We start from the raw sequence: 288,358 nt of genomic DNA, 5'->3' as shown, positions 1-288,358 counted from the left end.
AACAGAGGCAATTGGGAAGGTCCAGGAGATAGAAGAGGGTTCCTGTGGTCACGCACTTGGCACGTGTATAAGTGCCCTTGATCCTCCGTTCCCTAGGGAGACGCTCTGGAGCAGGCCATCATCAGCCAGGCCCCCCAGGTGGAGAAGCTCATTGCTACCACAGCTCACGAGCGGATGCCTTGGTACCACAGCAACCTGACGCGTGAGGAGGCTGAGCGCAAACTCTATTCGGGCTCGCAGACCGACGGCAAGTTCCTGTACGTGGGTCTTGGGCCTGGGCTTTGGGGCAGTGAGGTGGGCGCAGGTGTCAGTGTGCCGGTAGAGGTGGGCAGCGTGCCTGTGCTCCACGTGCAAGTGGGGATGCGTTTCTGAGCCTGCAAAGGGCCGTTCCACGGGGCAGGAGCAGCAGTGGTGAGGACCCCAGAGCTGGACCGCCTGGGTTGGAATCCAGTGTCTGGTACTTACCAGCTGGGGACACTGGGCAAGTAGCTGAACTTCCGCCTGCCTCCATTTCCGCACCTTCATTCAACACAAATATACTGAATAGCCACCATGTGCCAGGCACTGTTGCAGGCACTGAGGACATGGTGGTGAACAAAACAGACACAGATCCCTGTCCTTGTGGAGCAGATAGACAAAAAAGGTGAATCAATAAAATACAGTCTGTCAAGTGGTGGTAAGAGTGTGTAGGTGGGGAGAGGGGTGAGATTGGGTGGCCGGAAAAGGCCTGTCTGATCAGGTGATTTTTGAGTAAAGAACCGAAGGAGGTAAGAAGTGAGCTGTGCAGCCCTCTGGGATAAGGGAGATGAGTACAAAGACCAGGGGGCAAGTTGGTGGCACGTTCAAGAAACAGCGAAGAGGCCAGTGTGCTTGGAGCTGAGTGAGGGCTGGGGTAGAAGAGGTGAGGGAGGGAGGCGGTGACTCCCTCTGACTGCTCTGGGGATGAGTGGTGCCCCCCCAAGGGTCTGCTACAAGGATTGCATGACTTACTTACTATGTGTAAAGCAACATGCAGTGTCTGGTATGTACTAAAAGTGCAGTAAATGTTAGCCGTTAGTATATATGGGTGGACACATGTACTGGTATGTGCCCATGTCTGGGCCACAGCTGAGCCAGGTGGCTATTTGTGAATTGGTTATTGTGAAGGTATCTCTGAAGCTATTTACATAACCTTGCTGCGTGTTGGAAGTCTTGCTGGCTGCTGCTTTCTGGTCTGGACACAGGTCCCTTTATATAATGGATGTTATCCAGATGTGAGCTGACATCACTCAGGCCTCAAGATACAGTGAAACTCGGTGCCTACCTCTTTCCTGTGACCCCAGGAAGTCCAGCATCCTATCCTCCCCAACGTGTCTGAATTCTCAGGGCCTCCATTCCCTGTTCCTCTCCTGGGGCCACCTCGCGGACCCCTTCCTTGATTTTCCCACCCATGTGCGGTCTCTGTGCGTGTACCAGATTACCTGCGGGTATCCCACAGGATGCACGTTCCTCCACAAGACGGTGCTATCAGCTGATAAACTAAATTTTTTACCCTGCCTAATGACTTAGGCTAATCCCACAGGAGAGAAATTAAAGCAGCCAATTTTGCAAGCAGTCTGTCATAGGATTGGAATAAGGAGCCATAATGGAGGTGACGAGCATCTCACACACAAGTGTTTGGGGCTCTTACTTTCCTTTCAGACTGTAAACTTGGGGGCAGAGCCTTCCATCTTCTAGTGAGGGCTGGCACTTGTCCCGATGTTACCTGTCTTCATCCAGAGGTGGCACACTCCCCATCTAGGGTGAGATGCTCACGAAACTGCTGCGGACATGTGGTCCTGTGTCTCGCACACATCCCTGCCTCACTTCTCGTGTACATGTTACCCCCGGTGCCTGAGTGTCTGGGGCTCTCTCCAAGCTGGCCACACGAAGGAGGCTGTATGACCCTCCAGTTGGTACAGCCACTTCTCCTGGTCTCTGCTTTCTCCTCATGACGTGTCATTTCCTTTTCTGTTGTTTTCACAGTCTAGGCTTCCCTTCCCTGGTTTCATCTCAAGTCCCTAATTCAGCTTTTCATCACCTTGGTCTTTGCCTCCCTTCTGTCTTGGTTTTTCTTTCTTCTTCTTCTCTACTCCCCACTCCAGGCGGAACTGGTGGAAGGAGTGGAGGGTGGAGCCAGGGGGCTTCTGAGGTCCCATCCCAGTGCAGCTTTGACCTGTTTCATAGCTTAAGCTTTCATGAAAGATGTTGTTTGACAAAGAAATCCACTGCCAAAAGGAAAAGTTTGCAAAGTTTTTGCATCAATGCAGCAGCAGTTATGACAGGCTTCAAATTAACTGGCCTGTTGAGATGAAAGGACTCTCAGGAGAACCAGGGCCTGTGGCTTTGAGCTGCTGGGCTCTGCCTATCCGGCGGCCTGGAGGCTCAGAGGCAGGCAGGATTGGCATGGCCACAGAGGGTGAGGCTGAAGGACCTAGAATCTGGGTACAGTACAGAGACTGAAGCTGGCCCTCACGTTCAGAAGCAGGTGCAGCGGTGACATTATGAGGGACAGTGACTCATGCCGGGAAATGTCAAGAGACAGAAGCAGCTACAATGAGCCAGATTGCTGGAAAATTAGGCAAAGAGTGCTTTGGATGGAAACTATTGTCGATTCTCTGGCAGTTCCTGTAGCCAGTATCTGCTTTCTCAGTGGATAGAGCCAAAGGTCACAGCTGTAGGCACAGAACCTCGTGGGGCAGGGGTGAGAGGAACACCCCTGCTATCACGGGGCCTGGGACATGCCTGGAACTGGTCTAGTTCTGAGGTCAGGGTGTGACAGAAAGATATGCATGCCACTCAGGCTTGGAAGTGAGACCAGGGACACGCTTACCACTGACTGTTCAGAATATTATAGAAGGGGTGGCATTGTTCCTAATGATATTTGCTGCCACAGCTCCCTGCATTTCTGCATAATTGCAGCATTTGCGGTACTGGTTGATTCAACTTGATAAGAAACTTGACCCCTGGGAAGGGCCTTCAAGAGAATATTGTTAAGTGGTTCTGAACTTCTGGATCATGGATCCCTCGGAATCTTACTGAAGCCAAACCCCTTTCACAACCTCCCAAAACATGTTTATGCGAGAGATCTTGCAGACTAGGTCGGACAATTAAGTTCACGAACTCACCCTAGAAAAAGTGCTACATACCTCACTGCTGAATATCACTATGGTCACCTTCGAAGTCCTCCCCGTGGGAAGCTATGCACCGACGCCAGCGCCTAGTCTACCCTTCAAAGCAATTTTGAAACTCTTTTCCTGGAATGGCCATCAGAGCTGTCATCGTATTATCCTTGATGTCCTGAATGTCAACAAAATGTCTTCCTTTCAATATTTCCTTTATCTTCGGGTAAAGAAAGAAGTCACCGGGGACCAGATCAGGTGAGTAGGGAGGGTGTTCCAATACAGTGATTTGTTTACTGGCTAAAACTCCCTCATAGACAGTGGTGTGTGAGGTGGTGCATTGTCGTGATGCAAGAACCATGAATTGTTGGTGAAAAGTTCATGTTGTTTTCGTCTAACTTTTTCATGTAGCTTTTTCAGCACTTCCAAATAGGAAACTTGATTACTGTTTGTCCAGCTGGTACAAATTCATAATGAATAATCCCTCTGATATAAAAAAAGGTTAGCAGCATTGTTTTAACTCTTGGTTTGGACTGACGGAACTTTTTTGGTAGTGGAGAACTGGCTGACATCCATTGTGCACTTTGACACTTTGTTTCAGGATCGTATTGGTACACCCATGTTTCATTACCAGTGATAACACAGCCTAAAACATCGTATTGTCTCTCCCAAAGGTCTTGGCAAACGTCGACTCTCCTTTGCTTTTGTTCATCGCTGAGCTCCTTCAGGACCATTTTTGTACACACCTTTCTCATGCCAAAATGTTCAGTTAAGATTTTTTCCTGTTTCTCTATTGATGTTCCTTGGTCTGCTATGCATCTCACAGTACTCTGACGATTTTGATGCACAATTCGATGAATTTTTGCAATGCTTTCTTCAGTTCTGCTCGTTACTGGCCGCCCTGACCTCTCTTCATCAGTGAAGCGTTCTTTCCCCTCAGAAAAACATTTAATCCATTTGTACACGGCCATTTTGTTCATGGCATTATCCCCATAAACTTGGACTAACATGTCCCTGATTTCACTTCCACTCTTGCCAAGTTTAACAAGAAATTTATTGTTTGTTCGTTGCTCTAATTCAAGTTCAGACATTCTCACGACAGCACACAAAAACATGCAACAACAATAGTGAACACCACTCAGCAAGACACCGCCACACATCAACACGAACACAGCTGTGAGACACTGATACACCCAGGTTATGAAACATTACCGAGCTGTTTGTACAGTGCGGCCAATGTAAGCGCATGGTGGCAAGTTTGTGAACTTAGTTGTCAGCCCTTATATACTTACATGAGTTTTTGATTGGTCCTGAATCTCATTCTCAGAGATCTTTTCCGATTAAGAACTTCTGATTTAGTTCAGTTTTCTTATTTTACATGCGAGGAAACAGGCACAGCGGATAAGTGGCTTGCTCAGGGTTGCACAGGTAATCTGTGACAGAGCTGGCTGTCAGTCCTACGTAGAATTAATGGTAGAGTCAAATGGAATCCTGGCTCTACCTCCAACAAATTGTGCAGTGTAGGCAAGAGCTCTTGTGCCTCAGTTCCTCATCTGCAAAACGGGGATAATAGCACTAGTACCTACCTTGTGGGGAATGCTGTGAAGACGAAATTACAAAAATGTGAAGAGTTTAGAACCAGTATCTTCATAAATCTGGGCTCTTAACTTTTATCACCATTATCAGGTTATCTATATTCTTTTAAAAGTGGAGATGCAAGTTGATTTCTTCGCCTGAACCTCTAGCTTAAGTTCAAGTTTGAACTGCAAGGACAAAGAACTGCCCCACCTAGTGGTGTTTTGGTGAATAAAGTAGAATGTGGGGCGTTGAAATATATGGTGTGATCAAAACATATTGTGAAATGCTACTGCCGAGTGCCACCCAACGGAAAGGCAGGATCTTCAATACAGGAAGCAGCGCATCAACCTTAGTAACAGTGGGTGACAAGTTTCAACTTGTTTGGTGCAGTCAGTCGGGTGTGAGCCATGGTTGAGAGAAGGTGTGTTTTAAAGTGTGCCGTAAATCATCCTCCATCATGACAATGCTCTGTGTTACATATCACTTCTGGTATATGACAATTTCTGTCAAATAAAAACATTACAGGGTGCCCTCATCCACCTTATTCACTGGATCTGGCACTGTGCGACCTCTGGCTCTTCCCCAAAGTCAAAATGACCATGAAACGTAAACATTTTGAATCGATTCAGGACATTGAGGCAGCCACGACAGTGCAACTAAAGACACTCACGAAAGAGGACTTCCAAAACTGTTTCAGAAAGTGGCAAGAACGATGGGATAAGTGTGTTTAAAGCGAGGGGGAGTGTTTTGAGGGGATTAATGGTAATGTGTCTTTTACTATAATAAATTTTAAAAATTTAAACATTCACTGTATTTTTTGATCACACCTTGTATATGGTGACCACACCAATATCTTTGCCTAAGTGGTTATTTTCTGGGAATTGGTGACTCCTCTTTTATGTCTCTTTCCAAAGCGAGTGTTTCAGTTAGCTTTTGCTGTATAACAAACCATCCTAAAATGTCACAGCTTGAAACATGTCATTTATTCACCTTTGATTCAATGGGTTGGCAGCCTGGGCTTAGTTCTGCTGGGTGGTTCTCCTGCTGGTTTCTTTGGAGCTCACTCTTGTGGTTGCAGTCAGATGGTGGGTTTCCGGGGGCTAGATGGTCTCGGATGGCCTCACTCCCATGTTGGGCAGCTGGCGGGCTGGGTGCCTTGTTCTTCACGTGACTTCTCCAGCAGGCTGACTTGGACTCATGTTAGAACCACAGTGGTTGCAGGGTTGCCAGGAAAAGCAAGAGAGGTCAGGCAAGCCCTGGTGGTCAACCACTTTCCAAGCCTTTTCTTGTGTCATGTTTGCTGATGTCTTATTGGCCAAAGCAAGTCACATGGCCAAGCTCTGATTCAGGAAACATGGAACTAGGCTTCAGCCACCGATGGGCAGAAATGCCTAATGTGTGGCTGTATTTTCAATATTCCACATTTGCTGGTGAGCGGCTGGGCGTTGAGTTTCTGTTGTCAGTTCAAAACTTAAGGTTTTGACCTTAAGAGAGATTTTCACTTCTCAAAAGAAGAGAAGCAGTAATAAGAGACCATAACGCCTAGGCTAGCCCACCAGTCTAGCTATGGAAGTGCTTTCTATTCTGCGGGACATTTGTTTGTTGTGGGGTTCCCCCCTAGCCTTTTGGTGCTCCCCATCACCCTATTCTGGTTTCCTATCTCTTCAGGCATCTCCTCACTTTTGTGGCCTAGCCTGGGACCTGTATGGTTCTCTGGGGAACTTGCTGTCTTGAATGGATGGGACATTCACAAACCACCCCTCAGTCCTTCACATGGTGATCTAGGGGAGATTTCTCTGTTCCTTTGATCCAAGGAAGTGCTTGATTGCAACGTGGGCTTACATCTGACTTGGTTCCACTAAATCCCTGCCTTAGAATGGTGCCTGGCACGGGGTCGACACTCAGTAAACATTTGTCCTGTGAATGGATATCCGTGGCAGATCCCAAGCGCTGTCTGAATTTATACGACTAGTCAGGACTCCAGTGCTATTTCAGGCTGCATGCTGCCAGCCAGCTATTCTGTACTCAGTGCAATTCCTTAGTTTGTTGGTCAGACGCCTACACCTTCCACAGAGCCCGAGACCTCCAGGACCAGCTGCCCTCTGTCCTCTGGTGGACATCTGCCCCTAACTGTGGAATAGAATCTTGTGCCGGTGACTCATGGTGGCAGATGATGACCAGTTTCACCGTGGGGTGTGAGGGTGTGGGTGTTGGTGTCTAAATCAGCGTGTGTGCGCATGTGTCTGTGTGCGTGTACACGTGTGTGTGGTCAGGTTGGTCTGTGTGTGTGAACATATGGTAAGGTTGGTCTTTGTGTACACGTGTGTGTGCATATGTATGTGTCTGTGCATGTGTGTCAGGCTGGCCTGTGTGTGCATCTGTGTGTGTGATCAGATTGGTGTGTGTGCATGTGTGTGTGCACATGTGTGGTCAGTTGGTCTGTATGTGCATGTGTGTGTGTGTGGATAGACAGGTACGATTTTTGAGGGGCTCAATTCCCTTTCATAGACATGGAAGAATTATTTATTTTGGCAAATTTCCAGCAGAGGACAGTGAAGGGTCTTATTCTGTCAAAGGTTGGTCTGTTAGGATAACTGGCGGGTCTATTGTGATGACAAGGTGACTTGTTCTGATTAGTACGAAGGTGTCCCGTGTGCTGGCCATAGAGTTGTGCTTACCTTTGTTGCTCTTCATGTAGAAGTACATGGGAATGTACTTCTCCACAAGAGAATGGTCCTAAGTCTACATGTGTAGTAGACCTGTGTGTTCCCTGTGAGTGGCTCTGTGTCCACCAGAGGTGGCCACATAGCCTTCCATGGGTGGCCAAGTGTCCCGTGTGGGTGAGTGAATGTACTCTGTGCTTGGCTGAGTGTCTCCTGCAGATGGCTGAGTGTCCCCTGCGGATGGCTGAGTGGGACATGGGTGTCCCAGTGTCCAGCTGTGGGTGGCTGAGTATCAGGCAATGCAGGCTAAATGTCTGCGGTGGGAAGCCCAATGCTTCCCTGTGGATGGATGGTCACATGTCACATTAGATGACTATCTCCTGGGATTACTGGTTCTCCTCTTTGCCTCTCCCCCCCCCCCCCCAGCCTCATGCCCCACTGGCCTGGAGGTTACCAGTAGGTCTAGAGGTTGAGTGGGGCCTGACCTTGGCTTCCCCTGTCTCTGCTGCTTCTGTATGATGCCCTGTGTGTGTGGGAGCTGGGCTCAGGTGGGGGGCACCACTAGAGGGACCCAGGTGGTTGTAGGAGTGGCCTCCTTCCTTGCCCCTGGCAGGCTGAGGCCCCGGAAGGAGCAAGGCACGTACGCATTGTCCCTGATCTACGGAAAAACCGTGTACCACTACCTCATCAGCCAGGACAAGGCGGGCAAATACTGCATACCTGAGGGGACCAAGTTTGACACCCTGTGGCAGGTGAGCTGCTCGCCCACCCTGTTGTTGGGGAGACGCTGTGGCGGGGTTCTCAGGCTCCTGGGGAGCAGGGGAGCCCTGCCCTGATGCCCTCCTTGCAGTTGGTGGAGTACCTGAAGCTGAAGGCTGACGGGCTCATCTACTCCTTGAAGGAGGCCTGCCCCAACACAAGCGCTAGTGCAGGTGAGTAGGGCAGCGGGGGTGGGGTGGGGTGGGAGCGGGAGATGCGTCCCTCACCCCTCACCCCCCTTTCTGCTCTCCCAGGGGCCGCTGCTCCCACACTCCCAGCCCACCCATCCACGTTCACCCACGTGAGTCAGTGGCACCCCAAGGTTGGGGCCTCAGGGATGGAGTTGGTGGGGCCATGGGTTTTGTTTCCAGGGTGAGGCTAGGGTGGAGAGCAGGGCTGCCGTGGAACAGGAGACTCCCCTACCTGCACTGTCCCTGGGAGTTGTCAGGGGATATGGGTTTCATGAGAGGGGCTGGTGCCCCAGCTCAGGCCCTGCTGACCCTTGCTGACTCCATGACCTTTAGCCTCAGAGACGGATCGACACCCTCAACTCAGATGGATACACCCCTGAACCAGGTGAGCTGGCAGAGGCAGAGGTGTATGATGGGGTTTGTGCCAGGCTGCGGGCAGGGTCCCTGCTGGCTTTGAGTCTGCTGGGGAACAAGCATGGGCCTGGCCTGGCCTGTGGCAGTCGGCTTGGTTGGCTCTGTGCATACACTGAGCTTACAGAATCCTGCACGGGGGCACTCCCGTCACACCCACCTATGTGCACGTACATGAGCTCATGCTGACCTGCAGGGGAGGACACATGGCTGTGCCTGGGCCACCAGGCACAGACACACATTTGTTAAGCACCTATTATATGCCAGTTATGCTCCAAGCTCGCGGGCATATGAGCTCGTTGGATTCTCCTGAAACGCCATAGGAGGTAGTCACAGTAATTAGTCTCATTGTATAGATGAGAAAGGAGGGCAATCACTTTCTAAGTCACGCAGCTAGGCAGTGGTGAGGCAGGATTGGAACCCAGGCAAACAGGCTCCAGAGCCCACAGCCCTAAAATGCCCTGCTGCCGATGGTCCCGTGTTTGCTGTGTGGTGCTAGCCTGCCCGTGTGTGGCTCAGAGAACACACATAGTTATGGGTGCACGGAGGCTCCCCTTTGGAGCCCTTGAAACATGGCTGTGTGGTGCCGGCATAGACACGGGCAAGCATGGACATAGGTGCACGCACATCAGTGCACACACAGGCAGATGTGCATGTTCCTGCTGGCACGCTCATGCTTGTGCCAGCACGCACACAGATGTGGGGGGGAGTATACATGGGTGCATTTGTGTGGACACAGGCACCTGCCTTTAGTCCACTTGGACATGGCTTCCCAGAGATGGGACCAGAAGTGTGCACACACACGTACACACTTGTACCCTTGTACATGTGCACGCTCTGGGTGGTACACGCCTGTCTGGGGCATATGCCTTGTGGGTGCCGAGGCTGCCCTGCCCTCCCCATCCCCCTGTCCGTCGCCCTTCCCCTGACCTGGGAGTGCACACCTGTGTGTGTACCCTACCCAGCATGCCTAGCACCCCCAGAGAAAGCGCGGCCACTGCCCATGGACACGAGTGTGTATGAGAGCCCCTACAGTGACCCTGAGGAGCTCAAGGACAAGAAGCTCTTCCTGAAGCGTGAGAACCTCCTCATAGCTGACATTGAACTTGGCTGCGGCAACTTTGGCTCAGTGCGCCAGGGTGTCTACCGAATGCGCAAGTATGGCTGCCCCTGTGCGGTGTGGGGACCGATGGGGGGGTGGCAAAGATGGGGTGGGGGCCAGGATGTGACACCCGTGTGCCTGGGAAACAGGCCCTGGGACAGGAACTTGCTAGAGGACTTCCTGGGAGTGTGCAGTGGGGACAGCCCCTGAGGCGTGAGAGAAGCAGCCTGGGACGGGAGACTGGCTGGGCCGTGGTTGTAACAGAGGCCTCGGCCAACCCCCGGGAGTTGCAGAGGGCCCCTCTGAACCCCTGCGTCGAGTGGTCATTGGGTGAAGGCTGTTTCCGGGGAGGGTGAATGAGATGCTCTTCTCAGCGAGGGGCGGTTCCCGGGGAGGGAGTTGGCTGAGTGCCGCTCCAGCCGAAGACATTGCTAGGGGACTGCGTGCCGGGGCCCTGGAGGGAGATGGGGCGTGAGGGAGCCGCGTACAGCGTCCACGGCTCGCGTCCCAGGAGGAGGGGCAGGCTGGGGGCACTGGGCGGCGGAGCAGGGCCGGTGCTGGCGCGACGCGCACCTCCCACACCGCGTGCGTCATGGCAGGAAGCAGATCGACGTGGCCGTCAAGGTGCTGAAACACGGCACCGAGAAGGCCGACAAGGACGAGATGATGCGCGAGGCCCAGATCATGCACCAGCTGGACAACCCCTACATCGTGCGGCTCATCGGCGTGTGCAAGGCCGAGGCCCTCATGCTCGTCATGGAGATGGCGGGCGGCGGGCCCCTGCACAAGTTCCTCCTCGGGAAGAGGTGAGCGGCTGCTGGCGTGGGGTCTGCCTAGACACACGGGGGTTTCTACGTTCATGGACCCACCTACCCCTGCGCACACCCAGACACTAACTGTGCCACTAACTGGTGTGCCCCAGCAACTCTCTCAGTTCATCCGGCCTCAGTTTCCTCATTTGTCCCACAGCGGTGCTCACAGTGCTTGCCTCAGGAGGCCCATTGAGGGTCAAATGAGCTGATACTTATAAAGTGCTTAGAACAGTGGCTGGCACTGCTTGTCAACTAAGTGTGGCTCTAAATGTTGTCATCATTGCCACCCTACTCTCAGCCACATTCACAACCTGTGTAATTAAGTCAACTGTCTAAAGCAGGGTCGGCTAACTGCAGACACTGTTTTGTCCTGCATGGTTTTGCATTTTTAAAGGGCTGTAAAGGAAAAAAACCACACAAGTGTATGTGGCAGAGCCCACATGCAGCTTGCAAAGGCTATAAAATAGTTAACTACCTTGTTTCCCTGAAAATAAGACCTAGCCGGACCATCAGCTCTAATGCATCTTTTGGAGCAAAAATTAATACAAGACCCGGTCTTATATAAGAGCAGGTCTTACAACTAAAATAAGATCAGGTCTTATATTAATTTTTGCTCCAAAATGTGCATTAGAGCTGATGGTCCAGCTAGGCATTATTTTCAGGGAAACACGGTATCTGGCCCTTTACAGAAAAACTGACCAACCTCTGATCTAAAGAAATTGCCAGTTCATTTGTGTTCCCACGTGCCTCAAGTTCTTATCCTCACAGACACTCACTGAGGCCTGTGCTGCCAGCCCACACTCACCTTCAAGGTGGGCCTGGCTCGTGCATTTGGTCATTCCACAGGTGTTCAATGGGCAATTTCTCTGTGACAGGAACTATTACATCACTTGGAATTCATTAGTGAGTAAAAGAGACAAAGGTTTCTGCCTGAATTCTGGTTGGGTGAAGAGAGGCTTTAAATAATAATTATAATACAGTAAAGTATGGAGTATGTTGGAAGATAAATACTATGGAAAAAGGGTTGTGAGTGTCGGTGGGAGGTGAGAAGGAGGTGAGGTCTGCAAACAGGAAGGCAGCCCAGCGCAGCTCTGGGGCAGAGCGTTCCAGGCTAGGGCACAGCCAGTGCAAAGGCCCTGAGGTGCACCCATGCCTGCTGTGGTGTGGGAGCACTACATGGGGGCCTGTGGCTGGAGCTGATGTGGCTGGGGAGGTGACAGGCAGGTCATGCAGGGCCTGGTGGGCACAGGAAGCACTTGGGTTTGACCCTGAGTGAGGTGATGGACCAGGGTGGCAGAAGCTGGAGTGGGAGAAGTGGAGGGTTCTGGAGGGGTTCTGAAGGCAAGGCTGCTAGGTGTGCCCATGGGTTGGATGCTGGGTGTGAGGAAAGTACCGAGGGCAAGGACAGGGCTTCTGGCCTGAGTGGGTGAGAGAATGGAGGTGGAGAAGAGAGGGGGTGGGGAGAAGGAGCTGGCCATGCGTGTGTGTGTGTGTGTGTGTGTGTGTGTGTGTGTGAGAGAGAGAGAGAGAACAATTGATCTTAGCTTTGTTCTTACTGTCAGATGCCGTGACACCCTGGAGGGCTCATGGAGGATGCAACAAATATATGAGTTTGGGAATCAGCATGTGGGTGAAATACGAGTCTCAGACTGCACGAGTGCCGAGGCTTTTGCCTGTGTGTCACTGCTGTGTCCCCAGCCCCGTGCCTGGCACACAGCAGATGCTTAATATTCATTAACACACGCCCAGCTGGGTCAGAGATATGGGCTTGGCCCCCTTGGGAACGTGGGCTGACCCTGCCTTCCCCTGCACCCAGGGAGGAGATCCCTGTCAGCAACGTGGCAGAGCTGCTGCACCAGGTGTCCATGGGGATGAAGTACCTGGAGGAGAAGAACTTTGTGCACCGAGACCTGGCAGCCCGCAACGTCCTGCTGGTCAACCGGCACTACGCCAAGATCAGTGATTTTGGCCTCTCCAAGGCCCTAGGCGCCGATGACAGCTACTATACCGTGAGTCCCGCCCCTTTCTGCCCAGGTGGGCAGGAGTGGGGGGCCCACACCTTGCCTCAGCAGTGTCTCCCACCCCCAGGCCCGCTCAGCCGGGAAGTGGCCGCTCAAGTGGTACGCGCCCGAGTGCATCAACTTCCGCAAGTTCTCCAGCCGCAGTGACGTCTGGAGCTTCGGGGTCACCATGTGGGAGGCCTTCTCCTATGGCCAGAAGCCCTACAAGGCAGGCATGCGTGCATGCAGGCGGGTGGGTTGTCGCTGGGGGGCGGCGCGAGGGCCCCGGTTACTTACGTGTGCACTTGGCTCTGGCTTGAGCAGAAGATGAAGGGCCCCGAGGTCATGGCCTTCATCGAGCAGGACAAGCGGATGGAGTGCCCGCCGGAGTGTCCGCCTGAAATGTACGCACTCATGAGAGACTGCTGGATCTACAAGTGAGTGCCAGCTGGCGGGTGGGGACCTGGCCGTACTGACACGTGGGCCTGGGACAGGAGGTCTCAGTGCTCAGTCGTTCGGTCCAACAAAACTCCCTGGTGTCATCCCACTCAAAGATGCTCCCCAGTTCACGGCCTTTCCAGCACTCGGCACCATTAGCCCCCCATATCTTTGCTTGGCTCCCCAACACACTGACACTACAGTGTTCCAGTGGGCCAGCACCCTACTTGTGTACACCCAGTGCTCCAGCATCTAAAACCTTTGTCCCCCACTAGCCAACACTCCACTCATCAATCCTGCAAGTCATGCAGGGACTCTGGTGCTGCTCTTCACATAAGAATGCAGGACATGGTGAGGCCGAAAAGGAACACCCACGGAGCCATGGATAGGGGAGTCACACCACTATAGTCTCGCTGGTGGTTGGGTTGGAGACACAGGAAACAGGCTCCACACGGTGTGCGATTACCCGTCCGCTTCTCTGCCAACCAACCAACTTGCCAGCGTAGCCATGGCAATTATCTTCATGGCTAATGGCTAACTGGTTACAGCTGATGGCCAAGTAGTCACAGTTGATGGCCATCTACTACTCGAGCCAGCACTTTTCCATGTGAGGTCCAGGGCCTGGAAACAGCTCTCCTGGCTCTGTCCCCACAGGGTACCAATACTCATACATGGGCTATGACTCCGGTATGGAATTCCTCAGTCCCCACAGGTACCCAGACAGGCCAACAGGAAAGCACACCAACACTCAGTATATTCAGAACCACATCTCTGGCTGAAGCCCAAAGCTCGAACTCCTAACACCATCAATATCCTGCCTTCCCATCAGACAGCAGGCAGCACGCGCCCAAATGCACTGTCACCCCACACTGGCTGTGCAGTACACGCATCCCACATTCAATAGCTGTCTTTCCCTGGCCAACACTGAAGACATGAATACCCAGCCGCCGAAGCAATCCAATATGGAGGATAAACAATGAGTGATCAGCCCTTCCTACTCCAACATGCCTTAACCTACCCATAGTACACCAGCACGCCAACACCCAGAGAGGCTGGCACCTGACACCCCAGTGATAAAGGGGTATCCTACACGTAGTGCCCTTAATGTCCCGCTCCCCACTAGCCCCACCGCCTCAGTGCCCGCAGGTCAGGGCAGACAGCACCCTTGCACCCGGCCCTGGGCACATCCCATGCTCAGTGCTTCAGCTGGTCACCCATGGTCAGTAGTGTCAGCCCAACGCACAATCTTGTTACTTACCACCCACTGCCCGTCTGTCAGCCCTTCTTCTCTCAGACCCCTGAATTCCAGATCTCACACCTGAGAGGCTGCCCCCTTAGCCAGGACTGCCCGACGGCCCCATGATTTCTGAGCCCCTTGTGTGTCCACCTCCAGCTGAAGTTGGTTCTGGCCATGTGATCAGTGGCCTAGCTCTGCCCATCCCCACAGGTGGGAGGATCGTCCCGACTTCTTGACCGTGGAGCAGCGCATGCGGACCTACTACTACAGCTTGGCCAGCAAGATGGAGGGCCCCCCGGAGTGTGGGCAGGGGCCTGAGGCTGCCTGTGCCTGAGCGCCCACCTTGCCCAGGGCCGGCAGGCCCCTGTGCCCCGCTCCTCTGTGTGCTCAGCCCCGTCTCAGGACCTGCAGTCTGGCTGGGCCAGCTCACTTCCTCTCCCCCACCAGGTGGGCTGTGGAAGGGGACAGTTGAGGCCTGAGGCCCACACTGTCTACCGAGTCACCTGTCCTCTGGCTGGGGGAGGACGGAAGCTCAAGGGAGGGGGGGATTGTGTAGCCTGGTCCTGGCCTCTGAGGGGTATTACTTGCAAGGACCCTCTTTCTTCTGGGCCCTGAAGGGGAAGACTCTGGACATGTTCAGGTGGCAAGACCCCAGTCATTGGAATAAACTCAGCTTCTGTCTTATTGGAAATCCCTCATTTTTGGGGGGTGAGGGAGGGACAAGGAAATATCTGAAAACGACGTTCTTTGTGTGGCGCTGGTTTTCCCACTTCTCTGCCCTGGGAATATTCATGCGAGTGAGGGGCTATCGCAGAGTGGGGAAACTGAGGCAAGTGAGTGTGGGGACCGAAGGGCTGTGTGCGTGGCTGGTCAGGTTCCCTGTCTTTGTGGATTGTATGGTAGCATCACCTGGGAAGACTTCCACAAATGCTGACCCTCTCCTAACCCCACACCCCACACTAGTGCATTTTAAAGTATCTTCAGGTAATTCTACCCCCAGGAACAACCTAAACTCCGTGGTTGCCCTCCATCCTGCCCCCTGCAATCCTTCTCAGCTGCCCCACCTTCCTCCCTGGGCTGGACAGTCATAGTTGGGGTTTTTATCAGCTGGTGCCCTCAAGTGCCAGCTGAGTCCTGCTCAGAAGACCGGTCATTGTCATGGCTTGGCCCTCCAGAGACCCATGTGGAGCCTGCCCGCTGGGGGAGAGCAAGGAGGAGACAGCAGTCCTTATTTGTGGAGATCTGGAATGCCTGTGGTATTTGTAGAGCTGTGGGGCGGGGGTTTTAGCTGTTGTGCAAAGTGGGAGCGTGAGTTCCAGATGGTGACGCCGGGGAGCAAACCCCTGAGCCCTCTTGACCTGTGAGTACATTGTTGAAACCAGGAAACTGACACTGGGATTATTAAGTTACATACACACCTTGCTGTGACTTTGCCATTTGCTATCGCGTTTTCATGCTTTATGTGTTAGCTTCATATTAGCATGTTCTTTAATGAACTTTGTATCCTACATGGAAGTGAGTTCAAAGGACCCCCAGTTATACAGCCAACTCCACATACACAAAGGTCCTGAGCCGTGTGTGTGCATTTGGAGAGCAAGTCTATGAAGGACTGGAATTGTGTGAAGTCTCTGAGCTCGCCGGACACTGTCTTGCTGCATTTAGGCTCAAAACAGACAAGGAAAGCAGAGATTGTAAAGATAAAGACAGAACTTGAATTCCATTTTGTCCTCCTATGTGACCACTTGGAGATTTTATCTGTGCTTAAAATGTAAAACAGTGAAGCCTTGCAAACCATGAAATGTAAGGTCTTTAGTTGGGAAATGCGTATTCATATGTGAACTATGTTACTGAATTTGAACATCATTAAAAGGCAAACTGTTTTAAATGAAGTGTTTTAAAACTAATGGACAAATCAAGAAAAAAAATCACATCAATGGTACAATTTTGTGGCTCCGCAAATTGTACTGTTCACAGATATTTCAGTTTTATTACATTTACTTGTTAATGGACAATTATTTACATTACTATATAAAGTATATCAGAAGGGAAATAACTTTAAACTGAATCTCTTTTAGGTCCCCATTATTATTTGTTCTTTTTTAGTATTATTGCTGAAAATAATTTTATTTTATAGAAGGTGTTAAAAACGACCCGCTCTGGATGTCAAATATACTGGGAACATTAAATGTGCTCCCCGTATCTGTTGAATTAATGAAAGAGGGTGCGGTTCCCCATAGCTACCACCAGGTGCCGCTGTTCCCCATGCCAAGGTTGCTCAGTTCCTCCAATCCGGCCCTCTGCTCCGGTCCTCCTTGTGGCTGTCTCTTCCCTGACTCCTGCAATCCGTTCACCGCAGACCATTTGCGAGATCTTTCCTACCAGCAGGTCTGAACCTGTTCCAGGGTTCCCAAAACATATCACCCGCTGCCCAGCTGCTGCAGCGGCTGCAGCTGCTGCAGCCGCTGCAGCCGGCCTTCTTAACACTAATTGCAGACAATCCTAGGCTAGTCACCACGGAAAAGTCCTTACACAGCCATTAGCAGGGGTGTGTGTGGGGGTACGGTGTAGGTGGCCTGGGCAGCGCCTGTGGGCGCTCAGGAAGCAGCTCCTGGCAGAGCAGGGATACAGCTGTTGGGGTAGCTAGCTGTTCCTGGGCTCTGCTGTGAAGGGTTGGAGCTGTTACTGGGGAGTCCAGCTTCACTGTGGGACCTGACTGTTGAGGAGAAGCAGTTGTGAACATCTAGGGGAGCTATGTGGTGACAGGGCTCTGACTGCGGAGCCTGTGTGGGCTGGTTCCATGGTCTGGGGTGAGAGTTGTCCCCGCCAGGGCTGGGCTGTCGTGCTTGTCCTTGGCTGTGGGGGTCTGGCTGCTGCAGGGCCCTGCTGGTCCAGGGTTGATGGGCCTGGGATAGCCTCTGGGCGTCCTGAGGACGATGAAGTATCTGTTGCAGGCAGTCAGTTTGTACAGACTCCGGGCTATCGTCTGCTGGAGTCGGAGTTGTGTGGGGTACCCTGGGGTGCAGTTAATGAAGATCAGCTGCCCCATCTTTCCCTCTTTCTGTGTTTTGCTCTGTCTTCCTTTGTCTCCACCTGGCTCTCTCTATCTGCCCCTCTCCTGGCCCCAGACCTCCTGTTTCCACTCAAACACTTGCTGTATGTTTGTATACTGTATGGAGCAGGGGCTTGGGGGCTCTGGGCCCTGCTCATGGGGAAGACGGGGGGCCCCCTCCCCTGAAGATTGGCCCTGGGAATGAAATCATTGGTGGGGCAAAAGGGCTGGCCACTGTGTCTCAAGTTAAGGCTCCTTTCCTTGAATGCCAAGTCCTAGGGGCTTGGATGGGCCTGGGTATGTGGGGTTCAGGAAGCCCCAGCCACAGACCCCGGGCAGGTGCAGGGAGCTTCCCCTTGGGACAGAAAGGGTCGTAGGCATCAGGAGAGGGAGCAGCCATGCTGATATCTGGGGAGAGTGTTCTAGGCAGAGAGAACAGCCTGTGCAAAGGCCTGGGATGGAAATGGGCCCGGTGTGTTGCAGTGCAGCGAGCAGGCCTGTGGCTGAGCAGAGTGAGGGGCAGGTGGGGGAGGTGGGGGCAGAGTGTGCAGGATTTTTTGGCTTTTACTCCAAGCGAGGTGTGAACCACTGGGGCTGGGCATGTACGGGCTCTGAGCACATACCAGGGCACACCACACACAGCCTCTGCATCATGCCTTCTGCCATGGCAGATGTAGTGTTGATTGAGCTCAGGTGGGGACCATACCAAGGCTTTCATGTGCCAGGAGGTGAGTCAGGGCCCAAGGCTTTCTGAGGAATGGGCTGGGCTGGGCAAAGCTCTGGAAACAGCCCCTATGGTCCACCTGACCCCAGCACCCCTGGGCAGCCTTCTGAGCCAGGAGGGAGTACGAGGCATGTGCACGAGCTTGGGGCTCAGTGCTCTGGACACAGGCCTGGAGGGAGGCCGTGCCTCAGCCTCAGCTCTCTGAATGTGACGAAGCAGCGCTAAGGGAAACACTTTCTCACACCTGCTTGCATACCTTCCCGTGATGAGCAGCTCATTACTTACCAAGGCAGCCCAGGCTTCTTGGTGTGCTAGAATTCTTAGAATGTTCTTTCAAATGCTGACCCCAACCTAGACCACTCTCTCCATGGTCCCAAGGACACACAAAATTCACTTCTTTCTCCAAACATTTCAGTCTTCCTATATTTGTCATGTGCCTATTGTGGAGATGGGTGTCATGGGGACACAGACCCAGAGTAACCACTGCTGTGACGGTGAAAGCCCACGGGGCCCTGGGGCCCAGAAGAGGCTCCTGATCTGAGAGGGGGTCAATCTGGTGGGCTTCTTGTAGGAGGTGATGTCTAAGCTGGTTCCCTTGTAGGATGAGTGAGATTTGGCTGGGGAAGAGGTGAGGAAAGTGTTCCAGGCAGAAGGAATAGCGCATGCAGGTGAGATAACAGCTTTTTGGAAACTTTGGCTGGAGCTCTGTGTTTGAGGGGGGCTGGTGAAGCCAGCAAAGGGATAAGGGGGCCCTGGAACAGTGACCCCCATGGGAGACAAATGGCACCTTTTGTATTTCCTAGTTTTCTTGCCAGGAAGAAACTTACACGCCTGCCCAGCCCCACCCCAAGTACAGAACTGCATCCTTCCTAGCATTGGGTTTTATCATTTAAAAAACGTTTTCAACTTCACATGGGGAAAATGGTCTCTCACTGTGGAGAGGAGGACACATTAGCATTCCTCTTGTAAGTGGCTGGGTGGTGGTTCCAGATGTGCCTGAGGCCTCACACCCAGCAGAGAACATGCATCTTCTCCCGAGAAAGAGGAAAGCCACAGGGGGGTTGGGGGGGAGGGGTGGAAAGGACTGGGAAGTCTTCTTGCTCTTCTTTGAGTCATCTCCCCCCCACCGCCCCCCGCTCCCCTTTTATGTCCCTTCACAGTTTTAAATCTCTCTCTTTTTTGGAGGCTGGGGTCCCATGTGCCTGTACGTTTGTCCTTGTCTGGGGTGTCTGAACTCAAAGGGCAAGGCTATGAAGCCCCAGGAAGGTGTGCCATTCAAGAAAAGTCTCATGTGCTGAATGTCGTAGACACATAATTTCCCATTTAATTCTCAAAACACCTACCCACTTTACAGATGAGGAAACTGAGGCTCAGAGAGGCTAAGGCACAAACTCAGCATCCAATGACCAATATGTAAAAGGTAATTCTATTGGCTGCTTTTCTTGGCTTCATTTAACCAGTTCCTCTTCAGACATTCTGATTCTGTGTAATTTCATTCAGGTTCCAGAGCAGCGTGGCTGCTACCTGTCTGTCTCCAAGGGAAACCTATTGTCTCACCTGCCCAGTCAGGGAATGGAAGCCTTGCTTCTCATCTAGGAAGGGGCTGTGGGGTTCAGCTCCACACCAGCCTTACACTTCAGGGAAAGAAACAGAAACAAGAAAGAGGGAGAGGAAAACAGAACATCCAATGTTCTCGGAGAATCTGACTCCTGAATTCTGTCTTGGTTCTGGTTCCATGTCTGCCACCAAAATCGGACGTGATCTTGTTTAGTTCCTTCCCGGCTCTGGGTCTTCATTTCGCTCTCTATTGAATTTTTGTTCTAGCAACTCTGCTTTATACATCCGACCTCTTTTATATCTGCTTGTTTTTTGTTTCAGAGTCTCCTGTTCTTGTTTCATGGCTGTTATGCCATCCTGGATCTCTTTGAGTCATCTAAGATATTTGTTGTTAAACCCTTTTGAGATTGCTCTTAATCTCTGTTTCTTCAGATGCAAATTCTTCTAGTTGGGGAGTTTGTGGGAACGTCGTGAAGGAATGAGTCCATCATCATTCAGGATTTCTCCCCTGTGCACCTGGTCAGGGCTTACAAAGCATGTGTTCTTGGCCTCACATATTAGGGGTCCCAGCACTGGTCCTAGCCTCCCGTGGGTGAGTGGGGACATGGCCAATGTCATCAGGCTCCTCTGCTGTGGACTCTCATTCATGTTAGTATTTTCCTGCCATTTCTAAATGTTTGCAGTGGGATGGATGGTTTTAGTGTGTACAGTAAGGCCTCGCTTAACGTCGTCGACAGGTTCTGTGACTTTAAGAGAAACGAAGTATAACGAAAACAATTTTACTGCAAGTTAACTGATATAAACAGGAGTTAATTTCCTACGGCGCCTTATCCATTTTTCTTTTCTTTTTTTTTTTTACCTTATCCATGTTATGATGAAATGATGTTGAATGAAACATTATCCGAGGACCTGTTGTACTTGATTTCTTGAAGCGAAGTCCGGTTTTATCATCTGTAAACATTGTGCAGGGAAGCTCAGAAAGGGGGCTTCACTTGCTAAGGACACACAGCTAGAAGGGAGAATTATAACCTGGCTAGACCTTCTCCACTCCTCCATGTCTGGCCACCTGGGTGCTAACTTTGGCTCTGACTCATTACTAGCTATGTGTTCCTTGGACAGTTTTTCCCTCTGTGAGCTGGGGACACTGACCTCTTCCCTTCAGACATGCAACACCAACTCAACACTGTGTCCTTGGCAAAAGAGGTGAGAAAAGCTGGCAAGGTTTACCCTGGTTTATTAGAAAATGTGTGGGCTCTGGAGTCTGATTGTATGACCCCAGGCAGGTTACTAATCCTTGGGGAGCCTCAGTTTTCTCATCTATAAAATGGGGATAATAATTGTACTTACTTACCACTCTGGGTGGTGATGAGTGGGAAGTGGGAAAATGTATGAGCTTGGCACATAGTACGTGCTTAATAAATATTACTCCCTTCCCTGGAGGATAGCTGACTGGGGAAGTAGGGGATGGAGGACTGTGACAGCGGGTTTTGGAGCTAGGGGAGAAGAGGCTCTCCATGAACCCAAAGAGACAACAGAGCATGACAGGGAAGGACCCAGGAAAGGCAGACTTTTGCTCCATTTTACAAAAAGTGTGAGAGCTTACCCAATCTGGAAGAAGTTGACTTTAGAGGACTGAGTTCCCTGTCACTCAAGGGACAGGGACCAAAGAGAATCCTGAAATAAACCCATACATCTATGGCCAATAAGAATCTAAAGTGCTACCATTTATTTAAGACAACTTAATTGAAATGTAATTGACATAGACCATTGTACTTCAGGTGAATAACATAATGATTTGATATTTGTATATGTTGAGAAATGATCACCACAGTAAGTCTAGTTAACATCCATCACACAGTTACAAAGTTCTTTTCCCTTGTGATGAGAACTTTTAGGATCTACTCACTTCGCAACTTTCAAATATGCGATCCAGTATGATTAACTGTAGTCGCCACAATGTACTTACGTCCCATGACTTACTGATAACTGGAAATTGGTACCTTTTGACCTCCTTTGCCCATTTGGCCCCCTCACCTCCCACTCTGATAATCACCAATCTGTTTTCTGTATCTAGATACCACATGTAAGTGAGATTATACAGTATTTGTCTTTCTCTGTCTGACTTGTTTCACTTAGCACAGTGCTCTTAAGGTACATCCATGTCGCAAATTGCAAGATTTCATCCCTTTTTTATAGCTGAATAATATCTATCTATCTATCTATCTATCTATCTATCTATCTATCTATCATCTATCTATATAATCTCATATTCTGTTTATCCATTTATCCATCAATGGACAGTTAGGTTGTTTCCATGTCTTGGCTATTGTAAATAATGCTGCAATGAACGTAGGGTTACATTTATCTTTTCGAGTTAGCCTTTTCATTTCTTTTGGAAAAATGTCTATTGAGATTCTCTGCCCATTTTTATTTTTCTTAAATTTTTAATTTTTTATTCCTATCATATTTTCTAGTGATTGCAATGCAAAGCTGTGGCCTGTTAATGTAATAATATATTCACATTCTCAAGCATTCTAGAAAAAAAATTCTAGTCCACCAGAGAGGTGATAATGCAAAGGAAATTTGGGGACAAATACTATTTTCATTAACCTTTATCAATGACACTAAGTTCAATGCAGAAGTCACTTCATGTTATTGTAATTGTGCCTCTATAATTAAGGTAACTTGCCCGAAGATTTTTAAGAGGATCTCTTGCAAAAGCTATTGAGACTAACATGTTCCTCTTCACTTCATCCTCCGTTCTGCCACTAGGAGGATCTTTCTAACTCACAAGCTGATGATATTATTTTTTCTAGGTTGTAGAGGAAACTTATACTCCACAGGAGAGACTGTCCTGGGAGAAACACGTCAGCCGTCTTTCTCCACACCCTCTCACTCCTTCTGAAGGAAGGAAGGGGGATGGTACAGTGATGAATGAAACTTAGAGAAGAGCTATTTCTCAGCCCATTCTCTTTCCCGTTTTCAGATCTGCCTCCCCCAGAGATGGACATAGTCTTCCTTATTAGCTTCTATTTCCTTGTAGTGAGGAATTTTCAGTAGAATTAGTTTATTTGGTTTACTACAGTAAATGGAACCTGTCACATAATAGGTGCTCAATTAATATTTGTTGGCTAAATGAATGAGTAAACACACCAGTGTGTGGGGCAGTGATCCTGGGTAGTGCATCAAACCAAAAAACACAAATTCTTCCTGGGGTGGGTGGTCTTGAGATTTAGATCAAGAGAGAAAGTACTAGGAAGTCTAATCAAGGCCAACCATCTGACCACATTCTCGGGTACAATTTTGTCAGATATGAAGTGGGTACTTGCTCATCTGCTTGATTCTTGTGTCTTTTTTCTTTCCTTCTTCAATTTGATTAAAACTTGTAGAAGAAAGAAACATGATATACTTTCATCCTCACATACCAACGTTCATTCCCTGCTTGAAACTAGTAATTTCAATTCATCTATTACATAAAGCCAAATTGGTTAGGATGACCAAATAACTTCCATAACTTCACACAGTTATTCTACTGGAAGAACAGTGGACCTAGAGTAGATAATTGAGGAACCCAATCAAGGATAACTGAATGAAGAGAAGCTTATGAGGAAGACTAACAAGAAATATAGAGAGAACAGAGCTGATATAGATTTCAACAAAACTCACATGATTAAAATGTGTTGTTTAAAAATATTTACATGACAGAAACATATTGGCATGATACACTAATAATAGATGCTATTCTTATATATTTTAATAGACTCTGGACCTTTTTATCAATTTTAAACATCATTACATCTGACATTTTTCTCAGTTTCACGATGATTCAGTTTAAGTTAAACATCTGGAACTCTGTCCACATGTTTGTATCTCTAATGTGAACTTTGGCTTTTGTCACAAAGAAACATATTCTTATAATTCCAATAATGCCTTTTAAAGAAACAGACTTATGGCATTGAAAATTGCCTTTTAGATATCTCAAATCCAGAATGAAAGTTACCGCAAACTCTGTAAAGTATAAGTTAAGGAACATACGAGTTTACAAAGAGGAGCCTGTTTTATTCCATCTAGATCAGGGGTGTCCAAACTTTTTTCAACGTTTTTCACCAAGGGCCATATGCGGTAAAATACACAAACAGCCGGGCCACTCACTCGAGGTGAAGTACGTATTGCCTTACCTGGTTTATTTAAGTAAACTCAATATATTTTTGGAATCTGCTGCGGGCCAATTAACAATGGATCGCGGACCACAGTTGGCCCGCGGGCCGCAGTTTGGATACCTCTGATCTAGATGTAGCCATTACACAAATTCACTTTGAAAATTAGCAATGTGCCTCATGCTCTAAAGAAAGACAAACTGGTTGCGTAGGAAGGAATTTCCACTGACAAGAATCAGTAATTCTTGCTACGTAAATTTCAGAGGGAACTAGCAACACAGAGATTTTGCTTTAAGGTTCACTTTTGGCCAAAGAGTCAAATTCCCATATGTACTAAGACTGAATAGCTAAAGCAAAACTGATTTTAGCCTCAAAAAGGTCACTTATTCATTAGTTCACTTTTCTATTGAATGCTTATTGGGAGGATCATGAAAAATACACAGGATATGATGTGAGACAAATTTACTTATATTTGAATATTTGCTTTGTTAATGGCTCATTTGACAAATTATTTACTCTTTTCAGGACTCAGTTTCCCTTTTTATAAGCTGAGGATAATGATAATGACTTTATCATGTTATTGTGAAGATTAAATAAAATATATGAAAAATGAAGTACAGTGTATACAGAAAATTATTCCTTTTTTTCTCTCTTCCTCTTTCAATTCTTCTTCATCTCTCTATTCTAAATATTGGAGAAGCAGAGATGATCCAGGTATTTCATTTCTCTTAAGAACTCACAGTTTAAAGTGGAGTACAGCATTAGGAATAGAGACAGTGGTAATGTAATGGCTCCGTGCGATGTCGGAGGGATAGTGGATGGGGGAGGGGGTTCACACAGTGTGAGGGATATAAATGATAAACGTCTAAGTAGTGCTTTGTCTTGTGCACCTGAAACTAATAAAATTAAAAAAAAAAAGACAAAAAAAAAAAGAAAAGAAAAGAATTCACAGTTTAGTGGAGGAGCCAGGTGTTGACGCTGAGAAAGAAAATACCTACCAAGAAGGACTCCTGGTAGCTAATTGGCTCAAATTGAAAAGCAGAACCTCGCAGCTGTTGCTCCACAGGCGCCTCTCACACAAGCATCACTTCGGGGAGAAGCTGCACTAACTGCCTGCCTCCCACACGGGCTGCCTGCCTGCGCGTCTCTCTGCCTGTTTTTATACTGGATTTTCTATTGCTTTGTATGTGCTATTTACATATTTTGGATATTAACCCGTCATTTGATGCATGATTTGCAAATACTTTCTCTCATTCCATAGGCTGCCTTTTCATTTTGTTGATGGTTTCCTTTGCTTTGCAGAAACTTTTTATTTTTATTATTTTGGTTTTTTAAATTTATTTTTAATTGAGGTAACATTGGTTTATAACGTTATGTAAGTTTGAGGTGTGTGACATTACAGACACCTGTATGCACTGTGTCACGCTCACCCAGTGTCCATCCATCTCCATAGTCAAGCCCTTTACCTGTTTCACCCCCCTCTCTGGTAACCACCAATCTGCATCTGTAAGTTTGTTTTTGTTTTGTTTGTTCATTTGTTTTTATATTCTACATATAAGTGAAATCATATGGTATTTGTTTTTTTCTGTTTGACTTATTCATTTAGCATCCACGTCCTCAAGGTCCATACATGTTGACACAGATGGCAGGACTTCACCTGTTATTTTACAGCTGAGTAATATTCCATGGTATGTATGGCTCAATCTATCTATCATCTATCTATCTAACTATCTCACATACATATCTATATATCTCACATGTTTTTTACCCATTCATCCATAGAGGGACACATATCTTGGCTATTGTGAATAATGCTACGGTGAACATAGGGCTGCATATATCTTTTCTAATTAGTGTTTTTGTATTCTTCAGCTAAATATCCAGAGTGGAATAGCTGGTCATAAGGTAGTTCTATTTTTAACTTTTGGAGGACCCTCCATACTATTCTCTATGACAACTGCACCACTTAACAGTCCCATCAGCAGTGTATGAGGGCTCCCTTTGCTCTGCATCCTCACCAACACTTGTCATTTCTTGTCTTTGTGATGGTAGCTATTCTAACAGGTATGAGGTGATATCTCATTGTGGTTTTTTTTTTAATTAAATTTATTGGGGTGACAATTGTTAGTAAAATTACATAGATTTCAGGTGTACAATTCTGTATTCCATCATCTATAAATCCCATTGTGTGTTCATCACCCAGAATCAGTTCTCCTTCCATCATCATATATTTGATCCTCCTTCATTGTGTTTTGATTTGTATTTCCCTAATTAGCAATGTGGAACACTTTTTCATGTGCCTGTTGACAACTATATGTCTTTGGAAAAATGTCTTTTCAGATCCTCTACCCATTTTTTTGATTGGGTTGTTTGTTTTATTGTTGTTGAGAGGTATGAGTTCTTTTATATATTTTGGGTACTAACCTCTTAATAGATGTATGATTTGCAAATATCTTCTCCCATTCAGTACGTTGTCTTTTCATTTTTTTGATGGTTTCCTTCACTGTGCAAAAACTTTTTAGTTTGATGTAGTCCCATTTATTTTTGTTTTTGTTTCCCATGCTGTTGGAATTGAGTCCACAAAAACATCACTAAGATGGATGTCAAGGAGCTTACTATCTATGTTACTTCTAGGTCTGTCATGGTTTCAGGGCTAACGTTCAAGTCTTTTTTTTTTTTTTTTTTTGAATTGGGGAATATTGGGGAACAGTGTGTTTTTCCAGGATGTCAAGTCATTGTTTTTACAATCTAGTTGTATGTGTGTGGAGGGGAACTCAGCTCCAAGCCAAGTCATTGTTTTCAATCTAGTTGTGGGGGACACAGCTCACTGGCCCATGTGGGACTCGAACCGGTGACCTTGGTCTTATGAGCACTTCGCTCTAACCACTGAGCCAACCGGTTCCCCACATTCAAGTCTTTAATTCACTTTGAGTTACATTTTATGTATGGTTTAAGACAGTGGTCTAGTTTCGTGCTTTTGCATGTGGCTGTCCAATTTTCCCAAAGCCATTTATTAAAGAGACTTTCATTTCTTCGTTGTATGTTCTTGGCTCCTTTGTTGTAAATTTGTTGTTGATACATGTGTGGGTTTATTTCTGGGCTCTTGATTCTGTTCCATTGATCCATGTGTCTTTTCTTTTCTTTTTTCCCCTGCCAGTTATTGTTTTAGTTACTATAGCTTTGTAGTATAGTTAGAAATCAGAAAGTGTGATATCTCTGGTTTTGTCTTTTTTCTCAGGATTGATTTGGCTATTTGGGATCTTTTGTGGTTCTACATAAATTTTAGGATTTTTTGTTCTATTTCTGTGAAATATATTTTGATAGAAAATGCATTGACTCTGCAGATTGCTTGAGGTAATATGGACATTTTAACAATGTTAATTCTTCCAATCCTCGAGCATGGAATATATTTCCAATTTTTTGTGTCTTCCTCAATTTCCTTCAACAATGTCTTATAGTTTTCAGTGTACAGGTATTTCACCTCCTTGGTTAAAATTATTCGTAGGTTTTTTTCTTTTTGTTGTTGCAGTTAACGAGATTGTTTTTGTAATGTTTCTTTCTGATTTTTTTGTTAGTGTATAGAAACGCAACAGGTTTTCATGTGTTAATTTTGTACCCTGCAACTTTACTGTGTTTATTATTTCTAATGTTTTTTGGTGGAAAAACATTAGGGTTTTCTATATATAGTATCATGTCATACACAAGTAGTGACAGCATTACTTCTTCCTTTCCAATTTTTATTTCTTTTTCTTGCCTGATTGCTATATCGAGGACTTCCAATACTATGTTGACTAACAGTGGTGAGAGTGGACCTCCTTGTCTTGTTCCTGATCTTAGAGAAGAAGTTTTTAGTTTTTTCTGTTCAGTATACTAGCTGTGGGTTTATCATATATGACCTTTATTATGTTGAGATACTTTCCTTCTGTACCCATTTTATTGAGAGTTTTTTTAAATCATAAATGGATTTTGAATCATGTCAAATACTTCTTCTGCATCTATTGAGATGATCATATGATTTTATCCATCAATTTGATAATATGGTGTTTCACTATGGTTGATTTGACCATGTCAAACGATCTCTGAACTCCTGTAATGAATCCCACTTGATCATGGTGTATGATCCTTTTAATGTATTGTTGTATTTGATTTGCTAGTATTTTATTGAAGATCTTTGCATCTATGTTGATCAGAGGTATTGACCTATAATATTCTTTTATTGGGTTGTCCTTGTCTGGTTTTTGTATCAAGGTAATTTTGGCCTTGTAAAATGAGTTAAGAAGTATTCCCTCTTCTTCAATTTTCTGGAAGAGTTTGAGAATTACAGGTATTAAATTTTCTTTGAATATTTGGAGGAATTCACCACTGAAGCTGTCTGGTCCTGGATTTTTGCTTTTTGGGAGGATTTTGATGACTTTTTCAATCCCCTTACCGGTGATTGACCTTCTCAGGTTTTTAATTTCTTGATGATTCAGTCTTGCAAGGTTGTATGATTCTAAGAATTTATCCATTTCTTCTGGATTTTCTAATTTGTTGGCATAAGGCTGTTTATAGTAGCCTCTTATGATCCTTTGTCTTTCTGTGGTGTCCACTGTAAATTGTCCTCTTTTATTTCTAATGTTAATTATTTGAGCCTTCTATCTTTTTTCTTACTCTAGCTCAATGTTTGTCAATTTTATCTTTTCAAAGAACCAGCTCTTAGTTTCAATGATATTTTCTATTGTCTTTTTAGCCTCTATTCTACTTATTTCCACTCTGATTTTTATTATTTCCTTCCTTCTACTGACTTTTGGCTTCATTTGTCCTCTCTTTAAGTGTAAGGATAGACTGAGAGTTTTCTTGTTTCTTGAGGTAAGCCTGTGTTGCTATAAACCTCCCTCTTACCATGTTTCCCCGAAAATAAGACCTAGCTGGATCATCAGCTCTAATGCATCTTTTGGAGCAAAAATTTATATAAGACCCAGTATTATATTATATCATATTATATTATATTATACCCAGTCTTATACTAAAATAAGACCAGGTCTTATATTAATTTTTGCTCTAAAAGACACATTAGAACTGATGGTCCGGCTAGGTCTTATTTTCGGGGAAACATGGTAGTACTGCTTTTGCTGCATGACATAGATTTCGATAGGTTGTATTTTCATTTTTCCCTATAAATTCTTTTATTTTTAAATTTCCTTGCTGACCTAATCATTCAATAGCATGATGTTTAAGCTCCATATACCGGGGGTGCCAAAAAAATGTATACATATGACTTATATTCATCTTTTGTTATCGGTATATGCGTATGTTGAGTATTACAATTTTAATACAGTTTTTTTCTTTCTTAAAATGTGTATACATTTTTTTGGCATCCTCTGTGTTTGTGATTTCTCTAGTTTTCTTCTTGTAGTTTATTTCTAGTTTCATACTGTTATGGTCAGAAAATACTTAATATAATTTCACTCTTCTTAAATTTATTGAGCCATAATATTATGTCTTCTTGATAAATTGTCCCCTTTATCATTACATAATGTCCATCTTTGTGCCTTGTTACCATTTTTGGCCTGAAGTCTGTTCTGATTGATGTAAGTATGGAAACACTTTCTTTTGGTTAGCATGTGCTTAGAGTATCAGCTTCCAGCCCTTCACTTTGAGCCTGTTTGTCTTGTAGCGGAGATGGGTCTCCTGAAGGCAGCATATAACTGGGTCTTGTTTATTGATCTATCCTGCTTTACATTTAAGGTAATATTGATATACGGGGGCTTACAATTGTCATTTTTATCTTCAGTTTGTTATATATCTCCATTGTTTCTTTTCCCTTGTGTTTCTGTTCGCCATTTTAATTTGGTGGTTTTCTGTATTTTTCTGTTTCCTCTTTTTTTATGTTTTGTGTTCTCTGCTCTAGATTTTTGTTTGGTGGTTATCATGTAGATCGTATAAAACTTCTCATAGAATAGTCCTTTTTCTGCTGATAGCATCTTATCTTCATTTGCCTTCACAGGTTCCATCCTTTTTTCTCCTTTTATGTTTTTGTTGTTACAAATTATTCTTTTTTATGTTGAAAATTCATTACCAAATTAAGGTAACTGTAGTTGTTGTTAATGTTTCCCCCCCCAAATCAATATGACTTTTATTGCATCTTTAAAATATCACAAATAAGTCCGAGGAATCACTCAACATCTTGATGTTTCTGTAGCTGGACAACTTAGACCTTATTCATCAGCCTGCTGAACTGTTCCCTTTTCAGAAATGTAGATACCATCCAAAAATTTTCTGATATTCTTGTTTTTCTTCTTCATTTTATTAGTTTCAGGTGTACAAAACAATGTAATAGTTACACATTTATCACTTATATCCCTCACACAGTGATAACCTCCCTCCCCCCATCCACTACCCCTCTGACATCGCACACAGCCATTACATTTCCACTGTCTCTATTCCTAATGCTGTACTCCACTTCTTGTGACCATATGTATATATATATATACACACACATACATATACAGATATAGATATAGATATAAAATTGTAGTTGACATTCATTATTGTTCAGCTTCAGCTTCAGGTGTACAGTGCAGTGATCAGGCATCTACATCATCCCTGAGGTGGTCTCCCTAATGAGACAAGTGTTCATTGGATTCCCTACAAAATCTTTACAACATTATTGATTACATTCTGCAAATTGACTTTCATATCCCTGTTGCAATCTTGTGGTTACTGATTGTGCTTTCTATCTAATCCCCTCACCTTCCCCCTTATTCCCACCCCCCTCCCATCTAGCAACCCTCAGTTTTTCCTCTATGTCTCTGAGACTGTTTCTGATTAGTTCGTTCATTTATTCTTTTCTTTAGATTCCACATATAAGTGAGATCATATGGTATTTGTCTTTCTCTGTCTGATATTTCATTTAACATAATGTGATATTCTTGTTTTTAACTGTTGTGGCTTGTTAATCAAAGCAGCTGAATTTGATACAAGTTCAATATCATTTCCTTCAAGAATTAACTCATCTTTCTGGGTTTGAGCTACTAAACAAGCAACACCTGACCTGATCTGAACCTTGCGGATGTATTTTTCACCCAAGAAATTTCAGATTTCCACAAGAGAACCATTCTCCTGAATAACGACGTTGATGGGAGCACACGCAGACCTCATCTTGTAACAGGAGCCCAATGTAACACCCTTGATCATATTCTGTGACTACAGATAGTGTGGGCAGGAGTCAGCTCCTTGCTATGTCCCCACCGTTTGTCAACCTGGAGCCTCTTCTTTTTCTTTCCAAGGAGACTGAGCTCTACATGGATGTGACTGAAGTCCCTCTGCAGGATGTCTCTGGGGCCCTTCACAGTAACTGTGGTCCCTGCAGCGTGACATCCACATTTTCGGGGATGTCCACTGTCTGATTGCTGAGAGTGGGCTTCATCCTCGCAGCAGAGGCAGCAAAGAGCAATGTTTTTTCTCTTTTAACCATTCTGCTATACTTTAGTGTTTAGCACTCTAGTCTGAAATGGCTTTGCAATTTTCTGATTCTGTCTGTCTGTTTATAACATTACTCTAAGTTTTGCATATTCTTGCTTTTTTGTTTCTGGCATAAGAGCTCCTTTCAACATTTCTGTAAGGCATGTCATGTGATGGCAAACTCCCTCAGCTTTTGTTTGGCAGGGAAAGCCTTTATTTCTCTTTCACATCTGAAGGATAACTTTGCTGGAGAGAGTATTCATTTTATTTTATTTTTTTAAAGATTTTATTGGGGAAGGGGAACAGGACTTTATTGGGGAACAGTGTGTACTTCCAGACCTTTTTATTTTTTTCCCAAGTCAAGTTGTTGTCCTTTCAATCTTAGTTGTGGAGGGTGCCGTTCAGCTTCAAGTTGTTGTTCTTTCAGTCTTAGTTGTGGAGGGCGCAGCTCAGCTCCAGGTCCAGTTGCCGTTTTCTAGTTGCAGGGGGCACAGCCCACCATCCCACTAGAGGGATTGAACTGACAACCTTGTGGTTAAGAGCCCACTGGCCCATGTGGGAATCAAACCGGCAGCCTTCAGAGTTAGGATCATGGAGCTCTAACCGCCTGAGCCACTGGACCGGCCCCTGGAGAGAGTATTCTTGACTGGCAGTTCTTATTTTTCAATATTTTGAATATGCCATTCTACTCTCCAGGCTCATAGTGATTCTGCTGAAAAATCTGATAGCCTAATGGGGGTACATTTGTCAGTTATCTTTTATTTTATTTCCTGGCTGCTTTTCCAAGTTTTTCTTTATAATTGATTTTTGACAGTTTTAATATAATATGTCTTTGAGAAGGTCTTTTTGTGTTGAGATAATTAGGTGTTATATTAGCTTTGTGGATTTGTATATCCATCCAGTCCTTTCCCCAGGTTTGGGAAATTCTCAGTTATTATTTTTTTAAATAAGCTCTCTGCTCCCTCTGTCTTCTCTGTTCCTTCTGGGATACCAATTGTTCTTATGCTGCTTTTTCAAATGGATGCATATAGTTCTTGCAGTTTCTTGTCTCTCCCTCTCTTTTTAGATCTTAATTTCTTCTCCTCTTTCACCTGAATTATTTCTAGATTTCTATTTTTTTGAGTTCTCTAATTCCGCCATATGGTCTTCTCTATTTCCAATGCTTCCTAGTGCATACTTCATCTCATTGATTGAGTTTCACAGTGGTTCCTGGAGTCTCTGGCCAGAAGCTTCAACACCAGTGCTCCTCTGGCTCTACTGTCCCCAAGACGTCCAGTCCACCTGCCTTCAGATGAACAGATGTGTGGATTTCTCAGGCGTCCTGATGTGCTGTGCAGAGGGTCCTATGCTGGGCTATAGATGTCCTACTGGTAGTAATTTAAAGAGGAGAGAAAAAGGGAATGACTCATGCTGCCCTGATGCTGATGTAACTCTGCAGAAGCTTTTTAGTTTCATGTAGTTCTACTTGTTTATTTTTTATTTTGTTGCCTTTTCTTTTGGTGTCAAATAAAAAATATTATCGCCAAGATCAACATCAAGGAGCTTGCTACCTATATTTTTTTCTTCTAGGGGTTTTATGGTTTAAGGTCTTACATTCAACTCTTTAATCCATTTTGACTGAATTTTTGTATATGGTGTAAGGTAGTGGTCCAGTTTCATTCTTTTACGTATATGTCCAGTTTTCTCAACACCATTTACTGAAGACTATCCTTACCCCATTGTATATTCTTGGCTTTTTTTAAATCATAGATTAACTAACCGTATGTGTGGTTTTATTTCTGGATTCTCTTTTCTGTTTTATGTGTCTGTTTTTATGCCAGTACCATACTGTTTTGATTATTACAGCTTTGTAATATAGTTTGAGATCAGGAAGTGTGAGGCATCCAGCCTTGTTCTTCTTTCTCAAGAATACTTTGACTGTTTAAGGTCTTTTGTGGTTCCATACAAATATTAGGATTTTTTTCTATTTCTGTGAAAAATGCCATTGGAATTTTGATAGTAATTGCATTGAATCTGTAGATGCTTTGGGTAATATGGATCTTTAAACAATATTCTTCCAATCCATGAACACAAATTATCTCCCGTTTATTTGTGTCTTCTTCAATTTCTTTCATTGTTGTATTACAGTTTTCAGTATGCAGGCCTTTTACCGCCTTGGTTAAATTTATTCCTAGGTATTTATTCTTTTGACATAATAATGAATGGGATTGTTTTAATTTCTCTTTCTGATAGTTTGTTACTAGAGTATAGAAATGCAACTGATTTTTGTGTACAGTCATGCACCACATAACACTTTGGTCACTGATGGACTGCACATACAGGACTGGTGTACGATATAGCCTAGCTACTGTTTAAGTGGGCTCTGCCACCTCAGTTGAGGCACACATGATGTTCACACAGTGAGGAAATTGTCCAGCACAACGAAGGTTGTGGGGAGTGAGGAGGGCGGTGCAGGGTTAAGAAAAGACAGCAGCCATGAACAGAGTTTAAGTGCGAGGGCAAAGGGACCGGCAGCCTCAAGGTCTGGGCTGTGGTGCCTAATCGGGCCTAGCATCAGCTTTTATTACTTAGGTGGGGAAGCAAAGGAGATGAAGCTTGTCAATCTCAAGATCTGTGAATTCTATACACTATAATAGGAAACTGATTCAAGCCAATCACCCTTGCCTGCAGGCAGCTGTACCATAAGTCTCAGGATGTATGTACTTCCCCAAGCGACAAAACCTTTATGCATATGAATAGATGGAGAGCACATCACTGAATCTCTTCCCCTGCAGGTTTTGGGAAGGAATGCAGCCACAGAGGCAGAGGCTTTTCTTAGCCTGGGGAAGGTGGGGGGCTGTGCCCACCTCTATGAACCCCCTGGGTCCTTCTGTTGGTCCCCACTCGACTGCACCTGGCTTGAGTTGTCCCCCACGTGGGGAATCATACTTGTCATTGGCTGACCAGCCATATTTTTGGGACCAAACAGGGAGACATGAAGTGCAAACACAAAGGTGAAGCAAAGTTCCTGAAAGGATCCGACTCACAGACTCTCCTTTCCTTGGGGGCAAGTACAAGGAGACAAATGGTTAGGCTTTTGCTTGGCAACATGAAATCACCTAATGATGCATTACTCAGAATGTATCCAAGTCGTTAAGTGGTGCATGACTTTATTGATTTTGTTTCCTGCAACCTTACTAAATTTACTTATGAATTCTAACAGGTTTTTTTTTTTTTTTTTTTTGGTGTGTGAGGGGGGGAGCCTTTAGGGTTTTCTATAATAATATGTTGGCAAATAGTGACAGTTTTATTTCTCCCTTTCCAATTAGGATAATTTTGTTTCTTTTTTTTGCCCTACTCCTCTGGCCAGGACTTCCAATACTGTGTTGAATAAAAGAGGTAAGAGTGGGCCTCCTTGTCTTGCTCCTGATCTTAGAGAAAAAGCTTTCAGCTATTTACCATTCGGTATGATGTTGACTGTGGGCTAACATATATGGCCTTTATCGTGTTGAGGTACATTGCCTCTATAAACACTTTGTTGAGTTGTTTTTTTTTCTTTTATCATAAATGGATGTTAAATTCTGTTGAGTGTTTCTTCTGCATCTTTTCAGATGATCATATGATTTTTATCCTTTATTTTGTTCACGTGGCATGTCAAATTGATTTATAGATGTTGAACCATCCTTGCACCTCTGGAATAAATCCCACTTAATTATGGTGTATGCTCCTTTTAATGTGTTGTTGAATTCAGTTTGCTAAATTTTGTTGAGGATTTTTGCCTCTATGTTCATTAGGGATATTGGCCTGTGGCTTTTTTTTCTTGTAATGCCTTTGTATGGTTTTGTCCTCATGAGTTTGGAAGTGTTTCCTCCTCTCCTATATTTTTTAAAGTGTTTGAGAAGGACTGGTATTAATTCTGTTATAAATATTGGGTAGAATTGACCAGTGAAGCCATCCGGTCCTAGACTTTTGTTTGTTGGGAGGGTTTTGATTACTGATTCAATCTTCTCACTAGTAATTAGTCTGTCCTCTTTCTTTTTGATTCAGTCTTGGTAGGTTGACTGTTTCTAGGAATTTAGGAATTTATCCATTTCTTTTAGGTTGTCCAATTTGTTGGCATATAATTTTTCATATAGTCTCTTACGATTCTTTGTATTTCTGTGGTGTCAGTTGTAACATCTCTTTAATTCCTGATTTTATTTATTTGAATTCTTTCTTTCTTGGCGAAATTTTATTTAACTTTTCAAAAAACCAGCTCTCAGTTTCATTGATATTTCCTTTGTCTTTTTAATCTCTGTATCTGTGGTCACACAGCAGCCTAGCCGTTTGTCCCCCCAATGTGCCATGTTAAATTTCAAGATAAAAAATTCTTGGGACTTACGGATACTGGTGCTGATATCTCCATAATTTGTTCCCAGGACTGGCCAGCCAATTGGCCTACTCAACAAGCTAATATTAATGTTGTTGGAATAGGTGAGTTAAAAAAATTGCTTCAAAGCACCCATATCCTTCCGTGCCTTGGGCCAGACGGACAAAAAGGATTTTTACAACCTTACATTGCTGATATTCTTTTGAGTTTGTGGGGTAGAGATTTGCTTTCCCAATGGAGAGCCGAGATTATAATTCCCCCCGGACAATATAGTCCACAAAGTCAAAAAATGATGAAACAGATGGGCTATCAGTCAGGACAAGGTCTGGGTAAATTTAATCAAGGCATCACCCAGCCCCTCCAACCTGTGTTATAGGTGGGACGGGAGGATTGGGATTTCATTCACAAGACCAACAGCCTTTTTGTTAGGGGCCGCTGTTGCTGAGCTAAAAACTCCTTTGGCTCTTAGATGCATTAGTGCTAAGCCTCATCGGATTGAACAGTGGCCCCTTCCTAAAGAGAAGTTAGAGGCGTTGACAGAGTTGGTGCAAATTCAGCTAGAACAAGATCATATAGAATCTTCCACCAGTCCGTGGATGTTTGTTATAAAAAAGAGATCAGGACAATGGAGAATGCTCACAGATTTGCGAGGAGTTAATTCTTTAATTGAGCCTATGGGTCCACTTCAACCTGGACTCCCTCAACCATCTATGATTCCAAAAAATTGGCCATTAGTAGTTATAGATTTACAAGATTGTTTTTATTCAATTCCTCTACATCCTGAAGACTGCCCTAGATTTACATTTTCAGTACCCTCTTTAAATAATAAAGAGCCAATTAAAAGATATCAGTGGAAGGTACTTCCTCAGGGCATGCTAAATAGTCCCACAATGTGTCAGTTTTATGTGGCTAGAGCTGTTTCTCCAGTTAGAGAAAAATTTCCAAACTGTTATATCATTCATTATATGGATGATATTCTTTGTGCCGCATCCTCTCCAGAAGTTTTAGCTGATTGTTTTAAATTATTACAAGAACAACTTGAATTAGCAGGACTTTGTATTGCTCCTGATAAAATTCAAACCACAACTCCTATAAAATATCTCGGAGCTATTCTGGATAGGCAGACAATTAGACCTCAAAAGGTACAAATCAGAAGAGATCAGATTTCCACTTTAAATGATTGACAAAAGTTGTCGGGAGATATTAATTGGCTGCGTCCCACTCTGGGAATCCCAACCTATGCGCTCAGTAATTTGTTTGGTCTCTTGCGGGGTCCTTCTCAATTAGACAGTCCCCGTACTCTGACTCCTCACGCCTGTCAGGAGTTAGAATTAGTAGAAAAAAAAATTCAGGAAGCCCAGATTCAGCACATAGATCCATTACAACCTTTGCAGATTTTAATTTTTCCCACTCCTCATTCGCCTACAGCGGTCATTGTCCAACAAGATGACCTAGTGGAGTGGTTGTTTTTGCCCAATAATTTTGTCAAGTCCCTTCCAACATATCTAGAGTTAATTCAGAGCTTGTTTCACGAGCTTGCGCCAGAGTTCTTCATTTAAATAGAATCGAAGCTAATAAGATAGTAGTTCCGTTTAAAAAACAATAAATCATACATTGAAACATTCATTCTGAAGTTTGGCAAGTTGCTATTTGTGGATATTTTGGAGTAGTTGATAATCATTATCCAAAAAATAAATTGTTCCAATTCCTGTTAAAAACTAGCTGAATTCTTCCCAAGAGATTAAGTTCAGTTCCAATTTCAAAAGGAAAAACAGTTTTTACTGATGGATCCAGTAATGGCAGAGCTGCAGTTGTCAGTGAGGTAGATCAACAAGTTATTCAGACCAATTGCACCTCTGCACAAAGAGCAGAGCTGGTTGCAGTTTTAACTGCCTTACAAGATCATAGTGAACCATTAAATATTGTTTCTGATTCAGCTTATGTTGTGCATACAGTACAAACCATTGAGACGGCGCTTTTGTCTAGTAACCCAAACCCGTCTCTCCAGTTTCTTTTTAATCAACTCCAACAAGTTGTCAGAAAGCGACAACATCCATTTTTCATTACTCATATCCGTGCTCACACTCCCTTACCAGGACCACTGACACATGGCAATGCTCTTGCAGATTCATTGGTTGCTAATGTGTTAGTTACTGAGGCAACCAAGTTTCATTCTTTAACCCACACCAATGCTGCTGGCCTTCGGGCTTGCTTCCCTGTCACCTGCAAACAGGCTAAACATATAGTTCAAACCTGCCCGACTTGTCAGATTCTTAATGCTCCTCAGGAACACCCAGAAGGAGTTAATCCCCGACGTTTAGCTCCTAATGCTATTTGTCAAATGGATGTAACCCATGTTCCTTCATTTGGATGATTGTCATCTGTTCGTGTCACAATTGCTACATCTTCGGGTTTCATCACGGCCACCGCTCAGAGCGGTGAGACTGCTGGACATGCTTGTAGACATTTGCTCATTTGCTTTTCCATTATGGGACTTCCTGAGGCCATTAAGACAGATAGTGGCCCTGCTTATGCTGGTAATAAGGTCACAAAATTCTGTGAACAGTGGAATATTAATCATACCACAGGGATTCCTTATAATCCCCAAGGACAAGCCATTGTAGAACGTGCTAATTGTACTCTTAAAAAACAATTACAAAAACAAAAAGGGGAAGACAAGGATCCTCCGCAGGTACAATTAGCCAAAGCTATGTTTACCTTAAATTGTTTGAATTTTTCTGGCTCTAGTAATAACACAGAGCCCCACCTTGGGCGTACAGCTGCAGAAAGACATTTTAACAATCTCCATAGCCCTAAAGCTTTGGAGGATGTGCCCATTTGGTGGAAGGATATTCAGACTAATCAATGGCAGTTAGGGACTCTGTTAACATGGGGACGAGGTTTTGCTTGTATTTCCCCAGGACCAAAAGAACGTCCTCTGTGGGTGCCCAGTCGGTGCATCAAGCCATATCATGGAGTCCGGTCCCCGCCCAATGTGACCATCACTCACCAGACCAGATCACCACCAGTTGTTTGCGTGTACGCCACTCCGTTGAGCGATGCCTCCGAGCGACCCGAACCGTTGGACAAATCGCGTCATGGGCCCCCGCTATCGGGTCCGGCTCCCTAGATGACATGCCCACCGAGTTGGCCCTACCGGGCGCCAGTGCCTCTGCCAAGTGTGATGACTCCTCCGATGTCACCTGAGCCTGAGCTGCGTGGCTCCTCGCAGCGGTCCGATCCTGTGCCATCATCAGCTCATGTTCCTCGTGGAGCCATTGCACTCCCAACTTGGAGACAACTTAGAAAATTGTCTCATGAGGCAAAGTAAAAATTAAATGAGGAAAGGCTCCCTACAACAGCCACCAATATGTTTGTTTCCATGATGGCTGTTCTCACAGCTGTAAGTTATTTCCTTTGGGTGTTCAAGCAGATAATGTTACCTATTGGGCTTATGTTCCCAACCCCCATTGCTGACACCTGTGACCTGGAATGATGATCCTCCCTTAGTTTATGTAAATGACAGCTCCTGGTTCCCAGGACTAGAGGATCAAAGGGGCCCAGAGTTTCCTAATGAAGAAGGCAGAGAGTTTAATCTTTTGGTGCCTCAGCCTTGGGATTTATATATCCCCCTCTCTGCATCGGCCCTATTCCTCCCTGTGTTCCAATTTTTGATCAAGTTTGGGTAATCCCAAAAGACAAAGGAAATGATTCCTATAAAGATTCGTTTATGCTTTCAGGAAAAGGATTTCAGACAGAAGGGTTAAGTACCCACCTTTTTTCCTCCGTCCATCCATCCCTGTCCTCAGGACAAGTGGGTTGACACTCATTCCCGCATTCATTGGGAAGAATGCAGGGGAAGTTTAGATGGAGTGTTAACTCTACCTCTTTAGGTACAATTGTTGATTGGGGACCTTTTGGTGTTGCTATGCATACCTGTTCCCAGGGAAGATGTTCTGATCCCCAATCTCTTCAAGATAAATTAGTGTTGGGAAATTTTCCTAAAATTATTAAATCCCATTTGATTTATCCATTTATTGGATAGATAAAGTTCTGGCTCCGCCTCAGTTGAAAATGATTACTCCTATTCGGGGTCCAGTTCAAAAGACCTTGTGGAAAGTAGCCTTAGCCCTAGGTCCAATTAAAATTTGGAATGGAGGCCATCATCAACAAGACAAATAGTAACAAATGTTGGAGAGGCTGTGGAGAAAAAGGAACCCTCATACACTGTTGGTGGGAATGCAGACTGGTGCAGCCGTTATGGAAGGCGGTGTGGAGGTTCCTCAAAAAATTACGAATAGAATTGCCATATGACCCAGCAATCCCTTTCCTGGGTATCTACCCAAAAAATCTGAAAACATTTAGAGATAAAGACACGTGTGCTCCAATGTTCATTGCAGCTTTGTTTACAGTGGCCAAGACATGGAAACAACCAAAATGTCCTTCGATAGATGAATGGATGAAGAAGTTGTGGTATATGTACACAATGGAATACTATTCGGCAGTAAGAAAAGATGATATAGGAACATTTGTGACAACATGGATGGATCTTGAGAGAGTAATGCTGAGCGAAACAAGTCAGACAGAAAAAGCAGAGAACCATGTGATTTCACTGATATGTGGTATATAAATAAAAAACAACAAAAGAACAAGACAAACAAATGAGAAACAGAAACTCATAGACACAGACAATGGTTTGGTGGTTGCCAGAGGGTAAGGGGGGTGGGGGGTGGGGGGTGGGAGATGAGGGTAAGGGGGATCGAATATATGGTGATGGAAGGAGAACTGACTCTGGGTGATGAACACACAATGGGATTTATAGATGATGTAATACAGAATTGTACACCTGAAATCTATGTAATTTTACTAACAATTGTCACCTCAATAAATTTAATAAAAATAAATAAATAAATAAATAACAGCAAGTCAAAAAAAAAAAAAATTTGGAATGGAAATTTAACCAAAGATAATGATAAACAATATACCTTTAGATTTGAGAAGACACAGATGCTTAATTTACAAGTGTGTCTTAAAATTCCTTGTGTTTTTTTGGTAGGAAAATTTACTGTAGAAAATTCTCTTAGTATTGTTGAATGCTTTCAACGTCGTTTGTATACCTGTATTGATTCTTCAATTTATAATTCTTCTGTAGATAAAGTTATGATTTTAAGAAAAAGACGGGGTCTGTGGATTCCTGTCCAAGCCCTGAGGGTGTGGGGGGGCTCTCCCGCTGTTCATATTGTTCTTCAATTGCTTCATAAGATTGTACATAGAACCAAAAGATTTACTGGATTGTTAATTGCTGCTATTATGGGAATAATTGCTGTGACCACTGTTGCTGCTGTTTCTGGTGTTGCTCTTCATCAAACTGTTCAAACCACTGAATTTGTACAAAAATGGCATGAAAATGCTAGTAAAACCTGGAATCAACAAGTTAGGATAGATCAAGAAATTAATGTTAGATTAACTGATTTAGAAACTACTGTTGTTTTTCTTGGTGATCAATTGGAAAATTTGCATACGATGATTACTCTTAAATGTGATTGGAATATAACCACTTATTGTGTAACCCCATTTGCTTATAATCAAACATGTACCCCTTGGAATGAAGTTTGCACTCACCTTTTAGGACATATGCCTAATCTCACTCTAGATATTGTTCAGTTACAACAGGAAGTTGATCAAATGTCTAGTGCTAAGCTCCAACTTCTCCCAGGAGAAGATATCCTGTCTGCTGCTGCAGAGAGACTCTCCACCTTAAATCCTGTTAATTGGATAAAAAATTTGGGTGGTGGGTTGTTTGGTATTATTGCTGTATTAATTGTTATATTTTGTTTGTTTTGTTTAGTCTTCGGACGCAGACAGGCCTCCCTCCAAAGGGCATTAAATGAAGAGAAGGCACGGTCTGTGCTTCTCACACTACAAAAACAAAAAGGGGGAGATGTGGTAACACAGCAGCCTAACCATCTGCCCCCCCAACCTTTCCCTAAGGAAAGAAGAAGTTGTGGGACTGTGCCTCTCTGGGATTGAGTTTAATATCCTGAGTCTCTCCATCTGGTCTTCAAGAGAAGGGTCTGCGGTCAGAGACGAGTAAGATTCCTCGCGGGAGGGACAACTCAAGCCAGACGGGACCCCGTTGAGACCCCAATGAGCTGTAATAAGAAATAATAAAAAGGAGCCTTGCCCCTCCTTCCTCTTGTTCTTGTGGGAAGTTGCTGCTTGCCTCTGCCACTCCCTCTCACCTTATTGTGAGAGAGGCCCATTAGAGCGATGAGATCAAGCTTTCTGCTCAGCTCATGGGACAGTTTCACCACAAGAGACTCTCTCCCGCAGGGTGGTGCATACCGCACCTTAGTCATCTTGGGACGATATGCTTCGGCTGCTTTGGGACAAATAATTGGGTATTGAAATCATTTTTTTGAAATGGTGTAAGAGTTTCACCGACCCTGCCTCTAATCATGTGATGCTCATTGTTTGTAATTAATAAATACTGTCAGTGACCCGATTCGGGGCTCCAGTCTCTTGAGGCTGCGAGTCCCTTGGTCCTCTGTGATTTAACTGTATTGACTCTCTGTCTCTTTATTATAGTTTAACCCTCGCTGCCTCCCTCGCCTTCCCGCGGCTTGTGTTGTGCAGGTCGCAACATGTATCATCTATTTCCACTCTGATCTTTGTTATTTACCCCCTTTCCTCTTAACTCTGGGCTCTACTTGTTCTTCTTTTTCTAGTTTCTTTGAGGCATAAAGTTAGGTTGTTTATTTGATGTAGGCCTTTATCACTTGAACTTCCCTTTTACAACAGCTTTGGCTGCGTTCCATAAGTTTTGGTATGTTGTATTTTTATTTTCATTTTTCTTAACGAATTTTCAAAATTTTTCTTTTGATTTCCTCTTTGACCCATTGCTTATTCAGTAGCATGTTGTATAATCTCCACATATTTTTGAAATTTCCAGTTTTCTTCTTGTAACTGATTTCTTGTTTCATACCACTGTGGTTAGATATGATTTCAGTTTTCTTAAATTTATAAAGAGTTTTTTTGTGGCCTAACATAGGATCTAGCCTGGAGAATATTCAATATACAGTTGAGCAGAATGTGTATTCTCTTGCTTTTGGATGGAATGTTCTGTTAATTTTTGTTAAGTTCATTTGACTTAATGTGCTGTTTAAGGCCAATGTTTTCTCATTGATTTTTTTTGTCTGGATGATCTATTTATTGATGAAAGTGGGATATTAAATTCCCCTATATTATTTTATTTGTCTATTTATCCCTTTATGTCTTTTAATATTTATTTTATATATTTAGGCACATAAATATTTACAAATATTATGTACTCTTGTTGGATTGACTCCTGTACCATTATGACTTTCTTTGCCTCTTTTTATAGTGTTTGTCTTAAAATCTTTTTTGTCTGATATAAGTAAAACCACCCCAATTTTCTTTTGGTTTCCACTCGCATGAAATATCTTTTTCCATCCCTTCACTTCTGTCTGTGTGGGTCCTTACATCTGAAGTGAGTCTCTAGTAGGTAGCATATAGATGGATCTGTTTTTGTTTTTTGTTTTTTCCATTCAGCCACTCTATGTCTTTCGATTGGAGCATTTAGTCTATTTACCTTTAAAATAATTATCAGTAGGTCTGTACTTATTGCAATTTAGTTGATTGTTTTCTGGTTGGTTTTTTGGGGGAGGGGTTATTTTTATTAGTTTCATGTGTACAAAGCCACATAATAGTTAGACATTTAGACCCCTTGTAAAGTGATGACCCCCCCCAAGCTACTACCCCTGACATCTTACAGCTGCTACAGTACCGTCGACTATCTTCTCTATGTTGTACTCCACATCCTGTGACTATACATACCTATATATTTAGTTATAGTTGACATTCAATATTTTCTACTTCATGTGTACAGCTCATTGGTCAGGCATCTACACAGTCTATGATGTGATCTGATAAGTCCAGTTCCCATCTGGCAGCTTACATGATCCTTACAACATTGTTGACTATATTCCCCATTCTGCATTAACTATCAATTTGTCTTTGTTTCTTTTCTTTTCATTTTTTTAAAAAGATTTTATTGGGGAAGGGGAACAGGATTTTATTGGGGAACAGAGTGTACTTCTGGAACAGCGTATACTTCTAGGACTTTTTCCAAGTCAAGTTGTTGTCCTTTCAATCTTAGTTGTGGAGGGTGCAGCTCAGCTCCAGGTCCAATTGCTGTTGCTAGTTGCAGGGGGTGCAGCCCACCATTCCTTGTGGGAGTCGAGGAGTTGAACCCGCAACCTTCTGGTTGAGAGCCTGCGCTCCAACCAACTGAGCCATCTGGCCACCCGGGAGCTGAGCGGCAGCTCATTGACTTCATTCTGGTTGCGGAGGGTGCAGCTCGCTGGCCCTTGTGGGAATCGAACTGGCAGCCCTGTTGCCCAGAGCTCACACTCTAACCAACTGAGCCACCCGTCTGCCCCAATTTGTATTTCTTAATCCTTCACCTTTTTCATCCTGCCCCTAACCCCATTCCCATCTATCACCCTGATAGATCTAGTACCCAATATTATTGACTATATTCCTTATGCTATACCCTACATCCCCATGGCTACTGTGTAATAACCAATTTGTACTTCTTAATCCCTTCCCTGTTAATCCCCTCTCCCATCCTAAAGAAATCCCTCTAAGAGTCCTTGTAATACTGGTTTGGTAGTGATGAATTGCTTCAGCTTTTTTTTTTTTTTTTTGGGTCTGGGAAGCTCCTTACCTGTCCTTCAATTCTAAGTGACAGACTTGCTGGGTGGAGCAATCTTGGTCGTTGCTTTTCATCACTTGGAATATTTCCTGCCACTCCCTTCTTGCCTGCAAAGTTTCTGTTGAGAAATCAGGTGACAGTCTTATGGGGGCTCCCTTGTAGGTAACTAACTGCTTTTCTCTTGCTGCGTTTTAAGATTCTCTCTTTGTCTTTAACCTTTGGCATTTTAATTATGATGTGTCTCAGTGTTGGCCTCTTTGGGCTTATCTTGTTTGGGACACTCTGTGCTTCCTGGGCTTGTATGTCTATTTCCTTCACCAGGTTAGGGAAGTTTCCTGTCATTATTTCTTCATATAGGTTTTCAAATTCTTGCTCTCTCTCTTCTCCTTCTGGTACCCCTATTGATACAGGAGAGTTAGCATGTCCTTAGGTAGACAGGGAGGTCCCTGGTAGAATAAACAAAGACAGTTATATCCTAAAACTTCAGGTTTTGATATCACTCCTTCGCTCCAGGACATAATGTAGCATGGCCTGAGGTTAATCATAAAATTCATTTTGGCCTGACAAACGGAGCAGATCTGATAGATAAGAGTGGGTTACTTTGCTAATTCCTTTAGGTTGGGCAAGCAGAACAAACGTGGTAGATGAATTTCATTAGAAGGTGCTAGTTCCCTTCTTCAAACAAGTTGCCTTCTTCAAACAGCTCCCCTTCCCCAAGCAGGCAAGGGAAGGTATAAAAGTAAGAGCTGGGGCCAGCCCAGTGGCTTAGGTGGTTGGAGCTCCATGCTCCTAACGCCAATGGCTGCCGGTTCGATTCCCACATGGGCCAGTGGGCTCTCAACCACAAGGTTGCCAGTTTGATTCGTCGAGTCCTGCAAGGGATGGTGGGCAGCGCCTCCTGCAACTAAAGATTGAACACAGCACCTTGAGCTGAGCTGCTTCCCAGATGGCTCAGTTGGTTGGAGCGCGTCCTCTCAACCACAAGGTTGCCGGTTCGACTCCCGCAAGGGATGGTGGGCTGCGCCCCCTGCAACTAACAACAGCAACTGGACCTGGAGCTGAGCTGTGCCCTCCACAACTAAGACTGAAAAGACAACAACTTGACTTGGAAAAAAGGCCTGGAAGTACACACTGTTCCCCAATAAAATCCTGTTCCCCTTCCCCAATAAAATCCTTTAAAAAATAAATAAACAAAATAAAAGTAAGAGCTTTTGCCTCAGTCATGGGGCACCCCCCATTTGGGACCCCCTCCTGCTCGGGAGCTGCAACCTCTTCTCCGGCCTCTAATAAACTATCCTCTTTTTAAAACTTTTTGCCTCTCCCTGGTCTGTGTTTCCATTCTTCGGCCTCACGAGACACGATCCCGGCCCACACTCAGAAACTGCCAGCAGATCCAACATCACCGACATCACTATAATGCGAATGTTAGTATGCTTAATATTGTCCCAGAGGGCCCTTAAACTCTCCTCAATGTTTTGGATTCTTTTTTATTTTTGTTCTGGTGGGTGTTTTTTGCTACCTTATCTTCTGCATCGCTGGTTGGATCCTCTGCTTCATCTCTACTGTTGATTCCCTGTAAAATATTCTTCGTTTCCATTATTGTAGCCTTTATTTCTGACTGGTTCTTTTTTATGATTTCCATCTCCATTTTAATGCTTCCTATTTCTCTATTGAAGTTCTCCCTGAGATCACTGAGCATCTTTATAACCAGTGTTTGGAACTCTGCGTCTGATAGATTGCTTGTCTCTGTTTTGCTTAGTTCTTTTTCTGGAGCTTTGTTCTGTTCTTTCATTTGGGACATGTTTCTTTGTCTCCCCATTTTGGCTGCCTCCCTGTGTTTGTTTCTATGTATTAGGTAGGACTGCTATGTCTCGGTCTTAGTAGAGTGGCCTTATGTAGTAGGTGTGCTGTGGGGCTCAGTGGCACAGTCTCCCTGGTCACCTGAGCTGGGTGCTCCAGGTGTGTCCCTTAGTGGGCTGTGTGTGCCCTCCTCTTGCAGTTAAGCCTTGGTTGATAATTGCACATCAATGGGAGGGGCTGACCCTCGGACTCACTGTTTGTGAGGACTGGCCTTGATTACAGTGGAAGAGTTGTTGTGCAGGGGCTGACCCTACAGAGCAGGATCTGCCTCATCAGGACTCTGGTGCCTGCCCAGTCTGCCCCTTGGGTGTGTCATACTTGGAGGTGGCTGGGTGATGCCCAGCTCATTTTGAAGCTGGCCACTGGAGGTGCCAGCCCCAGGACCACCTTGGAAGGGATCTGCTGTATGTCTAATTCAGCTACAGCCTGTGCACCACTGCTCCCCAGCCAGTGGGAACCAGAAAGAAATCCGCAGATGGCTGCCACCGTGCTGTGCTTGGAAACGCCTTGAGAGGCCAAGCTGCCAACCAAGGCTGGCTGCCACTAGTGCCGGCTTAGGGCTGCTCAGCCAGAAGTACAGGACATGCTCAAGCCAGATGTTGCTTGTCTGGGTTCCGTAAACCTTTGAGAGACCCTAGGAAAGTGCAGTTTGAGCCAAGGCAGGGGGTCTGCATGAAAAAGCCACTGAAAGCAGCCTGGGTGTGCCCGAAAGTTGGGTGGGGCCAGGTCTCAAATTGCCAGGGCATGGAGAACTAAAGGCTGCTTGCGTCCACACTCTGGGAAGGGGGAGCGCTCAACAAAGAAACAATGGCCTCCACCAGCTCCCCCGTCCAGGAGAAAGCTGCCTCTCCAGGCCCTGTCCCAAGCCAGACAACTCAATGCCCCACCATTTGTCCCTGCTGCCGCTCTAGCTGCTGCTCCAGCACTGTAGCTCAGAGCGAGTGATTCCATTGGTGGGTTAAGTTCGTGCATGGTCTCTTTAAGAGGAGCGCCTGTGAGTGCAGCCACACTCAGTCTCATACAGTCACAATCTCTGCTAGTTTTCGCAACCAAAAATTATGGGGACCTCTTTCCCTGGCACTGGAACCCTGGGCTGGGGTGGAACTGGGATCTCTTGCTCCTCTAGGGGTTGGGGGGGACCCCTGCAGCTGAAATAGGCCTCCCAGTCTTTAATGGTCACATGTGGGACCAGTTCTACATCTCTGTCCTTCCTACCAGTCTGGAGGTGGCTTCTTCTGAGCATCCTTCGTTGAAAGGCTTCAGTTCAGCTTGATTTTAGGAGATTCTCAATAATGGTTGTTTTGTAGATTAATTGTAATTTTGATGTGGTTGTGAGAGAAGGTAAACATAGTGTTTACCTACTGCACCATCTTGGTTCATTTTCTGGCTGTTTTGTGATTCCTTTGTTCCTTTCTTCTCTTGTTGTCTTCCTTTTTGATTTATGATTTTCTGTACTGATATGCTTAGATTCCTTTCTCTTTATCTTTTGTGTCTCTACTATAGGCTTTTGCTTTGTTGTTACGATGAGACTTATATAAAACCACATATATTTATAACAGGCTATTTTAAGTTGATAACAACTTAATTTGAACACACTCTAAAGCTCTACATATTTACTCCCCCTCCCAACACTTTTTTAAATTAAATTTTTAACTTCTGTTTAAGTGTTTTTTATTTATTTATTTTATTTTATTTTATTATTTATTTATTTATTTATTTATTTATTTATTTATTTATTTTTTTAAACAGGACTTTATTGGGGAACAGTGTGTACTTCCAGGACTTTTTTCCAAGTCAAGTTGTTGTCCTTTCAGTCTTAGTTGTGGAGGGCGCAGCTCAGCTCCAGGTCCAGTTGCTGTTGCTATTTGCAGGGGGCGCTGCCCACCATCCCTTGCGGGAGTCGAGGGATTGAACTGGCAACCTTGTGGTTGAGAGCCCACTGGCCCATGTGGGAATGGAACCGGCAGCCTTCGGAGTTAGGAGCATGGAGCTCTAACCGCCTGAGTCACTGGGCCGGCCCAATATTTTTGTTTTTGATGTTGCAATTTACATATTTGTCATGTCTAGAGCAACACGGGCAGTGAGGGTGAAAGAAGGGGCGGCTTTGGGTTATGTTTTTAAGAAAGAAAGAAACAGAGACTTAATGAAGTTAAATCTCAGAAGGCCAGGGGCCTCACAGTCATGAAAGACTGGAGCCCAGAATCAAGCTGACTGGTGGTTTTTATTGATAAGCATACAAGGGAGTAGCATTGTTTCTGACACGGTCTGTGAGACTCATTTATCACATTACAGAAACAACCCAAACCAATTATGTTGGTCTCCAAACAGCCGAAGCAGAAAGTCCTTGAGGTGAGGTATGCGACTCCCTTAAGGGACATATATCATATGTCGAAATTGTTTTACAGAGCTGAACAGAGAGAGTTTAATCTTATTGCTCTAAAGACTTTTCTCCCAATTAGATGATAGGAGAAAGCCAGAGTCAGCAGCCGCTTTTCCCAGGCAGGGGGAAGGGGAGGCAAGGCCCCTTCCCAGATCTTTCTAAGGCAGCTCATCAGGGGTCTCCATGGGGTTCTGCCTGGCTTGAGTTGCTCCCCCCTGTGGGGAATCTTACTCGTCATTGGCTGCAAACCCTCTTTTGGAGACTAAGTAGAGAGAAATATACAGTCCCAGAGATGCAGAGTCTCACAGACTCTTCTTTCCTTAAGGAAAGACATGGGGGGACAGTCTGCTAGGCTGCTGTGTGACAACACATATTTTTATCTTATGTGTCCAATAACAAATTATAGTTTTTACTACTTTCATCTTTTAACCTTTTAACCCACCATTATACAACATTAGATTATTCTGAATTTTACTATGTATAGGGGGTACCAAAAAATGTATGCAAGTGGACACTTTGGTTAATGTTGCTCAAGCAGTAGTTCGCCATAATCAGAAGTGTCTGGACGCTGATGGTAACCACTTTGAGCACCACTTGTAACTGCAGAAGTCAAGCGTGACTTGTATTTGGTATATATATTGTTATCGGTATATATTGAGTATTACAATTTTAAGAGTTTTCCTTTCTTAAAATGTGTATACATTTTCTTGGCACCCCTGTATTTACCTTTACCAGTGAGATTTGTACTTTCATAGGTTTTCCTATTACTAATCAGTAATCTTGAAATGCCTTTTAACATGCCTTGTAAGGCCTGTCTAGTAGTGATAAAGTCCTTTAGCTTTGGCTGCTCTGGAAACTTTTTCTCTCTCCTTCCATTCTGAAGGACAACTTTGCTGGGTATTCTTGGCAATTTTTTCCTTTCAGCACTTTGGCTATATCTTGCCAGTCCCTCTGGCCTGCAAATTTTTTGCTGAAAAATCTGTGATAGTCTTTTGGGGGTTTCCTTTTATGTAATAAGTTGTTTTGCTGCTTTTAATATTTCTCCTTGTCTTTAACTTTCGACACTTTAATTATAATGTGTCTTGTTGTTGCTCTCTTATTTTATTTGGAAATCTATGAGATTTCTGGATCTGTGTGTCCTTCCCTAAGTTAGGGAAGTTTTCAGCAATTATTTCTTCAAATAAGTTTTCTGCCCGCTTCCCCCTTCTCCTTCTAAGGCTCCTGTAATGCAAATGCTGGTGTCCTTGATGTTGTCCCCTAAGTCCCCTAAGCTATTCTTTTTTCTCTTTGCTGCTCTGACTGGGTGAGTGGTGCCCTGTTTTCAAGTTCACTGATCCTTTCTGCCGTCTCATCTAGTCTGCTGTTGAACCACTTTAGTGTACTTTTCAGTTTGGTCATTGTGTTCTTCAGCTCTGTAACTTCTACTTTTGTACTTTCTTGTATTTTCTATCTTTGTTGAAATTCTTACTTGTTCACTGTGCTCAGGAGAAGAATGGGTGAACAATCTTTGTGACCATTATTTTGAACTCTTTATCAGGTAACTCACTTATCTCCATTTCATTAAGGTATTTTTTCCCCCTGAGGTTTTATCTTGTTCTTTCATTTGGGACATATTACTTTGTTTCTTCATTTTCTTTGACTCTCTGTGGTTTCTGCACATTAGATAAAACAGTCACCTCTCCCAGTCTTGTAGGAGTAGCCTAGCACAGGAGATGAAGCTTATTATTCAACCATGCCCTACTTCTATATTGTCTTTCAACCCTGCGTGACTGTCCACACAGCCTACTTTATTTTTGGTGGCTTGCAGTGGTTGATAGTGTGCCCAAAGTGGGGGGCATGGGGAGGGGGAAAGGATTTCAGTCAGTACCTAGATTCAGGCTGACTGGAAACCATACCCGCAGGCAGCAGCTTTTTAAAGTATGCAAATATACCTCTTTCAGTGGAAGACGGTGAGATGGGCATTTTTGTCTCTTCCCTCTGCACGGATAGCCAGGTAAGAACTATTTCCTATCCTCATGTTGAACCCGTGAACACAATCCTCATTGGCACCAGAGCCAGGCTAGCAAGGAAGTGTCCTCTGTGCAACAGACACAAAAGCTGGGGTGCCAGATGTGTACACAAACTCCTTCCTGGGAGACGTGATGACCTGGGGCAAGGCAGGAGAGCACAGAGGTGGGCCCCAGCTGTCCTCCCCAGCCTGCAGATTATAGTTGGCCCCTAGATGTGTAGAGGCCTGACCCTCAGGCCACAGCTATGACAATGAGCTAATAGGCCACTTTTACAGAAAGCCTGGCACCTCAGTCTGTGGCCTCTCTGCTGTGCCCCACAGTGATAGCCAGTGAAGAACTACTTCTGTTTGTTACAGTCCTGTGGGGCCCATGGATGAAAGCCACTCTGGTGACCAGGGCCAGGGGATCGAGAGGTGTTCCCTGGGCAGCGGCCACAAAAATTTGGGCACCAGATAAGCATAAAAGCACCTTTCTGGGAGACACTGGTGACTTGGGAGTGAAAGAGAGGGATAAAGATGGTGCCTATCTTTGGAGAGTACTGCAGTAGGTACATGGATGTGTTAAGAGGCCTGCCCCTCAGGCCAATGCTTTAACATAAGCAAATAAGCCTCCATCATGCAAAATCTGGGCACGTTTCAGTTGGCTGTGTTTGCGCTGGACCCTGGGGTGCAGAATCTGTGTCGGTCATGTGGATGCATGCCCTGTTGGCTTCCAAAGCTAGAGGTTTTGGGGACTCGCCCCTCAGGTGCAGATCTGAAGTTGGGGTGCCAATGTATTTCTTACCCTTTTCAAGTGTATGGCATCCTCTGTCCCGCTGATGAGAGCAGCCCAGGTACAGTGAGAACTTAGAGGCAGCCGCACGGGAGGCTCGGGTAATTCTTATGAAGGAACAAGTTTAGGGGCCCGAGGTTCCCTGATGGAGGCAAGATGTACCAACATTTTCGTTTTGTAAATGAGGCTTACCATGACACTCATCTGTTTTCATAGCTTTGTAACACTTTAGTACTTGTTTCGGCACAGATTCTCGTGCCTTAAGTGTGTTCTGACTTTGCAAGTGTCACAGCAGACCCTGCCATTGAGATTGCAAGTCCAGGTCCACCTGGAGCCTTGAGTTCTGGTGTCCCCAAGGGACAAGCCACAGGGTAGAGAAGCGGGGTGACTGGTTTGCTGAGTGTTGGTGTGCAGCAGAGAAAAAGTCGGACTCAATACCACTCAGTACAAGGTTTCAATTGGACCCCTCTGACCTTCTTGGGGATGGTTGGAGTTCTCCAGGATGTGCTTGACGGCAAACAACATTTACGCTTAGCGTCTCCTGGTTACCCAGCAAAGGTTGTGTGTCCAAAGGCTGGCTTTAAAACAGACTGGAAATAAGAGCAAGTCGGAGCAGGTAACTTTCTGAAAAATAACCCCACCAATGCATCCTGGCATACCAGACTAGCCTGCTATCTCTGTAGTCTGGACAGGTACCATTTGGAGAAGTTGAGGGAGGAGTTTTAAAGTTGGAAAGGAGTCAACACACTTTTATTTAAAAGAAAACAAATTTCAGATGTGTAAACTTTTTCTATCAAGGACCTTCAGTGATTGCCATGGAAAAACACAGAATTTAATTAGACCTCAGAGGTTCCAGCTGTGATAAATCAATTGTCATAGAAGTGAGTCAGCACGGCTCACCTGGGTGTGGGAGAATCAATACACATGCACCTTGCATGTATAACAAGGAACACACACAACAATTCAAGGCTTTTGAAAAAAGCATCATTTATTTCAAAGTACAACACAAAGTTGTATTTTAAAGAAATACATATCCAATCTTGTACCAAGACTGGGCTATGTGCATTTCGGTTTATCTTTAAAATAAGTTCAGGTATACAAATGTTACATACCTCAAGTACAAACAGCACAGAAGATGCAGATGGTCTCAAATGAATGTTTTCACATTCATTCAAACACTGTTCTTCAAGTTGACTTACATTTCTGTAATCTGCTTTTAAACCAGGACAGCCTTATTTTAAAAAAATACTCTGTTTTTCAGCACAAAGTCCTCATACATTTTTAAAATTAGATCTTGGTGCATAATATTGTGAAATTATTAAAAACCAAACTTAATACTTGGTAATTTAATAAAATTGTCACATGCCAGGACTTCTGAATCAACTCAAATTATTTCCTTAGCTGAAATGGCAAATTTATATTTCTACAGATATATAAAGAGAATGGAAGAAGACTGGCGGTGGAAAATTGGTAACAGTAAAGGTTTTCAGATGTATAGGCCTTATGAGAGTTTGTGGCTGAGTCCAGACTTTTCTCTAAAGCACAACAGCAAATCTCACGTTTTCATAATTGCAAGAAAGATCCAAAAGCAGCGAGTGGTCCAAGCCTGCCCTGCTTGAGTCTGTTTTGCAAAGATGGGGGAAGGGTGTGGGATACTACAGCAGTGAGAGCCTCAGAGCCATCTCAGAAGCTGGCATATGATCTAGACGAGGGACCCACTGTGCTGTGTGTGCCTAATTGCAATTCTCATGAGGAAAGTGTGAATTCGACCATGGGTCGGAGCTTCTTCTTCCGATTGTAGGGCTCCATATGCGCCAGGGGTTGTAGGTCTGTCCCAAGTCCTCGGCCAGAGCGGAGGCAGAAGGGGCGTGAGGAGCAGAGTTCTCTGTGCCCATGAGGCCAATGCCGGTTAGCGTGCTGGCCGGAGTGGTGAAGGGCAGGGCGCTGGTAAGGTTGCTGGACCAGATGGAGCTGCTGAACGGAGTGCTGGACCACACGCTGCTGCTGTTGCCCAGGATTGACTGGCAAAACAAGACACAACAAGGTGTGAGCGTGGGGTTCGGGACAGGTGGCCAGGCAGGCAGGTGTGAGGGGATGTGGAAAATGGGCTGGGCCACAGTGAAATTTGTTTTAAAACAAATGTGCTATATATAGGTATAGCCCTCCAGAGTCTGAGCACATGGTCATGATATTTTAAAGGACCCAAATCCAGCCGTGCCTGTCCCTGTCAATAGAGTCCCAGCCGACAGCCATGACAGCCGGTCCCTCTGTGGCAGACTGGAACAGTGGGGCCTGTGCAGCCTGGAGCTGTTTTAAGGATGAGATGCTTTTAAGACAAGTCAAATGCTTACAGATGGAGACAAACTTTGGAGTCTACACGTATGAAGTTAAAACTAGTACCGTTAAACCTTGCTTATCTAATTTAGTTTCCTGAGAATGAAGAAATAATTACAGTCGGACGATATCTTTGTCATAATTTTGTGAAAGCTGAAGCCAGTGATCACTTCCCTTGGTAAGAATATTTTTCTGGAGCATGCATGCTTTTCACAGAAACATTTAGCTGAAAGCAAACAAATGCACATTAGAAAGCTTAGGCAAAGAACATAGGTGCTTCTCAGAAACAAAAGCGGTGCTCCCCGCCCTGCTCCCCTCCTACCCCTCCTCCCGATTGCAGCTTCTGTTGGGCCTGAGGGGCTGCATTCAGCCCGCCTTGGACATGGTAGAACTTAAGCTGGGCCGATGACCGCACTTTTGCTGTGCAAAATCTTTTTAGTTTGATGTAGTCCCATTTGTTTATTTTTTCACGTGTTTTCCATGCAAGAGTGGACATATTGAAAAACTATCACTAAGAGCAATGTCAGAGAGTCTCTGTCTACTGCCTGCGTTTTCTTCTAGTTTTATAGTTTAAGGTCTTGCATTTAAGTCTTTAATCCATTTTGAGTTCATTCTTGTATATGGTGTAAGAAGGTGGTCCAGTTTCATTTTTTCATCTACCTGTCCAGGCTTCCCAACATCATTTACTGAAGAGACTGTCTTTACCCCATTGTATATTCTTGCCTTCTTTACATAGATTAAAGGGCCATACAGGCCTGGGTTTATTTCTGGGCTCTCTATTCTGTTCTATTGATCTATGTGTCTGTTTTTATACCAGTACCATGCTGTTTTGATTCCTACAGCCTTGTAGTATAGTTTGATATCAGGTAGTGTGACACCTCCAACTTTGTTTTCCTTTCTCAAGATTGCTGTGGCTCTTCAGGGTCTTTTGTGGTTTCATATAAATTCTAGGATTGTTTATTCTAGTTCTGTGAAAAATGCCACTGGTATTTTGAAAGGAATTGCACGGAATCTACAAGTATAGATTGTTTTGGGCACTATGGACATTTTAACCATGTTAATTCTTCCTATCCATGAGCCCAGTATATGCTTCCATTTATTTCTTTTTCTTCAATTTTTTCCTTTAATGTCTTATACTTTTCCAAGTACAGATCTTTTATCTCCTGGGTTAAATTCATTCGTAGGTATTTTATTCTTTCTGATGCTATTGTAAATGGGATTGTTTTCTTAATTTGTCTTTCTGATAGTTCATTATTGGTGTATACAAATGCAACTGATTTCTGAATATTAATTTTGTATACTGCTACTTTACTGAATTCATTTATTAGTTCTAATAGTTTTTTTTTTTTTTTTTGGTGGTACTCTTAGGGTTCTCTCTATATAGTAGCATGCCATTTGCAAATAATGGCAGCTTTATTTCTTCCTTTCCAATTAGGATACTTTTAATTCTTTTTCTCATCTGATTACTGTGGCTAGGACTTCCAATACTGTGTTGAATTAAAGTGGTGAAAATGGACATGCTTGTTTTGTTCCTGATCTTAAGGAGAACGCTTTTAGCTTTTCCCCGTTGAGTATGTTACCTGCGGGTTTGTCATATATGGCCTTTATTATGTTGAGATATGTTCTCTCTCACCACTTTCCTTAGAGTTTTTATCATAAATGGATGTTGGATTTTGCCAAATGCCTTTTCTGTTCATATAATTATTTCTTTTTTATCCTTCATTTTGTCCATGTCATGTATCACGTTAACTTATTTGCAGATATTGAACTAACCTTGTCTCCTGTTAAGAAATCCCACTTGATCGTGGTGTATGACCTTTTTAATGTATTGCTGAATTCAGTCTAATATTTTGTTGAGGATTTTTGCATCTATGTTCATCAGGGACATTGACCTATAATTTTCTTTTTTTGTGGTGTCTTTGTCTGATTTTGGTATGAGGGTAATGCTGTCCTCGTAAAAGGAGTTTGGGAGCCTTCCCTCCTTTTCAGTTATTTGGAATAGTTTAATAAGGATAGGTATTAATACCTCTTTGAATGTTTGGTAAAATTCACCTGTGAAGCCGTCTGGTCCAGGACTTTTATTTGTTGGGAGTTTTTTGATTACCGATTCCATTTTGTTAGTAGTTATCAGTCTGTTCAGATATTGTTTCCTCCTGATTCAGTCTCAGAAGATTGTATGTTTCTAGGAATATATATCCATTTCCTCCAGGTTGTCCACTTTGTTGGCATATACTTGCTCGTATTTTCTTATAATTCTTTGTATTTCTGTCAGTTGTCACTTTCATTTCTGATTTTATTTGGGTCCTCTCTTTTTTCTTGATGAGTCTGGATAAAGGTTTATCAATTTTATCTTTGCAAAGAATCTGCTCTTGGTTTCATTGATGTTTTCAATTCTTTTAGATTCTATTTCATTTATTTCTGCTCTGATCTTATTTCCTTCCTTCTGCTCACTTTAGTCCATTTACACTTAAATTAATTATTTATAGGTATGTAGTTATTGCCATTTTATCAATTGTTTTCTGTTTTTGTAGTTCTGTTACTTTCTTGCTATCTTCTTTTGTATATTGATAACTTTCTATAGTGTTATGTTTTAGATTCCTTTACTCTTTATTTCTTGTATATCTCTTGTAAATTTTTGCTTTGTGGTTACCATGTGCTTCCTATATACTAAGCTATTTTATATCAGTGTATTTTAAGTTGATGGTCACTTATGTTCACACACATTCTATAATCACTACAATTTTTATTCACCGTTCCAAGTTTGTGTCATTATTTGTGTGTATCCCTTAAGATGTTATTGTAATTACACATATCTTTCTACTTCTGTCATTAAATCTTTGTACTAGCTTTATAATTGGTTCATCCATTGCTTTTAAATGTTTGCCTTTGTCTTGAGAATTTTTTTCTTTCCTATATTTTCTTATTCATATTTTTGATATTTTCTTCTTAATGCAGTCTCTTTAACATTTCTTCTAATACTGGTTTGGTTGTGATGAACTCCTTTAGCTTTTTCTTCTCTGGGAATCTCTTTATCTGTCCTTCAATTCTAAATGATCAGCTTTGCTGGATAGAGTAATCTTGGTCGTAGGTCCTTGCTTTTCATCGCTTGAATATTTTATGCCAATCCTTTCTGGCCTGCGAAGTTTCTGTTGGGAAATCAGCTGACAGTCTTACGGGAGCTTCTTTGTAAGTAACTGCTTTTCTCTTGTTGCTTTTAAGATTCTTTCTTTGTCTTTAAACTTTGGCATTTTAATTGTGATGTATCTTGTTGTGGGCCTGTTTGGGTTCATCTTGTTTGGGACTCTCTGTGCTTCCTGGGCTTGTATGTCTATTCGTTTTGCCAGGTTAGGGAAGTTTTCTGTCATTATTTCTTCAAATAGGTTTTCAATCCCTTGTTCTCTCTCTTCTCCTTCTGGTATCTCTATATACAAATGTTGGCACACTTGATGAGGCTCCTTAAATGATCCTCATTTTAAAAATTCTGTTTTTCTTTTTGCTGTTCTAATTGGGTGTTTCCTGCTACCTTGCCTTCCAGATCATTCATCATGTAATGTGCTGTTGATTCCTTCTATTGCATTTATTTCACTGATTGTATTCTTCACTTCTGACTGGTTCTTTTTCATGTCTTCTATGTGTTTGTTGAAGTTGTCCCTGAGTTCAATCTATTTTTCCCCTAAGTTCACTAAGCAACCTTATAACCGGTGTTTTGAATTCGGCATCTGGAAGACTGCTTGCCTCCATTTTTAGTTCTTTTTCTCGAGTTTTCCTGGAAGCTCTTTCATCAGGGACATATTTCTTTGTCTCACTGTGGCCTACTCCCTGTGTTTGTTTCTATGTATTAAGTAGATCTGCTACATTTCCTGGTCATGGCAGATTGGCCTCATATAGTAGGTGTCCCGTGGGGCCCAGTGGTGCAGTCTCCCTGGTTTCCTGAGCTCCAGGTGTGTCCTATGTGTGGGTTGTGTGCTCTCCTGGTGTAGATGAGCCTTGATTGCTGTTGGCACATCAGTGGGATTGACCCTCAGGCTGACTGACTGTGAGGGCTGGATGTGTCTACAGTGGAGAAGCTGTTGTCTGGGGGCTGACCCCAGAGAAGGAGTTGCTTTACCAGGCTGTGGTGCCAGCCGAATGCACCCTTTGGGTGTGTTACTTATGGAGCTGGTTGGGTGGTGGTCTCTGTGGTCTGAAGCTGACCACCAGATGTGTTGGGTCTGGAGCCTCTTGAACCTGCCTTGGGGCCACGTAGTAGGAGCTACAAAGTGACCTGTGGTTGGTTGCTGCTTGTGTTGGGCTTGGAGGCGCTTGGGAGTCTATTCTGCAAACTGAGGCCAGCTGCCACTTGTGTCCAGCTTGGGACTGTTTGGTGGGCACCTCGATATGAGCAGAGACCATCTGCCACTTGTGCCTGGTTTGTGGCTACTTAATTGAGGCTGTGTTTCAAGTCAAGGCTGGCAGCTGTTTATGCCAGCCTGAGACCCCCGATGGGCGTTGCAATGTAAGTTGAGACTGGTCTCCATTTGTGCCAGGCTTAGGGCTGCTTAGCAAGAGGCACTGGGCACACTGAGGCCAGCTGCTGCTTCTTTGGGGTTTGTGGACCTTTCAGAGATTTTAGGAAAGTCTGCAGTGCAAACTGAGGCAGGGCACTTGTGTGGAGGAGCCCCTGCAAGAGGTTTTGTTTTGTGGTGAGTAGGGTGGGGTCTCAGGGCATCATCAGGGTGGGGCAAAGCATGTTAGCCAGGTTAATAAAGAGCTCAGATCTGGCGCCCACCTGCGCAGGGTTGGCTGGGTAGGGGGAGAGTTCAACAAAGGAACAATGTCATGAACCAGCAGCTCTGTCCCTGGAGACAGCTGCCATGAACCTTGGTCCTTCATCCCTCTTCCCAAAGCTATTCAATTAAGTTCCTCCCCGTATGTCCCTGGTGCCTTTAGAGCTGCTGCCCCAGAGCTGGGACTTAGAGTGCGTGAGTCTGAGCGCAGGCCCTTTAAGAGCAGTCTTGGTTTCTAGCAGCTCTTTGTCTCTCAGGGATGCAATCCCTGCTGGTTTGCACAGCCAGGTGTTGTGGGGGTTTCCTCTTCCCAGCACTGGAGTCCAGGGCTGGGGTGCTCAGTGTGGGGTTGGGGGAGTGTCCCTGCCCCACCTACCAGTCTCCATGTGGCTTCTTCTGTATGTGCTTAGTTATAGGACTTCTGTTCAGCTAGACTTGAGGTGGTCTCAATGATGGCTGTTCTATCATTTAGTTAATTCTGATGTGGTCGTGGGACCTGGTGAGCACAGTGTTCACCTACTCTGCCATCTTGACTGGAAGCCTCCTCTTCCCCTAAGTTCTTGACTGTAACTCTCTGAAGAATACTCATGAGTCACTTTGGCAGATACAGAGACACAGCAAGTACACAGCAATAACAGTACTAAGCCACCCGTTCCAAACTGATACTGCTATTTGTTAATAACTGCCAGTGGCAGTCAAGACGAGTGAGCCCAGAGTACTCACTGTGGCCGTGTGGGTGGGAGAGCCGGAACTGGCTGGCCAGGAAGGACTGGGATCCGTCACTGGAGAGTCCCACAAGTATGAAGGGCCACTACTAAACTCATTCCAGCTCCTCTGGGAGGTCTGATTGCATGATCGAGATAATCCAAGTTTGCTGAAAACTTCTGAAAATAAGGACACAATTATCAAGTCCGTATTTTATTTTGCCGTGCTCACCTAGGAGAGGATGGGGCATTCCCTCAGTGGCACTTATTTGACCTCCGCACACTTGGAGCCATCACAACTACTTTGTCAGTTCCCACCACACTGGGGCGGGGGTTGGAGGGTGGGGCACTGGGGAAGTTCCCCAGAACTCAAGCACACGACACATGCTTTGAATACTTCGCCCAAACCTCTCACTGGGTGACATCAAATGCAAACATCCCTCAGCGTTAACATTATGATTACAGCTAATGCTAATGCCTCTAATTCTGGCCAGCAAGGAAAAGTAAGGAGCCCCAGCACAGCCAGGAGTCACCTTTCAGGCACACAATCCTTTCTTGAAGCTCTTAAATGAGTGTTGTGAAGCACACACCGAGCAGGACTCACATAGCACTGAGCCTGTTCCCTGCACCTCTAGGCTGGGAGGGGACCCTTCCCACAGGCTCTTGCTGGGCCCACCAGCCACCCAGCACAGCAAGAACAGACCTGCTTCCCCGAGGTCAGCCCACATATCTTATGTCTACTGGTGCCTGATTGCAAGTACAAAGACATGTATCTTTTAGAAATGTCTGGTCCACAACAATCATGCCCGCTTCTCTATCTCAGCGTGTTTCTCCACACACAAAACTAGACATCATCTTCCTCCCTTCTTTAGCCACAGGCTTATTAGTTATAGGTCTAGTGTTAAACACTCACCACCGGTTAGGTTGAAAGAATTCCCAAAGGCGGAGAATGAATTGAGGGGTGTGAAGTCAGGGCTGCTGGGGTTGCTGACAGGACTCCACAAACCCGAGCTAAAAGTTACAAGAAGAAAATGCAATAAAATGTATGAGAGTTAGCAGAAACAGGTCCATTAAGTATGGCTTCACAAACTGGAGGTGCTGCTTCAACTGGGGTTACTCAAACATTAAACACCAAGACAGAGGGGAGAACTGGGAAATAGCTTCTCTACCATAGAGGGTTAAGGCACAGAGAGTTACAGAGTGTCTTATCACAAGCCAAGAGCCTGTGCAAAGTAAGTTTTACAGTAAAAAGAGCTTTTTTCCTTATGTTTACTTTTTGGTAATGGAAGATTAAACTATTTCAAATCCAGGATTCATTTAATTTTTTAGCGCTGAGCAGGTACAACTGGGTCTCTGCTTCCTGACAGTCTATTATGACTTGTTATGTATCTGGGAAGGTGAAGCGAGGCACTCACACGCCACCATGCCCACCACAGGGGCTCTGGGTCAACAAAGTGGCACGGCCAATAATTTACTATAAATTGTCTACTATTAGCTCAAATTTCCTTCCTCTCAAATACATTTTTGTTCTTGTGTTTCTAATGACCAGACGCCATCCTTTCTTACAGGAGGTCAAGGTAACGGAGAATGAGAACTGATTTAAAACGGGAACACGACTGTCGCTGTGTGCTGGGTGAGGTGTGTTGTGTGCTTTCCGCTGTCAGAGAGCAACCGGGCTGCCTGCTTCCACCCACTGCCAGGTGCTCCCAGAGGCCTGGACCACTTCTGACAAATGCCGACTTTAATCTAGGGAAGAACATGCCTGAAATGTGGGTACGGGATGGAAGGTGCCAACCCGACCTGAGAAGCCTCTCCATTTCTGTTGGGTTGGAATGGTCTACTGTACCTGTCTGAGCCGTCGCTGTCAACAGGAGTGTGTGAGATGCCAAGGCTGCTGGCAAAGTCTGTTTTGTTTGAAGAAACTTTAGTGAAGCCATTCCCACCTGTAACAATGGACTCTGAATCAATCAAAGGCAATCAGGCCCAAGGTAAGTCCACCATGCCCACAGTCCCGCTGGGAAAGGCTGTGACACCAGGGCACTCACCCGGGCTCTTGTCGTACCCGGCCGTGACTGCAGCAAAAGTGGGGTTGCCATTCTTGCCGGGGAGCGAGGCTGCTTTTGCCAATTTGTGTTTGCTTCCATTTGGATGCTTGGTTTTAGGGTCACTGAAGGAAAAGGGGAACAGAGAACAACTCATTCCTTGTCAGCACTGCCCTTGGAGGCCTGGGGCACACTTGTCTTAGGGCTGTGGCTCCCACATGGTTGAGCCCAAGCAGCCAGCACCTGCACTGTGGCTGGCCCATGGAAATGCTCTGGGACCTCCAACTGTGCAGTCAGATGGGGCAGAGGGAAGGTCGGGGGTGGGGGGTAAGAAAATACAAGGCCACTAAAGAGACCAGGACTGGAAAGCTGTTTTAGAGGAGCACTAGGAAAGGGGGCCACTAGGCAGTGAACAAGGAGAACATGAGTGCCTGGCAGGGGACAACACACGGTGAAGCCGTCCTTAGAAAGCCGCCTCCCCTCAGCACAGGCTAAGCAGTTCCGGGTGGCCTGCCCTAGCCTCAGCAGCTGCTGCGTCTTCTGGCAAGAGTTCAAAACCAGGCAGGGACACCTCCTCATGTGCAGAGCAGGGGTGGTGACAGTCCCTAACGCGCCCTTGCTGGGAGGATGAGATGCCGTGACAGCTGTGTGGTGCTGAGAACAGTGCCGCATGTGGTCACAGTCGTCGCTGCGGTGATCATACTCTACAAGTCAGATACACACACGTGTGGCTGTGCCCCCAGTGAGCAGTGCTGGTTGACGTGTCCCGACTGGTGTGGCATGTCACCATGGCAGCACCGCCACGGCAGCAGTCCTGTTCCAGACCCTGCCTTGGTAACTGAGCTAAACTGCCGTAAGGTCCAAACAAATGCCATCAACCCATCCCTGAGCCTCCCAGGACCTCGCCTGTACACTCCACTTACTGCTGAGTGTGCCGCTGACTCGTGACTGAGAACCTAATTCTAATAAGTCAGATCATGCATTTCCAGTCCATGGGGACAGAAGCTAAGGGAGGAAAGGGGGTGCTGCTGGGGTCGGGCACCAACATGGAGGCATTTAGGGGGAACTGACACCAGGTGAAAGGCCGAACAACTGTCAGCAGCAGACGCAGGAGCGAGACAGGACAGCAGTCCGTGGCCACTGAGCGTTTAAGTTCAATGGGAGGCAGCCCCAGGCTTCTGGTCACTTACCTGTTCGAGGAACAGGAAGTGACTGGGGGCCTACCTGCTGGAGCTGCTGTTGACGATGCTGCTGTAGCTGCTGCGGGACGTGAGCGGGCAGGGTGCGGCGGGCGGGGATGGAGAGGCGGGTGTCGGCGAGGTCTGGCGTTGTTTTAAGAAAATGTCTGCGTTGAGGGTTTGCAGAGAAAGTTTATAAAGACTATCGGTAGCTGGAAAGTAAAAATAAAAGATCTCATTAACGTGGTATTTCACTCTCCAAAATCAGTTCCGTTCGGTGTTCTGCTTGATACCATACAGAACACAAGAGCCTCCACAGAAAAGCAAAATTCAACCTTTTATGTGCGTTCTGTTCAAAGGCTGAAAGAAAACTAGGGGAGCAGCTTCTGTCTGCATTATGGGGTCCTCCCGGAATCACCGGCGGGGCCCACTGCTCTGCTGTGTGTGCAAGATCTCTTGGACAGGTCTGCTCTTCTTCCCTGTGTCCTGTGTCTCTCAGGGATAGGCAGGGAAATCATATGTGGGACTGCAAGTCTCTGTGCTTCCACACACGTTCACACCTGTGGCAGGTGCAGAGCCCTGGGCAATACATCCCCAAGTTTGCCACGTAATACCTTGTGCTCTGGCATACCTGGTTTACAAGGATACAAACTCTTAATATAGTCCTGTTGCCCTTTAGGGTAACGTCTACACAGCTGTTCTAAAAATTTTTTAAAGAAAAAATTCTAGTGTTATGAGATATTTTTTCTGCACTCACTAAACAGAAACACGTGTGTCAAGATGCACATTAGGTAAATGCCACGTTCACCTCCTCCTATGACCACATCAAAATTACAACTAAATTAGAACTAAAAAAAGAACAAGCCTAAAGTGAGTAGAAGGAAGGAACAAGATCAGACCAGAAATAAACAAAATAGAGTCTAAAAAACAATAGAAAAGATCAATAAAACCAAGAGCTAGTACTCTGAAAAGATAAAACTGTGTTTCCCTGAAAGTAAGACCCAGCTGGACCATTAGCTCTAATGCGTCTTTTGGAGCAAAAATTAATATAAGACCCAGTTTTATTTTAATATAAGACGGGGTATAATATATAATATAATATAGTATAATATAATACAATATAATATAATGTAATGTAATGTAATGTAATATAATATGATTAATATAACATAACACAATACAAGATTAAGTCTTATATGTTTTGCTCCAAAATATGCATTAGTGCTGATGGCCCGGCTAGGTCTTATTTTTGGGGAAACATGGAATTTATAACCATACTCATCAAGAAAAATTGAGAGAGGACCCAAATAAAAATCAGAAATGAAAGAGAAGGGATGACTGACACCACAGAAATACAAAGGATTATAAGAAAATACTACGAGCAATTATATGCCAACAAATTGGACAACCTGGAAGAATGGATAAATTCCTGGAAACATACAATCTTTTAAGACAATCAGAAAAAACAGAAAATATGAACAGACTGATAACTACCAAGGAAATGGAATCAGTAATCCAAAAACTCCCAAAACACAAAAGTCCTGGACCAGACGGCTTCACAGGTGAATTTTACCAAACATTCAAAGAGGTATTAATACCTATCCTTATTAAACTATTCCAAATAACTGAAAAGGAGGGAAGGCTCCCAAACTCCTTTTACGAGGACAGCATTACCCTCATACCAAAATCAGACAAAGACACCACAAAAAAAGAAAATTATAGGTCAATGTCCCTGATGAACATAGATGCAAAAATCCTCAACAAAATATTAGCAGACTGAATTCAGCAATACATTGAAAAGGTCATACACCACGATCAAGTGGGGTTTCTTAACAGGAGACAAGATTAGTTCAATATCTGCAAATAAGTTACCATGATACATGACATGGACAAAATGAAGGATAAAAAGATGTAATAGTAAGAACAGATGCAGAAAAGGCATTGGGCAAAATCCAACATCCACTTATGATAAAAACTCTAAGGAAAGTGGTGAGATAGAACATATCTCAACATAATAAAGGCCATATATGACAAACCTACAGCTAACATCATGCTCAACGGGGAAAAGCTAAAAGCGTTCTCCTTAAGATCAGGAACAAAACAAGCATGTCTACTTTCACCACTTTAATTCAACACAGTATTGGAAGTCCTAGCCACAGCAGTCAGACGAGAAAAAGAAATAAAAGGCATCTAAATTGGAAAGGAAGATGCAAAACTGTCATTATTTGCATATGATATACTATACAGAGAGAACCCTAAAGATTCCACAAAAAACTATAATGAATTCATTTATCAGTTCTAAAAGTAGCAGGATACAAAGTTAATACTCAGAAATCAGTTGCGTTTTTATACACTAATAACAAACTATCAGAAGGAGAAATTAAGAAAACAATCCCATTTATAATAGCATCAAAGAGAGTAAAATATCTAGGAATGAATTTAATAAAATACCTAGAACTGGATGAGACAAAAGATCTGTACTCAGAAAACTACATGGCATTGAAGAAAGAAAGTGAAGGAGATACAAATAAAGGCTATACCATACTCATGGATAGGAAGAATTAACATCATTAAAATGTCCACACTACCCAAAGCAATCTACAGATTCAATGCAATCCCTATCAAAATACCAGTGGCACTTTTCACAGAACTAGAACAAACAATCCTAGAATTTATATGCAACCACAAAAGACCCTGAAGAGCCACAGCAATCTTGAGAAAGAAGAACAAAGTTGGAGGTATTACCTCTCTGATATCAAATTACACTACAAGACTACAGAAATTAAAACAGCATAGTGCTAACATTAAAAACAGACAGATCAATGGAACAGAGAGCCCAGAAATAAACCCATGGTCAATTAACCTATGACAAGGAAGGCAAGAATATGAAATGGGGTAAAGACTGTCTCTTCAACAAATGGTGCTGGGAAAACTGCAAAATACATGCAAAAATATGAAACTGGACCATTTTTTTTATATCACATACAAGAATGTACTCAAAATGGATTACAGACTTAAGTGTAAGACCCAAAACCATAAAACTCCTAGAAGAAAACATGGGCAGGAAACTCATAAACATTGTTCTTAGTAAATTTTTTTTGGATGTATCTCCTCTTGCAAAGAAAACAAACAAAATAAAGAAATTGGGATGACATCAAACTAAAAAGTTTTTACACAGTGAAGGAAACCATTAACCTACTGAATGGGAGAAGATATTCACCAATGATACATCCGAGAAGGGGTTAAAGACAAAATATATAAAGAACTCATACAACTTAACATCAATAAAAGAATCCGATTTAAAAATGGGCAGAAGACTTGAATAGACCTTTCTCCAAAGAGGATATACAGATGGCCAACAGACATGAAAAGATACTCAATGTCACGAGTCATCAGAGAAATGCAAATAAAAACCACAAAGAGATACCACTTCACACCTGTCAGGATGGTCATCATCAAAAAATCAACAAACAAGTGTTGGCGAGGATGTGGAGAAAAGGGATCCCTCGTGCACTGCTGGTGATTGCAAATTGGTGCAGCCACTGTGGAAAACAGTATGGAAGGTCCTCAAAAAATTAAAAATACAACTACCTTATGACCCAGCAATTCCACTTTTGGGTTTATATCTGAAGAAATCTAAAAACACTAATTCAAAAAGACATACAAGATCGGACAATTAAGTTCATGAACTCATCCTAGAAAAAGTGCTACATACCTCACTGCTGAATATCACTATGGTCACCTTGGAAGTACTCCCCTTGGGAAGCTATGTACCAACGCCAGTGCCTAGTCCACCCTTCAAAGCAATTTTGGAACTCTTTTTCTGGAATGGCCATCAGAACTGTTGTATTTTCTGGAATGGCCATCAGAGCTACTGTCGTACTACCCTTGATGTCCTGAATGTCACCAAAATGTCTTCCTTTTAATATTTCCTTTATCTTCGGGTAAAGAAAGAAGTCATTGGGACCCAGATCAGGTGGGTAGGGAGGGTGTTCCAATAGTTACTTGTTTACTGGCTAAAAACTCCCTCACAGACAGTGCCATGTGAGCTGGTACAAGAACCATGAATTGTTGGCAAAAAGTTCAGGTCGTCTAACTTTTACATGCAGCCTTTCCAGCACTTCCAAACAGTAAACTTGGTTAACTGTTTGTTCAGTTGGTACAAATTCATAATGAATAATCCCTCTGATAGCAAAAGGTTAGCAACATCGTTGCAGCAAGTTCGCAACTTTGTCAGACGTCATATGCACCCCTGTGTTCACTGCAGCATTATTTACAATAGCCAAACAATGGAAGCTACTTAAATGTCCATCAGTAGACGAATCAATAAAGAAGAAATGGCACATATATATACTGGAATATTACTTGGCCATAAAAAAGAATGAAATTTTACCATCTGCAACAACATGGATGGATCTAGAGGGTATTATACTGAGTGAACCAAGCCATACAGAGAAAGATAAATACCACCATATGATTTCACTTATATGTGGAATTTAAAGAACAAAATAAAACAGAAACAAAGTCATAGATACAGAGAACAAACTGATGGTTACCAAGTGGGAGGGGTGTTGGGGGCTGGGTGAGAAAGGGGAAGGGATTAAAAAATAAAAGCTGGCAGTTACAAAACAGTCACCGGGATGGAAAGTACAGTGTAAGGAATATAATCAATAAGACGGTAGTAACTATGTATGGTGTTAGGGGATATCAGATTAATTGGGGTACTCACTTCGTAAGGCATATAAACATCTAATCACTATGTTGTACACCTGAAACTAATATATTGTAGGTCAACTGTAATTTAAAAATAAAAAATTGTTAAGAATATTTTGAAAAAAGACATCACTTTGCATGTCTACCATGTGTACCTTGGAGCTGGTCCAGCTACTGTAATCCACAGAAGCATAAAAAAACGGTGCAGGCCTCTGTGAACTCAGTCTCCACAGGTTCCCATATTTGAGGCGGCCCACTCACTCAGTTAATCCTGGCACAGCTACCCAGTTCCACTGCCCTCGTTTCTCATCCCTGCCCAGCTTTGTGCATTTCCCGGTCCCCTGCCAGTGGCCTTTCATGCCCCACGCAAGTTCTGCCTACAGAGAGGACTGCCTGCTCTACTCCGATGTCCTTGAGGAGTCTGTTCTCTCACTTCCAGACTGAAGGGGGCTGCCTTGTGATTCTCTCCTCTCCCGTACCAGCAGCTTCTCCCCAGACCCCAGGTCTCAGGGCCTAGGTAAGGCTACCCGTCCTTGACTGTTGACACCGCCAAGCCCCAGCTTGAGAGCCACCTGTACCTGCCTCAGGAGTTGTCTCTGACTGTCCTCGTCGCCCCCACCTACTCTCACTCCTGATGTGGCCAACCCCTTCCTTCATGTGCTCTGCTGTTTGCTGACCTGACACCCAAGCTCAGGCCCATCCTAAACGCCTGTCTGAGGCCTGCTCAATCTCTCCACCCCTGGCCCTCCGTGCAAGCCTCCCAGCAGTGTGCCTACCTGACACCACAGCTACAAGGTTGGGCCATTATTTATACGAAGGCCCTGATACTTCCCTCGCTACCTCTTGTACGACACCTTCTCTGACCTCCCCACAGCCCCACAAGTGACCCATCCCCCTCATGAACTGCCCACACCTGTGGCCCTCACAGGAATTTCTAAGTCCTTTGCTTCCATCCACCTTAATGAGGCTTCAATTACTCATCTTCATGTAAATCCCCTCACTGCAGAGAATCCTGTTGTTAAACCTTGATTTTACCTTTGGTGCAAACAGGCCAAGTATGCGTAAGTCTAACAGTGCAGTGGGTGCAGGCCAGCCAGTCCTAAGGTGGCCCCCTCTACACCCCGAGTCCTGCCCTCAGACCCCCCTGCACCCCAAGTCCTGCCCTTGGGCCCCCCTGCACCCCGAGTCCTGCCCTCGGGCCCCCTTCTGCACCCCGAGTCCTGCCCTCAGACCCCCCTGCACCCCAAGTGTTGCCCTTGGGCCCCCTCTGCACCCCGAGTCCTGCCTTCGGGACCCTGGCTCCCTGCACTCATCTCTGTTGTCTTCTCTTGGGCGAGGACCTCTACCTTATTTTACTAAACTGGGCTGCTATCATGATTTATTGCAGGTGAAATCCAAAAAACAAGGTCAAGAAGCAAGTGAGGAGAAAATAATGAAACCTTCATGTAGGTGGTTTATGGAAGAGACGTGGGGAAGTTGAGAGTAAGTTGATGTTTATAGAAACAACTATACAGTAAGTGTAAGGAACGAGGCAGGTAAGGGTTGTTTTCTGGATGATCCCTCGCTCCAAACAGGCTTTCCCATTTGGGACCCTGGGCAGTAGAGTGCTGGGGCACCAGCGTCCGGGCACCCAAAGCCCCGCTGTGAATCGTTGCTGTTCCTCTGGTGTACACTCTCACTACAGCCAATTACATTCCAACAGTTCAACAACGGGCAGCCTGGTTAACAACGGGCTTTTGCTACTAGTACAAGCTGGCTCCAGCAAACCAGATACTGAGTTTCCTTTGAAAGCAAGATGTCCCTGCAGAGCTATCCTGCCCGGGGTGGCCCCGGTCCCCACACTTACAGCTGCCGGGTCTGTGGACTGGCACAGAGTCCCACTCTGGTGGTGGGGAGTCTTTTTCACCCTCGGAGCTGCTGGTGCTGCCTAGTTCTTGACTTCCTGGGAGGAACTTGGCTAGGGCAGGCGGCCTGGTCTCCACTAACTTATGTGGACCTGCACAGAACCAGAAAAAGAAGTTGTTAACAGGGTAGTTCCCTTCTTCAGGTTGCTTCACGGGACCTTCCACCGAGGACGAGAAGACGGCTGCCACCTTTACATGACTAACCACGACTGACGACTGGTAACTGACAAACTAACAACGCCGATAGAACCAATCACGGCAGCATCTGTAGGATCAAGAAGAAAGTACCTTTTGTCTTCTGGGAACCCCGCGGTTTGGAGCCGCTCGTCAATGCAGTTGGGAGAGGGATCTTGGTTGGGAGGTTTCTCCGTGGTTTACTTTCCAGTGGGGATGGGTACGGCAGCTCTAAACAACTGAAAGATAAGCGCGGAGGGAAATTAAAGTTCATGCCCTTCTTTTGGAGCAGAGAGTAGGGGCACTGGCCGTGCTACAATTTCAGCTTTGTGTTTTCCTAAGCTGGCTTCCCGGGGCATTGCCGGCCTGTCCTGACTCAGCACCGGCTGAGGCTCCCCAGGAGGCTCAGCCTGGCAGGAGCAGACAACAAATATGATGGCCAAAGCACCTGTGCAGGTAACGTGCAGGGCCGCAGCACACACCCGCCCTTTGGGATTTAGACCACTGGTGGGGTTCTTCAATACAGAGGTGCCAAAAGAGCTCAGGCTTACCAATGTCAAGCTTCTGCTAGTCAGAACTCTGAACACATTTTTGTCGTAGAAACTGGGGACCAAACCAGGCTGAGTTCCTGGGTTACCTATAAAAATCCACTACAGAGCAGGACTGCAGGACTTGTCCAGGGTGAGTGGGGACAGATGAACGTTACTTTTTATTCTGGAACTCATGGTTATCCCTAGGCAAAATTTATATATTACTTTTATTATTTATTTTGAGAAGATTCAGTGGTCAGCTTAACATCATACACATGTGTAACTAGGATAATTAATCGGCTCTGAACTTCCTGTCAGCTGAGATGGGAGGTGTGCTGGGCTGCTTGAAGCTTCCATTGCCTGAGGAAGAAAACTGTAACGTCTGCTGGGAGAGAAGCCCTCCCCTGGAGAAATGGACTGGGCAGGTGGCCCAAGTAAGGCAGCGTGTCCACAATGGGACTACACTGGCCACACGGACATTCTTAACAAAGTGCTTCTGTAATGCACTGGTGTACATCTCAGGAGCTAAGTGAAGCTGATCCAGGAAGGGCATTTTCTCAGAACCCTGGACCCTTCTGAGAATTCTTCCAAAACTCATCAGTGACCACCATGTTCATGGTGAGGGCTGGAAGGCTGTCAGTTCAAGGCTCAGCTGACAGCTTGCTTTTCATGAAAAATCTGACGTGGATGTTTAAGATGATGTGTGTCTGGCATTTTCCACCTTATTGCACTTTCTGTCCCCAACCCTCTAAACACCCCACTCAGGCCTCCCAGCCCCATCCTTCACATTCTTTATGTACCCCATCATCATCCTGCTGTTGTCGCCCCAAGTTCTCACTCCTAGAAGGCGACTAATTCACACCAGATTTCAAAGGTCAGAGTAGTTCAAACTTTCCAGATCCAATGACACCCAGCCCCCACCCCAAAAGCAGATCATAGAACATGGAAAGTATGATCTCATAAACAGTAAATGTATTTGAACAGAGACTATATACAAACAATTTATAAAGTACTAGGTCAAAAGTCATTTTCTTTTCATTCTTGTGTTTCTCTATATTTCACAAATTTTCTATCATGAATAGGCATTATATTTGGAATTAGTAGAAGGGCTAAGCAAAAATTCAAAGGATCTTGGTTTAACCCAAATAAGAATTTTAAGACAGGATAACAAACTGATATGAAAAAAATCCACTATTTGTGGGTGACTATTAATGCTACAGGTTTATAAATCTTTCCTCCTTCTCCCACTTCTGATGGACAGGGTTATTTGAAAACTTCATCTTTATAAAACACACAAAAACTCCCATGATACAGACACTCAGCCCTCTGGTGGTGGTGGGTGAGTTATTTTTAAGTCATTTGTTAAGTGTCGAGGATAGGGGCTGTCCATTTATACAAAGCATAACTCTGGGCCACTGTAAGATGAATTGGTTTTTAAGAAAAAAGGTGCCTAGACAACTATTTTATTTTTGCTGATTCACACCTTCCTAAATTAAGCCAAATAATCTCTATTATTAAGAAACCTGTTTTAAGGCTTCTGAAGAAATGGATAAGAGCCGACTTAATTTAAGTGATTCTTACTAAAAGGGAAACGCAGAAAGGTCCTTCAGATGCTTTATTTGGACTCAGGCAGCACCCGCTAGAGGCCCCTCCGGGGCAGCAGGAGGCCGAGAGCTGAGGACCAGGCTAGGGCACTCCCTGTGCGGACGGGTCTGGAGGAAGTGTGCAGTGTGGCGCCCACGGTCGAGCTGGGGCTGCTGTACCAGCAGATGCTCAGAGCACAGTTATCTACTAAACATTCTGCTTACTTCAGATCATTACATCTAAGTTAGGAAAACGTAAAATGGTGATAAACAAACAGAAAACAAAGGACCAACAGACAGCTGGTGTCCTAAGCCAGGGCTCCCGGGGCCCCCGCTGGCTGTGCGCAAGTCCTGTCACTCTGTGTCCCGACACACCTGCCAGCCTTCTGGAGGCCCACAGGCCCACGTCTGTGCTGATGCGGGGAGAATGGACACAGCCCATCTCCGCTGTGGCAGCCCCGTGCTTCCCACTCCTAGGACGCGCTTTCTGTGAAGCCCTTTCTTGGGAGTCTGACAGGAGGGCTACACGGAGGGAGACTGAGGTGTCCCCAGGCTTCATCACCAGTGACTCACAGAAAATGAATGCTTCAGTGTTTAAGGGTTTGGGTCTTCTGGCCTCATGATGATATAACATAACATGCCAATACTGATAATATTTAAAAACTAATTTTTGATAAAGCAAATGTGAACTGAGCCCACAGGTTTAATGAATATTAGAAGATCAGCTTTTTGGCTAACTGGTAAAAAGATAAAAATTTATTCCCAGTCTGATAAAGCTTCCAAAAGAAAGTGATAGTATAATGATATCTTTTTTTAAACATGTGCAGATTTTTTCTTCAGATATGTGGCGTCATATAGTAACATACTGAAAGCACTTCTTGTTAGGTGACAGGCATTTCAAATGTCACTAATGCCAGAACCAGCAGTGCCTGTACCTGAATGACAGCACAAGGCATTTACCATCCTAACTCAGTGTAGACAGGGAATGGCTTTATTCAGAGAGGCCACCTTGCTGATTATTAAAAAACAAACAAAAAAAGGTCTCTATTTGTTTAACTCCGTATTTGATTGAAATACTAATGAATTCTGACTCAATACTTTTATCTTTATCCGTGAATTCAGAAAAACACAAGATCTGTGAGTTTAAGAGGTTACATAATGGAAGTTAGAAGACTAAGGTTACATATGGATTTCTCCAGTTATAAAGAGAATTTAAAGATAATTTAGAGCATACTGCTTGAATTGTCTTCTGGTAACGACATATCAAGAGAGCATGAGTTGTCACTGTAACTGTCCCTTGAACTGGTGGGAGAAGTGGCCACTCTACCTTGAGGTTTACCAGAGAACTAAAACCCTGGCAAGGTTAGTGGCACTCCAGTGAAGTCTTCTATAAACTTTAAAAAATCAAATCTAATGATCAACTTGTTAAATAAAAACTCAGAACACAACAGAAGTCAGTGAAAGATGGGTGAGGGTGAGATTAACATGTAGTAGCTGTTTTGAAAATATCATGTCCCAGGTACTGAGTTCAGGCATCGAGGCTAATAAACAAAGCAGATTTGGTGAAAGTCATCTGTGGAATGGTTTTGGTGAGATAATTCTTAGAAGCTTGGTTTTTAAAGTTATGATCATGAAAATTATCGCAGGATGGTCTATTCGCATAAGATCTCTATGTAAAAACTAGGGTTTTTCATAATTTGGATTTTCAGCCTTATTTATTTTAAAATACCCGACTAACCATCTAAACCTGAAAGAGGCCTAGAAGAAGAATTCGTCACTGCTAGCGAGATTTATTCTCGACCTGGGATGTCAGAATATCAGCACCATTTAGTGCCTCAGGTTGATTTCTTTCAGGAGCATTCCAAGGTGTCAACCGTGACTCCACGTGACATTCCTTCTAACTGGGTCAGATTGTTCTCAAAAAATTGTGGGACTGGGTCACTCAAACCAACAATTTGCACAAAAGAGTAAATTTTAGTCACTGCATTATTAATCACTGCCATACGCTGTGTTATTTCTAAGTTCAGGGACAAGGTGAACTTTCACTGCAGTAATCACTAACTTCTTACTAGTGTTCGGTTCTACAGAACAGACTGGCTCTGCTTGCTTGTAAGCAGATAGTCTAGGCTAGCAGCGCTTTTGCAAAGCTCAAGTACGAGTCCCAGAATAAGCGTTCTAAGGCCAGTGCTAATGATTACGAACATGCAGTCTTCCTTTATTACTTTAGACCTCATTCCTGTGACCTCCTGGGCCGATGCCCAGCATGGACTATTTCACGGCAGACTTGGCTGATGGGTAAAACCAGCCTTGACTACTTAAGCACAGATTCTTCCAAGTTGATGGCCCAGAATCCCAGGGGCTCTGGGCCCAAAAGCAGGGTCAGAGCGGTCTGAGCTTAGTTCTGCTCCTGTGACAAAACCATCGCAGTCGCCCCTTGTGCAGACCTGAAATAGCTCCCTGCCGGGGGATGAATGACCAACCCGAATATTCCTCCTACATTTTCACAAGGTGTTACCTCTGCCTTTTATGTGCCCGACGTCAGAAGCACATGGCTGGCCCTCATTGCTGGACAGCAGGCATCAGAAAAACCCAAGAGGAATGTGCCATAATACAGGCTTTTGCTGCAAACCCCCAAGACCAAGCAAGCAAAACCACTGCCCAGTTTCCACCGGTAACGCTTTTACACACCTCATTTCTCTGCGCCCACTTCTTTTTCTCACCTGGGTTTCACATCTGTTGGGATTTCTTTCTTAACATTCAAGAGTTTTTTGCTTTTTTGCTTCACTTGAGACATTTCATTTTCATGTTTTTCGGGCATGGCTTGTCTTCCCTTTTGCTTTTCTGTCTCCTGTAAAAAATGTACACTTAATTGCTGGGAAGGAGTAATAAAAATGACTGATACAGTCCTATCTGAAGACTGTAGCAGTTATACAGCCATACATACAAACATGATAAGCTGCTTTCTCCAAATCTATCTGAAGTATTATGGTTCTGTCAGTTTTTCAGCCTTTGACTTATTCTAATGGTGTTTTGTGAGTCTGAGTTATAAAGAGTGTCACTTTAACTTGTACCCACATCCGAGGCTCCTTATTTTTAAGTCTTTTTACAGGAAAAGTCCAGTTGGGACACAACATCAAGTCACACACTGGCAACATCCCTGATCTAGAGCATAAGGGCAACCCACGCTGAGGGCACAGTGCTCAGACCTGAGCTGTCTCTCCTGGCTCGACTGTGGGCTGCACTGACAGGCCCCCCGACACTGCATCTGACAGCTGTGCTGCTCCCCCGGTGGCCAACTGCTGTGTCTGGTGCACGGCCGGCAGGTCCAGAGGCCGCATGCGGGCGTCTTCAGTCATTAGACACTGCAGCGGCCGGCGGCCAAGCACGGGCCAGCGGCCTTGTCTCCGGGACGGGGCATGTGTCCATGCAGGCACTGCTGGGCCTGCGTGGGGCATGTCAGGTGGAGCGGTGTACTGCTCATGTGCAGTGGGACCACGAACATGACAGACTGGAATGAAAACCACTGCTTCCGCATCGGATCATCAGAGCAGCTGCATTCAAGGATGCACTGAGACTAACCAGGGGCCCAGGAGGGGGACGTGCCCAGCGCAAGGGACAGCGTGGATGAGGGGGAGTCAGCATTGGCCCAGTAGTGCCCAGCTCCAGGGTGGGGTCGAGGCCGCCTGGACTTTGCAGGCCACACCCGGTCCGCCTACTGACTATCAGGAGCAAATAACCAGAGAAAGGACCAGAACACCCTCCTGCCCACACACTTGTGTGACTGTTCTCAATCATCCCAGAAGCACTTCCTAAACACCTGACTCATCAAGAACTCTGCAGACTGTGAGCTCGAGGACAATCACCTGGTCTTTTGTCCCCTGCTATTTGGCAGCACAAGGCCTGGCACTCAGGTGCTCAGTACGTATTTGTAGAATGAATGGGTAGAACAAGGTTTGGAAAGACACACAAGAGGAAATGACCTATCACATCTGTAATCTAGTGGGGAAGAAAATATACACAACTGGCAAACAGGCCAGTGACAAAGAAATCAGAGCAGGTGAAGCTTCTGGAAGGGCGGTGAGGAGGGGGACAGACACCAAGCAGCGGGGAGGTGGCATGGAGGCTGTGAGGTCGGAGCTGTGTGTGTAAGGACGGAAATGACAGGGGAGGAAGGAGAAAGGGGGAGGAAGGGAACAACAGGTAAGAATTAGGCAGCCCACGTACAGAGACAGGGTTGTCAGAGGGGCATCAGGAGTGGTCAGGAAAGAGGCTGGAGAGGCAGAAAAGGAAGGAAGGACGGAAGGTGTGAAGAAGTGTGTGCTGAAAATGCCTCCTGAGTGCTGATTTCTGTCACGGACACTGTTGGGATTCCACTCAGAGACGAGCAGATGGCACTCAGCTTCTCTGAAGTCATCTGGTCAAAGGGTATCAAGTACAGAACCCCAATACTAGCCACCTGTGGACTGAGGGGCACAGAGCACCATCCCAAATGTGAAGGATGCAAAGGGAAAGGCAGGCGACCCAAAATAGTTATGTATAAATTTTACTCTAAAAATTAGTACATGCAGATGACCCTGTGGATAGCTTTAGGAAACGATTCCTCAGGCCACTAGATTAAAAGGGAAAAAGAAATTCTGGTCTACTGCATTAAAGGCTACATTAGGATCATTTTAAATTTGAAATATAGTTATCTAAAAATAAAAATGCCAGAACAGATGTACGCCTTTCCCTTCTGCATGCAACTTGTAACGCAGACTCTCAGAGCTGCCCCAGCGGTGCTACAACCTGCACTCCCCAAGGCCGCCGGGACCAGGCGCTCTGGCGAGGGCTCCTGATACTGACGAGCATGCCCAGAGCTGAGGGCTGAGGCAGCTTTCTTGGTGTGCTGGCCTGTGTCCCCAGTTCTGGGGGCCTGCTAAAGCCGAGGGTCGTTGCCCTCCAGGACCATCAGTGCTCTACCTGTGTGGGGAGTGAGCTGCCACCGAAGCCCCTGTGCCAGCAGTGATATGACAGGAAAAGTCCAATCTAATTAAAATGGCATAATTTCTTCACTTCTTCTTGGACTCTTAAAATCTGAAACACATTTCATGAGCCAGAGTCGTTATTATCCCAGATAGTCCCTCACTTTTTTAAGAGCATTTCCAATGGCTAACTATCTTTATTCGCATGCTCCCCACTGTTCTCCCCTGGGGGACATGAAGACATTCATCCCCAGAGCTGTGACTGCTTTCTGCAGGACAGCGACTGGGCAGGCACGTCTGCACACACTGGGAGCTCGTCCTCAGAACCCACGCATGTTCAGTGTAAACGTTCAGGTGTACTAGCAGACCATGGTGGCGACAGGGTCTGTGGGAAGGTGTCCTACCTCCCTGAGGAGGGGCTCTGTGTCGGGGTTCGAGGTCTCTGTGGTGGTGGACGAGCTGTCATCGTCAGCCAAGGGGTCTTTCAGCTCATCCTCCTGCGGCTTTCCCTTTCCCTTCCTCTCCTTCTCCTCATGCTTCTTAGGTGGTTTAACCTTGCGCTGAAGAGGCTTTCCTTTCCCTGGGGATGAAAGTCAAAGTAAAATAACTGTTGATTTTTAAACAGCTTAGAAAACATTGCCTTTAAAACCTTTTGGGAAGAGGCTGTACTCTTTCTGATTAATAAAGCTTTCTTTCTCTACTTGATTCCTTCTTAAGTAAAGCTTTCCAAATCATGTTTGACTTTTCGATTAGAATATCTTAAAAAAATCAACTTTATCGAGGTATAATTTTTGTATGGTAAGAAACACCCATTTTAAACATACAGTTCAGTGAGTTTTCGCACTCAGTAGTTTTGACAAATCAGCATGTCTGTCTCAGAACACGTTTTTATACCATAGAGGGTGATGTAGCTTTGAAAAGTCACAGGAGTGAAAACCAGAAATCCTTTCACATCTGCTCAGAGATGGGAGCATGAGGACGACCAGGACGAGCTGCCCACGAGTCACTTGGGTCTAAGAGCCCCGGTGGCAGAGCCAGGCCGGCTGAGTCCAAACCCTGGCTCTCCCCTCACCAGCCGGGTGACCTTGGCCTTTCCTCTGTTGGCCGGGGGAGGCCAGCCGTTTTGGGGCATAGATACCACGTGATGCTACACATGAAGAGTACAGCACGGCTAGAGAAAGCCCATTGTTTTACAAGATGTGGGTGCTCCCAAGGCAAGAAACCAACCCACAAGCGACCTGAGTGCCGCTGTCTCCCAGGCACTGCCCCGCGTCCTGGGACACAGCGGGGAGGATCAACAGCACAGTGCGTGTCCTCGCGGAGCTGACATTCTCGCAGGACCTCACAGTGGCAGAAAATCCCGACTCCAGAGCTTGGCCTGCACCTGCAAAACCACCAGATGGGCTGGGGCGAGCCACAGGTGGACCCATGCTGCAGAGACCCTGCCTAAACATATCCTGCCGACAGTGGAGACTTCATACAGCTTATTTAAACGCTGGCTGTTCTGTGGCTGCTGCGCACACGCGCCTGACTCACACTCGGCATCTAGAACAAACAAGGCCCATTGGCTATATCGGACCCTGTGGCCTGGTCTGCACGGCTGTGACCCGAGAGCGATTTTTACACTTTTAAGTGGTTGAAAAAAGAAAGAGAAGAATATGTGACGGAGACAGTCTGTGGCACATCAAACCTCAAATATTTACTATCTGGCCCTTGACAGAACAGTTTGCTGAGCCTGATCTAGAAACAGAGGTGAGGCTCAGACTGAGTTTCAGGAACGTCATTTCGCCATTTCCTTTCACGCTGATTCCAGGAGGCGCTAGATTTGAAACCATTAACTGGGATATTTAAGTCTCAAAAACTGAGAAGCTCTGTCCGAGCAGAAAGCTGGCTAGCTGCTCACCTGTCAGCGCTGGCCCAGCCCGAAGGGCGGGGGCCCCCCCCTCTCCCCACAGCAGGAGGCTGCCCTGTTCTGGCCCATGGACCCCAGGATTTCTCCAGTTCTGTAAGTTCGAGTGGATGCTGAGCGTCCTTCAGTCTTCCCCGCACGACCGAGACCAACCTGGAGGGCCACGAATGGTCCACGGCCATTAATCACTTTTACCAGACTAGGTTCACCGGGTGACATGCACTTTCTGTACAAACGATCTGATTTAAAACAGCCTGAAACTGCCTTAATAAACAGGAAAGGACTGAAAGTGTTTTTTTTTTTTTTTTTTTTTTCCACTGCACTCAAATCTTGAAGCCATGGATACACAAAGGAGGAAAAAGAAACAATAAATCACCAGTTAAGTTGAAAACTTGGGTACCAACTGATTTCATGAAAGACTTGCTCCACGTTGTCCCTCCAAGGGCCCATCTTCATTAACTTAAGCTGCTGCCCTGGCCCCTCAATGACGGCGACTGAAAAGGCGAGCACTGGCCCCCGAGCTGCCGGCGCCAGCGACTCCAGCACTCCTCCCTGTCCAGCGTCCGTCCTGGACACCAAAGAACGGCCCCCCAACCCCAAACCACCACCCGCGTGTGGCACCAACTCTTCTGATGTTTTTACTGGCTTCCCCTAGAGAGCTGCCCTTCGAACTTCTCTTTTCCCTCTATATTCTCCCTGGAGGCTCACTTTCATTAATCAAAGAAAATAATAAGGAAAAAAAAAGTGCATGTCTTATTTCTATTTAAAAGCACAAAGCCCCCAGGAGCTCACCGTGACCCAGCTGTGGCTTGGTCATGGGGCGCATGCTGACCCTTGCCAAGCATGTTTATCTTTTAGAATCATCAAGTGTTGTTTATTCTAAAAAAGCTAAACACACTTTTTCTCATGCAAATAACAGGTCCATTTGGCCTGAAAGCCACCCTCCCAAGCGCTATTCCAGCTTTCTTCCCAACTTGCCAAGGACTGCATCTCTCATTCTAACGTCCTGAGAAAGAGGGCAGATTTGCAAATACCCGCCTAACAGGTGACCACTGCTAGAGCCCACTCACTCACTAAAGGAACAGGGCACAGTGCACAGAAGTGGACAGTGGCCTTCTGGCAGATTCTTCTGGCAAAGATGGACACTCCAGGCACAATTACTTCATGACAGGCTGCACTGAGTCAGCATACTGTAATTACAAATCCCGTTCTTAGGACATTTGGGCAATTCCCATTTCTCACTACCCTAAAACATGACGTATGTGAGATTATTCCTGATACTAAATGTTCAGATATGACCTCACGGGTTCAAAGCATGTGAGCATTATCTTATTTTCATAGCTTTTGACATACTTCAGAAAACTTGCTGCTTTCCACAATCTAAGAACATACAAACTTCTTTTTAACATAACTAGCACTGAGAATTATTTTCTATTCATAATCCATGGATCCTAGGCTACTGATGCTTTTAGAAAGATGTAATCTGCATGCCTAAACTGAAGAGAGAACTGTCATTTGACAGGTTCCTTGCTAATCACTGACCCATGGAGCACAGCACATGAAAGACAGGACGACTATAATCGGCTGGGACAGACAGCGACATGCGGCCGGCCAGTGCTGGTGAGACGAGCGCTCTGGCCTATGTCCTGACTCCAGTGGGTAAGAGGTCTGCTGTCCCTGTGAGTACCTCCCCGCCAAGGCTGGCCGTTCTCATCCATTCACAGGGCTCGCCGGAAAAGCAAACCTGGGGTGCCTTCTGAAGCCCCAACCCTCCATCTCATGCTCTCTTCTCCCACTGTCCCCAAATACACAAATTCTGATTAGAGGGAAGCATGATGCCTCACTGGGATGGTCAGCACCTGAGCTGGGCGGGAAGGTGGCAGAGAGGTTATGGGTGCCTGCCTGGTGACTAAGTGTTATCCGTGGGTGTGCTTCCGTGGCAGAGACGTGGGACAAAGGAGAGCATGGCAGAAAGCAGGCACCAAAACCCACTCACACTGCTCACACCTGATCATTACGTGTCAAGACTCAAACAGCCCAATATTCAACAACCCCGCCCACCTGGGAGAGGGAGTACTTCTTCCGCAGCTACTTTGTCTTGGAGAGAAGACAGGCTGCACCTCTTCTCAGAGCCAGGTGTCCAGGGGGCTGCGATGCCTGCTCTGAAAAATGGGCCGAATGCAAGTGTTTTCACTGCCTTAAAGCCTAACTAAGTATGTTTTTCCTAATAACTGAGTGGATTTGTGGATTCAAAACTCTTCACTGACAGAAACTACTTGTCCCGACTTTCAGGGCACCTTGGGGCTGATCTCAGTGTGCCCAAGAACATAACGCAGGCTGCTGAGTATCTATGACTGAGTTCCCCCCGCATGGCGTAAGGGTCCAGCATCCCTACTGACCGGGACACTTGGACCCCTACCAGATAACCCGACTGTGACCTGAGTCACCACAGATGCGTGTGGGTGGGCTGAGGGCACACCTCAGAGGCTGCACAGATGAGGAGTGATGACTAATCGATAGGCCAGCATGAAGCATCTGTGTGGACAACGCTTCAGCATTCTCTGTAACACACACAATGCCCATTATCAGCCACGGTGCTCCATTCAAGCCCGAATTCAAGGGCAGCAAAGTCTGCCTTTTCAGAAGAGTTCCCGGCTGCCTTGTCCTGCATGAGAACTGTAACAGTGCTTTCCTTTGGGCTTAGCTGCCTGGGAACTTGCAGCTCAATTTAACACTGAGTGGTAACAACTAACGTTATTCCAGGTTTCTGTTGAGATAGCACCATAATTAGAAACAGATAAAACATCAAAAATTACTTTTTATCCTTTACTCACTGTGTCATATGTGCTTTAATAATTTAAACCACTTCTAATCATTTAAAAAGTAGGGAAAGTATGAATTACAAATTTAAAAAATATCTCTTGGGGCCGGCCCGGTGGCTCAGGCGGTTAGAGCTCCATGCTCCTAACTCCCAAGGCTGCCGGTTCCATTCCCACATGGGCCAGTGGGCTCCCAACCACAAGGTTGCCGGTTCGACTCCTGCAAGGGATGGTGGGCTGTGCCCCCTGCAACTAGAAAATGGCAACTGGACCTGGAGCTGAGCTGCGCCCTCCACAACTAAGACTGAAAGGACAACAACTTGACTTGGAAAAAAATCCTGGAAGTACACACTGTTCCCCAATAAAGTCCTGTTCCCCTTCCCCAATAAAATCTTAAAAAAAAATAAAAAAATCTCTCACTCATTTACTTTTTCTTGTCATCACTAAGTGATATATAAATGAATTTGTAATCACTAGTTTGGGCAAGTTGCTTTGGTTTTCTCTCTCCCACTCTAAATAATTTCATTTAATTCCCACCCAAAAGAATTAGTTCAGCAAAGTTCAATGACCAGCAAATGGTTTCTCTGAGCCTGCGTGGCCTTTTGCAGCTGTGGACCTAGGTGAGGCTATGTAAAGCCAGGCACAGCACCTGACGGGAGGTTCAAGAGTCACTAATTCTGGCGGGGGTCTGTCTTCTTCATCCTCTGGCTGCTTAAAAGTCCTAAGTGAGGCCAGAAAATAATAAAGACCAACACACAACTTACTGGGGTCTGTACTGGTCATGCAAATTTATTTTCCCCTCTTACTCTGAATGATTCCTTATGAGTATGGTCAACTAAAACACACCAAAAAGGCCTATGAAAAATCTCTTCAGAAGTTCTTTAAGCTGAAAAAAATATTGTTTTCAAAATTTTATAGCAATTACCACATTATTTTGTCTTATTAAGCTCTGTGCTTAGATAGTGAAGATTCCTGTTCAGCCCAATAGAAGGCAGAAAAGAATTCCTATTAAGTGATAAAGTTTTACTTCTATCCCAGGGAAGGAATTAATAATGAGTTTGCAAGAAGACATATACTCTATTTTGTTCTAGGTTTCTTTTGTCTAGATACCATTCACAGCACTAAACAGAACCAATAAGGTACACAGGCCTAGGAAAAAATGCCCCACAACCAACACTTCATATCAAAGAGTTCAATTATTTAGTGTTTTTACACAATTGCATTCAGTTACATTTGGGCCGGGTTTACTGTAGAAGTGAAATGTCAGGGATACGCAAAAGCAAAGTCACTACGATTTAATGCGGGTTGAGGGCAGCTCTGTCCTCGTTCAGGCATTTCTCTCCTCGCCTGCCCCAAACACCACGAGACGCTCCCCACCGGCCCTGTAGCTGTCCGATGGCTCTCCTGTCCCTCGACTTATCCTGTTCTCCCAGTTTGTGAGGTTCCTTCCTTCTGGCTTAAGGTCTCCCCATCTTGGCACATCCATCACTCCTGTCAATGCCCCTGTGCTGGCCTCACCCCATGTCTCACTGCCGCCCGTCCTGCAGAACCCATAACTGTCTTCATTCGACTACCCTTGGGCTGCAGAGTACCTGGAGAGAAATGACACGGCGTGAAGTGACCCTCAGTGGCCCTCAGCAGGGCCTCCCAAGTCCGGCAGACCCCAGTCTACAGAAATTTCAGCTGCTTGGGATCTGGCTACTCCACCCTTTATCCCTGTTTTCTGGCTCTGCCTTACCATCTCTCCCTTCAGTCTCAGCAGCTGTTGTTTCAGTTCAAACAAAAGCCCCCAATGCCCTGTGCCATCTCCTCCCCTCTACCAATTCATCTGTACCCAGGTACCTGGGGACTGTGTCCCTTCTGTCATCTATGCAACTGGGTCTCACCCACCCTCCCCACCCCGGCCTGGGCACCTGGTTTTACCAGTCATCTCCTCGTTTGCTTCTCCTCTTTTTGGAGGCAGTGTGAGCGGTTAGAAGCTGAGGGGTGACATAAATCTGGCCTGGGCTAGGCCCCCACAGCTGCCTGCTGTGACTCCTGCAGGCTGGGATCCCTCATGGGACACCCGGGGTCCCACTAGTGCCAGCCACCGAGGTGCACGTGGCCTGTGCAGCCCTGTCCGCGACACCGGGAGCGCTGACCAGCACTGTCGCTCTCTCGGCTTGACGGGCTTTTAGTCCGTGACTCATAGGGATTCTCAAGTACCATGGTCACCATTTTTTTCCATTAAAAATGCCACCACAACGTGTGCATCCCTTTTTCTTGTTAAAAATTACAGAACAGTGAGGCTCCAGATTAAAGAGTCACGCTCCCTCCGCTCCCACTCAGTGGCCCCCAGCACGCACACTAAGAAGGGGACACTGCTGACAGTCCGACGTGTCAGGTGCTCTCTCAGCCACATAACCTGGTTTCTAGCCCACCCATGTCCTGTCACGCTCTCTGCTGGCCACCTCTTGCCAGCCTTGCTTCAGAACGGTCTTGAGCCCTCTGCATATCCCATTTCTCACCCCCAAGACCAAATTCCAAGCAGACATCTCTGCTGGGAAGTTCTATAGCCACCTCAACTCTCAACTCAGCAGGCGAAGGCTGGGACGCGCCATCTCCTGCCCTAATGACAATCGCAGCAGCAGCAGCTATCCTCTGCACTTCAAAAAAGACGACCAGTGGAGGCTCAGAGAAGGAATTTTCTCCCAAGTCACACAGTAAGTGGCAGACCAGGACTTGATCTGGGTCTGCCTGATGACTCCACACGACTCTGCTTCTCTCCCCTAGATAAAGCTGCCCCTCAGACGGCCAAAGCCAGAAACGATGACAACCACAGACACCATGGTTTTCTCAGTTAGTGCAGATGTGAGAAGTGACCGCCCCAGCGCCAGAGCTTCCTCAGGCTGCAACCCTCGGTCAAGCCACGGCCTCTGTCGGTCCCCAGGACTTACGTGTCACGGGCAGAAACTACAGAAGTACGGAATCTAAAGGCTGCCCAGCTGTATGAGGCCCTGCTCAGGCCAGTCAAGGACAGAGGGCATGTCTGGGTGTCACTTTCTAGGAGGAACAGTGACTGGAGGAAAGAGCAGAGAAATGGCTAGATGGCCAGCAAGCCATCCATCCAGAGAGGGCGAGATCTCAGGAGATCACGTCCATTTGAAGAGAGGGCATTCTGAACAGTCTCCCAAAGCTACAAATGATGGGAGCTCATTGCAAGGAAGACTTTCTCCTTTGGGATACTGGGCGCGGGAGAGGGAGACCAGGGTGCTCCTGAAACAGCTCATGTCTGACGTAAACATGCCGATGCAGCGCTGGGTAAGCTTCAGAGCGCTTAGAGCCTGTGGTTTTGTGACACTACTCACTCTCCTCCTGCAATCCTGAGCTCAGTGCCCACCTTTTAAAGTGCACTTAAAAGATGGGTCCTCTACAAATATGTTGCTTCAATAAAAACACTTATTGAAGGAAAAAGTAAAGACCTGGCCCCTTCACTCTTTCGGAAGAACAGCGGTGGGAAGGACAGCAGGCGAGGGGTCGCTGCTGTGCAGCCTGAGGCCAGGGTCCCTGTGGGCGCAGCAATGGCTGACTATGCGGCCCTCATGGGCCATCAATAAACCTCTCAGTAGGTCGACCACTGTGAAAATCAAACACCAGTTTTTAATTTTAAAATTTATGTTGTGAACAAATGACCCTGAAAATAAAAATGGACCTGTCACCCTGGTGTTAGACGACTGTCTGAGACACAGGCAAGGAGGGACTCCACTTGACCGCCAAGCTGTCTTTGTGGTAAGGGGTAATACCTGATTACTTTCTCCATTCCCTCAACATGGGAAAAACACATTAGCTAACTTGATCAAAAAAACAAAAACAAACTTTAAGCATTAATTTAATATTACTATAAAAATTATCATAAAATATGTTAAGCTCTATTAATGAGATAACAAGAAACAGACTTCTGTAGAAGAAGTTAAATGACATTGAAGACGTTACTGATTTACAAATCCAAATGCCTGTACTTCTAAGAGGCCTCTGTGTAACCACCTTCAATTCAGAGATCCTCTGAAAGCAAACTCCTGGGCCCTGGGACGTCAGGCTTTCGTGGCTGTCAAGTTCCCTGTGTAAACCAGAGGCAAACCTCCCTGGAACACCAGTGAGGAAGAGACTTGGAAACATGCAGTGGCATGCCTGCCACAGCAGAGAAAGGAAGATGCAGACAAGTTCAGGCTGTACAGGGTTAAATGGAAATACAGCTAGAGGTCCTTTATTGCTTTTCACACTAGATCCTGGAAGTTACCCATCAGCCTCCGTGTGTGTGCGCACGCGCGCGTACGCAGACTTCTAAAATGGCTCCCAATTAGCCCACCTTACAGAATTCTCTCTCCTGGACTGTGGGCTGGACCACAATTCTAATGAGCACAACACTGCTGAAGTGACAGGATGTCACTTCCAAGATTAGGTCACTGACTTTTGGCCTGCTAGCTTGCTTATTTTCTTTCTTGCCTGCCTGCTTGCTCTGAAGAAGTCAGCTGCTTTGAGTGGCCCTATGGAGAGGACTCATGGCAGGCTGCTGGCCAGGGCAGCAAGGAACTGAGACCCTCCATCCAGCAGGCTGGGACGAATGGATCCTGCCATCAACCACCTGAGGAAGCTCGAAGCAGGTCCACCTGCAGCACATTCTTAAGATGACTTCTGGCGTGGCCAGCACCTGGACTGCAGACTTGTGCGAGTCGGAGAACCAAGCTGGGCTGCACCCAGATGCCTCACCCACAGGATACTGTGAGACAGTCATTGTCACAGAGAAATTCATTTGCTATCTAACAGAGTACGCAGACTCTACAGCAGGAGTCAAACTTTCTCTATAGGGCTAGGAAGTAAATATTTTCAGGTTTGTGGGCCTTATGGTGTCTGCCACAGCTACTCAACTCTGCTGTTGTAGCACGAAAGTAGCCACAGGCAATATATAAATGAACGGGTGTGGCTGTGTTCCAACAAAACTTTACTTACAAAAACAGGTGGTGAACGGCCTGCCGGCTATAGTTTGCCAACCCCTGCTCTAAAGTACAGGTTGTGCAAGAATCCCATTTTTGAGTTAGACTGATCTGCATTTTACCATTGTGTTAAAAATTATTTTAACTAAAAAAAAGCTCAACCTATCACAGTAACACAATAATCACAGGAGGCTGAAAGAAAAACAGTAGATGTCTAATAAATTTCTGAATTTGTTCAGTAATCTAAGAAGCCTAACTATCTCTTATGACACAGGGACACCTCTACTTGCATTTTGACATGGAAAATGCACACCTACTGAGTCAGTCGTGTACATAATTCCAACCACCAATCCTCACACATGCACTGGCCTTCCCCAGGGTCACGCGCCATGCTGTTCCCATAGTGACAACAGAGGCTCACCTTTGCTTTTAGATAGTGGTGACGGCGGCTGCTCTGTAAACACGTCTAGGGCTGGGGAGTCATGGTGGTCGAAGTCTTTGTCCATGGCTTCTATGAGACTGGTGATGTCAGAGTCCTCCGAGCTGTGCCTTGTGCTGCTGGCACATTCCGGGTGGGAAGGGTGCGTGAGGGGGGTGGGGGATAGCCTTCCTGGCTGTGGCTCTGGGTGCTGAGGCACTGGTGGTGCTGGTGGTGCTGGTGGGGAGGGAGAGTGCTGCTCCATTGCACCGTGGACATGCTGCTGGCTGCTGTGCTGGCTCTGTTTCGGCCCTTTGGATTTTCTGCCAGCTGTGTGAGCCTGGGCCACTGCATTGGAGTCTAGGACAAGGGTGCTGGCTTTGCTAGCAGACTGTGCAGAAGTCCTGCTAGAGGTACTAGAGCTGTTTTTGGCTCTGACGTTGTCCACGTCAGCTGAGTTTCTATTGCTGTGACTGCCGTGTGCGTGGACTGATGGGCCACACTGCTTGTGACTCCCTGCACTGGGTCGGGATGATGAGCCGCCTGCTCCACAGAACCCCCGACTATGACTGGCGTCACAGCTGAGTGTGTTCAAGCTGAAAAAAGACCAACTGCAGTCAGTAAATAACAACCTACAGAATCTAAGATAGAAAAAATACATACTTCACTGGTACAGCCACCACAAATAAAAATACTGTGAGGAAAAACAAGGAATAGGGATACTTTTCACAACTCTATACGGTCTGCTCTATCTGAAAATTTAGGAATCAAGTCAGCAATGGAGCTAAGGATGTTTCAACCCCCACCAGTGTAATAAAAACATGGTCCCCATCGTGAGTTCTCAGTAACTGAAGGCCACATGCAGGGTATTATTACGTAATCAGAATTAAGACTTTCGCTCCAAGCAAAGATGAAAAGAAACTTATTTTTTCTTTTAGCTACATCAGCCAAATCTATATGTATTAGAGAATTTATTTCCAGCCTGTGAACATACTTTCCTTCAGACGAAACACCAACAATTCTCCTGAGATCAAATGGTCTTCCTACATCAAAGGGCGGGTTCGAGGCCTCAAAGGACAGCCGCCTGCGAAACGGCTCCCAGATTCCTTGAGCTTCTAAGTAGGCTGTTCCGATGACCAAGAGAAATAGGGCACTGTGTGGATAGGAAGGGTCGGGTTCACGCGTTGGTGCACGAGGAACCAAATTTGATATTAAAGGTAGAGGAACTTGGCAGAGTACAATACGATATAAAAACCAACGACGTCCATGGCAGTTTTAACAGATAAGACAGAAACAAAGCACTACAGGTAAAAGTTTGCCAATTTATAAGCAGGCTCGTAGGGAGGAAACAATGATTTGTATCAGAGCAGACACTGGAGGGTATTTTTCCTTTTACCAAGAGGAAGCTTTTTTCTTTTAGTTTCACCTCTAGGCCAACTCTTTTCCTTAAATGATGTGTGGGGTCACTATGTAAATTAATTTAGACGTGATTCTAAATGTCTGATTCTCAAAACACAGAAATACTGGAAAAAAGATAAGGACATTGAGGATTTGAAAACTATTTCTAATCGGTTTTCTGTTGGTTAGGTCAGTTTCATGAAGAATATACTACTATTTTCAGTAAATCACATGTGCCCAAATCAAGTAACTTTACCTGGTAAAGTAGGAAACTGTTTTTTCCTTAAAGAAATTAACACGTACTTAATTTGTATAAAAATTTCAAAGGTAGACAAGACTTTAAGCGTATATACCACCAAAGAGGGTTTGGTTCTGATTGTTCCAACTAGCCACGGAGCAGACACCTAAGCCTTATGCGGAGAGAGAGGCCTGTCTGTTCGTGGGCAGGTCCTCAGCACTCTGAACAGTGACTGACACACACTGTGCACTCGATGGACAGTGCCAAGTATTGAACACCAACCTCGAAAGAAGACCAGTACCTCATTATTCCTGAGATGATGATATACAGAGCCAGCTCCCAGTTGGGTCTGGGCAGGGCTTCTGCACAGGTTGCCAACATATGGTATGGAAGAGATGCATTCAATACAAATACAAATTCAGAGCCACTGGTTGTTATAAACTTCAATTCACGAATAACTCTAGAAGCTGTGAAATCAGGAGTAAACCTGAAACAGAATGATGGCAGTAAGACCAAGTTTTACAAATATACCATAAGCAGTTTCAACTTAACACCAATCTCATACACCTTTGAAGCATAACAGAATTTTATAGTTTGATACTTTTATTCAACTTCCTCATTTTAAGACGAAAAAGTATTTTCCCATGAGGTTAATACAAAAACAACTACGTTCTGTGAATACCTAGAGAAATGACATAGAAAAAAACCCCACAATAATCCTCTCCCAGTAATTATTAATTTAGAAAGTGGTCTCTGTGCTTCTTTCCCCTCCTTCCTCCTTTCTCGAAGGCCATACTCTTCTCCAGGATACATTCCCAATAATGCCTTAAACAAACGAACAAACAAACAAACAAACAAACAAACAATCTCCCAAACCATGCAAGCCCCAGGGTCTTTCCCTCATCTCCTGCTGCATTGCTTTCTGCCCAATTACTTTCTGTTAACTGGATGCTCCCCAGCAGATGATGTGTACTTGAGAAAAGATGTCCCATTCCTCACTGTGCCTTACACGGAGTAATGAAGTTAACTTGTCAAGTAAATGTCCACTCAAGATCATGACATTGTCGTTTAATTAAGGGGACACGTTACATTTTATTACATAAACTTTACAATATAACAACTTGTCAATTAGTTGCTGAAATACGCTGCATTGATTACGGACAGGCATTCAAACTGTCTGCTGACAACCATCACACCTCTGCAACCCAACCACGTGGAAAACTGCACATGTGAAACCGTGTTGGCTCAGTTGCTGAGACTGAATTTATAGCGCATTTCCTGCCAACAACAGAACTCTGAAAACAATTTTGAAACTGGTTTCTAAGATTATCTGACCCATTTTGGAGACAGAGGAAGTCACACAATTTTGAAAACAAAGATATAGAGAAATAACCAAAGATTAAGTGAAAAACAATCAAGTAAATACATCTGTGGGTAAAAACCTTTTTTGATGAGTATGAAAACATTTGCATGGAGTCCAAACAACTCTAATACAAAAAGTTAACAAGAAGCTAGTGAATCATTAGAACTTGTAAGAAAATACTTACAATATGATTATGTCTTTTGAGGCATTGGCGCTCAGTGCAAACTCTTGACAATTAACAACTTTAAAGCCATATCCCTCACATGAGTACCCACTGACTTCAATGGTTTCTATGTGAATTGGAAGTTGTCCTGTATTTTCTACTTTAAATGTTCTTTTCAACGTGAAATTTGGCTCTCTTAGTTTCAAACCTGAAGGAAACAAATGTGGAGTGAGTACAAATCTTGCGACCACGTGCGCCAGGTCCAGACACCAACACATCCCTCTAGCATGTGTGTCGGAGACTACAGACTGCCTCCTCATGGCAAAGGTCAGCTTTACCCAGACTGCAGCAGGAAGTGCTCCACGATGCACGTCACACGAAATGGCAAAAGTCTGATTATGCTTTATCTTTCACACTCAGAGTGCAGACTCTAAGGCTTGCAACGAATACTGATATTTTAATCTTTTAAGGTCTGAAGCAAACAACCCTGAAAGCAAGTCAGGGAGTTTCTTTAAAAATCTTAAGTCGCCATCACTAGTATATCCATGTGCACATACACAGATACTGTTCTTGTATTTGGAATGATTTACCGTTGAAAGCAAATGTGGAAATTTGTACCTGTGAGGGATACTTACTCTCTGTACAATCTTTTAGTAATGCTTCTGTGATTTTAAAGCGTAAGGAACTCCCTGGACCCGGAAGCTTGCCTGCCACCCTCAGGTTCTCAGTTGTTCCCTGTCCTTGGACCATCACAGCATCCATCACAGTCAAGTTATTTCTATGCAAGAACAAGAATTACAGATTTTTCTCCTATTAAATTTGCATATTCTTTTGATCTATTAAGTTTTACCGTTGTTTTATAAACCACCATGTAGAAATTCATACACTAAATTTAAGAACGAGACTACACTGAGCATTTAAAAAACATATACACTGAGAAGAGCAAGAGTTGTCCATTTTTTGAGTCATATGGCATAGTAAGACACTATTCAGGTTTTTAGCTGTAGACATAACCACAATGGCACGTTCCATCAGGCATGGCGTGTGCACACGTGTGTTCTGGACAAAGTAAAAAAGTATGAGGAGCAAACTCATACTGAAAGAAACCGGGTCAGAACCTCTAAGTGAGCACTACACATCACCCCACGGAAATCGCGGGCCGTACCTGATTATGATTAGGGAAGAAACAGTTCTGTTGTACATCGGAGTAAACTTGACTCTGACAGACTTCTTTTCTCCAGGTTTTAGAATTAGGTTTACGATTAAATGTCGAGAGAGGCCCTCTGTGACTCCTGCTGAACTCTGCAGTGGGTGAGCCTTGGATCATCGGGGAAACAAACGGGAGTCATGACTACAGCCCCTGGACAAATGTCTTTTCCTGTACCCCACCCACAGTCCTGTATTACTAGTTTCTTTAATTAAGTATGTCAACAGTCTTCTCTCTCATGATTTGGACATCGGTTAGCTGATAAGCAGAGCTGGGCAACCAGTGGTGGTGACACTTCATATTCTGCATTGTTCCCCAGGACACTGAAGGGGACAGGGTCCAACGTCTTCATGTTTTACTAGGCATTTGTTTTTATATAATTTTGAAATATAACACATACAGAAAAGGACACAAACCTAACACAAATAGCTCAGTGTTTTAACATATAACAAACAGCTGTGCACCCAGCACTCAGCCCCTGGAGCCCACAGATGTGTCCCTGCTACCGTCACTGCTTTCCTGCTCCTTCCTCTGCAGGGTGTCAGCTGACGGGTCTTAGGCTCCATTTTTTAAATTTTTTTATTTATAGTGTTTTCTAGTTATTTGGATTTCTAGAAAAGTTTGAGCTTATTATGTTGGCATTTTATGGCTGGAAAAAGCAAAATACAAAAAGATTCCAAGAGAAGGGCACAAGGCTGGAATATATGCCTGTCTAAATTTCAGTCTAGTGTTCTATTATTTGGCAGAAAAAACACAACACTAAAAATTACATTCTCATACAAGACTGACTTAAAGATAGACTTATAAAAACTATTTCATAAAGGTTTGGATAACATACCTTATAGATTAAAATACATAGCTATGGGGAAGAACAAAACTATTTCAAGAACTGTTAAACATCTGGCTTGACAGGCTAACTAGTGCTACCTAATCAGCAGTGACCATCTGACATGACGGTATGGACCAGGGCTCCGGGATCTGAGAACTGGGCCTGCATTTGGCCCTGCCACTTACTACAGGTATGGACTTGGGCAAGTCACTTCCTGAGCTGTTTTCCCACCGACAGAATGAGGGAAACACTTCTCTCAGTAACTGCTCAGGCTGGCTGCTATGATCATTGCACGAATTAAAAATGTGAATACGCCTGGCACATAATACTGACACATACTAGATGCTCATGAAATTTTGTGAAGTGTTCTTCATTACAGCCCCGAAATACTGCAAACCTTCCCACTGCCTTTCTTTCTTGGCCTAGTTAGTCACAGATGGACTCACTAGGCAACATTCATTGAGGCTTCCTATATGCCAAGGAACAAATCTAAGAGCTTTCGCAGAGTTTGTTTAATCTGTTCAACAACTCTGTAAAATACACATTATCAACTCCACAATATGAGAGAGGAAGCTGAAATTAAGGAAGGTTTATTTACTTGACCAAGGTGACAAAGCTGGTAGGTACAAAACTGTGATTATTCTAGGAGCCCGACATCCCTCGTTTCAAGTGGGAAGAAGCACAGCTTCTGCAGGCAGGAAGGCATCCTGCTGTGCGTGACCACTGTGACTGGCGTCCAGCAAGAGCCACAGCAAGGAAAGGAAGAGAGCGATCACTCCTCGTTTCACTTAAAGTAACTCAGATGATGGAGGATGAACTGGATTCCTACTCTCATTCATTCAACACCTTTCATGTTATTAATATGGGAAGGAAATAAGATAAATAGAAGATAAGCCCTCAAGGAGCTTACACCAAGATTTGGGAAACAAGGTATCTTACATCAAAAACAAAACCAAAAACCAGGTCAACATGGATGTAAAGGAAGAGTCAGGGAGAGTGAAGACAGCCTCTTAGTGAAGGCTTCCCAGGCAGCAGGGGACATGAACAGGAGGTGAGGGATGGATGAGGACGTGGCTGGGCAGAAGGCAGCACCATGAGACCAGGAGACCTGGGTCAGCGTGCAGGTGGCTTTGGCTCTAAATGCTCATTTCCTGACTGACACACGCCCTGCCCCACACACTAGGGCCTTCTAAAACGAGTGCTCAGTGGCTGTCCAGCCTGCGTGATAGGACAGGAGTGCTCTGTTCCCAGAACAAACAGTGTATGTATACATTTATTAATTCAAGAACAGCCCCTGAGTAAAAACCAAGCATGCCACTATGCTAAGTATGGACATAGCCAGCCATGGGTCTGGCATTCATGGGGCTTACAGTTTTATTAGAAAGCATCCAAAATAAAAACTTAAATGAACAAGTTCAATATTTTGAGGCTTAATAAAAGTAAATGATATATTACCGTGTTTCCCCGAAAATAAGACTAGCCGGACCAACAGCTATAATGTGTCTTTTGGAGCAAAAATTAATGTAAGACCCGGTCTTATATTATATTATACAAGACCCGATCTTATATTATAGTAAACTAAGACTGGGACTTACATTAATTTTTGCTCCAAAAGATGCATTAGAGTTGACTATCTGGCTAGGTCTTATTTTCGGGAAACACGGTAGTATATTTCTCATTGTCCTGATGTGTAACCTGTATTGTGGACAGGAAGCCACTGTTAGGCCAGAATATGGAGACACAATGATTTCTTACAGGCAAAGGTGTCAGACAAGGGTGGATTTTGTCTTCCTAATGTTTAATCTGTATGCAGAACACACATATGAAAAACTGGGTTAGACTCAGAGGAAGGAGAAGTGAAAACGGGTGGAAGAAATATCAATAACCGACACCAATTCACTGGCAGAAAGTTGCAAGGATCTGAGGTAACTTCTGGTGAAAGGGGAGAAAGAAAGGGCCAAAGCAGGGCTGCATGTGAACCTCAAGAGGACAAGAATGATGATTAGAGAAGAAACACACGGCTTTATCAGGCAAAGAAGATACTGCAATTGTTAAAGATTTTACTGGTTCTGTCACCGATTCCATCAGATGCAGCCAAGAAGTCACGTGGAGGCCGAGACTGGGAAGGGCAGCAATGGAAGAACTAGCAAAGGTCACCAAGAGCACAGATGTGTCATTAGGACCAAGGCTGAGACCAGCCACCCCCTCGTGCTCCCAATTCCTCTGCACGGAATTTCGTGAAAGCTGGACAGTGCAGAGGCTGAGAGGAATAAAATGATTCATTTGAAATTCGCACTGGGGGAGAGCTCTGCGGACCCCCTGGACCCCCAGAAAGACGCACCAGTGGGTCAGAGCAAACAAACTAAGCCTGGAACACCACTGGAGGCAAAGGGACAAGATGAAGCTGTCCTACTTCGGACACATCGTGACAAGGCCAGGTTCTCCGGGAAAGACAAGAATGCTGGGAAAATGGGAGGCAGAGGGGAGACGAAGGCCAAACGTGAGATGGACTAACTCCATAAAAGAAGCCAGAGGCTGAGACTCCAAGAGCTGAGCGGGGCTGTTGGGGACAGGACACTGTGGATGTCACTCATTCGTGGGGTCACCAGGAGTCATAGCACGTAGCACACACACATCTGATTTACATAGTCTCTGAGTGCTGGCAGCTGTTATTATACAGTCATGGGCTGAATTTTAATGCCTACAAATAGGAACGTCATACCCAGCATGCCTCATGTCGACCTAAGTCCCACCCACTCCGCCTGGGTTGTTGCCTCTAGAACCAATACTGGACTGCTCTGACTTCTGCAGGAACTTGCCTGTCAGCCAAATTTAAGGGCAGCTAATAGTTTTCCTTCACACAAGCCCCAATCATATACAGAATTATATCTTGATCATATACAGAGTTACTTCTGTGGAATAGTATGAAGCTCACATACTTACACTGTTTCTGAAGACTTGGAATTCTAGTGTTTTTAAATCCATCTTGGCCACTTTACTCAAGTTAAACCTAAAATAAAAACAGACATGTGCTTCTCCGTGAGCAGCATCATAAAATCAAAGGGGTTACAGAGTCATTATCAAGTCTGTGCTTTGTTTGCAAATTATCTTTTGGAACATTTGAGATTATTATCAAATTAGTAGCCTTCAAAAAATTAACGGCCATAGCTCAGAGTTAAGATTTTGTTCACTTTTCAAAACTGAAATATCTGATAGGTCCCACTTGCTTTCTCTTTATAATTTTGTAGGAAGAAGTTCTATGTTACGTTTTCTGTCTTAAATTGAAAGCTTTTCTAGATGTTTTACATAATATCAATCTCTCTTCCCAGAACCACCTCTCAACTTTCATTCCAGATCTAGGATTTCTTTAAGCCAAATCGACTGCATATGATCTGCAAGAGTCTTAAGTATGTAAAATAATAATTCAAATCTAATGTAGGAATGTTTTGATTACCTAAAGCAATGCTTACCTTGACAGTAACTTATCAACGAAGACTGAAGGGTTGGAATATAAAGCCAGAGGAATAAATTGAACATAAACAGGAACATCTGCAGGATTTTCTAAAGTAATCTCCTCTTCCTTAAACAGGAAACGAAAGATTTCCACAGTTAAAAGCAGTAGACATTCACAATCGTGCTAGGCGTTTCCAAAACCCTACGTCACTTTGCATACTCACTGAGGAGCAGTTTGTGTTCGTGAGTGGGAACTTCAAGTGCCGGGGAGAGCTAAGTATGGAAGGCCAGGAGAGCTCGGCGCTGACTTTCGACAGTATGTTTTTTTGAAGGTCTGTATTTACTTCAAATAAAGCGCTCAATCTAGAAAAAACAATTGGTTAAGTCACTATATCAAAATGAAATATTTGAGTTTCCTGAAAACAAGAAGTTCTAGTAGGTTTGCGTACTTGAGAAAGTTTATTCTGTCCTGAATAAACATAGGTTTATTTGTTCTAATATTGTACTGTGCTTTTAATAGACATGTATGAAGATATCGCTAGTCTGTCACAAAACAATGCCAAAATATGTATCACTGATCACCTGTATTGTTTTCACACTGAATATGTAAAGAAAAAGGCATGCATACACAGATATGATATTTTGGGGACCCAAAGGACCTTGCATGCCTAGTGGAAAGATCTAGGTGCTGAGAACATTTTCAGGAGAACTAATGAGAAGGCCCTGCATTGCTTGGCATATGGCTTTCCTCCCTTGAGATAAAAACAAAACAAAGTCCTGATATGCAATGAAGATGTCAGCTGAGGAGGTAACACGTGAGAAGACTAGGGCAAATATATGTAAAGTTCACTGCACTATTCGGGACCTTTGTTGAGTATTTTCCTACTTACGAGTGTTAATAAACTGGCTGTTTAGAACTCAGAACACAGTCTCTAAGGAAACGATACTATAAAGGGGTCTCAGGTCCCTGGGCCCAAACACTGAAGTCTATTTTAACCCCCAAGATTACTGCATACGTTAACTGCTAGGAGTACAGGTTTTATGAGACGAGTAACAGAAATTCTCTCAGTAACACACTGACAAGGCAGCTAGGGTAGGAGCAGCAAGAATGCCCCATTCACTGCATAGTGGGGACCAGGGGGCCTGGGGCAGACAGATGCTGGGTGCACAGAGACAGTGCTTTTGGTGTGGGTGGTGAGGAAGGCCCTGGCAGCTGGACTGAGGGCAGCATTACAAGTGACATTTCTAATTGGACGTTAACATTTGGAGACTGCCTACACATTATAATGCCCACCATGGAAATGAAGGGGACCGAGGAGTGCTTTCATTACTGTTCCCTTAGTGACTTCATTACAGAAAGTCTCTCTGCACTTACTTCAAACATTTTAAAGAAAAAATTTCACTCTCTTTGCCTTATGAAAAGTTTTCAGAGCAGACAGTTCAGAAAAACAGAACCCCTCAGATTTAACTGTTAATAGTTTGAAAATTTTATAATATATAAAGTGCAGAATCTTGATGATATTGACAAATACATTTCTGATGGGCCAGCTGAGAAGAGTGGTTCTCATCAGCTGTCACATCATCATCACTCTGCTCAAATTCTCTCCTAAAGTACACGACAAGATCACATCTCTATACTGGCTCCTCTTCAGTCCAAGCGCAGCAGGCTTTCTACTTTCAAGATGTAGATGCCTGATCACTGCACTGTACACCTGAAGCTGAAGTTGAACAATAATGAATGTCAACTATAATTTTATATCTATCTATCTATCTATCTATCTATCTATCTATCTATCTGCACACACACACACACACACACACACACACATATAGTTACAAGAAGCGGAGTACAGCATTAGGAATAAGACAGTGGAAATGTAATAGCTGTGTGTGATGTCAGAGGGATAGTGGATGGGGGGAGGGGTGTTGTCACTGTGTGAGGGATATAAATGATAAATGTCTAACTATTACATTGTTTTGTGCACCTGAAACTAATTTAAAAAAAAAAGGAAAAAAAAGAGGATTACATGAGTTAATATTAACGATTAAAAAAAAAAAAAGAACATGGCTGAGTCCATCTAAAAGGCCCCACGCCCCCTAAGCTCAGCTCTGGGGGAGGGAAGAGCTGGCTGCAAATATACACTCGGCCTCCTACGTGGGATTAAACCTTGAACAGCTTCCTTGGCTTTAACAGAGGCCAGTGGTGGGTAAAAACTTTCTTTCTTATACAAATGGCTGTGTCTATGGTGAACACTCTTTATCATCCTACATATAGACAACTTCAAATAGTTTCTTTGATTTTTAAGGAAGTACCTGGGGTATGAAGAAAAGAAAATGGTAGCGTGTATATTTCTGAGCAATATACAATTAAAATGGCAATTCAAGATGCCTCCTGAAGAATTTTCTGAAGATTAGGCATATTTTCTTAGCTATAGAGAAGTGAAGTAGGCTCACGTAAGAATAACATTTTGAGGGGGCAGCCAGATGGCTCAGTTGGTTAGAGCATGAGCTCTTCACAAGGCTGCCGGTTCAATTCCCGCATGGGATGGTGGGCTGCGCCCCCTGCAACTAGGATTGAAAATGGCGACTAGACTTGGAGCTGAGCTACGCCTTCCACAGCTACCATGTTTCCCCAAAAATAAGATCTAGCTGGACAACCAGCTCTAATGTGTCTTTTGGAGCAAAAATTAATATAAGACCCAGTATTATATTATATGATATATTATATTAGACCTGGTATTATATTATATTATACCCAGTATTATATTATATTATATTATATTATATTATATTATATTATATTATATTATATTAGACCCAATTTTATATTAGAGTGAAATAAAACCTGGTCTTATATTAATTTTTGCTCCAAAAGATGCATTAGAGCTGATTGTCTGGCTAGGTCTTATTTTCAGGGAAACATGGTAGATTGAAGGACAATGACTTGACTTGGAGCTGATGCGTCCTGGAAAAACACACTGTTCCCCAATAAAAAATTTTGAAAAAAAAAGAACACTTAGGGAGTACCATTGTACTTGTAAAAACAGCTAAAATACTTAAAGTGAAACATCTCACCTATGACCTGAGTTTTCCTTTATTCCCATCCATCCTTTGAAGAGGCTTTGATGCAGATCCCAGTCGGCATCCCACGTCTCTTCCTGCATGGCCACCCCCAGTGGCACTTTGGGTTCAGCTAAAACACAGAACGTAAGTTACGACATACCCATCCTACATCATATCCACTCACCCATTTTCCTACAAATGATTTCTACAGCCCGAGAGCTAGGGATGGACTTTAAAAGTGGTACCTGTTCATTAAAGAATATTTTGGGGGAATGAAGGGCATGAGAAAGAACAGCAAGGTCACTTACATTTGGACAGAAAAGGCAAGCCAACATAGCAGTGATCCCCACACTGCAGTCCAGGGTCAAAATAAATGTTTGCAATCTATGAAAAGGCACAGGAGAACCATGAGTACCAAGTCCATAGAAGGTCAAATAACAAACACTCATAGATTGCAATTCTCAAACAGGACACTTCTAACCTTTGATTTTTTCCCTGGCTCCAAGTCTTCCTTATTGCTCCGTAATCGTTTGTAGTAAAACCGCACATCTTCTGACAAAGATCGTATCTGCTGTATCTTTACCTTCTGTGAGAAGGAGTTCATAATATTTAAACTTTGATGAACTATCTTCCCCTGAAGAAAACACACAAACAAACTAATGTGCATATGGTTGGGTTTTGTTAAGAACACACACTTAAAAGCAGACAGACATGTTTCTAGGAAACTACAGGTCAAAGGACATTTAAATTTTCCATCAGTTGATAATCTCTAAATTTGCAATCAGAGCTCCTATACTCTGGGGGTGCCAAAAAAATGTACACAAGTGGACCCTTTGGTCAATGTTGATTGATCAAGTAGTAGTTTGCCATAATCAGAAGTGTCTAGCCCCAGATGGTCACCACTTTGAGCACCTCTTGTAATTGCAGAAGTCAAACGTGACTTGTATTCATCTTTTGTTATCAGTATATATTAAGTATTACAATTTTAATAGTTTTCCTTTCTTAAAATGTGTATACATTTTTTGGCACCCTCTGTATATATATAGATCTCTTTGTTGTTGTTTTTATCGCCTGTTACAGAAAAATTAGCAGGACAAAGCTCTGCAATTTGTGAAAATGAATTAAAGTGAAAACGTTCACATTTTATGTTGCAATATTGAGTATGCCAACAAAGGTACACACAGAGACAGCATTGAATAAAGGAAATGTCACTGATGGTTTGCTCAGCAAAGTTTGTTTATACCAGGGGCAGGGTACCCTACAAGTATCCAGATTCAGGATGAAATAAGTGAATTCCAAAGTAAAAGACCAAAAAAACCAGACCTCTTTTCCTCAGAAGAAAGTATTTTCTTTATAAAAGAAAGATAGCACTTGTGCCAAAGAGACCTCTTTTAAAAGTATAGGTTATCAAATATCTTATTAAAACAGCATACAGATTAAACCATTAAATCATCAATAACTGCTCTTATCAGCTGCATGTGGCTCCCTATGACAGGGTAGTAGATTTTCAGTAAAAAGTCATGTGATTTAAAAAGTCCTTAGTAAGAATCCTGCTATAACCTTTTACTTTCTTTTGCCTGAATACAGAAGTTTATGTTCTTATAACCTGAGCATACCCACTGGTATTAGAAGACACAGAAGTTAAGAGAATGCATAGGAAAGTCAAACGATGGTGAGGTGAAGACTAACACTCAGCACTGGCAGTCGAGCCAGAGGAAACCCCAGTAGACAGACATCAGAAGGCAGGTGTGCAGCTGTGATGGGAGGAACACAAGAGCGGGAAGCAGACGGCCTGCGCCCAGCACGGCCTCTACCCAGCTGTGTCCGCAGAAGTCACCTAGTCTTCATGTACTTGTAATAACTACTCTTCTCGTGTGCGTGTCTTGTCTTTCAGGGATATGGAGGGGGTCAAAAGAGGTAACAGATATTCAAGTTAATTTTACAACAGTATTCAAATACTAAGTATTAAATGGAGAGTTATTTAAAATGTTTATTCTTAAGTATTGTTTTTATCAGTTAGCTCTAGTATTCTCCATCTGATAAAAGACTTCACAGAATTTGGTCACTGTTGTGGACTGAAAGTTTGTGTCCCCCCAGAATTTCTATGTGGAATCTTAGCCCCTGATGTGATGGTGTTAGGGGGTGAGGCCTTTGGAGGTGATTACGTCATGAGGGTGGGGCCTCAGGAAGGGGACTGGTGCGCTTAGAAGGAGCCAGACCAGAGCTTGCCCCCTGCTCTGCTCCTCATGCTAAGTGATGATACAATGAGAAGACAGCATTTGTAAAACCTGGCAGGGGGCCTGCACCACGGATCTGCCAGCACCTTGATCTTAGACTTCCCAGCCTCCAGAACCATGAGATATGAATGTTTGTTGTGTAAGCCGCCCAGCCTATGGCCCTTTGTTAGAGCAGCCCGACCAACATGGTTACCAAGTTAATTTGTAACCGCAGCACATGTCTGGTCCTGTGAGCCACCTGAAGAGATCTGAAAGTTTATCTGCAGTCTTTCAAAACCAGCACCTTCTTTTCATACAGATGCTCTCTCATTTACTGCAGGATTTACACAGTGATTAAGGAGACCACTGACTGAAAGGCAACTGAAAGAACGAGGTCCTTTTCGGTAAAGAACAAAGTCGAGTCCCACATGCCAGTACCAAGTGGGATGACAAGACAAAGATTTAATTAAGACCCAACCTTCAATGTGCAGAACCTGCTAACTCACAATTTATATTTTTAAGGAGCTAACTTTTGAATTTAGGTTTTACTGCATATAATGTTACGATCTCGCAAGGTACTGTCTCTCCTAACCTGCCATGTCTCCTGCCACAGGGTGACACTCCCGTGTGTCCCTGCGTGTCTTCAACTGACCGCATCGCCTTCCCCAGGAGGCAGTGGCTGTCTCCTGGTTTCTGAGTTTCTTTTCTCCCTGCTCTCCAGGCCCCACTCTAAGTCACATTTTCGTTTCCTCTAGCGACATGCCTACCCACACCTGCTTCTGTTAGTATGACCCTCATACTAATTTTTCTCCTGAAACTTCCCTCCATTCTTGCCAAACTGGGCCACTCACCCAAAGCCATCGCAGACTTGACTGCTGTGTCTGTCAGGTTGTCCCCTGGGCCTGAAATGCAGCTGTCCCTCAGAAGACCTTCTGAGCCCACTCACAGGACACCTTCATCAACTGGATGTGTATTTCCCTCACAGCACTTTGTGTTTACCCATCTCAGGGCCATTCCTACACCCTGCATCACATCTCTGAATCATGGGCCCATTTCCCGTTCCAGATAGAAAGCTCTCTGAGAAAAGGGAGCATTTCTTATTCCTCTTTTTATCTCCTAAAAAACCGGGTGCAATGTCTTACCTTAAAATAAGAGATCAATAAAGAATAACTGACTTTTCTGTTGAATTGGAGGAACACGGGGGAAAGGCAGAGACAAAACTAGCATGGAAAAGTCTGTAAGTTAACTGTCTTACCGGAAAGGACGGAGGAAGGACCACGTGCTTTGGGAAGCACGTCAGCGAGCCCACTGCGATCACAGCCTTCACAGGAATCGTCAGGACCTGCGGGGTGAGCAGACGGACCACAAAGGAGGGCGTGTTAGGGACAGACTGATCTGGACCGTTACTGTGTTACCTGGGCATTAAAACCTCATCTTGGGACTTGTATGAGCAATAACCAACTCTTAAGCAATATTAAAGTCACCCAGGGAACTGTTTGGCCTGTCCAATGCACTCCACAAAACACATTTCCATGTACTTACTTCTTATCGATTCATTGAAAACATGGTAAACAAGAGCAAAGACTGGGAAAGGAATAAAGAATACATTTTTTTCATAATTTTGTAGATTATTAGATTTTAAAAAGTATAATTGTACTCCTAAAACAATGTATGAAAAATCCAGCTTTTATAGTAATACATGCTCTCTCTTTATTGTATATAGCAGTAAATTAATATCAACCTAATTTAGAGAAATGAATGGAACATTCTAGATTTTGAATCTTAACTCACACTCATTTGTAACTCACAAAGATGTTTCTCTAAGTATTTTTTCCTAATTCTTATTTTCATCAATACTAACAAAAACTTGTCTTTGCTATAAAATACATTTATTTCTATCATGAGTGAAAACTTTTTTGGAATTAATTTGATATACTCCCGACAAGTCATTTATTAATAAACGACCGAGTCTGTTTATTCTGAATTGGTTTTCTTTCATGTAGGGGGTTATGTGTGCTGAGAACAGGCTGGAGAACAAGGGTAGCAACCTGTTGAAGTCAGCAGTTCACAACTTTCCAATGAGCTTTTGCATATTAAATTGAATATTTAGGTTGGGCAGACAAACATTCATTTAAAATCTCACTGGTTGCTACATCTCAAACCCACAGGAGTCCTCAAAGAGCTCCACCATCTTCATTTTGTGCCTTGACTGAGGACGAATCATGTAAATACACTTGCTGAGAACTCAAATTAAGATGTGACTTCCTGATGTTTCTGCCTTTCCCGTCCTTTCCAGAAACGTTACCCAGGAGAGTATTTATGACTGCAGGAAGAATCAGGGGGCTCTCCCTCAGGGATTCCAGCCGGGGGCTGTGCAATACTCTAACCACTGCTAAGCAGCTTTCTAACAGAACAATTCGAAATGTGCCAAAGGCATTTTTTTTTGAAGTTGCTTTTAGTCAAGGGGTTTGGGTTTTATAGGCTAATGAACACCAATATTCAGTAAAATATTCTCAAAAGCTCAGTTTTTAAGGTATAAAACAGGTAAACTGTAACTTTATAAGTAAACAGTTTTCTGTTTCTATAAAAACAAAAAAGAACTGAATTATTCAGAAAAATACCATTGACATGAGTCTCCCCCATACAGTTCTTACCTCATAGTCTGTTGTGATCTGTATGGCTCCATCATGAATCCCTTCCAGTTTTTTTGCAGTCAGTTTGACTCTGAACACAGCAAAATAGCCTGACGCCAGTATGACCTGTGTGCAGCAGAAATGACATCCTTCATTAGCCCTGCAAGGTGAAGTTCCCACTCAAATGGAGAAGGCTGTGCCGATGGACTAATTCCGAAGCCTAACGCACACCAGCACAGCTCAGAGGTACCGGATTGTCATGCACAAACGCCTCTCAAAACCAGGTCCCTGAGGAACATCAGATCCCAGCTCCCAGGTGGGGCAGGGCACGGTCCTCAGGCAGCACCCTTGTAGCTGCATGGATGAAGAGGGTGAGGGTGGAGCAGAGGGACGCGGCCTCCCACCAACTCTTCAACCACATCAGGGCACAAGTACACACAAAGCTGGCTCTGCTTCAAGTTCTGAATTTAAGTTTCTGGTTAATAAACATGTCTTCAGAGCAACTGAAATGGGGTGGTATGAAAACATCCCATGGGAGGGTTAAGCAGTACCAATTTGAAAGAAGAATAGGGTCTTTGTTTTCTCAACCTATTTGTTGATGTTTCTGGCACTTATTCTAGTCAATCATAAAATTACCAAAACACCCACAAAATTCATTTTGTGTTTTGTACTTTAGATATTAGTTGTATTTTATCTAGAATTCACGTTTACAGCAAAATAACAAAAACTGATATATCAAACATACCCACTTTCCCCTTTTTAGAAGCACTGGTGTTGGTTTGGTACAACTGTAATGTTTTCATCATGCTTCTGTAACTACCCAGCTCAGAACACCGGTCTGAGGAGCACAGAGTTGTTGGCAATGTGTGTTTCATATGAACAGACACTAATTTAGTTGATAGGTATGGCTTTTTAGAAAACAGTTGAAAGTTTCAGCATTATAAACTAAAAAATCACTTTGTGGAGTTGCTATTTTGAAGTTGGCAACTCACTACAACTTCCTATTTTAAGTAAGTGTTTGTAACAGTGATCTCTGTCTGCCCCTTGTTTTATATTTATAGTTTTACACTAAAATGAATTCCAAAACCCTAAACTGTCAAACAGGCTTTATGTTGTTGAATGGCTCTCAAATTTAAAGAGTATGTGTTAACACATGCTACTTACTGCTAGGAAATGATCCAGATTTCTTAAATTATTAATTTATAATGTCTTATTAGGAAACAGTATAATGCAACCATCTGAGATTAGACAAACATACAAACATTTAATCTAACTTCATTGTTAAAAAACACATTAATGACTGGCCTCGTTATCTTTTTTCAGCATTTCATCTGTATTAAAAATAAAATTTTAGCTGGAATGACAAATATTACGTCTCATGAGCATATTCTTTTTGTTTTAAAAGGAGGCTTTATTTCTGAATCAAATTTAAAACATTATAAATTATTAAAATGTAAACCCCATAAATCTGCCACTATTCAAATATCCAATTATGCAATTAGAATCCATTATTTAGTACTGTTTCCTACTTTTTCATAAATCATTTTCCAAGTTTCTATACATAATCACATTTATAATTTTGTTATTTTTTTCAATATTCAACCATAGAATCAGGATTTCCTTTATGCACTTGGCTGTTTCCCGTTATGGAATCCTTAATAATGCTTTTACAAACATCTTCATTCTCAGTTTTTGGTCCTTTAAGTTACTCCCACGGAAAGAACCCTGAGGAGTGGTGTACAAGCATACTGCCAAACTGCCCTCCAAACACACTGCTGTGAGGCTCATCCAGCATGCACTGTTGAAAGCAGTTTTTATAACTGGTGACATTCTGTGGAAGCGTCATCTGTGGTCCATCAGTGCATCAGGACATCTGCTCTTCCTTCTTTGAGACAAAGAAGTCCCATCCCAACCTACAGACGAGGTACGTCATACCCCTCATAGGGGTTCTGAGTCTGTCTTGAGCAAGCTCCCTCCTCAGCACTGCTGAGACTAGGCTCACTTTCTCTGGTTTTGGGCTTTTACAACCAGCTGTGCATTTGTAAGACAGAAAAAAGTCCCGGGGTGGGATCAGCAATGCTCGCCTCTCTGAGACTCCTCACCAGTGCAGAGAACTGCCGGGAAGTATTACAGCAGAGCTACACACACTTTCTACCACATGCAGGCCTAGCACTTCTGCCCGGCAAGTTCAATGGACATGGGTTAGTCTGGGACCTATGGGAATTTCTCCTGTCACGACACTTGTGTTAAAAAAAGACAACTGAAATTTTGCTTGTTACAGAATTTTTGATGACAGGGTAGAACTTAACTCCTTTGCATTTCAAGTGCCCTCATCATCATCATAATGAGAGGGGTTCAAGTACATAACCCACAAGGTCCTTTCAGTACCACATACCCGATGCTATTGTGATTCCTATAAAAATATGACCAGAAGTATGCAAGATGGGAACAGTCTTATCTGTGCTTTAGACGTACATCTGAAGTTTAAAGAAAATAATAAGAAAGTTTACTTACTGATGAGTGGTCTGGCAAAGAGGATTTTTCTAACTCTGGAAGGCTTGAAATTATTGTGGTTCTATTGCCTCTTTCAGTAGCTACGAGTTCTATTGATAAGCCATCTCCTATGATGTGCCAACTTTTTATAGCCAACTTAAAAAAGAGAAAGATATAAGTGATCACTGTAGCACAGCATAAAATCCTTAAATGTGATTTAGAATAAAAACAGGTTTTTTTTTTACCTCAATTGGATTGCTGTTTATAATTGCAAATAAAATATTACTTGCTTCTGTAGCACTCAGTACACCAAAATCTATGAAACGTTCCTCTATTTTGGGGGGTAATACAAAGTACTGGAAAGATATAAAAGAACTAGATTAAATATAAAGTCATACTATAAAAGAGAATGTTACCAAGAGAAAGTGACTATATTAAGATAAAGTTTCTATATTTTATGTAAATATGCACACATACACACATATATAAAATATAATTAAGAACTTTGTACAATGAAAATATTTTCAGTAATCAAAATGAAAATAGTCGTGGTCTCTACTGAACAGCTGTGTCCTCTGAAGGCACATAAAGAAGCAGGAAGCTGAAGTACTGGGAGGGGGTAAGTGGAGGGAGCCCTAGAGGATTAGGCAAAAAGACCTTGGTCTCAGTAAACAACATGCATTCATGAAAACATCGTTTCAGCAAAATAAATGAAGGAGCAGAGTAATACTGAAGGCCCCTCCAGCCCTAAAATTCTTTTTGGAGAACTGCATTTCTATGTTCGCATTATCTTTTTATCTTTCATATCAGTTTTACTTCTTACCTAAATTTCCTTCACTGACTACTCTCAGGACACTTTGGATTTTTTCCCTGGCTTATTTTCTGCACCGAAAGACCTTTATTCTTCCGTTCTGCGCCATGATTAGATTACCATTCCACCTGTGTACCTTTACCACCTTTCTTTTCTTCACCCTGATACTTCCTGGTTTTGGAAGTCTCTTCCTTATATAATTCCCTCTTCAACCTCCTTGTATTGTTCTTTTCCTGCTCATTCGTTTTTTCCCCCCATTTTGTTCATTTTTAGCTTCCCCATGATTGTAACAGATTAACAGCAAAATCAAGAGAAAGCAGAATGTGGAGAAGATCTAAGTGGAGACTGTAACTAGAGGATTCAAGTGTATGGCCAGGGGAGACGGCTGCTGGGAAGGGTGAAATCCAGTTATCTGTAAAGTACTGAGTAGGGAGGAATGAAATCTACTTGTAAACACAGAAAACAGCAAAATGCAAGGGTGCCTGCTGATGACGACTGCCTACTGATACCTGAAAACACAGAAGATGGGTAGGGAGTTTAAATTCTAAAGGTAGGTGACATACTTACATCTAAAAAGCCTGTATATACCCGCACAGGCAAATGAAATTTAGAAGCATTGGTAATAAGTAAGATGTTGTTATCTACGTGCATGGATGATGTGGATGGCATAAAAAACAGGGTAAAAATGTATCCTGATTCATTTGGAAGAATTAAGACTGGTTTGCTGAAGTTGTGAACCTAGGGAATGATGGGAGAGAAAAAAACATGTCAGCATCATCTAGTTAGCAGATCAGTACAGTTAAAAGTATAAGGATCCACACATACTTTAAACATTGTTTTGGCTTCTTCTGGTAGCAACACATCATGAATGAGGATCCCAAAACTGAAAGTGTTAGTAAGGTAAATTGGCCTTTCCACAGGGTCGGCAGGACTGTCTCGGATGTGAAATAATGTTGCAGCGTGATCAAATCCCAAATAACTATGTAAAAACAAAACAAAAACATAAACAAAATAAATCATTTTTATTTCCATGTGTTAATTGGAAATCGTAGTTCTTTTGTTGTGAATAATTTATGTTTAGCATAAATAACTATTATTAGAGAATTAGAACTATAAATATTTTAGTGATTGAACACATGATTTAAAACAAAATTTAGCTTGCAAAATATTGAAATGTAATATAAAGAACTATTTTCTATGGAATTATACATAATAAAAAATTAAAACCAAAAATGTGTTAACAGAAAAAGTTTTAAGCTACTTTAAAAAGAATCATGTTTATTACTCAATTCCAACCAGCTTTGTTAAATTGAGCCCCCACACCAAGTTGGATATTAAACTATTATTATTTATAGTATAATTAGAAAATGAGCTGCATCTATTAGTGCCCATTTATAAAAAGTTGTAATTCTACAACAGTATATACAAGTTTATAAAGGAATACTGTGCTCGCTTCGGCAGCACATATACAAGTTTATAAAGGAATACAAATGATTTTGTTTCAAGTGACAATATACTTTATTATTTATTTTATTGATAGTTCTTTATTTTTAATTTAAACTTTTTATTAAATTAATTGGGGTGACAGACCATATACTTTAATAACAAACCACAACCACTTTCATGTTACAAAAGGAATTAGAGAGGAATGGTTCAAATGATTTAAATATTATTTGAAAATAAATTCATTATTCTATCATATCATCGAATCATTAAGAATTCACGGCAAGTTCAACTTATATCATCCCATTTACCTTTTTCTTCTAAGAAAGTAAAAAATAAACAAAATATAGAGATTTTTGTCCTTTACAGTTGAAGTTGTTCTTTTCAACAATACTGCCATGGAATTTATGTGAATTTGGCTACTACTTTTGCTAAAGTCAATTAGCAGGAAAACAGAATTTATTTTAAAGAGAAACTCACCCATCCAACACTTCTGCTTGATATGGTATTTCAAGCTTAGAATAACTCTTTTCTTTTGCTTTCACAGTGATTTTGCCAGAAAACTGAGATGGTTTTTTTGCCTTTGATGCTGAAAGGAAGCATACACGTAAAAAAATATGTCACCTGTTGTTACCAAAGAGGTTACACAGAGAAGTGTGAGAATGACTATGTGGACTGATAAAATCTTAAAAAGAAAGCTGAGCTTTCAAACTGACAGACAGAATAGTTTTACATTTTAAATCAAATATCACATTTTTCATATAAAAAGGAAAAATGTTTTAAATTTCCTGTAATGAGACAAACAAGTGAGGAATTAGCAAGTGAACACAATTCAGGAGGAAAAACTGTATTTGAGCTACGTCTCTAAGTGATGGCTTTGCTCATATTAGCAGGGCTTAACTGCAGCACTACTGACATTTTAGGCCAGATGAAACCTTTGCGGTGGGGTGGCTGGCCAGTGCACTGTGGGATGTTTAGCAGTGTCTTGGGCCTCTGCTTGCTAGATATCAGTAGTACCGCCAGCTGTGACAATCAAAAATTTCTGCAGACTCTGCCAAATGTCCCTGGGAACGAAACTGGCCCTTATTGAGAACTGCAGGTTTTCAACTTCACTGAGAAAGAAATAATGCTCCTTATACGGCCAGAGTTGTGCTATAAATACCCACCAAGTAGGGCATGAGCTCTGACTTCTTGTGTTAGCCACCCTAACTCAGTGGAAGAGGAGATGCCCCTGCTTGCCACCATAGTGTCCTCACAGATGAAGGCAGCGGTTCCACATAATTCCCTCTGGGATTACAGAAGTGGATTTAGTTGGATCCCATCTGGAGACCCACTGGCTGTTCCTTTCAAAGCAAATAAAGAAGCTGTTTGTTTTCATCCCCTTTAAAGTACTTCAGGAGCATTTCTACTTAGGAGAATTGACACGTGAGTTCTGCAAATGGATGTTACCCAGCTTTAGCACAAAAAACAAAAAAAATGGCATGACATCTAGTATGTGGCTACGTACAGACGGTGACTTCAGATTTTGAAAACCCCCATTAAGCTTCATTTCTTTCTGCTTGCTGCATAGCCATTTTTCAATGCTTTTACTTTTTCGCTGTTTATTCTGATGCAAAGTTGATCACAAGGGCCATAATTTACATATTTCATGGTATCTTATTAATGATAGTTTAGTAAATGAAGTTTTCAAAAACCTCAAGAAAATTCAGTTAAAAATCACAACGAATAGTGACTTGATGAGAAAGATGCTTGCTTGGTTAAGTGAACACTGAAGTGTTAATATAGATGGTGCATTCTGGTAACAGGTCCCATTGATTTTCACAGCAACTTCAGTGGTATTGTGTGTGGGGATCTGGGGTGGTGGTAGGGTGAGGTGAGGGGTTCTCCCTTGATAAAAACAACCACTTTTAAGGAACGTAGCACTTGCTTAAAAGATGCTTTCCCTTTGTCTCTGTATTTAATTTTGCATAATTTCTTGAAAATACTTCTTTTAGAATCTCTGATCTCAGAAGAACCTACATTACTGCCATTCATTCATCTCCAGAATGAACATTCAGTGGGTTCAGTCCCGAAGTGAGAAGGGAAGAGCGGGGGGCCTGGAAAGACACGGCCGGGGCGCATTGCCATTCCCTGGGCTTACTGGGAGGGTGGGCCCCAAGTGTTCTCAGGGCTCAGGACTTCCTACTGGCCCCTCTGTTCCTTGGTAGGACAAGGAGTGTACCTGTTGATGCGGAGACTGACGCTGGAGGCCATGACTGCGGTATCTTAGCAACACAGAAGACAATTTATCACAGACTTGGAAATAAGTGCAGCATCAAAACCTTCAATAATATCAGCTCTTGACAGCTGGATTATGACAGCATGTCACATATTTCATCTGGATTTGCTCCGGGTGTGCTCTGAGCTGATGGGATGAAGACTGAAGCCGGGGCCCAGCCCCTGAGAAGCCCGTCTGAGCCGTAAGCACTGGTGCTCTCTTTCAGACACAGTGTAGAGTGTCCCAGTGTTCTGCTACCTGCAGGTCACTCAGTGATCAAATACTGTCATCTACTGAGGAGTTGAGCCTTAAAACATGGACTGAGAGAAGAGGTGGCTCTGTCATGAAGCCAGAGTGCAAGCTGCATGGACCCTGATGACAAAAGCCCCATCTGGAGTTTCCGTTCTCATTAAATTTAGTTACATATACAGTTCAGCAACTATTAAACCACTATTTGAAAAATTTTGTGACAGCAAATACAATAAATATTGCAGTAAAGTGAGCAAAAATTAATAAAAACATACTAGGTATTAAAATATGTTAAAGTCTGGAATAACATTCCAAGTATCAAAATATGTAGTATAATATTTACCTAATTTGACAATTCTATCATAAAGGCTATTATTTTAGCTTAGGCAGGACCATCTGCCTTGCTTATAAAAGACAATGTATGAAAATGTTACAGACAATACTTTATTCCTGCTCTCAAATTCGGACATGCTTCCGAAATTCAAATATATTATCACCCAATTACAAAAATGAATGACTTCATAATGAAATGCATAACTGGAATGTATGTGGAAGAGCCCAGATTACAAAAATTTAATTCTAATCCAGTGTATTTGCCAATACTAATTTAGGTTTATGAAGTTATATTTTCTTTCATGAAACAATCAAGAGTTTGTGATGGTTTACAAGAAAAACCAACCTAAGCTGTGTAAAATCTGATTGTAAAATGGTCTGGATTTCTATACTAAGATGTTGACTTAGTTGCTTTGTAGTTTATCAAAATAAGCCACTATATTAGAGAGAAAAAGGTGAATACTTACCATCAAAACTAATACTTGCAACTTTGGTATATTTACTTTCTGAAGCTTTTAAGGTAGTTGGTTTAAAGTGTACCGTTATAGCGTCATTTTGTGGTGTTGGTCGAATACTCTGCAAAGAGAAAAAAATACGTAGCACTTTTTTAACCTTCTTGCCTTGATGGTCAGATATATCCGAATGAATATCCAAAATTTTTATACATAACTATAATGTCACTTACATACAAAGCAGCTCAAATTGTTGTTATCAAATGCATAAAATAGTGAAAATATCAACTTTTTGGGTTTTTGTGGATTTCTGACACATTTTGAAAAAAATCCTGAAATCAATTAACGCAGCGTAAGAGTTAGTCTAGTGATTCAGTTATATTACACTGGAACGTGTACTGGAAAAGGCAGGTGGAATCAAAATTTGGAAAGTTTAACTTTATGTGGTCCCTTTAAATGAAATAGGCCAAACTAATAAAACTTCCAATTAATTTCATTAGAATCTCTTTTATGAAATAAAATGACCAGAAGAAAAATGTATGATAGATAAGCGAGCATAAAAATCTGAAGACAAACCAATACAGTGGGTGTCAGTATATCAAACAGAAAAAGAGGCATTTATTTCCCAAATGGCTGCCTAATTCCCATGTAAGAGGAGGAGACATGACAATGGTACGGTAGGGTCCCTCTTACTGAAATCCCACTACTAAGGGTGACACCTGGCTCTATGCAGATGAAAGCGACCAGGAACTTGGGAGCCACAGCCGACCGTGCTGCAGGTCCCTTCTGACGGGCCCTCTCTATGCAGGGCACGGTGCGAGTGGGCCCACCCATCACGCTCCCAGCTGTGGCACGAGCAGTGAGGCCACCGTAGGTCTGCAACTGGAAGAGGTCAGAACTCTTTAAACTTAATATACACGGTAGTCCCATTAAAGAACAAACCTAAAGTAACCAAAAACAAAACAAACAAACAACAAACCGTAAAAGCTTACACTCTTCCAGCAAATTTAAAAAGTAAATACATTTTTGAGTGCGGTAATTTCTTAGTCGATGATCCTCACGGACATGAAACGTTTTTCATTGGAAGGACCTTTAAAGCCCCCCCCCCCCCCCCAGCGCCTGCACCCCTGCTCACGGGGGAGAAGGACCCCGTAGCACTGAGTGACATTTCCGCAGCCCGGTGCTGGGAGGCAGAACTGGAAGCCCGCTGTCCCGACTGGGTCCAGCACCCTCCTGCACCAGCACCCCACTGCCCAAACATGTATGTGAAACTGGGGTGCTGCCCACAAATCTTGATCAAAAATCTTCCTTTAGAATTTCACCTCAATCTTACTTTGGTCTCAAAACCCATCGAGGGTTTTTGTGGAATGTTCAGGGGTTTATACAGTTGTTGCCAAAGGTTGGAGTTCCCCTGAGAACATTTGTCCCTCTGACAGTCTCAAGAACGTGTGCCAACGTGGGCACTCAGGACCCTGCAGGTCACAACAGCCCTGGCTCCCCGCCCTCCCCTTCTGCTCTCATAAAGGTGGGATGGGCCTGCACTGCACAAAGGGCAGGTCCTTGAAGGCACAAGAAGTACCTGAGAAGAGTGTGAAGAAAAGGCGTCCCTTTTGCACTGCCTGGAGCCCAGGGAAGGATGCTGGTTTTGCACAGGGACTACAGACACTGCCTGCTCCCACCAAGGGCAGAGCTGCTCCCCCTGCCCACTGCTGGCCAGCCCGGGGCCACGTGCAGGTCTAGCTGGGCCTGGAACCATGGCCTTGGAGGGCTCTGCAGGTTTCTGTGCCCCAAGTCCTCACAGCTTTGCACTTGACTCTTCTTCCTCCCTGTCTGAGAACAACTCCTCACGTGCTTCTGGATCTCTAACAGAGATGTACTTATTACAATGTATTTATTATCAGGAAGCTTGCTGGTACCAGCAACCACTTAAAAAGTACAGCTCTTCATTCCTTCAAGGGGTATGTGTGTGTGTATGCACGTGTGTGTTCAAAGCAGTGCGCACTGGAAGCTAAAACATCTCATTTGTCCCCTTACCCCATACTGCCATGCAAATACTTCTGAAGGAGGGAAACAGGACAGAGGCACATGTGACAATGCAGTGATCAGTTTAGGCAACAAGAGCGTCTTAACTATTTAACCACGAGCGTGAGCTTGCGCAAGTTGCCCAGCCACTCTGGGCAGAGCTTTTCCACCTGTAAAATCCTAGGGGATTAGATTAGGTGTTTTCTAAGAGTCCATCTATCTACAAAATTTTGTGATTCAATTAATTTTGCTGTTTGTTCAAATTAGTGACTTACATCCTGAGGTCCAGACTATCAGAGAGGAGACCTTCGAAAGCTATGGACTGCACAGAGGGCCTGCACAGAAGACGCGGCTGTGCGGGCTGTGACAGCAGCAGTGTGACTCTCACCGCTCAGACATGCCCAAAGACTGCGTGGAAGTGTCCACCACGGCACTTCTGGAATGTTCTCACCCTGCACAGCGCCATGCCAGAAAGAGCTAAACACTGGTACTTATTAAAATACAATCACTGCATGTAGTAAGAGCTTAGGCAAGCTGAGGGAATGTTTTTCTCACATGAAATGCCACTTTAAGATTTTCCTTACCAGAGGGAAATTTTAATTCAATATCATTACCTTAAAACATGCTGCACCAATAGTAAACAGTCAACTGACTCATTTTACATAAATAGTCTGAAATGTTCACGTATTACCATTATAAAACCCCCCAAAATCAGTTAAAACCCATTTTCAGGGTTTTAACAGAAACGCTGTTAACAGAAAAGTTAGGAAACAAAATCAATGCAAAACAAAATACTTAAATAGTTGGCTTATTCTGGTGGCTTTAAATGAAAAATAATGCATAATCATTAACTTGTAATAAACATATTTATATACTAATGTCTGTTTCAGTATCAGTCACTAAGTGCTGCTTAAAAATAATCAAGAAGCGGAAACAGTATGGGAAGATTCCTAGGAAAGGCAGCCTTCACATGTTCTAAATATGGTTCCAGCGTTTTCCCACGACACTCATACCCGACTAGTGTGCAGTAACTGTGGAGGGAGCCCCAGGGCCCGGCATTTACGGAAACGACTGACAACAGCGTTTGAGCAAACAAGGAAAATCACTTTTCAGTGCATAATAACTGTACACAACAGCTGCACCAATTTGCTGCAGCTTTTATCAAGCTGATACTGGTAAAACAAGTAGTAGTTTTACAGCCATCCTCGAAGTTGCACCATAGACGATAAACACCAGGAAGGCCTGGACCTGTGCACCTTGCCACTACCAGGCGAGGCACCTGTATTTGGAGTTGCTTGCTTTAGCAGTCCTCTGTCTAGAAAGGAGACTGAATTCCTGAAGGGGAATCTGAAACCTCCAGCTTTAGGCAAACTACGCATTTGTGACAAAGAGGAGGAAGGCCGAGGCCCTCCTAACATCCATCCATCTCTAAGTCTGGCTTATTGTACAGAAGACAGGAGAAGCCTTAGGGGGCTCTTATAACTCCGTTTCTGGGGCAGATGGCGTGTCCTCTGGCTGGGGAGGCGAGAAGCACCTCACATGGACCACTGCATCAGAGTTCTAACTTTCTGTGGGTCGTTCCACAAAGCGGCTCCAGTAGCTCTTCACAACACAGAAATGCTTCAAATTCTGTGATCCCCGCTGCACTTACAATAACACCTAAACTGGTCACTAGCCCCAGGCAGCAGGCGTGACTTTCCAGCCCTGAACTTTCACCTCAGCTGCTGTCCCTCACCAGATCAAAAGCTGCCCTTGCCTCATGCTCAGCTCCCGGAGCTGGGAACACTTGTCTGCCACTTTCTGCCTACCTCCTAGTCCTTAGTTATGTCTTCAACCGGCAGCTGCTCAGACAATCCTATCTAAACCACTCCCTCCGCCACGTCTTTCACAAAACATGATGCCGTAAAACCTTGGCTGTCTGATTCATGGCTGTGTTCTCAGTACTTAGCACAGGAGATGGCATGTAATTGATGCTCATTAAATATTTATTAAAGGAAGGGATGAATGAATGAGGAAATAAGACAAAACTACCCAAACTCTGGCTGGGTGTAGGCTTTAGATAATAGAAAAAAACACATACATAGGTAGCTGCAGATGTACATATACAGACACATACATGGATCAGTAGTTTTTAATTGAAACACTGAATGAAAATGAAAATGATGTATGGATTGTCACTGTATACCTAATATACTGTCACGTAACTTTGGAGTTTTTATAGTTGAGTAAGTCCCTTGAAAAGCTGACTCATTTTCCCTATTTTAAAAACTAGGCTGTGTGCACTTTATAGGACTGCTGTGAAATAAGGGAATCCATGTACAAAACCACCTTGCATGGCGCCTGACACATAGGAGAGCAAATAAGAGAGGAAAATGGGCCTATTTCATTCCCTGTCACAAAGACATTGAATACTACATTTCTTTTCATTCACATTCTTAGGATTAGTTGCTAATTTTGTTTTCCTAGAAAATGTTTACTGAAAAGGACATTCATTTCCATCCATTCCATGTATGCAAAAAGCTAGACCAGACCACTTGGGCTACGTAAAGGCACTTGCCCACTGAACCTCTAAACCCTCCCATTTGGAGAAGCGACTGCAGGCCTGAAGTCTGCCCAACAAGTACAAAAGTCCCCATTCTGACCCTGTTCTGCGCAATGGCCTCCCAGACTGGAGAAACCAGGGACACACAGCATGCACTACACGCAAGAACCACAAGCCACATGACATCTCCAGCTGAGGCAAGGGTAGGGTATCCACCCAGCCAGCGTCTGTCCTCCAGCCAGACACTGTGGTCCACAGCTGCAGAGGCATTTCGGCCGTGGCCTTTGTGGAGTTCAGTGACCTGACGCGGAGGAGAAGGGCTGAGAGGGGGAGCGCACACGTGTGCATGCATCATCGCCACGTATGCAGGGAGACATGCTCCAGGCAGCCAACAGGCTGAAGAAACCCAGCGTCCAAAGAAGTAGGTTACAGCCAAAGCAACCTGGGCAAATCTGGCAGAAGAATTACACTCCAGTACAGGAAACTCCCGATATACTAAACTAGAAAACTTCGAACAAAAACAATCACAACTCTGGGTAGAAAGTGAGATTTTAAAATGGTAACAGAGCAGTGATTCTTAGGTCTCTGCAGTTCACCTACTGGCAAACTCTAGAATGTGTGTGTATGTGTGTGTTTATGCTTGTGGAGGGGAGTCCAACAAAGATTTTCTAAGTTTTCTTTTGTAAAAATAAGGATGTGGGTGGCAGGGGAAGGAGAATGTCCTACTATCTACTACCTTTATTCATAAAATAAATAATATTTTAATGTCAAAGAAAAGTAATAGAGACAATTAATAAAACCAAAAGTTAGTTCTTTGAATCAGCATAATTGACAAACTTGTAGTTAGACTGACCAAAATGTTATTTTAAGTATAGTCAAGACTCTAATTACTAAAATTAAGGATGAAAGAACATTACTACTTATCTCACAGGAAAAAAAAAGGATTGTAAGAAAATACGATTAACAATGATACGCCAACAAATTAGATAACTCAGATGAAATGAAAAAATTCCTAGAAAGACATAAACACCGACACTGATTCAAGAAGAAACAGAAAATCTGAATAGACCCGAAACAAGCGAAGAGACTGAGGTAGTAATTTTAAAACTTCCCACAAGCAAGCCTGGGCCCAGATGGCCTCAGGGATGACTTCCCGTGCACCTTAAAGAAGAGTGAACCGCAAAGCTTCCTTCACACACTTCCCAATTCATTCTATAAAAACAACCTTCTACTAGTTTTTGGCATAAAATAATGGATATTTTAACATCAAACAAAGAAATAAGTATATTATCGCAGAATAGTCCCTCTCCTGAAAGGGTGTTTATAACTTTATATTAACATACACACACTCATATTTTTATAAACATTTATATTGTTATTTTGCTCATTTTTCTATAGACTCACGAAAATTTCAATACAGATTAAAGAGCCAAAACCAATCACTAACCCTCAATATAGTAGTAACAATCAGCATTATGCATACATTTTTAGAAAAATATAATTATTGCTATAAATAGTAATTACAAAAAAACTGCACAACAGAAATATTCACTGGAGTATTTCCTTATGTAAAAGGTCACTACTGGACAACACGAAGAGTTTCATTCCATAGAAATTTCCATGATAATCATTCAAAAGACTGAATTTAAAGAAAATAATCAAGTCAACAAATAAAAAGATGAATATATTTTTGAAAGCGAGCACAGAGAAATCTATAGACTAAGATTACTGTTAAGAAAGGTAAGAACAAGAGACAATGCTGCGGCTGTTCACGGCTTTGGGGCTTTGTTTCCACGGTACTAGGCTGGCCAGGTCAAAGCAGCTGTTCCTGGTCATCTGTGGAAGGGTCTCAGGCTTCTGGGGACCCGAGGAGCATGGCAGTGGAGGGCAGGACTCCAGGTGGGAGAGTTCCAGCCCTCACGCCCATATCGCCTGCTCAGTTCTCCCACCTAACAGAGCACCACCCGGACTCAGCCCACTAGTGAGCAAGGTCACTGCATTAAAACGCGGTTGCGTGGGGTGAGGGCCTCTGGGCTGCCTCACTGCGCCGCGTCTGCTCTCCTCTCTCTGGTCTGTACTGCGCCACCTGCTGGTAACTCTGGGTTTGGCCGCGGACAGACAAAGGCCCCTGATGGAAGTCGGAAGCCCAGTCGGTCGCTCATTTTATCAGTTCCCTGAATTTGGGTTTCTGATCAGCACAGGTTATAATAAAAATGTACTGCTTTCCTCTTCCACGATTCCCTCTGAATGTACTTTGGGGACCTCAGTAGGGGTCGACGTTGTAACTAAGCCAAATTTAGATATCCCTGTCTTTATTTTTTTTTTTTTGGCCTAAAACCATCTCATGGCACCCTAATTCCACTAAGGCATAAAAGCCACCTACCTGTATGTGTGAGAGGAAGAGGGGGACCCCAGTTTACAGTACACAATCTAGGGTAACTACCACTGCTGCCAGCTGGGCACAGCACTTACGAGTAATGTTAACAGCACGCCCTTACCCACCATCCTTCCTGGCTTCATGGTTTCTCTTCCCAACACCTCTGAGTGTTTTCTTTCTCCCTTTTTACTTCTTGCTTCATACACTAAGTCTAACGACCCAACCTGATAGAATCCTACCGTGTTTCCCCGAAAATAAGACCTAGCTGGACCATCTTTTGGAGCAAATGTGTCTTTTGGAGCAAAAATTAATGTAAGATCCGATCTGATAGTAAAATAAGACCGGGTCTTACATTAATTTTTGCTCCAAAAGACACATTAGAGCTGATGGTCCAGCTAGGTCCTATTTCCGCGGAAACAGAGTATATAACCTGTTTTTCTTTGCACAGGGCACACAGATCCTAGGAATCTATCTACCAGAATTCTCCCAGAGGCCTCTCATACGATTCTGCCTGAACAGGAACCTCCTGAACTTCGGTTCAAACTCAGCTTGGAGAAGATCCTCTATGTTCCCTTCTCATCCTTAAAATCAGGTGGTTAGAGGCAGAACAGTTTCTCACATCACACTCAGAACCAAAGTGTCACCAGATCACCACAAAATGAATTCCATTACAGCAAGAGTTCAATTGTTTTTAACTCTGTCATAAGTTTAAAAACAAAGGATATATAAATTAGGAAAAAAAATAAGTAAAAACTTACTGTTATTGGTACATCTTTTGTTCCTGAATTTAATAAATGAAGATTTAAAACTTTTGGTAGATCTGTTAAAATTAAGAAAAAGAAGTATTTCTTAAAAAGGTGTGTTTTATAGCAAGTTAGAATCTATATTAAATATCAGATTAAATCTGTTCTAGAATGTGAAATAAAATTAAAAATGTGCAATGTGAAATTATATTAAAACTGATTCTAATTTTCAAAAATGGGTCTTTAATCCCAGACAACCAAATTTTAATTACATATGGGCCATTGACATTCCAAATTTCAAGTACAATTGACACCTGAGCACCATGGGGAGTAGGGGTGCCGACCCCCACATAGTCGGAAATCTGTGTATAACTTTTGACTCTCTGGAAACTTAACGACACTCCTTCGGGACCCACCAGAGCTGGTTCCAGGACCCTGCGGAGGCTCAAGTTCGATACAGAAAATGTCCTAGAACAATGGCTACAGTCAGTCCTGCGCATCTGCCGATTCCCAACCGCGGATCAAAAATACTGTTTTCGACCTGTGGGTTGGTTGACTCTGTGGATGCGAAACCGGGAGACGGAGGGCCGACTGCATAGTTACTGAAAAAAGTCCGCGTGTATGTATGTGGCCCCGGGCAGTTGAAACGCGTGTAGTTCCAGCATAACTGTACTGTTACTTTTTCCTTAACAAACCCTTAACTCGATTGTTTTCAACTTTAGATTGTGAATTCTTTCTCTGACTACCTGGGACAAGTTTTTAACATTATTCCATTATAATGCAATTGAATAATCCATACCTAAATAAAAATCTAGAAGTAGGTGAGGGACTGGATTACAAAACTGGGAAACTACCTCCTGCTCCAATCCTGTGTTTAGAAGACTTCCCTTAAGTTATCCCATGGCCTCGCTTCCGCATCTGGTAAGTGATGGTATCCCCCAGAGGAATAGGGTACATATAACCTGCAAGGGCTCTCGGTTCCCAAAAGTAGATTTCTACAAGGTCACGTAACCCACTAGAACGCACTTTCAAAGCCGGATTACAGTAGAGGAAAGTAGAGCCATGTAGCAATGAACAGCGATTTTCTTTTTAAGACCCATGAAGACACAGTCTCTTTTCTTACCTTGTGTTCGTAGTGTACCAAAATCTAACATTTCTGTTGAGGAATAAATTCCAGGAGCTTGGAAAAAAAGAAAACAATGATATTTCACTTTGCCAGAGTAAGATGTATTGAAAACAAACCAAACAAACGTGCAGTTTTCCACTGACCTGTTGTAACCTCAACCTCGACAGGAAGAATGATGAACTCAGTGCTGTCCGAAGCATTCGTCTTTATTCTTATGAAGGCTGTGTGGTTATCCGCTTCTCTGGATGAAAAGCTGGCTCTCATCACTCCCTTGGTTTCATAAGGAGGAATTTCCTGACAAGTTAACAGACCATAATGTAGCACAGCTTTTGTAATGCTGCAAAACCACCATGGTTTATTGAGTAAGATGACACTACTGAAAGATGTGTAATTATTATATATACTACTAAGAAAAAGTACACTAAGTAAACAAGTATATTTCACTGACTAGCACACATTCCAATTTGGGAGGATGTTAAAAATGTGAAAAACTTGAATTGTCAGTTCCAAAGGCGTCATTAAGAAGTAGAATTAATCTATAAAATCAGTGGTTCTTTCATGTGCTGGTGGTGCATAGGGGTGTAATTCAGGCCTGAAGTTCTCTAACCAATATAAATGTCACCATCAGAGGGAAAAGCTTTGTGAAGTCTGCAGGAGTTTCTTTACATCATAAGCAGACAGCTTAGACACTGCTTCCTTTTCATTTAAAAACTAACAAAACAAAGCTTCCCAAGCAAATCCCAGTTTATCAACTGGGTCAGGAAGGCTCTAGGTGTGGAAAAGATAGCATCAGTTCTCAGGTCTGTAGCAAGAGAACACTCACACCTACACTAGGTGGAAGGCTCACTGACAAACATCTTTTTTTTGAGGCGTAATTCTTTTCCTGGTTTTAGAACAATCTGGCTTCCTTGGGACCATCAGAATTTGTACCACCTTTTGGGATATTTTAGGATATCTCTGTGTTTTAGATTTTACTGCTCTTCACTAACCTCTACTCTCAACCTTTTAGTCCCAAAGTAGGAAAACAGTGATTAGAACCCTCCTGGGGCCACTAGAGAGGGACCATCCACTCATCCAGCTCACTCATCTCTAGGGAGCTGACTTAGATCTCTGGGTTTTCTCATGCACTAAGATGGACTTTGGGTGAAGTCAAGGCCAACTGACATTTTTCTTACTCTAACTTTGTAGGAAAAACAATCACTGTATATTTTCTTGTAGCCACTGGGAATATTAAAACATCACGCTTCTCTGCTACCATTCATCATACCATGTTTCCCCGAAAATAAGACCTAGCCGGACCATCAGCTCTAATGCTTCTTTTGGAGCAAAAAATTAATATAAGACCCAGTCTTATGTTATATTATACAAGACCTGATCTTATATTATAGTAAAATAAGACCGGGTCTTATATTAATTTTTGCTTCAAAAGTCTCATTAGAGCTGATGGTCCGGCTAGGTCTTATTTTCGGGGAAACACAGTAGTTCTTAACTAATTAGAAATCTGAATTCTCTTATGTTTATTAGATACCTATTATATTTCATAGTCAGTTCGTAGTTCTATCTAGAAATATAATACAAATGTAATAGCGTATAATTAATTTTATGAAGCGTTGTTTTATACATTATTTTTCCAAAAGGCTTTTCAAATAATAACATAATTTCACGGTAAAACATTTTGTGAAAGGATATCAATGGACTGTCATTACATATTTCTACCAGCTAGTGTGTTTCTGTATTGTAGTCATCAGCCAGTCACCAACAAATTTGTTTCTGAATGTTGAACTCAACATTCTAAAAATGTCCCCTCCACATCCCTTCCCTGGTTGAGACTGGTCAGAAGACAGACTCAAGAGGCTATGTGTGTTTGTTTTAACAGAGTAATTCATAAAGATGCTGATCGTCAGATGTACTCGTCGTGGTCTAGTCAGTGTGTCTCCAGTAATGGCTGGGTAGCCCTGGGAGTGACCTTAGTACAAGAACCACATTCGCTGTGTCTTTCCCCTCTGATTAAAGCATAGCGGAAAACATTAAGCACACACACCAAAATCACCTCTCCAATGGAAGGAACCCTTACAAAGAAGGTAGTTGCTACATAGTCACTAATTTTGTTAATATTTCCTAGCATTCTCTATGAAAAAGCGGCTCTCTATGCACTGACACAAACTATTATTAAATATTCAACAATATTAAAGAATGACGTAGATCATCCAAGAATTTAAACATTCCTAAGTCATTACAAGGGCTCGACTATGTTCCCTCTGCAAATGGCATTTCCTCTACCAAGAATAAGTCTGAATGCTCAATTCTCTACCTTCAAAAATAGAAAGGATCCTTCCCACAGGTTAGGAGATTTTTTCTTTTTTTAAAATCTCAGTGTAAAGCATATTATAAACGATTAGATTCAGAGACAACTTCACCAATGTAATTCCGAGAAAGAACAGTTGAAATCTCTTCCTTTCCTCACAAGTGGGTTAAAGCTCCCACCAATTTTGTTCACTGATCTTTCTAGAAATTACTACTTAAAACTTTTCTCTTACTCTCTCACCCAATTTTCAAATATACTTTATATAAATTTAATGTTAAGACAATAATTAAGGAAAAGTCAGCCATATTTCTTCAGGTGATAAGGAGTTAAGCATTTTCTGGTGTGGCCACATGTGAAAGAAACGTGTCAGCACTCACCCACAGTTTTCTGGTGCCTCCTTGTTGACCCGTTGGAAGTTCTAGATGCAGATCACCTCCACTAGAATACATTTCTACAACCTATGACAAAAGAGCATCTGATGGTTAAGTTCAAAACTATATTCTCTATACACGTGATGGCTGTTATACAGAAATAAATCTGACACCCGAATTGTTTACCATGAAAAATGTGAACACATTTACAGATACAAATGTAGGATACTATCACGTGATATCACCAGTTAGTGGCCCATAATGTGTAAGCAATGGTGGTATTTCTAACGAAAACAAGGTAACTTTGAAATATTAAACTTAGAAACAGTGTGGTTGTCTCAGAGACTGGATTTTAGAAAATCCATCCATAGGACACATACACTATTTTATGGAAATTATCAAATTTTAGAAATACAAATTTTGTATTTCTTACAGCAACACAAGTGTTCTTTACTCACACATTTATAACAAGATCTACAGCAGCTCTAACAACTACTATAACTGAGAAACAGTGAAGAGGTTATTCTGAGACATACGCAACCATTTTAACATGGTCTGAAAACATCTGATTCCCCCAGGTGGCAAAATCACAGCTACCATCTACACCGCTGTGGCCTGTACCTACACTCGTGTTTTAACAGTTTTAATGAGGGTAACTGATGTACCATAAAGTGTACGACTTGATGAAGTCTGACCTGTGTACACAGGCATTAAGCTACCGCTGTGATTAAGATGGAAACATTCCTGTCACCCCCCACCTCCGAAATCCCTGTTTCATGTCCTGTGCAACCCACTGGTCCTTCTCTGCTGCTCCCATCCCCAGGTAACCACTGAGCTACTCTAGGCCACTCTAGGTTCATTTGTATTTTCTAGAATTTTATAGACATGAAACTGCAGTCTGTACTCTGGTGTCTGACCGCTTTTATTCAGTGTAATTATTTTGAGATCCATCGAGTTGTTGTGTGTATTAATAGTTCATTTCTTTTTGATTTAATGGCTATGCCACAGCTTTTAACCTATTTGCCTAATGATGACCATCTGGGTCACTCCCAGGTTTTGGTCATTACAGATAAAGCTGCTGTGAATGTGGCATTGTGTAAGCCTGTGTGGACATCTGCTTTTCTTTCTCTTAGGTACAGACCTAAGAACTGAATGGGTCACATGGCTGGAGACTTTCCTACAAATGCAGGTGACTCTATCTCTTAATAAGAAATAATGTATTTAATTAAGTGCAAATTTGGGGGTGAAGTAATAAGAGAATGGGGGGAAACCTTCACTTGTTTCATCACAGAAGTCTTCCAGGTGTATATAAAAAAGGACAAAGCAGGAAAAAACAGCAATATATTAGTATAAGCTTGAAGATTTTCAGTGTGTGTGGTGTAAGAGAAGCACTGGGTGGAGACGAATGAGCTAAGATTTTCTCAGCATTATTACTTGCCTTCCAATTTCGTACAGTGTTCCCCTAAATACCCGTGGTATTAATAGTAGTAGCACCTTAACTGACGGGGTAATTATGGAACTTTTTCTGAAAAGCCAAAAAACATCACATATTATTTCATTTAACCTTCCAAAGTATTAAGGAAACAAGCATAACAATGTTTAGAAACAGAAGACTGAAAGGTAGACTACTGATAATAGGAAAATAAGTAAGGAAATAGGGACAGAAAGAGGCTAAATTATAAAATCAAAGGAAAGATTACATTAAAACTAAGTATGTGACACATTCCTGATTTTTAGTCTAGTCCAGTGCTATTTATCTGAAATTAGTAAAGTTTAGGAAAAAAGAAATCCAACAATCTACACAGAACTTACGTTAAAAATTCCCACAAAGAGTGTCTACTTCTGTATGCCTACCTATACACATGCACACGCACAGGAAGGTTGGATGTGACATACGCAAGGTCACGTGAATGGGGTCTGTGAGGAAGCCTTGGGGCTGGAGCTGTGCTAACGCAACAGTTACCAGCGACATGTGCTCACTGAAGTTTAAATTAACTGAAATTAAATAAAATGAAATGTTCAGTTCCTCAGCCACCATAGCCACAAATTCAAGTGCTCAACAGCCACGGGTGGCTAGTGGCTACTGTACTGGACAGAGCAGATAGGGAAACTTTGAACCATCGCAGAAAGGTCCACTGGACAGTGCTGGATTGGAAAGTAGGAAGTTCAAGGGGACTTTTGCTTCACACTTGTTGAACTGTTAACATTTATTTCCCCAGGAAGAAAATAAGTCTTGGGGATGCAAGGTACAGCGTGGTGACTACAGTTAACAATACTGTTTTCCATATTTGAAAGTTGCTAAGAGTAGATATTAAAAGTTCTTATCACAAGAGAAAATGTGTAACTATGTGTGGTGATGGACGGTAACTAGACTTATCGTGGTGACCATGTCCCCATATATACAAATACTGAATCATTACACTGTACACCTGAGACTAACATAATATAATGTTGTATGTCAATTATGCCGCAATGAAAAAAAAGGCTATCAAGTAAGCATTTGGATAAATATATTTTCCCTCAAAAAGAGTATTTTCTGGATATTCTACACTGGTTATAAGAGGGCAACTCTGGTTTTCTATTTACTCTCCTGTGTGTTGGTGAAAAGTTCATTTGTGTCAAATCTTCTTGAATTAAAATGTTATATATAACTGGAAAGAGACTAGATGAACAAAAGAAAAAAATCAGTATTGAACTCAAAGAGATAAATCGTTCTAGCCAATAGCCTGGTGACTCTAAAGCTGAGAAGAGAAGGCACAGACGGTAAGGCCACTGGAACAACTGTAGGTTGTCCCCACTTGCTGAGTCTGTGAGCCCATCTTTCCAGCAGGAAGTGGCTCCTGAGTCTGGTCTGGCCACCACACAGAAGGAGCACTGGGGCTCTGCCACACGGCCACCACCGCTACCGCAGTACGTCAACTCATGCAGTGGGTCTGGCAGGATGAAAAACATGTTTTTTTATGTCTTTGACTGAAAGTAGTATTAAAAAAAAAAGTAGCAAGAATTTATGTGGTTTCTGCATAGATCTGTAATAAAAGTTAGCCAGAAGAGGGGAAAATACACCATTAACCAAAGGAGCAAAAGGACACAAATGACAGTGATGAGAAACGGAAACACTTCACTTTTAAAAGTAGGACACAGAGCTTTCCCTCTTTTGTGATGATGACATCTAACTCAAAACAATGTGAATTGTGGCAGAGTATTTTTATTAGTAGCTATCCTCATCCAATGTCAGCCAAGTGTTGGGGAGAAACCCCATTCATGCTACTTTAGCATATAATTCCTACGCATTTTACAAGTCAGTTTCTGCAAATCTCCTGTTCCTCATTTCCCCTTTCACTGTTTATGAGTTTTCTACCAGGGGTTCTAGCATGACAAAACCCATTTTGGCTGCCACAGTTTACCACAATATATAGCATTTCCCTCCATTGCTTATTTTCAAGCCACGTAACATCCTTCAGTGTTGGTCCTAAAGAACTCGGGGGCCCTGGGTGTGGGTATTAGGCACCATTTGGGAAAGCACCCATCTCTCCTCCCAACACAGACAACATAACTAGATGCTATAGTTGGAGCCTATGTATAGCTGGAAGTCACTGGGGATGTGGGTGGGGATTATGGGAAACATCTAAAAGAGTGACACCAGCCATGCCCACAGTGGAAGAGACAGGAACTATGATCAGGGATTTCTAATTTGAAAACAATTACTGCTAAAAGACTGGGTAAGATAAGGAGCTGGATTTTTTAAATAAAAAGTAAGTGCTTTTCATCATGATTCTCTGTTACCCTTCCCTTGTACTTCAATTTCCAGGCTCTCATCACCAAAAATGTGTTATTATCAGAAACAGTACAAACTATGTTTTTAAAAATTTACACTGGACCAGAAAGAGCTTACAGGCAAGAAAAGAAGGAGCCTTATGTAGCCAAAAACTCTTCATAAATTAATACAGAGTTACCTAAACTATAACACCAGAGAAGCCATAATTGTTTTAAAAATGGTTCCCAAAATTCAGTAGTCCAGAATCCAGACCACAGCAAGACGCATTAAAAGAACACCCCTTTCAATACAGCTTTAGAAGCCCGTTATTTACACAGTCCTGACGATCACAATGAGCTGAGACGGAAGCTAAGCTTTCCTTCCCATCACACGATGCTGACTCAGAATCGCCATCACGGACTCACCTGCAGAGGCTCACTGTGCGGGTTGTGTATGTTGATTATAGGTGAGAAACTGCCATTCACAGGGACTCTGGCCCCAAGGAACGGCCTCAGTCGGTAAGGATTCGGAACTCCAACACCAAATACCTGTTTCAGAGAAGAACAAGGGCAATCTGAGTTGCTTTTGTAACTTTTTTTTACAGTTATAACTGATTGATTTGGGGAACACTGGTGAGTCTCATTTAGATGAAAAAATCTTAACTCCCTTTAAAGAGTCCACGTGTAGTTTCTATATCTGATTTGGCTGCGTATTTAATATATATATGTATATACATATATGCGCATTTCAAATGATTTCTGTAATACACTGGAAATTAAAATGATAGCAGTGCTTCATGAAGTCATGGGACAGACCAGAGGAGAAAATAGAGAATCGAAAGATTTCCCTACTCACAGTGTAAGGGATATAAATGATAAAGGTCTATTACTTTGTTTTGTGCACTTGAAACTTTAAAAAAAAAAAAAAGATTTCCCTACTCAAACTCTCAGAAGATGGATCTAGGACTCAGATGGTTTCCCAAATATGAAGCCCAGACCCAGGGCATTCCCAGATGGGAGGGAAGGTGCACGGTCGGGCACACAGGGTGAGCGGTCCCCCAATCGACAAACATTTATTAAGTGCCTGCGATGTGCTAGGAACGTAAGTTCTAGTATGAGGGGCAGACTAGGTAAGAACAAAAAAAGGTTTTAAGAAGGGGCAATATGATACAGAGTAACTGCTGGTAGGGAGGACGGAATATTCTTTTAGAGGGTGGTCAGGGTAGTCTTCTCTGGGGAGGTGACGTGACCTGTTGCCACCTGAAAGATGGATACAGGCAAGGGGACGCATAAAGGCAAATGGCTTGTTTGAAGACCAGGAAGAAGGTGAAGAGCAGTCACATGGGAGGAGGTAGGAGATCCAATGGGAGTCAAGTCTCAGCCCCTTGTTGGTCTTGGTCGGAAGTTTACATTTTGCTCGAGGAACAATGGGGAAACTTAAGGATTTACATGGGGAAGTTGACTAGATCTGATTCAGGTTCCAAGGAGATGACCCTGACTACAGAGTGAATGATGGGCTGTGGGGGGTTGGGGAGGAGTGGAAGGCCAGTTAGAAGGCCACTGTGTAATCCAGTGACAGGCGATGACAGTTTAGAAGATGGCAGCGGACAGGAGAGAGGGAGACAGACCTGATATACAGTTAGGGCAACTGAGTCTCACTGTGAGAACAACCTGATCATGACCCTCAGGTAGTCCAGACTGGCTACGATTACCTAGGTCATTGGGGTGCCTCTGCAGGGCAAAGGTCTTCGTATTCTTAGCACAGCCTTCATTTACTCAGCATGTGTGTGTTAAGTGAGTGTCACTACACAGCGCCACAGTTAGTCACCTATACAGGTCTTCCAAAGGTGACCTACTGCCACTAAACAACCATTAAAGACTTACTCACATTAAATAAGCACAAGATCTACTTATAACTAAAATGGAATGTTTACTCCGACACTAATTTTAAAAATACAGGAAGTGTTCTGAGCACTGGAGAAGAAATGTTCAAAAACAAAAGTAAAAAACTGTCAAGTAAGATAGTGCGACAGTTGTGTTCCATGGGCAGAGTGCAGTGGTTAACACGATGGTCTCTACTTACAAAGACATGGGTTTCAATACCTGCTCACCAACCTACTGGTAGCATGATTTGGGCAAATTATTTAACCTTTATAAGCTTCACCTTCCTTTCTAGGAGACTGATAATAATAGTACCTACAACACAGGCAGAAGTGCATGTAAAGTATGGGGAACAGTGCCATAAACAATTATTCGTAATAATCTTGATAACCTTGGTTATAAAAATCTTCATTCACAAAATAGTAGCTTTCATTAATAACCTAAACATTAACTATACATAGAAATAAGTTTATAAAAAATGTTAAACAATATATTTACTAAGAAAAGCAGGTATGTATGTTTAATCTTGAAACTATTATTGAGTATGCTTTACAAGTGTCCAAAAAGTAAAAAAAATTGAGTCAGTGTGAAAATTTTTTTTACTATTCTTTTGCCACTTTAGCTGTAGGTTTAACATCACAGTCCTATTTGAACAGGGATATTGACAGACACAACAGTAGGTATAAAAATGCTCTAAGTCTAAACTCTTGCATTTTTTTTATTATCCCTGAGTTTTTGAATAGAGTTTTTAAAAGGTCAGGGATATGACAGGTCAGGGATAATGACTGTATTTTACAAAATAAATTGTTTAATTCTGGTTCTTACCTGGTAGGTAAATACCCCATGATTAGATGTGTTAATAAATAAAGTATTTTCTACATTTCCTACTACTCTTGCAAGAAAAACAACATCGAACGATGTATTTCCTCCTGGAAGAATTTTCTGAAAAAAGAACAGCAATAAAGCAAGTTAAATTAGTAACCAAAAAGAATCAGACCATGCTGACTACAATTAGACAGCTAACATCCTCTAAAACAAACAACTTAGAATCATTTCAATAAACTAGCTTTTCCCTCCTAAAGGATTAAGTTTTAAATCAGCCAAACTATCTAGCAGTGGGAAATAATAAAAAAGATGTCTTCAGATTAGATGTCGACAGTCATGTATCTTTGTCAATCACCAACCTAAAACCCCCATGCTACACCTGGGCTCCCAGGATTCTGCTCCTTCAACAACTGCTGAAATGAAGTGTACTATGCTACTAACCAGCAACTGACTGTTCCAAAGAAGCAATAAGCCCAGATCTCAACCCCATGACCCGTCACTCATTCACACAAGGCACAAAATGTGCCAGGAACTTACATTAGGAAAGAAAGCAGGGGTGACAGTATGTGCAAGAACTCATTCCTGTTATGTTGAGCAGACTGAGAATGTCAGTGTAGTTAGCAAAATAAAATTCTACTACAACAAAACAATAGGGCTGCTTGAAAGTTCAAGACTGCGATTACAGTTCTGTCTGCAATGAAGCCTTAAAATGTATTTCGTATGTAAAGTCATCAACCTCTCTCATTCTGCTTTTATGGCTAGAACTCTAAAACAGCCCCCAAAGTGTAGCTCAAAATACATGGCATTGAGACTTCTGGCTTCACCTTAGGATGTAGAAAGCTGGAAAGAGCATTTCTCCTGCATTATCAACAACAACAAAACAAGTTTTCTTGAACCCACAACTAAGTTTGTGTATCAACTAGCCCCAAATCTAGGGCGAGACAAGCATCTCCAAGGAGAGATGGGATATGAGTACTGGCTCACCCACAGCAGAGAATGGGAAGATAAGGCTACCACACAGGACAGTAAAATGAGTTCAGCTAAAACCCTGAAAAATTGTGAAAGGCCGAGTGCGCGTTAAAATGAGAAGACAGTCTCGGAAGCTGGAGACACTGCATGCAGCTCACACCTGAGCCAAAAATCAGTGATAGGGACATATCTGGTAAATCCCTAAATAGTTTGAAATGAAACACCACCTTCTAAAGAACCATTGCTCGAAGTAGTAGTCACAAGGGAAATTGTAAAATACTTTGAATCAACAGGAAATGAAAACACAACATACCAAAATATGTTGGCTGCAACTAAAGCACTACTTGGAGGGAAATTTACAGTATTACATGCTTATTTTGAAAACAAATGTCTCGAATCAATAATCAATGTTTCCACCTTAAAATGCTAGAAAAAGAGTACATTAAACCCAAAATACACAAAAGGGAGAAAATAACAGAAATGAAATAGAAAACTGAAAAAATAGAAAAAAAAATCAATAGAACCAAAAGTTAATGCTTCAAAAAGGTCCATAAAACTTATAAACCCTAGAGAGAATGACCAAGAATAAAAAGGAAGAAGACAAAAATATAAGAAACTGAAATGTGGATACCATTATATGCCCTTTACACATGAGAAGGACGACAAAGGAATATTACAAATAACTCTATGCCCATAAATTTAGTAACTAGAAGAAATGGACACTTAAGAAACACAACCTGCCAGAGCTCACTCAGCACGAAATAGATAACTGTAACAGTCCTCATCCATTAAAGAAATTTGTAGTTAAAAAAACCTTCCCATAAAACAAGTTGCTAGATACCGTGTTTCCCCCAAAATAAGACCTAGCCGGACCATCAGCTCTAATGTGTCTTTTGGAGCAAAAATTAATATAATACCCGGTATTATATTATATTATACCTGGTATTGTATTATATAAGACCAGGTCTTACATTATATTATTTATCTTATATATTATTATATTACATTATACTTTATACCTGGTCTTATATTACACTAAAATAAGACCAGGCCTTATATTAATTTTTGCTCCAAAAGACGCATTAGAGCTGATGGTCTGGCTAGGTCTTATTTTTGGGGCAACATGAAATAAAAAGTCATGGGGAGGTAAAGTGCAGCGTTAAGGAGTACAGTCAAGAATATCGTAATAACTGTGTACGGTGTCAGATGGATACTAGACTTACCTGGGTGATAACTACATAAGGTATGTAAATGTCTGGATCACTATGCTGTACACCTGAGACTAATATAATATTGTATGTCGACTGTAATTGAAAAAACAAAACAAAACAAAATAAAAGTTTCCCATAAAGAAAAGTCCAAGCCCAGATGGTTTCACTGGCAGAAAGGCAGAATTTCCGACCAAACATTAAAGAAATAAATGATATCTATCTTCGTAAACTTTCCAGCATACAGAAGAGAACATTCCCAACCTCATTTTGTGAGTCCAGCACTACCCTGATACCAACACCAAAAACTGGACAAGAAAACTACAGTCAATGTCCCTCATGAATGCAGACATATAGCCATCCAAAGAGTACTGGCAAACTGAATCCAGCCAATGTGTACAAAAGTGTAACACATCACGACCAAGTGGTTTTTTATTTTGGCAAAGCAATTCTAGCTCAACATTCGAAAATCAAATTGATGTAATTGATATTATCAATTTATTAAAGAAGAAAAACTTATGGTCATTTCAATAGGTGCATAAAATAATTAGACAAAATTCAATATCCATTATAATTAAAAATCTCAGTAAACTAGGTCAATAGAAGAGAACCCCCTTCCACCTGATAGAGCATCTATAGAAGACCTAGAGCTACCAAATTTAATAGTGAATGACTGAATGCTTCCCCCCCAAATCTGGAATAAGGCATGTTCTCTCTCTCATGACAGCTATTCAACACTGTACTGGAAGTACTCCCCAATGCAATGAGGCAAGAAAAAGGAATGAAAGGCATAAACGTTAGAAAGAAAAAAAAATGTTATTTACAAACAACATGGCTGTCTATAGAAAGAATCCCAAAAATATCTTAAAAAATGCTCTTAGAACTATTGAAAGAGTTTAACAAAGTTGCAGGAATCAAGGCTATACATAATGTTCAATTATATTTCCCCATCCTAGCAATTAATGCTGAAAATTCTAATTCCTAAAAAGTATAATCTACAATAACATGCACAGACACACTGCGAAATATGGGGGTAGAAATCTAACAACAGAGTTTAACCTGCAATAAAATACATAATGTCCAGGCTTCTACCTCTAATGAAAAATAATGAGATTATTGTTTACCATATTAAGCATACTAAGTGGGCCAAAACATTTTAATTTTAGTCACAAATTGAAACAAAGTTTATCCTAGTTAATATTTAGTTTATCTGGAAATTTAATCAATCAAAAGGTTCCAGATAATTAAAAAAAAACAATTTTTGTTTGCTTACCAATGTGTAAGCTACTCCATTTTAAAAATTCTTAGGTAATCAAAATTTGACTATTAGACTATTAAAAATCTGCATTCTTTGACACAAAACATGTATTACATATTTTATGGCCAATATTCAATAGAGCCATGAAAGATGAACTCACCTTTGGGAAAAGGCCTTTGCAGTCTTAATATTATGTAATTTTAAATTATGATTAATAAGACAATTAGAGTTAATTAACAGATAATTATATATAACATAATTATCAGAAGTTATATAAAGAAAAATAAATTGTCACACAACCATTTTCCTTATTACCCTTATTCTTGATTTCCAGGTGGTGTTAAGATCAAACCTTTAGTAAGGGTGTGGGTGTGTGTGTGTGTGTGTGTGTGTGTGTGAAAATACAATTATGTAAAACTCAGCCTTTTAAACAATAATTATTCTTTTCTGTATTTCCTATTGGTTAGTTAATGAAGAGATGATATTTGGTTAATAATCAAAGACTTCAGTGAATTATAGAAATGTTTCATTCTCAAAGAAATAAGATCTGACCAGAACTTCTGAAGGTAACAAAGGCCATCAGAGTTAGAATATACATACAGAAAGGTTTTGTTCTCCCAGAAGTGAGAAACTCTCTTCTTTTTCCCCTAAGGCTCTTATCATAGGCATAAAAATGAAGTGGAGGGGAAATTAGATGACTCCCCCCCCCACCCCCCCAGTTCATTCCATCTATACTTCTTGAGCTTCTGGGGTCAATACCTTACTTAGGGAATACAGATGGAAAGCAACAACAAAAAGAAAAAAGAGTAAGAGAAGACAGAACAAATTGTAGCTTTCTCCTTTGAAACTAAATCTAGATTACCTAAAGGTAGATTCTGACAGGTATAATTTTTCTTGTTTACTTCCACCCTCTCAGAGTGGAAAACACAGGTTGGTTTTTAACTTGTTCTTTGACGACATATACATTTAGTTTACCTTTGGAAGAATTCTCAGAAAAACTATTCTTTCTGTAAACTCATGTGCAGAAAACTCAATCCCTGGGAGAGTCTAGACCCGAAATGTCACGTTGCTGGCTTTTGGTTTGTTTTCTTTGGTCCACACTACCTGTCTTTCTAAAATGGAATTAATTTTCAATGTAAAAATCAGGGTATCACTTACAAATTCCCATTTCTTAGTCTGCGTGGCCAACCAGAGAAACTGCGAGTGGCTTACACTGCCACGGTCACGCGCTGGCTGGGCCACTAGGGCTGAGCGCTGTGGCGGGGCCCTGTGCTCTCCAGGTCCCCTCATTCCACCTGGTTGCTTCTCTGGTCTGCACTGTCTACCTGGTCTCTGTGAGAATCTGTGTCTGTGACTCCTGGCTAGTGTCTGCATTGTGATGGCGCCGTGAAAAAGCAAAGAATCCTGGCCTTCAACAAGGGTGAAGCTTAGATGTTTAGAACCAACAAAAACACTGCTTGAATTAGCAAAGACCGTTAACAAGTTAAAAATAAAACCTGTAGTGCAGTTGTGAACTATTTTTAACTGTTTCCATTTTCACTTCACCATTTTGCCCTTTAACCCAATACGTCTGCGCAATGGCAATGCCTGAGGGCTGGGAGGTTCCAGTCACACACATGTGCATTTCTAGATGCCATTTGTAGTATCTGTGCATAAACTGCAGTTTAACATGACACAAATCACTGCGTCAGGCCAAAGGAACACCTAGACCCTCACCTTGGTTCTTGTCACTAACTGCATGAGCAGGGACAGACCCCTCTGGGCTTTAGCTCTTCATATGGATACTGAGGGTCCTGGACTAGACGAGCACACAGGTCACTCCCAGCAGGGGCTCTACTATTTGAGACCACTAGTTCATTTATAAAAATTGTGAAAACATCTTCAGGTAAAGCTATAGAAAATGACTTGCCTTAAGAAATGTTTTATATAATTATAAAAATTGTGAAAACATCTTTTAGGTAACAATAAAGACTAACTCAAGGGAAATTTACTTTAAGAAATATTTTGGGAAAGAGATGTTTTCAGAACCAGATGGCTACTCAGATGAATTCTACCAAACGTTCAAAGAAGAATTAATACCTATCTTTCTCAAACTATTCCAAAAAGCTGAAGAGGATGGAAAGTTTCCAAACTCATTCTACGAGACCACCGTTTTCCTGATACCAAAACCAGACAAAGACACTACAAAGAGAAGGTAAATAATAGGGCAAATATCACTGATGAACACAGATGTAAAAACTGTCAACACAATATTAGCAAACCCAATTCAGCAATACATTAAAAAGATCATACACTACCATCAAGTGGGATTTAGCCCAGGAATGTAGGTTGGTGCAACATCCACAAATCAATCAACGTGACGCACCACATAAACAGAATGAAGGATAAAAATCGTATGATCATATACCTCAATAGATGCAGAACAAGCGTTTGAAAAAATTCCGCGTCTGTTGCCTTACTGCTGCCGTACTGTTTGTTCCCCCCGTGCCTTTCCCAGAATTTCATAAGGCTGTGCCTCAGCAAACTGAGGCCGGATGGAAAGATACCGGTAAAGCTTCCTTGAGGGGATGTCTCAGCAAACTGAGACCCGATGGAATGATGGAATGATATCGGTCACCTTCAATGGATGGTTTCGGAATAATGACACCATCCCCTGTGTGAAGGCATAGTATGTGCTGGAGCACAATGCGGACTTTCGGGAAAACAGCCAGCAGGCACTAACTCACAGACCTTGAGATTAACAAGCTTTACTTCCTCATTTGTTAACTAGTAAAAGCTATGCGTTGGCCCAATTCCGGGCTCAGTCCTTGCGGCTTGAGTCCCTTGGCCCCGCTTGTACTTTATTCTTGGCTACTGTCTTTTTTAACCCTGCGCTGCCCTTTTTGCTTCCCACAGCTCTTGTTGTGCAGGATGCAACATGCATCCATTTGTGTCAAAAACTCACAACAAAGTGGAAACAGAGGGAATGTACTTGAACATAATAAAGGCCATATATGACAAACCCATAGCTAACCACATACTCAACAGTAAAAAGCTAAGATTTTTCTCTAAGATCAGGAACAAGACAAGGACGTTCACTGTCACCACTTCTGTCCAACACAGTAGAGGAAGTCCTAGACACAGCACTCAGACAAGGAAAGGAAATGAAGGGCATCCAAACTGGAAAGGAAGAAGCAAAACTGTCATTATTTGCAGATGACGTGACACTACGTATAGATAAAGACTCCACCAAAAACCTATTAGAACTAATAAGTGAACACGGTCAAGATGCAGGATAGAAAATTAATATACAAATATATATATGATGTATTACAGAATTATACACCTGAAATCTATGTAACTTTACTAACAACTGTCATGGCAATAGACTTTAACTAAAAAAAAATTCTATACTAATATGATCAAAAGGAGAAACTGAGAAAACAACTTTATTTACAAGTGCATCAAAAAGAATAAAACACACAAGAATAAAATTAACAAATGAAGTAAAAGACCTGTACTCAGAAAACTGTAAGACACCGATGAAAGAAACTCAAGGAGACACAAATAAATGGATGGGCATACTGTGCTCACGCATTGGAAGAATTAATATTGTTAAAATGTCCATACTACCCAAAGTGATCTACATATTTAACCTAATTCCTATCCAAATACCAGTGGCATTTTTCACAGAACTAGAACAAATAATCCTAAAATGTATATGGAACACAAAAGACCCCAAATAGCTAAAGTAATCTTGAGAAGGAAGAACAAAGTTGGAGGTATCACGTTACCTGATATCAAACTATACTACAAGGCTATCGTAATAAAAACAGCATGGTGCTGGTATAAAAACAGACATATAGATCAATGGAACAGAATAGAGAGCCCAGAAATAAACCCATGGCTGTATGGTCATTTAATCTATTACAAAGGAGGCAAGAATATACAATGGGGTAAAGACAGTCTCTTCAATAAATCGTGTTGGGAAACCTGGACAGATAGATGCAAAAAATGAAACTGGACTACCTTCTTACACCATATACAAGAGTGAATTCAAAATGAATTAAAGACTTAAAGGTAAGACCTGAAAATAAAACTCCTAGAAGAAAACATAGGCAGTAAACTCTGACATTGCTCTTAGTAATATTTTTTTTGGTATGTCTCCTTGGGAGAGGGAAACAAAAAATAAACAAATGAGACTACATCAAACTTAAACAAATGAGACTACATCAAACTAAAAAGATATTGCAGAGCAAAGGAAACCATCAACAAAACAAAAAGGTAACTTAGTGAATGAGAAAAGGTATTTGCAAATGATACATCTGATAAGGGGTCAATATAAAAATTATATAAAGAACTCATACAACTCAAAACATATAGAGAACTCACATAATTCAACATCAATAGAACACACCAAAAACAAAGAAAACAAAACCCAAAAAAGCCAAAACCACCAAACAATCCAATTAACAAATGGACAGAGGACCTGAACAGACATTTCTCCAAAGAGGACATACAGATGGCCAACAGATCTATGAAAAGATGCTCAACATCACTGATCGTCAGGGAAATGCAAATAAAAACCACAATGAGATATCATCTCACTCTGGTTAGAATGGCTATCATCAATAAATCAACAAACTACAAGTGTCAGCGAAGATGTGCAAAAAAGGGAACCCTCGTGCACTGTTGGTGGGATTGCAGATTGGTGTAACCACTATAGAAATGAGTATGGAGGTTCCTCAAAAAAACAAAAACAGAACTACCTTATGACCCAGCAATTTCACTTCGGGGGTATTTTTCCAAAGAAATCCAAAACACTAATTCAAAAAGATATATGCACCCTTATGTTCACTGCAGCATTATTTACAACAGTCAAGATAAGGAAGCAACCTGGGTGTCAATCGATAGGTGAATGGATAAAGAGATGTGGTGTGTATGTATGTATACACACATACGCACACTTACATACAAACACAATGCAGTATTATTCAGCCGTAACAAAAATGAAATCTTGCCATTGGTGACAACATGGATGGACGTAGAGGGCATTATGCTAAGTGAAATAAGTCAGACAGAGAAAGACAAATATCACATGCTTTCACTTATATGTAGAATCTGAAAAACAAAACAAACAAAACAGAAACCAACTCATAGATACAGAAAACAATTGATGGTTATCAGATGGGAGGAGGGGTAGGGGACTGGGTGAAAAAGGTGAAAGGATTAAGAAGTACAATTGTCAGTTATAAAAATAGCCGTGAGGATATAAAGTATAGCATAGGGAACATAGTCAATAACATGGTTATAACTATGTATAGTGTCAGATGGGACTACACTTACCTTGGCGAACACTTTGTAAAGTATATAAATGTCTAATCATTATGTTGTATACCTGAAACTAATGTAATATTGTATGTCAAGGATAATTAAAAATAAATTTAAAAAAGGAATTTTTTTCTATAAGTACCACAAAAAAAATAAAATTTTTATTATCAAAGTAGTATGCTGACTTATCCAATCCTTATATAAAAATACTATAAATTCAAAAAAGCCAACATTATATGTCATTTTTGTTTTACTTTAGAAATTGCTAGTTTATGACAATATATGATGAAACAGAATTTTAGAGGACAAATGTAAAAATCTAAATAACTGATATAATTTTATGTGCTTAAAAAAGTTCCTGCTTATTTATTTAGTCAGATTGCTTCAAGAGTCAGTGAAAACGCAGGGAAGATGAAATTCAGCTCCATTCATTTACTTCACTCTGATATTTGCTATTTAGCTAATTATTTTGGAAGCTTGTATGTTAAAGCTTAATGTAGTCTCTTCAAATTCAAAATACGTAAGATTCATTTTTATCAGATAAAAGTTTTACTTTTTTTTATTAGTTTCAGGTGCACAAGACAAAGCAATACTTAGACGTTTATCATTTATATTCCTCACAATGTGTGAACCCCCCTACCCCCATCCACTATCCCTCTGACAGCACACAAAGCCATTACATTTCCACTGTCTCCATTCCTAATGCTGTACTCCGCTTCTTGTAAGTATATACATACATATATGTACATACATATATACATATGTGTGTGTATATATATATATATATATATATATATATATATATATATATACACACATACATACATACATACATACATACATATAAAATTATAGTTGGCATTCATTATTGTTCAGCTTCAGGTGTACAGTGCAGAGATCAGGCATCTACATCATCCCTGAGGTGGTCTCCCAAATGGGACACGTGTCCATCGGATACCCTACAAAATCTTTACATTATTGATTACGTTCCCCAAATTAATTTTCAAAACCCCGTGGCCATCTTGTGGTTACTATTTTCTAAACCCCTCACCTTCCCCCTTATCCCCAACCACCCACCCATCTAGCAACAATCAGTTTTTCCTCTATGTCTCCAAAACTGTTTCTGATTAGTTCATTCACTTATTCTTTTCTTTAGATTCCGCATATAAGTGAGATCATATGGTATTTGTCTTTCTCTGTCTGACTTATTTCACTTAACATAATGTTCTCTAGGTCCATCCATGTTGTTGCAAATGGTAAGATTTCTTTCTTCTTTATGGCTGCGCAATACTCCATTGTATAAACGTACCACAGTTTCTTAATCCGGTCATCTACCGATGGGCATTTCGGTTGTTTCCATGTCTTGGCTATTGTATATAGTGCTGCAATAAACACAGGGGTGCATAAAGATTTTTGAATTGGAGTTTTGGATTTCTCCGGATACCTAGGAGTGGAATTGCTGGATCATAAGGTAGTTCCATTTTCAGATTTTTGAGATACCTCCATACTGATTTCCATAGTGGCTGCACCAATCTGCATTCCCACCAACAGTGCACCAGCGTTCCCTTTTCTCCACATCCGCGCCAGCACTTGTTGTTTGTTGATTTATTGATGATAGCCATCCTGACTGGGGTGAGGTGGTATCTCATTGTGGTTTTTATTTGCATTTCTCTGATGGTTAGTGAGGTTGAGCATTTCTTCATATGTCTGTTTGCCATCTGTATGTCCTTTTTAGAAAAATGTCTCTTCATGTCCTCTGCCCATTTTTTAATTGGGTTGTTTGTTTTTTTGGAGTTGAGTTGAGTGAGTTTTTTTTTTTTATAAATTTGTGATATTAACCCCTTATCAGATACATCATTGGCAAATATCTTTTCCCATTCAGTAGGATCCCTTTTTGTTTTATTGATGGTTTCCTTTGCTGTGAAAAAACTTTTTAGTTTGATGTAATCCCACATGTTTATTTTTTCTCTTACTTACCTCGCGCGAGGGGATATATCAGTAAAAATCTTACTCCGGGTAATGTCTGTGAAGTTTCTTCCTATATTTTCTTCTAGGAATTTTATGGTTTCAGATCTTACATTTAAGTCTTTAAGCCATTTTGAATTTATTTTTGTATATAGTGTAAGGAGGTGGTCCAGCTTCATTTTTTTGCATGTGTCTGTCCAGGTTTCCCAGCACCATTTATGAATAGACTGTCTTTACCCCACCGTACATTCTTGCTTCCATTGTCGTAGATTAAATGGCCATATAGGCATGGATTTATTTCTGGACTCTCTATTCTGTTCCATTGATCTATGGGTCTGTTTCTATGCCAGTACCATGCTGTTTTGATTACTGTAGCCTTTAGTATAATTTGACGTCAGGTATTGTTATACCTCACACTTTGTTCTTATTTCTCAAGATTGCTGAGGCCATCTGGGGTCTTTTATGGTCCCATATAAATTTTAGGATTATATGTTCTATTTCTGTGAAAAACGTCGTTGGTCGTTTGATAGGAATTGCGTTGAATATGTATATTGCCTTAGGCAGTATGAACATTTTAACTATATTAATTCTTCCTATCCATGAACATGGTATGTGTTTCCATCTATTTGTATCTTCTTTCATTTCTTTCTTCAGTGTCTTATAATTTTCTGAGTACAGATCTTTTGCTTCCTTGGTTAAATTTATTCCCAAGTATTTCACAGTCTTTGGAGCAATTGTAAATGGGATTGCCTTTAAAATTTCTCCTTCTGATGTTTTATTATTGGTATATACAAATGCAACTGATTTCTGAATATTAATTTTGTATCCTGCTACTTTACTAAATTCACCTATCAGCTCTAATAGTTTCTTGGTGGAGTCTTTAGGGTTCTCTATATATAGTATCATATCATCTGCATATAATGACAATTTTACTTCCTCCTTACCGATTTGGATGCCTTTATTTCTTTTTCTTGTCTGATTGCTGTGGCTAGAACTTCCAGCACTATGTTGAATGGAAGTGGAGGAAGTGGGCAACCTTGCCTTGTTCCTGATCTTAAGGGGAATGGTTTTAGCTTTTCCCCATTGAGTATGATGTTAGCTGTGGGTTTATCATATATGGCCTTTATTATGTTGAGACATGATGCCTCTATTCCCACTTTCTTAAGGGTTTTTATCATAAATGGCTGCTGGATTTTATGGAATGCTTTTTCTGCGTCTATTGATATGATCATATGATTTTTTTCATTTTATTAACGTGGTGTACCACATTAATTGATTTATGGATGTTTAACCACCCTTGCATACCAGGGATGAATCCCACTTGATCGGTGTATGATCTTTTTAATGTATTGCTGAATTCTGTTCGCCAATATTTTGTTGAGGATTTTTGCATCTATGTTCATTAGCGATATCAGCCTGTAGTTTTCTTTTTTTGTGGTGTCTTTGTCTGATTTTGGGGTCAGGGTGATAGTGGCTCTGTAAAAAGTGTTTGGGAGTCTTCCCTCCTTCTGGATTTTCTGGAAGAGCTTGAGGAGAATAGGTGATAATTCTTTTTTGAACGTTTTGTAAAATTCACCTGTAAAGCCATCTGGTCCAGGGCTTTTGTTTGTTGGAAGATTGTTGATTACTGATCAATTTCCCTGGTGGTAATCATCAGTCTATTCAGGTTTTCTGTTTCTTCTTGAGTTAGCCTTGTAAGGTTGTATGCCTTTAGAAAATTGTCCATTTCTTCCAGATTGTCAAATTTGTTGGCATATAGTTGCTCATAGTAATTTCTTAAATTTTTTTTTGGTATTTCTGCAGTGTCTGTTGTCATTTCTCTTTCATTTCCGATTTTATTAATTTGGGTCCTCTCTCTCTTTTTTTTTAATGAGTCTGGCTAAAGGTTTGTCAATTTTGTTGTTATGTCCTCTTGTCGGATCGATCCCTTTATTATTATATAGTGCCCCTCATTGTCTTTTAATATGTTCTTCATTTTAAAGTCTATTTTGTGAGAAATAAGTATTGCAACTCCAGCTTTTTTCTCATTTCCATTTGCATGAAATATCTTACTCCAACCCTTCACTTTCAGACACCTGTGTATGTCTTTTGATCTGAGGTGAGTCTCTTGTATACAGCGTATACAAGGGTCTTGCTTTCTTATCCACTCAGCCACCCTAATGTCTCTTGATTGGAGCATTTAATCCGTTTACATTTAAAGTGATTATTGATAGGTACATAGTTATTGCCATTTTTAAATTTGTAGTTAGATTGTTTTCATCTTTCTTCTATTTACAGAAGTCCTTTTTGTATTTCTTGCAATGCTGGCTTGGTGGTAATAAATTCCTTTAGCTTATCCTTTTCTGGGAAGCTCTTTATCTCTCCATCAACTTTAAATGATAGCCTTGCTGGATAAAGCAATCTAGGTTGTAGGCCTTTGTTTTCCATCACTTTGAGTATCTCCTGCCACTGCCTCCTGGCCTTCAGTGTTTCTGCAGAAAAGTCATTTGATGGTCTTATGGGAGTTCCCTTGTATGTAACCCTCTGTCTTTCTCTTGCTGCTTTTAGGATTCTCTCTTTGTCTTTAACCTTTGCCATTTTAACTATAATGTGTCTTGGTGTGGACCTGTTTGGGTTTATCCTGGTTGGAACTCTCTGCACTTCCTGGGCTTGTATGTTGGTTTCCTTCACCAGGTTAGGGAAGTTTTCGGACATTATTACTTCAAATATGTTCTCGATCCTTTGCTTCCTCTCTTCACCTTCTGGTATTCCTATGATGCACATGTTGTTGCGCTTGATGTTATCCCATAGGTCTCTTAAACCATCTTCGTTGTTTTTTATTCTTTTTTCTTTCTGTTGTTCTGTTTGGGGGATCTCTGCTAACTCGTCTTCTAAGTCGCTGATTCAATCCTCTGCTTCATCTAACCTGCTGGTAATTCCTTCAAGTGAGTTCTTTATTTCAGTAATTGTGTTCTTTAGTTCTAACTGGTTGTTCCTTATGATTTCTACATCCTTCTTTATGTCATCTCTAAGCTCTTAAACATTCTTATCATCAGTGTTCTGAACTCTGTCTCTGATAGGTTGGTTTCCTCTGTTTCATTTGGTTCCATTTCTGGAGGTTTCTTCTGTTTTTTTATTTGGGACATGTTTCTTTGTTTCCCCATTCTGGCTGACTCTCTGTGTTTGCTCCGATGTATCAGGTAGATCCCCTAGAGTTCTTAGTTCTTGCTGGGTTATCTTATGTAGTATGTGTCCTTTATATTTGCCTGCACATATGCGCACTGAGAGTAACACAACCAGCCCTGTGTCCAGTTCTCCTGAGTCTTAGGGCACTTCTTCCGTGTGTGTGTGTGTGTGTGTGTGTGTGTGTGTGTGTGTGGCGGGCGGGAGATTTATGAGCTGCTGAAAGCTGGGAGCTGTGTCTGCCGTTTACTGCTGATCCCTGGGAATTCCCATTCAGATGTAATTGCCCTGCCCTAGGCAGGCCAAAAAGGGTAGGGGCTGGGGATGGAGGGGTCTTTTCTTTCCCAGCCCAGCCATGTCACAGTCTTCCCGCAGGCCAGAAAAGGTGGTGGCTGGGGGTGGAGGAGACCCCTCTCTCCTAGCCCAGCAAAAACCACACTCCTCCCAGCCTCCTCCCTGGGCCAGAGCCGCCCGCCTGTCTTCCCAGAGCCCGAGCACCAAGGCTCCTCTGCAATCTGACACCACTCCTCAGTTCAGGGGCCAGTTCAAGTCTCTGGAACGGCAGGGGTAGGATTGGAAGAGCAGGGGGAGGGGCCCAGGTATGGAGTTTGTGACCTTTGTCCGGCCTAGGGCCCAGCTGGAGGTATCAGCTGAGGTTATTGCCTCAAATGCTGGATATGCTGCCCCCTCGGCGGGAGAGATCAGCTGTGGGACACAGGGAAAGAGCCCACCTCCTGGCGTTTGTGTTCTCTGTTCCGTCCTGGGATCCCTTGAGTCTCTGCAGCAGCAGGTGTTGGGGGCGTTTCCACCGCCTCAGATGCTGGCCGTGCTTCCACCGCCACAGATGTGGGCCACAGCCCCACAGCCGCAGATGTGGATCTCGTCTCCACTCCGCTCCCTTCCCCCTTCCCTTCCCCTGCTCGCCCAATTTTCCCACCTGCACGAGTAACCCTTGCACGAGTCTCTTAGCTGTTTTGCGTGATGAGCAGAGAGTCCTTTGATGGGTTATAAATGTCCCGTTTCTGATAAGATCTGGAGGAGAACTCAAAAAGTGTGCCCCGCTGCCGCCATTCCTATGACATCATTCCTCAGTTTTACTTTTAATAACAAGTTTCCATACTATCTACAAAATGATTCTAAGTACAATTTTAGAGGATACTTCTGGTAGGTAGAACCCTAAAACAGCCCGCCAAACTACCTGCCCTAATCTTTTAGGCTGTCAACAGAGGTGATATGGCACATGCGATTATTTATATTACATGATAAATGGGATTCTGCAGGTATAATTGAGGTTATTAGTCAGGTGACTCCGAGTTTAACAAAAAGGAGACTACCTATGTGGACCTGATAGGACCGATGACACGATCAAAAGAGAATTTTCTCCAACTGGTGGCAAAAGAAGAAGCCAAGGAGATCTGAGGTAGGAGGGAGAATCACACACCAGTGCTGTCTTGGAAGTGGTGACGAGGTATGTGAGAGCCTTAAGGAACTGACTTGTGCCTACAGTTCGTACCAGTTGGGAAGGGAGTGCATCTCCCCAGTGTCCAGTCAAGGAGAGTGCAGCCCACACCTAGAGTACGGTCTTATGATGCCCAGAGCAAAGAACACTGACCTCCCACTGACAGAACTCTGCTAATAAGGGGTGTAGTTTTAGGCCATCACGCTTGTGGGAATGCAGCAATAGGACACAAACACAATGCTGTAGAACTACCTCCTATCCTACTAGGAAAGACAAGAAAATCCAGTGAAGATACGAATGCTACGTTTCCCAGAGTGCTTAAGGTTCCAAGCTGATTTGTTAAGCTGTTTCACGTTGAGAAAAAACATGTGCAAGACTAGACAGGCTAACTCTTAGGAAATGGGGCAAACTGAGATCTAGAACAAACCTGAAACATTCTAATCAGATTTTAATTACAGCAAAATAAAATTATACATAAAAAAATCTAGATATTTCAATTTCAAACGCGAGAAATGTTCCTGAAATCAGTGAAACTTACCCTATTTTGAAAAAATGATGCATGAAAATGTGAAGTTGTAGCAGATATTGATACTAAAGTAATAGTTTCTTCAGAACTAGGATTATGTAGGTAAACTTTTTCCATTTTTGGCATTCCAACTGGCCTGTAAAAACAAATACAAAATTGTCACAAATACTTCCAAGATAATTTCTAGTTGTTAAAAAACTAGATGTTAATTTAATGTTACACATTAAAATTATCAACTATATATCCAAATATATAAACCTACTTATTACACTGGCTTAAAGTTACACACAAAAATGCACTTAGCCATTCCACACAAGTGTTTACTAGGGCCAACTGTCCGTCCCACAGTGAAAGAGTCTCCACCCAGATGGGGCCCATGGTCCAGTGGGGAAGCTGTCAGGGTAACGCCAGGCCCTCTGACTCGCTGCAATACTGGCGTGCCTTCCTATGCGCCCTGGCGTCCTGAATCATGTCCTCTGCTCCCAAACTCCACGGACATACATGCTTCAGTTCAGGAGGAAAAACTGGTAGTTACATGAGATCTGCCTTGTGAGTTCAGGTGTATTACTCTCCTCATTTTATAGATGAGGACAGCGAGGCACAGGGAAGTTAATTAACTTGCTCAGTCATACATGGCACCTGAACGTGAATGTAGGCCACTGGCTCTGGCCCAGGTTCCAACCCACGCACTACCTCCCTCCTCTGTGTGGAACTGTGTGGAACTGGGGCTCCCCTTCGGGATCACCCCCAAGGCCTGGCTCCTGCCTATCCTCATATGCACAAGACAGGAGCTAAGCTCACAGTTCCCACAGCAGGACCTGTGAGGAGAGAGACATATTAGAGTACAGACCGATGTGTTGGACCGGAATGCAGTCCAACGTGTGGACTGCAGCTGTGAGAGGGTCACACTTCTCCACTCAGTAACACTGGGCTGGGCCTTATGACTTGCTCTGGCCAGTGAAGTGTGAGCAACAGTGGTATTTATGATTAAGTTTTAAAAGCTTTCTTGCACTCTGCCGTCTGCCAAGAAAATGGCATTTCCCAGATAGGATACTCTTTCAGTCTAAATCCCACTGAGGTTGTGGGTTTGGTTGTGGTCATAGCATACATAACCTAGTCCAGGCTGAATAGTGCAGACCTGAAGCTGGAAGGGCTGGACCAGGACTTAAAAATAGGCAAGACGTGATATACTTAAGGAGAGACGACAAGGTAGCAGGGAAGTGAAGCAAGAAATCACATAAAAAACAAGAAAAAATATTGGTATAAAAATATGAGCTATAAACATAATAGATGGGATAGGCAGATAAAGATCTATTAATGAGCTGGAAGATCAGACTGACAATGTAGTTCAGAATTCAGCAGGAAAGTATACTTAGAATATTTTTAAAGGTAAAGCTATAAAATGAAAGGAAAAATACAGATATGTAGAGTATAAATAGAAGTATTGATATTTGGAAAATGGAAAGTAGAAATATAATATTTAAAGAATATGGGCAAAAATAATGGGGAAGACCCAAAATTTAAAAAAAAGATGAAGTAATTCTTGATCAAAAGGGTTTATGAAGTGTCAGTGTCATCTAAAACAGCATGAAAATTTAATTTACCAGTGCTTTATTCATCTTCTACAGCTTCATCTACTATTGAATCTTGAATTATTTTAAGCATTTCATCTTTTTTCTAAAATGGAGTAACAATATCTTTTTTCCATATTACCCAAAAAGTCAGGGTCATGTGCATAAGTTCCAAACACGATGTGGATGGGAACTCTTCACTGTGCTTTGTGAACACTGAACACAGCTCTAAGGCTTTCAGGCCAGCTGGAGAGTCTCAGGTATGCTGACAGTGTGCTGTGCTTACGGTTCAAGCCGACCGATCCCTGCTGAGCGCCCAGCACCACGAAGGGCGGGCCTGCCACCCTGGCAAAGTGGGGTGATGTGAAGCTGAGCTCTCTTAGCTCCCAGCAGAGAGCAGCTGAATCCAGACTGCCCGGGCCAGGCGGAACCCTCAGGAGACACCCCCTGCTCTACTCAGAGAGGCAGAACCCTGCCTGGCCGTCACGAGGGCCAGCATCTTCCTGTGGCCACGACTGGGTCCTGAGGAAGGGGTCGAGGGGTACCCAGAGGGAGGTTTGTAACAACACATTCAGGGTGAGGAAGCAGGGAGATGAGTGCCCTCAAAGCTCTTCGGAGCCAGGAGCCCCCAGTGTATGGAATTCCTCTTGCCTTGAGGGGAGACTTTCTCAGGAGCTGGCTCCTCACTCCCAGGTGGGGTCACAGGACCATGACACCACTAAGGAAGTGGGCACAGATCCAGCTGGGGCCTCAAACTATGGCCATGATGCTGCAGGGAGAAGCTGTGTAAAGAGAGCATGGAAGATCAAATTCTTCTTCCTCAAGCTTTATGTAAACATGTAAGTAGCATAACAGTCACAGAAATAAAAATGCTCCCCTTAAATTCTGGAAACGCACTGATGATGTGCCTTCTTCAACAAATGTGCTCTGCCAATGAGGTGTCCTGCAGGCAGCTGACAACCAGCGTGCACCTTCCTGAGTTCCTGCTTCATGTGTTTCCTCCACCACCTCTGTGCCCTCAATCTCAGTTCAGAGGAAGAAGACAGGGTATGAGAGGACAAGTAATCTGGGAGATCCTTTAAGAGGACACAACGGAAGATGGCGCACTGCAGCAGAGGGCCTGGGGGTAAGGAAACAAGCTGGGAGCTTCCAGAAGCCTGGCAGCAGAGAGCGGGGCAGAAGGCTTGTTTGCAGAGACTCCCTTTCTAACAGGGATCTAAGAGGAAAGGCCCTGGGCCACACCCTGCAGAAATGAACCCTTGGTCAGAGGAGAAGGGCCATGTGCTTAGGTTGTTCAAAGAAGTCTGGAGTAACAAGAACGAAGGAAGGTCTCAGTGAGGAGCTGGCAGGCTAGTGTGGTGGCAGGCCTCCCGGAGCTGGGCAGCCCACAGCACAGGGGGCAGAGGGCGCTGTCCTTGGACAGACCTGCTGACGGACTCTGGGGAAGAGCTTCCTCGCCCGCCCTCCTCTACTGAGTTCCCTGTGATGTGAGCAGAACCCATGACCAAGGGGGAGACTGAAGACAGAAGTCACACCAAACCATGGAAAACTTAGGTCAAGTGCTAAGTAACCCATGTACTTGTAAATATACAAGCACTACGTTAGCCTTCACTATTTAACAAACCACCTCAAACATGAAGGATTCAAGTGACACCCCTTATTATCTTACAATTCTTTAAGTCAAAAGTCCAGCACATGGGCCAGCCCGGTGGCTCAGGCGGTTAGAGCTCCGTGCTCCTAACTCCGAAGGCTGCCGGTTCGATTCCCACATGGGCCAGTGGGCTCTCAACCACAAGGTTGCCAGTTCAAATCCTCGAGTCCCGCAAGGGATGGTGGGCAGCGCCCCCTGCAACTACGATTGAACACGGCACCTTGAGCTGAGCTGCCTCCCAGATGGCTCAGTTGTTGGTTGAAGCGTGGGCTCTCAACCACAAGGTTGCCAGTTCAATTCCTCGAGTCCTGCAAGGGATGGTGGGCTCTGCCCCCTGCAACTAAGATTGAACACGGCACCTTGAGCTGAGCTGCCGCTGAGCTCCTGGATGGCTCAGTTGGTTGGAGCCTGTCCTCTCAACCACAGGTTGCCGGTTCGACTCCCGCAAGGGATGGTGGGCTGCGCCCCCTGCAACTAGCAATGGCACTGGACCTGGAGCTGAGCTGCGCCCTCCACAACTAAGACTGAAAGAACAACAACTTGAAGCTGAACGTTCAGAACCCTCCACAACTAAGATTCAAAGGACAACAATTTGACCATTGTTCTCTAATAAAAAAAGTCCTGTTCCCCTTCCCCAATAAAAAAAAAATCTTTAAAAAAAAAAAGTCCAGCACGTATAAAACAGTGTGACTGGCTTATCTACTCAGGGCCTCACTCACCGAAGCTCAAAGTTGTCTCCTAAGCTGCTCCAGGTAGGGGGTAAAATGTAGGTTGCTCCCAGTCTGCTGCTATAGGGCCGCCTCCGCTTCCAAAGCCAGCACCAAGAAGCTCCTTCGCATCAAATGCCTCTCACACTTCGAATCTCTGACATTTCTGTCTCTGACAGCTTCAGACAGCTCCGAGAGGGAGCAGGTGGATCAGGTCAGGTCCCCAGATCACCTCCCTATCTTAAAGGTCAACTGATTTGGGACTGTAACATTTTCAAATTTTTTCCAGCAACACCCAGGTTCGCGTTTGAATACAATCGGGAGAAGGCATGTGCACCTCAGAGGCCAGGAATCTGGGGACCATCTTAGAATCCTGCCTTTTGTAAGCAGCACGTGTGACTGCTTGGCTAAAGAGGTAGATTTAAAAATAAAACAAAGATTTCCACTGCCTGCCAGGGCCAGTCCTGCATGTTTCCATTAGGAGCTGCTTCAAAGACAGGAGGGCCAAAGGGGGCAGTGCGAATTATTTATAGACAAACCAAGCCAAATCACATATATAGGCTGTTCTCTGCACAGCTCAGGCAAAGCTACTGACTAGTCATACTGTAGAAGAGTCTGAGGTGCAAAAGAATAGGAAGGAGCAGCTACTGTGTTTCCCCAAAAATAAGACGTAGCCAGACCATCAGCTCTAATGCATCTTTTGGAGCAAAAATTAATATAAGACCCGGTATTATATTGTACTATATTATATTATACCCAGTCTTATAGTAAAATAAGACCGGGTCTTACATTAATTTTTGCTCCAAAAGACACATTAGCACTGATTGTCTGGCTAGGTCTTATTTTCGGGGAAACACAGTATGCATTACAAACTAGCTGCAATGCTGTGGTCAACGGCAGGTTTCCTGATGGCACAGAAAGGTGACACGCAATGCCAGAGACAGATGAAAAGGTAGCTGAGCAATTGCCTGGGGATGGGGCTTATGAATGACAGTGACGCAGCACTCTCAATAGCATAGCTTGTGGCAGGAAGCTGCACAAAATCAACAAGCATTATCGGTGTCCTCCATCTCCGCAAAACCCAACCACCTTTCAGACACACAGACTGAAGGCTGAACTGGGGTGTTGGCGGAACAGGTAGAAACTACAAAGCTAAAAGGTACCAAATGTGTCTTTAGACAAGAGGGCCTACCTGATTTTCTTGGAGTACCAAAAAGTGATAACGGGGAGAGATGCCTTTCATGAACTGAGCTGAACTGAACTTGACAATAAAGACCTCCATTTTTAGCGAGTTATTCAATTCCCGTTTTCTTTAAGCCATTAAGTCTCTATTTAGACTTGAAATCGAGGTTTTTCTGCACTTTATTATATTAACCTGTACTCAGTAAACCAAGTTTCCACCCAAAGCATTTTTAACAGTCTGCAATAAGTTTGAAAAACGGAGTTCTTGTGGAAAAAGAAAGTATTTAACAGCACTGGTATGAATAACAGGTGGGAGGAAGGGGAGAGGTGGTCATCCCCAGGTTGCTCCAGCCAATTGTCAAGGGGAGGAAAGGAGGGAAGAAAAGAAGAGGAGAGGGAAAGGGAGAAAGGGGCAAGGGGTCAAGAGGAAGAATTAAAGAACAGATCTAAACAAAGAAAGCCTGTTTCTGACGAAAGTCAGTTTGATTAACTGACTATGAAGAACGTTCTGGGGGGCTGCAGGGACGATCAGGGTAATGGGTGGCCAGGACTCCAGCTGCATTCTTGCTCAAGAGCCTGGAACCCTCCTCGAGGCCCTGGACGGCAATCAGACACGACATGGAGAATTAAATTTCATTCAAGTTCAAGTTCTTCCAGACACCGCAAAGGGTGACTTCCGATTTAGCAAAGTTCAACAGGGAATCATGACGGACTTACGTACTATGTGTAAGTGTTGCATGTAACACGCACGTGTGCCAGAGATACATAGATAAACAGTGTGTACTGATGTCGATAGCCTTGTCTAGTAGGGCAGCGAAGACCAGTGCCTGGACAGAAGTCAGGAGAAGAGGCCATGAGTAACGAAGAATCTAACTCCATCTTTGATGTTTGACTGCTGCCAGTTTTCAGGCCCCACAATGTCCCTTTCTCCTTGCGCCCCACATCTGGGCAAACCAGGAAGAAAGCCTGCACACTTTCCCTCCTGGATCTAGTGACACGTTCAAACCACATATGCCCACCCAACCTCCCGCCCTAACCACAACCAAAGCCAAGCCAGTCTCCTTTCTCTGCTCTCTCAAACCGTTTTTCAGACCTGATTGGGAGCCCCCCTGCTCTCCCCAGAAAGCTTCGTTATGTGAGTATAATAAACCTTTTCCTCCTCTCGCGGTGCATGTACATGCGACATCATCACTCTTGACATCTGAACCACATTTTGGATGGGGATGCATCCCACTACTGTGGGTGGGCACAACACCGCGGAAGCAGAGAGAAGGGGATGCTGGCTTTACAGAGGAGGGTGACACTCTGCAGCACGAAGGTTGTCAGGGACTCAACAGGACTGGGAGCTGCGCGCTGTAGGATTTCTCTTCTCTGGGGGGCACACAGGGACAACACCACTCCCACGTGGCCTCGTCTGACTGGCGGGGCGGACACCTGCTCTACGCCAGGGTGATCACTGCACTATTCCTGCGAATCTTCAAACTAAAGAAAAAGAAGCTATTCTTCTCCGATGGAGGGAGATGACAGAACGTGAGTCTGAGGAGTAGTGAGTGACCTGTCCTCACACTGTTGGAAAGACTGTTGGTAGTGGGGAGAATAAGCCAGTGCCAAGAGGCAGCGAGAAGAGACCAAGAGGAGGCTTGGGCTGGGACAACGTGGCTCCAGTGTGCCGGGTGCCACCTGCACCTTGGGCCTCCCTGTAGGCCTCAGTGTCCCTTCCAAAGCACGCTCACTTCTGCCTCACCTCTCCTCAGTGAGATTTCTGTCCCTGAGAACCAAGTAACTACCGAAACAGAGGGACAGTCACTCTGTAATCACTGTTAGTTTGCTTACAATACCAGCAATGGTACTGTACTCATGTAGAATGTCCATCTACATGGAAATGTGTGCTGAAGAATACAGAAAGGAAACAGCATTACGTCCGCCACTTGCAAATGATTCAAAATCAACAAAAATATGAAGTAAAATACGGCAAAATGTTAGTTACTGAATTTCGGTTATCAGTGCATTGACGATCTGTTCTTTCTACTTTTCTGACTGTAAGAAAGCTCCCATAAAAATTCATTTTATAGGGGAGACTCTTAAAGTATGTATAACATGCCTCGATCTTAGAAAGATCCATATTTCAGAACACGGCAAACAGTTCCCCACAGGTATGGTTTAGTGTGGGGTGGCATATGAGAAAACAAAGGGCAGATTCTATGTTAAGACATTTAGCATTTATCCTGAAGACATTAGGAAACCATTAAAGGATTTTGTGGGGAGGAGTGATGGATAGTAAAGAGATTTCTCTGTTGACAGTACAGATCGTAAACTGGAAACGGCAAGTACGGGGTGACAGTCTAGATGAGAAGTGACAAGGGCCTCAGTTAGGAGGAGAAAGGGAGCAGTGAGGGTCAGACAAGAGCGGAATGACAAACTGACAGGATTCTGAGAACAGATGTGGTGGGGGAGGGGACGGGTGCTTTGAGGGCAGGAAGGAACCCAGGAAGCTTTAGGATTCGGGTTTTGGTGACCGGTTGGCACCATTCAGACTGGAAATACTGAAGCAGACACAAGGTTAAGGTATCATTGGGGACTCTAGATGAGCGAGTAATGGGGGAGGGAGGAACACAGGCATACACCACAGAACTGGAGGAAAGCACCTCGTAAGAAACTGGGGAGTTGGTCGAAAAGGGCTAAGGAAAGAGAAGCAGCCCGTTAGGGGACAGACAGGAGCGGAATCCTGAGACGAAGAAAAAGGAGCCTTGGACACAGGAGGGAAACAGAGAGGGGATCACAAGGTAGAGGACAGAACACTGAGAGGAGGCCACGTCAGCAGGCCATGTACCTTACATCAGGAAAGCAAGACTAGTAAGTGTCACCTCACAAAAAGATCTGAAGGTGGGTGTTCTGGGCTGATTAATTCAGCAGTTGGATAACATGGTCGAGGGTGCAAATTGTGTTCATTTTCCTGTGACAAGCTTTGCTTGCTGGCTTTGCCTCAAACTAGCACTTGTGACTGAGGGCTGCCACAGGGCCCACCCCAGGCCTCATGTGCAGGCAGTGCCCAGCACGAAGGGAGGGATTTCTTTCTTCTACCTATTTTTTAGAATGAAAAGAAAATCCTCCCCCAGGAACCCTTTAGTAGACCTGAGCTCACATCACTGGTAGAAGGAGTCACATCTACCCTGAACAGATCACAAACAAGAACGGGATGATTACAACTGCCATGTATTTATCAGGATTCCCCAAGCGGGGAGCAGGGCCACTTTTCCTAAGGGCTGGATGGCTGAAAACACTGGGGTTGTAGGAACAAAAAGGGGGCGGGAGGAGACGTTGACTAGGTAACTAACAGGCAGGAAGAGAGGTTATTCTGAATGGAGATATATGATTCTTATCCTAGTAACATTCTTAATGCTATCATCTTAACAGTCATTGAAGAAAGCAGGAATTTTTGGAGGCAGAAAGCAAAGTAGTCAATGCAGGAAAAAATTTCAATCAACTAAGTTTTTTGCTTCTTATAGTGAGGAAGAAAAAAAACACGCAAGTACTTTAAAAGAGGATATGTCCTAACACATCTGATTTCCTTTAGCAATCACTTCCTTCCTGACCCACTGATAATTTACTTTCTGCAGTGAAAATGTACAACTTCATTTTGTTTGTCCTAAAAGTACACAATGCCAGGGAAATTCTTTTATTCACACCCCTCTGATTTTCCAGAGTGCAAAGTTCTAAATTTAGGAACCTCTTCATTTCCATTCCTATAGTGGCTCTGTGACAATCAATTGGTTGGGCTGAACCACAGCCCCCAGATTCCCTTTCTGGTCAACTCCTGCTGAGGGTGGGTTCCCAGGCACAGCCCCTCCCGAGAGCTGGAAGGTGGAGGGGCAGCAGCCATGGGGTAGCATCTACACACCTTCTCCCAGTTCTCAAACACTGAGTGCTGCTGGGAAGAGATTTTGCACACATTTAAAGCCCCTAATCTCTTGCCACGCAGCAGCCTAACCGTCTGTCTCCTCATACCTGCCCCTAAAGAAAGGAGAGTCTGTGAGACGGATCCTTTCAGGGATTTTGCTTCACTTTTGTGCTTGCACCTTATATCTCCCTGTTTGGCCCCAGGAGGATGGCTGGTCAGCCAATGACGGGTAAGACTCCCCATGGAGGGGGCAACCCAAACCAGGCGGAGCCATGTGGGGACCAACAGGAGAACCCACGGGGTTCATAGAGGTGGGCACAGCCCCCCACCTACCCCTGGCTAAGTAGAGCCTCTGCCTCTGTGGCTGCATTCCTTCCCACACCCTGCAGGGGAAGAGATTCAGTGACGTGCTCTCCATCTATTCATATGCATAAAGGTTTTGTCCCGTGGGGAAGTACACACATCCTGAGACTTACAGTTCAGCTGCCTGCAGGCAAGGGTGATTGGCTTGAATCAGTTTCTTATTATGATGTATGGGATTCACAGACCGTGAGTTTGACAAGCTTTATCTCCTTTACTTCCCCACCTAAGTAATAAATACCTAAAGCTACGCGCACCTTAGGCCGATTTGGGGCTCAGTCCTTGAGGCTGGAGTCCCTTGGCCCCGCTTGCACACTATTCTTGGCTGCTCTTTCTTAACCCTGCGCCGCCCTCCTCGCTCCCTATAGCTCCCCACAACTCTCACTGTGCAGGACTAATCAGCTGACTTTAAGTTAGTTAAAAGGGTGATTGTCCTAGGTGGGCCTTTCAAAGAGAGCTTAGGCCCCGCCTGAGCTAAGAGACTCCAACAGCAGCTGGCTCTGCCAGTGCTCGCTTCCTCAGGATGTGCCCCTGGATGTCCCGCCAGCCCGTGCCCTGGGGACCGGCCCGACTCAACATCCTCCCTTCCTCTGCCTGCCCCTGCCCACCAGGCGTTCTGACCTCGCTCCCACAGTGGTGTGAGCTGACTTCTCGTGGAGACTCCACACATGCAAACACGTGCCTGCATGTGCACATGACCTCCGACAGCAGCCATGTCTCTAACTGAACCCATCTACCTCAACTCCTACTTTTATAAGATCCACTTCTACATTCATGAGGTAAAACTAACCCTGTGCGGTGTACCCAGACCGGACACAGCAGAGCTTAATATCATGGGAGGATGGTTTTCTTCTATTCCTGTTCCCTCTAATTTGGAGCAGCACGTGCATCTGCTGCTTCAGGGGGCAGAGTGTGACTACTACATGCTTTCCTGTCCGCAACCCTCTTCACTGTATTACCTGACCTGGTTTGTGTTGGAGCTCATCTCTCCATTCGCACGTTCTCAGCAGACCTCCTGTGTTCTCTCAGCTCAGCAGATTTCTCCAAGACCAGCACCAGTCTCTTAAAGAAATCCCATTTACTTCCTCTCTAGTCATAGATTAATTCATTTAATCCTCCTGTCAGTTCTCCTTGTTCATGACACCAAATTATTCTCTAGCCTGACTAACTAAAAACCTCTATATTATGCATATCCTTTCACCTCACAATTCCATTTTTAGGACTCTCTCCTGAGCAAACAGTCAGAGTTGTATTTAAATAATTAGTTTCAGCACTGATTATAAGAACAAAAAGTTTCAATTAAAAAAAAAATCAATTTAACAAATATATCCACAAAACTTGATGTTCTCTGATACCAAAAAGTAATGTAACAGAAAATTCAGTGGAAGAAAAAAGAATGTGCAATAGATTATGTTTAGAAAGCAGGTTACAAAATAGTTTATGTTCAGAAAATATGATTATGTTTTTATAACTCAATAAACAAACACACATAGAAAAAGAACTTAAGGGATACAAGCTCATGTTCATGCTTTTCAGTGGTTGAACTGTAGGTAACGTTTTGCTTTCTTTTTCCTCCTGATAAGCATTTTCCAAGTTTACTACAGTGGATACACACTGCTGTGTGGTAAGCAAATCCCCAGTAAGTTTTGCAGTGGTGATTAAATAACCTGTGGCCTGGGGCGGAATTCCTCACTAGCTCTTAAGGGTCCAGATATGGACTTTGAGGGGGATGCCTATGAAACCCTTGAGCCATCCGCACTGGTGCACGCGCATGTGGGGAGGGGAAGGAAGAAGCCCCACAGCTCTCATCTCTTCCTGAAGAGCCATGATAAAGCTGCCGGTCCAGAAACTTGCGGACTGTTATCTCGATTTCTCCATTAAATATTTAAGGGGCTGATGGACGGGTAATTTAGAACAGGAATTCTCAATTCCAAGTCAGGTATTTTGTATACCTGAAAATGTCTTTATCTCGAGGGATGCATGAAATCTGCAAAACTCCCTCAAAACAACAAAGACTGAAGTGAAAAACAGTTGGATATAACTTTGGAAACAATCTCTCTAGAATGGTTACTGCTAAGCTTTTCAAAGTAAAGATACTCACTATTTTAGACTAAAAATCTTGGTATTGTGCACCGAGCTCCTCTGTCCCCCTCTCATAATGCCCACGTACCCTCATACTGCTCATGCCATAATCTTAGAAAGGAGTTTACCTGCTTTTATTCTGAGCCACTCGAGAATGAGGGGACATACTCAAAGAAAATTTTACTGGAGCAAAAAATCATTATTTTAAAAATAATAAACGCTCTTGCTAAGATCAGGATACATGCCATATTTCATTAAATATCTCGCATTTAATAGGAGACTATAGGTGATAAATTATTGTGACTGGATTAGGAACTCTATTGTTCTTGCAATCTCAACACTGTACCTAAACCTGTTTTATAGGGCAGAATAGTGATATATTTCCTATCTGAACATCACGGTCTGCTAACCTCACGCACACAAGTCAATTTTACCCACATAACGCCTATTCCCAAATACTGACCATCTAAAGTGCACAAAGTAGTGTGCCAACTTCTCGCCGCCCTCCCACCCCAAAAATCCATGAGAATCTCTGTGAGACTATAACCTCCTGAAAAGACGGAATTGCTATCAGACAGCTCCTACTTCTAACGCTAACCACTCCATCACCATGGTTTTGTACAAGCATATGTATTTGATGATGCTAGGTTTGAAATTATAAATAAATTATTTAAACCTCTTATGTTTACTATAGTGAGACATGTTTAAATACAGCTTTGACAACATTAAAGAAAATTACAGCTTTCATTTACTGAATCAGAAAAGATTTACATATGGCCTCCCCCCACCTCCCACTGCACACCCCACTTTCCTTTTGAATTCTTTGCTAATTTACCAAGGGACACTGCTTTCTTTAGCAGAGATACCATTTAAAATGTTCTCTTTATCCACTTGCTAAGTTGGGGTGGAACCCAATGTGGCTGAAGACTTGTTTTCCCCTCAGTGCAATGTGCAAACTGAGACGAGAAGTGGGAGGTGAGCCTGATGCATGGTTGAGGAGGCAAGGCTGCGGCCGAGTCGTGTCTTTCTATAGGGTTTGCGTCTGTTTGCCTTTCTGGGCTGACAGTACTATTTACTTGGTGATGTACAAACTTGAAAAGCATATGCATCAAACAAATAAATAATATATCCTCTGTAGCCACAAGGAAACATTTAAGTAATAAAAATGGAAATGCAGTGCTCATCAGAAAAGGTGACCTATACTGTATACTGGGTCTGAAGATTAGATCCTCTGAACCAGACTCTAATATGTGGGTAATTTTCAAACTTCTAAAGTTAAATTTATATGTTAGCGTTGTAATATTTCTTCCCATTTGCAGACCATACTCAACATCATTTGTGTCCCTGACGACATGAACATTAATTTTCTCGTACAGACAACACAGGCAAAAGGCAAGACAAATGCACAAATAAAATATTAATACATGGAACAGTTTAACGGGAAACTATGGTCTGAACATTGTGAACTTACTGTTCATGGAAATCCAGCATTGGTGGTTCAAATCGTATAGGTCTGCAATTACCCCGGTACAGAGATATACTGCAAGCAAAAAGAAAACAACTCAGAAGTAATTCACAGTATTTTCCCAAACCAAAACCAGACTCTTAAATGTTGTCATGAGAAAGTATCACTACAAAAAGTGGAGTCTGATGTTCTATCAGGAATGTGCATTACTTTTTTTCATTAGAGAAAATAAAAAAATGTTGTGTTTTTTAAAAATGTAAAGAAAAAATAGGAGTCAGTTTTCCTACTGAAAGGTATGCGAACACAGAAAATGCTCGGGTAGATTGAATGTTGCAATTTATTTTGGTCAACATAGTTGATAACAATATACCTATATGCTCACCTGGATTTTTTGATACGTGTACAATGAAGAACAAATAGTGCAACTAAACATACTTGGCAGATAATATATATAGAGAATAAACATAATGACATTGTAACTAGAGTGGCAAAGGAACTAAATAAAAATGAATTTTGGGATAGAAATTTCTAAGAACTGAAATATCTTTTTAATCTGTGTGGAACACACTGCTGCATGACATCTTGGACTAAATACTTGCATCATTTCTAACTATCCCATCTGATATTAGAACTTCCCACTGAAACAGATTTTGGAATAGCAAACCTCCTAGACATCACTATGACCTCACAGCGATGTAAAGTATAAATGACCGGGGGCCCCTGGGCGGGGGTGGGGCCCACACACCTATAGTCATCTGTTTCCGCATGGAGTAGGTCAGACATTCAGTCAGCCACTGAAGTTTCTAAATAGCGGATGTTTATCTTTCTGTTGCATTTTAAAAAATGACTAAGAACAAACCTCACCTTTGTGAGATGATTATTTTCATCACTACCATAATTCACAGGAACACAAGCTTCAAAATGATACAGTGATTTCATTCAGGAAACAGAGGACATGCATGAAATAGAAAAGGGCATACAGAATATGAACATACAGGAAGTTAGCTTTAACTCGATGCGATAAAGATTACACAGTCTGAGTAGTGGAATAAATGAGCTAGAAGTAACAAAGCTCAAAGGTGTGTTCAGCCGGACCAATTCAGAGGAGTCCTCAGTGCTGCTTGATAATAATCCCTCTATATATGGCAAACAAAAGATGACAAACACAAACAAGGAAAACACCAAACATAAAATTCTACTTTTCTGAAGCAAAGAACCAAAGACACTGGGACAGAGAAGGCACAATTCCTCACAAGACAGATGCCACGTGCAGTAAGGGGTAAGAATCCACTCTTGATCTCGGTTCTTTTTAGCCATCTTATAATAGGACACCTGGCTCCTTTAAACAAGAGATACTGATCAGCTCATCAGTTCTAATGGTGTGAAAACCAAACTTCCACAAAATCTTAATCCAACCAAGGGGAAAAAATATAATGCATATAGTAAATGTGTGTGAGTCAGTAATTCACATATAAACACATGCCAGACACAAAGGAAATTAAGGTACAGTTTTTATCTGCCACAGAACTGAGAGTCTATATCCCAATATGGAATATGTATAACGTGGCCATACAAGGTAAAAAAAATAAATCCTGTTCATCGAACACAAACAGACTGAATGCCAGGGGCTGTCCATTGCTGGGGCTCTGGGAACAAGCCAGAGCACGGCCCTAACATCCCAGCAAGGCGCAAAGGAGGTGATGACGTAGGACACACAAAGACAAATCACACACAGCAGGATCAGAGAAGGCCTCTCTGGGAGGGACCCTGGAGCGGAGACTGTAACGGTGGGGATCTGGGAAGGGGGGAGGATGCACTTGGCCTCCTGAGGACAGAGGCGGACACGGCCAGAATGCAGAAGAGGCCGGGAGGAGGGAGGCGCTGCGACCAGAGGCACAAAGGCCAGGTCTCCTTGGAGGAGTCTGCGTTTTATTATAAACATAACAAAAGCCTCCACAGTGTTTTGCACGAGGAATACCATGGTCTGACACATGTGAAAAGGTTAATTCTGGCTGCCGTGTGAAGTGCAGACGGAGGCGCCCCGAAGTGGAAGCCCCTAAGCCATGCAGCAAGCAGACCAGAGGGCTGGACGTGAGCAAGGCTGACTGCACGGGCGGCTGGTGAGAAGCGGCGCTTTTACGAATGTATCTGGAAGCTGCAGACCACAGGTGTGAAGGAAAAGACAGGAATCAAGGATGACTTGAGTCTAAGAGTTTGGCCTGAGAAACTGGACACACAGCGTTGACATGGGAGGAGTGGGTTGGAAGGGGTGTAGATGGGTCCATGTTCAAGGGGATTGTTTTAGACATTTAAATCTGCAATGTCTTATCTCGGTGGAGATGTCGAGTAGGCAGCTGGATATACATGGTTACTGCTTAGTATGAAAATGTTACTGATTATGTGTCCTGATCTCAGACCTGGTCACTGGTGAATTAATTGTAATAGTTTGTATACAGATGCTCTTAGATTTTTCCGTCACTGTATGTGCTGCCAAAATAACCACTATGTTGACCGATCTTTGTAGACAAATCATCTGCAAGTAACAACAATTCTATTTCTTCCTTTCAACCTCCAATTCTTGTTTTCCTTTTTCATGCCCTGTGTCGGTTGAGACAGTCCATAAAACGCTCCAAGAAGTGGTGTCCACCAATTGTTACTGTGATATTTACAGCATGACCACAGAATATGAGACAGAGGGAAAAAAATATAAAAGAAAATTCCCTCCTAAATAAATGCAGATTTTCAAAGCAATGGCAGATCTATATTTAAGAAACAGCTTAATATTTGAGCAGCTACAACAAAAGTTGGCATAGGTATAATCTTATTTTAATAAAACTAAAAATTCAATAACATAACTGTCATGTATCCATACTGACTGAAAGGGAATTACTATGTTTATTTAGAAGGGCATGACATTGTTTAGTGATTAACAGAAAGCAAATGTTTGCAAATCCAAAAAATTGAAAAATAAAGGGGGAAGAAGCAGTATGAAAAACGGTACCCTTTGGCAATTTCAAAAAAACAGAATCTGAGATTTTATAATAATAAAATGCATGATTTTATGCTTTCTGCAGGGATGGTATTTATTTTGAAAGTCTCAATGCAATGTTTTCATTTGCACTAAAATATTAACTATTTATTTGGAGAGAGAGATGAACAGACTGTTCCTGACTTGAAGCTGGGGAACAACTAGAGGGAGACAAGACACCTTACAGGACATGGTCTGTGCTCTTTGGAGAACTGTCAGATCAAAGTTCAGCAACCAGCTCCCAAATAAAGTAGAGGCCTTCTTGGAACTTTTGTTTAAACTAGGAAATTCAAGATGTTTTCCTAGGGGCAGTTACTACTTAAACAAAAGGTACTCTTTGGCCCAATGTTTCTTAAAGAATTGTTTATGTTCTGCTTACACCTTAATCACCTAAATGCTTATAAGAAGTGCAGTGTCCAGGGTCCCAGCCCCAGAATCTTGTTCCTTACATCTAGTATGGAACCAGAAACCCGTGTTTTCACATATATGCTCACGTTTGGGAACTACTCTTTTGTATCTCGATCCACAATAAGCATTTCAAGCAGGATTAGGGAGGGGGAAAAAGCTTCTTAGTAAGTAAATGCTTCACACTCACCAACAGTTTAAAATCGTTCCAAATATGATTTTTACTAGAGAAAGCTAAACAGAAAAAAACCAGTGACTTCAGAGAAATGGTCTAAATTCTTCCTACATAACACACTCCCCTATAAACACATTTTAGCTTAACCCTGTATTTCTCTGAGGACCATTGAGGTCGAACATCTTTTTATTTACTGTCTAATTAGACATCTTCTTTTGTAAACGGTCTGTTCAAAGATTTTTAACTGGGGTGTTTGTCTCATGATTGCGTTGTAAGGTGTGAGAGTTCTTTATGTATTCTAGACACACGCCCTTCATGAAACATGTCTCCTCCGAGTCTTGTCCCCGTCCTTTTCCTACTGTGACTGGTGTCCTGTGGGCAGCGGCACAACGAAGACAAGACATGCCGTTTTGACTTCAGTCCCCCTCACAAGTCCACCACTTCGCAACCATCCACAGACAAGACCCCACTGTGGAACCCAACATGGGGGTGAGGCTGAAGACCCCCTAGGATAACAGGGACCAAAAGGACCACACAGAAAATGGTAAGAGGAGGGCTACACTGACGGCCCCACTCCTCCACCCGGCCAGCACAGCCCACACTGAGAGGGCCCCCTAAGGCCTATGGTGTTTCCAGTGGGAAAGGGACGAGCCCACGGTAACCTCAGCTCCCCCAGTGTGATGGGTCACTTTCTGGAATGCCCACTTGGGGATTGCAGGGGGATCCACGAGGGCAAATCTGTGGGCCTGGACACTGGACATCAGACTGGGATGGGGAAGGGGGGGGGTGGGGCTCATAGCAAGCAGCTCCTGGTTCTTGGCTCCCTGCATTACTGCTTTCACCAGCACTCAAGCAGACATCCCAGCCAGTGGCCGTGCCACTCTGCACAGTCAAGCCAAGCCAGTGGCCCTGTCTGGCCAGGGAGTTTGGTGGGCAACTCTGCCTGCTTCGAGTCCCTAAGAAACAAACGTACCAGCTATAGACTCTGTCCTATGGTGCCCTGGGCTGGGAAGCAAATTTGAAGGCTCACAGAGGGATGAATACAGCCTCCAGCCCCATTCAGCCAGGAGACCTAAACAAACCATGTGGGAAACTGTGTGGCCCATCCTACAGCCCCGCTCACAATGGCACCTGTGCAGAGAGGCATGCAGTCAGGGGCTCAGTCCACCTGCAAAGCTGTGCTGGTTGCCCATCTTGCCAGGGAGCTCGATGAGCAGCTCTACTGGACTTGGGTCTCCAGGAATCAGGCTGTAAGGACTGTGAAACCTGTTCTAGGGTCCGACCCAGGCAAGGAATCAAATACAGCCCTGCCCCTGCTGAGAACAGCACCCAGCCCTGCCCAACCAGGAAGACCAACCACAGAGTCTGGCCCTGTGGAGCCCGTCCTACAGCTGTGTGTGGACAGGGAACTAAGTCAGTATTGCTATCGAACTGCCCCCAGACAGCAGCAACCCCCTGAACTCAGAGCTTGGGAAGTGGCGTCAGCCAAACAGAGACCCTGATAGCAAACCCCACCTATGCAAAGATACTATCAGCTCACCCATCAAGCATCCCAAGCTGAGCTGAGTGCTGAAGGATTGTCTCTTCTGAAGTGAATGGTGAAGTCTGGAAGAAGAACTGCTTACTCAAATGTAGAGATACCAATACAAGGAATGATGAATCAGGTAAACATGATGCCACTAAAGGAAGCTAAGAAAACTCCAAAAACTGACCTTAAAGAAATCTATGAAGGGTGTGACAAAGAATTAAGAATGACCCTTTTAAATATGTTTAGTGAACTACAAGAACACACAGACAACTAGACAATATTAGGAAAACAATGCATGAATAAAATGAGAAGATCAACAAAAATAGAAACCACTGAAATTAAAAACCAAACAGAAATCCTAGAGCTGAAGAATACAATGACTGAAATGAAGAATTCGAGACGGCTTCAACAACAGACTTGACCAAGCAGAAGAATCAGTGAACTAGAAGATAGTTCATTTGAAATTATCTAGTCAGAGGAGCAAAAAGAAACAGGAATGAAAAAGAGTGAAGAAAACATGTGGCACATAAAGGATATCATCAAGAAAAATAATGTATTATGGGAATCACAGAAGGAGCAGAGAAACGGACAGAAAATATTTTTAAAGCAATAATGAAAGAAAACATCCCAAGGCTGGGGAAAGAAATGGACATTAAGATTTACAGGCCCAAAGGACCCCAAATAGGTTGAACCTGAAAAAGGATACACTGAGACACATGATAATGAAACTGTCAAAAATCAAAAAGAACTTTGAAAGCAGCAAAGAAAAGCAACACATCATTTACAAGGGAACTTTCATAAGAATATAGGAAGGTTTCTCAAAAGAAACCTTGCAGGCCAAGAGAGAGTGAAATGACATATGCAAAATACTGGGGGGAAAAAACCAACTACCAACCAACAATACACCCAGCAAAGCTGTCTTTCAGAAGTGATGGAAAGATAAAGACTTGCCTGAACCATCAAAAGCTGAGGGAGCTCATCTCCACTACACCTTCCCTATGAAAAATGCTAAAGAGCATTCCCCAAGCAGATGCTAATGAACATTAAAAAACATGAATATATGTGTAAAACTCACTGGTAATGGTAAATACCGTGTTTCCCCGAAAATAAGACCTAGCTGGACAATCAGCTCTAATGTGTCTTTTGGAGCAAAAATTAATATAAGACCCGGTATATTATATTATATTATATTATATTATATTATATTATATTATATTATATTATATTATATTATATTATATATTATATTATATATTATATTATATTATATTATATTATATTATATTATATTATATTATATAATATATTATACCTGGTCTTACTATGTTTACTATAAGACCCGGTCTTATATTAACTTTTGCTTCAAAAGACACATTAGAGCTGATTGTCCGGTTAGGTCTTATTTTCGGGGAAACAGGGTATGTAGTCAAAGTCACATTCTCTAACATTGTGATTGTGGTGCTAATTCATTTACAACTCCAGTTTAAAAGTTAAAAACAAAAGTATTAAAATAACTAAAACTAAAATAATTTGTTATTGAACACACAATATAAAATATGTAAAATCTGATATTAAAATGTGAGGGGGAGAGTAAAGGTGTAAAGTTTATGTATATTATCAAAGTTAAGCTGCTATCTTAAAATAGAATGTTAAAAATGGGAGTTTTATGTAAGCCTCATAGTAACCACCAAAGAAAAACCTGTAGTTGTTACACAAAATATTATGATAAAGCAGTCAAACCATACTACCACAAAGGGTCATAAATCAGAAAAGAAGACAGTGAGGTAAGAAGGAACAGGACTTACAAAAAGAAAAAAAAAATTAACAACATGGCAATAGTAAGTCCTTACTTCATCAATAATTACTTTAAACAAAAATGGAGTAAATTCTCCAATCAAAAGACTTAGAATGGCTGAATGGATTAAAAAAAAAGAACAAGATCCAAAGATATGCTGCCTACAAAAGACCGACTTTAGCTTTAAAAACACACACAGTTTGAGAATGAAAGGATAGAAAAAATATTTCAACCGAATGATAACCAAAAGAAAGCAGGGATAGTTATATCAGACAAAATAGACTTTAAGCTAAAAATGGTCAAAAGAGACACAGAAGGTCATTATATAATGATAAAAGGGTCAATCTATCAAGAAGACATAAAAATCATAAATATTTATGCACCCCAACATCAGGGCACCTAAATAGGTATATAAAGCAAACATCAACAGAACTAAAATGAGAAAGAAACAAGAATTCAATAATAGTTGGGAACTTTAATACCCCTTTTCCAACAATAGATAGATCATCCTGACAGAGAATCAATAAAGAAACTGTGGAATTAAAAAATACAGACCAAATGAAGCTAGGAGAAGTATACAGAAAATTTAATCCAACAGCAGTAAAATACATATTCTTCTCAAGTTCACATGCAACATTCCAGGACAGATCATATGTTAGGCCATAAAATAAGTCTTAGCAAATTTAAGAAGACTGAAATTATAGCAAGTATCTTTTCTGACCACAATGGTATAAAACTAGAATCAGTAACAGGAGGAAAACTGGAAAACTCACAAATACATGGAAATTAAACAACCTACTCCTGAACAACTAATGAATGGATCAAAGAAGAAATCAAAAGGGAAATGAAATAGTATCTTAAGACAAATGAAAATGGAAACACAACACATGAAACCTTACGGGATGATGATGGAAAGGAGTTCTAAGAGGGAAGTTTAGAGCAATAAAGGAATACATCAAGAAAAAAGGCAGATCACAAACAAGGTAATTTTATACCTCAAGGAACTAGAAAAAGGGGTGGCCGGATTGCTCAAGTTGGTTAGAGTTCAGCTCTCAACAACAAGGTAACAGTTCAATTCCCTCATGGGATGGTGGGCTGCACCCCCTGCAACTAAAGATTGAAAACCGGGACTGGACGTGGAGCTGAGCTGCGCCCTCCACAACCAGATTGAAGGATGACGACTTGGAGCTGATGAGCCCTGGAGAGAAACACTGTTCCCCAATATTCCCCAACAAAATTAAAAAAGGAACTAGAAAAAGAACAAACTAAGCCCAAGGAAGGAAGAAAGTAATAAAGATTAAAGCAGAAATAAGTGAAATAGGGAACAGGAAAACAATAGAAAGGATTAATAAAACTAAGAGTTGGTTCTTTGAAAAGATAAACAAAATTGACAAACCTTTAGCTAGACTCACCAAGGAAAAAAAGAGGAACCCAATATAAAAATTATACATTTAAGAGGAAACATTACAACTGATACCACAGAAATACAAAGAATCATAAAAGACTAGTATGAACAAATTGGAAAGCCTAGAAGAAATGGATAAATTTCTAAAAGCATACAACCTACCAAGACTGAATTATAAAAAAATAGAAAATCTGAACAAACAACAAGTTTTCTTGGAAGACAAAAACCTCCCAACAGAAAAAAGTGCAGGACCAGATAATTTTACTGGTGAATTTTACCAAACATTTAAAGAAGTATTAATGTCAATCATTCTCAAACTGTTCCAAAAAATTGAAGAGAAGGGAACACTTCCAAACTCATTACGTGAGGCCAGCATTACCCTGATACCAACACCAGATAAAAGACACTACAAGAAAAGAAAACCATAAGCCAATATCCCCGATGAATACAGAGGCAAAAACCCCAAATTCAACAGCACATGAAAAGGATCATACACCATGATGATGAAGTGGGATTTATCCCTGGGATGCAAAAACAGTTCAACATATGCAAATCAATAAATGTGAAACATCACATTAATAGAATAAAAGAGTCATATGATCCATCTGACTAGATGGAGAAAATGAATTTGACAAAATTAAACACACAGTCATGATTAAAAACTCACAAATTGAGGATTGAAAGAATGTACCTCAACATCATAAAGGCCACATATGACAAGCCCACAGCTAACATCATGCTCAACGATGAGAGGCTGAAAGCTTTTCTTCTAACATCAGAAGATGAGGGCGCTCACTCTAATCACTGCTACTGAGCATAGTACTGAACTGCCTAACCACAGCATTTAGGCAAGAAAAGAGAAATGAAAGGCAACAGAATTGAAAAGGAAAAACTAAATTGTCTCTATCTACAGATGACATGGTTCTACATATAGAAAATTCTAAAAACTCCACACAAAAAACTGTTCATCCTGATGCACAAATTCAGTAAAGTTACATGTTACAAAAGCAACACACAAATCAGTAGTGTTTCTTTACACTAACAATAAATTATCTGAAAAAGAAATAAAACAATCCCATTCATAATAGCAGCAAAAACAATAAAATACATAGAAATAAATTTAAACAAGGAGGTGAAAGATCTCTACACTGAAAATTTTAAGACCCTGATGAAAGGAACTAAAAAAGATACAAGGAAATGGAAAGCTATCCTATGTTCGTGGATTGGAAAAATTAATAGTTAAAATCTCCATACTACCGAAAACTGATTATAGATCCAGTACAGTCCCTAGCATAATTCCAATGGCATTTTTTACAGAAATAGAAAAGCAATCTTAAAATTCATTTGAAATCACAAAAGATCCTGAAGAGCCAAAGAAATCCTGAGAAAGAAAAACAAAGCTGGACAAATCACTTCCTGATTTCAAACTATCCTACAAAGCTATAGTAATTAAAACAGTAAGGTACTGGCATAAAAACAGACACATAGACCAATGGAACAGGCAGAGAGCCCAGAAATAAACCCAAGCCCAGAGTCAACTAATATTTGACAAGGGAGCCAAGAACACTCAATGGAGAAAGAAGACAGCCTAAGACCGTCTCCTCAATCAATGGTGTTGGGAAAGTAGAAAACTCAAACCCGACCCTGACGGCCAGCCGACACCACGGCCTTCTGCCAGCAGGCATGTGAGCGAGCTGGCCTGGAGAGGCTTCTGCAAGGCCTGGCCCTCGGAGGCTGGCAGCTTCATGACGTCGGGACTACAGATGCTGTGTCTCAACCCTCAGCTGAGTTGTTCCCAGATACTGCACTCATAGAAACAGAAAGAGTCAATGTTTGCTGTTTGAAGCTGCTGGCTTTGGGGTCATTTAATACACAGCAACAGATAACAAATACAATTACTGCATCACCACCTCCTAAGGATCCCAGCAAGTATCTGCTGAATGACTGACCAAATAAATGAGCAAACACCCACAACTTCCATTCAATAACATTGTAAAGTTTGCAAACTACTGTTACCCCAATAAGCCTTCTCATTTGATCCTCGCTACCACTTTATGTAACGCATCATAAGGTAAGATTTGCAGGCAGAGAAATGATCTTCCCCAGTATGCAAATGAAAGCCATGCTCATAGCAGCTGAGAAGCTTTTCTTAAGGTCGCACGGCTGGTGAACAGACCCAGGGCTCTTGGTTTCTCACCTCCTGCATGAGGGCTCCACAGCTCTAGGACGGGACATCCATAACAGGCGAGCTCCTGTCCCAAAATGTGAAGTTAGTGCTGGTACTGATTGTAACATGCTGTGTTCAACTCAAATAAGCACCATGTGCACAGCCACCACTGCATCACGACCAGCAGCTCTTTAAAGAAGATTCCATCATGTAACTCACAGCCGTATTAAAACAAATTAGAAAGGGTGAGCCACAAGGTGGGGGAGAAAAGCAAAACAGAGTATCCCAGGAAATTTAGGTTTTCTACGGTTTTTACTTCCCACAATCTTGAGGTCATGAAAGCAGCAGCCCTTTCCCTGGCAGAATGTCCTGGAAGCCCCTGGAGCCCAGGCCGCCCAGAGCGGAAGCAGGTAACAGTGTTGGGGGGTGGAGGAGGGTGAAGGGGGCAGCATCACTGTTGTACAATCCACCAGCCAGAGCATCACTACGCTAACCAGCTTTTCACGACACAGATCGCCCTGGAGCAGGGACAGCTCACCTACAGAGCAGTTTTGACGCGGGAGAGCTGGGACAGGCTCCATGAGAAAGGCCGGGCTGGAACTACTGGCTTCTCGGGAAGCCAGAAGGTGGGCGGCATGTGGACTACCACTGGGGGATGCATGAAGTGACGACGCAGAAGTGACTCCAGCAGGTCAAAGGGCAGTGTCCATCTCTAATGCTCAGTGACGCTGGGGTGCCCCCGAGGAGAGGCTGGTAGAGGCAGCATGCTGCCCAAGTGGAGACCAACTCTGGAGTCAGAAGCCAGCCTTCACCGCAGCTGTGACCTGGGTCCTGTGCACTGCTCTGAGGAGCATGAGACACCCACCGTGCGCAGCACAAGGCGTGTCTCAGGGGCCTTGATCCCTGACAACTACAGCCTGAGGCTTTCCTGACTGGATTCTAGGGGCCTCGCCAAGTGTGCTGCTTTCTGTCACAAGGAAAACTGCGTTGTTACTTCATCAATGCATGTGCTTTATGATGTCACCAGCAGTGGTGTCCCCACGGTCCTGCCGGAGCCCCCAGCACAGAGCAGACACCTTCAGAACCTGCAAGCCGACCTCTCTCATCCTCTCCCATGTGCTCCCAGTCATGGGCACTGCCCCTCCACATGTCTCACTGGCATCCCTACTCCTCTTTCCAGTGCCCCCCAATTCTCGCTAACTCCCCACAGTCCTCTCCTGGCTAGAACACTGGCTAGAAGAGTGAACACAGTGCAATACAAAAACAGTTAGTGAATGCAGCACTGGGGGCAATCGGGGACGCTGCCCCTCTGGCCTTGGGCACATGCCTGGGTTCCTAGAGTTTCAGCTTCCTCGTGTCACCCAAAGGGGCTCAACAAGACAACCTATTAGGGTGTCTTGTTTAGAATTATCTCTATCTGGTAACTTTCATCTGAGTGAAATTTGCAAACTAAACCTAAACTCTGACACTTTTATAGTTTGTATCTGAACCAAAAAAAAAAAAAAAAAAGCCATTTCTGTTCTTCCACAACTACACATTTACAATTTGTGTTGTTATACAACTATGCATTTTGTATTTTCATTTCACACACACATTTTCATTGAAGTTACTCATGTCTAAATGAGAGTTGAATTTGGCTATGTAGCACTGAGCCCATACAAGGGAACTGGCCAAATCCTTCCCATGTCTGACCATGATGTGCCAGGGAACTACGGAGACTGTATCTGCTCTACATCACAGGTTTTAAAGAAATGACTTAGTAATTCACAAGTACAGCCCTTTAGTTTAAGATTTTGGTTGGTTGATAAGAGGCTAAAATCTAAATTTAGGTTTGTATGTTGCTCTAGACTGAATCGTATCCACTCAACGTTCATCTGTAGAAACCCTACCTCCCAATGTGCTGGCACGTGAAGGTGGGTCTTTGGGAGGTGACAACGGTTAGATGAGGTTATGAGGGTGGCCCCCACGATGGGATTGGTGCCCTTAAAAGAGACACAGAAAGCTTGCTTCCTGTCTCCGTTCACCATGTGAGGATGTAAGGCAGAGTCAGCTCCCACTGGGGAACCAAATCTGTTGGTGCCCTGAGAGCCTCCAGAACTGGGAGAGATAAATGTCTGTTGTTTAGCTGCTCAGTCTATGTGGTGCTGTTACAGCAGCTGCGCTGACTCACACATTTTGGTGCCCAATCCAGTTCCATACCCACAGGCTGTTACATACCAATTTGAACTTAATGCTTATCCAATAATGGTCTTGGTCAGAAAATAGAAGTGAGTTGTGATTGTTTTAAATGTATCTGCAAATCGTCCCATATTCCTGCCATCAATAAGTGGTGGTGACTGCCCTCCCTCGCCCCCTCCCCTCAGAGCCTTGAATCCTTCCATGCCAAGCTAAGTGAAGTGACTGGCTGACCAAGAGTACACGACTTCAGAGGGTAGGTCATAAAAGATAACCGGGCTTCCACTGGTTCTCTCTGGGATGTCCACTCTTGGAGTCCAGCCCAAATGCTGTGAGAAGCCCAAATGAGCCTATGAGAAGGCCCACAGAGGGGCCATATGTAGGCGTTCTAGCCCAGCTGATGTCCTGGTAACAAGTCAGCATCAATATGCGAGCCACCCGGCCTCCAGCTTGCAGCCATCGAGTCACGCCCTGCTCAGCAGTCTCCCCAGGGAGCTCCCCTGCTCCCCGATCACCATGGAGCAGAGGTAAGCTGTCTCTGCCTACATTCCTGACCTGCGGAGTCTGACGGCACAGTAAGATGACTGGTTACGCCACTACGTTTAGGGGGTTTGTTAGACAGATGCAGCTAACAGATAGCGGGATGTGAGATCGGAATATCATTATGTACTGACAGAAATTCTTCCTTCTACCAGGAAAATAACTAAAGCCCAGCCCTTGATCAGGATGAATAACCTCACTGTCATGCATGTACCCAGTATGAGTCCATAGCTAATTTCCCAACTGCTGGAGTAAAGGATAAGAAGCACAAGGTAACAGATGTGCTTTTCTCCTCACCTATTTGGCTCGAGATGGCCAGAGAGTTCTGGGGTGCTTCGATGGTCCAGCCAAGGTGGCATGAGGCTGACTCGACATGGCCTGTGAACAGTCCGCCCAGAGCGTGTGGGGAGGCTGGGAGCGCGCCGTTATGCTTTCTAATCCCAGCAGCACAGCGGTCCAGGCCTGACGGCAGTCGGCATCCCTGTGCAGGGCAGCTCCCACAGGCAGGGCAGTGGGGAAGTAGGGCCATGGAACGGCAGATGCGAGAGAGCCTAACAATGGCTGCCGAAAGAGTGGCTGCCATTTATGGAGTTTGAGTTGCCTTATCTGAGTATTTGCTACTTCTGTCTCAAACTAAAATTCTCTGTTGACGCTGTCTGAATATCACTGGTCTGAGGACAATCCTGCATGTAGGACGTACTCCAGCATCAAGGATCTCCAATTCACAGAGCTCTCCTTCCCCTTCAGACGCCAGCTGCAGGCTCGCACGGGACACGAAAGGGAAGCAGGCCAGTACCGTTCTCCATACTGTCTCCCAAACAGAAGTGAAGCCACCAGAAGAGCAAAGGACCTGGAGGTGGGCAGGTGTCCTCACATGCACATGCATATACAGGTTCTCCTACTACCTGAAGGTCAAACACCTGCCCTGTTTTAGGTGTTTAAAGCGGGTCTGTTAGTCCCGACACTGGGTTTCCTGCTCTCAGTTCCTCTTCTGGGGCCCACAGGCAGAAAGACCCCTGGTGATACAGGGGACAGCTATGATAGTCCCTAGAAGGCAAGGAGAACCACGGGAGGCAGTGGAGTGACAAGGCTGACCCGCTTCCGAAGCCAGGGGTTTCAGCCTCGAGGAGAAGCCCTCAGGTACGATGAGGAGGAACGCTACTCGAGGCACCACCCGCAAATTCAGATTTACACCCGCTTTCCCCTACACGACACTTAAAATACACGATACAATGGTATTTGTAATATGTTTTTCACTTTTCACCCAGAAAATGGGTGAAGGAGGAGCACATCGCAAGAATCCTCCAGAAGGAACTGAAATTGTTAGTACCTAACTATGTCTACAAAATTGTATAGACTATAAAATATATATATTCCTTCCTTACCTTTTCTGTTGATATGAACTGAGTCCAAGCGTTGTCTCAGTCTGTGAAAGGAAGAAAGCAGTGGTGAAAATACTGAAACCACATCTTAACACTACAGATATATGCTACATCCAAAATATTTTATTGTACTTTCAACTTTGATCTAATGCTCACTTGGATTTTCAGGTTAAACCTGACCCCCTAATCATATGATTAGGCACCACAGTGTGCCATATAGATTTGGCACACTATATACTGGTATGTGTCCCCCGCTTACCCAAAGTTCGCTTTCCACCGCTTCACTTTACGGAAGCCCTACATCAGTACTCCTTTCCACTAACCGAAAGAACCCCAAAGAGGACTTTCACTTTTACAAAAAAAGGTGAAAAGTTCAAAGAGCGTCCGCGTCTGTTCTGCAGCGGTCGTCACGGGGCAGCTGCCCGAGCTCCTGAGCTCCTTCCGGGAACCACACTGGGCGTCTCGGCATCCAGCTTCAGAGCCCTCACTGTGTCTGGGAGCAGCTGGGCTTTGTCTCCACTGAGTCTGTGGTCCATTAGCAAGATGGGTCCTCGGGAATCGAAAGGGCCTTAGAGAGCTCGTGAGGGTGTGACGCTCAGTGTAAAACTGGACGTGATTTAGAGCTTCGATCATGATGAGCAAAATAAAGACAATGTGCCTGCAGTGAATTTGGGGTCTGGAAACACTCAAAAATTTCTCCATTTAGAACTTAATAGTAATTGCTTCTTTGCTTTCTGCCATTTTGGCTTATGAAAGGTTGCAAAGGAACCTCTACTTTTGGATAGCGAGAGCAACCTATAATTCAGGAGCGAGAATCGTTTGGATGACACTTTCCACATACATGGAAATCATACAAAGGAATGGGCCTGGTTTTTAGCGTTTGTCGGACCAATACCGCCTCAGAGGGAGTCTGCCTCAGTCACCTGGTGGACTCCCATGTCTCTCGCCATTCCCTGCTTACTCCTGCGTGCCAGGTGCTGGCATAACAGTTCCTGCGGCTACAGAGCTCAAGGAACGGGGCAGGGGGACAATCATTAGAACTAAATAAATGTGTTTACACACTGAGTAAAGGACTGTGGCAGAGAACAGACAGGTGAGACTTAAATGTGAGGAGGGAAGGCCTGTCTGCAGAGACCACTGAAGCCTACAGGGTAAGAAGAGCTGTGTGTGGAGGAGGCAAGGTTGTGTGGAGGTGGAGAAAACAGCATGTGCAAAGGTCCTCGCACATGGAAAAGCCTGGCTGTTCAAGAAACAATCACGTCTATTTGGCTGGAGCTTAGAGGGAAGAAGGAGAGGAGAGGAAAACAAGGCTGGAGGGCTAGGCAGGAGCCAGGTTACCTTGTGCTCTGGTAAGAGGCCATGGTAAGGAGACTGGATTGTGAATATTCTAAATGCAATACATGGGGTCTGGCAGAGTAGGAGAGACAGGCAGAAACAGGCATGGTTTTAAAGACATTTTTCTGGCTTTAGTGTAGAGGACAGATTAGAAGACAGCAAGAAAGAAAGCAAGAAGTTGGGAGGCAACCGATAAAGGAAATGAACTGCTTAATGATGATGTGGAAGGAAAAGCTCAAGTCTAAGGAATACAAACCATCAGTGAACTTACCCCTCAGAGTTAGCTTCTCCAATACAATTAGAAACAAGCAGTATCGTTCCCATTAATACATCTTGTTTTGAAACGGTATTTTGGAGAATTTATGTGGGGGGAATGTGGTAGATGTAAGAAAATGTCCTTATCTTTTGAAAGTGAATGCTCGGGTGAAGTGTCAGGATGTCTGCAATTTTCTTTAAAATGTTTCACCAGTGTAATCTGCGTGTGGAGTTGTGTGTGTAACAAACCTGGTGAACAATGTTCACAACTGTTGGGTCTATTTCAGTAGTAGGTGAATGGGTATTCATTCTACACTCTTCAATTTTCTGTACTTGAAGAAAATTTCTTTAACTTTTTATTATAGGAGACAATATTTGCAAATCGTCTACTATTTGACAAAGGATTAATATACATACTACATAAAGAACCTCCATAAATCAGCAGCAAAAAACAACAGTCAACCTGATTTAAAAACAGAGAGGACTTAAATAAACATTTCTCTAAAGAGGACATACAAATGGCCAGTAGGCACACGCAAGGCTGCTCAACGTCACTAACCATCAGGGTAATGCAAATCCAAACCACCACGAGGTACCACCTCACTCCCATCAGGATGGCTGCTATCCAGAAAACAGAAAACAAGCATTGGTAGGGATGTGGAGATACTGATACTGGGAATGTAAACTGCAGCTGCTAGGAAGGATGGTATGGCAATTCCTCCAAAAATTCCACAATTACCATGTGATCCAGCAATCCCACTTCTGGGGACAGACCCAGAAAGCAGATAGCAGTGACTCAGGGAATGAGACAGCCACGCTCTCAGCAGCATTACTCACAACAGCTAAAGAGTGGAAGCAACCAAGTGTCCATCAACTGACAAACGGACAAACTAAATGTAATTTATACCACAGAACATTACTCAATCTTGAAAAGAAAGGCAATTTTGATAATGCGACTACACGGATGAACTTGACGACTAAGTCTACACTTACACTAAGTGATATAAGCCAGTCACAAAAGGACACATACTGTTAAGATTCCACTTGTATGAGGTCCCTACACTAGTCAAATTCATAGAGACAGAAAGTAGAAAGTGGTTTAAAATATAAACTGACAGGAACAGAAAGCAGATCAGTGATTGCCCAGAGATGAGGGCAAGGGCGGCAGGGCCCGAGTGCCAGCGAACTGTTGTGGACGATGGGTAGGTCTCACTCTCTGATTGCAGCGATGGCTCCACAGGTGTATAAATATGTCAAACTTCAAACTGCACACTTTAAACATGTACAGTTCACTGCATGTCACTTACACTTCAAACAAAGGGCATGACTTAACAATTGTAGAACAGCGAAACTGGTTCCCGTTTGAAGTTGACAGAAAGGGGACTCAGGAAGTATATCACACATGTACACTTTCTTGAGAGAAAAAAAATCTTCATGAAGACAATCTAGCCAGAAAGATTACTCACGAAGAATTGCAAATGAGGAAGCTGTCTTGAGAAAGACAGGCAGATACTAAAGGTAAACAAACTGTGGAAATAGGTTAGGATAACAGAAAGTAAATGTTTTTGAAGTACAAGCCACAAAATAGAAATATAATCATTTAACTATAATAAAGAATAAAAATCTCAGGACATGCTAACAGTACACCCCAAGTACTGAGAAAAAGGGAGAGATCACAACAGACACTACTTTCTTTCTGCAGTAATTATTCTTCCTCCTCCTTATGTTTCAATTGCAATATTCGAGAATCATTAGACTGTACATGCAAAGGTTCATTTCTGGGAGCTCTGCTCTGTGCCAGTGGTCTGTGTGTCTGTCTCCATGCCAGTGACAGACTGTTTTGGTTACTGCAGCATTGTAGTTAAAGTTTTAAAGGGAAGCATGAATCCTTTCGCTTTGATCCTTTTCAAGGACATTTGGCTACTTGAGGTATCTTGAGTTTCTACCTGAATTTTAGGATGGGTTTTTCTATGTCTGCAATAAAAAATAAAAAAAACAAAACACTGGAATTTTGATAGGAGTTGCATTGAATCTGTAGACTCCTTTGGATAGTAGGGCATCTTAACAATATTAAGTCTTCCAGTCCATGAACATGGGCTGTGTTTTCATTTATTTATGTCTTTAATTTCTCTCAGCACAACATGGATGAATCTCAAAATAATTTGTTTGTACATTTCCTTGTACCAGTCTTTCACCTCCTTGGTTAATTCCTAGGTATTTTATTCTTTACAGTGCTATTTTAAATGGACTTGTCCGTTTGGCTCCTTTTTGGCTTGCTCATTGTGAGTGTACAGGCACACCTTTCACTGCCCTTCACTTTACTGCACTTTGCAGAACAGCACATTTTCATCAACATCAAGGTGAGGCCCTCCACCAGCAAAACAATACAACTCGCTGAAGGCACAGAAAATGGCTGGCATTTTTAGCAATGAAGTATTTTTAAATTTAGACATGTGCGATTGCACACTTACTAGACTACAGTACAGTGTAAACATGACTTTTCCCCAGTGCACTGGGAAAACGAAAACATTCACGTGACTCACGCTGTGCCGTGCGTTTTACTGTGCTGATCTGGAACCAGCCTGCACTGGCTCTGAGGCCTGCCTGCCTCACAGGACGTGGAAGGTGGATGTGCCTCACCTAAGCCAGCCAGTGTCTGTGAGGAGTCATGTCTGCCGCAGTCTTGTCAAGTCACCTGGACGCTTGAATATTTCCAGTGACAAGGAAACAAACCTATCTGGTTCTGCAAGTCTTAGCTTAATTTTACTACTTTTGATTAAAATAAGTTGACACTTGAAGAGCAAAACTTTTTAAAAAGGTGTGTAATGTTCAATGACCATTTCAATAGGAACTTTAACACAGTAAATCTCTTGAATCTCCTCTTCTTACTGCAGTCTTTTTCTACACTTTGAACTGTTTTCCTTGTGTGCACGTGAGAGGAAAATACTCATTTGAATCATCTTCCTTTTGCCTAAAATGTGCTTCTCCGACACTTAGCTTCCCTCTTAGGTAAAAAGCACACACTGATTTTGTATCCTGCTACTTTGCTGAATTCATTTATTAGTTCTAACAGATTTTTTTGTAGAAATTTTAGGGTTTTCTACATAGGAGATCCTATCTGTGAACAGACAATTTACTTCTTCCTTTCCAATTTGTAGGCATTTTTTATTTTTTGTCTGACTAGTCTGGCTAGAACTTCTAGTACTATACTGAATAGAAGTGGGTTTAAAGGAAAAGCTTTCATTGTTTTTCACTATGGAGTATGATATTCACTGTGGGATTTTCGAATATGGCTTTTATTATGTCGAGGTGGTTTCCTTCTGCTCCTAATTTGTTGAGTGTTTTTTAAATCATGAATGTGTGTTGATCTGTCAAATGGTTTTCCCTGCATCAATTGAAATAATCATGTGGTTTTGTCCTTTATTCTGTTAATGTGGTGTATCACACTGATTGATTTTCATATGTTGAACCATCCTCACATTCCTGGAATAAATCCCACTTTTCAATGTATTAGTCTCTTAAATCATGTAGAAAATAAAAAGTGGAGTTTCAAACCATTGGTACAGGAATACTAGCTTTTATAATTGCCCATGTATTTCCTTTCACTGAGATATTTGTTTCTTCACACGGCTTTCGAGTTGTTGTCTAGTGTCCTTTCATTTTAACCTGTAGGACTCCCTTTATCATTTTTTGCAGGGTGGGTCTAATGGTAGTGAACTTCCTCAACTTTTGTTTATCTCGGAATGTCTTCATTTCTCCCTCACTTTGGAAGAACAGTTTTGCGGGATATAGGATCCTCAGTTGATAGTTTTGTTTTTTTTACAGCTTTGAATATATTGGCCCACACCCTTCTGGCCTGCAGAACTGGTGGTGACATGCCTGTTGACAATCTTATTAGGGATCCTTTGTGTGTGACGAGTCACTTCCCTCTTGCTGCTGTCAAGATTCTCTTTGTCTTTCAGAAGTTTATCATCTGCTGTGTGTACAAAAAACGGCCTCTCAGACCAGCCCACCTCCTAAGCACACCAATTAGGAATTTAGTCCTTTTCTCTAAGGCAACCCCGTTCACCTCAGGCAGCAGAGTAACAGAAAGTGAAGTGTAAGAGCTTTGGAATCAAACTTGCTTTTTATTTCCCCTACACCCCCTATTATTAGTACTGAAATTTGGGGCCAATTCATGAACTAGCTGAGACTCCAACAACTGCTCAAAAAACCACGTTAGTTCCAGCTATCACGCCCTCTCGTCTGAGCTTCCCTCCTGGGCTCCTGAATGCCCTGTGGTGCGTACAGATAACAGATGCCTGATAGTTAGTATAATAACCACTGAGCATACAATGAGCACTAAGAATATTTATGACCACTGTTTCTTGACAAAGTTGGAACACAAAATTCTATAGTGATAGGCTATAGAAGAACATACTAAACTCTGTGTATGCTCTCAACTCATGAACATTATGGAGCTTGCCTGCCAACATCTTCAAATTCTGTTCATTATTCTGGCAGAATAGTGAAAAAATACAGAGCTAACCTTTTCCTTGGGCTTTATCTTCATTTGTTTCTAAGAAAGTTAATTAGGACAGATTAACGCTTATAAATGAGAGGCTATCTTTTTAAATTCAATCTGCGACTCTTTCAAAGGACCACGTTAGGAAGAGCCAAGCACTTGGATCAGTTAGGGCTGGAACAATGGTTTGAGATGTTCACCCAGGACTCGTGTGGTGAGGAGTCTTAACGCCTGCTTCTGCTGCTGAGGCAGAGTGTTCTGTGCTCACCTCAGGGACTGTGTGATCTTTATAAGGTCTGTACACCAAATCTCAGTTGTCCTGCCACACAGGAGAGACAACGGCCAAAGCACCAACTACAGAACACGTGGGCTGGGGGTTCCTGCTGCGTTAGTCATAACCGTTGTGTTACCGGGTAACCCATGGAATGTGCCGGAGGACGGCACGTGCCTTGTGCTGTGGATAAAGAGTTCTGAAATAAAACAGACCGTGTGTCTCCTGCAGGTTGGATTCCTGCTCTCGCAACGGAACACTGAGCAAATTATTTAACTTCTCTGAGTTTCATTTACCTTATCTTTAAAAAAAAAAATCAAAAAAAATCAAAGCTAATCCAATCTTTATGAGGTTTGGCAGTTTTTACTGACTTATCATCAACTGATTTTTTAGGACTAAAACCATTACCATGAGCCAAGCCACACGAATGTAACACAAATTGCAGGATCTGGGAAGAAATGCGCGCAGGCCAACGCCTCATTTTAAGTAACATACAACCAGGCTGTCGCTTTGCCTTAGCGCCCAGCCACACCACGAAAGTTCATGTCTGGTGGGTGCAAGTGAACTGCTTGAAGGTCCCAACGAAAGTGGAGCCAGTGGGAAAGGCCGTCAGTGCGGAGAGGCTCTCACGCAGGACACGAGGGAGCGACACTGGCAAGGGTGTCCTGGTGGCTTCCAAGTGTGGATCGCCAGTGCCCTCTCTCTCAGATGTAAAACAACAAGGCTGTCACTTTAATTCAATTTGGAGAAACCTGATATATACTCTGCCACAGAAATACTTATGTAGATATTTGTTCTAATTGTGGTTCTAAGAAACCAGATGTTGTTTAAGAAATACTTAAACCTATTAGAAAATTGTCAGAAAGAATGATATTATGTCAAAATCAAAGCTGTCCCTAGGAAATACCCTTCAATATTAAAACGAATAATTTGTATACATCAGTTCAAAAGGGTGTTATCTTTCGCTCCTTGGGGCTATGAAACACATTACCTATAGCATCTCAACACTGGTCATTCTGCAGGAGTCTAAGTGAGGTTTTACTGCAGCCGAGGGAACCAACTGGTACCACCTGCCCTCAACACCTTTCCACTCCAAAATGACCTCTGCCAGATCTGAGGTCTCGACCAAGCTGTGGTCCAAGCATTTCAGCAGACCCACAGCATATGAGCAAATCACATCCCAGTCAACAAGTTCTTCCACAGCAAATCCACTTAGACATGGACTGACAGCCTCCCCCAGCAAAAGTACAAATCAGGATCCAGAGTTTTCAAAATGAATGATCAGCTTGCAATCTAGATGTCTCGTTCCTCAATCAATAAAGAATAAACTACACTTGGAGAATTTCCCAGAAATTCCGTCCTGATTTCCCCGCCCCCCAGATTCTGCAAACAACCCATGAAAGGAGATATTTAAGAGTCATTCCTATAAGTTTCTCCAAGTTCTCATCTTGTAACAGACTGAAGAACTAGGGGGAATAAAAGACTGGGATCATTTTCTAGTAAGAAGGCATTACAAAATTAGACCATTATATTATCTTCAGGTTTTCTTTTATTAGTTTCAGGTGTACAAAACAATGTAATAGCTAGACATTTACACCACTCACAAAGTGATTACCCACCTCCCCCAAGTTACTACCCCTCTGACATTGTATATAGCTGTTACAATTCCATTGACTCTATTCCCTATGCTGTACTCCACATCCTGTGACTATATATATATATATATATATATATATATATATATATATATATATATATAAAATTATAGCTGACATTCAGTATTACTCTGAATATTATCTTCAGTTTTAAAACACAAAAGCCACACAAAGATTTTCTGCAAGTACCAGGCAGACATCTCTTACATACAGGTGTGAATGATACATTTAACAATTCAGAAGCAAGGAAACCGCTGTCATCCAGAACACTTGCTTCATTCAGAGAAAAATAACCTTAAAATGCATCATTTTTTATCTTGCTCTCTGTTTGGCTTAGTGTCTGAAATCCAAATTTATGCTAAAACACAAATAGAAATCTTATTCCAGGTCCCTAGCAGAATTATTTCTCTGTATCCTTTACCTAACTTTAATGTTTACTTTCCTGCCTTTATTATAAGCCATAGGAAGTAGTCTTTCAGCACTACGTAAGTCACAGATGTAGTCATAAACAAGTACACAGATCCATCATGGGCACTACCGTGTAACAGACTAACAATCACACCTAGAGGGCAGGCCCAGAACTCTACTGCCAGGCCCACCCCACAGTCACAGAATCTCGGGCAGCTTTCTTAATCCAAAACTTGGTTTCCCTTGAGTATGAAGAAAAAATCATCCGTCGTGCTACCAAATAACATAGTACTTGAAAATAAATGCTGTCCTTACAAAGTGGCAAGTACTGTAAGATAAGCACAGAATATGATAAAAGTTTGGAAGAAAGGAGGAAACACCTCACTCTGCCATAGACATCAGAGGATCGGTTAAGATGGCTTTTACTGTCCCTTTCAGCTCTGAAATTCTAGAGCAGATTTTCAGTTGGGAAGAATGAAATAGGCTTCACGGTGCCCTGTGAGCTAGGTCTGAAAGGAAGGACAGGATTTTATCAGAGTACACTTTCTAATTTTATGTAAAATACATTTCAAGATGGGCTTAGGATGGCAAGTGGAAAGATGACAGAGATGTAATTACAGACAGAACTTACGCTCTCTGGACAAGTTCTCGTCCAGATAAATGTCTGAGGGCCAACATCTGAATTCGGTGTTTCACTGACTGGCTCCACACCCCCAGAGCTCACTGGTCCCACTGCTCCTGATATGAACCCCCCACCTCCAACCTGCCAACACCACCAGGAAATATTTAATTTAAAAGATAATCCATACAGCTAAGGATGTTTTTATTACCGACGTCTCTACTGACCTCGCTGGACATAAAGCTCATAAAATACATGGCACAGAAGCCAGTTACAGTTTTAAAAGAAAAATAATCAGACATTATTCAAGGCTTGACACTGACATAATTCTTCAACTTAAAATCCAATTACCTGTAGCAGCCCTCCGTCATCAAAACGCAGGACTTCTATGACGCTCTCCGACGGAATAAAGGCTGTGAAGGAAACAAAACATACTATCACTTAACAGAAACATACATTTGATTTAAATAAAGTCCTTTACCTTCAAGTTAACAGACACAATTTTATATTTTAAAAATGTACTGCCTGATGGTGATAGTTAAAGAGGAAAATCTGACTGACTCTTCAGGGTTTTAGCTACAATGAAATGCTTTCAAATAAAGCAATACAACCCAATTAGAACTAATTTTAACAACATACAGGCTGGTTAAACCACTTGCAAAGTATCTATTTCTACTATACTGCGAGAAAGCACAAAATAGTCAAATTCAACTAGACACAGCTAATTATTTTCACTGATAGATTATTGGAAATATCATCAACACACAGAAAGATCATTAGAGGACTGTTATTTCCCTCAAAAATGATAAGCTGACATTTTCTATCTGCTCTTTCATAGGGATGGTATGCCCTGGAGTCAGCATTCAAAGAGACTTGGGGTGGGGGTGGGGGATGGGGCAAGGAAAAGAGCAAAAGGAGATTATTCTGTTCCACAAAACGGAGCACAAGACAAAGCCGAGATATGTAAAGATCTAACATACTTTCACCACACAATCCAGCAACTGTGTGTCTAGGTATTTACCCACTGATTTGAAAACTTACGCCCACAGAAAACTCTGCATGCCATTCCTGATCGCGGCTTTATTCACAACCACCTGAAACTGGACACAATCAAGATGCCCTTCAGCAGTGAAGACAGACAAACCGTACATCATACAAGGGACCACTATTCACTAACAAAAGGTAAGCAATGGCTACCTATGGTATGATTCCGAGCATATGTCATTCTGGAAAAAGCAATATTAGAGATAGGGTTTCCGGGTGGGAATTCCCGCCCGTTCTCGGGAATTGCTTTCGCTTTTCCGTTCCCGAATCCTGAGAAAAGTTGGTCGCAACATTGGGAAAATCTGCTCCTTGAACCCAGGTAGTTGGTAGTATCACCCATCACTTTGTGGAAATGATTCATCATGGAGAACAGAAAACAGTTTATATCTCGGGATTCGGGAACGGGAAAGCGAAAAAAATTCCCGAGAACGGGCGGGAATTCCCACCTGGAAACCCTAATTAGAGATGGTAAAGAGACTATTGGTTCTTAGGGCTTACCGAGAGAAAGGAAGGGCTGAAAAAGTGAAGCTCAGGGAATTTCTCAGGACAGTGAAAATAATCTGCCTGATACTGTCATGGAAAACATGACAACATGCATTTGTCAAAACAACTCCACAGCGCAGCGTGAACCCAATGTATACAACTGAAATCATTTAGGAGATCAGAAGAGCCCTGCATGGAAGGCAGATGTGACAAAACAATTTCACTGTATCACAAATGTAGGAAACCAACTCACTGAAAGGGCGGGGGGCTGGGGGAAAAGTGCTAATCTAAGTAATCTGGGAATGAGTGGAATCTTTAAGACTACAGGCAAGAGAAACTACAAAAGCACCGTACTCTAGTTGATAATTTCCCACAGGGCTTTGCGTTAATAATTCTGATGCTGATACATGTATTCTGGAACCCAACAATTAAGTACATGGATGCTGGACAGTGGGAGTCAGATTTCTCACTGCTGGAGTAAGAGCTCACACAAAAGCAAGGCTAGGAGGCTAGAATGATGTATGTGTAATGGACGGGTTGGGGGCATCAGTATGAAATCATGTGCCGCTTAACACAGACACAGATGGTTACATACAGAAAGGTATGGGTGTGCATACACACAGGTTAGTGCACATAAACAGTTCCTTGCTGTCAGTTGAGAAGCGCCTGGAAGCAATTACACCCCAGGACCAAATGAGCACCCAGGTCTTGGTTCCTAACACCATCCTCCTCCAAAAAAAGGAATCAGAGCTGCTTAGAGAAGTGGCTGCATCTATGGCGAGGACAGGAATACACAAGATGAAACGAACATCTTGTGCCAGAAAGTAAGAAAATGCTAATTAAAACCCCAGAAAGCCTACACTGATGGGAATATGCCACAGGGACATAAGAGTTAACAGAAAGAGTTCCCAAAGGCCAAAGACCGACCCAGCTGAACAATAAAATAGTGCTGGAACATAACCCAAAGTATAAAATAAATATTGACGCGTCCATACTGATAGAAATAAATGACTGAATAAATGAACAAGTGGGGGAGAAGAGAGAAAACTCTTAGGTAGAAGAATTCTAAATAATTTTCGCAAAACCTCTTTTGTCTAGATGGTGGAGTGTAACTCCCCACTTCTTAAGCCTGGGATGCACATAGTGACTTCCTTCCAAAGAAAACAATATGGAAAAGAGGCAAGAAAAGAGTAAGTTCACAAATGGAGAAACCTGACAAATGTTACCTCGGTAACATGCTCAAGGTCAACATCCACAGTGAAAATCATGTTGACAGTACAACCCCTCAAGACAACAGATGATGAAAATGGCACTGTATCTCTGTGCTTGGTCTTCCTCCCCAAAGCACTTAACCGCAGTCTCATCATGAGAAAAACATCAGACAAATTTCAACTGAGGGACATTCTACCAAATACCTGACCAGTATTCCCGAAAACTGTCAAGGTCATTAAAAACAAGAGAAGTCTGAGAAACTGTCACAGACCAGAGGAGCCTCAGGGGACATGAGACTAAATGTAATGGGGTGTCTTGGATGGGACCCTAGAGAAGAAAAAGAAAATTAGGTAAAAGCTAAGGAAATATGAATAAAATATGGATTTAGTTAATAATAATATACTAATACTGGTTCATTAATTGTAAAAAAAAACCAAGTATCATATTAATGTAAGATGTTAACAATAGGGAAAACGGGCCGGATATAGGAATTCTGTATTAGCTTTGAAATTTTTATATAAAAACTAAAACAAAAAGTTAACTTTCGAAAAGTGCAAAACACTGATCTTTCTTTTGCTGTCACATGGCATCCACGGATGCCTCCTCATTGGTCGCTGGGTATCCAGTGAAGAAGTTTCCCATCTGGTCCCATGGACCTGGCTTTTCCTGTGTGGCAGAGCAGAAAGTCAAGCAGCAGAGTGAGATGCTAGCTAATCAGATTACTTTACTTTACATAATTGGATGGTGTTTTCCTGCCTGGAGCAGCACTTTCCCCTTATTCTAGTAATCACATTCTGTGCTTGCTTTGGCAGCACATATACTAGTAATCACATCCTGATTTTATTTGGGGGAAACATATCCTCCATTTCTTGTGTTTCTTTTCAACCAGTGCCAACCAACCTGTTGGTAAAATTTCCGGGGCCGAGAGACCGGAGAAAGAGGCTGACAACCCCCTCATGACATCAGGAGCTTATGAAGGGAACTTATTATGCAAGAAGCGTCTTGGGCAGTGACAAGATGACACGGATATCCCCATTCCCTGTAGCAGGCGCTGAAGAATTACACAGACCAGGGCAGGACATACAGCAGTACTGGGGAGACATCCCAGATAAGGGGAAACTGCCAAACATGCTGCCGGGGGCAGGGCGAGGGCCTGCTTCAGGAACCAGCACGCCGGGCACCGGGGAGAGGCAGCCCAGCACTCCCGGGGGTTATGGGAAGCAATCTCTGTTCTGGTCTGGATCCAGCTTGTGGGTCCAACAGCGGTCACCTCTTCTCAGGGGACAGTCTCTTCTCCACATAACCTGCTCTACTGCTCATTCCCCACCAGCTCTGAGTAGACCAAGAACATTCAATGAATACTGAGCGTAGGAATGAAACCCCACCTTGAGCTGATGGCGCCACCAGGGTCACTGACACACAGTACTTCCGAGTGCACAAGTATGTCTCTAAAGAAAGGGACAAACAGTTCAAGAGGAAGGACAGAGAGTGCAAAAGTCTCCGCCCCCTCACGCATCCATTTCAATCCCTTTCCTCACCTTTTAACATAAACTGAAATTTCAGGTGGTCTCGAAATCTTTTTGTTATACTGCTGTTGAAGACAGACTTGATGTAAGAACACAATGAACTAACAAGAATTAATGAACAGCCAGATGTTCTCAGTGTAAAAGACAAAAAGTAGGAGTTCCTAGTTAGAAGCTTTCCACCTAGTAGTTCACAGAGAAAACCAAGAAGAAAGTACTGGAAACACTGTTATTTGGTGGCTGCTACTAGAGGTACAATATAATGCCACTGCAGAAGTGCCCATCATCAAGCTCAACCCGACCTTTATCTAACTGATGAGAACTTAATAAAGACAAAGACAGTAATATAATTTGGGTGTATTATATTTTTAATTAGGAGTTTTTGAAAAGCATGAATTACCTTACTTGGAAAAAATTAACAGCAGATTTATAAAGTCCTAAAAGGGAAATACTATGTTACAAATCATTAGCTTTCCTTAAAAGACGTGGAAATGAATAGGATACGACTCTGGCATGAAGCAATACAGGATATATCGCTTTCAATGATCAATTATAATAACTTTAAATTAGAGGCCTAGAAAAAGAGCACTGACACCAGATATACACTTAATCATTTGATATGCTAACAGTTATTAAGCTATAAAATACAAAAAGTAACCAAAGCACATTCCCACATCACCATATCTCTAGATTCAAAACCACAACTGACAGCTACTTCCTCTCCCAAGGATTTCCCTTTAATTTTATACTCTAAACAAATCCGAAACTGTTCCAATGTTCCCTAGTTCAAGCAGCAACCAGATGTAACAGAAATAAAAAATAACACCTAACAAATATTGATCACTGTCATTTAACTTCAAACTAATCCTCTGATGGAGACATTCTGGATTCCATTTAAAGACAAACAGGCCCGGTGAGGTCCTGCTCCAGGTCCCTCAGCAAAGAACGCGGCCAGAGGTGGACTATACATTTCAGCAGTAGGGTCCCAGAAGCTATGCTTCCAGACCCATCACTACTTACTTTCAAAGTAAATGTGACGTTAATGCTTATGACTAACAGCACCTTCAAGCAACCTAATTTAAAAAATTAGGCCTATATTATTTCTAATAGCAAATGCGGGAAGGAGGGTATATAAACAAAAGAGATTTCTATTTCTGGCTTTTATGACTCTGATGGTATTTACTCTGGAAGCCGGGCTTGCTGAGACCTCCTCTAAGCTCCTCACATCCTCCCACTTCACTACGATGTCTGAGTAACAAAGCCATTTATATTCAGTGTAAAATTCTCAATGTGTCAGTTGTTTAGTGACTCACTTTCCCAACAGAAGTTCAAAATTGCATTTGTTTACTTCCCACTTCCTTACTTCATTTAGTCAAGAATGACATTTATAAGATAAAAATACCTTCACTTTAAAGGCAAATCTTTCTCGTTTATAATTTGTTTATTTTTTCCTTCTAGGTAGAGATTTTCCCCCCCGGAGTATTGTAACCGATGACTAGACACAATCTGCCTGTTTTCATACACCTTTTACAATACTGACTGCTATAAATGACCCATTAGAAGTACGTCACACATGGGTGTATGTGTGTGGCCTTGGGCCCCAGGCTGCACCAAGGCCTGACTTTCCAGCCTTCAGTCTCCTCACCTGTAAGAGGAGGAGGCTGAGCTAGTCAAGTCAGTGATTTTTTTTTTTTTTTAATCAGAAAAAGCTTCCACACAAGCAGGACTTGGAAGGGTCCCCAAATCCTGTGTCAAAGAGCCACCCTGCCTGGAATACTATTCTCATGGGTGGTGTCTTCTCTTCCTCCAAGTGTCAGCCTAAATATCCCCCAGAGAGGCCTTCTGTGGCTGCTCCAAGCAGCTCTGTTATCCTCCATCATAGGCCTGATTTTAACTCTTATCACAATCTGTAACTAGTTTCTGGTTTGCTTGTTCACCATCTATGCCTAGCACAAAGTCGAAAAATGAAAGCTAAGAAATGGTTAAAATATGGTATTATTTCAGAATTAATCATTGTTAATGACATTAACATATCTTTTATAGTTACACTTGCTCAAGATTTTGTTGCAGCAAAAGTCTCAATAACAAAATTTTTAAACATCTGAACTAGGTTTGTATGGATCCCTCTATCTGGAAAGATACTTTATAATTGAAACCTTATTTCTTACTCACTAATCTTCTTATCTGAAAGATGTAATATACACATAATTTATCTTCTTTCCACATGAAGAGCACAAATGAATTTATGAAAAGAACCAAAAAGTACAACTACTGAAATGCCTCAGTTTTTAGTGAAGCATTGTAAGAAATTCAGAGAAATGACAAAATATGGCCCACACACAGGAAAAACTGCAATGAATAGAAACAGTGTCTGGGTCCAGACAGAAGCTTTACTAGACAAAAATGTGAAATAAGCTACTTTAAGTATGTTAATAAAGGAAAAAATAAAAGAAAAAAATAAAGGGAAGTGTGAGAATGATGTCTCACCAAATAGAAAATATCAATTAAGAGAAAGAAATCAGAAAAAAGGAAACAAATAGAAATCCGGACATAAAAAGTAAAATAACTGAAATGAAAAATTCACCAAAGACTCAATAACATATTCCAACAAGTGGAAGAATGAATCAGAGAACCTGAAAATAGGATGAGATTATCTGGTCTGAGCAACAGAAAAAAAGAAAAATGAAGAAAAATGAACAAAGCCTCAGTGACCCAAGAGATACCATCAAAAGTACCAACATTTGCACAACTGGTGTCCCAGAAGAAAAAGAGAGAAAACGGGGGAGGAAAAACATTTGAAGACTAGGTGGTATTAATTTATAAATTAAGATATTAATTGTAATCCTCAGGGCAATCATTTTAAAAATATATATAGACTTTAAGACAAAAAATTGTTACTAGAGAAAAAGACATTTTATCATGATAGTGATCAATCTATCAAGAAGATATAACAATTACAAACATGCGCAGTAACAAGAGATCTCTAAAATACAAGAAGCAAAAACTGATAGAAATGGAAAAAAACTAAAACATTCAACAAAAATACTTGGAAAATTCAATACCCCACCTTTAAAAATGGGTAGAAAAGCTAAGCAAAAGATCAACAAGGAAATAAGAACGAAACCTAACAACATGAGAAACCAAACAGACCAACAACATCCACAGACCACTCCAACATTCTTCGCCTTTTTTAAAGTATACAATTGAGGGATTTTTTAAGTTCACAGAGTTGTGAACCCCTCACCACCTTCTAATGTCAAAACATTTCTATCACCCCAAAAGAAACCTCATACATATTAGCAGTCACACATCTACTTTCATTTCTGTGGCTGTTCCTATCCTGGACATTTCATGTAAATGGAATAATACAGTCTGTTGCCTTTGTATCTGGTGTCTCACTTAGCATTATGTTTTCAAGGTTCATCCATGTTGTAGCACGAGTTGGTACTTCATTCTTTTTTGTGGCTGAGAAATATTCCATCGTATAGATTCACCATATTTTGTTGACCATTCATCAGTCAACAGACATAGGCATGGACGTGTGGGTTGCTTCTACTTTTTTGCCTATTATGAATAATGCTGCTACGAACAGTTGTGTATAAGTTTTTGCATGCACGTTTTCAGTTTTCTTACGTATACACATGGGAGTGGAAGTGCTCTGTCATGGTAACTCTATATTTATCTTTTTGAGTTTTCCAAACTGGCTGCTCCATTTTTTATTGCTACCAGCAACTTATGGGTTACCAATTTCTCCCCATTCTCACCAATGCTTATTATTGCCTATCTTTTTTATTTTAGCCATCCTACTTACGTGTGCAGTGGCATCTTGTTTCTGTTTTGAATTCACATTTCTCTAAAAGACTGATCTTGAGTGTCTTTCATGTGTGCAAGGGCTATTTGTATATCTTCTTTGGAGAAATGTTTCTTCAGTCTCTTGTCCATTTTTTTTATTGGAACATGTGTCCTTTTAAAATTCAGCTGTAAGAGTTCTCTCTATATATTCTATGTACATATCCTTTAACACATATTTCATTTTCAAACCTTTCCCATTCTGTGGGCTCTCTTTTCACTTTCTGGATAGTGCCCTTTCAAGCACGGTTTTTAATTTTGATGAAGTCCAATTTATCTATGTCACGTTGATTGCTTAGCTCTCCTAGTTGAGAAACACTGCCTGATCCACGGTTACTAAGATTTACACTTAGTTATCTTCTATGAGGTTTATAGTTAAAGCTCTTACACTGAGGTCTTCGATCCATTTTGAGTTAATTTGTGCATATGGTCTGAGGTAGGGACCTGCTTCATTTTTTTTGCACACAGATAACCAGTTTTCCCAACACCATTTGTTAAGAAGACTACTCTTTCTTCCTTTGAATTGTCTTGGCACTCTGTCGAAAATCAATTGACTATAAATGTGAGGGTTTCTTTCTGGACTCTCAATTCTATTCTATTGATCTATACATCTATCTTTATTCTATTACCACACTGTCTTCACTGGTGTACCTTTGTAATAAGTTTTGAAATTGGGAAGTGTGAGTTCTCCACTGTGTTCTTTTGCAAGACTGTTTTGGCTATTATGGGTCCCGTGCATTTTCTTGAGGATTTTAGGATCAATTTGTCAATTTGGAAAAAAGCAAAGTTGGACTTTGATAAGGACTGCACTGAATTTAAGATCAATTTGAGGAGTATAGCAGTTTTAACATTAATAAATATTCCAGCCTATGAACACTAGATGTCTTTCCACTTGTTTAGGTCTTGTTTAGTTTCTTATTCATATTTTAAAAATTGGACTTGATTTAAAAATTTTCAAACTTTTACTCTTCAAAAGACACTGTTACAGAACTAAAAAAAAGTACAAGCAACAGACTGGAAACAAATATTTGCAAAATATTTATCTGATAAAGGATATGCATCCAAAATATGTAAAGAACTCATAACTAAGCAATAATATACAATGCAATTTTTTAAATACACAAAAGATTTGAACATTTAAGCAAAGACAATATAAATGGCACATGAAAAGATAGTCAAGATCCTTAGCCATTAGGGAAGTGCACATTAGAAACACAATGAGATATAATACCAATACAAACACATAAAATGACTAAAATTTAAAATTCTTACCACACCAACTGTTAGAAGGATGTGGAAAGTCTGGAACTCATACTGCTGATGGGAATATAAATTGTGCAACCACCTTAGAAAACAGGTTAGCAGTTACTGAAAAAATTAAACATATACCTGCCATTAGATACAGAATTCCACTCCTAGGTATTTACCCAAGAGAAAATGAAATGTACGAGTATGTGCAAAGATTTATTGTAAGCAGCTTTATTTGTAAGAGCTCAAGAAAGGAAATGCCCCAAATTGGCACTGATGAGTAAATGGATAAACAAATTATGGTACTGGTATAGCCACACAAGGAATACTAATCAGCATAAAAAATGAACAAACTATGGAAACAAACTACATTGCTGGATCAATTTCAAAATAATGATGCCGAGTGAAAGGAGACAGATAAGCAGAGAGTAGTACACACTATATGGTCCTGTTTACGTAAAGCATCAGAATATGTAACCTGATCTCTTGTGACAACTGCCAGGGGTGGGGGCGGGAGCAGGTTACAAAGCGTCATAAAGAAACTTCAGAAGGGTCTTTGTGTCCTTATCTTCTTCATTGTGGTGAAAATCCCACACGTGTATACATGGCCCAAAACTCAAATTGTACACTTTAAATGTGTAAAGTTTATTGTTGTCAATTATACCTCGATAAACCTTGTTTTAAAAAGTTAGTATTTTCTTCCATACTCTACGTGGTTTGTTTCTTTGCTTATTTTTATACACCAGCTTTTGAGGGATTTGAAATCATCCCCTCGCATTAACTACATGAAGTCTTGTCTCCCAAACTGCAGCCATGCTCCTGTCTTATCCTTGCACCTACATACAACCGGCCTGTTATACTGAAACATCCCCCCCTCAGAAATACGTAACTGTGTCACGTGGTGGTGGCAGCTATCAGTCTCATTAAGGCAAAGTGTCTTTCTTACAGAATATTCAAAATTTCAGCACAAGACAGAGGAACAATAAATACCTGTCAAACCAATATTTAAAACTGCATTAAGCAGAGGATGGGAAAAAGGTTTCCCCAATGAGAAATGCTGGCAAAACTCTGTAGTTTACGTTTTCATCTGGATGACAGTTACACAAGTACCGATGACCTTCGATCAACATGGCGGCGGGGGCACCAACCCCCCGCACAACTGAAGATCCAAGTGTAACTTCTGACTCCCCAAAAACTTACCTAATAGCCCACTACTCATAGGAAGCCTTTCTGATAACAAAAACAGTCTAGATTAACACCTATTTTGTATGTGATATGTATTTTATACTATATTCTTACAATAAAGTTAGAGAAAATAAAATGTTATTAAGAAAATCATAAGGAAAGTGCATTTACAATATTTAGTGAAAAAAATCTGCGCATAAGTGGAGCAGTTCAAATCTGTGTTGTTCAAGGGTCAACTGTACAACAAATATTTAAAAAGCTACTTAAGATGTGTGCTTTAACAACACAATTGGTCGAAGGTTAGTGTGTCCGTACTGTACTTCACGGATACCCCACTTTCCCTCTCTGACCTCTCCCAGACATGTCCCTGTGACTCTGGAACCCCAGGCGTCCTCTCTCCAGTTTGCGAAGACCCTCGAGCCCCTGAACTCCCATCTCCTTGCCCCTGTGAGCCCTCCACACCCCAGCAGAGAGCATCAGGAAAGGGTCTCTCTTCAGCATAGTCTCCATCAGGTGGCACCAGCCTGGCGAAGCGGTTATTCTCAGCAATCTGGGAGAAATACTATTCTTTTTTTTTTTTTAAGGTGAAGGATCCCTCAGAAACCACACACACTGAATGCATTTGGAGCTAGAACCAGGCCATGAGTCTGTTGATTCTCAGAGTCCAGTATGAATCTACATCCTGATTTACAGGCTCAAGATTCCAATCCAGTTTTTCACACCATGGAATTAAAAACTGTTCAGTTGTCAACCTGCAATCTAAGATGACTACAATTTTAGCCAATAAAGACTCAGAGAGGGGAATAAAGCTCATTGGGGTTTTCTTCTAACAGCTCAAATTTGCAATAGAGGGAGCACAGTGACGCTGAACACAGCCAGCGAACCAAGATGAACTCATTTCCTAGAGCACACATGCACTACAGTTTTAGACTTCGCCAGAATCACATGTTTTAAAGTAAAAATGATCAAGGAGAACAGAACCAAAGATATCTGAACCAACAACTCATCTGATGGTCATGACTGATATTAAGCACCACAAGTACTTTGACCCGTAAAATCCCCTTTGATTAGGTGAAATCAATGGTCTAGACTGGTTAGAAAAACACTGCCTTATTTAGGTTCGCTGTGTAGGTTCTGGTCTGTGGTTTTGTAACAAACCTTTGTGATGCCTTCGTTCTGCCTGAGTTCCTACTGGATGCTTTCTGGTGCCACATGAAGGGGCGGAAGGCAGTTCCTTAGGCCACACTGTACGATTAAGTGACTGGGTGGAGGAATGCCAGGCCTGCGGGCGTCAGGACCCTGGACAGTTCTCAGGTCACCCACTCTGTCTCTGCTCAGACCAGGCCCTTCAGCACCACTGTGTAAAGGTGTCACTGCTGAGTCCCTGTGGGCTTCCCCCTTCCTGGGCTTTTGGCCAGTGACAGCAGGTTTTTCTGTCTGTCTATGCCTGTTGGCAATTCCAAGTTGTAGGCCCCTCCAGTCTGGGATAGATGGGAAATACCAAGAAAACACGGAATCCACCAAAGTATCATTCCTTACATCTTGAAGTCCCTAGCCAGTCCACCTTCTTTCCACCTTTCAGAATCTTGTAATGATTGTCTATTACATTGTTCCCAAGGTATTCAGAGAGAAGGAGCAGGGGAAAAAGTAAGTCTAAGCTATCTTGTCACTGAACCTAAAAAAGTAAATGCTTGCTAAAAGATTTAAATTGACCCAGAATCTCCTAACATAATAGACATGTGCAAATACAATAGAAAATCACTCATTATACCAAGAACACACACCGTGAATGAGATCAACTGAAGCCAAAACGAAGATGAATCCAGTTCAGAACTCACAGAGATCTTACAGCTGTCACCACCATATTGTTTCAATAAGCAGTTACGAATCCACTGGAGAAAAATGAAACATACAAAACCTCAGCAAAGAAACAGAAGTTATAAAGAAAACACCAAACAGAACTGAAGGTGAAAGAACTGAAAATGAAATTCTTTATGAACAAAAACTTACCAGATTTGGTGAAAGATGAACCTACAGAGCAAATACCAGACAGGATAAACCCGAAGTCCACGCCAAGACACAGCACAATTAAACTTCTGAAAACGAAAGACAAACAGTCTTAAAGGTGACCTAGAGACGACACTACCCACATCAGCTGTGGCAGAACAGCAGTCCCAGGCCAGTGGCGGTGGGTTTCTCATGTGAAATCAGGGCCCACGGGAAGCGGCACAACATTTAAGTGCTCAAACCCAAGCACTGTCCACGGGGAGTTCTGTAACCAGCAGAACTCAGTATCCTTCAGGAAAGGAGAAAAAATAAAGGCATTATCAGACGAAGCGCAACTAAAAACCGTCACTACCGTACCCACCCCTAAAGAATGGCTAAAGGAGCTCTCTCCAAAAAAAGGAAATCATAACTGAAGACTTGGAATTTCATAAAGGAAACAAGACTAAAGAAAGGGATAAAAAATAAGGATAAACATGATAGACTATCCTTCCTCCTCATGAGTTTCTTAAATCATACTTGAAGGTTGAAACAAAATTATAACACCTGTGTGTTCAAAGTATGGCGAGGAAATACTTCAAAACACTATATTTTAAAAAGTGGGGAGGAGGGCAATGGAATCTTAATGAAAGCAAGATTTTAATATTGCAGCCAGTGTTAAAACACTGGTATCAGTGGGCTGTGGTAAGTTGCATGTACTGTGATGTGTATAGCAACCACTAAGAAAAATACACACAAGCGATATACTCAAAGATAACATAAATAAAATAAGATGGAATCTTTGGAAAAGGATTCCTTTAAAAAAGACTATCAAAATAACCTGAAGCAAGTAGGAGGAAGGAAATAATAAAAACAGAAGCAGAAATCAATGAAATTGAAAACAAAAACACCAAAAGTTGGTTCTCTGAAAAAAAAAATTAACAAAACTGACAAGCCTCTAGCAAGACTGACACACAAAAAAGAGAGAAGACCAAAAACACCAACACCAGGAACGAAGCAGAGGCTAGCACTACAGCTATTAAAAGATTAATAAGAGGATATTACGAACTTCATGATCATAAATTCGACAACTGAGAAAAAAATGGACAAAGTCATCAAAAACCCCAAAATACCAAAGCTCAACCAAGCAAAAACAGATGCCCTGCATACACATAGAGCCACGAAAAACACTGAATTTGTCAGGAGAAAGATCCCCCCAAAAGAAACCTTCAGATGCAAATGGCTTTACTGGAGAATTTTCTTAAACATTTAAAGAAGAATTAGCACCAATTTTACATAATCTATTCTAGAAAAGGCAAGATGGAATACTTCCCAACTCACTTTATGAGGTTAGAATTACCCTGAAACCAACGCCTGACAAAAACATGACACAATGTTTTTTAAAACTACAGGCCCCAGCATCCCTTAGATACAAAACGCCTCCACAGGTAACTAGCAAACTGAACTAGCAGAGCGTAGGGACTGTAACCATGGCTGACTGGGATTTAGTCGGCATTTGCAAGACTGACTCAACATTTGAAAATCAGGCAACGGAAGCCAGCACACCAACCGTTAAATAAGAAAATCATATGATCCAAATAACTGATGTAGAAAAAGCTTTTGGCAAAATCAAACACCCATTCATGACACAAATTCTCAACAAACTAAGACCAGAATGGAACTTCCTCCACTGACTGAGCATGTACAAAACCTACTGCTAACATCATCCTTGACAGTGAAGCCGGAGCCTTTGCCCTAAGCCTGGGAAGCGGGGGAATTGCATTCACAGCTCGTACTCAGCATGTTCTAGACATTCCAGCCACTGCAATAAGAGAAATAAAAACAATGCATACAGATCAGGAAGGAAGAATGAAACTGTCCCTATCTGCAGATAACAGGAAAATCCAAAGGAATCTACAAAAACCACCAAAACTCCTAGAATAAGTGAGTTCAGCAAGGTAGCAGGAAATAAGATCAACACACAAAAATCAACATTTTAAAAAAGATCTAAAGAAATGAACATATACAGACATACCGTATTCGTGGATTGCAGTACTCAACCTAGGATACATGTCAATCCCCCCCAATTAATAGATACAACGCAATTCCTATCAATACCTCTGCAAGCATATTCCATAGACATAGACAAGCTCATTCTGAAATTTCCGTAAAGAAGCACACTCCCTGAGAAAGACGGTGGAAGGACTTACTGTGCCCAGTGTTAAGGTTCAATCCAGGGCTATGGCACTCCAGCCAGTGTGGTCCTGGCAGAGGCATCTGCACACACACCAATGGGCTAGAACCCAGAATGTGACACCCACACACGCGGTCTGATGCAGACAAAGGTGGGAGCAAGGCTCGGGGAGGGCAGCCTTTCAACAATGGGGCCAGAGCGACTGGACACCCAAAGCAAAGCAAAACAATCACAAACGTCTTAGTATCTTAAAACCAATTTGTTCTGCTGGTGCTAAGTAGACATGTGAAATAGTTACAATGTTCCAACAGCTAATTCGTTGATTATATAGATAACACTTTTTAAAAAGTCCATTCTTTGTTTTAACTCATGTGGTTCTGATCTCCTATACTTTGATCAAACAATTTCTGGGTGCAAATTAAAATTTCAAGTTTCTTTCAAGGAGCGCCTACCAAAAGCATGTAAATCATACTCCATTAAGTGGTGAAAGAAAAAAAGACTTAAAATTTGGAAAATTTTCTTGGGCATAGTAATTGGGGTGAAAACATAAATTATGTCAAATTGATAAAGTGTTAGACATAAAGAGTTAAAGAATATTTCCTTTATTCAGTAAGTACTATAAACTAGTTATTGTTTACTATTAAACATGACTTCTGTAAATGCACAGCTCAACAATTTATTCACTATCAGTCTTTAGCTTATTCCCTACCTCTGATACAAATCTTAAGTTTAGAAAATTGTCCAACAGCATTAACTTAAAAATGAAATTAGATGTTCAAACTAATGTGAGACTTTTTACAAAGAGAAAAACGATTAAAAGACACCAATCCAAACCAACAAAAAATCTAAAACCAAAAATCCGGCGTGCTCATGTACTAAATGTTTTACTTAAATTTCAGCATTATGATGAATTCTGATTACTTATTTTAAAAGTTATTGATTCACATGTTTTCATTATAATTACACGAACATAAAATATGTCATTGTACATATTTTCTCCTCTAGTAACCAAGCACAAACCTTCTCTTACCCTGAGTGTGTCCCGTTTGTTTCAAAGCTGCAAGGGTACCATCGTGGGTGCTAACCACTGGCGAAAAGCAGAAGGTACCAGCTAACTCACAGCACAGGGAGGGGGGTCACTTGATGATCTCATTGTGGGTGAGTCGATTGCAAACTTAAAGTTAGAAAAGGAAGCAAGTTATGTCTTCAGACATTAGAAAAAAATATGTTGGAAGTACTAAAACTTCTACTCCAAAAGGGACATACACTTTGTTTTGAAAATTGGCTGGCAGGTTTCCTGCCACCTTGTAAGTTGACAAACAAGCGAGGAAGAAAATTTCCAAACGAGGCCTCCAAAATGCCACTAGCTAATGCCAGAGTGGGCACTCTGGTAGTTTACTTGAAAAAAACAAGACAACTTTTCATAGGGAGCTACTGCACACAGGCGCGGGACTGGGGGCCAGGCGGGGTGCTACCAGTCCTCAAGGAGCTGATAGACCAAGATGGGACACAAACAAGTCAGTCAGGTACTGGGGCTCCAGGTGCACTGACAGGTGCCTCCAAGCAGCGTTCCACGTGAAACGCAAGCACGTCAGATGGGTGTGCATTCCCACCAGGAAGCACCCCGGGGCCCCAGAATTAGGAGAGAGATGATGGTACACTCTAAAAAAGAACAGTCTGAAATGTAGGGGGCAGGGCAGGAAATTAGACCAGAGGCTGGACAGGGTGCAGTGCTGAGCACACCCCACGCGAAGCCCTAGAAGCTAGGTCCTATTTTCCCCATTTTTCTAGTAATTGGCCTCAGGTTACACAGTAGGTAAATGGCACAGTCAAGAGAGAGCGTTCAGGTCTGGTTTTCTACGAAGGTCAAGCTCAGGCTGCCCCTCAACAATCTTCCACCCTTGGAGGGGGTGGGGTGTCGGCGATGGAAACAATGCCTTTTCCGCAGCAGCTAGGTGGCTGGCCCGTTTCACGGGGAGGATGAGGGAAGACAAAGGCTTCATTCTACTTCAGACATATGGAACTTAAGGTGACAGTGGAGTATCAAGTGAGAAGGCTGATGTAGGCAGTCCCAGGGCAGTGTCTGAATTTTGGGAAAGAGGTCACACCTGGAGACCCCCACAGAAAGATGAAAACTGAAGCTCCAAGCTTTCAAAGGTCACCAAGGTAGAAATAAATGGCAGAGAACTGGAGGCTGTAGTTTAACACAGGCAGTAGTGGAGCTCCTGACCAGGAGGTGTCTGAGGAAGAGGAAAGGAAAGCAGAGCACGTGTCATGGGAGCCAGAGAGAAGAGCCGTCATCGGAGTCAAAGGTTATCACAGAGAGGCTGGCGGATGGGCCAGAATTTAAGCCCCAGATTTGGCCAACGGGAAGCACTGGTGAGTCAGTCCTGAGCCAGGTTTCTGAGCAGCGGGGCAGCAGCCAGACCATGAAGTGGTTCCCCTGGGTCAAGAGAAGGGGTGATCAGCCCTGGAAATGCTTTCTAAAGACAAGTAAAAAAACGTGTGGGTGAAGATACAGTGAGGTTAGGAAAAGGGTGCGGTAACAGGAGTCCACGCTGGAGGGTGTGTCTTCAATCAGCTAAGAATCAAGGTCATCTGTGTCTGGGGAACCGGTGGGGGGAGAGGGGCAAGCCTGGAGAACCAGCTGCTTCGGACACATGGTAAAGGCTGTGGCCCAGACTCTCCAACAGGGAAACATTTCCTGCCAAATCTTTTACTGTAGAACACTTTAACCTACAGAAAAATTAAAATCATGATATTTTGGGACATTTGTTTTAGTACATTCTTCCCTTCTTCCTTTCCCACATATATTCATTTTGGGATTTTTTGAAAGCAGGCTACAGATATCACAACATTTCCCAGTAAATACTTTGGCATGTATTATCTAAGAATAAGGATATTCTGTGACATAATCATATGCATGTAGTTTCATATGATACAGTAATATGAGAAAATAAGTAGTCTGTATTTACGTTTCCTCAACTGTCCTCGCAGAAGTGTCCATTTTTTTTTTCCGATCCAGAAGCCAACCAAGGATCATGCATTACTTGTACACCTGGCACTAATACAATATTGTATGCCAACTATACTTTAATAATTGTTTTAATTTAAAAATTTTTTTAAAAAGGATAACGCATTTCAATTAGCTGTAATGTTTCTCTAATCTCTTTTAAATTAGAACAGTCTCTTCAAATTTTTTTTGTTCTTCATGACATATTTTTGAATAATCAAGACCTAATATTATACAGATGTCCCACAGTCTTGATTTGCTTTATGGTTTCCTCATAATTAAGACTCAGAATAAACGTCTTTGGAAAGACTGACCCACAGGTGAGGGGGTGCGTCCGCCGCGCTCACGAGACAGACCTGTCCGACAGTACTGGCGGTGCTAGGCTGGACCACTCGGTGAGTGCGGGAGCCGCCAACTCTTCCCACCACAACGTATCTCCTTCTATGTCATCAGTAAGTAATCCTGGGGGACATTGAGTGTGTGCATCCACTCAACCACCTTTCACCAGCAGTGTCAGCATCCACTGATGACTCTGCAAGTGAAAGAACCACTGTAAATGGTGATTTGCTAATTGTACATTTATACATGGTATTTTTTGGTAATACCATTTCCATTTCCTTCTACTCTTTTCATTTTTATTTTTTGATTTTTTATTGGGGAATATTGGGGAACAGTGTGTTTCTCCAGAGCCCATCAGCTCCAAGTCGTTGTCCTTCAATCTAGTTGTGGAGGGCGCAGCTCACTGGCCTATGTGGGAATTGAACTGGCAACCCTGTTGTTTGGAGCTCACGCTCTAACCAACTGAGCCATCAGGCTGCCCATACTCTTTTCATTTTTGAGTGTCACTATGGGCTCATGGATTTTTCTCCCAATATGACTGATTACTGTTACTGTTCTTTCTGATGCTCAAAATGTCCCCAATTTGGCCCAGTGGAGTCCCTTCAGGACATCTCTTGTGCCCTCCAGACACGTTCCCACTAACCCTCGAGCAACTCTCTGCTTTCTGGCACAGGAAGAGTCTCCAGGATCACCGGCACTTTTCCTGTCTGAGCTCTAGAGGATTTCCTGAAACAGCTTAAAAGAAATGAGATGAATTCTATTCAAATATTTCAACATTTAGGGAAAATACCTCTCAATTCATTTTCTGAGGCCAACATTATCCTGGAACCAGAAACAAACCAAAAATATTTAAGAAAACTAAAATCAATATTCCTTCATTACCACAGACACAAAAATGCTTAACAATGCCTTACCAAATTGAGTCCAGCAATATACAAAAAATGAATAACATAATGACCAAATTGATGAGGCAGAAAAGGGTTAACAAAAGTGAACCTGAAGGAGTTGCCCAGGGACGGCCCAGGCTCATCCCCTAGAAATAAATCTCACATGTCTAAACCTCATAAAAAGAGGAGATAAGATCCAGCTGGTTTTAACCGGTTCTTCACACATGTGCAAACTGCCAAAACTTGCCTGTTAGTTGAACTTTATCCTAATTATAATGCAATTAGAATGGCATGAACATTAAGGCTTGCCCCCACCATGGGTTTTTCTGTATGCATTCTGGGTAAGAGCATGCGCAGAAAGAAACTAGTTATATAACCAACATATGTCAATCAAATGACCTCAGTCTATACGTCACATCTCCTGCTGTAAGGAAATTTGCCTACCCTTTCCTATACAAGGAAAAGCGAACCTAAAGTAAGGTGCAGTCCTCTGCCCCGGCAACAGCTAGGCCGGCTTCCTTCTTCTTGAATAAACTTACTTCCTTGCTCTCCTCATTTCAGGCTGAATCTGAATTCTTTTCACCTTTTGCGAAACACAGGGGTTAATTCCAATGACACAACACAAATGAGGATAATATCAAGAACGCAAGGTTGATTTAACATTTAAAAAAATGTATTGCACTATACATATTAAAAAACATACTGACCATACTGAAAAATGAGAAACTACATATTACCATCTCAAAAAGTAAGGAAAAAAGCATCTGACAAATTCACAATTTGTGATGAAAAGTATCAGTGAAATAAGAACAGGAAGGAACTTCTTCATCCTGACTAAGAACATCTATGAAAAAGCTACATTTAATGTCATATTTAATGGTGAAAGACTAAAAGCGCTCCCCCTAAAACTGGAGAACAAGGCTAGGATGTCCACTCTTGCCACTTCTATTCAACATTGTTCCTGAAGTCTCAGCCACCTCACCGAGGCACGAAAAAGACGCAAAAGGCATACAGATCAGAAAGGAAGGTGCAAAAGTGTTGTTTTTCATAGGCATGATCATGTATGTAGAAAAGCGTATGAACCTACCCCATGAAAGGCATTATTAGAATAAGCAATTTAAGGCTACAGGATATAATGTCAATACACAAAAATCAATTACATTTCTATGTACTAGCAATGAACAATTGAAAAATAAAATAAAAATCTAATTCCATTTATAATAACATTCAAAAACATAATAGACACTTAAAATATGTGCAATACTTGTATATTCAACATTTTGATGGTAGTTCTCTCCAAACTGGTCTATATAGTGCTGGAAGCGAAATACCCATATGCAAGTAATGAATAATTTACTCCTACCTCATACCATATACAAAAATTAACTCAGAATGAATTGTATGATATGACTGGGGGGATTGTAATGGTGGCACTAAATCTTCTATTTTGAGATTTAGACCTCTAGTATAATTTAACAAGTGTAATTTAGTTTGGAAACTTTTTGAAAGCTTCCTTTCCTTTTCTTCCTTCCTTTTCTTTCTTTGCCTCCTTTCTGCCAAACCTTAATGACTCTGTTTACTGTACATTTACAAGCATACCAGTTTCAATGGTTCTGTTTGCTCCCTAACCGGTTCATACTTCGGCATGCAGACCCTATGACTTGGGAAAGGTTTTGTATCTGTACAGGATCCACTCCTGGCTCCAACATAAATCTACATAACATAAGCAAAAGTTAAGACAACCAGTTTAACTGCACCTTCCCTCCACCCCAACGGACAAAGCCGAACTCAACAGAAAATTCCACTATAGACCAAAGCAATTTACATCCTGGTTAGAAAATATAAAACTTGAGATGAAACAAAGACTCGATGCAATAGTTCCCAGCAGACTCTGTCCAGACGACCCTTCTCTTACTTTAAGAAATCTTCCTTCTGTATGTCTACCTGCCTTGTGAATTCTTTCACAACCCGCAAGTGAACACAGCCACATTATATACCTAAATATAACAGCTAAAACTGGAATATTCTACAGAAACACATAGGAGTCAATCTTTGTGAATTTGTGGGAAAAGTTCTTATAGGACTCAAATGGCACAGAACCATAAACGATAAAATTGAAAAATTACACTTCTTTAAAAATTTTGCTCTCAAAAAAGTGTTAAAAAATGAACAAGCAAACCATACACTTGGAAAAAATATTAGCAATATATATCCGATAAAAGAATCACATGCAGAGTATTAAAGAACTTATACAAGTTAATGAGACAAACAGCTCAATAAAAATTAGGCAAAAGGTTTAACTAGAAATGTTACAAAAGGAGATCTATAAATAGCCTAGAACCACATGAAAAGATGCCCATATCATTAGCCACTAGGCAAAAGCAAATGGAAACCATAATGGAACACCAGTCCACAGCCAAGAACGTGACGGACAGCACCAGTGGACAAGGTTATAGAGCAAGATCCCTGGGGACTGCCCACACCGTGGGTGGTGGTCTGGCAGCTCCTCACAAAGATAACCTTAGCAAACACTAGGGGTTTACTTAAAGGAATGAAAAAGACTTCCTTGAATGTTTATAAAAACTTTAATCATAACAGACCAGAACTTGAAACGACCCACATGTCCACCGGCAGGAGAATATAAATTGTAGCACAGGCACAGAAAGGACCACTAAAAGGAAACGAACTTCTATGCATGCAACAGGGATGAATCTCAAAAGCAATTATGCAAAGTGAAACAAGCCAGGCACAAGACTGCACACAGCTTCATTTATTTTAAATTCTAGGAATGGCAAAACTGTAGGGACAGAAAGCAGGTCCCTGGATGCCTGGGGCCAGTACAAGGGGAAGGTCCTGACTGCCAAGAGGCAAAGGGACCCTTCTTAGAAATGACAATGTCCTGTATTATGACGGTGATGCTTTCACAGCGGGTATGTTTGTGAAACTAATCGAAGTGCACACTGAAAACTGGTCAATTTTATGCAAATTACAGTCCAATAAAGCTGGTTAAAACATGGGAGGAAAAAAGCTGACACGAGTTCAATGAAGTTCACTTGCCTCACAGGACTGTTTTAGGTGCATATAAGTACAGCCATATGTGCCCCGAATGTCCCTAAGGCCGCAGGTGTCACTTAGTTTATGACTTTTTTATTAATTTCCTTTGTGGTAAAGGGAGAAAAAGGAGTTAAGGTGCTTCTCAATGGTTTTTGTTTTTTTAAGGTCCCAGGAAGCAGTCAGCTTTAAAAATTTTAAAAGACTGTGAGAACAATTTGATTTTTACTTTAAAAACCAGTTGATGCATGTACTGTATCACATATTGGAAAGAGCTGTTCCTCTTCGCAGATGTGTTGTGGTAAGTTTCTGTTAAAAGTTCAAAGTATCTGGATCTAGATGAATTCATGTTTGAAGGAATGTAAGTTATCTTCTCAAATATAAATGTTTTCCTCAACCCCGTTTTCTGACCCACAGACTTACATGAAAGTGACATGGGCACAGCAGTGCTCTACAACACTCCCACCTACTTTCAAGAAAACTGGCAAACTTTCTTGAATGTTCTGCCAAGAGGATGGTAGCAATCCCAACACACCCATCACCACACGTCTACGAGTTCACAAATAGTGCTGTTAAATTAATTTAGGAAATGAGAATTGCTATAGCATTCTACTTAATGCCAGGCTTATGCAAAGCTGATCTCTGACCTCTACTTCCTAGCACTCTTGCTCACTTCCTATTACTGAAATTGGTACACAAATCACACACCTCCCCTTCAGAGTAAGTTCAGTCCTACTGCAAACAAATCACAGAGGAATACAGTTAGGGAAGAAGTCAGGAATTCCACAATTTCCCTAAAACAGTCAATGCCGCTGAGGGCAGCAAAATCCACATGTAACCAAGAAAGGAGCTTGTTAAATGCATACTGACCATAAAACGTCCTGCATTCGGGCTGTTTTCCTTACAGGACACCTTCACTCCCGTCTCACACCACTTGCCGAGCACTGAGCTCAGCAGTGTGCACGCACGCACGCATGCACGCACGCACGACTCGTGTTGAATCCCAGCAAGTCCCAGGAAGGATGGTGCTAGTCTCTAAAATGGGGAGACGTTATCCACCCCACGGTGAAATTACCAAGTGCACACTACTGAGTCCCATGAGGAAAGGCTGGGGAACACTGACTCGTGGCCTCAAAGCCCCAGCCCTGTCACCTAGAAATCCCATGTACACTTCTGGTTACAACAGCCACCAGTCACTAAGCACCTCCTGTCAGTGCCACTTACGGGCCACTCAGCTAAGCACCTAGCGGACACCAGCAATGATGAGTAGGGATGGTGTGACAAGCCCTGTGATGGCACCAACCCATTTGATCTGACAAGCTGCACAGACTGTTTACAAATTCCCGAGTGTAATGAAAATTACTGCTTCTAGAAACTTGAAGAACTTCTCCAGTGAGTGTCGCCTACCCCTGGACAGGCTAATTCCAAAAGCTGGCTTCTCCCTTTCTTTAGTCTGCCTGCCCATGGAGAAACAATGCAAACACAATTCTGAAATTCACACCAAGTAGAACTTGGCATTAGCCAAGTTCTCCAGTGTGGCTCTCTCAACTAGATCTAAACATTTCAGTGAGCAGAGAAAGAACAGTCATGTCAGGAAAATTCAGGAAAAGAAAGAGTGAGCAGAGCCGAAAGAAAAAAAATAATCAAAAGCAAAATTAGTAATTAAAGAAAAACTTTCCATGTGAGATTATCAAATTTAATTTATAATTTAAACTGTCATCATAAACTTGACAGGGGTACCTACATTTTTTCCCTTGAAATAAAACAAATTTCTTTCGTGGATATGTGGTTAAACTGGCTGATTACTAAGGCTGACACAGTGTGTACACTGAAAATGGAAGCCTTGTAAATTGACTTGTTCTCTGCTTATTGCAAAGTCATTCAGACCTTAAACCTGGACAATGTCTGCCATCAACTCAGATGAAGTCTTTCTGGGGTGGTTAATAAGGTCCAGAAGGGGCGATTTTACTTAAATACCTGCTATTTTTCTTTAAAAGAGAGAATCCTTTTCTAATTATCTTATTTCTTCAACTTTTCAAATCTAATGATTTAAGTGTCCTGGTCTTAAAAGTATTTTGGAAAAGCAAAGAGTACAATGCGGATAAAAAGCACCAACTGTCTGAGGACAGGATCACCTCTCACTCATCTGAGGTCTCCATGACCGAGCCCACGTCTGACACGCTCTGTGGCCCTCAATAAATGCCCACTGAGGTGAGTACGTGAAATACCTCCAGACCAAGGAGTCGGCCTGGGCCATCTGCGTGTCCGCCACCTGGCAGCTGGGTCGTCACAGGTGGTCTGCACCGCACACGCTATGAACACCCCTCTGGCATGACTACATGCCGAACCCTAGAGATGACCCAATTCCGTCCTCACACCAGCCTTGGAAGGGAGGTGCTGCTACCAGCCCCAGCAACACATATCAGGTAGCTGAGGCATGAGGGCCAGCTAAGCTGCTCAAGGTCCCAGGCAAGGTGGCATGCCATGTCAGCTGTCGGTCTCGTCTCCACAGGGCCAGGAAGCCAGGCTCCCCATGTGGTCACTATCAGGAAGACGTGAACTGGCTCTGCCCAAGTTCTCCCGGGAGCGCTCCTGGGTGGGAATTCAGTCACACCTGTCCTTCACTTGAAACAACGAACAAGGGCACCTGGATTAGATGGGTGGCAAGAGTGGGCTGAACAGACCTGGAGCTCTCTGTCCCCTGGGCTACGTGGCTCCAGACCAAACACCTACCTCACTAGTACTGCTCTCTCCACTATGCAAGCTGACCAACACAGCGTTATTTATACAGCCCAGCGCAGTCCCTCTTGGGGTACACACACTTTGACCCGCATCTTTAACCCTACCCTGTAATGATCTGCTTATGCCCGGCTCTCTAACAAGAAATTCTTGGGAGTAACGACTATGCCTTCCTCATAAACCTGTTTCCAGAACTCAGCAGAGTACTCAGTAGATACTAGCTGCATGAGAGAATCACGCTGACAGAGAACAGGAAGTGTAACCTAAAGCAGGACAGTGTAGGAATTTATTCATGTGACTACAGTATGGACGGTTTAGGCGGCTTCATTTATTTAAATTCCCTGCGTACAGACCAGCTGGCAGAAAGGAGAGGGGAATAAAAAAATCAAAGTATAAAGATCACATGGAAATAGGAATTTTAATAGGTAATTAGCAACTCACCTATAATTAAAAACTGTATACTTGCTAATACAAAGCTTTCAACGAGGAGTTCTCCGAGAGGGTTGGTTGGAGAGAAGGTGATGGTAGGCAGATTTAATAAGCACTCTCAAACCATTGGGTTGAACTCCTCAACACTTCATAAAATAACTTTCTTCTCATTCAGTCTAAGAGGAAACAGACTCTCAGGCTAAGTCACTTGCCCAAAGTTACATAGCTAGTAGGTACCAGAGCCTCCATGCTTTTCTTTTTATCAAACCACACTGTCTTCCTATATAAAGCTTATCCTGTTGGAATGTCTTAAGTCATTTTTACCTTTAGATTTGTGTTTTTTAAAGTAGGAGGGAGAAAGGAGGGGAAAGAAATCCAAAACTCCCTCTTTGAGACATAGACACATTGTGACAAAGCTAGTGTGAAGCCTAGGACCCCAAAAGGGACTGCTCACTCGGAACAAGGTCAGTTTTCAATGCGCCTCCTTACTTATGGACCCCAAAAGCATTATTCGAAGGTCAACAACTTGCTTGTAAGGAAGAAGTGGTCTTGATAACAGATGTGTGAACTGGATCACACTGAATGTCCTTGCTGGTGGTCCCAGCTAAGGTCTTCTGCCCCAACCCAGACCCCCCTAGTGCACCTAAGTCCTGCCCACAGCCCTGGCCTCTCCTGGCCACCCCGGAAGCTATGGCTCAGAGTCGGTCCTGTGCCTAACAGACACACTGCACTGCAGACTTGTGCAGGATGAGAACTGTGCCTCTGGCTTTCTAGACCCAGCCTAGGACATGGCACCCAGTGAATAAAAAGTCACAAAGGAATCTGCCAGCATCTAGCCTTGTCTGGTGACCAAGTAAGAACTGAAGTGTGACTACAGATAAGTGCTCAGAGGATCTGTGTTTAAGGAAGAAAAACTTCAATGTGGAGTTTAAACGTCTTAAGTCCTGATAGCTGATGAAACCAGCATGAAGGTCTGAGGGAAACACAAAGATGATCGTGAATCAGCTATCGGTATGTGTTTACCCAGCACCTACTGTGGACCAGGACCAATGCAGGTGACAGTGGCACTGCCATCTCCCTGTGCGGAGGCCTCTGAAAACGAATTCCCCCTCAGAAGGGAGCTGTCTGGACACCCACACAGATCTTCCAAAAGCAGCGCTGCCATGGCTGGCGGGGCAGCCTGCACAGCGCAAGACGGACTCCAGCAGCTCCTACCTGACTTTGTGCGCTGCAGACAGACCGGCGCACAACGCCTCCCGGCTGCCAACAGCAGGAGGCCTGGACCCCTTCCCCAACTCACCACCCCAGCCAGCCTCCCAGTCCGAACCAGAGGATGTGACATCACTTATGTTATTTAGATGACAACTCACTCAGGCACAGTCTGTTGATGTGTTATGACTACCGAGCATGTGTCGTTAAGACTTTCATTTTCAACTGTACCAAGGCTCTGAAGAGAAACCACCCAGGATACAGTGCTTATCTTAAGGCCAGCGCCCTAGAGAGACCCAGGGGGTAGGTGGCAGTGGGCGGTGGGAGGCTGAGACAGATAGTGGTGCTTCATCACTACTTTCCTCCGGGCCCCAGGCGGAGCTCACCTGCTTAGTCCTCTCTGTCCCCCCCCCATTACCCCGGCCTGCCCTCTCCCACAGACTCCCTCTGCCAGCCAGTTACCTCTTCCCTCCCCTAACTCTGTCTACAGACACACAGATGCCTGTCTTATGTTTTCGAAGACATCTCCTTTCCAGAATCGAATCAATGACACTTCCGGGCTTCTCTGCTCTCCCTGAGTGTACCTGTCTGTGCTGGTACCCCTCTGCCTAGGCTGTTCTTCCTGGTCTGCGAGCACTCGTTTTGCAATGATCAGAAACACCTCCACACACCCATCTGGTGAAGATTGTTCATATATCACAGCATACAACCTGCTCAGATAAAGAACCAAGTGATGCGGGAAAAACCGACAGGGCAGAACCATGAAACCGAGAGCCAACACCTTCTCCCGCAGGTGGCTGGTACCCACCCCAAGCCTTCACTTCCAGGTTCGTAAGTCCTGCAAATTGCCACTTCTCTAACTTCCTCAGCGCCTCTCATGTCGGAGGCTGGGCTGAGCAGGGCCTCACGAGGGTCCACGTCAGTCACCCTCTGCCAACAGGCCCTGGCATCACTTCACTGCATCCTCTGGCTGACAGAGGGTTACTTTAACAGGGAGGCTGCAGCCAGTGAGGAGAGGTTTCCAGGAATGTGCGCTGGGAACCAGAAAAAGTGGTTTTCTATTGAAATCAGCATGGAATAGAATGTAAAAATTGCATACATTAGTAAAACGAAACAACACCCTAAAGGAATGAATGACTACCTCTTTGGGGTGTGTCCTTAGGCTTCCTTTGCCCCCCAAGCAACTTCTTAGTAGGGAGCATGGGGGTAAGAAGGGCTGATCCAACAGACAGAAGCTCCAGACACAGTGTCTTTCCCTGGGTGAAGAGGGTGGGAAGATGTAACTAGAAACACAGGCCAAAGGAAATAGCAGAGAAAAAGAATAAAAGAATGTTTAAAGGTAGGAAGTCCCTCTAAAGATATTAAAACCCAGCATGTGAGTATGGAAAGTGCTGAACAACTCTACTAAGTGTGTGTATGCCCATTTCATAGCTAGAAAAGCCCACAATTAAATTAAACAATTTGGCCCAAGGACACACACAGCTCGTAAATGATAAACTAATATGTAAAAAAAAAGTCATCCCTCTGCAAAGCCTTGACCTTGTCTATTTACCAGGCACTGGACCCCAGGCAGAGACTGACCAGGTGGAAAAACAGGTGCTCAGCCAGTCCAGGTCCAGGTCCCAGAACTGTGGCCAGAGAAGGGTGACAGCCCAGGTCTCTTCCTGCCACGGAGCAAAGCGCTGAGTGCTGTGGCCAGTTTCATCCTGGACCTCCCTGCCAGGCAGTGCTAACGCACGTCGCAACGCAGGAGCTTCATGAACACGTGTCACTGGCTCGGCTGCATGATCTACAAAGTGGCCCTCTGACCTTACATGGACAGAGGCCTGGTTTGTTTTGGGTTTAATGTGTTCAAATCTGTATCACCACCCTGCATTATTATTCATTTTGCCCACTGACTTCTGGCTTCAGTAGTATGAAGAAATATTGTATTAAACAATGACTTTAGAATTCCACTAACACTCACTTAGACATACGAGAAAGACGGGAGTCAAATACAACACAAACACAGCTGTGGAAGGGAAAGTGAAAACCAGATCTGCTGCACATAGATTACTCTATCAAGTACACATAACCTTTCCTGAAGAGTCATGGGTAAAGGTCAGGGAGCACACATGCGTCTACAACACTGACACTTGTCAGAGCACTGGAATTGTTGACACGTGGGAGATGACAATGCTGAAGGCCTGAGAGAACACACACAAGGAGTGACCAACCAGCTGCTGGGGTGACAAGTGACAAAACACACAAGAAGGTAACTGTGATCAATGAGGACGGGGATAGATACTATTAGGTTGGTACAAAAGTAATTGAGGTTTAAAAGGTTAAAAATAACTGCAAAAACCACAATTACTTTTGCACCAACCTAATATTATGTTTTAAAGAAGAAAAAAATACTGAAATATAAGGTAGGTTGACATCTGCCAAAAATTACATTTGTAGCAATAATCTACTACACAAACTTGAGGAGTTTCTATAGATTGCCAGATGCAATGGGAAGAAAATTCTCAAATCACAAGTTTGTGAAGTAATCCACAAAAATTAAAATTTAAATTGTATCTGAAATTAAACTACCTCTAAATATTATGTAGGATAGACAAGCTACATATATAACACATTTTTTAAAGTGTAGGTTTACAGTTTCTAATATCTTTTTAAAAAGTAGTTATTATTATTTTTTTTTAACTTTTATTTATTTTAAGTGTATTTTTACAGGACCCATCAGCTCCAAGTCAAACAGCTGTTTCAATCTAGTTGTGGAGGGTGCAGCTCACATTGGCCCATGTGGGGATCGAACCGGCAACCCTGGTGTTACTAAGCTTCATGCTCTAACCAACTGAGCTAACCGGCCGCCCCTCTAATAATATTTTTTAATATGTGTAGGTTAAGAAGAAAATCCTTCATTGCTCATTTTTCTTCACTGTACAAAGAAAAACACTTGAGAAGAGAAGGATGGTGAAAACACATATCTGTGGCAATCAGAGAAATGTTCCCCCACTCCCTCGATGTCACTGTCCTAATCTCAGGAACCTGTGACTGTGTTAGGCCACCAGGCAAAAGGGAATTAAAATTGCAGATGGAAGTAAGGCTGTCATCAGCTGACTAAGATAATGAGATTGTTCTGGATTACGTGAGTGAGCCCAATATCCTTAAAAGTGGAAGAGGGAAGCAGAAAAGGGAGGACAGACAGTTGGCGGAATAAGAAGACTTGGCCAGATATTGCTGGCTTTCAAGATGGGGGAAGGGGCCACAAGCCAAAGAATGTGGACAGTCTCCAGAAGCTGGAAGAGTCATTCTCCCCTAGAGCCTCCATACAGGACACAACAGCCCTGATACCACCTGAGTTAGCCGGTGGGACCCATTTCAGACTTCTGGTCTCCAGAACTGTATGAGAACAACTTAGTGCCGTTTTAAGCCACTAAGCTTGTGGTTATTTGTTATACGAGCAATAGAAAACGAATACACCGTCCTACGGTATCTGGTATTAATTACCAAAATTTTTCTGTAGTAGGAGGTTTGGGAGTTTACATGTGAAAACAATGACACTGGTTATACTGAAGAATAATAACTGATACAGATGTCTAGACTTCTGCTTCTTCTGGGCATGACGGAACAATAGGGTCCATATGTACCCTCCCACCTGAAATAATCACTCAGACAAAATTCGTGAAATGAGTTTTGAGACCCTAAATATCAGCCAACTAAGGACAACAATCCCTCGTTGATGGGAAACAAACAAGGTGAGCCCTGTGATTGCCCCAGCTCACTGCTCTGAGCGTTACTAGACCCCGCGCAGGGAGGGAACTGATGGAGCCTGGGGAACTCACCGAGTTGATAAGACAATCTGACAGACCAGAGGGAAACAAGGCAGTTAGAGTCTGCAGGGCAGAATACCAGGGAAAAAAAGAGCTGCCTTGGAGAACTACAGCACTACATGTGCCGATCGGTACTTTGCTGAGTACTCCATCACGTACTCAGCAAAGTACTGATCAGCACACGTGTGTAAGTTAACTACCTGAGGCTGGGAAAGAACCACCCAAAAGGATTAGAAGAACAGTGGCTAGTGATCACACACAGCCAGTTATAGTGCCTGTTCCCACCAGTCAAATTGGGAAAACCCATAATTCATGGGATTTTGGATAGAGTACTCAGGAAAATCTTGCCTCAGCTATGGGGAATAATTAATTAGGCCTAGACTGAGCCCTGCTCTAGACCCACCTAACAAATCTTAAAAGCAAGACCCAAAAAAACTCAAACTGTTTCCAAGAAACTTAACTGCATCTTAGAACAAAGTTCAACAATATTTTTGGAATATAAAAATCCAGCACCTAACAAAGTAAAATTCACAATGTCCAGCATCCAATTAAAGACTACCAAGCACACAAAAAGGTAAGAAAACATGAACCAATATGAGGAGAATAATCAATCGAAACCAACCTAGAACTAGCACAGGTGTTAAAACTAGCTGACAAAACAATAAAAAAGGTACGACAAATGTATTCCATATCATCAAAAAGTAGATAAATGAAAGATACAAAAAAGACTGAAATCACACTTCTAGAGATGAAAACCACAATGTGTAAGAGAAAAATACACTGAATGACTGAATGGGATTAATGGCAGATTAGACAGTGCAAAAGAAAAGACTAAGGAACTCGAAGGCAAAGCAATAGAACCTACCCAAAATGAAAAACAGAGAAAAATGCAAAAACTAAACAGTACAGTGAACTGTGAGATCAGGTTTATGCTGAGTAATATGGTTGTGGGGACAGAGTCCCAGAGAGCAGTTTCCAGGCTCTCGGCCACACGTGGAAAGGTCCTGGCTTGGGTAGTAGATGGCCGTCAGCTGTAGCCGGTTAGCCAATTGGCCACTCATATATAACTGCCGCAGCGGCGCTGGTTGGGAGGTTGAGAGTTGAGTCGATTGGTTGGCAGGCAGAGAAGCGGACGGCAGATTGCAGGTCGTGTGACTCCAGCCTCCAGTGAGACTGTAGTGGTGTGACTCCCCTATCTATGGCTCTGTGGGTGTTCCTTTTTGGCCTCGCCACATCCTGCGTTCTTATGTGGGGAGAGGGAGCTGAGACCCCGCAGGCCGCCCCGCACGACACATGGTGCAGTGAGCAGGGTCTCCCGCACGACAACAATGTTTCCCTGAACATAAGCCCTAATGCGTCTCTTGGAGCAAAAATTAATATAAGACTCCCAAACACTTTTTACGAAGCCACTATCACCCTGATCCCAAAATCAGACAAAGACACCACAAAAAAAGAAAACTACAGGCCAATATCGCTAATGAACATAGATGCAAAAATCCTCAACAAAATACTAGCAAACAGAATTCAGCAATATATTAAAAAGATTATACACCATGATCAAGTGGGATTCATCCCTGGTATGCAAGGGTGGTTCAACATCCGCAAATCAATTAATGTGATACACCACATTAACAAAATGAAAAATAAAAATCATATGATCATATCAATTGACGCAGAAAAAGCATTTGATAAAATTCAGCAGCCATTCATGATAAAAACCCTTAAGAAAGTGGGAATAGAGGGATCATATCTCAACATAATAAAGGCCATATATGATAGACCCACAGCTAACATCATACTCAATGGGGAAAAACTAAAACCATTCCCCTTAAAATCAGGAACAAGGCAAGGCTGCCCACTTTCTCCACTTCTATTCAACATAGTGCTGGAAGTTCTAGCCACAGCAATCAGACAAGAAAAAGAAATAAAAGGCATCCAAATCGGTAAGGAGGAAGTAAAACTGTCATTATATGCAGATGATATGATACTATATTTGGAGAACCCTAAAGACTCCACCAAGAAACTATTAGAGCTGATAGATGAATTTAGTAAAGTAGCAGGATACAAAATTAATATTCAGAAATCAGTTGCATTTGTATATACCAATAATAAAACATCAGAAGGAGAAATTAAAAAAGCAATTCCGTTTACAATTGCTCCAAAGACTATAAAATACCTGGGAATAAATTTAACCAAAGAAGTAAAAGATCTGTACTCAGAAAATTATAAGACACTGAAGAAAGAAATGAAAGAAGATACAAATAGATGGAAACACATACCATGTTCATGGATAGGAAGAATTAATATAGTTAAAATGTCCATACTGCCTAAGGCAATATATATATTCAACGCAATTCCTATCAAACTACCAACGACATTTTTCACAGAAATAGAACATATAATCCTAAAATTTATATGGGATAACAAAAGACCCCGGATATCTTCAACAATCTTGAGAAATAAGAACAAAGTGGGAGGTATAACAATACCTGACTTCAAATTATACTACAAGGCTACAGTAATCAAAACAGCATGGTACTGGCATAAAAACAGACCCATAGATCAATGGAACAGAATAGAGAGTCCAGAAATAAATCCATGCCTATATGGCCACTTAATCTATGACAATGGAAGCAAGAATGTACGGTGGGGTAAAGACAGTCTATTCAATAAATGGTGCTGGGAAACTTGGACAGACACATGCAAAAAGATGAAGCTGGATCACCTCCTTACACCACATACAAAAATAAATTCAAAATGGCTTAAAGATTTAAATGTAAGATCTGAAACCATAAAATTCCTAGAAGAAAATATAGGAAGAAACTTCACAGACATTACCCGGAGTAAGATTTTTACTGATATATCCCCTCGCGCGAGGGAAGTAAGAGGAAAAATAAACATGTGGGATTACATCAAACTAAAAAGCTTTTTCACAGCAAAGGAAACCATCAATAAAACAAAAAGGGATCCTACTGATTGGGAAAAGATATTTGCCAATGATATATCTGATAAGGGGTTAATATCACAAATTTATAAAAAACTCACTCAACTCAACTCCAAAAAAACAAACAACCCAATTAAAAAATGGGCAGAGGACATGAAGAGACATTTTTCTAAAAAGGACACACAGATGGCAAACAGACATATGAAGAAATGTTCAACCTCACTAACCATTAGAGAAATGCAAATAAAAACCACAATGAGATACCACCTCACCCCAGTCAGGATGGCTATCATCAATAAATCAACAAACAACAAGTGCTGGCGTGGATGCGGAGAAAAGGGAACGCTGGTGCACTGTTGGTGGGAATGCAGATTGGTGCAGCCACTATGGAAAACAGTTTGGAGATATCTCAAAAATCTGAAAATGGAACTACCTTATGATCCAGCAATCCCACTCCTAGGTATCTATCCGGAGAAATCCAAAACTCCAATTCAAAAATCTTTATGCACTCCTATGTTTATTGCAGCACTATATACAATAGCCAAGACCTGGAAACAACCGAAATGCCCATCAGTAGATGACTGGATTAAGAAACTGTGGTACATTTATACAATGGAGTATTACGCAGCCATAAAGAAGAAAGAAATCTTACCATTTGCAACAACATGGATGGACCTAGAGAACATTATGTTAAGTGAAATAAGTCAGAAAGAGAAAGACAAATACCATATGATCTCACTTATATGCGGAATCTAAAGAAAAGAATAAGTGAATGAACTAATCAGAAACAGTTTTGGAAACATGGAGGGAAAAACAGAGGGTTGCTAGAGGGGCGGGGGGGTGGGGATAAGGGGAAGGTGAGAGGTTTTGGGAACGTACAGAGGGATAGTGGATGGGGGGAGGGGGGTTCACACAGTGTGAGGGATATAAATGATAAATGTCTAAGTTTTGCTTTGTCTTGTGCACCTGAAACTAATTAATAAAAAAAAAAAAAAATTACATTTACAAAATTTTGGACTCTAAAAGTTAGAGCAATTATTTAAAAACATAAATTATATATAATATATGTATACATTATATGTGTCAGTTCTTAATTTGAAATAAAAATTATTTCTTGCCACCTGTTAAAAAAAAAAAAAAAAAAAAAAATTAATATAAGACCCGGTGTTATTTTTGGGGAAACACAGTATGTGGATAATTGGAGCCCCAAACTGGGGTTGGAGAGAGGGCAACAGGTAAAATATTTAAAGAAATAATACTCCAGGTGGTGAACACACAATGTGATATATAGAATGTGTATTATAGAATTGTACACTTGAAACCTATGTAACTTTACTAACCATTGTCACCTCAATAAACATAAATAAATAAATAAAATAAATAGCGGCTGAAAATTTCTCAAACTTAGAGAAAACTATAAATCCACAGATCCAAGAAACTCAATAAACCCTAAGTACAAAAATCATGAAAAACCTATACCAAGATTGCTCAAAACAAGTGACAAAGAAAATCTGAAAACCATCAAGAGAAAAATGATACATACAGAGGCACAAAGATAAGGATGCCATCAAATTTCTCATGAGAAAATGCACAGGAGAAGACAGTCAAGATAACATCTCTCAAGTACCGTTTTTTCCTGAAAATAAGACCCAGCTGGTCAATCAGCTCTAATGCATCTTTTGGAGCAAAAATTAATATGAGACCCAGTGTTATTTTACTATTAGACCAGGTCTTATATAATACAATATACTATAATGCAATATAACATAATACAATATAGTATAATACCGGGTCTTATATTAATTTTTGCTCCAAAAGACGCATTAGAGCTGACTGTTGGGTAGGTCTTTTTTTCAGGGAAAATGGTACTAAAAGATATTTAAAAACATGTCAACCTATAACTCTATACCCAGCAAAAATATCTCTGAAAAAACAAAGGCAAAATAGACATTTTCAGACATAAGAGCTGAAAGAATTCACTCTTGGCAGACACATACTATAAGAAATGCTGAAGGAAGTCCGTCGTCCAAGCAGAAGGAAATGATACTCAGTGGAAATATAGATATACCAAAGGATAAAAATCACTGGAAATGGTAACTACACGTTAATTCTATAAAATAAATGTGTACACACACACACACACACACACACACACACACACACACACACAGAAGAGGTCTGACAATTAAGTCTGTGAATGGATCCTAGAAAAAGTGCTACATACCTCATTGTCGAATACCAGTATGGTCACCTTCGAAGGACTCTCCTATGCTCCAATGCCAGCACCTAGCCCACCCTTCAAAGCAACTTTGGAACTCTTTTTCTGGAATGGCCATCAGAGCTGTCATCGTATTACCCTTGATGTCCTGAATATCATCAAAATGTCTTCCTTTCAATATATCCTTGATCTTCGGGTAAAGAAAGAAGTCATTGGGGGCCAGATAGGTGAGTAGGGAGGGTGTTCCAATAGTTATTTGTTTACTGGCTAAAAACTCCCTCACAGACAGTGCTGTGTGAGCTGGTGCATTGTCATGATGGGAGAGCCATGAATTGTTGATGAAAAGTTCAAGTCGTCTAACTTTTTCATGCAGCCTTTTGAGCACTTGCAAATAGTAAACTTGGTTAACTGTTTGTCCAGTTGGTACAAATTCATAATGAATAATCCCTCTGTTATCAAAAAAGGTTAGCAACATTGTTGCAACAAGTTCGTGAACTTAATTGTCAAACCTCATGTGTATACACATACTCACACACTATGTAACTCTCTTTAAAATCTTTTTAAAAATCATCAACAGCTTAAACAAAAAATCACGAAAATGTATGGTGGGCATAACACCTATGTGATCACAATGGTCTTTGTAAGAGGGAGATCAGAGGGCCAGAGGCAATGTGAAGGGGAGAGAAAGAAGCTGGAAAAAGCAAGACAGTGCGTGATGCCAGGAAGGGGTCATGAGGCAAGGGATGCAGGAGGACCCTAGAAGCACACAGACGGAGGAAGCAGATTTTCCCCTGAAGCCTCTAGAACACAGACCTGCCAACACCTTGATTTTAGACTTCTGCCTTCAGAACTGTAAGGGAATAAATGTGTGTTGTTTTAAGACACTAAAGTTGTGGTTATTTGCTACAGCAGCAATAGGAAACTAATTTAGGGTCCAGGGTTTTTATTGGGGGCTGATCACATAGGCACCCTCTGCCTAGCACATTCCAGACTCTCGGAAGAAAGCAGGTGTTTAGCATAAACCACATGCACTTAGGTATATTTATGGAATTTATATTCTATTCCACTTATCTGTCTGTTTCTATACCAACAACTTACTTTTGCAGTTATATAATGACTTAAGAGTATGTCTTAATAATTACTTGTGCTTGTCACACCTCATAACTTTTCTTTTTCAGCCTTTTCCCAGCACTTCTATATGTTTATTTTTCCATATGAACCTTCATATCAACTTTTCTAACTCCATAAACAGTGTGTTGGCATTTTAAAATTGCATTTGGGGTAAATTAATGTGAACTTAGAACTGACATCTTTATGATGTTGGGTTCTTCTATCCCAGCACAAAGAATGTCTTATCACTATGTAACTACTTCCCAGCCTTCAAGAATGTCTTCCTCAGATTCTGCACATTTCTTGTTAAATTTACTCTTAAAACTACTTTTTGTTGTTGTTGCTAATAATTTTGATAGCTTTTGGCAATGTCTGAAATATTTCAAAAAACTTTTTAAAAGAGGTTTGGTTTTAAAAAGAAACCCCGCAACATAGAAAAATGAGCACATCAACTGGAAGGGGCAAATGTGTGAGTGGCCTGTCAGCTGCTAGCAGCCCACATCCGGTCAGCATCAGTAGATAGGTTTTCCAGAAGGAACCCAGACATGAGTTAATTCACCAAGAGAGCTCGGTGGTGCTAAGAACTGCTGCTGTAATTCAAACTGCTGAAATCAAGCGCTTAAAGTAAAAAAGCATAAGGTATTTCATCTGATAAAACGTCACCTCTATCCCCAATAGCTCTTAAATATACAGGAAATTTCCTATTATCAGAACATTTAATTTCAACCGACTATATACCACAATCTATTTCACAATGAAGCACTTAAGCTACTACCCTATAAAGACCAGGAAATGAAAGGATACCGGGTTTTTTCACCACTCTTACTTAACATTGTTCTAAAGATGCAGTCCATGCAGTAATACACATAAACATACATATTTATTAATATTAACTAAGTTGTCATTCAATCATTTTAGACCTACAAAATGGCAATTTCATATAGTTCAACTTAAAGCTTATGTGCAAATGTGTATGGAAGGAAAATAAATGGAAAACATAAGAATGTCAATTAAGTTCCAAATCTGTCTAACATTTTAATGCAATTCTAATCAAAAGCAAAGAGGAATTTTAAATCAGTAAGTGGTGTCAATGCAACTAACCATTTCAGAAAAATAGATTCCCTACCTAATATCAATAGACTGAAGAAGCAGGGATTTGCATTTAAAAATAGAAGCACAGAGATAATATATTGGTGAATACAAACATTACGCACAGGGATTTTTAGGCATAACAACCAAGGCAGAAACCATAAAGGAAAATAATGATAGATTTGGTCAATATATTTTAAAATAATAACAGTAAATTGAAAATTAAAACAAAAAATTCAAATGCAAATGGAAACTTGGAGAAATGTGAAATCCTTAATTAAGTGTGCATTTCAAGTCAAAAAGAAAAATTCAACCCCTGGTGGAAAACCTGACAAGACACGATCAGCCAATACAAAAGGCCAACAAGTGTGTAAGGGTTCAGTCTTATGAGTAATTTATGTGCCGGGCACTATGCTAAGAGTTTTACACCCACTACCCCTCAGAAACCTGCAACAACTCAATGATGGGAGGTGCCAGTATTGTCCCCTCTCCGGATAGTGAACTGACAGACCAAGTGGTAACCATACTTATCTAAAGTTCCAGCCAGAAAGCGGGCTGGCCAGAGCCCAGGCCACACTCTCAATCACTACTTCTACCTTCCGACTTACTACCTCCCATGGAATCCCAGGCAAGGCCATGAATCCCTCTCTAACTTAGGTTAACTGCAGAGTGGCTTGGGTTTGCTCTTGTTCCCCAACTCCTTGCATGTACAGCAGAACAGTGTTCCCAGAATTCTTCCCTTGGTGACACACATCTGACTTAGGTCCCCATTGGAATACAGCCTAGAGTCACCCAGAATTTCCTGAGGTTATGTGATCTTGGTACGCCAGCCAGAGCGCCACACCTCCTCTCTCTCTGAACTTGAGATGTATCTTACACCTGATTGCACCACTCAAATGTGGTACAAAACCATGGTTAAGAAACACTAATTTTTAAAAATTTAAAACAATGTGATCACTTTTCTTGCCAAACCGGCAGGGACTTAAAAGAAGGGTAACAGTCAATGTGGGAAAATGGGCACCCTCACATAGGATTGCTGAAATGTGAATTGGTTAAGTTTTCTTCAAAGGCAATTTGGCAACATCTATGTTTACATGAGGAGGAGAGAGAGGAAACAAGGGGAGAAGAGATGAGGAAGGAATAGAGAGTAGAACACTAATGACCGATGTTGGCTCCTTCTACCTGAGAGATTACAGAAACTTTTCTCCATTTACTCTTCTGTATTTTATCACATTTGTTTCAACTTGAATTTTTGTGAAATTAAGGAAAGTTTTCCCAAACTGGCCTCTAAGTTGTATGCACGGGAAAAACTGTTTCATATTATACAGTCTCCTTTTACTGGAGATTAAAATTGTGTGGTGTACTATCATAGACAAGCACCCCCAGCAGGACTGACAGCCAAGAACGAAAGGATTTGGGGGTGAGAGAAGGATCGTCGCCCTCATAGGGCTAATGTGGGAATTAAACGAGACAAGGCAAGCAAAGCGTTAGCACAGAGGTCAAATGGAAGAGAGACCTTGACAAGCACCAGCCGTCATCACCAAGTAACTGGACGCGTCACCAAAGTAGGCGGTAACTGATTACAAACTTGTAGTATGTTCCTGAATGGTAAAAAAAAAATCAAACTTGGACAAATATTATCATTTCAGAAATACTTTTTCTTCTTCTGGTTCATCTTTAATTGGTTTTGGTTCACTGCTTCTCCTACCGAGACATAACTCAATGTGCTGAATTCCTTAAAAAGCGGGGTCAAGGAAGAACATGACCCAGTCCTTAAGGCCCAAAAGCTCGTGGTCCTGTAAAGTATAGATAAACCCAGACACAGCTGGGAAGGAACTGACAATATTCGGAAATTATTTTTTATTTACAAGAATCTCTAGGACTCCAACAAAATTAAAACTGAAATGCTTCCTCCTTCTTACATCTTTCTCTCTTCAACACAATTCTCAGTAACCATTTTCTCCTCCAGCCATAACCCAAAATAAGCCCCCAGTAAGTAAGGTAAACCTCTAAATATGACCTAAGTCCCTGACATGGGTACCCTGCTGCTGCACTCGGTCTGGAGGAGAAGTTACCTCTTGGTAATGCTAACCACTACCCCAGGCCCATTTGCATACCAAGAAGCAATACTCCAGAAGAGCCATGGCACCAGCTCAGAGAAGCATTTTTGCAAGTGGCCCAATTTAGAAAGCACATTCACTTACACTCTTATACGCTGCTCTACCAAGTAGCTTTTGGAATGAAAAACTTAAGCCACATCTCAAAGGTCTTTATAAATACAGCTAAGTTTTAGAGGGCACCTTTGTTCCATAAGTAATTTTCTTCTGCATCCAATTTAATCATTCCCCCAAAAGAAAAGCCCCTTTCAGGACAATCAGTCCTGTCCAAAACCCAAGGAGACACGTGGTCCACACCAAGGGTCCTCTAATTGAAACTCCAGTAGGGATGCCCTTGTCATACCAGGAATGCAAAATGCTAATTAACTTGCAATTAATAGATTTGGCTTAGGCTACTTATCAACCTTTACTGCTAAGCCAGTTTTTTTACTAGCTCATACTTTGATCCAAATCTAATACCTACTATAACTATATAAAAAATTAGTTCTTAAGAACTAAAGTTAGATTGTCATATTTTGCAGTCACAACTGATTTAGAAAATAGTCACAAACTGTTGAATTTAAAAGGGCTTAAAATACATTTCATTTTACAGGTAAGTAATCTAAGAAAATACTTCACGTAGAATTTTTTGTTTCAAACAGAGTAGGCTTCTTTAATCAATAACCACATGTTCATAACTCTTAGTCATATAATGATTAAAATCATTTATTCAAAAACACAGGTTTGATTTACAACAGCATCAAAAAGAATAAAATATCTAGGAAAAATTTAATAATCAAGGAGGAAAACGACTTGTACACTGAAAACTACAAAACACTGCCGAAAGAAATGAAACAGGACACGATAAATGGAAAGATAGCCCGTGTTCACGGACTGGAAGACTTGATACTGTTAAGATATCTTAAGGAATCTACAGGCTCAATGCAATCCCTATCAAAACCACAACAGCATTTTTTGCATAAATAGAAAAAAACCCATCCTAAAATACATACAGAACCTCAAGGGACCCCAAATAGCCAAAATAATCTTGAAAGAGAACAAAGTTTTGAGGTCTCACATGTCCTGATTTCAAAACATATCACAAAGCTAATCAAAACAGTATGCACTGGCATAAAGACAGACACACAGACCAACGGAAAAGAGCCCAAAAATAACCTCTCATACATATACTCACATGGTCTCATACAAGGGCTCCAAGACCACTCAATGGGGAAGAGAGAGTCTCTTCGACAAATGGTGCTGGGAAAACTGGATATTCACATGCAAAGAATGATTTTGGACCTGTGAGATACAGGTGTATTTCACATGACAGACAAAAATTAACTCAAAACAGATTAAAATACAAAATGTAAGACCCCAAACTGTAAAACTCCTAGAAGAAAACACTGGGGAAGAGCTTCATGACGTTGTATTTGTCGATGTTTTCTTGGATATGACATCAAAAGTATAGGCAACAAAAGCAAAAATAGATGAATGGGATAAAATCAAACTAAAAAACTTCTATACAACAAAAGAAACAATCAACAAAATGAAAAGGCAACTATGGAATGGCAGAAAATATTTCCAGATAATTTATCTGATAAGGGATTAATATCCAGAATATATAAAGAACACCTACAACTCAACAGCAACAACAAAAATAACCCAATTTAAAAATGGGCGAAGGGCTTGAATAGATATTTCACACCAAAAAAAAAAAAAAGATATACAAGTAGCAACGCTCAGCAATGCTCCCTAATTATTACAGAAATGCAAACCAAAACCTCACATCCATTAGGATGGCCACTATAAAAACTATTAAAAAAAGACTATTAAAAAACAAACCCCAAAATAACAAGTGTTGGCAAGGACATGGAGAAACTGAACCTTCGTACACTGTTAAAGGGATTGGAAACGGAACCTCTGTGCACTGTTAGTGATACGGCTGCTATGGAAAATAGTATTGCAGTTGCTCAAAAAATTAAAAATAGAACTACCATATGATCCGGCAACCCCACTTCTGGGTACATAATTGAAGAATTAAAAGAATTAAAGCAGGATCTTGCAGAGACACTTGCACACCCATGTTCACAGCAGTATTAGTCACAACAATATGAAGGCAACCCAAAGGTCTATTGATAGATAAGTGAATAAACAAAATGGAGAAATGTCTGTACATACAGTAGATTACTCGGCCTTAACAAGGAAAGAAATCCTGTCACCTGCTACATCACGTGTGAACCTTGAGGACATTGTGCTCATTGAAATAAGCCAGTCACAGAAAGACAAATCTTACATGATTTCACTTCTATGAGGTGTGCAAAGGAGCCAAATTCATAAAAGCAGAAATAGAATGGTGGCTGCCGGGGGCTGGGAGGGAGAGAGAAGCAGGGAGGTTCTGTTTAATGGGTACAGAGTTTAAATTATGTAACATGCAAATGTGCTGGAGACCTGTTGCACAACGCTGTGAGTGTACTTAACGCTACTGAACTGTGCACTAAAAATGCTGAAGATGGTCAATTTTCAGTTACGTGGGGTTTTTTTTGGTTTTTTTTTTATCACAATTACATAGGAATATATAAACAAAGCAGGTTTGACACTCTACCATGACAGACCATGTCATGGATTCTCCAGACCTTGGGCATAGACCTTTGCCCTAGGTTTTACATGCAACAAAATGAATCAAGCAAAAAGTATGGCTTTCTGAAAATGTTTCCAAAGCAATCACACAGTATGAAAGAAAACTGACCCAGGAGCACAGATGAAACTAATGACCACCTACCCAAAATCGCCCTCATAAACAAGAACAGAGCACCAGACGGGGATGGCTGGAGAACCCGGACCTCTGTCTGAAAGAGTTTCAGAAGCTGATGCCATTACCAGCCTTCAGATGACCTCCAGTTCCTTTTAGGCCAGGGCCAGTCTGAGACTGTACCGCAGGTCTGGACCAACTTGTCACACCAATGTGGAACTAAGCTGTGTTCAAAGAATGCAACAGGCCTCGCCTAACCCGAGCAATATACCAGGTACCTAAACATCAAGAGCAGAACCGGCAGCTTCCAGTACCAAGCACCTGTTCCCTGGTTTATAGGGCCTGAGCTCCTTGGCTTCCTTTCCAGAATGTGCATGACCCAGAGTGGCCTCTGATCCTTTTAATGGTTAACAAGTCCACAGAAAGTGATCTGGATGGTCAGGGCATTAAAAACAACGAGAGCACTTCACCTGAATATTTAATGTACTGGTTTTGCACCAACTGGCAGGTCTGCTCTTTCTCCAGGTGGTGCAGAGCCTTCAGGACTCATTCAGGGTTACACAGCTTGGCTTAGGGACAGACGGCTTGGGTTGGAATCCCAGCTCGACACCCCCCTACACACACACACACACACCAGTTGTTACCGTGGGAACCCAGAAGCCCTCCTTTTGTTGCACTTCACCGCACTGTGCTTCACAGGTGCGTGGCTTCTACAAACTGACTGCCAGACCTTCCCCCAGCCAAAAGGTCAAACTCACTTTACTGTGGCGGCCTGGCACCGGGCCTGCAGTATCGCCGAGGTCTGCCTGTATGACTTAATTTCTCTGTGACTGTTTCATGGTCTATAAATTGGGGTTTCATGAGAATCTGAAATCCTAAAATCCAAAAGTTACAACAGTGATGGTATAGATTAAGTGTTTCTTACTCGTTTTAGTTACAAGGGAAAGCAATACGTAGGGAAGAAAAAAGTAATGTCACTCTACGTCCTATGACAGCAGAATTCCTAATGATATCTGTATCTGAGTTCAGACTTTTACCTGTACTCTTGACTCTCAACCCAGGTCTCAAATTTGAGAAGGGGGAGAAGGTCGTTATTAGGCAAATCTTCATTTCAAACTGAAAGCCTGCTATGTACACATTGCAAATGTTGACAGAGGTTCTGCCCTACAGAAATTCCAGTCTGGGCGAAGAATGACATCCACAAAATAATTTAAGTATCTAAACGTGGCAATACATGATTAAGCATCAAAATGAACAGATGAGTGACAGAGATAATGCAAACTCAGGGGATTTCAGACTGAACAGACATGGAGAAAGTTCGAGGTGAGAGCCAGCTATGGCATGCCAGGCTGGAGACTACAGGTGAGAGCTGACCAACAGGCATTGACACCGCCTGGTAGAGGCTCAAAAATGAGATCAATGTGGCAGAGAATAATCGTGACATTAATAAAAACTGGGAAACTGGAGGTGGCCCAAGATAATTCAGCTCTGGACATATGCAGAGTGCATTGGTTGCTGGACATGTGTATGAAGGAAGACATCACTGGGCAGCGGGAGCGTGGTGACGGGTCACTCGGGCAGGATGATACCCGAGAAGTACAAAGTCCCAGAAACCAAGGCAGAAAAGTCCCAAGAAGCAGCTATCACTAGTGTGGGGCTGCAGCAGACAGTAAGGGAAAATTCAGCCCCAGGAAAGCCTCCCAGTGGTCAGGCAAGGCCAAACAGCAAGCTGAAGCCACAGGCAGATGAAGGAGCACTTCCGAAGCCCCCAGCAGGGCCTTCATTCGTCCAAGAGCAGTTTCATTACTACTCTAGATAACAAATTAGATGATTTATATCTACTCCCAGAAGCCAATATTTTTGGCAGTGTCTATGAGGACCGTCTGCAAGGATTATAAAGAGCAGGAAACATTCATTAGCAAGAGAAAGAGGACCATTTTCCAACTACAGCATTCCAAGGCTTTTTTATAGTAAAAGCAACTAAAGTTCATTAGCAAAGCATATTAATGAAGTAATATTCTACTTACCAGACTCTAAAGAGCAGTCATATAAAGGAATAAAACATCTCACTCTTAAAAAAATCACTTTAAAAATACTTTTACATTTATATAGAGTAATAATTTGATTAGAAAAAAGTATCAACTCCTAATCAATTCTACCATCTCAGGGCAAATTACCTAATCAAATGAGGTTTTGATCTTCTGGCCTTTACTCCTGAGGGCTGTGTTCATGTGCTTTGTAGATAAAACGCTACTGTGGCCTCCTCCTGCACTTGTCATGTATATACCTTAAAATAAAAATGTGTTCATGAAACTAAAGTACGTTATCTGGCAAACAAATTTAAAAGTCCTAATGAAGATGGCCAAACTTTGCCCTGCCATTGACAACCAATTAATGCTAATGAAGCAGGGCCCAGTTGGCACCCCCATAGTAGATGCTTCTCCACACTCCCTGGCCTCACTTTTCCTTGACCTACCTATAGCTTAACAATAGATCACTCACCTGGGGCTTGAGGTCCCCAGTCTCACTCAGTTCCGTTTTAGAAAATTACCCTGAAACTTATGATTAATACACTTAGGTTTATTGATCACAATCTCAATGGTCCACCAGGCTACTCCCATCCTTGTTCCTGGGTTGCTGACTGCACCAGAGAATCACACTGCCGGAGGGAGGGATAGCCTCTGGAGGAATGCCCAGGTTACTCCCAGCCAGTCTGAGAATGTGAAGGCAGTGTTTGGAGGTGTTAACCCGCTGCCTTCTCAGACCACCGGTGCTCTGATAATAAACGCTCTTTCTATGAACCAACTCCTATGTCGGTCTATTGGCTGAGTGAGCCCCGGACTGGGTTGGCCTCCCGTTTCAATAATATGTGTGACACTGAAATTTAAATTGTCACAGACTAAAACAACCATATTCCTGAAAATTTATCAAACTTTACACTCACTAGATACATAAAATGTACCTTTTTATTTATAATAAATTAAAGGACACCCACGCCTTCCATAAACCCATTCCACAACGAAAACTATAGTACATGACATGTGATGCTTTTTTTTAAAGTTCTTATTTGCTAGTCATAATGAGCTGATTTATAAATCAAAATACTACAAAAATTTATACATTTAAAATCTCACACACATTTTCACTATATTTCACTAAACACACACACACACTCCTCTCATTATCCTCAATATCTAGATCTTAGCTTCAAGAAAAAGCTCGACACCAATCCAGAATAAATGAGTTATTTGTAATAATTATAGCAACTTCTACCTCTGGCAACTCTTTCAGTCCTTACAAACTATAGGGCGCAACCAAAACATTCTCAAAGGTCCCTTTTCTCTGTACTAGTGCTAACACTTCCCCACACATCAGTGAATATGGATGTTAAGATAAAGGAATGCTAGCCATATAGGATGTTAAGACAACGAATGGCTCGAATGGCTCGTGCTTCTGGCTTAAGAAAATTAACCTCTAGTCCAAACATCAAAAACCACACTAGGTAATCTAGCTATCTCTGCTGGTTTTCTTCAGCAGAAAACGAGTTTTATTTTGTTTTGAAGATTTTTCTAGTGAAATTCTGTTGCAGAGGAGGAAAAAATACATAAACATACAAAACACCCAGAGAAACATCATTACAATTGCTGGTAAATCTTAACTTTGAAAAAGTAAATTTGTTGATATTACTTAAAAGCAAGCACAGAAAAACCCCCCGTGTCAACGGACAAACTAAACTCAGCTACCTTCAGCAATCTGCCAAGACTTACTGAAGAAACTCAACAGCATCCTTTTGGGGCAAGTGTGTTTGTGCCCCACCAGATACCAAACTCAGGGTTTCACAATCACGTAAGAAAATCAATCTCATTTCTCCTACTTACTCAAACAAAAACAATACTAGGTCAGCAGGAAGGTTGAAAGCACAGGCATTTGGGGAGCCACCTTCAGGAGTATTTCATTTGAACCCAGCGCGTTCATGACGGGCAGAGGCCTGTGTTCTTTATTAGTATAATCACCATCAGTATCTGAACAGCTAGTTTGCACCCTCACATTGTTCAGACACAAGATGTCTGATTCCGCCAGGACCACTAGCTGATTACACCACATCTTTTCAAACTTTACACCCTGGCAGGTACTCTCCTAACCTGACCCTGACATTTATGGATACTAGAGAGGTGCACTAAAACTTACAAACTATGCAAATGGAAAATTAGCAAATATAATTTAGGCTGACATTTCTCAAAAAAGGGATTTGTTTACTGAACTATTCACAGTGAGATAGCATATAAAATGGCTCTTGGAAAAATACGCAGCCAGGTAATATTATAATACAAATTTCATGTTTTACTAGACTCAATCATTCTTTTATTTCCCTGTGCTAATAATGGCCCATGAAGATAGCTATTCACTCAAACAAATATTAAATGCCTACTGTGCCTGGCACTGTGCAAGGTAACCAAGGAACAGAAAAGTCAGGCCACAATACCTACCGAGGCCAACTTTAAACTCCAGGGGACATGCCCATGACATTACTGTACTATTTCAGGCTTACTAGACACCAGCGACATGCCAGACTGTACTGGGAGCGCGAGCACACAAGAATAATGCACTAACTGCAGATGTGTAACCAGTGATGAACGACCACGACCCCGGGCTGCAATGGCCCTAAAGCAGCAATATCTTATTCTGGAAATCACCCTGCCTCTGTAAATTAATCCTTCCCATAGGTGGAAATTCTTTGAATAATTTCCACCTATGTTAACCCAGACTAAGGTTGCTTAGAGAGTGAAATGAAGGAATGTAATGTTTTCAACAAAAATGAATAGTAAACTGAAGCACATTTGCCCTTTAACATTAATTTGGTTTGCTTTTGCTGGTGCTTTTGAGTAACAATAAAAAGCAAGTGTCTTTAGTCATAAAGTGGAACTTCAACCCTAAAGTTTACCGTGGCAAGAAATTATTTTCTTACAGTGGCAGTTTAATGTGAAACAAAAGCTAAACTAACAAGTTTTGCTTAGCTTTTAAAAACCATTCACTTTTAGTGATTTCTTCACCAAGGCTCCGTGACTCACTTCCCTAGGCTCAGAAACAGGTAGTACCGACAAAACGACAGATTCGGTCTTCTGGGTTACAAAATAGTGTTGAACCTGATAAAGTACCGGTTTACAGTCATATAATACCAATGAGTTTTTAAAATAGGGGCCAGCCCTTAGCTGTAAATTATAAATAAAGGTTTGCAAACTGGAAACTTGACATTCGTTTTTAAAGTCTTTCACATAACGACAATGACACCCAATCAGAATCTTAAAATCAAAAAAATGTAAACAAACTTTCAATAGCTTAATGGAAAGCAGAATAGAACTGTATTATATACCTACATAGAGAAAATTGTTAGCTAAACAACCATTAACAGTGCAAACAAATATTGGAGAGGGAAGCTGAAGAAACAAGATTCCTCTCCAAGCAATGTATGAACAAATTCAAAGTAAAATGTTGTAAGCTGTGTTTTGACCCTTCCACCAAACAGTATCGCTATTTTTACTACGACATTTTAAAGTGAGCTCTGTTTGCACGCCGTTATTAAAACCTCAACCGAGGGGGGAAAAGGTCCTAAAATTTGCCTATTAACAGCTACCAAGTCTAAAAATATGCTCCCACCCCACCCAGAGTGGGCCAAGTGGCAAGAACATCCGAGAAGTCAGGAAGTTTTGAAATGGCAGTGACAGGAGACAAGGGGGAGGACAAGGGGAAGGAATCACGGACAACAAGAGCAACTCCGTGCTGCCAACTCTGCGAGCTGGCGTTTGAACGGCAAGTTCGTGGCTCGGGACGGGGCTCGATCCGGCAACTTCGGCCGGTCGGAGCCCCTTGCGGCGCGGCCCTGCCACCCGGTCACAGCCCGGCAGCGGCCTCCGCGAGGACGCAGTGACAGCGCGGGGCCGGGAAAACGCCGGTCGGTGACACCCACCTTCCTTCTCGGCCCGCGCCGCGGCCACAACGAGGGTCATCACCAGGTGCAGCGCTCCCAGGAGGCCCGCGGCTGCGCTCCGCGAACCTCCGCCGCGGCCCGCCGCGGGCTCCAGACCGGCCCCGGCGGATGTGGAGGCGGCGGCGGCGGCTCCAGCTGCTCCTCCCGCCCGCTTCCCCATCCCTGCCGGCCGGGGGCCGCCGCGCTCGAGGTCCGGCGCGGCCCTTCTCGGCGAGGCGGCGGCGCGGGAGCCGTGGTCCGAGCTGGGGCGGCGGCGCCGGGGGCGAGAGTGGCGGCGGGCCCAGGGCTCGGACTCACGGCGTGGGTCTGGGTCCGTGCGTGCGTGTGGGCGAAGGTGTCAGTCACTGCCGCGGCCTCGGCTTCGCCTGCGAGGAGTCGAAGCGGAGAGGCCGCGGGTCAAACACGGCGGGCGGCCATACTGGAAACGGGCAAGAGCCACCGGCTCCCGGCGCTGGCCTGCGAGGGGCGGGGCGCGGCCCTGGGCACCGCCCCCGCCGTGCTGTTCCCTTGGGGGCCCTCCGCTCTGCTGTCCGCCCCTGACGCCGTGGGTCCGAACCCCTCGACCGGCTCTCGGAGGCCCACGGCTCCACCCGCCAGACGGGGCGGGGCAGCACAACCCCAACCCGTCACCGCTGCCCCGCGGGAAGGAGGAGAGAGGCAGCCCGGTCCGGCTGCCAGGACTTATGATGGCGATACACGATTCGCGAAGGCAGTGACGGCGATCACGTCGAGACCAGGCGCCTCTCCGCGCAGCCGCCGTGGCGTGTGGGCGGGGGCGGGGCGGGGCTGCGGGGCGCTGGAGGAGGCCCCGCCCCTGTCCCCGGCGTGTACCTGCGCCCACTTCTTCCGCGCTGCAATTGAGGGCCTTCCAGAGGACTGAGTGTGACCGGGCGGGGGAAATCCATTCGAGTGACGCCGCCCCGGGTCGCAGCTTCGCCTCTCAGCCGCCTGGAGACTACCTCGGGCGTGGTTCAGTTGCTGGTGGCGCTTCCTGGACGACGGAGACGTGCTCTGTTCGTATTTGAATCATCCTAGAGACACTCCGCCGGAGTGCTTCCTGGAGCCCTCTTGCCCCTGGATTGTGGCCGCTCTGCTGTGTGTGTGTGTAAAGCAGCAGTGACCCCAGAGGAAAGGGGCAGATTGTGCTCTAGAAAAGCGTCCAGTGGCCCTGCTGGCTTTCTCCGCCTTGTAAAGATCCTTAAGACGTTTAGTTCACATATTCCCCCAAGGCCCAAATCAAACGCCATCTCATCACGCCGCCTAGATATCCTTTCCCCCTTAGGTTGAGGTGCTTGGTTGTGTCTGGCTCTTCTCTCCAAAACTTGATTTAAGCTCCTTGAGGGAGCTCTTCACTGAGTAACTTCCCCTAACTCCTAACACTATTTTAATAGCTTCCCCTAACTCCAGAGCCATTTACTTATGCTTAAAAGCATTTGTTGAGTGAATCTATGTATTTTTAAGCCTAAGATCTCCTCTAATATGGTTTAAAACAAAGTACAAAGGAAAATAAGATTTCAGAAAGACTTAACAAAAGGAACGCCAAGTGCTACCCTAGGCAGTAGTCTTTGTCAAGCAAGCATTTATTTTATTTATAAATTTATTTTTTAATGGACTTACCTGATGACTTTGAAAAGTAGTTTCATTTTTCTGAATACTAGTGTTAAAATTGAGTGCTCAAATTTTGTTCTTGGTATAATGAGATAGGAATAATTATTATCTCTAAGTTGGCTTTTCCCTCCTTGTATATGCCTAGGGCAAGAGAGGCAAAGAGCTGCCTAAAGCAGTCAGGGTCTGAGTGCCTCTGAGTGCCTCAGCTGGGTCAAGCTCGAATTCTGAGGTGTGGTTCCAGGAGTCTGCAGCGCTCTGTCATTCCTAGGTTCAGGGCAGACAAGCCTCTCCAGCCAGGAAATGCTCAGGTTCTCTTAATCAGAAATCAGCCATGTCCTCTGATTAGCCTGAGGCTCAGGAGACCCATGGGAAACACTTTGCATATGGCTATAATTGGAGTTCAGACATAAACAGACATGTTTGATCAGACACCGATTTCCCGTGAAGCTAATGAAGCTTCCGCTGTAGGGCACCTCTCTTGCACAAGTTCCTTCAAAAGCCCTGCACTCATTGTGTAAAAATAAGCTTGCATTCTTGTTCTTAAAGGGCTCCCCTCAGTAGTTGTGGAAGCTTCTAGGGCCCATCATACCTGAACCTCCCCTGTGCCTGATAGACAGTGGGAACTGGAGGGGTGATGATAACGTTCGTTCCCAGGACAGAACAGTGAGACTGCTGGGAGAATAATAATGAAAGCAGAAGGACTCCTACTACACAGATTGGTAAACTGTGTGTTGGAGAATACCTGGAATTGAGTCACCATCACTCCTTCATTCCTTCTCCCCCAACAACCTTGTGCCTGGAGAAGGATCAAGCTGTTAGTCAGAACTGAGGGAAGTATCCCCAAGGGCCCTTCTGAAGTTCTGACTGTGAACTCCCTTCTCCCCTTTTGGGAATTAGAGAGACATGGGCGTTGGGCAGGTGGAGGCAGCCTATGTCGCCAGCAGAGTCGGGGAGAATCCGCCAACTCAGTGGCTCTCAGTGTCCTCCCAAGACCAGCAGTGCCAGCACCACCTGGGAACTTGGTAGAGCTGCAGACTTGCGGCCACATCCCAGGCCTGTGGAATCAGAAACTCTGGGTTGAGTCCCGCAATCTGTGGTTTAACAAGCCTGCAGGGTGATTTGGATACACTCTCTCAAGTTTGAAGACTGTCACATGAAATTGATCTATGCCAGGAATTACAAGCTATTGGCACTCCTCAGCTTCTACTGGCTTTGCTGTCTACCCACATTACTAAACTGCTATTGCAAGCAGACTTAAGAGGGACTCATGAATTTGGGCTTAACCCCCGGTCCTGCCTTTGTTAACTATCTGTAGGACTGTTGTGCGGGGAGGGATGTGGGGTCCCTGCTCCCGCTCCCCACATAAGAACGCAGGACATGGTGAGGCCAAAAAGGAACACCCACGGAGCCACAGATAGGGGAGTCATACCACTATATTCTCGCTGGCGGCATCCTCCTCTCTGCAATCCGCTCTTGTCAGCTCAGCCACCATCTTCTTGCTAGTGCCCATCTTTTTTTCTCTTTCTGCTAGCGTAGCCACAGCAGTTATATTAGTGGCCAATGGCTCACTGGTTACAGCTGACGGCCAACTAGCCACAGCTGATGGCCATCCAATCACAGTTGATGGCCATTTACTACCTGAGCCAACACCTTTCTATGTGAGGCTGAGAGCCTGGAAACTGCTTTCTGGGGCTCTGTCCCCACACTCCACCCCTACAGGCTCTTGCCTCACAATCTACGCGACAAGCGTCTTCCGCGAAGAGCCCTGTGCGAGGAGCCTGGAGGTGAATGCAATATCCTGAACACAGCCAGGCTCTCTGGGCACAGCCAGGGTTTCTCAGGGCACCACCAGTACTTCTAGGCACGGCCAGACTTCCTGGGCTTCTTAGGGTACCACCTGTCTTCCCGGACACAGCCAGGGTTTCTCAGGGCACCACCAGTGCTTCTGGGCACGGCCAGACTTCCTGGACTTCTTAGGGTACCACCTGTCTTCCCGGACACAGCCAGGGTTTCTCAGGGCACCACCAGTACTTCTGGTCACAGCCACACTTCCTGGACACAGCCAGGGCTCTCAGGGCACTGCCACTCTCTGTGGGCACAGCCACACTTCCTGGGCTCAGCCAGGGCCCTCAGGGCACTGCCACTCTCTCTGGGCACAGCCAGACTTCCTGGGCTCAGCCAGGGCCCTCAGGGCACTGCCACTCTCTCTGGGCCTCTCAGGGTACCCTGCTGGAACAACAGCGACTCACAATCAAGGTGCTTACATATTCTCGATGGTGGCCAGTCAAGACACAAAAGCAAATATCCCCCAGTTCCACTACATGGTGGTATGTTCCCAAATAAACAGTTAAGCTGTCCATTAAATTAGGGATGGAAGGCAATTCTCCATAGTCCATAGTCATTCGCCAGGGCTGTCCTGGGGGTGAGGAATGACCTTGACCTCACCCTCATCTCCCAAGGAGGACTCAGCAAGCCTTTCCTCCTGGGACAAGTCCTGCATCCGGGCTGCCTGAGCAGGAACTTCCTGGCCCACAGGGCCGCAACGACCTTTGCTTTCTCTGGCCTGTGCTGGTTGGGGAACCGTCCACATCTTCCCACCTCTCCACAGGGCTCCATCTCTCCAGCAGCTGCATGGCTTTTCCTGTGCTGGTGGGAGAACCGTCCACGTCCTCCCACCCCTCCACGGGGGTCCAGCTCTCCGGCAGCTGCTCCTCCTGGTCTTCCTGAGACTGAGTGTCCACACACACAAACTGCTCCACCGTCCTTTGGAGAGCTTTGGCCGGCACCATACCCTGCTCACTACGCCATGTGTCGTGCAGGAGACCCTGCTCGCTGCGCCATTTGTCATGTGGGGAGGCATGCGGGGTCTCTGCTCCCGCACCCCACATAAGAACGCAGGATATGGTGAGGCCAAAAAGGAACACCCACGGAGCCATAGATGGGGGAGTCATACCACTATATTCTCGCTGGTGGCATCCTCCTCTCTTCAATCCGCTCTTGCTAGCTCAGCCACCATCTTCTTGCTAGCCCCCATCTTTTTTTCTCTTTCTGCTAGCGTAGCCACAGCAGTTATATTAGTGGCCAATGGCTCACTGGTTACAGCTGACGGCCAACTAGCCACAGCTGATGGCCATCCAATCACAGTTGATGGCCGTTTACTACCTGAACCAACACCTTTCTATGTGAGGCCGAGAGCCTGGAAACTACTTTCTGGGCCTCTGTCCCCACAAGGACATTAGGCAACTTACTCAACTTTTCTGGCCTCACTTCCTTATCTGTAAAATGACATCTAATAAATTTGGAGAGATTAAGCAAATATGCTGGTAAACATAGGAGTCTGGCACATGGCAGGAGACTGTGAAAGATAGCTATTATTGAGTACTTTTTTCAAAACACCATGTTAGGCACAGTGAGAGTTTCAAAGATCACCCATTGATTTCTATTCCCACTTCATTCTACAGAGTATTTGAGGAGGCTTACAAGAATACTTTCATTATAATCAAAATCTGATGAGTTAAAATTGGGTACCAGGAGGGGGAAACCCTGCTGGAGTGCCCAGGGCTCTGTCTTCCTAGGTGAATGCACGTGGTCTGGCATTCAACATCATCTTACACTCCTTCAAACCCCAAGTTTATGCTACCAGCCAGACCTGTTTCTTTTGCTGTCCCCACTCAGGCACCTAAAGGACATCTTAAACTCCCGTGAACTCCTAATCTCCCCAGATTGCTCCACCCACAGCTTCGCTATCTCTAGGACAACTCCAGCCATCCAGTTGCACAGGCCAAAAACCTAGGAGTCATGATTTATTCATCTCCAGATATATCCAGAATCAAACTGCTTCTCACCACCTCCCTGGTACAGGCTGGAATGAGCCCTGTCATCTTCTGCCTGGATTTCTGCAAGAGCTTCCTAACAGGTTTCCTGCTTCCAACTGCAAAAGGAAAATTTTCTACTTACAGCACTTGCCTAGGAGATACCAAAATGGGATGCTATGTTGTACCTCCACTGGTTCAAGCCAACAGAAGCTGATGAAGGTCTGTGAACTCTGAGTGACCCCCTGGGCCAGACCTTTGTTAGACCTAACTGGAGACTTGTTCCTGTCCCGTGAACAAAGGACTTCTTTTATTTGACACTGTTCTACTTGAGAGCTAGTTTTCAATCTTTGATTAGCAAAACCACATGAACCCCCTTCCCACTTTCTCATATTTAAAAAAACCTTGACTTCCCCCAACTCATTGAACTTTTTCGCTGGTGTGTTTCCCTGCCTGGCAAGTACTATATACACTCAGCTTTGATTTTTTCTTTTCTTTTTTTGGAGTTCTGGTCGTCTTTGCTTTAAATTTGACATAAATGTGCATGTTTATGGTCTCTTGTCAACACAGAAGCCAGAGAGATCTATTTAAAACATAGGATGTCCTATGTCCCTCCCTCGGTGGCTCCCACCTCAGGGTAAAAGCCAAAGCTCTTGAGGGCCCACATGGCTCTTCGAGGTCTGGTTCCCCATGACCTTTAACTTCCATTTCCTCTGCATTCCTCCAGGCTCAGTCTGTTTCAGCTGAACCTACCACCATTTTGTGCTTCAAACATAGCAGGTATGCCTGAGCCCTTCCCACTCTTGGAAGTGCTGTCTCCCACAGTTCTCTGTCTGGCTCTCTTTCTCAAGTCCTTTCAGTCTTGGCTCAGCTACACCCTTCTCGGTGAGGCATACTCTGATCACCACTGATAATACTGAAGTTTAATATACCTATCCCCAAGCCTCCTTACCCTGTGCTCATTTTCCCCTTTTTTGCATAAAACTTGTCACTTTATATAAATTATATAATTTTGTGGGGACAGAGCCCCAGAAAGCAGTTTCCAGGCTCTCAGCCTCACACGGAAAGGTGCTGGCTCAGGTAGTAAATGGCCGTCAACTGTGATCGGATGGCCATCAGCTGTGGCTAGTTGGCCGTCAGCTGTAACCAGTGAGCCATTGGCCACTAATATAACTGCTGTGGTTAGGCTAGCAGATAATGGGGGGAAGCAAGAAGATGGTGGCTGAGGTAGCAAGAGTGGATTGCAGAGAGGTGGATGCCACCAGAGAGAATATAGTGATATGACTCCCCTACTTATGGCTCCGTGGGTGTTCCTTTTTGTCCTCACCGTGTCCTGCGTTCTTATGTGGGGAGCGGGACCAGAGACCCCGCAGGCCTCCCTGCACAACAATTTATTAATTTGTTAGATATTGTTTTTATCTATCTATCATGCTCATCTGTTTTGTTCACTGATGTAACCCAAGCTTCTAAATATATTAGGCACTCCGTAACACTTATGGAATGGATGGATGGATGGATGGATGGATGGATGGATGGATGGATGGATGGATAAATAGAACCAAAAGACAGAGATCAGTGAGTGGATAAGATAGACATGTACAAAATACAATAGGAGAGACTGAACCAAAGTAGAAAAGAGAAGGAGTATTATTAAATGAAGGCAATTCTGGGTTCTACCAATTTCTATCTTTATCCAGCCTTTTCAATGTCTTCAACTGATTTTTCTTTGTTTTTACTTCTGTTTCTCTTTGATCTAGTTCAGAGTATGAATAAAGCCCACAGCAATCAAGTGAATGAGAAGAAATGGAGCATATTGACAATCTTCTTCAATATGCAGAGTAATCTGCCCATTTTGTCTGCTGTGTACCTTATTCCTTGGCAGGTTTCCCTTGGTATTATTGCTAAAAAGAAAAATAAAATCAACTCACAAGCCCCAGGTTTAGGTGTGTTCAATTTACTAGATAAATTGCTGTAGCCTTACGTGAGGCAAATAAACCACAGACAGGTTCATGCTGTAGGAAGAGGACAGTAGCTTGTGAGGTGGGGGCTGAGCTTGCGATCTGTCTGGATGCCATCCTGTTTGAAGCACTTCACTCACATATTCCTCAATGAAACTAGATTCCTTTGCGGTTTCCAAATTCACATGAACTATATCCTCATCAATGACCATAACCGCGACCATGTGTACACCTCTACCAATAAGCATATTGCATTTAGATGCCAGAATCAGCTATGGTTTTGTGCCATAATCCCCTTCCAAGCTGACTGGCACATTTCACAAGTTTATATTAATCTTTATAGCACTCTTAAGAAATGTTTTCATGGTAAACATCCTAGTTTGAAACAAAACAAAATTTCAGCTTGCCATTTCAAATTCTCCACAACAGGCCCCAGGACCTCTCTAATTTTTTCTCTCCTAAAAGACTTATTATTACTCTTATGACTTTGTAAGAAGTTCTATGTGGCATAGTGATCTTTCCATTAAAAGGAGGGAAGTCATATTCTGAGGACAGAGGATGCCTGCAGCACTTTTCTTGTTCCCCCTCCTCCTTATCTTTGTCCTCTCTAGTACTCAGTAAGTACTTTGAAATTGATTTTAGGTTGTCCCGAACTTCTGAATGTTCCTAAACACCAATGGTAAAGAAACCTAATTCAACCATCATTCAATTGTACTGAAAATGTCATGTTTGGGTGGTAATTAGCAGCCTTAGAAAAATCATTCAGGGGGAAAAAGGATATTGAACAATGCATCGAAGGACATTTTGTTTCTGTCTCTCTCTATTACTTAACTGTAACTGTAAAAATGCCAGGAATGGTCAGTGAAGAACCAATATATTCAAAATGCTCAGATGGAGATCAGAAATGATGAAAAACAATTAAAACATTAATAATGTACGGCAGTAAAATAATGACCACTGCTGGGATAAAGATGAGGCAGGAGAAGCAATTCTCTCTGCCAAGCCTAGTGAGTTCCTTAAATCAGGAATCAAGAAGAACTGGCCATTTGGCACAGATGTAGAGAAAAGGGAATCCTTGTGCACTGTTGGTGGGATTGTAAATTGGTGTGGCCACTGTGGAAAACAGTATGGAGTCTCCTCAAAAAATTAAAAATAGAACTACCTTATGACCCAGCAATTCCACTTATGGGTATTTATCCTAAGAAATAAAAACTACCAATTTGAAAAGACATATGCATCCCTATGTTCATTGCAGTACTATTTACAATAGCCAAGGTATGGAAGCACCCTAAGTGTCTATCAATAGACGAATGGATAAAGAAGAGGTGGTACATATATACAATGGAATATTGCTTGGCTATAAAAAAGAGAATGAAATCTTACCATTTGTGACAACACGATGGACCTAGAAGGTATTACGCTAAGTGAAATAAGCAGATAGAGAAAGATAAATACAATATGATCTCACTTATATGTGGACTCTAAAGAATAAAATAAACAAATAAACAAAACAGAGATAGATTCATAGATACAGAAAACAAACTGATGGTTGCCAGAGGGGAGGGGGTTTGGGGAGATGGATGGAAAAGGTGAAGGGATTACAAAGTACAAGTTGGTAGTTACGAAATAGTCGCAGGGATGTAAAGTACAGTATGGAGAATATAGTCAATATTGTAATAACTATGGACGAGGTGTGATAAAAATTCAGTGAATGGCTGCTGCCGAGGATTCTTCAATACGGGAAGTGGCGTGTCCAACTGTAGTAACTAACAGTGTGTGACAAGTTTCAACTTGTTCGATGCAGTCAATTGGGTGTGAGCTACAGTTGAGAGATGTGTTTTAAAGTGTGCCCCAAATCATGGATCACAAACAAGCATTACCATGGAATGGTTCCATCCTCCATCATGACCATGCTCCGTGTCACACATCACTCTAGTACGGCAATTTCTGTCAAATAAAAACATGACGGTGTGTCCTCATCCACCTTATTCACTGGATCTGGCACCATGTGACTTCTGGCTCTTCCCCAAAGTCAAAATGACCATGAAAGGAAAACGTTTTGAATCGATTCAGGACATTGAGGCAGCCACAACAACGCAACACTCACAAAAGAAGACTTGCAGAACTGCTTCAGGAAGTGGCAAGAATGATGGGATAAGTCTGTTCGAAGTGAGAGGGAATATTTTGAAGAGGGTTAATGGCAATGTGTCTTTTACTGCAATATTTTTTTTTTAATTTAAACATTCACTGTATTTTTTTAATCACACTTTGTATAGTGCCACATGGGTACTAGACTAATTAGGGGAATCACTTCTTAAATTATATAAATGTGTAACCACTATGCTGTATACCTGAAATTAATACAAACAATACTGAATGTCAACTGTAACTGAAGAAAACAATTAAAAAAAAAAATAATTGGCCATTTGATAGGGAGCCTGAGAGGTGTCCCAGCTGTCACACACAGGTGACTGAGCAATGTTTTCCATAAAGTGAATTCTACTTTCTCTAAACGTCATCATTTTAATTTCTGGTACTTTAACTGCAAGCTAAATTTGGTATTTTAAAACCCCAAATCATGGCTGGTAAAATGTCTTCATGACCACGAATTAACAAGTCTTTGAATTATTCTTGAAAGAAAAATGTCATCAAAGAAATAATCCGTGTAAGTTCTCAAGGGGAATATTCATGTTTTAGAGTTAGTCTGCATTATGGTTAGCATCTGTGTTCTGTCATGAAGGTTTACTGCTTTGAAGCCCTGTGATAGTACACAGGCCCGGGAAGATAAATAGCAGAGCCCTTGATCTTCCTAAAATATGTGTTCTGTCACACAATGGAAAATCTGATGGCAAATAAAAGAACTCTTCTTTTTGTTGAAGAAAATATTATTATTGTTTGACAACGTGGTTTTACTTGTGAATAACCTCATACCAAAATCCACAGGATTTTTAAAAATTAAAGTTTATTGGGGTGACACTTGTTAGTAAAATCACATAGATTTCAGGTGTACAATTCTGTATTACATCATCTATAAATCCTATTGTGTGTTCACCACCCAGAGTCAGTTCTCCTTCCATCATCACCATATATTTGATCCATAGGATTTTAGAATAAGAAACAGACCTTAAATATTTAGCTGAGGCTGGCTTTGGAAGCCTACCCTCCACTTCCAGCTATTGTTTGGCAAATTACTCAGCCTCTCTAAATCTCAGTTTCCACAGTTACTCATCGTAAAAAAAAGTAAAAATAACTACTGAAGGCTAGCTGTAAGGACCTAGTAAACCAAGTTTCATAGAACTGTCTATCACATGACAGATGCTCAATAATGTCACTACTATAATCATGATTATCATAACAGAAAAGGAAACTGAGGCCCATCAATGAAGGGACCTGTTCAAGATAATGGCAGGGCCGAGACATGACTCCCTAGGCCAGAGTTTCAGCTTTTGCTTCATCTTTAAGTCCATTTAATTTAATATCTTATATGTCTAGCAGAGTGCTCTTAAAAGTATTGTATTAATCGTTGTATTGTAATAGTGTATTCTAATAATGTCAAGACTAAATAATTAAAATACCACTGCTCTACCTAAATGATAGCACATATCAATTCAGTAATATCATTGGAGGGAACTCAAATGCTCTCTTAAGAGTCTCACTAATGGTTATCAGCCATAGCTTGAAGCTCCTGGAAGTCACCTTCTCAATCCTAAGCACTTTACATGAGTCAGGGGAGGCCAGGTTAGGCTGTGATAACAAACAACTTCAAAACCTTCATCACTTAAATCAACAGATTTGTTTTTCTCTTCCCCTACATGTCAATCCAGGACTGGCTCATGGGGTAACCTGAGTCACTGTAGCAAAGTGAAAAGACTCTTCTGGTGTGGGGGTGGTGGGCTGGGGTGGGGGGTGGGGGGATGTCTCATAATGGCAATTGAATTATCTGATGTGAACACACCTAACTTCAAGGGACTGAGGAGGTGGAACTCTTCCTGTGTCTGGAAGGAGAGAGGTGGGATTATTTTACTTCTTCTCTTTTCTTGGAAAATAAGAAACAGCAGTCTGAGAGAAGATGATGGAAACTGCTTTCAGTTTACCATGAATTATCAAGTTGTAGAGAACAATTTCAAGTTTTTACCATTTATACTCTTGTTTGTTCATTTAATATATTTTTATGGTGAATATAGTCACAACTGAAATATGAATTCTTTTAAAAGCAGTTGGGGGGAATCCAAATTCTACTACTTAGAGTTTGTACATTAAAAAAGCAGTAACAGGGAACATTTGAATACTGGCTGGATTTTTGACGAGGAATTGTTAATTATCTTAGGTGTGATCGTGGTTATTATGGATTTTTCAAAAGAAATCTTATCTTTTAAAAATACGCACTGAAATATTCATAAATGAAATGATCTGATGGAATTTGCTTCAAAATAATCTACAGGGTCAGTGGGGGTTCTGGGTAGGGTTACAGATGAAAGATTAGCCATGAATTGGTTGCTGTTGAAACTGGGTGCTCGGTGTGTGGGGTTCAGTCCTTTTAGGTATGTCTCTCTACTTTTAGGTATGCTTGGAATTTTCCATAATAAAAAGTTAACAACAACAAAAGCAATGATGGCCTTCAGCTGCTTCCACCCCAGATGGAGCTTCTCTCGATCTGGTGAACAAGGGCCCAGACCATGCCAGTGCCAGGGGGCCTGGCCACAGAGATCAAATCACTGAGACCTGGGAAACACTTCAGCCAGAGAATTTTTGTTCTTGCCAAACACCTGAAACAACCAAACTTTGCCCAAGGTGGCAGCAGATAATGCCCGTGCCTTGCAGCATCTGGCAGGACCTCAGGACAACCCACTCCTGCTCTCTCAAGAGGCCAAGTCCTCAGAGCCTCCCAAGGTCACGGTCGCTTGTACAGTTCAACTGGTAAGAACTGAGTCTGACTCTGAGCTAAACTCTTCTGGGGTCCCTCTGTGGCCACAGCAGGACACTGAAGTGCTGTTGCTCATTCACATGGTACACAGAGACTTTTGAGGTTGGCAGAAATGTGTGGGGCCTGAGCCTGGGCCACACGTAGACCCGGGGTGTGACACAAAGGTAGCTACAGGTGCTTCTCCCTGGATCCTAAGGCCCCTGGTCTTCATCACGGACTTCCTCCCTGGAGCCGGCCCACTCTCAGTTCTTGTCACTGCCAACCTTTTCACATCAGAGGTGTGGCTTGTGAGCATCACCATGTGACACCTGGCATGTGACCCATCCTCCTCCGTGAGCACTTCCCCATGCCCACATGGGTGGACCTCTGGCTAAGGGATTGATTCTTCATGATCTACTTCCCTGCCATAGTTGGCTGTCTATGGATGGCCATCCCAGGCTGGCCCGATCAGATTCTCTTGAAATCTTCCCTGAGAGATATGGACACTGAAGATAAATTCTAAGTTATGTAAACAGCAGAGCTTACCCATGGCCATCTACGAAGTCATGCTGCAGTCCCCAGAGCTGCCTTGAGTCCCACTCTCTTGAGAACTGGCCACTTAGCCTTTTCATGGATGTCTTGAAATAATCCAGCATAGATATAGATATAGATATAGATATAGATATAGATATAGATATAGATATAGATATAGACATATATGTACATATATATATATATATATATATATATATATATATATATATATATATAACTGAGGTTCCTTTCTTTGTCCAGTACCTTTGGGAAACCTCTCAGAGGGCCTCCAGTTATCTCCACTTTCTGTTATTTACACCTTTCTGTCAACAATACCCCCCACCCTTAAGTGTGTGTTGAATCTAATGACACTTCTAATGAACAGAACATGGCAACAGTGATGTGAGTTGACTTCAAGATTAGGCTACAAAAATCTCTCTGTGTCCCCTGTGGGGGAGGAAAGCTGCCATGTTATGAGCACCCTGTGGACAGGCCCTGCAGTCAAGGCTGCAGCCCTTGGCCACAAGGACCTGAGGCCTGCCTACAGCCACGGGAGTGAGCTTGGGAGCTAACTGGGAGCCTTCACACGACTACGACTACAGGCCAGGCTGACGCCTTGATGACAAACTTCTGAGACATCTTGAGCCAGAAGCACCCAGAGAGGCCGCATCTGGATTCCTGATAATAAATGTGTGTTGTTTTAAGCTGCTAAGTGTGGGGTAACCTATTACACAGCAATAGGTAACTGATACAAGGGGTTGTGAACACTCAAATTCAAAACTTAACAACTGATGAAAATGTCAGGACCTGGACTAATGCAAAGTTGTAGTACTGATTTTAATACTTCTCCGTCAGTATTTAATAGAAAAAGTAGGCAGAAATCATAAAAACAGAGAACACTTACACAACTGTCCACCAACTTGACCTAACTGATGCTTACAGAAAACTCCATGTAGAAAGAGCAGAACACACGATCTTTTCAACTGCATATACTTTTATCCAGAGACAGCATCTGCTGGGCAGGAAAACAATACTTGATGAGTTCACCAGGATGAAAATCATGCAGTTTGTTTTTGGACCACAACAGAATTAAAATAGAAATCAATATTAGAAAGGCATCAGCAAAATGAAACTCCCACATGTTTGGAAATTAAACACTTATCGCAAAAGAAATTAGAATATATTTCTAACTGAAGGATAATGAAAACCTGACATCAAAATTTGTGGATGAAGCTTAAGCGTTGCTTAGAGGGAAAGGGATAACTTTAAATGCTTACACTTCAAAAGAGGAAAAGTTTAAAACCAGAGAGGTAAGCATCCATCTTAAGAAGCTGGAAAAACAGAAAATTAAGCTCATTTAAATAGAAAGAAGAAAATAATTAAGATAGGAGTAAAAATTAATGAAATAGAAAACAAACAGTAGAGAAAAATAAATTAATCCAAAAACTGGTTGTTTGAAAGATCATTTTTCTGGCTTCCTGCTTCGCTTGCTCTTTCTTTCATTGTGGAACTCACCTTGACTCTCAGACGTGACGCTCATCTCTGTCCTCATGACCAAGACTTCAGCTTCTATAATATATATCCTGTATCCGTCACTCTAGTTAGTTTGAACTGGAAGGAGATTATTAAGAGATCACGGTGTCCGTCGAAGGAATATATTAGGCTTTTAGGGACATTGTCCAAACTCCTTCACAGAACCACCCTGGTAAGGAAGACCCAACCCCAGAACCAGGCTGCCTCTCCCTCCATCACACCGGCAACAGGGGTGCCCCAGGCTCTTGCAGTCGCCTTCCAAACATGTCTCACGCCAACTTCATCCATCGGTGGAACCCAGTCAGATATCTGTACTGCAGCGGGGATGGAGGCTGGGAAAGGTGGGGGGTGGCTTCTACAGCTGAAGGAAAAGTCACAATCCAGGAAGTCATCAAAAGGTGGAGAGGGTGTGAAGAAGATTTTGGATAAGCTTGAATGGCAGACGAATACCTTAGCTTTTGATGGCTACCACGTTTGGCTGCCCCTCTGAGATGTATGAAATAACTGTATTCACATGCAGTTGTGAAAATAAACACAGGAGAAATCCTGCATACCCTTCACCCAGTTTCTTCCAATGGTAAAATCTTGCAGAAATACAGTATATAGTACTGTCGAAAGTAGGAAATTGACACTGGGACAATGTACAAAGCTTTATGAGTTTCCACCAGTTTTAATGCATTCGTGTGTGTGTGTGTGTGTGTGTGTGTGTGTGTGTGTGTGTGTGTGTGGTTCCATCCCCATCCCATTTCACCACGTGTAGGTTTATGTAACCACCACCATGCTTTTCTATAGCTACAGTCACCTCCCTCCCTAACCTCTGGCAACCACTAACCTGTTTCTGTCTCTGTAATTCTGTTACTTCAAGAATGTTATATAAATGGAATCAGATGGTACACAACCATTTTGAGATTGGCTCCCTCCCACCCCCTCGGCAATTCCCTTAAGATCTGCCTGAGTTTTAATCCTGTCTCCGTGCCTGACAGGCTGTACAATCTTAGGCAAGTTATTTACCTTCTCGCCTCAGCTTCCATTCAAACCAAGTTCCGCCTGATCCCAGAGCCTCACTATCTCCACGTTGCCACCTGCTTCCCACATGCATTTGAGAGGCCTTCTGTGGGCTTTGCTGTTGGTTTCTCCGTGAAACCTTGGAACGTGACTGGGACCGACTTCTAAACCTTCCCTTATGATTTTTAAATCAGTAGAGTGCAAGGAAAAACACTATTTAGAAATGCCAATTGAATCGTTTTAAGTATTTAGATTTTGTTCTAATTGTATTCTTTTGTTAAGCAATTTTATGGACGTTTAAAGGAACACTGTTTTCCATGGAAGCACATTTCTGATGCCACCAGTTTTTATTTTTAGTCAGTTTCTCTTTCATCAGTGAAGATATGCATCTAGGTGGTATTTACCTGTCTTTTAGAAGCCATTTGATTTAACCTTAGATTGTGACATGGCTCTGGGTATACTGCCAAGGAGAGAGTCCCCCTACTGTGCCAGTTGACTGCTTATCTGTGGTTATCATGTGTATAAAGCATTTTTATAAGTTCACAGAGCTCTCTGCTCAAATGTTAGCTCAACAGAGAGACCTCCCTGACAACCTCCAAACTAGCATCTGCCTTCTGTCTCTTCACTTCTTTGTCTGACTATATTTCTCTTCAGAGCAGTTGTCACTACATTATATATTGACAATATACAGAGGGTACCAAAACAATGTACTCAATATATACCGATAACAAAATATGAATATAAATCACGTTTGACTTCTGCAATTACAAGTGGTGCTCAAAGTGGTTACCATCAGCTTAATTTTAACACAGTTATTTCCTTTCTTAAAATGTGTATACATTTTTTTTGGCACCCCTGGTATATTTACAATATATATTTATTTGTTTCCTGTCTGTCTCTCACCTTCAGAGTGAAACCTTCAGGAGAGAAAGAACTGTCTGTTCTCTGCTATATTTTTGTTGCCTAACATGATCTCCAACGGGTCACATTTTTAGAATGAATGAATGAAATGAAACGAGTGAGTGAATGAATGAATTCTCCCACTGATAATGGAGGGAGGAAGGGGGCACTCTACCTGGAGAAACTCCAAGGAGAGATGGCACCTTGAGCAGGAAGGACTCAGGGTATGTTAGTGATCGCCTTTGGAGCCACAGGGCAGAGGTGCAGGGCTCCCGGGATGAAGGGATGACGGTGACAGAGGTCGGACACCAGCAGCTCTGTGGCAGGGAAGGACCTCAGTCCACAAACGTGGCTGTGCAGGGTAAACATCTTTCTTTTTCTATAACTTAACCCAGTTCCAATTTTGAGGCTTGACTTGGACCTGACGGAGACCCTGAGCAGCAGTAGAGGTGATGCCCTGTCCCACTTTGCCCAGGGCTGTGGGATGGGTTTCTGTACATGTTCCGTGGTGGGTGGAGCATTCCTTCAACCACAGTTAGCTGAGACCACGCTCCTGCTTGTCTGTGCTGACGTAGAGATGGGGGCCCATCAGTGTTCCTGGTCTGTCCCACCAGGATTTCTCCTTCATCAGCAATTTCTGACTCATACCCGAGTCCTCTTAAGAGAAGGTGATTTCCCTAAAATGATCTTCTGCTTTTCAGCCATGCCTGTAATTTCTGTTCTCAATTCCCCAGTAATTTTCAGTTCTCTATTCTCATCCCCAATATAAGACCTTTCCTCTGACTCTCATGGCCAAAGGTTTAGTGACGAGATGAGGTAGTTTTGCCTGGAAACACCTACACTGCCCTTTTTCATCATGAATGCTACAGAACATTTCCTAATAACATATATCTCACTTATTGCAGTAGTGTTCTTCCTAAATCAATTACTTAGTTTCATTGAAATGATGAATATATATTCTATATTAGAGCCATAGAGATTAATAAGGCATTATTAGTACTTGTGTTTCTTTTATTATAAATGAATTATTCATCTGAATAAAGGATCTTGAAAAACAATTTAAATGTAGCACCAAAATTTCATGAGAGAAATTTTAGCACTATTCTTAGACAGGTTTTGTTTTAAGCAAACTGGGGGTATTAATACAAAATTAGGAATTCAGAAAATCTAAACCAGTAACCAGCAGTGTACGTCAGAGTCATCTGCAGAGGTTTCTAAAAACACACAGGCCTGGGTCCTGCCCTCAAACCGCCTGGTTTGGAGGGCCAACTCTGAGGCCTGAACATGTGTGTATCCTTGTCGCCCGAAGTCCATCCCAGCCCCTCACTCGTTTCCCTGATGGGGAAACTGAAGCTCAGAAAAATGAAGTGACTTGTCCAACCTCACGCCCATGAATGAAGCAGTTTCATCAATTATATTCCAACAGGCTGTGACCCCACAGCAAGGGGTAAAGTTTTCTGGGTGATGCTATTTAAACTCATAATAAAACTCAACTTGCATCATCACCTTGTAATTCTGTAAGTGAAAATAAAGCAGAAATTCTTAGTTCCCATTGGAATCAACCCTCAAGTGTTCCGTTTAGCAGTTCTCAAAGGTCGCATTTACATTTTGCCGGAGTCAGTTGTCTACAGAGAGACATCTTGCAGTCCTGCATGAAGTGGGGCTGAGCTGAGTATAGGGTGAGGGGTGTGCAGTGGGCACACCATGGTTAGAAGAGGGCTGAGGGCAGGGAGCCAGCCAGTCCATCACGGATAGTTGAAGCCAATGGGACCTGAGAGTCAGAGAGGCACTGATGTATCCTCGTGGCTCACGGGCTGAGTTCATGCAGGTCGTGGAAGGGAAGAGAAGGAGGCCTGGGACAGGGACTACGTCACTGATGTCACTCTCCAGAGAGTTCAAAACAAAAGGTTTCCTTCAACCCTGCTGCACCTTTGCAAGCAGTTACCTTCTTATATCCCCTTCACTATCAATTTTCTCAAAAGAATAGTGCAAATTTGCGATTGTAACCTCCTCAACACCTATTAGTCACCCAGGTGACCCTTGTCCCACTCTCTGTTTCTGCAGCATAACGCTATTCATTCATTCACTTATTAAGTAAATTAATATTTATAAAATGCTGAACTTGTGCCAGGCATTGACGTAGGCTCAGGGTGAGCATAAAAGACATCGTCATTATGTCATGGAGCTTACTTTCAGGTGGGGAACACAAATAATCAAACAGCCACAAACTCTGATGGTACAGTAAAGGAAAAGTAGAGAGCATTAGGGGAGAGCATATGGGGCCTAATTTAGGCCTCTTTCAACCAGTGGAAGTCAACTTGACACCGTAGGGAGTAGCAGGAATTGGACTGCAAAAAGTGAGGAAATGGTGTTGCAGGCGGAGGAAAAAGAGTCAGGACCCAAGGCAGGAATGAGCACGGCAGGAATTCATAGAACTAGACGAAGGTATGCCAGCTTGGCTAGGGCTGATGAGCAGGTGGGTAAGCATTGGCACGTGGGTATAGGGAGACAGGGAGCCAGAGGTCATGGAGCGTCTCATAGGCCAGGCTGAGATCTTTGGTCTTGAGTCCAAATGCAAAAGGAGGTCATTGAAGGGATTTAAGCAGGGAAGAGAAATGATGAAATGTATATTTTAAGAGTATTGCTGTGTGTTGGTGAAAGACAAGACCATTAGAAGGCCGTGGCAGTGCTCTAGGCGAGAGGCGATGGTGACTTGGAGTAGGATGGTGGCGTTGGGGATGGAGGGAAGTAGGAAGACTCGGAATGTGTTTTGCAGGGTGACAGACCTGCTACATTGTGTGCCTGAGAGGTGTCAAGTATGACCTCTAGGTATTCTGGCTTAAGCAATTGCATGAGTTGGTGGTGCCATTTACTGAGGTTTGAAAAGCTGGAAGAATAAAAGTTTTGGAGAAAGGACAAGAGTTTCTTGTTCGGATGTCTGTAAAGCACCAAGGGGGAGATGTTAAGAAAGCAGTTGGATCTGTGGGTGTCAAGCTCAGACGAGAGAGCTGAACATACATTTGAGGGTCTTTGGCCCATGGTTGGTATTGAAAGCCATAGGAACGTGGAAGGTCACGCAGGGGGAGAGAGCAAGTGACAAGACAGACCTCTAAGAAACGTCCTGGTATAGAGATCAGACAAAGAAGAAAGATCCAGAAATGAAGGCAAATAGACCAAAATGGGGCAGAGGAAAACCAGGGGGTATGATGTCATGACAGCCAAGGAAAGAGACTATTTCAGAAAAAGAGTGTGGTCAACTCTGCGTAGTGTCACTGAGAGCTCAGGGTCACTGAGGACCGCAAAGGGATTTTTGGGCGAGGAGGTGATCGATGATCTTCACCAAGAACAGTTATGAGGAAGCCATGAGGCGGAAGTCAGATTGAAGTGGCTTGAAGAGTGATCGGAGCTTTAGTAAGTCACAATGAGCACGAAAGACAGAAAAGAAATAGAAAAGCATGGAAAATACCAGAAAATCAGAGTACATCACTTATATTGAGGATAAGAAGTGTTTCCTGAAGCTTCTGTTTCAGGTACATGAGTATGTCCAGCCAAGGGTCATAGTCAAAGGAATGTGAGAAACCACGGGAGATTGGTTTGGAGACATTTTTCATTGTCACACTGTGGGTGGGTTTCCCGCTGACATCCATTGGGTAGAGGCCATGGATGCTGCTAAACATCTTGCAATACAAAGAACAACCCCCTACGATGAAGAATTATCCCGCCCCCAGTATCAGTGGTGCCGAAGTTGAGAAGCTCTATTCCAAGATAATGGCCTTGAGCTGCAGTGGCACATTAGAATCATGGGGAAGCTTTTAGAGCAGGTGCGTGTTGAGCCCACCTGGGCGTTAGTACATTTAAATTCTCCCCAGGTGATTCTCAGCTGCAGTCAGGGTTGAAAACCCTTGGTCTGGGAGGGCTGTTTCACAGTCCTTTAACCCACATGTACTAAAGATGGATTGCAGACAATTTATGATTCCTGATACCACTCCCTACAACCCCACTCCCCCACAATTAATGGTGAAAGCCCAGCCCCTGTGATCAATAATTCTTAACAATGAGGCCTTTCAAAGTGGTCTTGATTAATCCACCCCATTCTTTGGGGCCCAGTGTCTCTCTTAGATCTCTTACCCTTCACTTGGAGAATAACTGGCTGTTTCTCAGTCTTGCTCCTATCGCAGCGGGAAGCTGAAGGAGACTACCAGATCATCAGACAGGACAGGATATAGCTTCTTGGTTACCTCCTTTTAGTTTCTTTTCTTAAGAGATCCTTTATATTTTGTCTTTGATGCCCCTCAGTTTCATTGTGACGTGACGATAGGTAGATTTATTTTTACCTAGACTGCTCAGAACCCAGGGTTCTCTTTCAATCTGGGCACTCACCCTCCGTCAATTCTGGTAAATTCTATGCCATTATCTCTCTGATATGTTGCCTCTCCCTAATTCTCTGTTTTCTCTCCTTTGGAACTTCTTTTACATTTGTACTGGATTTGTCATTCTGTTCTTCACATCACATTGATTTCACTTTCATAATTTCTCTTTTCTCTGTTCTTCGGTGGGATGTCCTCAGACCCTCTTCCAAACCACTAGTTCTCTCTCTAGTCTTCTAGTCTGTTTAACTTGTCTATTGAGTTTTTAAATTTTAACAACTATATATTTCATTTCCAAAATTTCTATTTGTTTCCTTATTTCCCCCAAATCTTCTTTTCCTTCCTTATGGGTTCTATTCGTTCCTTTATCTTTTGAAACATTTTTAAATCTCTCAGACTATTTTATTATCGGTAGTTCTTGGAGTTTAAATTCTACCATTGGTTGTGTCTGCTGAGTCTCTTCCTTATGATCTCATGCAGACACGTGTAATAAGCTGACACTTCTGCGTAACATTATCCCAACATCGCAAGATAATAGCCACTGTCTTTTACGAGGAACAGTCAGTTTACAGAATATTGTTCGCACTGATGTCTAGACCTCGTATTTTGTATGAGACAGTTCATATTGCTTTAAAGCCCTTATCGGAGGAGAATACTATAGGCTGGTTTTTCTATAATTAGAATTGGGATGGGGCTAAGCAAGGAGAAAACACCTTTCCAAATCACCTGGTCAACAGGCTTAATGGAAGGTAATTTGATAAAAAAGCCTCTTGCTAAGTTGTTATGGCTATGTCACTATCAAGGCTATATTTTAAGGGTTAGAAAAAGTTCTAACAATCTTTCTGAAAGGACATCACACTAAGCCACACGTTTTCTCAACTGAATATCTTCACGTCTTCTCTCTGTTCATCCTCTGATGCCTTTTTTTTGATGACTAAACATCCCTGCCTCCCTCCTTTGCATGAGCTTAAGCTGCCACAATACCTCAGTGTGCAAGGGTGGAACACAGGATGTCGCACTAGGTGAGAGGACGTGGGACCCTTGTCCTAGACCCTGTCTTCTACTCATGTAGCCCAAGATCATGAAATCTTTTCATACCTAATGTATGCATTACATCACTGAGTCATAGTGGTCCGTTATCTAAAACCTGCTGCCTGACTGTGGGCAGCTGAGTATGTAGCTCCTGCTGTACAATCATTGCGACCCCAAAAGACACCTACAGGGCCGGTCTGATGCCCTACTGCATTCCAAATATCCTACAATGGCCCTATCCTGATTTTGTTTCCAAGAGGTGACTCCAGAAGTCAAAGGAGCTTAGGTCTTTGTCCAGAAGGACCACTGTCTTTCCGAGGGAAGAGCACTCACACATATGAGACCATGGAGTTCACAGCAATAGGCCAAATAATGTGGACCAGACAGATGCTGCAGAAGGGAAGGGAAGCTTAAGAGCTGGGAAAGCTTCCTGGGCAGCTCAGATGGAACCTGGCCTTGAGGGGTGAGTAGGGCCCATGCACAACACGCTCCAGCTGTACGTGGGGATGAATGCCACAGTATGCCAAGTGCATGCGGCCCTTTCGGTACCAGTGGGTACACAGGCACTGATAGGACTGGTGGTGACAGGCAGGGGCAGGGTGGGCAAGGAAGCTACAGGGGAGAATACTGGTAACTGACTGATGCTTAGGAGGGGAGGTGGTGGCAGGCAGGCGACAAACAGAAAAGGTATTAATACCCATAGCCACTGCTCACTGAGTGTGTCCTACCATATGTGTAGGACTCTGCTACCAGTAGTTATGTTACATAAACATTCTCCTTCAATCCTCACACATCCCACGGGCAGAGGGTGCTAGTATCCCCACTGTCCTGATGAGAAGACTGAGGCTGAAGGAAGTTAATTCAGTCGCCGTGGACTACACAGGGAGCGAGTGATAAAGTATAGGTTTGAGCCCTGGCAGTCTGGCCCCCGAGTGTGTGTTCCTAATCACCAGGAAATACTATGCATCAGAGGACTCCAGTACGTTGCTTTAATGCTACTGAAAATTAGAGCTCGTGTCATTTCGGTCATTGTTTTCCATTGGTTGTCAACTTCTGAAGTAAGACAGTGCTTACTCAACAAATGCTTATGAAGCTGCCAATCCTTAGCCTTATATTGTATGCTGAGGATATCAAGATGAATCAGATTGATCACCACCCTGGAGGAGGTGACAGTCCCCATAAGGAGGTCACCAGAGGGAGAGTCATGTAAACCCATAATTATAATGTAGTGCTGCAAATGACGATTCAATATAATACATTAAACAGCACATGAATCTGGCAGCTTGTAAAATGTACTTTGAGATATAATGGAGTAAGCTCATGTTTTAGTCCTGCTTCTAGTAAGAAGAACTCATATAGTCCAGCAGGGGAATTATCCTGTTTATCGCTAAAGTAAAGTTTTCTGGGTTCAATCCTCTTCTCCCAACAAGCTAATTTCAACAAAAGGCCAAAGAGAAAAACATGAAAAAATAAGAAAAAAAAGCAGGACCTTGGGACAACACTATTAAGCTATCTGTGTTTTCCAGAAGAATGCATTTTTTTTCCCCCTTTCTTAAACAGGAACAAAAGCATTCAGAGGCTCAAATAGCCTTCATTACATGGAAGATTTGTTATGCATAGGTTTTCTTGGGAGTGTGAAAAAAATGTGGCTGGAGAGGAAAAAAGCCTCTTGTGTTTGTGTTCGCACAATATGAGAAAATAACTACAGCCCCTAACAGGAAAGGGTTACTTGATGGAACATCTGCAGGGTACTTTGACCCCCCAATGTACTGGATGGAGCTCTTCTAAAGCCAAAGGGCATCTCTTAAAGCAGATAAAGGGCCAAAGAAGCAAATGCAATTTAATTATGCCTTCTTTGGTCTGAATTCTCACCCAGGACTGTTCCATTTGCTCACTATTCCAGTAGGACACACTGTGATAATGGTGGACATATTATTCCAAGCCACTGTGACCAGCAACTCAAGGAATATTGGTTCCGATTACCACAGCTTCTTAAAGATCAAGGAAGGCCCTCAGTACTACCATTTTTTTGAGGTTCCTGGTATATTGAAAAAAGGCCAAAGAGAAAAATATGAAAAAATAAAAAAAAATTGAAGTTCCAAAACAGGGATACAAAATTTGTGGCATGTTTTAAATGCTTCCATTTAACACATTAATGCTTTTAAAGCAAGAACATACAATGTGGTGTGATTATGCTGTTTGTGGGTATCTTTGGGATTGTACAGAAAATCTTATTTGGAGATAATATCAAAGGTCCAAACTTGAGCTCATGCAGGAATGGAAGTCCCTGATGACCCTCCTGTGATGGATCCTGACCACCCCTCCATGTTGCTAAGGTCTTTCACTGGTCAGCTAATGGCTCTGAGCTTTACAAGCTAAGTCTCTTTAATTATCATTCACTTCATAGCCACTTGATGGACAAATAGAGGCCTCAGTGTAATGAGGCTTGCCTTGGTGAGTAGGAAAAATTAAATATTTGACCAAATTTACAAGTCTCTAACCAATTTGTTAAAAAATCGATTCCTAAAATCTCACTACCTACTATAAAAGTATGGAGAAAAGATTAAAAGCAAAACTCATAAAAATAAAATTTTGAAGACTCCTCAGTGTTTGTAAAGTAGACCTCAGTGAGATCATAGCTGTGTATACACAGAGGCTTGTGGAAAATGGTAAGACTTGGCGTAAGAAATTGATCAAATTGGGGGGACCAGGTTGTGCAGCATTGACTGAGGATGTTCATTCATTCATTCATTCATCTATTCAACAAACGTTAATTCCATCATTATGGCCACCCATTCATCCACTCATCCATCCAGTTCGGTATTCCCAGGGAGCCTATTCTATGCCAGCAACTGTGCTAAGTGTAACTCATTCCGGTTGGAGGTGGAAACAGAGCCTGCAATGGCAGCCCAGGCTGTGAGTGCCCTCACAGATGTGAGCAGGTTCTCTGGTGCACAGAGGACAGTCAGGGAGACAAAAAAGAGCCATGACCCAATTCCTAGTTTGCTTCCATTTTATCTTTCAGAAGACTGCTCTGGGAGCTATGCGTGATAGAATATTGGTATGAAGAAACGGAAGGGCAAAATTTGAGAGGTAAATGAGGGAGTGACTCATATTTACCCACTCTAAACAAATTTAGATTTCTTGGAATGTTCCACGGAGTCTCGAGGGGTAAAAGGTTGTATTTATTCTTTGTATTTCCAGGGGGCAAAACTGGTACCAAAAAAAAAAAAAAAAGTAGGATAAGAGATTACAGCTGAGCACGTAAAGGACCTTTAACACAAAACATGCCTTTGTATTGTGAATGTTATGTATATACCTTGTAGAAAAATTGGAACACAAAAGTAAAATAATAGCATGAAGATAGCTAAAATTACAAGTGAGTCATGAGCAGTCTTGATAGTGTGGTGTATTTCCATCCAGATTTGAGATGCATTATGTCATCAAGATTATGTAATATATGCAAATTCTATTTTTTTTTTATTTAAAATTAAACATTTCTTACATCATTACATATCTTCACAAAAAGTGATTTCAGAGTTCTAGTTCCAGCCAAGATGGAATGTTGTACTCCCAGGATTTCCCTCTTACAAGTAGAAAGCCCTGGCCATAACACGACAAACACGCATAGGAAAACTCTGAAAGGGGGAAAGAAGAAGGCAGATGGTCCAAGGACCTGAGGAACACATGGTGGTGAGTTCCCTGGGTTTCCTTTTTGCCTCTCATACAACCTAAGTGGTGCCATGGAGAACCCTGAAATCTGCATAGTGAAGAGGAAAACAACAAGCCCCAAGAAAAGCCTGTTCCCTCCCAACAAAGGACCAAGGAAAGAGGTACATAAGAAAACAGAAAGCTTTTTTCATAATATCTCCCCTACTCTAGCCAAATATCAATGGACAAATATGCCACCCAAGTTTTCTGCCAGGCCCAGTGGGGAACTAGTAGTCTTCCATTTCTCCTGACAGCCCCAAGGAAGCAGGAGTGGAGCTCTGATTTATCCACCAGGAGGTGCTGGCTGGGCCAGACAGGGAGCTGATCTTCCATGACCACCAAGCAGAAGCAGGCAGTGCTCTGTTTTCCTGCTTTGCTACTGTCAGTGGGGCCCAGTGGATAGCTGAGCATCTACCCCCATCTGGCATCAATGAAACTGAAGGAGGCAGTGCGTGGAGGGGCTAGTTGACCCGTCACATCCCTCTACTCATGTCATCGAGGCCTGGCAGAGAGATGAGCTTATACCCATGGGGAGACAATGAGGCAGTGTGAGTGAGTGCTACATGGTCACTGAACTCCCAATACACTCATTTGCACTCGTAGGCAGTGTGAGTCACTGCTCAGCCGTTGTCAGGATGGAGTTGGTGGGGTCCAGCAGGGAGATGACCCCTGGACCCCATGACTAGGGGGTACAGGTACACCATGACCTGTACGCTACACCTGTATGCTAAAATGGGTATCTGCAAAAAAAGAAGATTAAATAGGATTCAGAGTCTCACAATATCATAATCAAAATGTTCAGAATACAACTGAAAATCACCCATCATTCTAAAAACCAAGAAAATCACAATTTGAGTGAGAGACAATCCACAGATGCCAACAATGAGTGACTCAGATGATGGATTTATCTGACAAGGACTTTAAAGCAGCCATCATGAAAATGCTTCAATAAGTAATTACAAACACGTTTGAAACACATGGGAAAAAATAGAAAAATCTCAGAATAAGAAACAGAGGATATTTTAGAAAGAACCAAGGGGAAATTAAATTACAGAACTAAAAATACAATAACCCAATTAAAAACCTCATCAAATGGACCTCAATGTCAGAAAAAAAAATATGACAGAAGAATGAATCAATGAAATCGAGGCTAGAGCAATAGAAATTACCCAATCTGAACAGCACACACAAAAACACACACTAACAAGAAAAAGAATAGAGTCTCAGGACCTGTGTGACTATAATGAAAAAAAATCTAACATTCATATTATCAGAGTTTTAGAAGGAGAGAAGAAAGTGGAGATGAAAAAATATTTGAAATAATAATGACTAAAATTTTCCCAGATTTGTAAAACAACATAAAACAACACATTCAAGAATCTGAGTGAATTCCAAACAGGATAAACCCAAAGAAATTCACACCAAGAAACATCAGAGTCAAACCTAAGGACAAATAAAATCTTGAAGTATCCAGAAAGAAATGATACTTTACCTGTATGGGAAAGACAATTTGAATGACAGCAGATTTCTCATGAATAACCAAAGGAAACCAGAAGGAAGTGGCACAATATTTTTTAAGTGCTGAGAAAAATAACTGTTAACCTATGGTTGACAAAACTATCCTTGAAGATTGACGGGGAAATAAAGATATTCTCAGAAAAAGGGAAACTAAGAGAACTTTTTTGCTAGTAGATCTAGCCTTAATGAAAGGCCAAAAAAAGTTTTCCAAGGAAAAGATAAGAGAAGGCTTGGCACTACAGAAAGGAAAGAAGAAGAAAAGAAATTTTAAAAAACCCCAAAGGGGAGGTGGGGTGGGTAGATATAAAGACTGTCATTCCTCACGAGTTTCTTAAATAATATTTAATGGTTGCAGCAAAAATCATAACACTTTCTGATGTGATCCATTTATGTAGAGGAAATATCAAAGAATTATATTTCTAAAAAGGATAAATGGAAGAAATCTTTCTACACTTCACTTAAAGTGGTAAAGCAAAGAAGACATCCAAATCACCAACCGAATATGAAAAGATGCTCAACATCACCAATCAGGGAAATATAAATCAAAACCACAGCGAGATGTTACCTCACACCAGAATGGCCATCATCAATAAGTCAATAAGCAAGGGTTGGGAGGATGTGGGGAAACTAAAATCCTGATACGCTTTTGGTGGGGATGTAAAATGATGCAGCCACTTTGGAAATCAATTTGGAAGTTCCTTAAATGCTTAAATACAGAGTTACCATATAAGCCAGCAAATCCCTTCTAGGTATATACCTAAGAGAATTGAAAACCAATATTTTTATATGTCCACACAAAAATGTGCACACAAATGTTCATAGCAGCATTATTCATAATAACCAAAAAGTGGGAATAAGCCAAATCTCCATCAACCAACAAATGGATAACTAAAATGTGGCATATCCATACAATGGTATATCATTCCACCATAAAAGAGAAGGAAGACTGAGTCATTCTACAATATGGATGCACCTTGGAAATATTACACTGAGTGAAATAATAAGCAAACACAATTTAATGACACCTTCTTGGTGTAATAAATCAGGTTCGGGGGGTAGACATTGTATAATTCTATTTATATGAAATGTCCAGAAGAGGCAAATCCACAGAAACAAAAGCAGGTAAGTAGTTACAAGGACAGGGAGAGGAGTGGCTGGAGAGGGACTCCTAATGTGGAGGGCGTTTCTTTTTAGATGATGAAAATATTCTGGAATCAGATAGTGGTGATATGTTCTCACTCTGTGGCTATACTAAAAAATAATGAATAATACACTTTACAAGGGTGGATTTTATGGTATGTAGATTATATCTCAATAAGTGAGTTCAGCAAGGTCATAGGATACAAGGTCAAAAACACTTACAACTTCAGTCACATTTCTGTATATAACAAAGACGGATGCAATTAAAAAAATTTTTAAAAGTTGCTACATATAATCATTCCAAAGAAAATTAAATATTTAGGTATAAATCTAATAAACATTACAGGAGCTGTATGCTGAAAATTACAAAATGCTGATCAAAGAAATGAATAAATGGAGAGATATACCTTATTCATGGATTGTCACACTCAACATTAGTAAAGATGTCAATTCTCCCCAGTGGTCTATATATTTAATGTAATTCCTATAAAAATAGCAGCAATGTTTCCTCTAGACATGGAAAACTATTTTAATATTTATATGAAATTGTAAAGGAACTGGAATAGATAAATCAATTTTGAACAAGTGGAAGAGACTGCTTTACCTGATATTAAGGTTTACTTATATTAATCAAGGCAGAAGGGCATAAATGGAGAGATATACACATAGATCAACAGGATAGAACAGAGAATCTTGAAGTAGATCCGCCCAAATATGCCCAACTGATTTTTTGACAAAGTTGCAGAAGAAATTCAGTGAAGGACAGAGCCTTTTCTACAAATGGTACTGGAGCAATCAGACACGGGGGAAAAAAATAAACCTTATACCTTAAACAAAAATTAACTCAAAATGGATCGCAGACTTAAAGCTACAGAATGTATAGAATAAAACACAAGACAAAAATCTTTGGGTCCTTGGGCCTGGTGAAGAGTTTCAAGCTTAGCAACCAAAGCATGATCCATAAAACGAAATGTGCATACATTTGGGACTCATCAAAATTTAAAACTTTTGCCCTGCAAAAGGATAAGAAGTATAAAAAGAGAAGAAGAATCTGGGAGAAATATTTGCAAACCATATATCAAACCAAGGCCTTGCATATAGAATATATATGAAGAACTCTCAAAACTTAGCAAAAACAAACAAAAAACACACAATAAAAGCAATCCAGCTGGAATATGGACAGAATACATGAAGAGACATTTCACCAAAATGGCAACTAAGCATAGGAAAAGGTGTCCAGTATCATTAGCCACTATGGAAATGAAAATGAAAACCACAATGAAATGAAAACCACCACCACCACCTACCTATCAGAATGACAAATGAAAACTAGTGACCATCAAATTCTGACGAGAATTCACAGGAACTGGATCACTCACGCATTGCTGGTGGGAATGTAAAATGGTGCAGTCATTCTAGAAAAGAGTTTGACAATTCCTTGTAAAACTAAACACACAACTACTATACACCCAGCAATTGCACTTACAGACATTTATTCTAGAGAAATAAAAACTCATGTTTAGCCAAAAACCAGTGCATAGCAGCTTTACTCATAATAGCCCCAAACTAGAATCATTCTGAATGTCCTTCAGGAGGTGACTGGTTAAACAAACCGTGGTCCATCCATACCATGGAATGCTACTCATCAATGAAAAGGAATGAAGTGCTGATACTCAGAACAACTTGAATGGTCCTCAAGGGAGTTCTGCTGAGTGAGAAAAGCCAACTTCAAAAGGTTACATATTATGACTCCACTTACACACTGTTCTTGAAAGAGCAAAATTCTAGTGATGGAGAATAGATTAGTGGTTTCTGGGGGATAAGGAGGAAGTGAGGACATGGGCTACTTGTTACTACAAAAGGTAGCATGAGGGAGAACTCTGTGGTGACACAACTATTTTGAATCTCGATCGTGGTGTTGGTTCCATGAATCTACACATCTCCCCCAATGGTAACATCTTACATAACTATAGTATATTATCAAAGTCAGGGAACTGACATTGGTAAATCCACATAGCTCATTCAGATTTCACCAGTTTTACACGCACGTGTGTGTGTGTGTGTGTGTGTGTGTGTGTAGGTAGCTCCACTGGGTGAAGTTAAAAAATAATTTAAAATATTTCAATAGCGGTATTTAACAAACTTCAGATTTGGGGCACATATAAGTTGCTATAGTCACCACCAAATAAATGCATTTGCATGTACTCATTTCTGTACATATCTTGCCCAGGCTTTGACCTATTTCTTCTTCTTTTAAAAAAAAAAAAATTTTTTTTAAACAATTTTTTTATTAGGGAATATTGGGGAACAGTGTTTTTTTCCAGGACCCATCAGCTCCATGTCAAGTCCTGTCTTCAATCTAGTTGTGGAGGGCGCAGCTCATTGGTCCATGTGGGAATCGAACCAGTAACCTCGGTGTTATAAGCACTGTGCTCTAACCACTGAGCCAACTGGCTGCCGCTTTGACCTACTTCTTAATTTTGAATTTCTAGTCAGTGGAATTTCACAGCCTTAGAGAAGGAAGACCATTTTAACATTTCAGCTGTTTAAACTGGTGTGAATGGCCTGGGGAGCTACCGTGTTTCCCCGAAAAGAAGACCTAGCCGGACAATCAGCTCTAATGTGTCCTTTGGAGCAAAAATTAATATAATTATAGTAAAATAAGACCGGGTTTTATATAATATAATAAAATATGATATATGATATAATATAATATAATACTGGGTCTTATATTAATTTTTGCTCCAAAGGACGCATTAGAGCTGATTGTCCAGCTAGGTCTTCTTTTCAGGGAAACACGGTAGTGAGGGCATTGACCTTGGTGAAGTTCAAGTCCCAGCACTGTGATCACCAGTTAGGAGTGCTGCATTGGAGATGTCCGTGTTAGCTGGACCCAGCAGCCTGTGAGGTCCGCGTACCACTCAGAGTTCCAGCACAGAATACGGCACGGAATATGCAAAGGGAATGAAGCTGAATTCATCATCCTCCCAAACCTGATCCTCCTCCTCCCAGATTTCCTGCCTCAGCAGATGGTGTCCCTACCGCACTGCTCCCTAGGCATCACCTTATATACCTCCCATTCATTTATCCCAGTCCAGCCCCAGCAGTCACCACGTCCTCGGAACTGTAGCTCCTAAACACATTTCACCTCTGCTGCTGCTCTCGCTCCAGGGGCCTGCGGCTCACCTGGCCTGTCTTTTAGCGCCATGGGCCTCTGCCCAACTTCTACTGCTCTATGCACCTCCCTTCACACTGTAGTCAGAATAAACAAGAAGTGTGAGAGATGCTAAGCTGTCTTTAACACTTATCTGCTATGAGTCTCTGTCTTTTTTAACCTTCTGGAAAAGACTTTCTGCCAGGGGTTGGGGGAGGGGCTGGGGTGGGAAGGAAAGCCCATTGTGGGTATAACACTGGTTGGTATCCCAAAGTTGTGGGCAGGCAGGGCCTGGAGGGCCTTTTGAAGCTCACACCGTGGAGCACTGCCCGTGTGCCAGGCGCGGTGCCGGGTTAACTGCCACGAGGTTAACTGCCATAACAAGCCACGAGGCCGTTATTTTCATTGCTGTTTTACAGGCCAGGAAACTGAGGCACAGAAACGTATTCAAAAATTCAAAGGCCAACATGCTATCGACTCAAATTTTAGAAATCAAAAATTGTACAGTGTTGAAGCTTTGTATACACTGAGGCTGACAGACTAGTTGGCCTTACCCCAGTTTAAACCCCAGTTTATTATTCTTTTGTATCGTTTCTCAGTGCCACTGACCAGGGGTACATCGAAACGCTGTCAGGTGTGATGGGGCCATCCCTGACAGCCCTCTGAATTCTGACATGGGATGAAAGGTGCACCTGGGTTATATTTGGCTGTTTGTACTTTTAAAACAAAATGTTACCCACTATGTAGAAAATTGGTTAATCAAACACATTGGGAAGTAAAAAACAAAAACAAAACCGAAAACAGGTAGCACACGGGTCATGAAATGGGAAGTCTTTCTAAGATTGTGTATGAGGGTGTGTGTGTGTGTGTGTGTGTGTGTGTGTGTGTGTGTGTCTGCTCCTATTCCTTGTGGTACAATAATAATTAAATTAATACTGAAAGATTTTAGGGTTGGAGACAGTCATTGTTGCTGAAGCAGTCACGCTCTCACCCAGACACTCCCTGCGAACCTTGCCTACTGATCTGCTGGGCTCAGAACCTCACACATTTCCAAGCTCATTCCTATTCCAGCAGCCTTTCATGCGACACGTTTTGAGTCAGAATGTGTGTTAGTTTCCTAGGGTTGCTGTAACAGAGCACCACAAATGGGGTGGCTTGGAACAACAGAAATGTATTGTCTTACAATTCTGGAGGCCAGAAGTCCAAAATCAAGGTGATGGCAGGGCCGTGCTCTGTCTGGAACCTGAAGGGGAAGGATTCTTCCTTGCCTCTTGCTAACTTCTGGTGGCTTGTTGACAATCCAGTTCCTTGACCCGTAGGTACGTCACTCCAAGCTTCCCTCTCCACATGACCCCCTGTCCTCTGTGTTTATCTCTGTATCCAAATTTCCCCTTTTCATAAGGACACCAGTCAGATTAGATCAGGGCCCACCCTACACTCAGGCACAGAAAAGATGTCATTTTAACTCCTGCAAAGCCCCTGTTTCTGAAATAGTAGGGGTTAGGACTTCAACATAGCATTTTGGAGCACACAGTTCAACCATCACAGGGTGTTAGGTCCCAGATCTTGGTTGTCTGTGCTTGCTTCCTGCACTCATGGAACTGGGAGGGCTCTGTGGTGCCGCCTTCCTCAAAGTCACCTCCACTCTGGGCCACTTTTTGGCTGGGTGCTGCCCGGTAAGCTGCCCAGGACCCTGCTACTATGACACCAAATGCCCTGGAGCCCAGACATCACAGCAGGCAGGGTCACTAATGCCTCTGTTGGCTCACCACGTGGAAATGGGGACAATCCAGAAGCCCTCTGGGTTCATTTTCTATTGTCCCTACTTTCTCTTCAGCCTAAAGGCTTTCTATTGTTACTCTATTGTGTATGTTTGTGCTTACAATCCTCCTTAACTCTTTTTGGGATGAGATAAAGTTTGCAAATAAATTAAATGAAGGGCCATCCATGCCACCGTTTTGCGACTTAATGAAATAGCAGCACAAAGGCAGGCTGTGGTTTCCAGGGCTTCAGTGTTGCCATGACAACCACAGGGCCCTACCTCCTCTATGTGGCCCTTCCCCAACCTCCAGTACTAACTCCAGCTCTTCCTCATGCCTCAGCCCAGCCCCCACCCTTCTGCGAAGACATCTCTTAACAACAGACAGGACCTGGGGTTCCCGATGTGCCCACAGAATCCTGGTTTCCCCTTGCTGCTGTTTCACTCAACGTGGGGCACTCCAGGTGCCTGCTAAGTTCTATGTCTCGTGAGCTTCTCGAGGACAGGGATCACCCCTCCTGCATCATTTATCCCCGCGAACATTAATCTGGGACTGTGCCTGCAGGGGGTCGCCATAGCAGGCGCTGGAAGACCAGCACAGATGACTCCGTAGGGCCTGTCTCTGAAGCTGCCATCACATGTCACCTGAAGTGTCTATTTAAATTTAAAACTAAAACTGAATTTAAATGAACTAAAATTACAAATCCAGTTCCTCAGTCCCACTAGCCACACTTCAAGCGCTTAATAAGCCACATATGGGAGTGACTACCACATGGGACATCACAGCCGTAGCACACTTTCAATCACCACAGAATGTTTTACTGAACAGAGATGCTCTAAGAGCATCTCGTGACCAGGGTCCCTTAAGGACACTCTTGGTGTCTGTCCATTGCACTCCTAACCCATCTGGGTAATGCAGCTGGTTTTAGCCCTGGGAATAAAAGAGGAAATGGAAGCCGTGTGTCTCTGTTAGGATTGTGAGCTAATGCCCCTTAGTAATGAGAGGAACACGAGTGGCATGCCCCACTTCCTCACCAATCCCTAAGCAAGCCTGAGCCTGTCTCCTCTGTGGCTCTGCTCATGCTGTTCTTCTGCCTGAACTATCCACCCAAACAAGAGCTCCACTCCGGAGATCTTACCCACTCTCCAGGTAAGCACATACATCTTCATGTTCACAAGTCCTTTCTTCCCTAGTGTGCCCCTCAGTTGTGTGTGTGTGTGTAAAATCTTTCTTCTCATGCTATATCCCATGTTATTACATAGTGGGATCAGAATCTATGAGCAGATTATGTTTTGTAGTTAGCATAAACAACAAAAATCAAGTAGAACAAAAACTGCCCTTGAAATTCTCTTAAATTTGCCATAGAACATGCATTCTTGGTTTCACTTATACAACCCCATATAGAGATTCTGAGGGAAACTGAAGTGTAAGAACTACTGCAATGGACTAAGATGGAAGAAGTAGAAGGAAGGTCACAGCAGATCTGCAAGCATCCAGACTGCTTGCCCATTACGACAGCCACAACATCCCTGGAAGGAAGGGGGTGTTCTAGATTGTTCCTGATGGCCTGCATCACTCTTCCAGTGGTTCTCACAGTGTGCTCTCTGGGGCCGGCAGTAGCAGCGTGGCCTGGGAACTCCCCATCTCTGACACACTTGATCAGAATCTCTGAGTTTTAACAAACTTGCCCGGGGACTCTGTTTTGAGTGTAATTTGAGACTGTGGTGTTTATCCCACTGGCTTGAACAGTTAGCTGCTATAGCTTAGTATAGCTGTGTGATGTGTTTTCCATGTGAACACAATGCCATTGTCAGGGAGCAACAAGATAAGAACTATGAAAGCCCCCGCTCAGGTTCTGCACGGAGCAGGCCCTACAGACAGGTTTGCTGGACTGCAAGCTACACAGACTGCTGTGTTCTTTGAATGTGACTCTGAGGAGCTGGAGAAGAGTTTGGCCACCTGTCCGCTGCCTGTGCAGGGTGATGTTTTCACTGAATTATGTCATTCCCATTCCTTTGGACATTGGTGTCCTCTCAGTGGAAGAAGGAGAGGGAGTTGGGTTTTAAGGTTTGCTCAGAACCTAAGGCTCTTAGAGGCGTACAACACCTTCTGGGCAGAGGACCTGAAGAGACATTTCTCCAAAGAGGACATAGAGATGGCCAACAGACACATAAAAAGATGCTCAATGTCACTAATCATCAGAGAAATGCAAATAAAAACCACAATGAGGTATCACCTCACACCTGTCAGAATGGCCATCATCAATAAATCAACAAACAATAAGTGTTGGTGACGATGTGGAAAAAGGGGGACCCTAGTGTCCTGTTGATGGGATTGCAAATTGGTACAGCCACTATGGAAAACAGTATGGAGGTTCCTCAAAATATTAAAGCTAGAACCACCTTATGACCCAGCAATTCTACTCCTTGGTATTTATCTGAAGAAAATGAAAACACTAACTTGAAAAGCTATGTGCAGCCCTATGTTCACTGCAGCATTATTTACAATAGCCAAGCTACAGAAGCAACCCAAGACAAATAGATGGTAGACTTTTGATGATTGGTTAAAGAAGTGGTACATATACACAATGGACTATTGCTTGGCCATAAAAAGGAATGAAATCTTACCATTTGCGACATGGATAGACCTAGAGGGTATTATGTTAAGTAAATAAGTGAAACAAATCAGAGAAAGACAGATAGCATATAATCTCGCTTATGTGTGGACTCTAAAGAACAAAATAAATGAATAAACAAATAGAAACAGACGCATAGATAGGGGAGGGAAGCTGGGGGGCAGGGATTTAGGAATACAGATTGGTGGTTACAAAACAATCATGGGGATGTAAAGTACTGTATGAGGAATATCGTCTATAATGTTGCAACACCTATGTATAGTGCCAGGTGTGGATTGGACTGACTAGTCAGGGCAGGTCACTTCCTAAATTACGTAAATGCCTGACCACTACTCTGTACACCTGAAATTAATATAAAATAATATTGAATGTCAACTGTAACTGAAAAAAATAATTAAAAAACAAAGAAAGGAAACATATTTTCTCACGTTCTGGCATCTTCAACAAGGTGTCGGCAGGGCTCTGCTCCCTCTGAAAGCTCCAGGGGAGGCTCCCCCTTGTCCCTTCTAGCTTCTGGTGGCTGCCAGCATCCTTGGTGCTCCTTGTCTGGTCAGTGTGTCACTCCAGTCTCTGCCTCTGTCCTCATGTGGCCTTCTCCCTTATGTGTCTGTCTCAGGGTTTCTGTTTTCTCTTCCCATAAGGTGCATTTCTGTATATTAGAACTATGTGCTTTTTTCATAATCTGATATTGCTTTTTAAAAATATTTTCTTTATTAATTTAACTAATATCTTCAGTCTGTCATAGTTTATGTTATGCTTTTCGTTTTGATTGGTTCCTTTTAAAATCTTTCACCATATTGTCTGACTTCGTGTGTGTGTGTGTGTGTGTGTGTGTGTGTGTGTTTGTGTTCTGATAATTAGATTTATATTTTGTTCAAGTGGATTCTTTTCAAAGTAAACTTTTTAATTTAAGTGTCATGTTTGGGTTAAGTTTATGCTGGCCTGTTAACTTTTTGTCTTTTCTCTGGAAAAGTTTGTATAATACTGATCCTATTGATGTTTGGTGAAATTTCCCATTGAAACCATCAAAGCTTGGAATTTTTATGAAAAGAGTTTTAATTATATATTCAATTTTATTTAATAAATAAGGGCTGTTCATATTTTCTATTCTTTCTTGAGACAATTTTGGAAGGTCGTGTTTTTCAAGGAATTTTCCCATTTCATCTAAATGTCTAAGTTTATTGGCATACATAATGGTATTTTTAATTTCTTCTCATTATCTTAATGTCTACAGAATCTTTTTTTTTTTTTAAATTAAATTTATTGGGGTGACAATTGTTAGTAAAATTACATAGATTTCAGGTGTACAATTCTGTATTACATCATCTATAAATCCCATTGTATGTTCATCACCCTGAGTCAGTTCTTCCATCACCATATATTCGATCCCCCTTACCCTCACCTCCCCCCCCACCCCCCTTACCCTCTGGCAACCACTAAACTATTGTCCGTGTCTATGAGTTTCTGTTTCTCATTTGTTTGTCTTGTTCTTTTGTTGTTTTTGGTTTATATACCACATATCAGTGAAATCACATGGTTCTCTGCTTTTTCTGTCTGACTTGTTTCGCTCAGCATTACTCTCTCAAGATCCATCCATGTTGTCACAAATGTTCCTATATCATCTTTTCTCACTGCCGAATAGTATTCCATTGTGTATATGTACCACAACTTCTTTATCCATTCATCTATCGAAGGACATTTTGGTTGTTTCCATGTCTTGGCCACTGTAAACAAAGCTGCAATGAACATTGGAGCACACGTGTCTTTATCTCTAAATGTTTTCAGATTTTTTGGGTAGATACCCAGGAGAGGGATTGCTGGGTCATACGGCAATTCTATTCGTAATTCTTTGAGGAACCTCCACACTGCCTTCCATAACGGCTGCACCAGTCTGCATTCCCACCAACAGTGTATGAGGGTTCCTTTTTCTCCACAACCTCTCCAACATTTGTTACTATTTGTCTTGTTGATGATAGCCATTCTGACTGGGGTGAGGTGATATCTCATTGTGGTTTTGATTTGCATTTCTCTGATGATTAGTGATGTTGAGCATTTTTTCATATGTTTATTTGCCATTTGTATGTCCTCTTTGGAGAAATGTCTCTTCAAGTCCTCTGCCCATTTTTCAATTGGGTTGTTTGTTTTTTTGTTGTTGAGTTGCATGAGTTCCTTGTATATTCTGGATACTAGTCCCTTATCGGAGGCACTGTTAGCAAAAATCTTCTCCCATTCAGTTGGTGGCCTCTTTATTTTGTCAATGGTTTCTTTTGCTGTGTAGAAGCTTTTAAGTTTCATATAGTCCCATTCGTTTATTTTAGCTTTTACTTCCATTGCCTTTGGAGTCAAGTTCATAAAATGCTCTTTGAACCCAAGGTCCATAAGTTTAGTACCTATGTTTTCTTCTATGCAATTTATTGTGTCAGGTCTTATGCTTAAGTCTTTGATCCATTTTGAATTAACTTTGGTACATGGTGACAAATAGCAGTCCAGTTTCATTCTTTTGCACGTGGCTATCCAATTCTCCCAGCACCATTTATTGAAGAGGCTGTCTTTGCTCCATTGTATGTTTTTAGCTTCTTTGTCAAAAATTATCTGTCCATATTTATGTGGTTTTATTTCTGGGTTCTCAATTCTATTCCATTGGTCTATGTGTCCGTTTTTCTGCCAATACCATGCTGTTTTGATTATTGTGGCCCTGTAGTACAGGCCAAAGTCAGGAAGTGTGATACCTCCATTACTGTTCTTTTTTCTTAAGATTGCTTTGGCTATTCGGGGTCTTTTGTGGTTCCAAACAAATCTGATGATTTTTTGTTCTATTTCTTTAAAATATGCCATTGGGATTTTGATGGGGATTGCATTGAATCTGTATATTGCTTTGGGTAATATGGCCATTTTAACTATGTTGATTCTTCCAATCCATGAGCATGGAATGTCTTTCCATTTCTTTGTGTCTTCTTCAATTTCTTTCAAAAATGTCTTATAGTTTTCAGCATATAGGTCTTTCACATCCTTGGTTAAGTTTATTCCTAGGTATTTTATTCTTTTTGCTGCAATTGCAAAAGGAATTGTTTTTTGTATTTCTTTTTCTGAGATTTCATTGTTAGTATATAGGAAGGCAATGGACTTTTGTGCGTTGATTTTGTAGCCGGCAACTTTACTGTATTCGTTGATTGTTTCTAGTAGCTTTTTGGTGGAGTCTTTAGGGTTTTCTATATATAGCATCATGTCATCTGCAAAGAGTGATAATTTAACTTCTTCATTCCCAATTTGGATGCCTTTTATTTCTTTCTCTTGCCTGATTGCTCTGGCAAGGACTTCCAACACTATGTTGAAAAGCAGAGGTGATAGGGGACATCCCTGTCGTGTTCCTGAACGTAGAGCAAAGGGCTTCAGCTTTTCTCCATTAATTATGAGATTAGCAGAGGGCTTGTCATATATGGCCTTTATTATGTTAAGGTATTTTCCTTCTATACCCATTTTATTAAGTGTTTTAATCATAAATGGATGTTGTATCTTGTCAAATGCTTTTTCTGCATCAATTGATATAATCATATGATTTTTGTCCTTTATTTTGTTTATGTGATGTATCACATTGATGGATTTGCGTATGTTGAACCATCCTTGTGCCCCGGGGATGAACCCCACTTGGTCGTGATGAATAATCTTTTTAATGCATTGTTGTATTCGATTTGCTAGAATTTTATTTAGGATTTTTGCATCGGTATTCATTAGAGATATTGGTCTGTAGTTTTCTTTTTTTGTGCTGTCCTTACCAGGTTTTGGTATCAGGGTAATGTTGGCCTCATAAAATGAGTTAGGGAGTACTGTCTCTTCTTCAATTTTTTGGAAGAGTTTGTGCAGAATTGGTATTAGATCCTCTTTGAAGGTTTGGTAGAATTCACTAGTGAAGCCATCTGGTCCCGGACTTTTGCTTTTGGGAAGGTTTTGGATGACTGATTCAATTTCGTTACTGGTGATCGGTCTGTTTAGATTTTCCAGTTCTTCATGGTTCAGCCTTGGAAGGCTATATGTTTCTAAGAACTTGTCCATTTCTTCTAGGTTGTTGAATTTGGTGGCATATAGTCCTTCATAGTATTCTTGGATGATCCTTTGTATTTCTGTGGTGTCCGTGATAACTTCCCCTTTTACGTTTCTGATTTTGTTAATCAGTGTCTTCTCTCTTTTTATCTTAGTAAGTCTAGCCAAGGGTTTGTCAATTTTGTTAATCTTTTCAAAGAACCAGCTCTTTGTCACATTAATTTTTTCTATTGTCTTTTTGTTCTCTATTTCATTTATTTCTGCTTTAATTTTTATTATTTCCTTTCTTCTGCTGACCTTGGGTTTTACTTGTTCTTCTTTTTCTAGTTCTTTAAGGTGTAACATGAGGTTACTTATTTGGGAGTTTTCTTGTTTCTTGAGATAGGCCTGTAATGAGATAAATTTCCCTCTTAAAACTGCTTTCGCTGCATCCCAGAAATTTTGGTAGGATGTATTTTCATTGTCATTTGTTTCTATGTATCTTTTGATCTCTCCTCTAATTTCTTCTTTGACCCAGTCCTTCTTTAAAAGTATGTTGTTTAATCTCCATGTATTTGTGTTTTTTCCCGCTTTCTTTTTACAGTTGATATCCAATTTCAAAGCCTTGTGATCAGAGAATATGCATGGTATGATTTCAATCTTCTTAAATTTGTTGAGACTGATTTTATATCCCAATATATGGTCTATCCTTGAGAATGTTCCGTGTACACCAGAAAAGAATGTATAGTCTGATGTTTTAGGATGAAGTGCTCTATAAATGTCAATTATGTCCATTTCATCTAATGTGTCATTTAGGGCTACTATTTCGTTATTTATTTTCTGTTTGGATGATCTATCCATAGCTGTCAATGATGTATTTAAGTCCCCTAGTATAATTGTGTTTTGGTCAATTTCTCCCTTTAGTTCTGTTAGTAGTTGCTTGGTGTATTTCGGTGCTCCCTGATTGGGGGCATAAATATTGATGACTGTTATGTCTTCTTGTTGTACAGTCCCCTTCACCATTATGAAATGTCCATCTTTATCTCTTGTTATCTTTTTCACCTTGAAGTCTGTTTCATCTGATATCATTATGGCTACACCTGATTTTCTCTGGGTACCATTTGCTTGGAGTGTCAATTTCCACCCTTTCACTTTGAGTCTATGCTTGTCCTTGTAGCTGAGATGTGTCTCTTGGAGACAGCATATGGTTGGGTTTAGTTTTTTGATCCAATCTGCTACTCTGTGCCTTTTTATTGGTGAGTTCAGTCCATTTACATTTAGGGTGATTATTGATATGTGAGGATTTGCTGTCATTCTATCTTTAGTTTTCTGGTAAGGCTGTGTCTCCATTGTTTCTTTGCCTTTTTGTTGTTGTCTATTATTTCTGTGTGGTGGTATTCTATGATGTTTCCCTCTGTTTCTTCTTTTATTTCAGTATATATCTCAATTCTGGATTTATTTTGAGTGGTTACCCTTAAGTTTATGTAAAAGAAAGTTTGATATTTAGAGTATTCCATTTTCTTCAGCACGCTTACTTTCTCCATTCCCATATTCCGGTTCAGGCCTTTACTCTCCCCCTTTTTGAGTTTTGGTTGCCACAAATTGTCCCTGTTGATGGTGGTCGAATAGCCTCCTTTAGTATTTCTTGTAGTGCAGGTCGTGTATTAGAAAATTCCCTCAGCTTCTGTATGTCTGGAAAGGTCTTTATTCTTCCTTCATATCTAAAGGATATCTTTGCTGGATATATTATTCTTGGCTCATGATTTCTCTCTTTTAATAGTTTGAATATTTGGTTCCACTCCCTCCTGGCTTGTAGAGTTTCTGCTGAAAAATCTGATGATAATCTAATGGGCTTTCCTTTGTAAGTTACCGTCTTCTTTTCCCTGGCTGCCTTGAGGATTCTTTCTTTGTCGTTGATTTTAGACAGCTTCAATACAATGTGCCTTGGAGAAGGCCTGTTGGGATTGAGGTAACTAGGTGTTCTATTTGCTTCTTGGATTCGAGGGTCCAGTTCTGTCCACAAATTTGGGAAGTTCTCATCGACAATTTGTTTGAATATATTCTCTGTTCCCTTCTCTCTTTCTTCTCCTTCTGGTATGCCCATTATTCTTATATTGCTCTTTCTGATGGAGTCAGAAAGTTCTTGTAGAGTTCTTTCATTTCTTTTAAGTCTCAAGTCTCTTTCTTCTTCTCTCTGTGTCATTTCCAGGTTTCTATCTTTGATGTCACTGACTCTTTCCTCCATCTGGTCAACTCTACTACCTAAGCTGGTTATTTCATTCTTAATTTCTTCTATTGAGTTCTTAATCTCCAGAAATTCTATTTGGTTCTTTTTTAAGATTTCAATCTCTTTCGTAAAATGCTCATGCTGTTCTTTGATTGATTTCTGAGTTCCTTTAACTGCCTATCTGTGTTTTCTTGTATCTCGTTGAGTTTTTTCAGAACTGCAATCTTGAATTCTCTGTCATTTAAGTCACATATTTCTGTATCTTTAAGTGCCTTCTCTGGAGATTTTTCACTTTCTTTCTGAGTTATCTTGTTGCCTTGGTTATTCATGGCAATTACTGGTTTACTATTTCTCTTCCTAGACATCTACAGGAGTGGCTTCTGCAACAGGTTGATAGAAAGCGGTCTTTCTTTTGTTTGCCAGTACTTGTTGGTAGAATGTTTTATTTCTCCAACTGCAACTTATTTTCCTTCTCCCACACAGTAGTGCTATGTTTTCTCTGCACTATTCCAACTTCTCACACAATGGGGGGATTCCCTGGGAGACGGGCTTCTCCTCTGTTAATAGTTCGTCTAGGTCACAGGGCGCAGTGTCCCAGTGGGTATGCGGAGAGCTTTTGATGTTCCAAAGCTCTTCCAGCTCCTGATTCAGAGCCCGTAGGTTTCAGCAGTTCTGTTTACTCCTGCAGGGATCCGCCCAGATAGGTGGGGTCAGAGGCGGGGTGAGTTGTGAGAGGTGGCCCAGAGCAATGGCGGCAACCACCACCACAGCCGGTCCTGCTTCCACAGGTCTCTCCCCTTTGCTGGAACTAGTTGGGCTGTGAAATTGTGTTTGCAGTCCACAGTTCTCAAAACAGCAAATTTTCTGTTGTTTTGATCTGACACTGCTACTGTTTCGCTTCTAGCACCGGGCAGGTGGGGGCGGGGCGAGCTCTGGGAGGGGAGGGAGGGGGCGGCCAGTCTCAGTGCCTAAGGCTCCGTTCTCTGCTCGGCAGTGCGGGCTTAAACCACCGTTTTCAGCCTTTTTCCCTCACTCTTTTCTCCGAGGTCTCTGCTGTGAGCGTTGGGTTCAGCCGTGTTATATGCTGTCCCCTCAGCCCTGTGGAGCCCTGGCGGAGCCCTAGCAGTCCGAGTTCTTCCCTCTCCCGCAGCTGAGGTAGTTCCGGGAAGCAGCGAGCTCGGCGCACTGAGCTAGGTCTGCGTCCTCCGCCCGCGCGTCTCCGTCTCCGCGCACTTCTTCCTTTCCTCCTCCCTCCACTCGCGCGAATCTCCCACCTGTAGGTGATTTCAGTCGGTAGTGGGCCTCTTCGTGTTGCCTGTGTGCTGTGCAGGGAGTCCTTTGTGGAGTTTTTGTTGTTTGATTCGTTGTAAATTCCAGGGGAGCTTTACAGTGGCTCACCTCACGCCGCCATTTTTCCGGAAGTCCCTACAGAATCTTTATATTGGTGTTTTTATGCTTCCTGTCTATTTTTTCTTCATTGGTCCTGGTAGGAGAATATCAATTTTATTAGTCTAAGAACTAATTTTAGGCTTAAAGTATTTTTTTTTCTAAATTGTATATTGATTATTACATTTACTTTTGTTCTTTATTAGTTTCTTCTTTCTGTTCCTTTTGGTTTTATTTTGATGATCTTTTTCCATTTTCTTGAAATTGTTAAAAGATAAACTGAGGAATTAAAAATATTGGGTTGATTTGAGTAAAAATTGATTGGAGTAGGGTGGCACCAAACCTGAACCGGTTAGGAGAGCTCACTGACAGGAAGTAGGGGAAAGACTTTCACAAAAAAAGTTGAAAGTAAAGCAAGAAAATTATTTGATTGGTGATAGCTTAAGCATTTGCCTTCTCAGGAAAAGGCTAGCTGACTGTGAGTAGTTGTTGTTAAGTTTTGATTTCATAACCTGAGGCATTTATAGGCTTAGGTTGGGTTTGCTTAAACATGCTGCTGTGGCATTAGAGCCTCCTTGTTTACTTAATTTCACAAAATGGATGCTTACATAATTGACTTTCAGCTTTTTTCTCTCATAATACATGCATTTAAAACTATAAATTTCCCTTTAAACATGGCTTTAGCTGAATGTCACATTGTTTATTTTTGTTGTCATTTAATTTTAAATACTTCATATTTTCCATTGTGATTTCTACTTTCACCTCTAGATTATTTATAATAACCACATTTTTCTGTTAAACCGATTCTTTTATTATTATGAAATGTTCTTCTTTTTCTGTAATAATAATTCTTGTCTTAAACTCTTCATTGATATTAGTATAGCTATTACAGATTACTTTGGTTATTGCTTATATCATATGTTTTTCTATCCTTTTAACTCAACCTTTCAAAGTCCCTATATTTAAAATGTCTCTTTTAAGCTCTATGGAATTTGATTCATTTTAATACAGCCTGGGAGGCTTTTTGTCTTTTGTTTAGTTCCCTTATATTTGATGTAATTACTGATATATTTGGGTTTAAATCAATTAACTTACTATTCATTTTTCTACTTGTCCTATATTTTCTTTGTTTCCTCATATTTCTCTTTTCTGACTTCTTTTAGATGAAGGATTTCTTTTGTGGTTTTTGTTTTATGGTTGTGTTTTTGTTATGTCATTCCATGCCCCCCCCTATAGTTAGTTACATATTCTCTTAGTATTTATTTGCTTTAGACATTGAGACATGTTTCTTTGACTTTTTAGAGTCTACTTTAAATGAATACTTCCCTTCTTCACTTCCCAGGCAGTGCAAGGACTTTTGAACACTTTCATTCCTTACTTTCTTCCTACTTTTGCCCTATTGTTGTCATATATTTTAATTGAACTTATATTTTAAACTCCTCAAGAAAAAAATACTATTTTAAATTCACTATTGATTTAGACATACACTCATTTTTACTCTTCTGGTTTTCTTCATTCCTTTCTCTAACTGAGAGCAATTTTTATCTGACTTTAAAAAAGTAGAACTTCATTTACTTCTCAATTAGATAGTCTGCTGGTAAGACAGTCTCTCAGATTTTTGGATTTTCTGGTTTTTGTTTTGAAAATGACTTTACTTCTCTTTCATTTTTGAATGCGATTTTCCCTGGTTATAGAATTCCAGGTAGGTAGTTATATTCTTTCAGTACTTGAAAGATGACAATGCATTTCTTTGGGCTTTCATAATTTCTTTGAAAGTCAGCTAGAAGTGTTATTTGAATGTAAGGAGTTTTTATTCTCTTTTTCTCACTATAAGTGCTTTTAAGACTTGCCCTTTATCTTTAGTCTTTGGCCGTTTATTGCTGTGCCGAGGTATGGTATTCTTCGAATTTATCCTGCTAGAATTCTTTTTTTTTTTTTTTTTTTTTAAAGATTTTATCGGGGAAGGGGAGCAGGACTTCACTGGGGAACAGTGTGTACTTTCAGGACTTTTTTCCAAGTCAAGTTGTTGTCCTTCAATTTTAGTTGTGGAGGGTGCAGCTCAGCTCCAGGTTCCACCACTGTTGCTAGTTGCAGGGGGCGCATCCCACCATCCCCGCGGGAGTCCAACCGGCAACCTTGTGGTTGAGAGGATTCGCTCCAACCAACTGAGCCATCTGGGAGCTCAGCAGCAGCTCAGCTCAGCTCAAGGTACCATGTTCAATCTTAGTTGATGGCGGAGCCCACCATCCCTGCAGGACTCGAGGAGTTGAACCAGCAACCTTGTGGTTGAGAGCCCACTGGCCCATGTGGGAATCGAACGGGCAGCCTTCGGAGCTGGGGACACGGAGCTAGGAGCACGGAGCTCCAACCACCTGAGCCACCGGGCGGGCCCCCTGCTAGAATTCTTGGATCTGTGACTTAATATTTTTCATCACTTTTGGAAAATTATAAGCCAGACTCTCTTCAGCCACATTCTCTTTCTTTTTCTCTCTCTGGGACTTGAATTCTGTGTATGCCACACTTTTTCATCATGTACCATATGTCTTTTATGCGCTTTTCTGTATTTGTTATCCTTTGTTTTTCCTTTCAGGATGTTAATTTGGATATTTCCAGCTGACCTATTTTGCAGTTTTCTAATTCCCTCTTCTGTGTCTAGTCTGCGGTTGTTCTTGGGGATGGGGTTAGGGTAGGGAAGGTTGATTTTATACAAACCGCTCCATCAGAGTTGGTGGTATCTCCAAATCATTAAAAATTCTTTGGTCATTTTAATTTACTCTGCTCACTTTTCTCAATTCTCTCCTCTTTTTATCTTATTTTATTTTCAGCTAAGTCTCTTTTCTTGTGTGCTGCATCTATCTTAGTCTTTGTTTCTGTAACTGGGTTTTTTTTTTTTTTTTTTTTTTTTTTTATCCCACTGCTTTCCTGCACTCAGCTAACTCATATCATTTCTTCCTCTGGGCTTACCTTATCTTTTCTGGGCTCTCCATTCTGTGTCTTGTGCTTTTATTTTTCATGAGCAAATACTTCATTCATTTCTTTGTAAAATTTCTGGTACTATGTTTAGTCAACTTTTCTGCTGTTCTGTGGAAATAGCCTTTATGGTAAAGATTCTTCATCTGCCACTTCCTCTCACTGTTAACTTTCATCTTTTTATTTATTGTGCTACCTTTGTTTAGATTCTGTGACTTTAAAAAAAGTAATGCTCTTTTATAAAGAGATTAATTCTTCCTGGAGTTTTAGACTGAAGAGGGGCCAGTGCCATTTTCCAGGTTAAAGATGGTCGTGTGTATGAGAGTTCTTTTATTCTTTATTTCTTCCCAGTTAGATGAGATAAGCATGGCAGGACAGCTCACACCATCCTGCCTCACCAGCAGAATGCAAACGTGGCTTGTCTGTGTCTTTCCTCATTCAGTCCTGCCTTTCTTATGTGGTATGACTTGGCATTGAAGCATTCTACAGATCTCCAGCCACAAACCTGTACACGTTTCCATTGTTCTGAAAAGACACTTCTGGTTTTGTCCCTTAGGGTGTCATTTACTTTGAAGAACTAAGCTTTCCTGGATCTGACTGATGTTTCCCACTGTGGCTATCCTCCCCATCTTTCTGCGTGCCTACTTGACCTTCTCTGCATTTGGGAGCCCTTCCTTATCTATTTTGGTTCAGGGTTGCAGATGTCTTTTAATTTCTTTTAAGACAGAGTTTTGTTCCTGTTTCTTATTCTCCTTCTTACGTTTGGGTGATTTCTCAGAGAAAGGGAAACTGCCTTCTTTATGCTGCATTTTAAAACAAGAAGGCTTACCCTTAGGGAGTCTTCTGCATATATTATTTTTAGTTTCAGTTTTGCATCACATATAATCCTTCAAGAGTCATATTAAGTGGTGAATAGGGAATTGAATTCAAGTTTAAATTCAATCTTGCCTGGTGCTACCAATGCAAATAGCTCATTTGAAGTGACAATCAAATCATCCAAAACTGTCACACATGGCTAAAGGTGCACATGTGTAGGCAATGACAAGCCCGTCACAGTATACTCCTCTGCCTGGGAGCTAGTAAAAATGTAAGAATTTGGAAAAATGATCTATGGCATTTCAGCTTGGCCATAATCCAACTGGCTGGTTATGAAGATGAATTCTTTCCATGGAGCAGCGTCAACTTTTGCAAAGGCTGAAATTTTAGAAAGGGTTTAGGAATCAAATAGAAAATAATCCGAATGGGAGGGAAAAATAGAGATCTATAGCATGTGGCACTTCTTTTTCTACTGAATGAAATGCCAGTTCTTTAACTTAGAATGAAATCTATCCCAGCTTTTCAACAAACCCATTGTCTTCTCATTGTCCACAGAACAATGCTTAAATGCTGCACCTGGTACTCAGAGCCCTCCACCAAGGAAGACAAAACTAAAGTGAAGGAATTGCATTCAATGAGCAGTCACATGCCTTTCATTCTATGATTTGATAGCATTCTCTCCCTGCGCCCCCTACCGGTGCGTGACTGCTGTGTGTTGTCCACCAAGCATGCCTTGCACTTTCCTATATCTGATTCCCCCAACTCTGCGGGTAAAAATTCTGCCTATCCTTCAAAACCCCACAGGCCTCTTTTGGTTCTCCAACCAGGTGTGAACTTGCTTTCGACTTTTTGGACTACTAAAAAGATGGTGGAAAATGTAGTCCAAAAAGTCCACAATTTCCAAAAAATTATGGAATTTTTCTGCCTTTACAAAAGTTGATGCTGCTTCATAGAAAAAATTTATCTTCCTCACCAAATCTCACTTCTCCCGAATAGACCAAGTACCATTCCCCAGGGAGGCAAGGACTATTACTTACTATTACACCTCAACTCTTCCCTCTGCCCTTGGGAAACTGTCTTCAAAATCAGCTTTCAGAGTCTTCCTATTCTGGTTCTCTCTGTCCAACCTGAATGTCCATGCTGAATTGGACTCTAAACTTTGTTCCTATACATTTATTTCTTTGATCTGGAACTTCCAGTTTATGTCCCCAAGTGTGTCTTGGTTTTCCTAGCTCTGGTTGGAAATCTATATATATTCCCTTGATGCTACTATTGTACTGACTGTCAACAAGCTCCCCAGTTCCAGAGCCGTTCACTTCAGTAGCCATCAACAGTGCCCAGGCCACAGTCCCCCAGAGCGTCACTGGCCAGGATTTAGCTTATGGACTATGTCATCGACCTCATAGACACATAATATTTTCCTGGGTTTTCATTCTCTGAGTGCTTTTCTCACACTCTTGGCTCCTTGAAGATGGATCCTGCAATGCCAAGCCCAGTGTCTTGCACACAGAAGAGCTCAGAGGTATTTACTCAGTGCTGTTTGAATGTGGGCACTTTCAGGTGACTTGGGTACCTTCCGGTGTACCCCAACAATGACCATGCCTAAGGGTGCTGCCTACCTGTATTTGGGCTCAGCTTCCCACTTTCTGAAAAGGGTAACAGCGTGACACTTTCAGAATGTCAGCCAGTCATCTGAAGGCTTGAATGGGGCTGCAGGAGTCACACTTTCAAGATGGTTTACCCATATGGCTGTTGGGAGGAGGCTTCAGTTCCTTGTCATGTGAGATTCCTCATAGACTGTGTGAACGTCCTCATGACATGGCAGTCACTTCTTCAAGAGCAAACAATCCTAGAGAGAGAGAAAGCAACAACCACAGGTCTTTTATGACCTAGTCTTGGAAGTGATAGACCATCATTTTTGCCATATTCTCTGGCTTCCACAGAAATCCTGATTCTATGTGGGAGGCTAGTACTACAGAAGGGCAAGAAGACCAGGAAGCAGGGATCATGAGAGGCCATCGCTGGCTACGATACCCACTTACCTGGGGTGTATCTTTGTGCAAGTTACTTACTCTTCCTAAGTCTCTGTTCCCTCATTCATAAATAATAATATTTACCTCACAGGGATTTGTGAGCAGTAAATTCTTATGAAGTGCTTTGCCCTGTTTCAGGGTCTCCTTCACCCACTCCACATTACCCAGGACTCTTCTGGAGAAGCCAGTTGCAGCATCTCTCCCTGCAATCCCTGGCTCTCACCGCCTCTCCTCTTCCTACCTTCTGGTAGTTTGCTGGCAATCTTTGGTGTTCCTTGGCCTGTAGCTGAATAGCTCCAGTCTCTGCTTTCTGCTTTCATCGTCACATGGCCTGCTACCTATGTGTCTGTGTCTTCACATGCCTTGGAGTCCTTCTTTTAAGGACCCCAATCATATTGGAGTAGGGGCCCACCCTATTCCAGTATGATTTCATGTCAACTAATTATATCTACATTGGCCCTATTTCCAAATAAAGTCACATTCTGAAGTACTGGGGGTAAGACTTCAACTCTTTTTGGGGGACACAATTCAGCCCATGATACCCGGGAAGGGACGGGGGTAAACCCTGAATTAGGTGAGGGCTCCCTCGGTAGAAAGCACCTGTGTAAACTTGGGTAGGTATAAAACATTCCTGGCCTGACGGCAACAGGGATGAGCCAGTGGGGTGGGTGGCTCCAAGCTGTCGTGGGAAAAGAGATAACGATGTTGTGGGGTCTGGGTGACCCAACATGAATCAAAGACAATGGTTAGACTGTGAAAAGGATGATGACCCCTCATGGAAGCTGGGACAAATGGAACAAAGAATTCAAAAAAATGAGCATGTTTAAATCCCCAGCTCTTCTAAGTTGACATACTTGAAAAATGATATTATTAGTTAGGATGGCAGGAGAGGGAGGCCCAAGCAGAGGCTTTGAATGTCTCTTTAGGTGCTAGTTTTGGGAACATTTACAGGAGCACATCTTTGGGAACTTCTGGAGATGGTATGCATTGTTGGGACAATACGGAGCACCTTCTGACCACTTTGGAACCACTTTTCTTCATCTTTATGGATGGTGATCTGCTAATTCTCATGGTCTCATCTCTTTCCCCAAGTAGCTCACACCATTTGAGGTCTACTGTTTGTCTTCAGTAACAGCTCCCAGGCCTCACTTTCGATTGGGCGTACTCTTACATCAGCCAACACCCACATTTTGTTCTATTTGACTTAGCTATTTTAAGAAGTCACTCTGCATTTTCAAAGTGACTGCTTGTTATCTTAAGAGCAAAATTTGCCCACAACTAAAGGCAGATTTCACACCTGCTACATACAGCAATTTAGACAAGTTCAAAGAAACGTTGTTTGCTCCTGTGAGTATTTCAAATTCATTCAATCTTCCAACAATTACTTGAGTGTCTACTAAATACCATAAGGTTAAATATCTGCCTTTCCTAAGGAATTACCGGATTGAAAGCTTTAAATATGTGACAACTTTAGGTAGGTGTTTTAGTTTAAAATATGTTTGTCTTAGTGTGTTTTTTTTCCAACCTAACCCTTTTTCATTCTCTCTTTAAAAAAAAAAAATTAAACGTAGATAATATAAAAATTCCTTCTAAGTTAGAAGTGAAAGTTCCTCTTCCAAACTGATTATTGAGAAATATATTATCAGCAGGAGCCTTAGACTAATGACGGAAGTTGTTCAGAAAACATGTTCTTGTCATAGAGATGCCTTTCTCACTGTGGAGAAACCACTGACACAGGCCTGTTTTGTCTAATTTAAAGAGGGGCATAGGCTAAATTTCAGAAACATTATGTTGAGCAGAGGAAGCCAGACACAAAAGAGTGCATTTTTATGAAATTCTGCAAAACTCAGAACTAATCTACAGTGACAAAAAGCAGACCAGGGGTGGCCTAGGGCTGGAGCGTGGGCGAGATTTGACTGCAGAGAATCAAGAGGGAACTTTCTGGGAAAATGGAAATGTTCTATGTTATGACTGTGACAGTGGTTACACAGATATATACATTTGTCAAAACTCATCAAACTATGTATTTATTTATATAAATTATACCTTCATAAAATTGATTTAAAATAAGTACATACATTCAATCTGGAGCTAGGATCTAAAAGAAACAAAAGTCTTTAGGGGATGTGTACACACACACGTCCTCTTTTGTTTCTGTTTTTTCTTTAAAGAGCAAGGTATAATTTTTGCACCATGAAATTCATTGAAATGTACAATTCAATGATTTATAGTAAATGCACAGTGTTGTGCAAACACCTCCACAATCCAGTTCGAGAACTGTACATCACCGGTAAAATCCCTGCCCCGTTTACAGTCAGTTGGCGATGGAACACATACTTTATTGTGACTTCTGGAAGCGAGTACCTTAAATTGGCTGAACTAGTGTGCCGGGGCTGCGCTGAAGACTGAGCCTTGGTGGGTTTGCTGGGGGTGAGGTGCCTCAGGGGCCCCACGCAGGCAGGCCCTTCGTTCGGGCTTCAGTTCTTTCTGCAAATAGTCAAGGGCATGTTCTCTATACTTGTCCATGGATTCCACACCGACCAGCACAAGGACGCCTACAGCTGTCCTTCGGGTGCGCCCCGCTGCCCCCTTACCCCTCCTGTTCCCCTTCTGTGCCCAGGATGCTGCTAGATGGGGCCAGGTGCGCCTCCTCTGCTCCTGCCCCCTGTCCAGGGGCAGGCCTAGGCGGAGCCCGTCCTGGCGGTCAGCTGCCGCTGGAAGCAGGCAAGAGCCCTGGACGTCCCCAGAGCAACACACATAAGTGAAGGGAACACAAGAATGATCATGGTGGACTTGGAGCAAAAATTAGCCCCACTTTGGGCAGCAGTTACATTTAGTCTGAAAAGGCTGGCCCTTCCCCAGAAACGGGTGGTAACACTACACCCCTAATCTGCGGAAATCAAGGGTGAACAGCTGGCGAAGGTGGAGGACAACCGAGCCTCTCCTCCATGTTTCCATGGAAGGTCAACGTCAAGGGGAGGGCTCAGGATTTACTTTTTATGTGTCTCCCAGTACTCTACTGATGGAATCTCACGATGAACAAAGAGAATTTATTCATACACAGACTATCACAGATCTAAGATCAAGTGTTACAGCTCCTTCCGGGAGAGGGCGAGCCGAGGCTCCTAGTAAGGCAGTCCCTAGATGGCGGGAGTGGTTCTGAGCTGTGGCGCCCCGTAGGTTTGAGAGCGTGTGACAGGCAGTCGGCCCGCGGCGCTTCTTTTGGTATCACAGACAGGTCTCTAACGTGAGAGTGTCGAGGCTGTGCTGAGTATGCCGACAAGCTGCCCAGGGGCTTCTTTGCTCAGCGCGTTGCTTATATACACACTATATATTGGGTCATTGCTAGCGAGGCTGCTATGTCATTGGCAGGGCCTAGTGCAAGGTGAAAATGTGGGTCCCTTCGTCTAAAGAAGGAAGAGGGCTTCCTTTCTTTTGGGTCTCTAGCTCTCTCTAGTCCCGAAAAGGTGTTTTCGATTTGATTTTGTCATGCTTCTTTGGGTGTAGGGATTCTCGTGGGGCAAGTGCACATCCTTACTGAGCCCAGGGCCCCACGGCCCAGTTCCTTGGGGCACCAGGAGGGCTCTGCCTTTGCCCCTCAGGTGGGTTGCCAATTTACTGCATGCTGGCCCAGGTATGCCAGGTACCACAGCCAGTACCTGGAGTATGCCTTTACACCCCTCCCCTTCTTTGTGGGGAAGGAGGTATGAGTACCCCCCACACACCTGGCTACATGATTTGTAGGGAACAGTGTAAAAGGAATGACTGTTTAAAAATTAATAATTTCTGAAGATGAGAACAGAGGATTCCACAAAGCACGGGGCCCTTCTGAGTGTGGAGCCCCATATGACTGTGGACCCCCACGAAGCTGCCCTGTCCTTGCCTCTGATAGGACAACTCAGAGGGGACACACACACATTATCTCCATCGCTCCAAGAAGGCTCAAGCCAAAGTTCCCCTCTGTGACAGAATGCACTCTTGTTTGGTCTCCCTCACTTCCCAGTCCCACTTCCTCACACCCCTCCTATTCACTTCCTAATAAGTCCTTTTCATCCAAATCCCCATCTCCTGTCTACTTCTGGGAACTGAACGTCAGACAGGCAGGGAAAGCTCTGCTCTAGCTGGGTGAGCATTGAAAAGGTCATTGCTGAGGCAACATGGTCTTATGTGGGACAGCTAGCTTCTCTATTCCTTTTCTCTTTATAAGAAAAACTTCCAAAAAAATGTGAAACATGTACCAGGGGATTTCTGGGAAGATAAAGTAGATGTATCTTACCTTCTCCTCCCACTAAACACCACTGACATTATACAGAAAACAAACATAAGGAGACTCTGAAAGGTGGGGAGGAAAAGACAGACTAGCTTGTGTTTCAAGGGATGACATGGTGGTGAGTTCCCTGGATTTTCCCCCCTTATATATGCCAGACTCACCACAGAAGAAGCTAGAAACCTGGAAATGGCAATGGTGCAGACAGAAAAAAAAGAAAAGTCTCAGCCAAACATGCTTTTTCTAGTCAAAGAACCAGGAAAGGGACAGCCTACAAGACAAGAAACTTTAAGACAATAACTGCTGTCCTCCATCTAGATACTACCGAAAAAGCCTGTAGCCCCACTTCCCCTTGTTCCAGCAAAGGCCAAATGGGAAGCGTAGACTTCCACCCTTACCAGATGTAAATAGGTGCCCGAAACCCCTGCCTACGTGGTGTCACAGAAGCCTAGTGGAGAGTCAGAATGTTCACTACTGCCCAGCACTCACAAGGCCACTCCCAGATGGTGTCAGTGGAGGCTGTGTTGGGAGCAGTAAATGACAAACTCTTACTTCTCTCTGCCAAGGAGGTACAGCCTAGTGGGGAGCCAGCATTTCCACTGTTGTCCAGCATGAATGAGGAGCCTCTACCCTTGAGTGTCAAAGGAGGCCAAGTGGGGAATCTGGAGTCTACCCTTCCCTGGCAGTAACAAGGTGGCTCTCTCACTTCTGCCAGAGTGATGTCAAAAGCTAACTAGAACAGAAGGTTTAAATAGGATCCAGAGTCTCATAACATAATACCCCAAAATGTCCAGGATTCAATAAAAATAATATTTATCTTACCAAGAACCATAAATATCTCAAACTGAATGAAGAAAGACAATTGACGCTAACACCAAAATGACAGCGATGTCACAGTTATCTCATTGGAGTCCCAGAATGAGAGGAGAAAGAAGGCAAGGCTGAAAAAGTCCTGAAAGAAATAATGGCCAGAAACTCCCCAAATTTGGCAAGAAATATAAAACAGCAGATTGGAGAAGCTGAGCAAACCCCAAATAGAATCAACACACACGCACAAAATCTTCACCAAGAGGCATTAGAGTCAAAGTCTGAAAACTAAGAAGAAAGAAAAAAAATCTTGAAAGGAGCGAAAAAGAAGCATCTTATTTATGGGGAAAAGCAATTTGAATGACAATAGACTGCTTGTCAGAAACCACAGAAATCAGAAGGAAATGGCACAATATTTTTCAAGTACTGAAAGAAAAGAAATGTTAATCCAGAATCCTATATCCTATATCTAGTGAAAATATTCTTTAAAAATGAAGAAGAAATCAAGATGTTTTCAGATGAAGGAAACTGAAGAATTGGTTGCCAGAAGATCTAAGCTAAAATAATGAGTAAAAGAAGTTTTCTAAACAAAAAGGAAATGGTAAAAGAAGGAAACTTGGAAAAGCAGAAAGCAAGAAAGAATATAGTTAGCAAAAATACAATACATTCTCATTTTCCTAAATTGTGTTTAATGATGGAAGCAAAAAATTGTAACACTATCTGATGTTGTTTTAAATGTATGTAGAGGAAATATTTAAGAAAGTTATATTATTAGTGGGAGATAGTAAAGGACCACAAAGGGAAATAAATTTTATGCTTCACTCAAAATGAGGATAAGACACTGTGATAATTTATGTATATATAATACAATACCTAAAACAACCACTAAAAATGCTATAGAAAGAGATAAACTCAAAAATACTATAGGTAAGTCAAAACAGAATTCCAAGAAGTATACAAATAACTCAAAGGAAGTCAGTAAAAAAGACAACAGAGCAATGTAAAACAGTGAGGAAAAAAATGAGAAAATAAAAAATAAGTGGCAGACTTAAGCCCTAAGATATGCCATGCTAACAATAATCAAAAGAAACCTGGATGAATTAGTTTGCTAGGAATGCTGTAACAAAATACCATAAGGTAGGTGGCTTAAGCAAGAGGCACTTACTGTCCTACAGTTACTGAGGCCAGAAGTCCAAGATTAAGGGGTCAGCAGAACCATACTCCCTCTGAAGATGCTAGGGAAGGATCTGTTCCAGAACCCTCTCCTAGCTTCTGGTTGGTCCTTGACTTGTGGCTGCATCACTTCCGTCTTCACGTGGTATTCTCCCTGTATGCCTGTCTGTCTCTGAGTTTCCTCTCTCTATAAAGACATAAGTTATATTGGATTACAGTCTCACCCTACTCCAGTGTGACCTCATCTTAACTCAGCTAATTACATCTGGGACAACCCTATTTCCACATAAGGTCACATTCTGAGGTATTGGGGATTTGGATTTCAGCATATATTTGGGGAAACAAAATTCAACCCATAACACTGGAAGAGCCATATTAATTTCAAATAAAGCAGACTTCAGAGCAAGGAAAATTATCAGGGATAAAGAGAAGCTTTACATGATGATAAAAGGATCAATTTTCCATGAAGACATAACAGTGTTTAATGTGCACGTACTCAACAACAGAGCATCAAAATACATGAGGCAAAAATGGCTAGAACAGTAATAAATAAATAAATAAATAAATAAATAAATAAATAAATAAATAAATAAATTGACAAATCCACCATTATAGTTGGGGACTTCAACATCTCTCTATTAGTAATTGACGGATCCTGCAGGCAGAAAATCAGTAAGAGTAGAGCTGAACTGAACAGCACCTCAGTCAACTGGATCTAATCGACATTTCTAGAATACTTCATCCAACAACAACAGAATACATTGTCTTCTTAGGCTCAGATAGAATATTCACTAAGATAGACCACATTCTAGGCCATAAAACAAATATAAAAAGCAGAAATCATACAAAATATGGTTTCAGGCCAGAGTAGAATTAAATTAGAAATCAATAACACAAAGATAGCTGGAAAAATCCCCAAATATTTGAAGATTATACAACATGCTTCTAAGTAACACATGAGTCAAAGAAGAAATCTCAAGAGAAATTTTAAAATATTTTGAACTAAACGAAAATGAAATACATCTTACCAAATTGTGTGGGATGTAGCAAAAGCAGTGTTTAGAGGAAGCTTTATAGCATTGAGTGCATGTATTAGAAATGAAAAAAGGTCTAAAATTAATAATCTAAGGGACTCAAGAGTGAAACAAATAACTAGGAACAGAGAGGGTCATTATATATTAATAATAAAAGGGTCAGTCCACCAAGAAGAAGCTATGATCCTAAATGTGTATGCACCAAACAACCGAGCTACAAAATAAGTAAAGGAAAACTGATACAACTAAAAGAAGAAATAGACAAACCTATAATCATAACTGGAACATTCAATACCTTTTTGTCAATAATTGATAGAATAACTAGATAGACAATCAGCAGAATTTAGAAATTCTAAACACCATCAACCAAGAAAATCTAATTGGCCTTTTTAGGAAATGCCACACAAATAGCAGAGTATACAATATTTCCAAGTGTCCACAGTATATATACCAAGATAGACTGCATCGTTAGCTATAAAACAAGCCTCCACAAACTTAGAGGGGTATAAAAAACAGAGTATGTTCTTCAACAATAATGGAATCAAACTAGAAATTAGTAATAAAAAGATAACAGGAAACTCTCCGAACACTTGAAACGAAACAACACACTTCTAAATAATCCATAGGTAAAAAGAAGAGCTTTCAAGGGAAGTTAAAAAATACATTGGATTGAATGAAAAACTGAATTTAAAACTTATGGGACACAGCTGAAGCACTGCCAAGAGGGAAACTAAAAGCACTGAATGCAAACATTAGAAAAGATGAAATGCGTTAAAGCAATAATTTAAGCTCCCACCTCAAGAACCTAGAAAAAGAAGAGAAAAATAAACCTGAAGTAAAAAGAAGGAAATAATAAAGATCATAGCAGAAATCAATGAAATGGAAATTGAAAAAATAGAGGGAAACAATGAAACAAAGAGCTGTTTCTTTAAAAAGATCAATAAAATTTAAAACCTCTGGCAAGATTGACAAGGGAAAAAGAGATAAAACACAAACTACCATTATCAGAAATGAAGCAGGTGATGTAATTACAGACTCTGTACATATTAAAAAATAATAAGAAAATACTACAAACAACTCTACCCACATAAATTTGATAACTTAGACAAAACGGGCCAATTCCTCAAAATACACAAACTACCACCACTCACATTTATAAAACAGCTTATTTGAATAGCCCTATAAATATATTATGAAATCAAATTCATAACTTAAAAATTCCCCCAAAGGAAAAATCAGTCCCAAAAATTGTACCAAGAGAATTTAACACAAATTATACACAATCTATGCTGGAAAATGGAAGGAGAGGGAACACTTCCCAACTCATTTTATGAAGCTAATATTACCCTGGTACTTAAAGCAGACAAAGAGACAAAAAGAAAAGTTTAGACCAATATCCCTCATGTAAATAGATGCAAAAATTCCTTTTTTTTATTAGTTTCAGGTGAACAAAACAATGTAATAGTTACACATTTATCATTTATATCCCTCACGCAGTGACAACCCCCCGCCCCCATCCACTACCTCTCCAACATCGCACACAGCCATTACATTTCCACTGTCTTATTCCTAATGCTGTACTCCGCTTCTTGCAACTATATGTATATATACAAAATTGTAGTTGACATTCATTATTGTTCAGCTTCAGCTTCAGGTGTACAGTGCAGTGATCAGGTATCTACGTTTTCCCTGAGGTGGTCTCCCTAACGAGACAAGTGTCCATCGGATACCCTACAAAATCTTTATAGCATTATTGATTACATTCCCCAAATTGACTTTCGTATCCCCGTTGCAATCTTGTGGTTACTGACTGTGCTTTCTAATCCCCTCACCTTCCCTCTTATCCCCACACCCCGCTCCCATCTAGCAACCCTCAATTTTTCCTCTATAGCTCTGAGACTGTTTCTGATTAGTTCATTCATTTATTCTTTTCTTTAGATTCCACCTATAAGTGAGATCATATGGTATTTGTCTTTCTCTAACTTATTTCACTTAACATAATGTTCCCTAGGTTGTGGGGAGCCATGGTTACAGCTAACTATGCTTAACCTGTTTCCTCCCCTGAGGCAATTGTCTCTGCCTGCACCTGGAGGGTGCTTGTAAGCTGCTCAGGAATGTGGTGGGAGCGGCCAGTTCCCGGACACAGAAGGCTGATGCCTATCAGGGCAATTGATAGGATAATTACTTTTGAGAGTTTCAGTGAATTTTGTATCCTCTATGTAAAAGTTAAAGAATTTACATTTGTTAAGGTAATGCATACTTTCGTTGCTAAGTTGCACGTACTCAAACTGCTTATATGGGTGCAGTAAAATAAACTTAGTGG

The 288,358-nt window shown here is 42.5% G+C and overlaps 2 protein-coding genes and 1 pseudogene across 7 annotated transcripts in view; 1 reads left to right on the top strand and 2 right to left on the bottom strand.

Annotated features, from left to right (window-relative positions):
- The window catches only part of ZAP70 (zeta chain of T cell receptor associated protein kinase 70), a 25,661-nt gene extending 10,646 nt beyond the window's left edge, over positions 1-15,015 (top strand). For 2 of the 4 annotated variants that reach the window (XM_019716525.3, XM_019716526.3), the window contains 11 exons: positions 97-257; positions 7,995-8,133; positions 8,232-8,313; positions 8,395-8,441; positions 8,665-8,716; positions 9,708-9,900; positions 10,444-10,650; positions 12,473-12,665; positions 12,745-12,885; positions 12,981-13,093; positions 14,542-15,015. In XM_019716525.3, the coding sequence (XP_019572084.2) occupies positions 97-257; positions 7,995-8,133; positions 8,232-8,313; positions 8,395-8,441; positions 8,665-8,716; positions 9,708-9,900; positions 10,444-10,650; positions 12,473-12,665; positions 12,745-12,885; positions 12,981-13,093; positions 14,542-14,665 (1,452 nt within the window). In that variant the 3' untranslated portion in view covers positions 14,666-15,015. Of the gene's footprint in view, positions 1-96; positions 258-2,973; positions 3,399-7,994; positions 8,134-8,231; positions 8,314-8,394; positions 8,442-8,664; positions 8,717-9,707; positions 9,901-10,443; positions 10,651-12,472; positions 12,666-12,744; positions 12,890-12,980; positions 13,094-14,541 lie in introns of those variants that run through there. The other 2 variants (XM_019716529.3, XM_074332564.2) reach the window with 2 other exon arrangements.
- A 15,000-nt stretch (positions 15,016-30,015) lies between these two features.
- Positions 30,016-31,244, bottom strand: LOC109437330 (large ribosomal subunit protein uL6-like; annotated as a pseudogene).
- Positions 31,245-52,336: 21,092 nt separating this feature from the next.
- TMEM131 (transmembrane protein 131) lies at positions 52,337-230,461 on the bottom strand. 3 transcript variants are annotated; one of them, XM_019716511.3, is made up of 41 exons: positions 229,715-230,461; positions 181,689-181,750; positions 172,294-172,334; positions 157,697-157,765; positions 144,787-144,910; positions 128,918-129,034; positions 126,638-126,760; positions 122,465-122,545; positions 119,926-120,076; positions 119,780-119,836; positions 118,672-118,733; positions 110,988-111,096; positions 108,162-108,270; positions 107,064-107,217; positions 106,806-106,976; positions 105,673-105,783; positions 105,449-105,583; positions 102,956-103,060; positions 101,557-101,643; positions 98,567-98,719; positions 98,394-98,469; positions 98,098-98,215; positions 95,247-95,385; positions 95,040-95,149; positions 94,513-94,579; positions 90,699-90,850; positions 90,169-90,311; positions 89,555-89,741; positions 88,309-88,494; positions 87,366-87,524; positions 86,375-86,967; positions 76,660-76,835; positions 74,015-74,142; positions 69,296-69,420; positions 68,950-69,099; positions 62,437-62,602; positions 61,216-61,337; positions 61,017-61,113; positions 60,084-60,181; positions 59,190-59,350; positions 52,337-53,387 (listed from the first exon to the last, which is right to left on the bottom strand). In XM_019716511.3, exons 1-41 carry the CDS (start codon positions 229,893-229,895, stop codon positions 53,100-53,102), a joined length of 5,643 nt encoding a protein of 1,880 aa, XP_019572070.3. In that variant the 5' UTR covers positions 229,896-230,461; the 3' UTR covers positions 52,337-53,099. The 3 variants fall into 3 exon arrangements, with proteins under 3 accessions (XP_019572070.3, XP_019572071.3, XP_074188666.2); XM_019716512.3 differs by having other exon boundaries at positions 59,190-59,347; XM_074332565.2 differs by having other exon boundaries at positions 98,567-98,671; positions 229,715-230,178.
- Between the last annotated feature and the right edge of the window lie 57,897 nt (positions 230,462-288,358).

This window comes from Rhinolophus sinicus, chromosome 2, assembly GCF_057876585.1.
Source record: "Rhinolophus sinicus isolate RSI-liver-muscle chromosome 2, RSI-T2T, whole genome shotgun sequence".
NCBI lineage: Eukaryota > Metazoa > Chordata > Mammalia > Chiroptera > Rhinolophidae > Rhinolophus > Rhinolophus sinicus.
Note: the sequence above shows the minus strand (reverse complement) of the source record. Positions and strands in the feature narration are given on the sequence as shown.

Bases quoted from the DNA above. Each gene is read 5' to 3' on its own strand.
- TMEM131 (XM_019716511.3), bottom strand. From the start codon at position 229,895: ATGGGGAAGCGGGCGGGAGGAGCAGCTGGAGCCGCCGCCGCCGCCTCC. The intron at 126,761-128,917 runs GTAAGAACCAGA...TCTCTGAAACAG, and splicing joins ATGGGGTATTTACCTACCAG to GTATTTGGTGTTGGAGTTCC. The intron at 88,495-89,554 runs GTAAGTATTTTC...ATTCTGTTTCAG, and splicing joins TCAAAAGACATAATCATATT to GTTTACTCCTGATTTCACAG.